General features: G+C 39.2%; 5 protein-coding genes across 7 annotated transcripts in view; 1 reads left to right on the top strand and 4 right to left on the bottom strand.

Annotated features, from left to right (window-relative positions):
• The window catches only part of tha1 (threonine aldolase 1), a 13,717-nt gene extending 8,155 nt beyond the window's left edge, over window positions 1-5,562 (top strand). Inside the window, exons 6-7 of the mRNA XM_079801496.1 lie at window positions 2,003-2,195; window positions 3,093-5,562. Coding sequence (XP_079657622.1) covers window positions 2,003-2,195; window positions 3,093-3,397 — 498 coding nt within the window. The 3' untranslated portion in view covers window positions 3,398-5,562. The remainder of the gene's footprint in view (window positions 1-2,002; window positions 2,196-3,092) is intronic.
• Window positions 5,563-13,937: 8,375 nt separating this feature from the next.
• Window positions 13,938-25,657, bottom strand: tmem235b (transmembrane protein 235b). Its single transcript, XM_079845734.1, has 4 exons — window positions 25,173-25,657; window positions 24,859-24,915; window positions 24,561-24,698; window positions 13,938-15,030 (listed from the first exon to the last, which is right to left on the bottom strand). The coding sequence occupies exons 1-4, from the start codon at window positions 25,342-25,344 to the stop codon at window positions 14,795-14,797; spliced, it is 603 nt and encodes a 200-aa protein (XP_079701860.1). The 5' UTR covers window positions 25,345-25,657; the 3' UTR covers window positions 13,938-14,794.
• A 639-nt stretch (window positions 25,658-26,296) lies between these two features.
• Window positions 26,297-32,894, bottom strand: birc5a (baculoviral IAP repeat containing 5a). Its single transcript, XM_079846191.1, has 4 exons — window positions 32,629-32,894; window positions 32,414-32,523; window positions 32,120-32,237; window positions 26,297-26,602 (listed from the first exon to the last, which is right to left on the bottom strand). Exons 1-4 carry the CDS (start codon window positions 32,734-32,736, stop codon window positions 26,510-26,512), a joined length of 429 nt encoding a protein of 142 aa, XP_079702317.1. The 5' UTR covers window positions 32,737-32,894; the 3' UTR covers window positions 26,297-26,509.
• Window positions 32,895-33,490: 596 nt separating this feature from the next.
• On the bottom strand, window positions 33,491-51,790 carry fscn2b (fascin actin-bundling protein 2b, retinal). Its single transcript, XM_079846190.1, has 6 exons — window positions 51,708-51,790; window positions 48,941-50,461; window positions 40,507-40,663; window positions 40,160-40,281; window positions 39,894-40,061; window positions 33,491-35,013 (listed from the first exon to the last, which is right to left on the bottom strand). Exons 2-6 carry the CDS (start codon window positions 49,758-49,760, stop codon window positions 34,808-34,810), a joined length of 1,473 nt encoding a protein of 490 aa, XP_079702316.1. The 5' UTR covers window positions 49,761-50,461; window positions 51,708-51,790; the 3' UTR covers window positions 33,491-34,807.
• A 71,276-nt stretch (window positions 51,791-123,066) lies between these two features.
• bahcc1b (BAH domain and coiled-coil containing 1b) lies at window positions 123,067-223,584 on the bottom strand. 3 transcript variants are annotated; one of them, XM_079801398.1, is made up of 29 exons: window positions 223,497-223,584; window positions 221,229-221,563; window positions 173,005-173,181; window positions 162,114-162,236; window positions 160,004-162,028; window positions 159,161-159,275; window positions 158,852-159,042; window positions 158,503-158,661; window positions 155,231-155,427; window positions 154,374-154,728; window positions 151,323-152,117; window positions 145,599-145,756; window positions 144,610-144,746; window positions 144,148-144,255; window positions 138,566-138,689; window positions 136,078-136,315; window positions 135,775-135,969; window positions 133,483-133,647; window positions 133,147-133,370; window positions 132,980-133,057; window positions 132,068-132,218; window positions 131,861-131,978; window positions 131,682-131,757; window positions 129,231-129,339; window positions 128,226-128,342; window positions 127,951-128,100; window positions 125,916-127,126; window positions 125,599-125,835; window positions 123,067-125,518 (listed from the first exon to the last, which is right to left on the bottom strand). In XM_079801398.1, the coding sequence occupies exons 2-29, from the start codon at window positions 221,398-221,400 to the stop codon at window positions 125,309-125,311; spliced, it is 8,115 nt and encodes a 2,704-aa protein (XP_079657524.1). In that variant the 5' UTR covers window positions 221,401-221,563; window positions 223,497-223,584; the 3' UTR covers window positions 123,067-125,308. The 3 variants fall into 3 exon arrangements, with proteins under 3 accessions (XP_079657524.1, XP_079657525.1, XP_079657526.1); XM_079801399.1 differs by having other exon boundaries at window positions 135,775-135,966; XM_079801400.1 differs by lacking the exons at window positions 221,229-221,563; window positions 223,497-223,584 and adding an exon at window positions 174,171-174,291.
• Window positions 223,585-266,728: the final 43,144 nt, after the last annotated feature.

The following is a 266,728-nucleotide window of genomic DNA, read 5'->3' as shown; positions in this document are numbered from 1 at the left end:
TCGGGAAAAGTTTGATTTTCCAGCTCGCTCCGTTAGTGGTGCAGGAGTTGGCTGAAGCCCTATTCGGATGGTAATTGTTTCTCGTGGGGTCGTAAGGTATTGTCATCATTTACAGGGGCTAGTCAGTGATTTTATTGCCGTCCGTCTCCCACCACTCGCGTAAAAATCCCCGGCCGAATTACCTTGTGTTTTAGACAAACACCAAGGTCGTGTGGTAATTTAATTGCTGTCCGAATCCACATCTCTTCAGTTTTCAAGAATATATCACTTCAAAATTCACTTTTTATATCCTTTTTGACCACTGCAGAGCACCGTACGGTTGCGCTTCGCTGTAATTTGGATGCATTTCTAGACTTGTATTTCTTTAAATGCTGGCAAGTATTTACAAGAGCAATATATTTCATCACCGAAAATAATAAAAAGAAGAAAAGCACATAAACATTTGAATTGGGTCGTTATTTACGGCAGCATTTATTCTTATCATACCAAGCATATGACTTTTTATTTACAGCATACAATCATGTTACGGACCACGTGAGCAGCGCGTTCCCAATCACAAAACTCCACTGTGAATAAATCACAATCCGAATGCACGAGTTTTAGGTTTTATCACTGAGGTGGCATGCACAATCTGCACAGTTATTTTTACGGACTTGCATGTGAGAAACAGAGGCGAACGGCGCATGACCTACGTCACAACCAAACGTTAGCGATTGGTTATGGCAGATCCAGAGTGGCTCTTGGGAGATCCAATAGTTTTAAACTTCAACAGAGTACCCCCTTCTAGGAAGTTAACGCTTGTCAATGGAGAGTGGCCAGACTCTCTGTACAAATGAAATGTACAAGAGTCTGGTAAGACCAGGCTAGGTTTAGACACTCAACTTTGCATTGAGCAGGTTCACATGAGATCACATGACCAGTTGAATTAATTATTTCTTCTCAGTACCACTGTCATCAGAGAAAAAAAAATCAATTTTCAGTCGAAAAGGATGGAAAATGGCTGTGAAAAAAACTAAAGGGACCATTATTGGTGTGAAAACAACTTTACTTATATTATGAATGGATTTCAGGTTGTTGTCATTGTTTGCTAAAACTATTAAAAAAAGAAAAGAAAAAGGTTTTGGTAATTGAAATAAAGCTGAAATAAAATATTAGATGAAAAACTTAACTTAAAACTAAACCTGATTGAAATAGGTTTAGTACTAAAATTACTAAAATAAATTCAAGCTAAAAAGACATTTAAAAAAACGAATAAGTCATAAGCTGACCCCTGTCCAGTGGGCATGTGAGCATCAGAACTGCAACACGGAGCAATGGAAGATGGTGGCCTGGTCTGATGAATCACTTTTTCTTTTACATCACGTGGATGGCCGGGTGCGTGTGCATCGCTTACCTGGGGAACACATGGCACCAGGATGCACTATGGGAAGAAGGCAAGCCGGAGGAGGCAGTGTGATGCTTTGAGTAATGTTCTTCTGGGAAACCTTGGGTCCTGCCATCCATGTGGATGTTACTTTGACACATACCACCTACCTAAGCATTGTTCCGTGGAGGTCCTACCTCGCAACTTACAGGACTGCTAACATCAGCGCACCTTCAGGGGTCTAGTGGACTCCATGCCTCAACGGGTCAGAGCTGTTTTGGCAGCAAAAGGGGGACCAACAGAATATAAGGTCATAATATTATGCTTCATTGGCATGTAAATACTACTAAAATAACAGCTTCATGGAAGAACATAAAATGAAGTAAATGAACCTTTTAGGTGAGTTATAAATAACGTTCTGTGTGAATGACCCTGAGCATATTAAATGCATTAAGGTGGATGCTAAGTAAACTTGCATCCATTCAGTACCTTTATTCAATTATGTCTGAACTGCACTGCATATGTTTTCTTTCATAGATTCTCTTGTTTTCTCTATCCCTATCTATTTAATTTGGAGCTGGAAATCTCACACAATGCAGAAACAAAAAGGCTCATTTGATCTGATTTGCTCTTTGGCAGGGACTCGGGGCACCTGTGGGCACCATGCTGGGTGGGTCAAAAGATTTCATACAGAGAGCAATACGCGCCCGCAAAGCACTTGGCGGAGGAATGCGCCAATCGGGTGTCTTGGCAGCAGCTGGTAAGATTGCCCTGTCAGACATGATTGGCAGACTGGAGGAGGACCACAGGAACGCCAGACGCTTTGCTCAAGGTGACAAAACCCCATAGATGTCCTTGAAGGATTGAACCCTCAGCATGAAACTACACAAGCACTGTTGACATAATGCATTACTACAGTAGTTAGCTTGTGTGTGTGAAAGGCTTTCATTAAAATATACTTTGACCATAATTATTATAAAAGAATCAGGCATATAAAATGCTCTTATTCACAATAGCTGAAATGAGTTAAATAGCACCACCGTTTTGTTAGCCATCTAATTATGCTCATGCTCATTCTCATTTGGCTATAATGCATACTAAACCTGTACGACTGAAAAGTCAGAAACTAAAAGCATTACAAAAAAGAAGTCAGTCAGAGAACCGAAGAGGTTAGAATAAATAAATACAAATTCAATGGAATATTTCACTCAAAAATAAAAGTCATTAGTTAGTCATCCTCATCTTCTTATAAAGCTATTTGAAGTTCTTTCTTCCAGGGTAGACAAAAGGTGTATTTTTCTGCTCTTTTCAATACTCATTTCAGACGGGGGCTGTTAAAGTGCTCCAAAGTGCAAAAAAGATTGTTTTAATGATTCTGTTGACAAATCGGACAGATTCGGTCCTTGAATTCAACTCACTGACTTAATGAATGCTGCTCACTAGATCAGTGAATTATGACAGTTTGTTCTTCACTCAAAGTAACTGTATGATTCCAGAAGAATATAGTGCACGAGTCATATGAACGTCACACGTGATACTTTTATAGTGCTGTTGTGTCCTTTTCGAAGCTTGAACATTTTTGTCCCCATTCAGTGCCTTGAAAAGAGCTATTTCAAATTGTATTATCATTTTAAATGTCTCATTGTGTTCCATTGAACAGGTCCAATTTAAATGTCCACAGTTCTATTTCAAGAGTCTAATGTAAGGTCTCTCGCCTTCTCTCTTGTAGCGCTGTTACAGTGTGACCCTCCTCTGTACCAGGTCGATCTGACCACTGTGGAAACCAACATTTTGAGGTTCTGTCTGCGGGACCGCCAGATGAGCCCAGTGGAGTTCTGCGAGCGGATGGCAGGCGTAGATGAAGAAGAGGTGAAGGCTCTCGGACAGGGGGTCCAGGTTCTGATGTTCCCCCATGTCGGGGGCACAGTCAGGGCTGTGTGGCATCTGGGCATCAGCGAGGAAGACACTCAGCTGGCTATACAGAAGGCTCAGTTTGTGGCCCAACAGCACAAGCTCAAGTCTATCAGCCCTTGACCAATCAGGGGTTTCTTTACACCAGCCTTTTGGTCTCAGGGACATTTCTAAAACTGCAAAAACAAGCATAATTATACTTTTTGGCACTCCAGTTTGACAGCCAAGATTCACCCACTCTATTCAGCGGTGAGAGGTATAGTACACCCACTTAGTGTGTACATACACGCACACACAATAAACTTTCTCACAATAAACTATTGTGATTGACTTGACATTTGCATTTTGTTTAACTGCACACTATGAGCACCAGAAGCAGTGTAAGGACTCTTTAAAAGATTCTTGCTAGTTTTATTGTTTTTATCATTGAGTGTTATAATAAGAGTTCCCCGTAAGGATGAGACACATTCAGTGTAGAGATGGATCGTCATGACAACAAAGCAGAGATTCACTGCAGTGGAGGTCACAAGGGGTTCAGGACCACAGTTAACTTTATTACTATAGCATGCAGAAGGAATGCAATGACTGGATTTACTTTTTAAATGCCGTATCCCTAAAATGGTTTTGGGCGTATAATTTATTCTGTTGCTTATTTGCTGCATCTTTACAGTCCAATAGCCCTATACAGTGGGGCAAAAAAAGTATTTAGTCAGCCAACAATTCATTCATCATAGGTACAATTCAACTATGAGAGACAGAATGAGAAAGAAAATCCAGAAAATCACATTGTCTGATTTTTAAAGAATTTATTTGCAAATTATGGTGGAAAATAAGTATTTGGTCACCTACAAAAAAGCAAGATTTCTGGCTCTCACAGACCTGTAACTTCTTCTTTAAGAGGCTCCTCTGTCCTCCACTCGTTACCTGTATTAATGGCACCTGTTTGATCTCGTTATCAGTATTAAAGACACCTGTCCACAACCTCAAACAGTCAGACTCCAAACTCCACTATGGCCAAGACCAAAGAGCAGTCAAAGGACACCAGAAACAAAATTGTAGACCTGCACCAGGCTGGGAAGAATGAATCTGCAATAGGAAAGCAGCTTGGTGTGAAGAAATCAACTGTGGGAGCAATTATTAGAAAATGGAAGACATACAAGACCACTGATAATCTCCCTAGATCCACGCAAGATCTCACCCCATGGGGTCAAAATGATCACAAGAACGTGAGCAAAAATCCCAGAACCACACGGGGGGACCTAGTGAATGACCTGTAGAGACCTGGGACTAAAGTAACAAAGGCTACCATCAGTAACACACTACGCTACCAGGGACTCAAATCCTGCAGTGCCAGACGTGTCCCCCTGCTTAAGCCAGTACATGTCCGGGCCCGTCTGAAGTTTGCTCGAGAGCATTTGGATGATCCAGAAGAGGATTGGGAGAATGTCATATGGTCAGATGAAACCAAAATAGAACTTTTTGGTAAAAACTCAACGTGTTTGGAGGAGAAAGAATGCTTTGGGGCTGTTTTTCTGCAAAGGGACCAGGACGACTGATCCGTGTAAAGGAAAGAATGAATGGGGTCATGTATCGTGAGATTGAGTAAAAACCTCCTTCCATCAGCAAGGGCATTGAAGATGAAACATGGCTGGGTCTTTCAGCATGACAATGATCCCAAACACACCGCCCGGGCAACGAAGGAGTGGCTTCGTAAGAAGCATTTCAAGGTCCTGGAGTGGCCTAGCCAGTCTCCAGATTGCAAACCCATAGAAAATCTTTGGAGGGAGTTGAAAATCCGTGTTGCCCAGCGACAGCCCCAAAACATCACTGCTCTAGAGGAGATCTGCATGGAGGAATGGGCCAAATTACCAGCAACAGTGTGTAAAAACCTTGTGAAGACTTACAGAAAACGTTTGACCTCTGTCATTGCCAACAAAGGGTCTATATAACAAAGTATTGAGATTAACTTTTGTTATTGACCAAATACTTATTTTCCACCATATTTTGCAAATAAATTCTTTAAAAAAAAGACAATGTGATTTTTCTCATTCTGTCTCTCATAGTTGAAGTGTACCTATGATGAAAATGACTCTTTTTAAAATCATCTTTTTAAGTGGGAGAACTTGCACAATTGGTGGCTGTCTAAATACTTTTTTGCCCCACTGTATATTTTCAGTTAATACATTGTAGCAGTGACATCCTGTCAAGAAAATGTCTATGTTGTATGTCATTCCAAAATTAAAAGTAATACAAAATGACAGATAATAAAGATTAAGAACCTTTTTTTTTAATTTGTGACATTTTCATGACAGTTGAAACTTTTCTCCTAAATATTTGTGCCACAATTATTGGCACCCATACAAATTCTAATGAGTACTAATCTAACTGAAGTATATTCCAATTCATATGGTATGTTTTTGGTATGGTAAAGCTCACTTTAGGAACACTTTTTTTTCACTGGGCTTTAAAATATGAAGTGACACACAGGACAAATTCCTATAGTCATCCATCACTATGGGAAAGACCTAAGAATACAGTAATAATGTGTGACAAAAAGGTTGTTGAGCTGCACAAATCATAAAATGGCTAAGACAATAGCTTGATTGTTGGAATACTCATTTCCACTATGGGCAATAGTTTATAGTAGAAGTTTAAATCAACTGGTGATTTAACCTGGAAGAGGACGTGTGTCTTTATTGGCCCCCCACACACACTGAGGAGGATGGCTTGTGTTGCCAAACTAACTGAAACTCAAAGGATCAGAGTTGGAGAATTGTAGATGACAGTTGGGTCTTGGGGTCAAAAAGTCTCCAAACATATGATCAGACCTCACCTTTATAATAACAACAACTTGTTTGGGAAGGTTGCAATAAAATAAGGCTTTGGTGACATCAAACAGCAATCTCATGCAGTTTGCCAAGCATTACTGGAACTTTCATTGGGACTGGGTTTTATGGTCAGATGAGACCAAAATAGAGCTTTTTGGAAAAACATCAGTGGTGGGTTTGGCGTGAACAGAAACATAGCCATGTGGAAAATTACCTGATTTTCAGTTCCGATTCACCCAACTGTGAAGAATGGTGTAGGGTTAGGGTGTATATCTTCAATACTGTGGGGCTGATTTTCTTCCCTAGACAACTTTTTAGGATATACGGAATCATCAAGTACCAACAGATATTAAATCAACACCTGAATGACCCTGTCAGCATGACGATGATCTAAAACACATCTCAAAATTAACAACAGAATAGTTCACTGACCACAGAATGAAAGTTTTGCCATGGATATAGCACTCCCCTGACCCAAACTCCCCTTAAAACCCAGTGGGAAGTGCTGAAGAAGAGAGTCCTGAAGTATCTGGAGAGTTTCTGTAATGCGGAATGGTCTCAGATCTCTTACCATATCAACCTTATTACACATTATAGAAGAAGATCCTGAGCTGTTTTCTTGGCAAAGGGAGGTTGCACATTGTAATACAACCCCAAATCAGAAAAAGTTGGGACAGTATGGAAAACGCAAATAAAAAAAAAGAAGTGATTTCTAAATTTACTTTGACTTGTATTTCATTGCAGATAATATGAACACAAAATATGTTTTGTCTGGTCAACTTCATGTCATTTGTAAATATGCATCCTTTCCTGTCATTCAGACCTGCAACACATTTCAAAAAAAGTTGGGACAGTAAAGCATTTACCACTTTGTAATGTTGCCATTCCTTTTCACAACACTTAAAAGACATTTAGGGACTGAAGACACCAAATGATGAAGTGTTTCAGGTGTCATTTTGTCCCATTCTTCCTCCAAAAAAGTCTTAAGGTGGGCAACAGTACGGGGTCTTCGTTGTCGCATTTTGCGCTTCAAAATGGGCCACATATTCTCTATTGGAGACAGGTCGGGACTGCAGGCAGGCCAGTCAAGTACCCGTACCCTCTTCCTCCGCAGCCAGGACTTTGTAATGTGTGCAGAATGTGGTTTTGCATTGTCTTGTTGAAATATGCATGGACGTCCCTGGAAAAGAAGTCATCTTGAAGGCAGCATATTATGCTCCAAAATCTCTATGTACTTTTCAGCATTAATGGTGCCTTCACAGAAGTGCAAGTTACCTTTGCCAAGGGCACTGACACAACCCCATACCATGACAGACCCTGGCTTTTGGACTTGTTGCTGGTAACAGTCTGGATGATCCTTTTCTTCTTTGGTCCGGAGCACACGGCGTCCATTCCTCCCAAAAAATACCTGAAATACTGATTCATCTGACCACAGTACACGTTTCCACTGTGTGATGGTCCATCCCAGATGCCTCCGAGCCCAGAGAAGTCAACTGCGCTTCTGGACACTGTTAACATAGGGCTTCCTTTTGGCACAGTACAGTTTTAACTGGCATTTGTGGATGTAACTACGTATTGTGGTACTTGACAAGGGTTTGCCAAAAGTAGTCCTGAGCCCATGTGGTGATATCGCTTATAGATGAATGACGATTCTTGATGCAGTGCCGCCTGAGGGATCGGAGATCACGGTTGTTCAGCTTAGGCTTGCGCCCTTGTCCTTTACGCACTGAAATTCCTCCAGATTCCTTGAATCTTTTAATTATGTTATGCACTGTTGAATGTGAAATATCCAAATCTCTTCCTATCTTTCTTTGAGGAACATTGTTTTTAAACATTTCAATAATTTTCTCACGTATTTGTTGGCAAACTGGCGATCCTCCGCCCATCTTTGCTCCTAAAGGATTAGACCTTTCTTGGATGCTGCTTTGGTACCAAATCATAATTACAATCACCTGTTGACATCACCTGTTTCAAATCACATCATTATTTAACCATTTTACCTCATTACTAGCCCTAAATTGCTCCTGTCTAAACTTTTTTTGAAATGTGTTGCAGATCTGAATAAAAGGAAAGGATGCATATTTACAAATGACATGAAGTTGACCAGACAAAACATGAAATATTTTGTGTTCATTTTCTGATTTGGGGTTGTAAATGAAGGGGGGCCATTAATTGTGCAATGCAAATATTTCAGTTTTTCCCCCCCTTTTAACTATTTGACTTTAATTAAAGGTTCGATTTTTGTGAATATTTTGAATGAAAGACTAAAAAGAGAAATTACAAAAACAAATTTTCACAGTCGGTTTTGCTCATATTTACCAAGGGTGCAAATGGACTGGGTGGACTGGGGCCCACACTGTATATGTTGTACTGCCTTAAATTTATGCTCATTTTGTTTATTTTGAATTATTGTTTTGAAAAATAAAACAATTGAAATAGTAGAACGCATTATGCATTATGATAAAGAATGTTCATTTTTAACATTACATTAAAATGTCTAATTGTCCTGAAAATAATATCACAATGCAAAATATTTTATGTTCATAAATGTAATAATTTTTTGTTGTTGTCTTGTGGTAAAATGTGGACATTATTTGAGTGGTACCTGTTTGCATCAATTTGGGGTTTTTTTATGCCAACAAAGCCATTTTAGGATTTTTGGAGTGCATAAGTCCTGTTTAATAATGTGTATATTATGACACTACATTATGAAAAATGGGCAAAATAGTTAAACCTAAATAGCAAAGCTGATCATCTCAATGGGATTAATTAATAGTCATATTATTATTATTATTTAAATAAGATATGTTTTATTATACACTGTAAAATCCAACAGTTGTTCTTACTAAGACTTTTTTAGTAAACTTTACTTAATGTCCAATAATTTGTTGAACTTACTTAAAACAATTAAGTAATCTGAACTATTTGCATGATATTCATTCATTACTTAGAAAACTCAAGTAAAAATTACTTGACTGGTTTGAGTACCATTTTGCCAAAGCAAAAAAACAAGCAGGCGGGCGGGCGGGCAAAGTGTTTTTGAGGTGGGGCAATTTTTTATAGACTTATCACTCATTTCCTCCACTTCCTCTCACCATAATTGTGATTAGTGTTCCCTTTGGTTGGACACTTGGAACTTCATTCATATTCTAGTAATTAACTTCCTATTAATGCAGCAATGCAACAAGAAACCATAGTTGTATGATTTCAAAAGAAGGGAAGTATATATATATATATGATAAAATGTAATAAAATGTCCATTAATGATATATAACATAACTATATTTCATGTCAAATAATGATCTTTTAACATTATTTTTGCAAATATTTATGGCATAACCATTGAATTGAGTTGATATAATCCCCTCTATATTTGTCACAATATCATTTGACCAAGCTTGAGTGTGTCACACACAGACTTCAACATCCAGCATGCAAAACACAACAATGGTAACAAGGATTTTAATTTTTTTAATTTTTTTTTTATTATTAATACGACCTTAACTATTTGACTTGCTGTCATTATTGGGGTTATACTGACAAAAGACAAATAGTAAAATAAAGATAAAAATAGTAAAACGAAACAACTAATTTATTCATGCCACAATGCACTCTAGGAGTACACTTCCTCAGATCCCAGATAGAATAAGTTGACAAATGCTTACTTAATTGAATTAAGGCAACAAGTTTGCACAATTGAATTAAGTAAACTGAACTAATTAGTTTTTACAGTGTATTTAACTATTGGATGACCAGTAATTTTCTTCTATTCAATTCAGATAATACTGAGGTATTACTTATTGGACCAAAAACCTTTACACATAATCTCTTAGAGTATAATTTGCATCTAGAAGGATGTACTGTCACTTCATCCTCTAAAAACCTAGGTGTTGCAACTTCGAAAATCATATTTCATGTGTTTTTCCACCTTAGAAACATCTGTTTCAGATGCAGAAAAGCTAGTTTATGCATTCATGACCTCTAGAGTGGATATAATGCACTACACTATGGTCCTACGTCCTCAATAAACAAGCTACGGTTAGTCCAAAGCAGCTGCTAGAATTCTAAGAAAATATGATCATATAGCCTAACACCAATTTTATCATCTCTATAGGTTACCTGTTAAGTTCTATATTGATTACAAAGTATTGCTACTGACCTATAAGACTCTAAATGTTGAACTCCTGTGTATTTAACTGATCTTCTGTCACACTACAATCCATGACTCTTTTTAAGGTAGTACCTAGAAGTCCACTAAATGAGAGAGAGTATTTTCACATTTGGCTCCTAAACTCTGCGCCTTCCAGATAATGTTCAAGGCTCAGACACTCTCCCAGTTTAAATCTAGATTAAAGACACATCTCTTTCCAAGCCAAGCATTCACATAATACATCTCATAACCTTCTACTTCAGTTATATCAGATGAAAGGCACATGATTGTCTTTTGTTTGGAATGTTATGAACAGCAGCTATGCTAATTATTTTCCATTTGCTTTTCCGTCTCTACCTCGGGATACTAGAGAGTAACCCAGCTCTAGTTTGGATCCAGCCTCTTACGAATATTTCAGATGACCCAACACTGTGAGGAGAAGATGCCAGCCATCCCCTGCAGGGACTTTGCGGCAACTCTGAATCAACATGCATCACAGCCAACATTTATTTAGTAATCATTATGATCACAACTTGTAATAATTGCTTTAATGAGATCCTTTTTTCTGCCTAAATGAACACATTATATTAGCTAACTGCATGACTTTAAAACGATATGTATTGTGAAACACTCTATATAAATAAATATGAATTGAATAAAATGTAATTATTTGGAGGGGGGGGGGGGGTGCATGTGGTTGCATAAATACCCAACAATCGATAGGCTCAATGATAGACTGCATATATGAGAGATACATCATATGGAAAAATACTGGCATCATGATGGAAAAATACTGCCTTTATGGACTGAGCCACGAGGACACACCAAAGGAACATTCATTTCAGCATTGTTCTGCTAGGGCTCTGATGGGGCCGTGTACGGTTGATGGGGTGGACTAATCAGCTACTTATGGAGGATGACACAAAAAGATATTGGCTCCAACAGAAATTCAAAATTATTCAGTGAGGGCTTGAGTGCTATTACTGGACTCAATGTATTCATCTAAAGGAGATGTCAAAAATAGGCATGGCAACAAAACACAATTTATAGGTTGTGAATAATTCAACAAAAACATTTACATCTGTTTGGATGCAGTAGTTGGAAATCTGTGTTTTCAGACCACCGTGGACTTTAAGTGAAATCTCTGTATTTTACACAAATACTAATAAGGCAAATTAACAATAATACGTTTCCGTTTGGAAAGAAGCACCAAGATCACTATTTTGCTTGAATCAAAAAGGTAGTCTCATTACTCACTCGTTCAATTTTCTTTCCACACCTGAAAATGAACTTGAATGATTCTGATTTCTTGCCTCTGCTAGAGATTGTCACCCTCTGAGAGTGTTAAAGCAGACCCCTGATGTCTATTATCCTGCATAGAAAAAAATTAAATCCACTGCTTCACTCTTAAGACATTATAATCTTTATGATTCATAAATTCAGCCAAGTGTGCCAAAAGCAACTTCATTTATTTGACTGTGAGTCACATTTGTTCTTCTGTTGTTGATTTGTTTAAAGCGGTTTGTGTATAATCAAAATTAGAGTGAGTACTATTTATGAATATTACAGTTGTCCCTGATATATTATTACTAATATTTATCTGCAATTCAAATATTCTCCCTGTCTTCTAATGCACTAATATGTTATACTTTATACATTTTTGTAAAACCAAAAACATCATATCAGTTAACAATATGCAAACAACCATTATTATCTACAGACAATTCAGTTAAGCTTTAATCTTGACAAATATCGAAAAGCATAATGTTCCTCACTGTTGCCATAAACCAAAATCAGAATAATAGTCAACAGAGATTTTCATAAAGCACACTATCGCTTTGAGACTGAAAGCTGTCACAACTATATGACAAACAACAGTTACTAATCAAGTTAAAGTGTAAAACACCCGAGAAACACAAATATAAATGAGACGATTGTATTAAAGGGTTAGTTCACCCAAAAATGAAAATAATGTAAATTATTACTCACCCTCATGCCGTTCCACACCCGTAAGACCTCCGTTCATCATCGGTAAACAAATTAAGATATTTTTGTTGAAATCCGAAGGCTCAGTGAGGCCTGCATAGCCAGCAATGACATTTCCTCTCTCAAGATCCATTAATGTATTAAAAACATATTTAAATCAGTCCATGTGAGTACAGTGGTTCAATAATAATATTATAAAGAGACGATAATATTTTTGGTGCGCCAAAAAATTAAATAACGACTTATATAGTGATGGCCAATTTGAAAACACGGATCGCGTGTCAAACCGTCAAACTGCTGAAATCACGTGACTTTGGCACTCCAAACCGCTGATTCGATACCGAAGCTTCATGAAGCAGTGTTTTGAAATCGGTTCTTACTATACAAGTCGTTATTTACTTTTTTTTGGCGCACCAAAAATATTCTCGTCGCTTTATAATATTAATATTGACCCACTGTACTCACATGGACTGATTTAAATGTTTTTAGTTAGTGCTGGGCAAATTAACGCGTTAACGCGGGCGATTACTTTTTTCAGTTTAACGCATTAAAAATATTTAACGCAATTAACGCAGCGTCCATTTTTTTATCCATTTTTTATATCCTAGCGTTACATTATATGATCACACTCTTATAAATGCTTTTAAACAATCTGTGTGACAAGACAAAAGAGAACACGCTGTATGTCAATGTCTGTCAGCTCATTGAGGGACACCCTGACACACACACACTCCACGCACAGACAGACTAAAAACAACACAGAGAATTTTGCCATAATAGGAGTCTTAAATGAGTTAAATAACGTCTTTAATGAACTTGTGAGAAAATGCGATTTGCGTGACAGCGCATCAGATCTGCGTCATGTTCGGCAGCGGCCGATCTTAAAGTGACAGCAGCACTGATGATGTCTGTCATTAATGTTCTTCAAAGAACAAAGGGAACAGAGAAAATTGTAGCTTTATTGATGATTAATCTATACTTCATTTATTATTTATGCAGTTAAGAAAGGTGTTTGATAACTATTCAATTTATGTATAGGCTATGCCTAACAGGGAAGGCCATGGGTAAATATAACTTTTATTATAATGGGTTTATATAAAGAGTGTTTTAAGTTCACTTTAATTAAGTTATTTTTTTAAGCCTAATAAATGTTGAAATTGGTAGCTTTCAGTTATACTGTAATGTAATGTCATTGATGTTTCATAGAGACATTAGTATCAGTGATACTGGCCTTCATTCATAAAAAGATACCATTACAACAAATATTTAAAATATGCTGTCTTTAAATTGTTTCTTCATTCATTTGGAGAGTAACTGAAATTATTACAATATGAAAATATTAAAAACTCCAATGTTTTTAATCGTGATTAATCATGATTAATTACAGAAAAAAAAATTGATTAATTTGTTAGCTCTTCCTAGCTCTATTTTTAGTACATTAATGGATCTTGAGAGAGGAAATGTCATTGCTGGCTATGCAGGCCTCACTGAGCCATCGGATTTCAAACAAAAATATCTTCATTTGTGTTCCGAAGATGAACGGAGATCTTACGGGTGTGGAACGGCATGAGGGTGAGTAATAAATGACATTATTTTCATTTTTGAGTGAACTAACCCTTTAAAAGCAAAACATAATTTGAGAACAATATTTACAAGAAATATAATCCAAGAATAACACCATTCACAAGACAATCAAAGTCTCAGGGATTCTCTATATTGGCACTGCAAATTAAATTAGCTTCTTTGGGTAAATTGATAGAAATGTGAGGAGGGAAATAACAAATCAGATGCAAAACTCACAATCATGAAACGTGAAGCCATTTAAAACATCAAAAGTGAATCAAATTGCAGAAGTTAAATTAATTTCTTTCAGAAAGGACTTTTCATATACTACACACATATTTAATGAACAATGGACTGCTGTAAATCCTATTTACATGCTCCTTTTACATGCTCCATTCACAATGTGAAATCAAGGACAATAACAGGAAGAGAAAAGCAGCAAATACGAATACTTGAAAACAGAAGCCCAGCATTAAATATAATCACAGAGACACAAACACATGAACTTTCCTAGCAATTACAGTAGCTATTATCTAAAAAAGATATGAAAATGCAGGCCTTTGAATAGGTTTATATACTTACAAAATGTCATATAGCTTAGAGAAAGTAATAGAATGACCACTAACAGAAAGAATAACTGAACGAAATAACAGACTTATGCAATTTGTACCTTTTTTCAAGGGCAATTTGGTTGTCCAGCTCTAACACTACTGCTTAAATGTTCCTCACGATTTTAAGTGTTGGAAATTACATTTGAAGACAAAAAACGTGCTTATGTATGAATATCTTCACAACCCTTACATTTCAGTTTACTTCCATTTGTGTTCTTTTATGATTTCAATGGCTTTACTATTCTTCTAAAATGTGTAAAACAGTCATAATAGAAATAAATCAGTGTGTCCAAACTTTGGATAGGTAATGTACATGTGTAGGTTCTAACAATGTAAGACTTGACAAATACTGTCTGGACATGTATGGTTCAACGAACCTGCTCTATATGGGAGCGACAGACTCTTCATACTGAGTTAAAGGCACCAGCCTGGCAGCCAGCAGTAGAAGAAGGCCAGTGATCACCTCCAGGAGAAAGGAGATCCAGGCCATGCCCATAGACCACCCGTATGATGTGTGCACTTGAGCCATCTGCTCGCGGCCCATCCGCCTTTCGGTCTCTTCCAGAGCCTTCTGAGAGTACCTGATGTACAAGCTCACCCCAGAGAGAGTGAGAAGACCTGAGGAAACACATGCACAAGCACGCATTAATGCACCCACACAAACTAAACCAATTAAGCATCATTAAGACAACACCTTGTTGTTCTATCAGAGGCTACAAGACATTCTCTGTTTTGTAGATGGATTTTAAAAAGACAGTTAACGTTTAGCTGTGGGCTAAAAATGAATTTGATTCAACAACAATCAGTCTTGATTCAGCAGATCTAACAAGATGTTAAAATCCAGTCAATGTTATAATTATGCTTCTTGGCAATTTCTTTTAATCAATGGCAAGTGGTTGACAGAGCATTTGTTGTGTGTGGGCTGTGGTGGTTTTATTATTGCCACATTCATATCTTCGTATATTTAGTCATGAATAAGTGCCTAATTCAGGCAGCATTTAAAGACTGGTATTTTATAACTATAACAACAGCCTTTTTTGTGATATCTTTTGTTTGAAAATTGAGTTTCTGCTATCTTAAAAAAAGGGACCCACTTTATATTAGGTGGCCTTAACTACTATATACTTACCTTTAAATTAATCATTTGATACAATGCACTTATTGTGTACATACATGTTTTTACATTGTACTTACATTAAAAAAAATTACCTGTAATTACATCTGTAATTCATTTCTGTAATTACATTTATAATTACACTGTTGACACTAGGGCTGCAACGACGCGTCGACTACGAAAATACGTCGACGTGCGTGAAATGCGTCGACGCATCGGCGGCACATTATTTACGTTCTAGAATGGAACAGAAGATCTAGAATAATGGCAGCTTCTGCCCCCGGGCATAGTGAAAATTATCATTTATCATATAAAGCCAGACCGCGACATTCAAAAGTGTGGGAGTAGCCGAATAAAACTGTGCTTTGTTCGCTCTGTAATGCCGGTTTCACACTGCGCGCGGTGGCAGAGCAGGAGATGTGTGTGTGGAGAGCGGGAGCTTTCACACTGCCAGTCAGTGTTGCCAAGTCCGCTTTTTTCCGCGGAATTGGGCTACTTCTACACTGTTGCCGCGGGCTGTGTCTCATGTCCGCGGGTTGAAGCAAAGACACACACATATTTAACCCCCCGAACGCGATGTTTACCAGAGAACCTCCCCGAAACGCGATTGGGCTTGTTTTGGGCTAGTTTTGAGTAACGAATGGGTGGGTTTTGTTGTGTAAACCTGGCAACCCTTCCAGTGTTCTCTCGCGCAGCTGAACCGTGGCGCGTGTATTGCAACAGACGGTCACATTTTCCGGGGTTCTTCTCCGACCCCAGTACGTCTCGTGCTTTTATTTATTATGGGCTGCATATATCTCCTGTATATGCGACCTGGTTCCCCTCTGTCCCAAACACATATGCATAAAACATGCTGTATACAGGTAGTTTGCATGATTAAAGTAACATTAAAGTTAAGATATGCCTCTAGCTTTAATCATTTAAATGTGTATTTGAAGTTTGGGCTAAAACTTCTGGCAGCTTTAGTCGTTGTTTATGCACATGTATCTTCAAAATAGACGACTAGTTATACTATATTAAAACTATGCTGAAAGCTCCTGTATGTGAACCTTTTGCAGATAAATACAAGTGCATTTTCATTTACTATTGACACAAATCAATAAGTAAATCATACTCAACTACTATAGTAAACAACTTTTCCTTATTAGGCTTACTCTGTATACATTTTATGATGAATAGTATCATTATATATTATGTTTAAAAAGCTTCTTGTGTTCATATATTTCATTATAAAATGGCATACTATGTACACTACCCTTCCTGAAATACAATTAATATTGTCATCATTCATTGATTTCATGTTAAAATAATATACAAATTCACTACCCTCTTTGAAATACAATAATCAGTAAAAAAGAATAATAAGATTAATCTGGAAAAATAATCGTTAGATTAGTCGACTAATCGAAAAAATAATCGTTAGATTAGTCGACAGAAAAAATAATCGTTAGTTGCAGCTCTAGTTGACACGTCCCTTACACCTACCCTTAAACTTACCCAGACCACCACACCTGTCCCTAACTTTACCCGTATCCCACCTCAATATCAGCAAAAGTGTTTTGCAATACAATATTTAAAACTTTATTAAGTAAAGATCCTGCCGATCGCCTTCCGTGGAAAAGCTTATGCTACGTCTGATGAGCGTAACTGGTAGCGTAAGCATTTTGAACTGCAGAGGCACTTTTAACACTTTTTCCATTAATTTAATACGGAAGGCGATCGGCCGAAACTTTACTTTATAAAGTTTAAATATGGATATTTTTCTTACACAAACGCATCGATTCGCTTCAGAAGGCCTTTATTAACACCCCAGAGCCGTGTGGCGCACGTTATTTGACGTACAGATGCATTTTTGAAAACAGAACAAAAATCGTTGCCATTATAATGCTTGAATTAGCCAGGACCTTTTTAATATAACTCCGATTTTATTTGTCTGAAAGAAGAATGTCATATACATCTAGGATGACTTGAGGGTGAGTAAATAATGGGCAAATTAAAATTTTTGTGTGAACTAACCCTTTAAGTTGACAAAACTTAAATGGTGTAAGTAAGAACAACTTGATGCTATTAAGCTTACTTAATTGAGTGTTAAGTTGCATTTAATGTCAGTTTAACTACTAGAAATACATTCTTTACTTGAAGAAAATGTGGAAAGCGATTACAGATTAAAACTATGTTGAGAATAATAGTATTTAAGAAGTTTGCAGAACATAATATAACACTGTTATTTAAATGGAACTCAAGTAATCTTACTATTAAATCTTAAGCAAGATAAGTAAATATTGTAGAGTGTGTTAACTAGAATTTGCATTAAACTAACTTGATATGTATTACTTAATTTATTTGGAAGGTGTTAGCTTTTTTTTACTTTTAGCTGATTATTAAATTAACTTCAGTTTTCCTTTTAAGTTTGCTTTGCAAAAATAAGGCAATCAGTTTCTAAACTTTTTTAAGTAAACAGTGCAGTGGTTCAACCTTAATTTTATGAAGCGACGAGAATACTTTTTGTGCGCAAAAAACAACAAAAATAATGACTTTATTCAACAATTTATTAAAATTCCTTCTCTTCTGTGTCAGTCTCTGACGCTGTTCAAGTGAGCACCACGACGCATGCATGTGATGCTAAAGCAGGAGCTGGCCAATACAGAGCCGACATTCTGATGTAGAAGCACTGCACTGTTTATAACGTCAGCAGCGTAGGAGACTGGCACAGAAGAGAAGAAATTTGAATAAATTGTTGAATAAAGTCATTATTTTTGTTGTTTTTTGCGCACAAAAAGTACAAGAAATTGTTGAATAAAGTTGTAACAGTAAAGGGGTACTTCAGCGCAGGGAAGATGAATGGGTCATTTATGTAGTAGAAATGTGAAAATATTTTTGAATTTGGTACCTTCTAGACTGAGAAAAGACTCATGTGGATGAAAGACAACAACTCCCAGAACGCACTTGCTTCGCTGCCCTACGAGGCCACTCCCAAAGCCACGGCTACTGGTTATCACTTCCCCACCGCGGCACCACCCCCACCGTCGTTTTGATATTCATAGTAATACAATAATTTTGTTCAGTTAGAGAATAAACACTACAGTTAAAAACTGAACGCGTCTTTTCAATAACGTGTGAGTGAGCCGAACGAAAGTCACAGCACAAACGCAGCAGGAGTCAGACTTCATTCATCACGAGAGCGAAGAGCTGAGCTGAGGTAAGCGCGGCAGTCATTAACGGCTCGTTTCCAGTCTGGCGTGTTTTCAGATCGCATATGGAAGCTTAACTTTCATAGGAATTCATTGAAAAGTTGAAACACTCACTTTGCTCCGCACCGCTCCATTATTAATACCCAATCCGAGCGGCCATGCGCATTTACATTCTGTGAGTGAAATCCCACCCCTATGGGCGGGTTGATAAAATGCAGAACTAGCTCCTTCTACTGGCTGTAGTGTCTTCTGGCCAAAAAATCCTCAGATGACGCAAAATGACGATATTTGCGTCATCTGAGGATTTTTTCCAGAAATAAAATGCATAATTCTTTCGTCTCAGGGGGACATGAGGGGGGAAAGTACGATAATTTGAATATACTATCGGTTTTCTACTGATACAAAGCTTAATTCTAAATCACTGAAGTAGCCCTTTAAGGTTGAACCACTGTAGTCACATGGACTATTTTAACTATGTCTTTACTTTCTGGGGTCTATGAGGGATCAGAAAGCTCTCGGATTTCATCAAAAATATCTTAATTTGTGTTCCGAAGATGAACAAAGGTCTTACGGGTTGACATGAGGGTGAGTAATTAATGGCAGAATTTTCATTTTTGGGTGAACCATCCCTTTAACAAGCCTTTGCTTCAATTTTTTTTTTTCTGGATCCAGTGATCTTATTCCCGCTCGCATTATCTAAGTGATTTAGTTTAATAGATCCATATTTTAAGCCGCCAAAAACTATTCGTCTTTTTCTGTGATCAGCTGAACCAGAACTGAATACAAAAACATACTCCCCCCAGACATGCAGAGCTCGTCTCCCTGAACACTGCTCTTACTGTAAGCACAGAACCATGAACACAAATCTCTAATGTACGGGATCCGTTCTCTCAGAATTAAGAGAAGCATCATCATCAGCGATGTAAACAGGGAGGAAGTCAAACTAGCTTCCTGTGGCACCCTGGTGAGCCTGATGATTCCAAGACGTGAGCCATTATTACCAAATCTTCATTAAAACAGAATGTGCTGATGTGGATACACAGCAGCAAAAATCACATCTAATTAACCACTGACAAAATGAGAATGGATTTCCTCATCAGCCGAATTATGCACATAAAATTAAGAGCCAATAAACAGAGAGTTTCTAATTAGCATGGCCGAGAGTCTAGACAGGAACAGACTGACTTGTTTTTGATCTTACATTTACCGGTTCATTTAGAACAAACAGTCCGTACTCTCCAGAAACTACTGATTATTTTTTATATAGCACTGTGTGTGCCACAAGTCAAAGCCTGGTGAATAGATGATTCACTGATTTTTCATCTTACATGAGCAGAAGACCATTACCAAAATACAGTCCATGTGAAATTCTCTGATGGAAAAATATTCCTTCCTCACAACGTTCCTGTCCGTGATAACCAACCAAAAAAATAGAGGACATTCCATAAAATAAAGATAAGTAAGTAACAAGAACGATGGCAAAATTTTACCCTCACTTACACTCAAAGCTTCACCGTGTTAAACACTCGCCATGCGCTCTTTATTACCACGGTGGTAAATGCTGGGAATCATTGGCTGGCTCCTTTAAGGAAACCTTTATTCAAGTCATATGCTTTCAGGCTACATAGTGAGAGGACACTCTCAAATAAAGGCTGTGAGGTGCGTTTTAGTGTTGGGGTAAACAGCAAGCCAGCTATGTCTATGTGTGCATGTGCGAAGATCAAAGGAAAATGATTTTGCCTGTGACACTTAAGTTGCTTTGGGATTTCTGGCAGGGGTCTCAGGAAATGAGCTCTGGTTGCACTCGGCATGGATTATTATTGTATTTTCTTCTTCTTGTACATGCGTGTACTGTCAGAAGAACAAAAGCAATCATATCACATTTAAATGAGAGATTGATGCATGGTCAGAATACCTGAAGGCTGTATTATCCTTCACATAAATCTACCCAGATCTTTTTTGGTTTCACCTTTCCCTTTCACCTTAAGATTGCTGATTTCAATCACAGCTGGGGGGACATTCTCTATTATCCTATCAATTACATGAGAGGAAACGCAATAACTTCATTCCCATAAGACTCTGACATAACAATTACTCTAGGTGAATAATGCCTTCAGCCTTCCAGTTTTTGAATGTCATTCAGAAAACTGCACAGCCAAATGATTGAACTTTGTTTATCTGTGTTGCAGCCCATCAGTCTGTAGACACAAGTCCAGCGACCTTGAGCTTGGGAAAGGCGCTATATAAATAAAAAGTATTATTATTATTAAGTTTGTCTGCGGTTGAGAACACGCTAAAAGTTACTTAAATGTTTTATCTATTCAAAGGGGTCCTTGATTATGATTTCTTCCCGGGTTGGTGACATCACAAACCCTAAAATGTACATAAATCCTGCCCCTGGGAACTTGTAACAAAGGGACATAGGGGGTGAGGCCATGTTTGGCTGCTTTAGAGAAGAGGAAGAGTTGTTGCAGCACATTTGAGAGTCTGCTCAAGCTGTCTCTTCACATTTAATGCAATACAGTACATAACACAAATGCAATAGCATGTCACAACTTCACATACACACTCTGTGGACATCAGAGACTTATTTTACATCTTGTAAAAAGGGGCATAGTAGGACCCCTTGAACAAAATGAACTTACAACAGTCCAAGACTTCTCTTTTTGTTCTTGCATGTATGGCATTTTGTCGCACTAATGACTAGCAGGCTGTTTATTGGGCTCATGAATGTTGTGTTATGTTGTCTCTGTTTGCTGAAATTGGTTTCCAAACTTGAGCACTAGAGTCAATGGGATTACCACCCCTGCATTGGGCCCGCCCACATAATTACACCACCAGGTGGCAACAAGTGAATGTATATTGTGTGATGCCCATGTTTAAATGTCTCTCTTAATTATGATTTCATTTGTGTGGAATACCCATATCTTATAGTCTGATGTCATCTGACCTCAAATGTTGTGGGTGGGGCTGAGTTATGGAACCATATACAGTTTTGTATGTTTCATATTTAAATTTTACGATATTTCTTTTCTCTTTTGTCTCTAAGCCACCTCTCTATATACAGTCTTTCTTCAAATCTCCCTCTTGGTCACTCTCTCTCCTCCCCCATCGTGAGTGTATACACCCCTGTATACGCACACTACAAGTGTGTTGTGGTGCTCGGTTCGATCCACATTTAACCTTTTGAGCGGGACAGCCCCATGGGATTTAGAATGTTCAGTGACGTGAAAACTGCCAGATTCAAACTGTTTTCGTGCTTTGGCTGGCACTGTGCCAGAGACGGACGTGCTCAGTGCTTGTCATATATAACAACTATGCAGTGTTTCAACCACATAATAGGTTTCAAACATTTAAATAAACATAAGTACTAGTAAAACAATACATTTAGAGTTTGTAAAATATACACTGGTGTCTATTGAGGCAGCAGTAACAATCCATTCAAATATAATTTAACAACACGTTTTATTCATACCAGATACACATAAGTAACTTAGAGGTTTACCCTATTCTTCTCCCAGTTCACCGGACACTTACTTACATGTATTTCAGGAGAAACTAATGAATTCACGTGCTGTAAATTCAACGACAGGACTCTCTGAACTGCGGCGCAAAAACAAACATGGCAGCGCCCATCTCACGATATAGATCAAGATCATTTATAAAGGTTTTTAAACGACAAAACACACTCACTTACGCGTATTTGAGAATCAGAATATCAGATAGTTGATGACATGGTAAGCAAGTTTGTGAATATTTGAATAAAAAAGGAATAACGAAATAAAAGCTATACATCTATCATACAGCGTTATTTTGGCTGCGGTGAGCCACGTAACAAGCATGTGTCACAATGGAAACAATAAGGGGAAATGTTCTAAACTTCACTTTTTAAAAAAATTGGGGGGTGAAAGGGTTAACTGTTTCTCATGAATCGCCTACTGCCCCTTTAAAACATCCTTCGTGAGGCACGAAATCTGTTAGAGTAGTAGCACAAGTGTCAAATGTGTTAAAAATGTAGGTAGCACATCTTGCGGTGCGATATGGTGAGGTTTTACTAAGATCCAAATATACCCCAAACCCAACCCTAACTTTAAAACCATGCAGTGGCAGAACTTATTTCATACCAGGGGTTTGTTAAAGGAGCTGTATGTAGGACTGTGGCCAAAACTGGTACTGCAATCACTTTCAAATTACTGTAGAGCGGTGTATCCCCTCTCCCCCTCCCCCTGACTCGAGGCTGCAGGATCCTGCAGGAACGTAGGCTGCTACACGGAGCTTTCAATGGCAAGTGACGAGTCCTACACAGTAAGTTTTTTTTTTTCTTTCTGTTAATTATTTTTATGCTTCAAGAGCGATGTTTTGTGAAGTAATTATGAATCGCAAAAATTTACTAATGGCGATTAGCCAAATATAATCGTAAATATGAACGCTCGTATGTGACAGTACATTCCCACATTAAAAAATACTATAGTATATTATAGTAAAATTACAGCAAAGCTAAATAACATTAGCAATGGTCATACAGGTCCACTTGCAGCATGTTTTGTCCACTATATATGCGAAGAACGAATGAGGAATAATTTTTACTGAGGTAACGTTAGGCTACTGTCTCAAATACGTTTTCACATTGCCATAATAGGAGTGCTAATGTTGTTTTCCTCAGCGTCCCAGCATAATGACAGAGAAACGGGCTCTGATAATGCATTACTAATGTTAGCAATGACGACTCGCCGTTTTTATTTACCAAACAATTCCTTAACGTTACCTTTTCAATTCAATGCCCCACCTCCTCCATCTGCGCTAACCTAACGTTACTTTGCACGAACATGCATAACTTTGTTCGACTGTCATGAATATTTGAAATGTCCATTTACATTAAGTACAAGTTAGCCAAACATAGATGAACCTTACCTGTCCAGGAGAAAATTAGCAACGTTGGCATCAGTCTTCAAATTATTCTCCATTTTCAGCCGTCTCCATCTTTCAAAGGCATCTCTTATACAAATCCTTGTTTTATTTCGGACACTGTCACGACGTTTTTCTGATTCATAACGAGGTCGTTTAGGTTTCGTAAAGTTAGACATTGTTTATCCAAAAAGTTTGTAGCTGCAGCTGTGGTAACTAGAGCAGAGCTGGCAACCCGAATGCAGAAACACTACTGACTTCGTGATTGGTAGACAGGTGGAGGGTGGCGCTTCAGGCCAAAACACAACATGTCAACATCAACATCAGTTGAGGGCTGCAACTTCACTTTTAAAATGACAATATCCTGGCCGGACAACCGTTGTCAGTGATATAAGTATTTGAAATTAACATGATTTCTTAATGTCTAGTGACATATCAGGGCCATTTTATGATTAATTGAAATACATTTCTTACATACAGTTCCTTTAAGGTCACTTCAAGGGGTCCATAACCCTAACCTGGCATTCAAAAAAAGCATGAATGAATCCTATGATTACTGATTAGAGGTAGAAGTGATAACCACAAATTCTTCAATGTGGCAGATAGTGTGGTCCAAAAGGTTTATTTCACATTACAAACATTAGCTAAACATTCCTATACTATAACTTATGATACTGTGACTGCACTGCATGTATTACTAGCACAGTGCCACCCCAGACACCTCTCTGGCGCCGCCACTGAAACCATTCACATAGTGTTGGAAGCACATCCTGATAGATAGCATTTTTTCCCAATTCGTTCCCATGCACACCCTGTGAAACATGTCTATGTTAATCAGTCCTCTGCTGACAAACTTTTTTGCAGGCAACATATAAATAGTGTATCTTTGATTTTCTAACAGTTTCTTTACTGTGCTAACCATGGCGGGTCAGACTTACTGCACAGGAGGAAATATGAAGCGGATCCGATCAGGAGTGTCCGGCTTCTGGCTAGGGAGCTGACGAGACCGCAGATACCTCCAAACACCAGCATCACCAGACTCAGAGGCAGTAAGATGGCAATCACGTTATGCATGACTAAAGAAAGTAAATTATAACTGTTACACCATGCAGAAATGGCTTATAAAAATACCATCTTATGTATGGCTCAGTTATACAGATATAGGAACGTTCAATGCAGTACAATAAGCAGAGTTTAGAAGGAGTCATTGTGTTTATGAAAAAGGATAACACTCACTTTCCATCTGCCTTTCTGATTCTGAATATCCAGTGTCTTCTGTTTGACTTTGGACATCTAGTCAAAAACACAACTCAAATCAACTGGGTGCAGAAATTATTTTTTGGGTGTAATCTCTAAGAAATATTTGTTATGGCTACTTATTCAGTTCTCTGACAGAAAAAGTCCTGGATATCTATTGGTCAAATGAACTGTAGCCTACGCACCAGGGAATATTACCAGTGCATACATTCAAAAAAATAATCTGACTAGGATAAGAGTTAATTCAAAGCTTCTCATGGGTAAAGATATGATAGTGAAAATAAGCGCCATACCATCTGTAGCTCCCCAAAGTCCAGAGTGACTGCGCGCCGGGTCAGTGTGGTTCGCGCGCTTGTCTTCGATGATGTACCAGTATTCAGTTCCAATGGAGAGCGCTAAACAGCTGAAACTAAGAACACCAGTTAAACCGCCGCTGACGACCACGAAACCGAATGTCATTTTCATATCGGAGAGGATTTGCGATTCCGATTTAGGACAACCCAAAAACTAACTGAAAACCATACCATTTGCGAAATGCATTGGCTGTGCGACGCGGGCAGATGCTGCTGAAGTGAAGGGTCCCGGGAGTTGATGAAATAAACCACACGCGCTTGCCCGGCAGCTGGAATAAGTGATGTTGACTGTCCATCCAAGATGTCGACAAATGTTGACATGCAAGGTGTTAATAATACAAAAGTTGTGTGGATTTAAGAGAAAACGTTGGTTGCTTGAACATTTATTCCTCGACGGTGTGTGCAGTCTGTGTCCAACTAACACTGAAGGCAAGATTACGCATGACTGGTACAGAGGCAACATGACGTACAGTGCATAACCAACACCCTTCATGGCATTATCCATCCATTTTTTTTTTAAATCATAAAAAAAAAAAAAAAAAAATGATGCATACAAAATCTTTCTACACTGGATTTCCATGATTGTTCCAGTAATTCATGATTACTGGGTCAAGATTTATTTTTAAAAGAAAAAGACTAGTGTCACTAAAAGCAATTAGTACACAAAAACAAAAGCACAGAAATCACTGGAAAATTTCTCAAAGTGGGGGCCTTAACTAAAAATAATAACTATAAAGCAAGAAGGCACACCACAGCTCAAAAAATTGAAAATTATTAGAAGACTGAGTACTTGTTAATAAATGCAAATTTTTTGGAGCTGTTTTTTTTTTTTTTACATTTTTACTAAAAGCAATTTAGTTCATGTAATATTTCAGAGCTGACTGAGCATAAGGAGACAAAAAAGTAGTTACCATAATCTTAATATGGACTTTTCCATACCTGAAAATGTAGTAATTGTTACAGCTACAATCAGTAACTTGCCATTTTTACTTCAGTTTTTTATACTGACAGAACAGACACCAACAAAAAAAGACACCTGAAAACATGTTCCAGAAAACAGAGGCCATGGGAGAGTCTTTTTATTAAGCTTATTTTAAAATAAATACTATAAAAGAAGGAAGAATGTGTGTAATAAGATCAACTTCAACAGGGGAAAGGACAAAGATTTCATAACATTTAAAAAGAACATGCAGCGTTCCATGACAAACAAAAGAAAGAAAAGAGAAAAGAAATGGACCACAGCCAAACGCTGTCAGTGTAGCCATCAATGAACCTCTTCATTCCTCTCCCATTGCCGTCTGGATGATCTTGGTTCTCTTGAGTTTCACGGCCTCTTCAAATTTATCAATCGCCTGGCCACATGATTTTTTCTGAAAGTTTACAAAGCATGTTATTTCATTCATACTCTTAGCATGTAAATTAAAAGAAAAATCTAATAAAAAAATATATATTCAGCTGTGGAAACTTGGAGGTTGCATTTCAGTTTTTAAAAAAACTGATTTGTTGACATGTTTTTCCTTGTCACAAGAAAAATCAAAATCAAAATACAACCAGGGCCATAACCACCATAGACATTGAGGGGGGACAAGTTCCCCCGAATAATTAGAAATGGCCAAATTTTCCCTCCCAATATTTGATATTCTTGATGCTGCTCTGCTGTAGTCCATTACACACCACTCTGTTTGTTGCTAGGATGACAAAAGTAAAATGTAAAATGTTTTGGTTGGTCAGAATGAGTGAGATGGCCAATCAAATCAAAGAAGGCGGGGCTTACTGTTAGTGCGAATTCCAACTCGACACTTTAGTTATAGCAGTGAAAGAGTGCGTCGTAAGATGCAAGTAGCAAAACATTTAATATTTGACAACTGTTTTTCAATAAAAAAAAACTTTCAACGACCAACAGTAATATCAAGTGATGCAAACTACTTGACATTTATGAATTATTTATTTCACCATTTTTAATTGAAAATATGATATTTATGTAAATCATAACTGAATTTGATGTGACGAGAAACGTTTTGCAGTTTTACATATTAGGCAGATGAAAATAAGAGTGAATGTGTGCATATTTAAAAAATAAAATAAATAACATATATCTATTATTGGAACTTTTACCATTCTAATTTCTTTTTCCTTTATTTCCTTAAATCCCTTTTAATCCTTTAAAGTTGCACTATGTAATAGAGCCCTGCGCGGGACTGTTTTCTTCATCCCGCTCCCGCCCGCACCCGCCGAATTTCTGACCATTACCGCCCGCTCCCGCAACGTATGTGTTACACTCCCGCCCGCTCCCGCAATATGTATGTCCACTCCCGCCCGCACCCGCAATATGTATGTCCACTCCCGCCCGCACCCGCAAAACTCTGAGAATTTATTCCCGCACAATAATAGAGATGCATTGATTTTGTGTCTTCTCCCGTCCCAAAGGGAAAAAAAAAAGTATTTGTATTGATATTATTAAAGAGATTCATGGGGTTGTTTGTTTCGTTTCCCTGGCCTGCATGTAAAAAAAAAAAAAAAAAGACAAATACATTCAAATATCATTTCGTTTTTATCAAAAACTTTGCACATAAAAATAGACTGCTTTGCAAAACAGAAAACAGAAAAACAGATTGAGAAACAAAAAACAGATCCCGTCGGTCAGTTCCGATGTACGTCGAACGTGACCGACTGAAAGGAAACCTGAGAAAACATGCTTCAACAGAACGTAATGTGAACACAAAATAGCAAACGGACATTTAGAAACAATCCATTTCCACTGCACTCACTAAACTTCTATGTATTGTTTGTCAAAAACACCAAACAGTCAACTTGACCTGCAGGGAGTGCAGAGCGTTTTTGGTGAGGTATGATCAAGTAGCTATGTATTTGCCAGCTGCGCAATATGTGGATACATATAACGTTATACCGCATGATTTTGCATACCAAAACAATTGAGAAACTTCTCCAAATGTCAGACTTTCCTTGCTTAGCTTTTGTGCTGTAAATACCTCGTTTGAGGTTCTTTTCTACATCATCTATTGACATCTTCTCCATCATGTCGTTAGGCAACCTCCCTATCCCGCCGATTCCCGCTGTGTTTTTTTTAGCCGCCCATTCCCGCCCGTAGCAAAATTCAAACCGCCCGTTCCCGCGAGATTTACGTTGGGTCCCGTGGGACCCGGCGGGACTCAATCCCAATGCAGCCCTCTACTATGTAACTTTTCCATCCACTAGAGGACGCCTGTTCAAAACAAAGGCGTAGTTTGATGACGGGACGTTTGAACGCAGAATCTTGGGACATGTGGTCTTCACCTCACAGACGGTGGAAAAGAGTCAGGATAGGACTCGGGCAGAAATCCATGGATGCGATTATTAACATTACTGTAGTATGAAGCAGAGCAGGGCTGAGTGTTGTGGAGCTGAGCAAGCGCGGGACTGTTATTATGGCATAGTCGCCGGCAGGACTTTTATTATGACACGGTCGCCGACGCCACTTCCTCTTTTCCAGTCATGAGTATGAGGTAACGCAGCTCTGTTTATCGTATTAGATATATCTGAGTGTGTTGAAAAGGAAGTTATGACGTTCGCTCGGCGGCTGCTATGACACTTGTTCACACTGCAGTGAGAGTACAGCGTTTCTGCTAAATAAAACCGGAAACCGAGGGTAACGCAGATGTGACGCAATCGACAGGCGACTCCCTCAAACGCATAGCTCACACACGTCCCGGTTCCTTGGTTAAAATAGCAATTTCTCACGATTTACAAATAGTTGGAAACATTTGGGATATTATAAGTACTCAATTGAACAAAATATATAACACTGGCCTAGTGGTTTTTGGATATTTTACTGCAAAAATCTTACATAGTTCACCTTTAATACTTTAATTCCTTTAAAATAAACCTTGCCAAGACAGAATATGTTCCTGGATCAAAATATTTTGTTGATCCTGTAACAACATTTCTGTCCGAAAACATAGTCCTAACCCTATCCCTATCCCTAAACCTACTCATAACTTAAAATCCGAGGGAAATGATGGGTTTGGTGCTTTTACATCAACGTTATTCACCTTTGTTTGCCTAAACTTGACATAAACTGTAAACTTGTCCCTCAAATCTGATAGGTTAAATGGAATGTTGTTCCAGGAATAACAAAGATGTTGATCCAGGAACATGTACTTGGTGAAATCACGTTCACCGTGCATTACGATATTACACAGACTCAAGGGAAATGTGTGAATTTTTTTCACACCTGATGGAGTTCCTTGGCACCGTCACCTTTGGTTTGCTTAGTTTGGGTTTAAAAGACCATTCCGTGCACTGACACAATCAGATGAGAACAAAATTTGAACTGAATTGAGCTTAATAATGACACTAAGGGCTGGTTCACACAGAGCGTGTTTTTGCTTTTAAAAACACCAGTGGAATGGGGGAAAAGCAGCAATGTCTCCATACGTGTTTTTTAAACTTATTTTAACTTCAGCAATGCATTTTTAGAATGCTGTGTCACTCGCGAGACGCTGAAAAAGACGCAATTTAAACATAGCATATACAATTCTTGACTCTTTTTCTTGCATTTGCGTGTTTATATCTCCCAGTTCTGACTTTATAACACGCAATTGTGAGTTTATATCACAATTCAGAGGGGGAAAAAGTCAGAAATGCAGGATATAAACTTGCAATTCTGAGGAAAAAAGACAGAACAACAAGTATATCTACCAATTATGTTTGTCCTTCTAAGAATCGAGAGATATAAACTCGAAATTTACTTTTTTTTTTATTCCGTGGCTATCACAGATTGCTACGGCAGAACTTGTCATTTTCTGCCACCAGTGTTGCCAGGCAGACATACGATAATTATCATAATTGTAAGATAATTTTGACCTCTGTACAATCAATAATCCCATAATGTACGATCATTTCAGAATTTTGTGACACTTCAAATTATGGTCGTTGTAATCATAGGACTTCTATACTCATCGATCTAGCTTTTAGGGCTGTAATCAACCAAAGAAAATCTTGGTCGACTGAAGTCCTGACATTTTCGACTAAAAATCGACTAAAATGACGTTAGGAAAAAAAAACGTTAAATTAATTAGCTGCGCACTGTGTGCAGTAGGCTACTTGGTAGCCTTGTTGTCTGCCTAAATGAGTTATAAATAAACATAAAAAACTAGAAGGCTATTTGCAGTATATTAAATAGCTTTTGACCTGATTATTTTGCACTGAAATGAGTCAGACAGGAGTCTGACGGCTCTGACAGCGTTGCATCGCATGCACCTGCTCAATATCATAGCCTATGACTTCCGAAAATATAGTACTATATGTTGTCAACTAGATATATCATCTCAAGAACTTTTGAGGAATATGCAACATAATTTAGATAATTGTTTGTCATATGTATTATAATAACTGACAGACAGTATCAGCCGCGTGACGTTCAAACCATAGACCGTAAAAAAACATATGGAGCTGAGCTCAGCTTCGCGGCTGAGACACGAATAGACTATTAACTTAAAGCTTTTACTCTTAAACACAAAAGGCACGTCCCCTTTAATAAAAAAGGAACATTTATTACACAAGCCAGATCAAGAGCAGAAAAAACGCTCACAATTAAATAAATAATATACAAGAAAAATAGCCTTCTTCAATCTGTCTCTCTTCTCCAGTGGGTTGGGCTAATCCAAAAGAAGTGGAAACAATGGGGGTGTTCTGAAGACAGTCTGTTACCTGTGAAACAGGGGTGCTCTGAAAACACCCCCATTAGCAATTAGTGCTTTCCACCTGATGAAATGAATGCGGCGCGGCAAAACTGATGAAATGAACGCGGCAAAACTGACAGTACAGATCCACTTAGCGCGGTGTTGTGACGCTTCCCCTCATGTGTATGTTGATGGGCGTTCCTCAAGTTTACCGCTATGGGCGTGCGTTTGAGCCAGCGGGGAATGAAACACAAAGGACCAGCGAGAGACTTCTCTTCGCCAGTTGGTTGGGCTAATCCAAAAGAAGTGAAAACAATGGGGGTGTTCTGAAGACAGTCTGTTACCTGTGAAACAGGGGTGCTCTGAAAACACCCCCATTAGCAATTAGTGCTTTCCACCTGATGAAATGAACGCGGCAAAACTGATGAAATGAACGCGGCAAAAAATCGACCAATCAGAATTTTGGTCGAGCCAGAACGTATCAACTAATAATCGACTAATCGACTGGGAGATTACAGCCCTACTAGCTTTGAATCCTACATCTACCAGTACAGTCATGATTGTGAGGAGAAGGTGGTGTTTACACATGTCTTACATCTCATCTCACGTTTGTCTTCTCGGCCAATCATCGAGGAGAGAAATACTCTCTCTCACGAGCACAAGTTAACGTTCCTGCGCTAGGTCAGTTGTTTTCAAGCAGAGTTTGAACGTATAGAAAATGAGTGCTGAAAAGAAAGGTGAAGACAGAGGAGAGGCGAAGAGGAAGGCAGAGAAAGAGGAAAAAAAGTTGTTGGTCAAGATAAATAGTTGTATTCTTAACGTTTGACTCATGTACGATAATTTGGAGCTTCTGGTACGATACTTGGACATTTCTAATCTGGCAACACTGGCTCCGCCCATAAAAACATCATTGCTGTTTGTTAACACAAAATAGTTCTATAAACATTAAAATAACTTGATGAATAATGATGACACTATCTTGTTTCATAATTGATGAACTTTACAACATTGACAATTATTGAACTGAACCAACAAACTAAATTGAGCTGAACAATGACACTTATGTTCTGTAGAGCTGCTTCACAGCTGAAATTGAATGTTTCATAAGAAATTACATTTACTGTTTTTTAATGTGAAGGTGCTTTGTAACAATCCGTACTGCATAAAGCATGCGTGACGACGTTATGTCATTCAGCTCATACTTACAATGATAAACTTCTGCCTCTCTTTCTGAAGTTTCAGAAACTCCTCCACAGTCAGACTGTCCACTGTCTTCTTCAGCAAGATAAAATCACAGGAGGAAGAATGGGTTTTATGCTCTTTCCTGATAATACAAGAACACCACAGCACATCAGTAACAACATGCGCAATAAGGAGGCTGATGACATTTATTAAATCAAATAACCCTGACTTGAAATCCGCGTCTTATTGCATTACAGAGACAAAGCCTCTCTCAGATCTATAATGCAGTAGAGGAAAGTTTAAAAGACACGGACTCACTCAGGGTCATCCTCGGGTTCCCATCCTTCCAGCTCTTTCAGACAGAAGAAACACTGAGCTATATCTGGGCTATTGTCCGACGGGGTGTGAATAAACCCAGCTTTCGCCATCTATAGAACAACAACAAAAATGTATAAAGTGGAAAACGTTGCATTTCCTTTTGTAGCAACTACAAAACACATTTCTGGGTTTGCGGAATCAAAGGGTTCACTCACATTTTCTGGAGTGCAAATGCAGCCCTCTTCAAACGGCCACCCGACGAATGTTTGAAGTCTGTTCTCATAAAAGTACATTTTGGTCTGGTCGTCACTACCGCGATCCATTTTCTTGAATGTGGAGAGTAATATTAAAAATTAAAAATAAAAAGGACCGAGATACTCCAGTGGCTAACTTGTTATGATCGCTTCTTCCGGTTTAAGTTTAAAATTTAGAGCGCGAGTTTCGATTGGCTACAGGGCGTCACTCACTTCCACGCATGCGCAGATCGAAGACCCTACAGTAGTCTTTCTTCCTCGCCGTGGTAAATTATTAGAGCTCTAGCTCAGAAGTGTTACACTTTTGTTAATCACATGAGGCGGGTTTCATGTTTTTAGTGAATGTTCCCTGTCCACATTATTGAATGGAATTTAGGATTAAGTTGGTTGCATCTATGTATGCCTACAGTTGTAATCTACCTACAGTAGAGAAACAGTTGCAAACTTTATAACTGGACATGCTAAACAAGCTATGGGGAACATGTAAGGTCTTTTTAATGCTTTGGGATCTTATTAGAATTGAACACACTTTCTATCAAACCACAAGAAACATTGGCCTATATTTAGTTTATATGACTTCATTGCCACTGTGAAGATGGATTTATATTGTTCAATCAGTGGCAATGTGTGTCTGCATATATAATATAAGTCATTTTAAATATCATAATAAATAAACATGGGGTCTCCTTTAACCAACAGCATAGTGAATGTTCTTGTTTTCAGAACTTTCTGAATGTTCTCTAACCTTCTGGGATCGTCCTGGAATGGTTCTCTCAAAGTTATGAGCAAACATTGTTTGAGTTATGTTAAGAGAACGTACATTCATAGTTATCTGGTCTTTAATAATGTTCTCAAAATGCTACAACAAGAATATTATTCATACATTGTTCATAGAAGGTTTTTATGTAACAATTTAGTTATTGTTTTTTTTTAAGTATTACTTTTTTCAGAACGTTCACATAACATTCAAGGTAACGTTCCCATGATGTTTTTTAAAATGATAAAATGGAATATTCATGATAAAATGTAATATTCCCCTAACATCCACATTTTTGTTAGCTTGGAGAATGCCTTTTCATGGTGACAATTCTCTGTAAAGCTCCTGTTCTGAAACAGTGTACTAGTATATAGAGCATTATTGGGTTTCAAATTTTATCTTATTGGCTGCAGCTTCCAGCAGTTTATCTTTTAAAACAGGACGCTTAACTCTTAACAAACAATACTGTGTTCTCTCTATTGGTAGCAATCCTGCAGCAGCAAATCACGGCTTGTCTGGGACTAAATTCTGATGCCTCGGCAGCCAATTAAATTCAGAGCAGAATGCATTTGCATTACCTAAACTCAGGATACTGTAAATGAGATTCATTCCTTCAGAACTAAGAGACGGGATTTTAATGGTAAAACCTTTCCAGATGGTCTTCAGCAAGAAAAAGCAAATAAACCACAGTAGGGAATAAAATGAATTTAATCCTGGTATATTTCATTTTGGTGAGATGAAGTAATTACCGTGTATCCTGTTCTATCCATGGTTGCTTGGCTTCCCTGTCAGCTGCTATAGTAAGCTTAAAGAAACAACAAGAAGGGTTCATTTGCCAAGCCTAAAAATATATCTATGCGTCGTATGTCCATATAATACAAACACAGCAGTCTGTAAGCCCAGAGAATAAAATAAGCCTCACTGGAACTGACAGACATTGACATGGTAACAAATAATAGCATGAAAGACAAGAAGATAAAGGGTTTAAAAAATAGTAATAAAGAAAAAAGCAATTATGAATTTCCATGTTTCAATTCGCAAACGAACATAGGCTACGTTAGAAGTGATTTGCCACAATAATAGCATGCTATGCAAGACTTATGCATGATTATTACCTCACACAGTATAGCATGCAAGAGTGAGTTGATATGATACAGGTTCTTGTCATGTTGTATTTTCTACAGGCTCATTTTGTATAGCACTATAAACCAGAAATGGTAAAGAATACATGCATAATACTGAATACTGACTCTACATCAAGTGATGATTGATGGGAAACAGATGTCCGACCATTAAACCTCAACTGTACCAATTTATTTTCTCACATGTATATCCAAGAGTTTAACACAGGTGAATGTCAGTTCCTTAAATGTCCACATGGTGTCAGTATTCCCAGAGGGAAGTGCTGTCTGCATTCTCTCCGTCTCCTTTCAGATTGCCTCCTTGGTCTCCACGCAGGTATTTGCCGTTTTTGCCCCTCATAGCTATCCGTCCATGCTCTAAGAACTCAAAGCAGAAATCTTCAGGTGTGTCTCCGTCAGAGAACACCAAACCACTGTTGGACACATACCAGAATTTTCCACCAGCACCTGTAGGAAAACAATACTGGTCAGCTTCATAAAATAAATGACTTGAGCCCTGTTAATTCTGTGTTCATAAGAACATGGCAAAACAAAAACAAAAAAATATTTAAATATTATTTACATATTTAAAACCTGTTAACTGTCCCCCCTTTCTGAGCACAGACGTGAAAATGCACAAATGCATCTGTATGCTTTGGAATACAGAGCTAAGGTTAAAAAAGACAGCAGAAATAAAAGTGTGAAAAAGATATAGAAGTTAGCAAATTCTAATTGCTAGAAAATCAATCCAAGCTGTGTTCCAAATTTGAAGTTGATATTACAAAAATTGAGGTTCCTATGGGAATTTTATGTGTTTTCCTGTCAAATTAAAAAGGCACAATATGTAAGATTCTTTTAGTACAATATCCAAAAACCACTAGCACAGTGTTATATATGTTGCTGTGTACCATAGACCGTAAAAAAATATGGACGACGCGACTTCATTGACTTCCGCTGACCAGAGTTTAAGCTTTCGGAAGCAGCACACAGCGCTGACATCTTGGGACCGAGTCTGCGCAGTAGCGATCTCGGGACCGGAGTTGCGCAGTAGAGAGCAGGAAGTAGAGACGCGATTATCAAAAGCCCGCCCACACTTTCACAGATGATGGTGTGCAGGGCCGGCCCAAGCCCTTATGGGGCCCTAAGCAGAATTTTATTTGGGGGCCCCTCTGTGCCACCAATACGATTGACTATTGTCAATTCTTGATCATTCGTTCTCCCAGTATAAATTGTATTAGTTGTAGCTGTGTTGCTTACATCATGTCTGCCTGTCATGTTTTTACCCTTATATGGTTTTTAAATGTAACAGTAGCAAACCCACAAGAGTGATCAGGCGTTAATATTCAAACAGTACGTCTTGCGGTACTACAGTTCACACTGGGATATGTACTTTTTTAAAGTAGTCTCTTATGCTGAATATGCTCACTTTTCCCCAGGATTCTTTGATGAATAGAAGGTTCAAAAGAACAGGATTTCTTTGAAATAGAAAGCTTTCAAAAAAAATCCTAAAAACATTGTTCAACACTGATAATCATAGATGTTTGTTGAGCATTAAATCATCATATTAGAATGTTTTGTGAAGGATCATATGACACTGAAGACTGGAGTAATGATGATAAATTCAGCTTTGATCACAGGAATAAATTACACTTTACTATATATTCACATAGAAAACAGCTGTTTTACATTATAATATTCTTTTACAATATTTCAGTTTTTACTGTATTTTTAATAAAATAAATGCAGCCTTGGTGAGAAGAAGAGACTTATTTTAAAAACAAGAAATGTTGATTTCTTTCAAACATTAAACAGAGTTTTTATTTTGGCGGAAATAAATTAGTATTTTTTGTATTCCATTCGACTGTGTAGAAAGAACCTTTTTATTTTCTAAATAAAAACCAAAATGTATGCTACACAACTTATAATTTCAAGGGAGAAACTGGAAGCTATGCTGTCTACTCTGTCAGAATCAATCCGTGCATATATTAGAAAACTTTTTGCAATTTATTGCGATAATTGTTTAAGGCCATTTCGCGATTTCAATAATCATAAAATAACTTTGCCGGAGAGTCATTTCTTGTGCTCTTGGGGGCCCTCTGGTGGCCAAGGGGGCCCTAAGCAGCCGCTTAGTTCGCTTATGCCTTGGGCCGGCTCTGATGGTGTGAAATAAACAGTTATGGAAATGTAGAAATGAAAGCTAAAGCTCCAATCTCCTCCCAAAAATCCTGAAAAAAGTCCGTTAGTGCTTCAGTGACAACTTCACTCAGAGAAGCCGTCAATCTCAGCTGTCAATCCCCCGTTTTTATAGTATCAAATAACAAACTAAAACTAAACTTATTTAAAAAACGAACACTTGAAATGAAATCGTGATAAAAACTGCCTAAAATGACAGAAACCATCTTTAGGAAACAATTATTTGAAGTGTAATTGAATTGTTTAGTGTGTCTCACGTCCATTCTAATACATGGAGAGGTGGGGTTTAGGAGCTATACTGGGACCAGCCACCGGGGGGCGATCGAGGCGCGGAGGCTTCGGTTTCTGAGAGGAGCACTACAGGCTTGTTGTGTACTCACATTATCCCAAATGTTTCCAACAATGTTTAAATCCACATAAATTTACAATTTTAACCAGTGTAACGTCCCTCCTCATTGCGTCACCTGTATATATCAGCATCATGTTCGTGTTATCCTCAGTTTACACTTTTACTTTTTAAGTAGTAGTTTTAGCGTCTAGCACTCTGTAATCTGTTACCATGAACCACAATGTTTCGTTATAATGTGTAGCAGGTTCTGTCTCCAAAGATAACTCCAAAAAAGCGTAAATGTTTGAGTGAATCAAATGACCTAAGAAGAGTTTTGGACAAGAGGAGCAATAAAACGAGGATTAGCATCGGTGTGGCATTTCCTAGATGGAGAGAGCTTAGGTAATTAACACTGTTTAACAAGTCTATGGCAGTGTAATTAATATAGTATGTGTTATACATAAATAGTAATTCATTCTTTTTGCAAATGCCGTGGGTACGTTTAAATGTACTTTTAATACGATTGTTTTGAACATGTAAAACTGTGTTGTGTTACCCCACCATTTAATTTGTCAAATAAAGAGACATGTATGAGTAGTAATTTAGCATTAAACTTTACGTTACTTTCGATTAATCCATTGGTATGAAATAAAATCATGTGATCAAACGTAACGGTTATAAAACTTTATTTCATTACCTCATCCATGATCATGATTTGTGATTCCCGTCGGACTGATTTCCAACGGCAGTGGAGGTGAAGACGACAACTCCCATCCTTCCACTCTCCTTCACAGCGTCATAAAGCTACGCCTTTGTTATTGTTTTGAATATGCAAAACTCTAGCGGCGAAAATTACATACTGTGCCTTTAATACGTTTCTGTCACAATATCACGTTCTATCACAAAACAGTGGCCAAGTATGGAACCTTAAGTCTCAGACCTTACCAAAGATATGCGTTTTGTCAAGATTTGAAAAAGAGTTTGTACAATTTGAAACATGAGTCTGCTAAAAGGTTTTAAAGTACCTTTTAATAAAGTGCTGCAGGGATGACGTAATGTTGTAGACCAAAACCCAGAAATTAGTTAGCATTTTAGCACTTCTGGTTCATCGTCCTGAAGTCAATGGGTTCTTTGAATAGGTTTTTAGTTAAATGTTTGAAATAGGGTCCGTGGTGAACACAAGTATAAGATATTTTCACGTTTCATTTTACAATCTAAAATACATCAGTAATACCCTCTTGTAATTTCTTTAAGCTTTTACTTGTCTGGAAAGTGAACAAGCTAACTAGTGGCTAAATGGGACTACAGAGGTTGCCGGGACATTAAACGTCAAAGCCGCACAGGTAAACTCATCTACTCACTAGTCCACTTTCACATCCTTGTTGTGTTTATAGTCGTGAATCATACTCTTGCAAACTATTATAACTCAAACTTTCAGGGAAAACATTGAAGTCCAAGACGACCATGGTGTAGTTTGTTTTTAGCCAACGTTTAGCTTTTGAATTCTGCCGATTGTATTTATGCTTCAAAATTCATAAAAGTTGTGTTTATTTGTGAAGATTATCACAATGAACAAAACATGTAAGAATCATGAGCTTTTGTTAGTCACAATCCAAAAGCCAATGGAAACATCCAATTGGGGTTTTGTCAAGGGAACAAGTGTGATGCTAACTTCTGGCTTGTCCTACAAAAATATGTCACCCCTGCACCAATTATGGTGCATTCCTCTTTTTTTGTCTTACACTTGGTGTATTTCATAATATTGTTGTTGATAAGGAAATACTGTATGTCTTTTTAGAAGTAAAGAAGTTGAAAATAAATTCAAGCTGGTTAGTTAAAAGGTTTGGACATTTCTGACACTGATTACAATTAACAGAAGTCATTGCCAGAAGCTCTTTTTGCCCTTAAAGGGATAGTTCACCCAAAAACTATTTTTTTATGTTTATCTGCTTACCCCCAGGGCATCCAAGATGTAGGTGTCTTTGTTTCTTCAGTAGAACACAAATTAAGATTTTTAACTCCAACCATTGCAGTGTGATAGTCGTATAATGCATGTCAATTGGGATATTTTAGAGTATGAGAGCTATGAGAGTAAAAACACAGACATACGAATCCTTATTAAACCATGCGGCTTGTGGCGACACATTGATGTCTTAAGACACAAAACGATCGGTTTCTAAGAGAAACCGAACAGTATTTATGTTATTTTTTACCTCTTATCAGACGAATGTTATCAAGTATTCCCAGCGCCATAACTTCCGGCGAATAAGGTCAAAATACTATCACGATCAAAGATATATATACATAGATGCCTCATTCGACCGATCCGCGCATGCACTAATGAGGAATCTATGTATAATCTATGATCGTGCTGGTATTTTGCATGTATTTTGACTTTATTCGCCGGAAATGATGGCGCGGGGACGGCTGATGCAGAGCCATAGAAAAAAATTAAATACATTTTTAAATATGGATATTTTTCTTACACAAACGCATCGCTTTGCGTCAGAACGCCTTTATTAACATCCCGGGGCCGCGTGGAGCACGTTATTTGACGGACAGATGCATTTTTTATGGACTTCCTAAACAGAGCAACTATTACTGCTATTATAATGCTTGGATTAGCCAGAACATTTTTAATATAACTCCTTGGATGACTTGAGGGTGAGTAAATCATGGGCTAATTTTCATTTTTGGGTGAACTATCGCTTTTAATCAATTTCCAGGAAATAAAGGCTGTTATTTGCTTTCCAGAAAGCTGCTTTAGGATCTTTTACAGGAAATACAGGATAAAAGCGACTGAAAATGTGTCTGGAGTAAAACTTACCTTTAATCTGGTATGCGCCGTCATTGAACTGCAGTGTAAATATGTCATACACTGAACGATTGGCGTCCAGTGTATTAGAGTTCTTGTGGTGGCATACATAACCATTCTCTCCCCTCAGGATCAGAATAGGCCTATTGATCAGCTTCAGAATCAACTGCTCATCCTCACCTGGAGAAAAAAAACAGGGTGGGATACATTTTTCTAATAACATTTGATTTGAATTAGATTTGTTATATTTTTGTGGGTAGCATCATGTACGAACTCACCCACAGAGTCACTGACTGCAGAAAGCTGGCCATTTTTCTTAGTGCACACGTATTTTCCATTGCTGGCTCGTAGTGCCACCCGTCGACCGAGCCACACTATGTCAAACATGGTGTTGGCACCGCTGCACACAGTGGGAGATCGGACATATAGTGTTCATTAAACATACGCCCACAGAGAACAGGAGTAAATGAAATGGCTTCACAGTTTCTCTTATTTCACTACTGTGTTATGGATGCATTTACTAATTGTTACATAATAGGATTGTTGCTACTTTCTCTCATATCATAGCTCGTATAAGCGAAAGAGAATTAATAGCAGAAAGTCTGAAAGTAAAGCTAATTCTTACGCTTCAGTAGCTGTTGACTGGATGCCTCCATGAGCGACAAGCGTCCAGTAATTCCCTTCATTAGTTCTGAATTTGCACTTTCTTGTGTCTTTATCAATTTCCATTTGAAACGTCTCCATGTCTGTCTCATCGTCCTGATTGGCTGAGACACTCACACCTGTTGAAGCACATAAGACAAACACAAATATATAATTAAAAAAAAAATCTTATTTAGAAAATGTTTAGAATAAAATGTGAAATTGTGCCTCAAACATATTAGCCATCTAGTTATTTGACAAATTAGATGTCATTACATGTCTCAAAAAGTAAAAAGAGGTTAATCGAGTCAGATTCACTTTAACAAGAAGTTCATGAAGGCTGTAAAACTGTAACAATATCTGAAAAAGCTCCATGATGTTAATTTATTTTTATTACATGCACTACTGTTCAAACGTTTGGGGTGGGTAGGATTTTTAAAAATGTTTTTGAAAGAAGTCTCGTGTTCACCAAGGCTGCATTTTGATAAAAATACAGTAAAAACAGTAATATTGTGAAATATTATTACAATAACTTTTCTATTTTAATATCACAAATCATTCTAATATGCTGTTGCTCAAGAAACATTTCTTGTTATGCTGAAATGATGTTAATATTAAAAACAGTTGTGCTGTTAAATATGTTGTGGAAACCAAGATGCATTATGTAAGCTACACTATGTAACTTTTCCGTCCACTAGAGGTCGCCTGTTCAAAACAAAGGCGTAGTTTGATGCCGCCACGTTTGAGCGCAGAATCTTGGGACATGTGGTCTTCACCTCACAGCCGGTGGAAAAGAGTCAGGATAGGACTCTGGCAGAAATCATGTTCATGGATGCGATTATTAACATTACTGTAGTATGAAGCAGAGCATGGCTGAGTGTTGTGGAGCTGAGCAAGCGCGGGACTGTTATTATGGCATAGTCGCCGGCGGGACTTTTATTATGATACGGTCGCCAGCGCCACTTCCTCTTTTCCAGTCATGAGTATGAGGTAACGCAGCTCTGTTTATCGTATTAGATATATCTGAGTGTGTTGAAAAGGAAGTTATGACGTTCGCTCGGCGGCTGCTATGATACTTGTTCACACTGCAGTGAGAGTACAGCGTTTCTGATAAATAAAACCGGAAACCGAGGGTAACGCAGATGTGACGCAATCGACAGGCGACCCCGTCAAACGCATAGCTCACACGTCCCGGTTCTTTGGTTAAAATAGCAATTTCTCACGATTTACAAATAGTTGGAAACATTTGGGATATTCTAAGTACTCAACTGAACAAAATATATAACACTGGCCTAATGGTTTTTGGATATTTGACTGCAAAAATTTTACTTAGTTCACTATGTTTTAAGCTTACTTACTTAAAACTGCTGAATCGTCCCAAAATAAAAGTATTCACACAAAAACAAATCCCTCATTACTATGGCCCATTTCAATCACACCAACTGACAAGACTATTAGAATAATATATATCATGCTTTTCTAAGTGCATTTCAAATGTATCAGCTTAAACCAGATAGCGTGTGTTTGTCCTGAACTTTCCCCCAGTTTGGAATCCTGAAGGGAGACAAAGCACCATGATTAACTTCACTGCCACGCTCGGCAGGCATCAACCTGATTCTGAGTCCTGTTCTGGCGCAACGTCTACAACGGACCATGTTTATTTAAGACTCACATCTATAGTTAATGGAGCCTAAACATGTCACTCCGCTGTCTATAAACATCCTTTATATCAATGCAAGATTACTGTTGTTTTGAAATGAGGAGGTTTACTCAATCAGTCACGACGACAGATCCATTGCAAATCACTGTATTATTTGTAACATTAACATTTACACAACAAGACCACTGGCTGATGTCTGAAACATTTTTCATCCGAGCCATTAATCATGATTAAGCCATTAGGTTGTGTAACACATGTAGACTCTGTGTGTTTCTATAAAAAACCTTGTGTGTTTTGGTCTATGTACCTAAAGTATATTCATGCATTCTTTTTTGGCAAAAACACGTATTATGTATTACCATTCAGTGCAGTTGGGCAGAACCATTTGTGATGATATCTTTCTCGTTGAACCGATAAAACCTTGGCATAGAAACCACGACCTTGACAGGGTCAGAGGCCTCGCTTCACCCAGTTGGGTTTCTACGCCAATTAGTCCTGGGATTGTTTCAAGGCATTCATTAGACTAAAATTTTACGCATACTGTAGCTTTGTTCAACAATCATCTTGGAAACAGAACACAGAAGGACCAAGAGACAGACACAAGAGCATCTATCTATCTATCTATCTATCTATCTATCTATCTATCTATCTATCTATCTATCTATCTATCTATCTATCTATCTATCTTACACTCTACTGGTCAAAAATGTGGAATTATTCATATTTTTAGATGTTTTTAAAAAGTGTTTTATAACAAAAAATAGCCATGCATTACTTTAGTCTTCAGTGTCACATGATCCCTCAGAAATCATACTAATATGCTTATGACAAAATACATATAAATTAATTAAATGTGTACAGAACTAATAAAAAAAAAAAAAAATTAGGGCTGGGCAATCGATTAATCGCGTTTAAGTTAAGAAATATTTGCATGTATATACTGTATATATATTTATATAATTTATGATGTTATAAAAACATAACATATTTTTCTTAAATATATACATGCATGTGTGTGTATTTATATATACATAATAATAAATATACACAGTACACACACAAACGTTTGGATGCGATTAATCGATTACCCAGCACTAAAATTACATATAAATAAATAAATAAAAACTGTATATTTGGACATTTTCAAAGATGGCATTTTTCTTAACCTACTGCATAGGTCTTCAAAGGCTTTTGAAGATAAGAGCAAACATAATTTCAGTCAAGTGTGTCCAAACTTTTTTCTGGTAGTGCAACAAAATGATTGAATGACATGATCTCGACCAAAAACAGACGGCATCGTGCAAAATGCGTCTGGCGGATTGTAGTGGCTAAGGCTCAAAGTGGATGTATCCGAAAATATCCCTTGATCATTTTCTTAATCCCTTAACAGGCCAGATCCTGCACCTTACCCCCTTCTCCCTCCAGCCCGTCATCTTTCCTGCCCCTCCCCTTCTCATGCTGCAACCTCTCCTAATTCTCAGCATGCAAAGAGACACAAAGCTGCACCGTAGGGCCCCGTAAGCAGCTTTTTTTGAGTAGCGTATGTACAATCCTCCAGCTCCGAGGAAAACCAGTCGGGAGGCTGAAGTAATACCATTGTTTCGAAGGGACTCTGCAGGGTGCCTGAGGCATGCTGGGAAAGAAACCAGGCCTATCAGCAGAATCTGCGGCCATCGATCACTCCGCCGTGGAATGCTTTTATTTTTTTGCAATATGATTTAGGCTATCCATGTGTGCTTGTGTTTTGCCTGTCACACAACATGGACTATTTTGTACAAATCATCATGGCTTATCAATAGACACTAACTACTTATAGAATTGGATTTTATAATCCGATTCCTAATGGCTTTAAGTGATAGAAGCATGTGGTATGCAGGATTAAGACAATAACAAGAACACAAAGAGTTAACGCATTGTTTTTGTTGGAACCAAAGCACAACTACAAAGTCGCCAAAACAAAGTCTAGTTTCTAATCAAGACAAAATCAGGGAAAACAGAAAAGAAACAGCTTCAGATGTTTCTCTTTTTCAGATCAGACATCACTCTGCTGCAGCGGTTTTCATTTCTGCGGCCCGTTACACTTTATTTTCCAATTTCACGTCTGACTCTGCTTTAGTTTTGCACCAAAGATAGAAGAGAGGCCAGCTGGGGCAGGACACTCTATCTCCTCTGTTGATCATTCCTCATCCACGGCATTGTGATTACTGAGCTCAATCCTGAACTCCTGCGAATGACCTCACTCCCATCACAGAATGCTCCCTCTCAATTTACCAACCCATTTCTGTGGAATGTAACAGTACCCAGAGACAACGAGAGGACCTTCTCAAAACTGGGGCAAGTAGATCGCTGCATGCGCACCAGGTCAAATACCTATCGGAGAACACAAAAAATGCATGGGAGAGCACTACAAAAGGTGACCACAGTTTTGGTTTAACGTGCATCTATGTGATGGTGTTCAAAAGTCTGTGGCTACATTGTCGATCTGGAAAAATGTCAAAAATAAAATTATAAATATAATAACACAGGATATATGTGAATATGATATATAAGTGCATAAAGCTCTGCTGCGGTCACTAAAGCAGAAAGTGGACAAACTAAAAATGAACATTCTGAAACTCATTTAAATTTTTTTATTCAACTTTTAGTCATGTTGATAACATGATATTATAATTTGTCATGACATTTTTGTTTTATTAAATTATAAAAATAGGAGTATTTTCACTAATGGCCCAAAGTAGATGTCTACTTAAAATATTTGGCCCAAAACTAAAGCTGTGATCTCCAAATGTACCAAGACAATCACTCTGAGATTAATTTTTAATGGTAAGGTGATGCCACAATCTTTCGTTTTGTTAGCTTCTTTCTTTCTCTTTTTCTTTTCTTTCTACTTTCTCAATATCTCTTTGTGCTCATCTCCTTTTCACCTTCCGGGCCGGATTAGAATGCTCCAGGGAACATTGTGGAGGTGATGAAGAACATGGTAACAGATCCACCCGCCTGAGTGCATGCCATCTTTCCGACTCAAGTATGAATGCCACACACACAACATGTTCCATAGCTGCTGTAGAAAAGTACGCCACAACAAAACTAAACTGATAAATATCATTTCTTGGCCAATAATAGTGATATTTCTGAAAAACTACTGTGAAGTGTCACTACTCATTATTGATTAAAAGATCATCTGTGAGTTTGTGTTGCATCCCAGGGCGAGAGGCCTGGGGCTTAATGAACGTCAGACCTGCAGAGCTGATTGGCAGTCCTGTCTGAAGTCATCTCTGGTTCCCTTCATCATGTAGAGACTCTCTAAAAGAAATGAACTGCTTCATCCATTAGCAGAATCACTTTACCTAATTGGTTTTTGCACAGAATGAATGTGCAATAGACGGGGAGAGATGCTTCTTGTTCATTAAGAACAAATGTTCCATCTGGTCTGTGTCATTTTCCCTGTCTTTTTTCACCCATAATGAAATGCCTAGATTTTTTTGCCAATATGTTGATACTTAATGTTTCTTAATGTTGAATCGACACTGAACCATTTGAAGCAAGGGAAACACACTGCACGACTCAATAAGAGTTATAATGTGTGACTCAAACATCTCACCCCTTAATTTTGATTACAAGCCAGAGATTTCAGCTATGGCTTCAGATGCTAACATTTCAGACCTCAGAATTTAGGATTTGTATAATAGCTGCCTTGCAACCTATTTAGAGATTACATTTTTTTTTCTTTATGCTCTTGTAACTGGTCCTACTCGACCCACTCCGAGCAGGATTCGAACCGGGGGTCTTGAGGCGAGGGGGGTGAGGATTTTACACAAACAGCTCTTACTAGCTTGCTTCCGTTACACTCACCCCAGTAAATCTCACTCCCATCCGGGTCATGGCACCAAATGTAACTGGTCCTATTCGACCTGCTCCAAGCAGGATTCGAACCGAGGTCTCTGCAGTGGGAGGCAGGCACGCTAACAAGGACGCTAAAAATGCAGTCTCTAGCGCGCCTCTTGAGGCCAGGGGAGTGAGGATTTTACACGCACAGCTCTTACTAGCTTGCTTCCATTGCACTCACCCCACTAAATCTCACTCCCATCCAGTTCATGGCACCAAATGTAACCAGTCCTACTTGACCTGCTCCAGGCGGGATTCGAACCGAGGTCTCTGGAGTGGGAAGCAGGCGTGCTAACAAGGACGCTAAAAACCACAGTCTCTAGCGTCAGTTGCTGACATGCCTCTTGAGATAGGGAAGTGAGGTTATTATACACACAGCTCTTACTAGCTTGCTGCTGTTACACTCACCCCCCCTAAACCTCACTCCCATCCGGGACACGGCCCCAAATGTAACCAGTCCTACTCGACCCGCTCCAAGCGGGATTCGAACCGGGGTCTCCAGCGTGGGAGGCAGGCACACTAACAAGGACACTAAAAACCGCAGTCTCTAGTGTCAGTCACTAGTGCGCCTCTTGATGCCAGCGAGTGAGTTTATTACACGCACAGCTCTTACTAGCTTGCTTCCATTGCACTCACCCCAGTAAATCTCACTCTCATCCGGGTCATGGCACCAAATGTAACCTGTCCTACTCGACCTGCTACGAGCGGGATTCGAACCGAGGTCTCTGGAGTGGGAGGCAGGCGTGCTAACAAGGACTCTAAAAACCACAGTCTGTAGCGTCAGTTGCTGACACGCCTCTTGAGGCCAGGGAAGTGAGGTTATTATACACACAGCTCTTACTAGCTTGCTTCTGTTACACTCACCCCCCTAAACCTCACTCCCATCCGGGACACGGCCCCAAATGTAACCTGTCCTACTCAACCTGCTCCGAGCGGGATTCGAACCGGGGTCTCCAGCATGGGAGGCAGGCACAATAACAAGGACGCTAAAAACCGCAGTCTCTAGCGTCAGTCGCTAGTGCGCCTCTTGAGGCCAGGGAGAGAGGTTATTACACGCACAGCTCTTACTAGCTTGCTTCTGTTACACTCTCAATTGGTTCCTGGTACACATGCTTTACTACGACAAACTTTTCGGATGGCATTAAATAGCTCTATCCCATGAGTAAACTAAACTGACAATACAACATCATGTCCTCCTCAGGGAACTGCTGCTAAAGTCTTTGATTTATGATCTTTTTACAATGACAAAAAAGCAATACCATTCACCTGTCCACACCCATAATGCATTATGTGTCCATTCATTGTGATTTTGTGCCTGATCTTTCTTCCTCCTGCCTGTCTTGTTCTCCTTTCTGCTTTATACTTTCACACTCCATTGTCTCTTTTCCCCCTATTGGTTTTTTTCCCCCCTGTCGGGCCAGAACCCAACTGCTCCCGAAGGACTCTCTGATTTGCGTCCCCATTGTAGCCAAGCACATTGCATGGTCCCCAGATAAAGAAATGCAGCGGAAGGCTTGTGTTTCTGAAAGCAGACTCCACCATCATTGAAATGCCCCTGTCCACTCAATTATTTATCACACCTCGCCACTAGTGTGTGCATGTGCTTATATCAGAGCATCTTCATCCTATTTTGCTATATAAAAGCACTTGCTAAAAGTATATCACTTTGTGAAAAATATTCATATGTATGTGTGAATCTGTGAGAATGAGAAAGAATGCAAGACCAAGAGAGAGAGAGAGAGAGAGAGAGAGAGAGAGAGATGGATGAGTGTACTAAGGAGGACAGGATCTGTTACTGACCCAGCTTCCTATGGTTGATATTGAAAGCCATTCAGTTTCTTCAGTAATTTATCTATTGCAGGTGGCTCAAAATGCTTACCAAGAGCTCTGCACTGGAGATAATGGATAATGTTACAGTGTGCAAGATTTACATTACAGAACTTAGTTGCTCAGTCAAGACAGGAAACCACAATTATGCAGCGTGTTTGTTAGCAGAGCACATGGCCAGCAAATAAAAATCGGCTATGTCTAGCAGATTAATATTGGCCTACTCAGCTGAAAAGACAGCTGCCATATATTATTTCTGTGAGGTCACGCTCATGGGTGTGACTCAGTGTTCACCTGCTCTCCAGGCTACCATAGATTTGACTATGTGTGCATAGTTTGCCATGCAGCTGCAATTTTGCATGCAATTTATTTTCATGCATTGGTATGCTTGCAGATAAAAACACTAATGGGGAGCAAGACTGATAGCACAACAGTGCAAGTTATGCTCAGATTACTAAAATAAAGTTGTTTAGCATATTATTCAATCAGAAAATAAACATTTTCACTGAATCTACAATTGACATTTACATGCCTGCACTCCATTACTCTAGCCTTTTATATCTGGTTACCCAACAGGTATTAGAAGTACTTAATAGTTGTAATGAGGACTCACATCTGTTACACAAGTTGCCACAGGAGTGCTAAGGGAGAGAGACAAACTTTAAATTGAGAGTTCCCTTAAATCTCCTTAAAGGAATAATTCACCACCCAAAAATGAAAATTCTGTCATCATTTAATCACATGCCATTCCAAACCATGAAAGTCAGTATGGTCCAAAACAACAATAGACCCCATTCATTTTACAAACAAAAACACTGAAATAAAAAATATCTTAGTGTTCCGTATAAAAAAAAAATCACACAGATTTGGACAAAGGGGTGAGTAAATGATCACAGAATATTAATTTTATGGTGGACTTTAACAGTATTTTAAAGATAGTATTCACTTGATTCTACAGCAGAAAAATGAAGCTGGCCACTGATATTAGAAGTATATTGTCCTCCTGTATGGAAACGTCAAAAGAAATTCAACCAGCACCACTTACCTTGTCGGATGGAGACAAATCTGTTGTTGGCGGCCTGAAACACCACTTGCGGATGGCTTTCCTCAAGATCAAACAACTCGTCTTTGCCGGGTTTGGAGCAGCGTCCAGAGCGCAGAGTTCCAGTGGGCCCCATGGGGGTCAAGTACTTCCCCTCACAGTCCTTGAAGGCCAATTTGCCTGATTTCAGTTCCAAGGTGTAGCCTGTCCCACGACCATTTTCAGTGGATAGTTTCCCGTCGTTGCCCAGGAAGCGGCTGTCACTGGTCTTTAGACAATATTTGCCATCCATGTACACAAGAGTTAGAAGTGCATCCACACCCCAGGGGATGTTGCTGTCCACAGCAATCTCTCCCTCTGGAGATGCTAGGTGGGCATAGCGTTTGCGGGCCACACTGAGCAGATTTGCCTGAGGGTGCAGGGCCAGGTGCATGGCCCATAGTTCTGCCTCGCCAATGGTCTGAGCGAAGCAGGACAGGTAGTCCGCCGAACCTCCAAAGAAGCGCAAATACGGCTCGGACTGCAGGGCCCAGCGGCCGTCCGACTGTGCCACAATCAGAAAGCGGCAGTCGTTCTCTTTGGTCTCAGCCTCACAGCTCACCTTGCCATCTTTGTCAGAAGCCAGGTATCGACCCAGGTGACTGCGCAGGTAAACCACCTGACCATCCTGCTCATCCTGCTCTAGAGTCCAGATCTGCTTCTTCTTGAGACTTGGAGCTGAAGCATTCACCTTGAAGCCGAAGGCCTCCGCTGTTAGATAGCGACTCTCATGATTAATAAGCCCGAATTGTAGCTTGAGGGCTTTACTGCCATTGGAAGGCATCCTGGCTTACAACCCAGATGGAAGCCAGAGAGTGCTGAATGTCCAGAGAAACTGATCAGCCTGCAGACTTACAAAGTTAGCTCTCCTATGTGTCCTGATTAAATTGCTTCTTATTGGCGAAGAGTAAAGTCCACTTCACCAGACTCCTTAGTGTAGCCTACTCTCTTCAGATACGGCCTTAACTTTCTTTATTAGGCCTAAGGAACTCTTCTAGTTTTGTCCCTGGTCCTGGCCTCTCCACTCTGTAAAAACGACGTCTTGCTCCCCGGAGAGTTTGCAGAGGCTCTGGAGATTTTTTTCCCTGTGTTTCCTAATCAGATCAGATTATAATCAGGAGGACTCAACACCTCAATCCAGAGAGCTGCTGACGTCACCCTGATCCCAACGGTTCCTTTTCCTCAATGCCTCTTTCACCCGCTTTCTCTCTCATTCCATTTCCTTCTCAATACGCCTGCATCTCTTGTCCTCTTCATTGGCTGCCTTTGAGATTGTGGGACTACTGATCTCTTAAAGAGATGCTGCTCAAGACCAAGTCACACGGTTTTACTTCTTCTCGATGACTTAGTCTTAGTCGTCTCAGTCCTTCAGTCTGACATCTGATTAGTTTGTCGCGTCCTTGTCCTCTTCTAAGTATTTTTGCTTCAGTCACATCCTTAGAACTTGTGCATCCCTTAAAAAGATACATCATTCTCCTCGGAGACCTTGAGAAATAGCAGCATGTTAGTGTGAAAGGTGCCTACGAAGATGCCAGGCCACCTTGTCAACAAACGCTTTTCGGGTGTACTTTGACAGCTTTTCTACCTCTCTTTCACCTGTTTCTTTTTATACGTCTTTTCTCCTCTCTCGCTATATTGGACTTATTCTTACACTAGAGACCCTTTATAGAGGCCCAGTAATCTACCCGTTCTATAGTGCTCCTGCCTTTGTCCTCCTCCCCAGTCTCGAACTCTTTGCTGATGGCGCTTTGACACAAAGCTGGGTAACCAGAGCCCTCCCCCAGCACCAGTGGTAGTGGCCTGAGAGGGGGATCGGCTTTCCAGTGTACACTCAGGATACAGTTACATGACTTCTCTGATTCCGAGCTCGGTTGATCATCTTTATTACAGCAATGTGTGCATGGGTGTGTGAGTAGTTGGAGGTAACAAACAGATGCGTATTCAAAGATGCCTGACATGTAGCCATTGAGGACCAATTTACTGTGACTGAAAACTTTAGCTATTATCCAGTCAGATAAGTTGTTTGCTTAGCATTTCACTAGCTGTGTTGCCTCCTGTTTGCGTAATGCTACACATATTGTCGATCCATTTTCAAATCCCAATCATGTTTGTTCGAAAAACAGTCTCCACCACAGGCCCCTAATCTGCCTTTCAATGATCCAACTCTTTTATTAGACCAATCTAATCCATAGCAGCCCCAAACCCCTCCTCCTCTCCTTGGGTGCGTCTTGGACACAGAACCTTCCATCTGTCGGGGACTGACCGCATGTGGGACAAGTAAGCCTGAACCACACACACACATATACACACACTCTAAGCATAGGAACAATAAGATATCCATTAACCGTTATTGGCTTTGGCAAATCTATACTTTGTTTACATTTGTTCAAGATCCTCTAAGCAGAGATGTTAACCTTAGACATGCACTATCCTTACATTTAAATTTTACACTTTTACATTGTTGCCAGAAGCGTTGATAATAAAGCAATGTACAAAAAATTGCATAAATTATGTTTGAGATGTTACATTGAGCAGCCATGGATTTAACTACAAGATCCAGTGCTGTCAGTTGAGTACTAGTAAACCATTGTATGGTGCCTTTGAGAAATCTCAAAACCAAGACAGAGTCAAACTAACGTCCAATTAGGTTCAGAATAAAAGCTGAAGTAACACACACAATTAAGCGTTTCTATATTATCAAAAATCAGTAATGGTGGGAAGTATATTTGACCTTGTCGCCATAATCAAATCTCTCTTCACTTCGGCTTTCTTCAATGGACTGAGAGCTTGTCAATAGCAAGTAATCCCTTCAACAGCCTGACTGACAGTTTGGAGCTTTGCTCTTTCAAAGAGAAAAGCTATCATGACCTGTGAGCCAGGTTAATTCTACTGACAACAAATACAGTGGCACAGAAGCTCCCATTACATCACAGACATATCTTTCTCCACACACCTGAATTAATGTTTGAATTATAGCTGAAGATCTAAGAGGTCTCCAGATATATGAACTTGGTCATTTCTGCGGAAGAAAACTAAAAATGAATGGTTAACATTATGGCTAATATGGAAAGCACATGTAACTACCCATGGAAAACTTTCTGAATGGAAAGAACTTAATGGGATGTGCCACCAGAGGGAGGCAGAGTAGCAGACATTTACCAGAGATGGAGCAAAATATCATGAGGGAAAGTTTACCTCAGTACAACTATATGAAATATTTTAATTTACTTCATTTTTTTTAATTTCTTCAAATCTTTCAAGAGTTAACCACAATAAGGGACATAAAATGCAACCCAGTTTGCATTTTGGGAAGCCATACTGCAATAGAGAACCAACAATATGAACAGGAAGTAAATATTAAAGATAAATTATACATACACAACCATCAACTATCTGGTTTCTACTACCGTGAAGTCATTGTTTGGGTCCCCTCAGAATAATTTTTATAGTTAATTACAAGGTGTGTCTGATATTAGTATTATTTCAGCCCCCAGTCCCTACCCTAGCCACAACAACACTATTACCACCTCTTTTATTTTTGTTGGTATTCAGCTCACAAGTATTCCCGTGGTCCATTACCTAAGTCGGGCATGACTCTACGCAACACAGTATTGTGCGTGTCCATGCATGAGTGTGTGCATGAGTGTGCTTACGTGTGTGTAGTGTGTCTGGTGCGTGCGGTGGTACCTCTTGATAGGCAAGCAGATGTTTTTGGGAGGCCAGCGCTGCCAGGTTGAGTCTGAAATGGTTCTTTAGAGACCATTACCCAGCTCCTCTGATGGCAGTCAAATAGCTATCATTACTACACAGCCTGGGGAGGGAGCACGATTGTCAGGGAGAGAGAGAGAGAGAGAGAGGGAGGAGAGGGGGTGAAAGGAGAAAAAAAGCTTGAGTTTAAAAATGAACATTTCAGAGTTAACAGCCCCCCAGCTTTTTCTACCCTATTAACTGCAATGCTGCTATTCCCCTGCTCTGTCGGGAGCAACCCTGCCATCCCCAATACCACCAATATATGTAACATCCTTCTTTCTTGCTCTCCCTCTTTCTCAGTCTCTCAGTCTACTCTGCCTCTTCATCATCCCTTTCATTTTTTCCTGTCTCCCACACTCTTCTCAACCTGTGATCTTTTGTTCCTCTTTTTCTCTCCTCCATCTCACCTTTTCCACACCCTGTGCTCAATTATTTTCCCACTCTGATCTCCTAAACTTTGAATTCTACGTTCTTTGGTTTTGCAACCTTGTTATATCCTGTCATCAGAACATCATGTTTCAGGTAAGACGTGGCTGGGATAGTTTGCCCCAGTGTCCATCCCTTTTTTCTAGGACTTGAAATTAGATAGCCTGTTTTAGAACGACTTGTAGGCCTATTTGTGTTTTCCCTCTTGAATGAATAGTTTTATCGTAATTTATTTCATACAATTTGATGTAATCTCTCTTTATTTTTTATCTATAGAAGTATAGGCCTACTATTTCAATTTTTATTGTATTACTCCTTGTATTTGTTTTGCTTTTATTATTCTCTTTTATCATTCAAGTTGGATAAAATGTGTGCTAAATAAATAAAAGTAAATTGAATGTATTCTTTCTTTCAAACAAAGATGGAGAAATCCAGACCTGATCAGAAGAGTGCTGATAGCTGAAGATGTCACCAGGGCTTTAACGTACAGCTGTGGTAGCCATGCTTCTGGGGGTGACCTCCTCGTCCACCATGGGAGCAGCTAAATTGTGTGTCTGCTGCATAATTCATAAGGGGTAAACGGGAAAAAGCACCTTCCATCAAAAGAAGTCCTCGACATGCCCTCTAGGTGTCACTATTGCTTTGCATGTCTCACCAGAGTCCCTTTAAAAGAAAATAAGAGATTAATGCTGGGTTTGTCAGACGTGGTGCCTCTGTGACTGTGAGCATGATGGGATTATACTCACTTGACTATTTTTAATCTTTGTTTTATAGCCCCCCTCTGCAAACGGGACCTTCCAGTCAAAGAAAGGTGCAAAACAGGAGCCAAGTGGTTTAAAGCTGTCTTAACAGCAATTAAAGTTTTACATATAAAATAATAAAAAGCACTTTTTAGCATTAACAGCATTAAATCATGTACACACACACACACACATAAAAAGACTTTAGTCATGTCAGTCATCTTGAAAAAAGCTGTTTTATTCTGCATGTAGTGGGCTGCGTCCTAATGGGCGCCGCCATATTGTGTCAACTAATTGATCAGGTTACTACTACTAATACCAAAGAGTATAGAAGCTTCTATACTCTTTGCTAATACTTATAGTAATGTGTTTACTTTATATGCTGTTTTCATCCAGTGCTCAAGGCACTTCACTACTCATAAGCATAAACAAAACAAGCCAACATATTACAGATACAACAAAATAACGGAGCATGTAACGTTTAGTGACAAACCTCATCCAGGCCAATAGGTGTCAGTATAAATACCTAAAGCACTGCAACTACTGAGGCGATACATTTTTGGTTGCAATTATAAACGTAAACAAAAACTTACGGAGTCCACCTTTTAACATAACCAGTTTAGGCTACTATACGTTTTCGGACGCTTTTAAAAATTTTCCCACGACTCCGTCTGAATTTATCGTCAAAATGCTAGGGAGGACTGGTGCTAAATATTACCCTCAACAATTTGGTCTGTTGCCTTATTACAACCTTGAATAGACATGCTTCCTCTTTAATAGTGAGGTATTTTTAGACCTCACATCCGTCTATTCAATCAGACAGTTTATTTAAGAACATTTCATTTTGTGTGTGGGTTAATTGACACATCCGTATCAACAGGACCAATGTAAATTTCATCCTAATGTAATCAAGCTAATGGTTTATGGCCTAATGGATGCAGATTATAAAAAGAGGATGGATGTTTTATATACAATTTGCACCTAAACTTCGGGCCATTTATTTTGCTGACAAGAAAATGCTTCCCAAAAAGGGACTTGGATGAGGAATGCTTCATGAGGCAGTCACAGCAAAGAACGTGTGGCAGGAATGAGTTAACAACTGAGATGAATAAAGAACTGTATGAAACTGCCAGCCAATCCGTATTGAGATTAACACTTCGGACCTAGATGATTGGCTAGAGCGGATTCAATGCATGTTCGTTGATAAGTACAAGATTCCTGGTCCACGTGGGCCGCTTTAGCGTTGCGGAGCTGCCATTGGCTGAAAAGACATCGCGAAGCCCCTCCCCCGCTACGTGATTGGCTTCAAACTTCTCTCCCTCTCTTGTCCACAGTCTGCGGAAATACCCCTGCGCGAGTTGGGAGTCAGCGCGAGCGTATTCGGCTCGTCGCTTCGCATCTATCAGAGAGCGCGTGAAACTAACACGGTTCTGACATTTGGTGCCGCACCTCTTAATAACCCTAATATGATTTCCTTTAAAAACATGATTATTAGATATGATATTTAACTCTATCTTTTCCGCTTTTGCCTGTCTGGAAGCACCATACGTGTAGCCCGTTTTTCCCCCCATCCAGCTTTTGCTGCAAGGAATTACTGGATTCAGATTCTCTCTGTCAGTGTTTATCTCATGCCTCCCGCTCATTCTCGGCCAGTTACAGGTTATATTTTGCTGGCAACATACAAATTAGATAGGACATTATAGAGAGCATCAAATCGACGTACGCCTTCAAATATATGTTGGCCATATAAAGCAGCTTGATCAGATTAGAAGCAGAGTGCATATGTGTTTAGGGGGTATTTACGCATGGTTACTTCATGCATTTTTACTGATTGGACAGCCAGTGTAAATACCCTCTAAGATGCATTTGAGACAGAAATATGATCACTGATCAATCCAAGACACAAATCAGCCAGGTGTAAATGCATCTAGGCATCAGAGTGTCTATACCTGAGAAACCTATCTGTTAATTCCCCCATGCATCTCAGTGGCACTTACTCAGCTGGTGCATGACACTCTGTAAGCATGCAATTCTCATGGTAAAATGTCATGAAAATTGTGATGACTTTTGTTTTGTTTTTGTTGCCATTTACCTGAGCTTGCCATGTAGAGCAACAGGATTCGTTGATGGCACTGTCCTAAAGCAACAGAAAAGGAAAATGTCTCACTTTTAGGAGTGAAATCTCTTGACTATATCAAATATCTACTATTACAATCTACCATTTAAATTAAGTTTTAAGGTGATCTTTCACTGACGTATCAGCACAACTTTACATAAAAATGCAATGGACGACATGTTCACGCCTGTATTTACTATTGTTCCATCTCGAACAGATGTAAACGGGGCTTTAGTCAATACAGTATATACTTATGGTGCTGGTGGGATGCATGGCCTAAGGTCCACAGCTCATGGCGATGTTTGCTGTGATGGTTGCCGTGGTGATTGTGTTCTTTTCTTACCAATGTCCACTATAGGTACCAGGCTTCACTGCATGTCTGCCGAGTGGAAACGGACCTTGCTGCAGATGCAGAAGACTTGATTATATCACATTCAAATGCATTCATTTGAATCTACACCCCTTCTCTTTCTCAGTTTGACCACTGTCCTAAGCAAGCATGCATGCAATTTGGGATGGTTTTATGATGCATGATACATCATAGTCAAATCTGTCATTCTTTTTAACATGCACAACACTGTGACTTACACAGCATAACACTGATGAGAATGCATGCACATTGGTGTAATTTACATTTAAACACATCCATTAAGAGATACACATGACTTAAGATGCTTGGGCTGCCTCATTCTAAATCAGACCAGTGCACACACACACACACACACACACAGTCTTTGCCCATGCATTATCCATATCCTGGCTCAGACACTCATCACACACACACACACACACACGCACTCACACACACACACTCCCAGATGCTGCCCTGCTGTGATGCCTGAAGCTAAGCAAGCCAGCAAGATTAATAACGACCCCTGCCTCCCGAAAGGCAGGGCAAAAAATACACTGTTTGCAGAGGGTCGAGAAGGAGAGGGAGAGAGAACGAGAGAGAGACTCTTTTTGTTGGCAGGTTAGTGCCATTCACTACCTCTAACACTCACAGACCCTCCCCCTGGGGCCACCGACATGGATTAATGTGTTTAGTACAATTATTTCATTTATTACTGTCTGGGGCTTTTTTTCAGATAAGAACATTTTTCAGGTTGCTAACCATTATTACCTCCAGGACTTGCCAAGCGCGGGGGCTCGCGGTCAGAAGCTCCGCTCTTTTGTTAATGCTTCTGCTAGCATCTGTTTCACAGCTTCGCTACGAGATTGAGAGGAAGAGAGCTCCATCTTTCTCCTCACGTACATTTTCCCCCCCTCTAGCATTTACACTACGCCAAATCTGTACAATTTCTGTGTTTGTTAAATGTAGTACGTAATTCTTAGGACATTCCATTTGGTCTGACAAATCTTTTTGCTATTCTCTCTGTGTTTTATTCTTTTCTTTGCCTGTGTTAACGGTGTAGTGTAGATTATGATTATGTGGAGCAGCTGTATTACTGCAGGATCCTCAGCAGGTAGTCCTATAGTGCTCACCGAACGCCTGCCACTCTGAATGATGATACCTGCTTCAAAGGGTGGCACAGTGCTTAATCTATCACCCTATCTAGTCTGCGCTAGTTCTCCTCCTCCCATGCCTGTTTGTGTGTGTTTTCCACCTCAAACCATTGCCACTATTTGGCCCTTGCTCCACTCATTGTACATCGTACTCCACTCATTGTATAAGCCAAGTTATATTTATCGAAGAGAAAAGTTCACTATCAAAATCGGACTGTGAAATCAAATCAACCATCCTATCCACTGAGGCTGGTGATGACATCTGAGAAGGTCTCCGGCCCTCTACCCTTCCCCCTTCATCAACATTTTCTCTCTTCGATGGTCCCTTCCCCTCATCTCGGATTCTTAAAACAGAGGTGCCAAGGACCCTCAAATATTTCAATCACTTTAAAGGGTTAGTTCACCCAAAAATGAAAATTCTGTCATTAATTACTTACCCTCATGTCGTTTGACACCCGTAAGACCTCCGTTCATCTTCAGAACACAAATTAAGATATTTTAGTTGAAATCTTATGGCTCTGAAAGGCCTCCATTGGCACAATGCACGGTGCACTCTCAAGACCCTTAAAATGTACTAAAGACGTCGTTACAAAGTCCATCTCACTACAGTGGTTCTACAATAACTTTATGGAGTGACGAGAATAGTTTTTGTGCGCAAAAAAACCCTAAATAACGACTTATATAGTGATGACGATTCAAAACACGGCCTCATGAAGCTTCGAAGCGTTATGAATCAGTGAGCCGAATCAGCAGTTTGGATCGCCAAATTTCAGCAGTTTGGCGATTTGACACACGATCCGAATCATGAATCGGCTCACTGATTCATAACGCTTCGAAGCTTCATGATGCCGTGTTTTGAAATCGTCATCACTATATAAGTTGTTATTTAGGGTTTTTTTTGTGCACAAAAACTATTCTCGTCACTCCATAAAGTTATTGTAGAACCACTGTAGTGAGATGGACTTTGTAACGACGTCTTTAGTCCCTTTTAAGGGTCTTGAGAGTGAACCGTGCATTGTGCCAATGGAGGCCTTTCAGAGCCATCAGATTTCAACTAAAATATCATCATTTGTGTTCTGAAGATGAACGGAGGTCTTACGGGTGTCAAACGACATGAGGGTAAGTAATTAATGACAGAATTTTCATTTTTGGGTGAACTAACCCTTTAAGCACTGCAAAAAATGCTTTTCTTACTTAGTATTTTTGTCTTGTTTTCAGTCCAAATATCTAAAAAATATTACATTAAGAAGCATTTACTAGACAAGCAAAAGTTTTTGTATAGAAAATAACTCAAAATTAAGGGAGTTTTTGCTTAAAAGAAGCAAAATAATCTGCCAATGGGGTAAGCAAAGTAATCTTAATTCAAACAGAAAACAAGATTTTTTTGCTTACCCGTTTGGCAGAGTATTTTGCTTATTTTAAGCAAAAACTCCCTTAATTTTGAGTTATTTTCCCCCAAAACAAGACAAAAACTTTTGCTTGTCTAGTAAATGCTTCTTAATGTAAGATTTTTTAGATATTTGGACTGAAAACAAGACAAAAATACTAAGTAAGAAAAGCATTTTTTCCAGTGAGACGGTATAAGAAAATGCATACAGGCATTATAGACCTTTTTATATTGTCTCTGAGAAAAATGTTAAGCGACAGTTATGAAATAGTTGGCTTCTTATGTTGTCACTGTTCTGAAGCCAAAGCAAACACTGTATTAATATGAACATTATCTAGAAAATATTTAACTTGTATTAAGCTGACACAATCATTTTTCAACGCACTATGAGTAATGTATTCACCTTTAAAAAAAATGGGGGTTCTTTGTGTTAAAAACTAGGGCTGTCAAAGGAATAATAATAACAGAAAAATAATTGTGATAAAATAATATTGCGTTAAACATTTTATATAATATGTATCTATCTATCTATATTTTGTCCCCCTCAAATTGTTCATAACCCATATTGTAGACCCCTGGTGGGCCCCAATTAGAAAACAACTGTTTTAAACCATAATTGCGATATTAAAATAATAATATAAAAGAATACAATTTGGCATGTGTTAAAAAATATTGTGTTAAACATTTTATATTATATGTTTAACACAATAATTTGAATTATATATATATATATTTTTTTTTTTCTCAAACTTTCCATAACCCGTCTGGCAGACGCCTGGTGCACCCCAGTTAGAAAACCAGTGTTAAACCACAAAGAACACTCTTGCACGGAACAGTGGGGCGTTTCTACAGACACACCTGATGAGTTTTCTCACGATGCACTTTCTTAATGCACTAAGTAGAGAGAAGAATGAGAGCTGTGTGAAAATAGGACCTACTTTGAATGGTGATGGAAGATGCCAGCTGGTGATTACTGGTGCGATGCTCCTCCCACTGGGTCGATGACATCACCAACACCATCGTTCATGATACTCGACCTGCCATGGCGGTGTTACCATGGCACCTGCGTGGATGGCGCCCTTTCTTTGGGTCCTGAGGGGTAAGAGGGCATATCCAGTCTGGGGTCATCTCATCAATGTGTGTGGGGTCGTTTGAGGGGTAGAGGCGAGTGTTTGAGAAGAGATGTGTGTGCGTATGTGTTAAGAGAGGGGGCTTGAGTGATGATGGGATGATACTTTGTCCTGTAGCCCTGTTCTCTGGACTGTGGCCGTCTTTCTCTGGCGTTGATTGAACAGGGGGTCACTGATAATGAAAGACACACACTGCCGCCATCTATCTCCCTGTGTTGTTTTGAAGAACCCCCAAACGATTTGTCATGATCACCCCTCCCCCATTCCCTCTCTTTCTATCTCTCCATCTCTTGTCCTCCCCATCCTTTTCATTAATCACCCTGAAAAAGCCCCATCATATAACATTAGCCGCTAAGGGGTCATTCAGGGCCTGTAGACATGGTTCCACTACTGTGCCAGGGGTATCATGATCACTGGCATACTGTAGCATAATCCGAACGCTATAAATAGAGTTCTTGTTTTCATGCTCAAACAATAAAAACTGTTTACCCAGATGGCAGGAAGTCATGGCTTTTGCTCCGAATGAGGAAAACGGATTGCAGAACACGAAAAACAGGTATTTCCCAACAATGGAAACAATGACATGACACTCTTTCACCATCCTCCCTGCATGATTAATATTCTTTTGCAACACACATTGCAAGAGCTGACTTGCTAAGAATGTAGCAGGACTTCAAATGCTGTACTGTTGATAAAGCGATTCGAGGAATACTCCGGGTTCAGTACAAGTTAAGCGCAATCAACTGCGCTTGTGGCATAACGTTGATTACCACCAAAATTAATTTCCTTTTCCATAAAAACAAAAAGAAGAAGCTAAAATCAGTGTTAGAGTGAGGCACTTACAATTCACCCTTTGTCGGGAGTTTGATTGACAGGCGATGCGACCAATCATAACGGCAAATTCGCTATTTTGTCCAAACCAGACAAGAGTTATTAGGGTAACGTTGGTTGACTTGAACTTGAAAAATGGTATGTTTTGGCATCTTTCAGCCCTTGAAACAACATACCTTCTGAATTTCATTCATGTTTATTCTATACTATAACTACTAGGAAGAGGAACTGTCATCTCACAATAAAGAGCCACATAACTATTTTTTTTTTTTAAGACAAATTTGAAAGCTAAGACTTTTCATACCAAAATTAACCTGCCCTGTCTTGTTTGTCGGTGCACTCACTGCACTGTCAGTGTATTTTTGTATTTTTCAGTGTGTGAGAACGTGTGGCGTGAGAGCACCATGGCTTGTCGGACGTAGCAACAGCAACTAAAGGAAGGGTCTCTCTCTGCAAAGGGTCAATTAGGAACATACATAAAATTGTTTAAAATTTTATGATAAAATTTTATTGTATTTAGTATGAAAGTTTTTCATACTAAACTCATTCACACATATTGTTTAAATCTCGTGGATATTCTTTTGTAACAACATAAAATTGTTTAATTTTATGTTGTTACAAAAGTATATCCACGAGATTTAAACAATATGTGTGAATGAGTTTAGTATGAAAAACATTGCTTATTAACCTATGTAAAGTTACATCGAATTGTTCAACTTCATTGTCACAGCCACGCTGTACAGTTTACAGCTCAAATAATACCTCAAATATTTTATAAAATTACAATATTTCACAGTCCTGCTTTTAAATGCTCCCATTTACTGGCCCAATTTAAGTAAGTGCCTCACTGTAGCCTCAAGTTTGGCTGTTTTTTTTATTTTTATGAATGAGTCGCAACTATTTTTTTTGTGGTAATGAACATTATGCCACATATGCTTTCGATTGAACCTGAAATATTCTTAAATACAACTTGAAATAACCTAGATTTTGTACTGTTTATAATTTTCTGTGGTAATAAACATGGCACATAAGCTGTCGATTGAACTTGAACTGAAATATTCTTAAATATAACCTAAAATTTTTGCCTTTTTTTTAAAGAAAATTATGTTTTTTTTGTGGTAATCAACAATATAGCACAAATGCTGTCGTTTGAGCTTAACTTGTACTTAACCCAAAATATTTCTTTAAGGATATGTTTTGCAAAATAACATCTGTGCACTCGGAATGTTTAAGTGTTCACTAAGCCATATAACAGGATTTGGAATCCAATTGGTACAGCTTAAGTACAGTTTCACAACAAGGAATAGGCGTAGATTACATGGCAATGCAAAAAAAGAGAAAAAAAGAAGCACATTCCTATTGTCACTAGCCCGTTTGCGTACTCCCACATGTACATCTGGCTCGCTGTGTAACAGCAGCTTGAGATAATGACAAAGAAAACAAGCATGCCTTCAGCAGGACAACACATTTGCCTGGACCTACTAGGGTTTTTCTGCTTTCCCCCTCCTCCGTTTTCGTTCCTTCCGACCTGCTTCCTTTTTTCTTTTCCTTTCTCTCCAGGCCCATCGTCTGTCACTGTGAGGTAGATAGACTGCACTCGTGTCTTCTTGGGGGTCTAAATGCCACCTGGCACCATCCAAGGATGGGCCAATCTATTTTCATTTTCCCAGCATATGCAGGGGGGCAGGTGGGTACAGCAGGAGGGACGCTGCCTAAGAATTCAACAGATAATGATGAGAAAAAAAGGGGGATAAAAGAAAAAATCATGCAGAAATGAACAGTCAGTTTTTCACATCACTGAAGCGGTTTTATTTGGTTACGTCAAGGAAGCTTGCGTCGGGGAAAAATGAAATACTGATAAGGTAAAAATTTCTCATAATTGTGACTCGTAATTAATTACTCAATTATCTCACAGTTGCAACTGTACATGTTTTACAAAAACATCTGCTTATTATTTGATGCGTATCTCAGGTGCTCTGTGTGGAAATCATCAAACTTTTTTTTTTTTAAAAGAACCATGCTATCGATTAAGAATTTAAAACCGCCATTTAGCAAAATGACAGGAATGAGAGAGAATTGCATGCGTGTCAATTCCGTGTTTATACTTTTTCCATCTGTCGTCCTGAGCAAGATACACTAATGCAGAGAAGCTTGACTGAATTCCAGCACTTGCCACAGCTGACATACTCGTGCCATTCAAGACCACAAGCATATGGGTGATGATAGCCTATGAACACGCTTAAAATGTTCTCCATGCTTTTGGCCCTGGCACAAAAAAACAGTGGAGGCGAGATGCACTCCACTTCCATTGAAAAGCAAAACTACAGTGCTGAAAAGCAGCATCTACAGCGAGTCTACTGGCAGTGAATGGCCGGCAGCTACAGTCCCTCAATAGGCAACACCACCATGCAAAAACAAACGCTCTTACACAAACTCAGCATTCATGCACCTTTCAAGAGGCACCCTGCTCCTTGCCCAAATATTTGTCTTTCTTTCTTCCTATACATGTATTTATTTTGCTGATCAATGCCTATTCATCACTGCAGAACACAACCTTACCCAACACACACACACACACACACATACATTTCTAGCTATAAAAGATTTATCACATGGTGTAATGGGGTACCTGGCGAACAGCGTGAGCTGGTAATTAAATACAGGTCTGTAAATGTCACCGTTTTTAATACCATGGCAGCAGTGATGCTATTTTTATTTTTGTTTGGTCTTAATTGTCACCCTCGGTCCGCTCGTTACGGCCGTCTCTGCATTACACTGCCTCGTCCTCACTGGCTTTGTATGACAGAGTGTTTTACATTTAAGAATCTCGTTCAAAGGCCTTTGTCACTCTGACACACGAGAGGGTTGGGAAGTGAGACGGAAGAAAAGAGTCAGAAGACTGATTGAATTAGAGTGTTGGATGGCCATTAAAAGCAGGGCATTTTGACAGGGCTGGAGGACACTAGACTACCTGGTGGGGAAGGCGAACAGGTTGCGGTGGCGGCCGCCTGTAGTTGTGTATGGCACACTGAGGTTTGTTTGTTTTTTGCTGTGGACCTGGGAGAGAGCTGGCCATGTGCCCGGGATCAAATAGAGACGGAAACCTGCAGCACGTGCGGTGTGCTTGAGGGTCAGAGTGTGTAACACACACACGCGAAATAAATAATGCTGAAAAAATAAACAGAGATTTACATATATTTAAGGGTGTTTTGGTTTACTTACCATTCATACTTTAACGAAGTACTGCATCTCCATGCATTAAATTACAATTACAATTTTTTTTAAGTCAAATAAATAAGCATAGAAGGTGAGTTGAATAAAAAATACATGAAGCACATAAAATGCAACAATTTAAAACCATAAAGCCAACCATAAAACCAACAAATACATATAACTTTTAAAAATTGTTAAAACGAACAAGGCGGATTATACAGTATGTATCTAAAAGTATTTGATTTCTAAAAAAGAAAATCTCTTTCACGAATGTGAGAGATAATAAAAACTACTTTGAAAACAATATTTAAATAAATTATGTAAAATCTTAATCATAAACTTGAACAGATACATTCACATCAAAAGCTAAAAAAAAACTTGAAGCTGAAAACATAGATATATTAGAAAAATAATTATAATATTTGCTAAAATTATATAAAAATAAATAAATATATAAAATTTGGAAAATAATTAAAAATCATATAAATAAAACCAACATTTAACACTAAAAATGCAATTCAAAATCGTCAGTGATTTATATTTGAACTGCTGTAAGTACAAAAACAGCACAATGAACTACTGAAACATATTTGTGTCTAACATTATCCCACCAGCCGTTTATATTGTTGTCCTGTGTGTCTTTGTCTATTGTCCAATGACAATACAAAGCATCGCAAGTGCATCGCCATGTTCCACCATCTCAAACCGGTGAAAAGACAAGATTGCTTTTGTCCGCTGCAATGCTTCCCTCCTGACTCAAGCCTGAGCCCCCACCCTCTGCCAATTAACTGTGTGACCATAATGGATGTTGTTTGGCATGTTTTGCTGTGGGCAGATTGAATTAGCAGCCGGGTGGGGTCCGACTCTGAGCGATTTGAATGATTATCTTAACGTCTCTTACAGCGGTAATGAAACACAGTTATGCGTTCCCTCAGTTCTGTTAAAACACACACACACACACACAAACACCTGAGAGTGAGGTGAGGGAGGAAAAGAGAAAGAGGAAGGTGCTAGAAGGGGGAAATCAGACGATACATCGAACAGATGGATCTTGCGTTCAAGCACTTGAGTTCCTGATGAAGTGATTCTATTATGAGACGCCCCCTTTTTCCAAGCTTTGTGAAATTTTGAATTGAATAAATGTATCATTTGGGTGGCTTTACCTCTCTCTCCCTTTGTGTCCATCCAGCCTCCATCCACTCTGACCCTCGTCCAGACCTTGAATGTTTCCTTTCCTCTCTCTCTGGAAAAGTGAGAAAGTGAAGGCTCAGAATTGACGGTAACAGAGCACCAGACACAGCCCAACAGCTTTTAACTTAATTCTGTTTGCATATGAGATCAATTAGCTTTTCAACAGAGTTGTTTCACTGATTATTCACCCCTGTTTTCAATTACGCCACGCTGCCGCGGGATTTGCGGAAAACGGGGCAAATCAGGCCATGCGAAGTATGACTTTTCCTCTCACTTTAATTGGAGGCAGTGTCAGGATTTCTTTGCATTGACAAGTGTCTGCCCCTGATACTACTACCCTCTATTTGTCATCTATGCCGCTGCTGAAGGAGAACAGTTGCCTTGAGCAAGAGCCCAGCGTTGTGTGCTAATTTCAATTCACTTTACTCGGGATAGTACACTTTACCCCCGGGACAACCTTGACACTTGTTATTTGATTCCATCAGGTAGCCAATATTAAATAAACATTATTTGTTGTTGTTTTATTAGTTTGAATATCAATTTATCAGTTGTCCGTGGCTAAAGTTTTTTTTAATTTGTGAGATCTTCTGAGATGCTCATAAATCATCACCTCTAATGGATCTATAAAGAAATCAATCAGCCAAGTTGGCACATTTCCATATGAAATTCAGAGTTTCATCAATTTTTCGTAATACAGTAAGTGCCTCGGTTCAGAGTAGTCTCACAGCTCATTCCCTGGGTTATAAAACACACCATGTTGCAGATTTAGAAACCCCAAACATACTGCAAATCAATCGTTACGAGCACAGCGCGCCCCACATAAACGGAGCACATAGAGACCTTTCACGGCCTCCTGTGCATATCATCTCTCACATTACGCTGCAGGCCAAAACGGCATTGTGAAAGAATTCACATAGTCGTTTGCAATAGCCATTTTCTTCTGATATCCAACTAGCGCATAGATAAGCTAAGTTACTGCATTTTACATGCCTATTTGCATAGGTTCAGAGTTCAGGCTGCTTATTTTATGAAAACGTATGACTTCCATGGAAATTTGTGCGAGGTGGGTGTATATGTACATATTCAACAAACCATGGCAAAAAGTCAATAACTGAAAGTTTTGCTTCTCGTCGGTATGATTTTGGCTGAAACTCAATAGGGAGGTGTGTGTGTGTGTGTGTGGGGGGGGGGGGGGGGCTATCGAATGAGTTGCTCGGGGTTTTACCGCCAGCCTCCTTCGGCATGCCCGCTGTTCCCAACTGATTGTGGGGTGGAGGTGTGTGCGCGGTTCTTCAGAACTTCAGAACAGTTTACAACCCTCTGGCTCCACTGTCATCAGACATGTTTCAAAAACAGCTGTAAATCAAAGCAGTGTTTACACAAGAATCCAGATCATCAATTTAAAAGAACCAAAATTATGCAAGTAGACTGCGTCATTCCAATGGTTTCCTCCCCAAAGGTGTCCTTCATTTGGCCAGAGACGCATGTTCCCATTGGAGATTCACACTAAAGACCCCCAACACCACTATGTCTGTGCGTTTATCCCTAGGGGTTTGTCCTCAGTTGATAACGTTCCATCGAATATGTGTGTGTAGTCAGTGCATGTGTGTACACTGATGTCTGCAACTGCAAGACCGACCACCTAGAGGTGCTATCAAGATCTAATTCTCCATTGAAGTCACCTGCCCAATGCTGGATCTTTGTGTAAAGCGAAGAAAAGAAAATACCCACCATCCCTCATTGCGATAACGTTACTTTTGAAAGAAAGACCTGGAGAAATAGACTATCAGGTCACCCAGCCCACATCACACGTTTGTTCTAAACAGGTGTAATGATCCAGTACTTTCCACACTGCTGGAGAGCAGAACAGGATCAGAATTGCACAATTGCACAGCAGTAACCGGCTGGGACATGGAGGCTCAGAATGACAGTAACAAGTGGTGGCGCGGACAGTTGGTGTTATAATTACATCACGAACGGGTCGTTAGCGGAAGGTCAGCACGTTCTGACACCACACCTGGCGACGGACCCACCGAAAATGACTCGGGTTGATTAGCGCATGCCGAACACACCTTGTTCAAATCCATTATGACTCTCAGCATGCTTAAATTGAAAAGCGGGATCTAGAAAATCATTACGAACAAAATTAAAATAGTGAAGAAAATAATGGATAAGGTAATACGACAAAGGCTGCTAAAGGTACGCTTGTTATGTGCGAAAAGCTACCCATGCAGTCCCTTCCGTCGTTTCTAAATTAACAGATGCCTATTTTAGAGGATGCCACATGCCATTAAAGCCACAGCAGTCCTGACTGCACCCATAAAGGTTTATTGCCATCAGTAAATGAAGAAATAGAGGCAAAGCTCACATGCAAAGACATTCACCGGGAAGCCCACATCTGGATCTTAAATTGTTCCTCATTTGAATCGAATTTACCATTCGATTCATTCCAAGAGATAACGGTCATTGATTTAGACTTACAGCGTAACAGGGTTTTCACTCTGACTCTTGGCTTGATGCAAGCAGAACTTATATTGACAGCCTGAAACAAGGAAAAGCTTAAAGGAATGAACTACTTCACATTCCTTCTTTACTTGTGTGAAAAGCATTCACACACACACAAAAAAACTGACATTAAAAATGACAAAAATAAAACAAAACATAAAAATGTATCCATGTCATGAAAAATGACTCAAAACCATTATAAAAATAATAGGCCTACCACAACAAAAATTCTAAATAATTAATAAATGCTTGGTTTTCAAACTGTGAAGAGGAAGCTCATAAATCTGGATTCTGGAACATATTAAATAGATCAAATCTCAACTATTTTTCATCTGTATCACATTAGGGAAACAGATCATTTTTTACATACGGGGTGGATTTGTCCTTTTATTTATGGAGAATGGGGGTTAAAATGTATTTACATCAACAAAGCCCTTTAACCTGAACAGTACCTTCAGCTTGGGAGGGAAGTGTTTCCATGGAGACACAGTAAATCCGCAGGAGATTCCTCAACTGTGATAGTGCTATTAAAACAGTAACGTTCCCAAATGGTTACATTTCCATTTCGCAAAGGTTATGATTGTTTAATTTGAATATCCTTTGATAGAGTGGAGTATGATCTGCTGTATTCTGTCTTCCAAAAAATGTGGTGATCGCTCTGTTATAAAACTGTTTGCACACGATACACTGTTCCTTATGTATTGTGATAAGATTTAGTGGATATATATGCTACTACTCAGACTTATGATTTTTGACTGGTGGATGATAAAATAAGTGGGGGGTGGGGGTGGGGGGGAATCCCATGAACTTACATTTAGCCTCTTAACTGTCACCGTCCCACTGGTGGGAAACCTGGCATTCTTTTTTTGATCGCCTTTTTTTCGTATCATATATTTTAGTAATTATCATAAATTAGGTATCATTCGAAAGCTTACAAACTCAAAATCCATCCTGTGAAAACCGTTTTGAAATTGGACGTTGGTTACCATAGAAAGGGTACTCTAAATTATTCTGGCGGGCTCCTCCCCTAGTGGGCGGTGTCATGTTTCATATTACAACATTTATTTTAACTTTATAATCAAAATCTTTTCTAATCTTGACAAAACGCATATCGTCGGAAAGGTCTGAGTCTCAAGGTTCAATACTTGGTGACCGTTTTGTGATGGAAGTGACATTTGGAAAGAAATTTACAGGAAAATGCATCAAAAAAACAATCAAGGGAATTTCAATTACACCCAGTGGCTATTTTTGGTACTGCGCCTAAACAAAATCTCATTGGGACTTAAATTTTTATGAAATCAACTTCAAATTGGGAACACAACTTGGTTAGACATATGGCTTTGATTTTATAGTAATTTTAGATTAAAACATTTTTGTAAAATATATATTTTATATAAAATAAAAAATATTTAGTACAGTATTTTTTATTTACAGTAAATTTAAACTTCCATAACTTTTTCATAATTTCATATTTTGAATTGCTTTCACTTCAGCAATAATCTGCAGAGTGTCTGCTTTAAATTTAGGTCTATATTCCAACGCATTCTTGAATTACAGCCCTTTAAGTTTGGATAGTGCATTTTCAAGTGTATTCTCAAAAAGGGGGGTGACAGTTAGGGGGTTAAAGGGTTAGTTCACCCAAAAATGAACATTCTGTCATTCATTACTCACCCTCATGTCATTCTAAACCCGGAGGACTTTCATTAATCTTCGGAACACAAATTAAGATTTTTTTTATGAAATCTGAGATTTCAGTCTCTCCATTGACACCCTATGTAACTACCACTGTCAAGCCCCAGAAAGCTAGTAAAGACATCATTAAAGTAATCCATGGGTACTACAGTGGTTTAACCTCAGTTTTATGAAGTGACGTGAGTGCTTTGCATGTGCAAAAAAAACAACTTTATTTACAAAATATTAATCTCCGACATGCATTCTCGCAACACCATCTGCTCTCGCGTCATCACAACACGCGTGCGTCATGGTGCTCTCGTGAACACGCGTTTGAGATTAATATTTTACAAATAATTTTGGTAAATTATGTTTTTTGCGCAAAAAATGCAGTAAGCATCGGCCATAAGAAACCACCCAGAATACACTAGCAACTGCATACTTACACACTAATACCACTCCGAATAACTTGGCATTTACAAAGAAATGCCCTAACAGCTCATAACACGCAGCGACTTTTGCGTGAGCAAGCATTACTTTTCAATCAAAAAACATATAAATCTAGTTATCTTTATATAGCAGCACCACGCGAAAGACACATAAGCTATGCTCAATTTCTACAAGACAGCCCTTCTTTGCATTTTTGCCACTGATCACCTAAGGCATGACATACAGAAGGCCTCTATAAACTCCAACAGAAGTCAGATAGTTGGCCGTACCGTGTTGGTTATACAGGGGATAATGACAGCACAGCGGCAAACTGGTTTAGTGTGTCTGTCAGTCAGACAGTGCTGCCTCAGGCCCCCTGACACACCTGTTTTATGGTTAAACGTAAAGCCTGTTTTCGTAGTGTGTGTGTGTGTGTGTGTGTGTGTGTGTGCACGGGGATTTGCTTAAGGGGGTTGGTGGGTCGGTTGAGCGGGAACTGCTGAAGTGGCAGGTGGAAGCTTTCAGTGACAAAACAAACTCACTCAACATTTCTCTTCTCAGCAGTCCACTCAATCTTTTGCACTCTTTCTCCACCTTTCACTATCTTTCTTTATTTCTTTAAGCCACCACTCCTTTCTTTACTTTTCTTTATCTATGTCTAAATGAGTAAATAACCAAAAGTAACAGTATCAACTTATCTGAGATCCTTTCTTCAACTTTATGCACTTTTTATGTCCCAGGAGTTTAACTAATTTCAGCTTTATGTTATATGAAGGTCCTATACATTCATTATATTTTTGTTATTATAATGATTAAATTTTAAAACTGTAATTTTGTAAAAAAAAAAAAAAAAAAAAAAAAAAAAAAGTACTAATACATTTTGAAAATATTAATTGTGTAAAATGAAAGTTAATTTTCACTACCACTCAAAAGTTTGGGGTCAGTGTGATATATTTGTAATAAGAAAATAATATATTTATTACTCAAGAGTGACAGTAAAGAGTTTTTCATTGAAATTTCTATTTCAAATAAATGCTGTTCATCAAAGAATCACTGTATAATCGCAAAATTGATCACAGTTTTAAAAATATTAAAGTTACGATGAAACATAAATAGCGACATCTTTTCCTCTGTATTGTGAAATATATCCGAGTGTAACAGATATTTCTTCAAAAAATAAAAAAATTTAGGGTGGAGGCTTGGTGCTATGCTTTGGTTTGTTGATTGGATGTTGAGATGTGGCCCTTGAATTTAACTCTTTCCCCGTCAGTGTTTTCTTTTTTTTAAGTTGCCAGCCAGCACCATTATTTGTAATAATTTTCACAAAATTGTTATGGCCCCCAAAATATTATATGAATATTTGAACATGAGTCCATCAATACCCCCAAAGCTTGCACAGTCCTATAGCTCATCCTGGGTCGCCATTTCATTCAGTAACAGCAATTTTGATTTATATGCTGTTTAATCTTTGACGATTGCGTTTTTTTAGTACATAAAGAAGGCTTCTATCGATTGTTTCTGCTGCTTCTTCGCCCGTGTTTTGACCCGGACATTCTGTACTCTTTCAAAAGATGCGTAATAGCGCGCCCCTACGGTAAAAAGTGTTGTCTCATAAATGACTCAAAATTCAGTCAATGGCGAGTTAAAAGAAAATTTCATTATGAAATAAATGTTTTTCTCTCTAGTTCACATTGGCCATAATTAAAATAATTTCTAGGGGTGCCAATAATTGTGGCCAACATGCATTGGAGAAAAACATTTATTTCATAATGTCAATTTCCCCCCACTTTCAATTGTTTTACTTCAACAAAAGGTTAGAATTGTGTGAATTTTTTGGAATGAAAGATCAAAAGGATAAACAGTGCAGATTTATTTTCAGTCATCTTTGATCATTTTTACCAAGGGTGCCAATATTAGTGGAGGGCACTATATATATATAATTTATTTTGCTACTTGTAATGTTTAATGAATACAGCTTACTACTTTTTCTAAAGGATAGCTTGACTTTAGTGACTTTAAATTCTGAGTAGGCCTATCTAGGCAAACTGCAGTTTCAAGTCTTTGACTCCCTCAGTCTCTGTTTTCTCCCCAGTGACTGTCTGTATGTTTCGTCCTTCTTCGTTTTGTCACTTAATCTTTGGCTCCATCGGTTTTAACTGTTTTGTCTCCATTTATCTCTCTCTCTCTCCCTCTTTATCTCTTTCATTCCATCCTTTCTCTCTCTCTCCCTCTCTCTGAGAGTGCTTATTGTAGTGCCTGAGGAGGACATAGACAAAGAACGTTTACGCTTCCCTACCACCTCCTCTCTGTCTGTGCTTCCCTGAGGCGGTCTCCTCCACTATCACCCCCCTCCCTTTCTCTCTCTATTTTCCACCACTCCCCCTGCCACTCTCACCAGGGTCCTGTCTCGCTCCTTCCCCTTTTTCTCTTGTTCATCGAACTCTGCTCTCTCCATGCTCCTTCCTCCCGCAGGTCTGTTGTTCTCACCATCCTGCTCCCTCCGTATCTATCGTCTCTCTCTTCGTTCCTCTCCCTGTGTCACAGACACCTCTGATCCCTTGGCTCCCACACTGTCATGTCGACACGCAGACACAACACACTGTAAGGAGGGTGAAACATATATGCTGCATTAATGACAGCTCTTTATACATAAAATCAACATGAAAGCAAAAAGTTGTCTAATTAATTTATTAATGCATGCTCCTCATCTTATTGTGCATAATTCATCAGTGCATGTTAAAGAAAAAAATCTTCATAATATTTTATCAAAATGTAATAAATTGTTCAGACACAACTTACCTGTTTGGATGACATCACGCTTTTAGAAGAAAAGGTTATTTATAGAACCATAAAGGGATCTGACAGGCACTTCATATATAGAACCTTCTAGGGATTCCCATCATGGGATCAGTGCCGCCGTTCCCACCACGCGCTGCGCGCAGGGCACCAAGTACTCAGGGGGGCACCACAAGAAAATGCTCTCTTGATTAATAACAAAATACATGTAAACATGAAACCTTTTAATCAATTGCTTTAAATGCTACAAGTGAATTTAGACATCACATCATTACAGTATTAAAAATGTATATTCATGTGCCAAATATTACATCTTTAGTGTTATTAAAAACTGTAGTGTTAAAAAAAGTTGCTATCAAATTGTCAGAGCGGGCTTTATACGATGATGGACAGATGATCAACAGTAACGTAATCCTCCACATCACCTAAGAGCGCTTGGGTTGAATTCGTTCTTATCCTAAATGGAGAACTTGTACGTATATGCATTCACCTTTACTATTTCTCTCAAAAATGATGATCGTGTTGGTAAGTCCTCCGTGTACCCTTAAATTCTTTTTACAACACCGGCAAAGATTGTTTACACTAATTTTCTTCTACTTCTTCCAGCGTGCGTGCAGTTGAGTGCGTGCTGTTGACAACTATGTGTCGCTCTGTTGCTCTGATTGGTTGTAGGTCTATCCAATTGAGTGCAGAAGCATTTTCTTTCCTGGTTCGGTTGAAACACGCCCCCATAATCACAGCCCAATGGAGCGGTATCAGACTCATATTCTGACTTGAATTGAGTATGATGACGTCAGGCTTCATATATAAAATGTATTAATAATAAAATATAGCTGTGAGCAGCAATCATCAGGGTTCAAGTGTTTAAGGCCTTGAAGAATATGCGTACAAAAAAGTTTTATTTAGCAATCAGATCATAGATGGAAAAGACAATTTACAGCCAATATAGGCAATTTAGGCAAAAAGGTTTTTTGACAGTTATAGCACCACCTCTTACCCGATCCCCACCGCTTTTTAAGGTGTCCTCAGAGTGTTTCCTGTAGTGGTTTCATCTCGATCGGACTAACGGTTTCGAAGACATTCACAAAAGTTTTTTTAATGCTTAATCACACTGTTGCACAAACCACAAGGTGAAACCAGGCATGTTTGGTATCGTTGAACTCGGCAAGGATTCAGGAGTCTAAGGAGGGGACTCCCGTGAAAAGAATCAAAAGGTTCTCAGGCTCCTTCAGGGTGCCGATGACGCATACAGAGTTTCGTTCCGATTGGCCTCCGTTAACCTGGTCTAATAAATGCTCAAATTTCATTGGTCAATGACAGTCATGTTTTTTGAGATGCATAGACATACATAGACCATGGACAAAGATGCTGCATGCCAATTTTCAAGTCAATCAGACTAACGGTTGGGTGGTTATAGCCATTTTCATTGGTTTTTCAAAAAATCAAAAATTTCTTGAAAATGTCACCTGAGGGACGTGCAAATCCCAGCCAATGACTCCAACAATATAGAACACTTGAGCCTACACCTAACTGTTTAGGAGTTATGAGCCATTTCGTACTTTTGACCGCTGTAACGCCCCCGTCAGGCCGATCGGAGTGAGCCTTAGTGACGTTGTAGGTGGTATAAGTACTACTAGCCCTCAAATTTTCAAGTCTCTACAACTTACGGTTTGGTCTGCCCGATCACTTTTAGGGGAAAATGCTGATCGTTGGAAAATGTAACAATTACAATAGGATTTCTGCGCTATGCCTTTGGACGCCTAATTATAATAATTTAATAATAATTTAACACACACACAGACACATATATTGTGAGGAGCTGTCCATGCCAGTATCAGTGTCGCCCCTGGCAACCTCAATCATGCACGTCTGGAGAATGAGGAACCGCAAACGAGGAACCACCTGATCCCAATCACAACAGGCAGATAAAAGCCCCCATTCCCCTATTAAAAGCAACATCTAAAAACATAGCTAAGGAGCTGTTCCTCCTTATGAGCCGGGTTGGTATTCCAAAGGAAATCCTGACAGACCAAGGTACCCCGTTTATGTCCCGGCTGATGGGTAACCTCTGTAAACTGTTGCATGTAACCCAGCTACATATTTCAGTGTATCATCCTCAAACTGACCACCTTGTTGAACGCTTTAATCAGACCCTGAAAAGGATGCTATGGAGATTGGTCACGAAGATGACCGTTATTGGGACCTTATGTTGCCACATGTCCTGTTTGGTCTTCGTGAAGTTCCCTAGGCCTCCACGGGTTTTACTACATTTGAACTTCTGTTTGGACGACAACCCCGGGGTGGCCCCGATGTGGCCCGTGAGGTCTGGGAGCAACAACCATCCCCCCACCGAACAGTCATTGAACATGTTCAAGAGATGAGGCAGCGTACTGAGAAGGTAATGCCCCTATTCAGGGAGCATATGCAAGAAGCCAAACGTGCCTAGCAGAAGACTTACAACCGTAAGGCCCAGCCCTGTGAGTTCCACCACGGAGGACAAGGCTCTTATTCCCTGTGCTAATTCCAAATTCTTGGCATCCTGGCTGGTTCCATACACTGTGGTGAAACAAGTGAGACCAGTTACCTACAAGGTCCGTCAGCCAGGGCGCAGACGAACGGAGAAGATTTATTATATCAACCTGTTGAAGAAATGGCTGGAACCAGGACCGCACAGTCTTGCAGCCTTGGTGGAAGGAACACTCCCAGTCGTGGCCTTAGGTGAAAATCTGTCTCTGTATATATATATATTTTAATAACATTAAAGATGTCATATTTGGCACATATTGTAATGATGTGATGCAAATTCACTTATAGCACTTGAAACAATTGATTACAATCTTTAATGTTTTATTTGACATTTATTTTGTTATTAAATATATATATATATATTGTGCATCTCTCTGACATAAATACATTTCATAAAATATCATTCATAGTCCAATGTGTCACACTGATACTTCTCAATCTGTCATTCCACAACAGCTGTGCCATTAAGCATATAGGACTGATTTACTGATTGCTGAGAAGAGTGACATAAACTGTACGTGCATCCGTCTTATGGCCGTGTCTCTGAGCAGAAGTGATATTTTAAAATCTGCCATATAAATGTAGGGTCTATATAGCAGGAGTTTAATTTAGACATGTCTCAGGCAGAGGGACATGCTGAGATGGACTACACTAGGCCCGGACAGCGGCGAGACGGGACGGGAGATCAGCAGGTGGTGGTGGGTGGTGGGTCTTGGTTACACCCCCTCGGGAGCGAGTGACTGACAGCTTAACGTACTCCCATTAAAAAAGCTGTATGACATGTTCCACATGCTTGCTATGGAGGGGATGGGGGTCTGTGTTTGTAAGCGACGGGAGAGCTGAACCCTAGGGAAGGCCGTATGGTTTCAAAAAAGACGAGACAGAGTGACTGAAATAGTCCAAACCAGCAGCAGTAGTCACAATGAACGCTACTGGCTGTTGTGTTCAGATTCAGAAATAAAAAAAGACACACAAAAATACCATTAAAAGCCCACACAGACACAGTTTCTATTGTGTACAATGTGCAACCACTGGCATATTCTTAACTTTAGATTGTACAATCATTTATAAAGTTCTGTAAATATGAAATATGACCATTACACCCACATGTTTTTTCAGACCTTTGCTAAAATGTACCCTTTATTGGAAACATAACTTAATATGAGTAATGTTTTTTGATACACATTGCTGCATGCTCATGTTTTGCAGCTCTCTGGTGAGAAAGGTTGAACTTTTTAAGTGTAACAATTTTTCCAGTGCCCCTGTTTTGGTATTTTAATCTTGTCTCTTAATTAGCTGTGAAAAACATTATGTTCTTTTAATAGTTTTTAATAAGTTAAAAATTTATTCTGAGGATAGGAAAGGACTTTTCTCAGGAAATGGTGCCCTTTGAGTCTCCATGGAATATTAATTATATAATTTATGGTTAACAGGTAAATACTATTTTCTATAATATATTTAGCTGTAAAAAATATTTAAAATGACAAATTTACTGAGGAACTTCTGTTCAGCTTACACTGTGACACTTCTCCATTTAAAATGATTCAAACATCACATTTAAAGAAGTGACATCACATGGTTAAAAAAAGTTTCTTACAATATTTATCAATATTGAATAATATATTTTTTTTTTACAGAAATTACATTTTTCTTGGCGCAAAGTATAGAAATAAAATGATTCATTATTTTCAATAATAAAAATTGAATACAAGATAAACTGAAACAGATCGATACTACCAGAACACACTCATCTGTTATCTCTATTCACATGAAAACATATTGTGATTGAGTTTAATTAATTCTTTAGGGTTAGTAGCAATAGCAATAAATAATATTGGTACATTGTAAGGCTACAACCTCAAATGTTTGGGTTTTAGGCTATAACTACATATCGGATAATAATAGATTAAGCATCAGCTATTTAAAAAAAATTATCAGTTAACCACTAATCTGAATATTGAGTCTGGTTACAACCTTGATACTTTGAGCCTGAATTAAGAAAAAAATAAGTACATAAAATTCTAAATGTATTTTTTCCTGAAGCTTTTTGGGCACTATTTCATAAGAATGGGCTGGGATTATTGTCAGACATCTTAATAAAAAAAAAACGAGCAACTTTCCATAAGCTAAGATGTAACTACAGACCTTTAAAGCACTATTGCAGAAGTTCTTCATGATTTTTGGCTAATGTAGGTCTGAAATCCGCAGTCCAGAACATCTCTGGAATCCACCAAATGAGCCCAACCTGCAGAAATGAAATGACTCATGAGTTCATGGTAAACTATTTGCGTGAGAGATATGACACTCCAGCCTTCCATCAAGAACAGCCTCACACTCTCTCATCATGAAAGAACTAGTGATATACAAGAAGGTTACTCAGATTATGATGATGACAGAGATGCTGTTTGTTTAAAGGGCGACAATGGCTCAAATCAACCTTACATAGTTTAGTTTTACTGAAGAGTCGAGCTCTTAAAGTAGTCTAACTGTGGATGCTTGTAATTCAAGCTTAGAACAGATGTTGTCGAGGTGTAGTCTCTCAACACTAAAAGCAAGTTTGCAGATAGTATGTCCTCTCACTTGCTTCATGAGAGTCCGTAAATGTATTCTAGTGGTATAAATTAATAAAATGTCCTAATATACAAATCAAGCGTGTAGTGACAGCACTGGGCATTTAAAGGGATTGTTCACCAAAATTTTAATTTTGTCATTATTTACTCACCCTCAAATTGTTCCAAACCTGTACGTATTTCTCTCTTCTGTGGAACACAACAAAAACATATTTTGAAAAATGCTGTTAAAAATGTTTTTGCTAATGCAATTAATGAGGTTCAAAACATCACTGGACCCCACTGCGCAAAAACAAAGAGAGACATTTTTCAAAATATACTTTGTGTTCAAGAAAGAAATAGCCATTCGGGTTTGAAACCACATGAAGGCGAGTAAATGATAATTATAAAATAGATACACACTACTGTTAATATTTTTTTTAATAAATGTTTTTGAAAGAAGTCTTATGCTCACCAAAGCTGCATTTATTTGATAAAAAATAAAGTAAAAACAGTAATATTGTGAAATATTTTTACAATTTTAAATAATTGTTTTCTGTTTTAAAGGTGCACTGTGTATTATTTATGAAGATCTAATGACAGAAATGCAATATAATATACATAACTATGTTTTCAGTGGTGTATAAAGACCTTTCATAATGAACCATTATGTTTTTATTACCTTAGAATGAACCATTTCTATGTACATACACCGCAGGTCCCCTTACAGTGAAGTCGCCACCATTTTCTACAGTAGCCCTAAACAGACAAACTGCTCTAGAGAGCGCTAGCTACTCTCTGCTGTCTCAGACGACGACAACCTTGTCCTGTGTCGGCCACCGTAGCTTCTCTATGTGCTTCGAAAGGGAGGGGTGAGCGTTGGACAGTTGCAATTCGCAACCTCACCGCTAGATGTCTAACTAACATTTACACAGTGCACCTTTAATACTGTATATTTTATTTCTTTGATGGCGAAGCTGAATTTTCAGCATTATTACCCCAGTCTTCAGTGTCACATGATCCTTCAGAAATCATTCAAATATTCTGTTTCAGTGCTCAAGAAACATCCTATTACAATCAATGTTGAAAACAGTTGTTCAGCTACATATTTTGTACAAACCACGATACCTGAAATCTTACTGACCTCAAACTTTTAAACAGTCAATCTTATTTTATATGATAAAACAATGATTGTCAACCGTTAGTGAATTGTGTTCATAGGTGACATGATGAGCGACACCTGTTTAAACTGACTTCATACATCCACTAAAATCACCATGATACTAGCTGGCTAAAAGAAAAATCGGCATTTAATTTCTGAGAAAAGGCCTAGCATCATTTGTTCGCAGATGACACTTCCTAATGCAATGACATTCAAACAGTTTAAGAGATGGTCTAGCATCCAAAAACTCTTTGGGGCCTCTGTATAATACATTACATTGATTTTATTTGGCCTTAAAAAGCAATGGTTGTAAAACTATATTGTATGGTTCTTGTAAGGAGAGGTTCAAAAGTTTAGGGGCCAGTTCCGCTCACACCTCCACTACAGTAAAAGGAGAAAGTCTTCCTCCGTTCCTTTTAGAAAGTAATGGCCAAAGCCCTGTGAGGGATCTTTTTTTTTTTCTGCCATCAGCGTTTGCTGGTATGTTACCATGGAAACTGCTCATGGTGATGGCCACTGCTGAGTGGGAGTTTAATGAAGGGGGTGGGGGGGTAGATGGTTTCTCCCATACATTAGAATGCATGCAACTGCAGAATATAGAGTCTCACACCATCAAGAGCTTGTAGGTGATGAGGTGTGTTCGTGCATGTATATGTGTATATGGTGGCAGCTTGTTTGTTCTTTGTGTGTGTCATTTGATAGAGGTTTATGTGTGCGTGTGTGTGTGTGTGTGTGTGTGTGTGTGTGTGTGTGTGTGGACAGATCTTATCATTCAAAGCTGGACCCTTTGTTGATGAGAAGACGTCAGAGGGAGTGATTGATGGAGCTGTGAGTGATTCAGTGAGATGAAAGGATGGAGAGTCCTCGCTAACCACACACACACATACAAACACGCACATACACACACGCGTTATGATTGATACTTTCAGACCTGTGATCCACTACGCAAATTTAATGCAATATTTATCGACGAGATCACATTTTTTCAAAAACAATGTTTTGAATTAAAAGATCCATTTTAAGCAAGAAAAATCAGCTTGGGTATCATGCTTAATATCTATGGCATTAGGGAGAGCAAATGACAAGATATAACATTTTTGGGTGAACTATACCTTTAATGGTCTCTAATTGTGTCAGAGTGCACATACACACATATATGCACACCACATGACAACCATGCACACTCGTACACACCTGTCATACTGATATTGATTGATTGTATGGCCCCGAGAGTGAGTCTGCCGACACCAAAGAATGAAAATGGAGTAGAATGGCTGAGGGCTTTACGCTCTCTGTACTGACTCAGCATGCAGACAGAGTCGCACACACATACACACTCGCACAGACACACACACACACATGCGCGCAGCCCACCCCCCGTCAGCTGAGAGCAGAGCAGACCGTGGAGGGCTGGAGGGTTTCTTGCCACGGCTGATGCTGCTGCCACATTCTTCATTGGCTCAGTGTCGGCTGCACATGAGCACGCACACATACAAACAATGCAGACAATGCACTGACTTTCTCTCTGCATTCTCTATCATTGCCATTGTCACACCCATATGCACTGTGTATGTGTGTGTGTCTGTGAAAGCATGTGCTACACAAGCTATATTATGTGTGTGCGTGTATGTGCCATGCAGGACTATAATACCTGCGGAGAGCAGTCCGTTAGCATTCACATTCTTCTCAACGGCAGTTGCTCGACTGGCACATGCAGCCACGGAAGAATACGACTGGATGTTGCGTTCTGTGTTTCATGGGCACTCAGTTCTGAAAATAAATAAATAAATAAATTTGAGCAAATCATCTGAGTCTTAAAGGCACAATATGTAATTTTCGCCACTAGAGATCGCTTATTCAAAACAAGGGCTTAGTTTGATGACGCCATGATTTTGCGGAATCATGGGAGTTGTCGTCTTCACTTCTACAGCCGGTGGAAAAGAATCAGACAGGACTCATATTTATGGATGAGCTAATGGATTAAAAATGTATTAACGTTACTGTAGTATGAAGCAGGGTGGGAACGAGGCCGCTGGAGCTATTGCTAATGAGAGACAAGCGTGACACACGTCACGAGAGCTTTTATCATGTTGCAGACGACCACTTCCTCTTCTTCCGCTCATGTGTATGTGGGGTAATGCAACGCTGTTTTATCATATTAGATACATCTGAGTGTGTTGAAAGGTATGTTATAATGCTACTTTCTGTGTTACTTTGTGACACTTGTTGCACACTGCAGTAAGCTAGATCGATATTAGGCACATGGTAAAACATGGTACTTGCGGTAAATCAAGAAAACAACATTTTAATAAGTTTTTAGCTATAACAATGATTAGTTTTCTGTCGATGAATGTCTCCAAACAGTTGCTCACCTGTCTAATAAAACACATAAGCCCGGGTTTCACAGACTGGGTTTAGACTAAGCCAGGATTAGGCATTAGTTCAGTTAGAGCATTTAAGTCACTTTTATAAAAGTACCCTAGAAAAAAACATTACTGGTGTACTGGTACTGGAGACAAAACAATGATGTTGGCATATTTTAAGATCTGTCAGTGCAAGTTGCGTCGAGTTAAAACAGCTCAAACATGCATTTTAGTCTGGGACTAGGCTTAAAGGAAATGTATGTAAGATTGTAGCCAAAACTGGTACTGCAGTCACTTTAAAATTACTGTAGAGCGGTGTATCCCCCCTGACTCGAGGTTGCCAGATAGGCTGCAGGATCCAGCAGGAACGTACTTTTTTTTTTTCATTGTCACAACGTTTTTCTGATTCATAACGAGGTCTTTTAGGTTTCGTAAAGTTAGAATTTTTTTATCCAAAAAGTTTGTAGCTGCAGCTGTGGTAACTAGAGCAGAGCTGGCAGCCTGGATGCCGAAACACTACTGACTTCGTGATTGGTAGATAGGTGGAGGGTGGCGCTTCAGGCCAAAACACATGTCAACATTAACATCAGTTGAGGGCTACAACTTCAGTCAGTGATATAAGTATTTGAAATCAACATGATTTCTTAATGTCTAGTGACATATCAGGGCCATTTTATGATTAATTGAAATACATTTCTTACATACAGTTCCTTTAAGCCTTGTCTGTGAAACCGGGGGATAATATTTTAAAGCGTCTCCATGGTTTCCAAGGTTCGAGGGTAACGCGGGTATGATGTCATTGATAGGCGATGCACGGACACGGTCCATATCCTGGTTAAAATTGCTTTCTCTGGATTTAAACAGTCTTGTAAACATTTGGGATAATGTAAGTACACATGAAGTCAACTACATATATAACATTGTTCTCGTGGTTTTTGGATATTTGAATCCAAAAATCCTACATATTGTGCCTTTAAAGTAACTAAAAAGTAGTGGTGGGCCGTTATCGGCATTAACGTGAGACTCTTATCGGGCAATAAAAAAAATATCGCTGTTAATCTATTCTCAAAGTTGGGTTGGGAGCTGGGTCTATACTACTCAAGCTATGATGACTTTCACCTTGATATTTTAGCGCGGATGTATACCTAGCCGAATTGCACTGTAGGGGGCGAGAGAATGAGTCTTCGAACCTGTGTGTATGCCTACCAGTACCAGTGTTGTCAAAAATATAGATATTTTGCTATGTATCGATACTGAAATATCTGAAACGATACAAGACTCATTTTCTACAGTATCGATATCAGCTGCGCTCTCCTCTCCTCTCCGACCGACAACGAGTTGACACGCAACCGCCTCCTCTCATTCAGTCCGTTTAATCCTCTGAACATTGCGAACAGGTGTTCTGCTGGATTTTGCCTCATGACAGCGTGTTAGTATTGGTGTGACCGGTCTGAATTTCGCGCGGGGTTGCACATAATGTTAATTCTACTAATTCCCGCAACTCCCCTAACTCCTGTGTACTCTGTTAATTATTATTTATATATAAATACACACACATTCATGTATATATTTAAGAAATATTTGCATGTATATACTGTATATACATTTATATAATCTATAATGTATATTAAAGGGGTCATAGAATGACATTTTTGTACAAGTTAATATGATTCTTTAGTGTCTAAATGAAAAGTTTGTAATATACTTTAATTAAAAATTCTCATTAGTATTGTAAGAAAACACTCATTTTACCTGGTCAAAACCAACTCAGTTTTCAGCAAGTCATTTCAGTGTATGTGACTTTAAATGATAATGAGCTTTGCTCACCCCGCCCCCTCTGCTCTGTGGGGCGTTCGGTTCGACCCGACACAACACCACAACACACCACAACACACGTGGAGTGTTGCCTTGACAACATTTGAGGGTATATTTTCGAGAAATAATGGCAACGGGAGTCTCTGAGGACACATCTAAGCAACCTTATCATTTTGAACCGGAGTCGGACCAGGAACAGATGACGAACCCATCGAAGTTTGAACAGGACGTTTCTGAATGGTTGGTTAACGTCATGTCACTTTGATCTATCTTTGTACTGGCAGAGTAGCGTAGTTGCTATGTGTTTACTGATGTATGTGTTAGTTCATTGACAGATTGATGTTATGTTATAAGATTTTTTTTTTTACATTACTTCTTAATCAGTAACAGACACCGTTATAAACCATGTACAAAAGTAAGCTTAGTGTAGTGTTACCACGTTAACTTTATCACCCGAGTACACAGTTTGTAATAACAAACATAACGCGTTGTTCATTATAAACGTGGGATTATGAATTATATTGAGAACGTCATACACAGAAAGCATGCCGTAATGTAACTTACCCTGTAAACTTTAGCCTCATTCATCGTGAAGCGTGCAAGCGATTTGCAAAGATTAATATAAAGGTTAATAAAACACAACACCACAATCGCTTAGACGCCATTCTGCTCCAGAGTATCAACAATGGCGGACAGATGACAGCTCGCTCAGGGCGGGTCTGTGTTGAAACGCTACTGTCAATCAACAATCGTAGGGGGGGCGTACACCGTGTAACGTCACACGATCAGACGGCTCGATTTGAGACAGGGGAAAATATATAAGGATATTAAAAAAAAACACTGGATGTATTTTTATCATTATAGGATGGTTGTGTACAGGCACTGCCAACACACATTTCCGTATAATCAACTTGTAAAAGTGCATGTACCATTCTATGACCCCTTTAATATAAATGTTTTATATATAAAAATAATATTTTTTTCTTAAATATATACATGCTTGTGTGTGTATTTATATATAAATAATAATTAACAGAGTACACACACATATATTATGTAAACACAAACTTTTATTTTCGATGCGATTAATCGCGATTAATCTTTTGACAGCCCTAATATATATATAATTATATAAGGATAAAGGAGGATATATTGTCATTCAATTTATGAGACTATTTTCAAATAATTATCTATATATAATATATATAAAAATTAATAAAAATACATTATTGTATATAACTGAATTATGTTAATGAATAATCTTCTTTAACAATGCATTTTTTATGTTTATATTTTACTTGCAAAAAAAATTATTCTGACAGAAAACACACGCCTTTTGCCTTCATAGTGGTGTAGTTATGGCATCTACCTGCACTGCCCAACTCCTTATACTAACCAGCCAAACCTTGACCCTCCTGGTGTGTGCCTGCCATAATTTGGTGGAGCACTCATGATAACACTCATGCTGATAAAAGCGTTTTTGAAGTGCCAGAAAGCGTGCTCTCTTTCCTTTTCGATCTACACTTTTAAAAGAAGTGAATATGACCCAACACACAGCACTTCCCAAATGTCCAATATTGCCATGGTTTCTCATTGATCCTAGTTACACCCCTTCTGCTGAATAATGACCGACTTCTGAGACAATACGATCGTTGCACAAAGCTGTCATCTTGAAAAGGTTGGTAGGCTCAATTATTTTAAAACCATCAGTGTCTTTTGTAAAAAAAAAAAAAAAAAAAAAAGAGAGAGAGAGATGTATGTACGTCACTGTTGAATCGCTTTGAAGAGATGCTTATTACTTTCAATCAACACTCTCTTAACACCTACTCATTAGTCCGGTCCAGATGTTCTACGTATTTGTTCTCTGTTTGCATATATTTCTCTCTTTCTTTTCTACACGTGCATCACCACCAGCCATCTGTCTCTCATAAGGGGGCTTGCAGGACCATCTCTCCTCTCCATCACACACACAACACGCGTCACACACCCCGTCCTGAAGAATGCGGTGACTGGAACGGGATAGCAACAGCTGGATACACAGGAGAGAGACAGCGAGACAGATAAACATGTGGAACAGTAAACAGAATATACAAATCCTTTTATGGCTTACAAATAGGGATGCACGATATATCGGCAACATATCGTTATCGGCCGATAAATGATTATTTTTGATGTTATCGTTATCGGTCCAATAAGAAAATTTGACCGATATAGTCAAGCCGATAGATAATGTATTATTTCCTTCAGCTGAGACGGACGCGCTGTCCACCATGATGGGTTTGAATTGCTCTAAATATGTTTGGAATCACTTCGAAAAGGAAAATACAGTTATGTGCAACATGTGCAGCGCAAGTCTTCTATAATCTACATAAAATGATAATGAGAATAGAATAGGCTGTAAAAGAGCGTTGTGTTTCAGCGTGTTTGTTGAGGGAAGAGCGCGCCCACGGAGTTACACCTTCATGACGAGCACAGTCAAGTTCGCTTGTGCATTCACAGCCTTTTGTGCCATTGTAAGTTGTAATATTATATTTATTATTATTCTGTGTATGTAATATCATATAGGATGCGTTTGGTTGAGTTAATAAACGATGCAGTAAAGCACTTCATTGTACCGGTCTTTAGCTTCAGCGCGCGCCCACGGAGTTGCACCTTCATGACGAGCACAGTCAAGTTTGCTTGTGCATTCACAGCCTTTTGTGCCATTGTAAATTGTAATATTATATTTATTATTTTGTGTATATAATCCCATATAGGATGCGTTTGGTTGAGTTCATTAACGATGCAGTAAAGCACTTCATTGTACCGGCGCGCGCATTTCCAACAGAAATGCACAGCATTAATAACTACTGGGACTGTCCTATACATAACGCAATGAGAATATTTCTGTTATAAAACGTAGTGAATTCTCTGGGTTTAGTTGTTTTTCAGCGCGCTGTTGTGGGAAGCGTCAACAACGCATTCTGACCAGCACAGTCAAGTTCGCTTGTGCATTCGCGTCATTTTAAGCATATGTAAGTCGTAATATTACGTTTTTGTAGTATAAACATCTGATTAAAGTCATATAGGATGTGTTTCGTTAAGTCAATAACCCGCAGTGCTTCACTGTACCGGTGATCATCTTCAGTTTCAGCACGCTCTCAAACAGGGGAAGAGCATCCACAGGAGTTATAACCCTTCACCTATGCGTGATTTTGTGCTAATATAAGTTGTAATATTATATTTATTTTGTATAAATATCTGATTGTTCTCATATATGAAGCGTTTAGTTGTTAATTAAACTTCTAAGCGCTTCAGTTTATGGTTGTTCGTTCATTCTCTCCAGCTTCAGCGCGCTCTCAAACAGCAACATTATTCCTAATAGACTAGACTAATATTACAGATGTTTACTATTACTGTTATATTAAACATATTTTTTTTTTCAAAAACACAGAAGCATTATTTTTTATAATTAGCACTTTTATTGTTCTCGTATCATTTCCATCAACAATATGGTTTGATTAAAACCATTTCTTTATCGTCTGTGCGGAGGTTTTCATGCACTTGCATTCTGATTCTTTATTATGCAGCCTAAGTAATGCTGTTCAATTACTTGTTTGCATTATTTAGGTATATTATTTTTATTTTTTAGACAATATAATTTTTGGTAACATTTTAGAAATAAGGTCTCATTTTATTAATGCATTAACTATCATGAACAAACAGAGAGCAATAACCTTTGTTTCTTTTAGTAATAAAATGTTTGTGTTTTGTAACAGTCCATTCACAGTTCATACCTAATGTTAAAAGACACAACTTTGGGTCTGAATATGTTGAGATTAACATGAACTAATATTAATAAATCCTGTTGAAGTATTGTTCATTCATTGTTGGTTAACTAATACTAACAAAAATTAAACCTTATTGTAAAGTGTTAAAAAAAATTTGGCCATAGGAGTGTAAAATTAATTTGAAAAGGTAAGGAATCTCACACTGGTTCAAATAGGCTACTGTAGTGTATAGGTTTGGTTTATGTTGAAGTGTTTGGGACATGGCTTTTAATGGTGAGCCTTTTGTTTTTGTAATCAGGCTCTCAGAGTTTATTAAAATTTGTATTTAGATTTATCGGCCAATATATCGGTTATCGGCTTTCAAATATTAAGAATTATCGGTTATCGGTATCGGCCAAAATGTTCATATCGGTGCATCCCTACTTACAAACATAGGGACAGTAAACAAAGCCGAGATGACTGAGGTTTATTAGCCTCAGCTGTAATGTGGAAATCTTTAGTAGAACCAGACTATGATCATCTCTACAATTATTTACACAAAAAAAACTGATTGCTAGTGTGGTTTTGGTCTGTGTTGTTTTGACAGGTCTAAAAAAACAAGTGTCCTGTCCACACTCTATTTTCCCAATTTAATTATGTAGGCTTGACAGAGCCAATCTATATAGAGAACATGTCTGACTGTATTTAGAGACACTTCTTTAAGCACACTCCTACAAGTAAGCTGAAACTGAAACCAAACTCGGCACAGTCCAGCCTGTTCAATGCAACATTTAAAACGCATTCTTTATCCATTTGCGTTTCCTTATTGGTTTTCCAAATGCTCTCTTTATTCATTTGCCAATAGCGTGGGGAAAATGCAATTGGACAGGCAAATGGCAGCAAAGCAATTGGACAATGGAAAAAAAAAAAAAATTTGCATTTAAAAAATTGTTATAACAAATTTTAGAGCTTGAAATACTTGAAATACGTCAATTTGAAGTGATGTATTAATTTTTATTTTACTATTATAAATGTAGTATTAGGTATTTTCCATTTTAAATGTAGTTAAACAGGTTTAAATATTTCTCTATTAATTTGAAAAATACAATTATTGAAAAGGTTTATTGACATATTTTCAATTAATAAATTGATAATTAATCTTTAATTTATTTTTAAGTGGTACTCCTAGTTCTCCATACCCAAAGACCAACCATTTAAATAAATAAATTAGAGATGAAACGGTAAAAAAAGTTCATATTGTTATTATATTATCACAGTATTGTCATGTCATAATGAAATCAAAATCGAAAAATTCTTATTTTGGTAACACCTTTATATTAAAGGTGACATAGTTACACATACTTACTATAGTAATAACAGTAAATTATGCATAATTACAAGTAACTAACCCTAAAACAAACCGTAAACGTAACACTATAGTAAGTACATATAGTGGATTAATATTACTCAGTACGGTAACACTTTATTTTATAGTGTCCTTGCAACATGTTAAATTTACTTACCATAGTAATAACAGTAAATTATGCATAATGACATAAAACGAACCCTCAACCAAACCCTAATCCTACACTAACCCTATAGTAAGTACATCAATATTACTCAGTACTTTAATATATAATTACACTGTAACAATGACACCTTAAAATAAAATGGGTAACACTTTATTTTACAGTGTCATTGTTACATACACTCACCTAAAGGATTATTAGGATCACCTGTTCAATTTCTCATTAATGCAATTATCTAATCAACCAATCACATGGCAGTTGCTTCAATGCATTTAGGGGTATGGTCCTGGTCAAGACAATCTCCTGAACTCCAAACTGAATGTCAGAATGGGGGGGGGGGGGGGGGGGTGATTTAAGCTATTTTGAGCGTGGCATGGTTGTTGGTGCCAGACGGGCCGGTCTGAGTATTTCACAATCTGCTCAGTTACTGGGATTTTCACGCACAACCATTTCTAGGGTTTACAAAGAATGGTGTGAAAAGGCAAAAACATCCAGTATGCGGCAGTCCTGTGGGCGAAAATGTCTTGTTGATGCTAAAGGTCAGAGGAGAATGGGCCGACAGATTCAAGCTGATAGAAGAGCAACTTTGACTGAAATAACCACTCGTTACAACCGAGGTATGCAGCAAAGCATTTGTGAAGCCACAACACGCACAACCTTGGAGGCGGATGGGCTACAACAGCAGAAGACCCCACCGGGTACCACTCATCTCCACTACAAATAGGAAAAAGAGGCTACAATTTGCACGAGCTCACCAAAATTGGACAGTTGAAGACTGGAAAAATGTTGCCTGGTCTGATGAGTCTCGATTTCTGTTGAGACATTCAGATGTTAGAGTTAGAATTTGGCCTAAACAGAATGAGAACATGGATCCATCATGCCTTGTTACCACTGTGCAGGCTGGTGGTGGTGGTGTAATGGTGTTGGGGATGTTTTCTTGGCACACTTTAGGCCCCTTAGTGCCAATTGGGCATCGTTTAAATGCCACGGCCTAACTGAGCATTGTTTCTGACCATGCCCATCCCTTTATGACCACCATGTACCCATCCTCTGATGGCTACTTCCAGCAGGATAATGCACCATGTCACAAAGCTCCAATCATTTCAAATTTGTTTCTTGAACATGACAATGAGTTCACTGTACTAAAATGGCCCCCACAGTCACCAGATCTCAACCCAATAGAGCATCTTTGGGATGTGGTGGAACGGGAGCTTCGTGCCCTGGATGTCCATCCATCCATCCATCTTCTTCCGCTTATCCGGGGCCGGGTCGCGGGGGCAGCAGTCTAAGCCGAGATGCCCAGACTTCCCTCTCCCTAGACACTTCCTCTAGCTCTTCCGGGTGGACACCGAGGCGTTCCAAGGCCAGCCGGGAGACATAGTCCCTCCAGCGTGTCCTCGGTCTTCCCCGGGGCCTCCTCCCGGTTGGACATGCCCGAAACACCTTCCCGGGAAGGCGTTCAGGAGGCATCCGGAACAGATGCCCGAGCCACCTCAGCTGTCCCCTCTCGATGTGGAGGAGCTGCGGCTCTACTCCGAGTTCCTCCGAGTGACTGAGCTCCCCACCCTATCTCTAAGGGAGCGCCCAGCCACCCTGCGGAGAAAGCTCATTTCGGCCGCCTGTATCCGGGATCTTGTCCTTTCGGTCATGACCCAAAGCTCATGACCATAGGTGAGAGTAGGAACGTAGATTGACCGGTAAATCGAGAGCTTCCCCTTACGGCTTAGCTCTTTCTTCACCACGACAGACCGGTACATCGACCGCATTACTGCAGAAGCTGCACCGATCCGTCTGTCAATCTCCCGTTCCATCCTCCCCTCACTCGTGAACAAGACCCCTAGATACTTAAACTCCTCCACTTGGGGCAGGAACTCTCCACCAACCTGGAGTGGGCAAGCCACCCTTTTCCGACTGAGGACCATGCCCTGGATGTGCATCCCACAAATCTCCATCAACTGCAAGATGCTATCCTATCAATATGGGCAAACATTTCTAAAGAATGCTTTCAGCACCTTGTTGAATCAATGCCACGTAGAATTAAGGCTGTTCTGAAGGCGAAAGGGGGTCAAACACAGTATTAGTATGGTGTTCCTAATAATCCTTTAGGTGAGTGCATGTTAAATGTATTTACCATAGTAATAACAGTAAATTATGCATAATGACATGCAACTAACCCTGAACCACCAAACCTGAACCCCAAACCCTATAGTAAGTACATGTAGTTAATTATTATTACTCAGTACCTAAATATATAAATACACTGTAACAATGACACCTTAAAATAAAGTGTAACCATAAAGTGTAACCTTCAGTACTTATTTGAGAAAGTACAATGTAACTACATAACCTTAAAATAAAGTGTAACCCTTATTTTTAATTGAATACTGAAATGTTTATTATAAATGATTTATCTGTGTGCATCATTTATTTAAATTGTGCGCTCGTAATCTTCAGACAAAATAACTTCCCCTCCCACTATTATAATTTTTTTATTGCAGTGACATCTCTTCTCTTCTTTGATGACGTGTTTACTGGTGCGAGTCTGAGACAACCTGTCACTCGCATGAGATCACAGCAATAGCAAACTAAAACCAACCAATCAATTCCTGATGGACAAAATCCCTACATTGTTTCTTGTTTGAGAAGCCATTTCACTCATATAAGTCACAATAGGGAAGAAAAGACTATTGCAACTTCCAATTCATGCCAACTTTAATACTGGACAGTGAGTTTTTCAGATCGCAGTATAATTTATCGTCAAACCGGTTTCATCGCTAAAATAAAAAAATTGAGAGAACTCTGAGCAGTCTTCAAGTCTACCTCGGACAGATTCACAAACTGTATTACTGTGGACTGTAGGTCAGTATGTTCAATAATATGGAAATAAAACAAAATAGTCACGTCCAGTGTCACTTTTTGTGTCTATTCAAAGCGTAACTGCCATAATAAATGCAATTTTCTTCATTTGGAGGCTCAGCCAATATTGATGTATGCAATTAATTGTAATGAATTCAATTAATTAACTGGCATATCATGTAACTAATTAAATTAAAAAAAAATTATAGATTGACAGCCCTAGTTTTTTAACTTTCAGCCAAGGTTTTATCAAGCCAACATCAAAGTTTGTCTTGACGAACTTTCCTTTTCTAGTTTTTTGAAGCTCTCCTCTGATGTGAAGTGGGGCATCAGCAGCAGCGTGCGCGGCAGGCAGGAGAGGCCTTGCTTGCTTTGGAGAGGCAGATGTCTGGGAAAGCTTATCTGGGCCAGTTTGCGAGATACTGCATTGCAAGATGCTTCTACCCCCATAGAGCATCAGCATGACACTGCAGGGGGAGCATCAGGCGTGTACGACTAGACTGTACCAACATGTGTAAGTGGTTATAAAGATCAGCTACCACCAGATGAGCTTAGCATGGGCGATATCGATGCCAGAGGCAAAAGCTTATGTACACACACGCACACACACAGATCTCTCATCACAAGTGCTAACAGATTTGTACTCATTTTGTCATCTTTTTTTTCCCTCCAACCCTCAAACAAACAAATTCACTTTCATTCGTCTAAGAAAACAATTTTGTGTGCACATGGATATTTATGTATCAACACAGACACTGCTACACGAAATGAATTTGCACACATTTAAAATGAATTAAAAAAAAAATACAGCTCTATACTTTACACTGTTGCAGGAAGTATTAAAGGATTGGATCAACAAAAACAAAAAATATGATATCATTTACTTACTCTCATGCCATTCCAAATCCATTTGATTTTCTTTCCTCTGTGGAGAAAGAAAATGAAAAGTGCATTATGCTTTTATCAGGGCTCTTAAAAGCGTGAAATGGACTTATGTTGTACAGTACCTGTCAAAAGTTTCAATTCTTTTTAAAGAAGTCTCTTATGCTCATCAAGGATGCTTTTATTTAATCAAAACATACAGTAAAAACAGTAATATTAAAATAATTGTTTTGACAAATCTGAATTACTCCAGTCTTCAGTGTCACATGATCCTTCAGAAATCATTCTAATATTCTGATTTGCTGCTCAAGAAATATTTATAATTATTATTTTCAAAGTTTCTGCTAATTATTGTGGGAATGATGATACCATTTAAACATTTGTGGTGAGATTAATACTTTTATTCATGAAGGATGCATTAAATTGATTTAAGTGTCAGTGAAGACATTTATGTTACAAAAGAATTCTATTTAATAAATGCTTTAATAAAAAAGTAATAAATAAATAAATGTAATAAATGCTGTTCATTGAACTTTCTTTTCATTAAAACATCCTGACAAAAATGTTAAACAGCACAACTGTTTTCAACATTGATGGTTCAGCTTTTCCGTCACATAAATAAACTATATTTTCAAATTTATTCAAATAGAAAACAGTTATTTTTATTTGTAATAATATTTCATAATATTACTGTTTTACTTTATTTTTGATTAAATAAATGCAGCCTTGGTTAGCATAAGAGACTTCTTTCAAAAACATTTAATGTTTCCAAACTTTTAACAGGTACTATATGTAAAAGAGCGGTGTGAACATTCTTCGAAATATCTCCTTTTAAGTTCTGGAGAAAGAAAGTTTGGAACAAATTAGGGTGACTGAAATGGTCCTATTATGCCCTTTTATAAAGTCTTGATTTAGATTTTTTTTTTTTTTTTGCTTGATTGTTTAAAAACACAATATTTTTCATTATTGCAGCACCTATCTTTCAGTCTGTCTCAAACGCTCTGTTTAGTTCCTGTCTCGATAAAGCCCCTCCTTCCAAAATACATAATGTGCTCTGATTGGTTAGCTAGCCCAGAAACGTTGGGGTTATAATGTTCAGGAACAGTGTTAAAAATAAATATAAACCACTGTTTTCTAAATTCGTCCGCTTTAGGAAGGCCAAACAAAGGGGTTTTGGAACTGTGGTGGAAAAAAAAACAGCATTCGACATGGCAGCAACAAGCTTCTAAAGCTCAACACAGCTCAACCAGGCCTTGCACCCATTTTTTGAGTTTTCCGTGTGCTGGGATTACTTAAATGAGTGACATAGAGACTTCACAAGATCCGGAAGAAGCTTGTTATAGTCTCAACGAGCCATTTGTTGTAGTTCTTGAAAAATGTTTTCTGTTAAAATGAATCTCCCTTTGTAGTGGACTAAGAGCTTTGTATCCTTGCAGATCTTTTTTAAGCTAAAACAGCTACATTACACACAAACCAAAATTGTGAAAAAGTGTAAAAGAATAATTAAATGGTGATAGATATTTTATTTTTGGGTGAACTATCCATTTATTGTAATCATAAAAATAGGTAGCAAGAAATATAAAAAATTATCACTTTCATGATGTCATATGCATTGTTTGCGGCTTCCTGTGGGGAGTGGATTTCCAGTCTAAGTTTACGATAAATGTATTTTTAGTTTTGCAGATCGGGGAAGAGAGAGAGAGGAACGGAGCACAGAGCCAAGGTGTGTTGATGGAGCTGCAATCCTGACCATCCCCTGGGCAGCACGCGGAGTTACAGTTACATGGACGAGGAGTGTGTGCAAGATCAAATATTCACTTGTGAAAAGTCCACAGAGGCTGCAGCCTCCTCCCATTAATATCAGCTTCCGTCTGGATTTTGTCAGCCAAACCCAGTGGGAGGAAATCGTCTGTCATCAGGAGCGTACACGTGTGCGCTCGCATATACAATCACACACACACACACACACACACACACACACACACACACACACACACACACACACACACACACACACACACACACACACTGTTGCAAAGCAATGCAAGGAGAGGCATGCAGTGCACAATGTCGGTGAGAAAATTGGTGTGAGAATGAAGCCTACCTTCTCCAATACCTTCTATATCAGAGGATCAAGGTTTGGCTTGTTAGCCTTAAAGTGACCATGATATCGAAATTGATCATTCTTATTTTTTCATGGATTATTGCAGTATTTTTTTTTATTGTCAGTGCGCATCATCATTATTATTATTTTTTAAATTCATGTGCCCTCATAATCTTTAAATCAAAAACATTAACTTACCCTCCCAATGGCAATGACATCTCTTCTCTGATGATGTTTGGTCTGGCGCAAGGGCTGGGCAATAACCCTTCCTCTCCAGCAACCTGCCACTCACATAAGAATGCAGCAATAATCAAACAACAAAATCAAATTCCAGCCAACATTTTCTTCTACATTCGCTTCACTTGGATATACAGGAACGCCACAATAGAGAAAAGACAAATCACAACATTTCTTTACAGTTAGTCCTTGTTGCTATAACTATACACCACTGACATTATATAATAAAACAAATTGGTCATGTCAATTTTGTACACCAAGAAAACAATGGTTGAACACAGTAAAACAAACTATCTATCTATCTATCTATCTATCTATCTATCTATCTATCTATCTATCTATCTATCTATCTATCTATCTATCTATCTATCTATCTATCTATCTATCTATCTATCTATCTATCTATCTATCTATCTATCTATCTATCTATCTATCTATCTATCTATTAGGGGTGTAACGGTTCACACAATTCACGGTTCGGTTCGATACGATACACTGGTGTCACGGTTCGGTTCGGTACGGTTCGGTACGTTTTAGATACAGCAAAAAGAAAAAATTGGCAGATAAATTTCCTTGATTTTTTTTAAATGTTTTATTTATTAAAACTAACAAAGTATGCTTTTTTTTTACATTGAACAATGATGGAGCTATACTTTACCCATCTTCTATGGTCTTTTCTTAGCAGCATACTGTATAAAACAAAAACAGCTCCTTATAAAAAAATGAAAATGTTATATTGTAGTAGTTATGAACAAATACAAAGAAAATAATTTTGTTTTTATATGTAACTCTATAACTCTTTACATGGAGTGTGTTTTTACTTAATTGTTAAGTTTTTTTCAGAAAGATGAGAGTGTCCACATTTTCTGTGGACAGCACAGATCTGCTTGATGTGAAAATGTCCCCAGCAGTGGAAAACACCCTCTCACTAGGGACAGAGGTTCCAGGCACAGCCAAGTAACGTCGTGCCAACATGGTAAAATGAGGGTATAAGTGCTCATGGGTTTTCCACCATTTCAGTGGATATGCATCGAGGGGAAAAGAGTCCACTGCCTTGAACAATTTCATCTCCTCTTCTGCCATTTTGGCCACAGATTTGGGGCTTGGCTCATGATGATGGGTCATGAACAGTCCTCCAAAAAGTTCAGTCATGGCTGATTTCTTTTCTCGTGGAGGTGATGTTGAGGGCTCCAAGTCCTCTGTCTTTGTCTCCATGGAGGTTGCTGGCTCTGTGGTGCCTGTAGCTTGCTCCTTGAGAAATATAAACAACAATAATCTTAGAGACATGCATCATATAATCCATAGCATGGGATTAACTAAAAAAGGTTATTATAAATCACACACACAATTACCACTGTTATACACAGGGACATGGGATAGAACAATACAGAACAGATTATAATGAACACAACATCTGTATATATTCAGTGTCAAAGTAAGGATATGCAAAATATAAATAGTACCAGTAGTTCAATAATACTCACAATCTCTGTGGTTAGAACTTCATAGATTCTCAGGCGAGTGGTAGCATCCAAGTGTTGCAGTGACTTAAAACGTGGATCCAAAGCTGTGGTCTTGTGTAGGTAATCTTGAAGATCAGGTGCTGTGTATCGCTGCTGCAGGTCATTTTTGATGGCTGTTTTGACATCCTTCACTGCTGGGCTGTCATCATCAGACAGTACCATGGATTTCAGGATCATCATTTTCATAGGAAGGACCATGGACGCAGATGGAGAGGACTCGGTGCACATAAGGGTTGTCACAGTTTTCAAGGGTTTCAAAACTGTGATGACATTCTCAGCCAGTCTCATGTCGTTTTCAGACAAAGTAATAATGTCTTTAACATTTTTCTTCACAGTTTTGTCTGTCATTGCAGAATACACTGCAGCCTGCTGTTCAATATATCTTTCTATCATATCATAGCTTGAATTCCATCTAGTTGGCATATCTTGAATGAGTTTGTGAACAGGAAGCTGCAGCAACTCCTGTTTTGTCTTCAACACATGGGCCGCTGTTGTGCTTCTGTGAAAAAATGTCACAATCTTTCTGATCTTTGCTAGGAGGCGAGAAATCTGCTGCACTGCCATTGCTTTCTGCGATGCTAGATTAATGACATGGGCAAAGCACCCTATTTGTGGACCAAGTCCAGCAGCTCCAACAACAGCATTAACTATATTCCTGGCATTGTCAGTAGTTACAGGAATAGTTACATTAGCTCTCTCCAACTTCCACACTTCTACTGCTTCTGTCATCCCTTTGGCCAAATCCTCACTTGTGTGACTCTCAAGGGGGCGTGTCTGAAGAACGTGGCTGTTCAGCTCCCATTCATCGGTAATGTAATGTGCCGTTACAGTCAGTAGCTTTGTGTAGCCCTTGACGTCCAGCCGTCTGTTGTCAGTGCAACCGCTGTTGCTTTGGCCAATTGGTTCTCTACTTGGGCTTTTGTTTTTTGGTACAAAGCAGGAATTACGGTCTGGCTGAAATGGGCTCGTGAAGGAATATTGTAACGGGGCTCAATTACTTTAAGCATGTTCTTAAAACCTGCGTTTTCCACATGAGTTGACATGTTTGAAGTATTCCCGCTGCTGTACCCCATTGTCATGTAGCAAATGCGACATACCGTTGTTTTTTTATCCACCACTCTCTTGCCATCACCATCATAGCTTACAGGGAATCCAAAGTGCACCCAAACACCAGACCTGTTGGTTTTGGTTATTGGAGGATCTTCTATTTCTGGTCTGTTAAACGCATTAGCCATTTTGCAACGAGCATTCAGCGCGTACTGAGTGAGCGAGCGCCTGACTGAGTAGCCTAACATAAACATATTTAGTGTTTTTTTTTCTTCTTCGGGGGTGTCAGGGGCGTTGCCTGTTACGTCGTTTGGGTTATTGGGCTACCTTGTTGAACGCATAACATTATATTTCACACACTTTTTTATTTTCCAAATGTAATTAATTAGTCCAAGAACCGTTCAATACGAATACGCGTATCGTTACACCCCTACTATCTATCTGTCTGTCTGTCTGTCTGTCTGTCTATCTATCTATCATAGTGTGAAACAGTAAAAAGGCATGATGCAATAGCCAAAGATCTGTATGTGTACATACACCACCTAAAGGATTATTAGGAACAACATCCTAATACTGTGTTTGACCCCCTTTTGCCTTCAGAACTGCCTTAATTCTACGTGGCATTGATTCAACAAGGTGCTGAAAGCATTCTTTAGAAATGTTGGCCCATAGTGAAAGGATAGCATCTTGCAGTTGATGGAGATTTGTGGGATGCACATCCAGGGCACGAAGCTCCCGTTCCACCACATCCCAAAGATGCTCTATTGGGTTGAGATCTGGTGACTGTGGGGGCCATTTTAGTACAGTGAACTCATTGCCAAATTCTGACTCTACCATCTGAATGTCTCAACAGAAATCAAGACTCATCAGACCTGGCAACATTTTTCCAGTCTTCAACTGTCCAATTTTGGTGAGCTCGTGCAAATTGAAGCCTCTTTTTCCTATTTGTAGTGGAGATGAGTGGTACCCGGTGGGGTCTTCTGCTGTTGTAGCCCATCCGCCTCAAGGTTGTGCGTGTTGTGGCTTCACAAATGCTTTGCTGCATACCTCGGTTGTAACAAGTGGTTATTTTAGTCAAAGTTGCTCTTCTATCAGCTTGAATCAGTCGGCCCATTCTCCTGACCTCTAGCATCAACAAGGCATTTTCGGTAATGAGGTAAACCCTAGAAATGGTTGTGCGTGAAAATCCCAGTAACTGAGCAGATTGTGAAATACTCAGACCGGCCCGTCTGGCACCAACAACCATGCCACGCTCAAAATTGCTTAAAATTCCTTTCTTTCCCATTCTGACATTCAGTTTAGAGTTCAGGAGATTGTCTTGACCAGGACCACACCCCTAAATGCATTGAAGCAACTGCCATGTGATTGGTTGATTAGATACAGGGAGTGCAGAATTATTAGGCACGTTGATTTTCTGATCATATTTTTTTTCCCAGGCACATTTGACCAATTCCAAACCACAGTAATCCTAATAACTACTATTGATTTAGTATTTAATAATGTATAAGTGATATATAATTGTTCATGAAGGCTGGAAATGAAAATCACCTTATATTCAGGTGTGCAGAATTATTAGGCATGTTTTCTTTTACAGATAAATTGAGCCAAAAAAGAGATTTAACTCAGACTGAAAAGTCAAAAAGTATTAAATGCCCATGAGAAGGATGCAATACTAATGCAATACTAGACATTGCAGTTAAGGCGTGACCATTGGACAGTGAAATGCTCGTTGGGTCAGCAGGATCTGACAAAAACAGGTGGTGAAGAAAAGACACCTGTCAACTGCAAAAGAATTAAGAATTAAGGTGAACAATTAAGGGTGAAACCATCAGGAACCCTTTAGTCTCCAGCGCCACCATTTTCCAAAGCTGCAACCTACCTGGAGTCTCCAGAAGTGCAAGGTGTCAGGATCTCAGAGACTTCAGTTAGGTAAAGAATCCTAAAAAATGACCCCCACTAAATAAGAATCATAAGCTGAAGTGTTGTAAAATACATGAAGCCTGCTTTTCTATAGGCTTTATAGGTTTTATAGGTTGAGAATGACTCTTGAAGGACCAGCACCACATCCTCTAGTACCACTGTTTGAAGAATTCATCTTCCAGAATCTGGCAGTACGTTTTGGGAGTTCATTTTAGTCCATCCTGAAGTCCGTTTTGCAGAGATGGATTAAAAATGAACTCCCAAAACGTACTGCCAGATTCTGGAAGATGAATTCTTCAAACAGTGGTACTAGAGGATGTGGTGCTGGTCCTTCAAGAGTCATTCTCAACCTATAAAACCTATAAAGCCTATAGAAAAGCAGGCTTCATGTATTTTACAACACTTCAGCTTATGATTCTTATTTAGTGGGGGTCATTTTTTAGGATTCTTTACCTAACTGAAGTCTCTGAGATCCTGACACCTTGCACTTCTGGAGACTCCAGGTAGGTTGCAGCTCTGGAAAATGGTGGCGCTGGAGACTAAAGGGTTCCTGATGGTTTCACCCTTAATTCTTCACCTTAATTCTTAATTCTTTTGCAGTTAACAGGTGTCTTTTCTCCGCCACATGTTTTTGTCTGACCCTGCTGACCCAACGAGCATTTCACTGTCCAATGGTCATGCCTTAACTGCAATGTCTAGTATTGCATTAGTATTGCATCCTTCTCATGGGCATTTAATACTTTTTGACTTTTCAGTCTGAGTTAAATCTCTTTTTTGGCTCAATTTATCTGTAAAAGAAAACATGCCTAATAATTCTGCACACCTGAATATAAGGTGTTTTTCATTTCCAGCCTTCATGAACAATTATATATCACTTATACATTATTAAATACTAAATCAATAGTAGTTATTAGGATTACTGTGGTTTGGAATTGATCAAATGTGCCTGGAAAAAAAATATGATCAGAAAATCAACGTGCCTAATAATTCTGCACTCCCTGTAATTGCATTAATGAGAAATTGAACAGGTGTTCCTAATAATCCTTTAAGTGAATGTATATATATTAAAAAAAAGGGCAAACTACATATTTTTGCTAAATAGATAAACAGGATCACTATTTACTTTTGTTGCATTAAAATATCATAATAAGTTTGTTAAAGCTACAAAAACAAAGATATTATTTTTTTTAGATAAATTAGGAAACCTCACTATCATTCTGTGATATTGTATCATATAGTCCTGTTCGTCCACTTCAGGACAGAGAGGTGAGAGAGCAAGAAACAGAAGAGAGCAGGGAAAACTAGTAACAACGCATATGTGTTCGTCTTTCATCCATGACTCTCTTGCTTTTACCAGCCAAGTCTAATTTACATGCAAACACACACACACGGTCACACACATGCAAGGATTCACTATACAGCGGAGGGCAAGGGGTGTATTAGGTTTCGCCTGTCTGATAAATAGCCTGTTTACTTATAGAATACATCAGACAAAGACTATGATGGATGAGAAAGACAGTAGCCTCCCCTAACACATACAGTACTCTCCCTAAGACACACACCTGCCAGACTCACAGAACACACATTATTTCATAGAGCTTATTAACACTCAGGGGCCGTTTACAAGACACCGTTTTCAACTAAAAACTGAAAACTTTTTATGCGTTTTGGCCGTTCATTTACATGACAATGTCGTTTTGGGGGCATGAAAACGCAAACTTTTGAAAAAAGGTTTCAATACCATTATCGTCTCCAAAACTAAAAAAAAAACGTGCGAGTCTATAGGCGCGTAGTTTTTCTTTACAAAGTGACATCACCAACTACTGGCCTGGCATACAAAATACAGCGTTTACGAGGAACTGCAAAAAACGCAAAGGAAAAACGTTCCCGTTTTTAGTACATTATTGTTGTGTAAAAGTACTCTCAGTTTCTAGACCTTTAACTAAAAAGCATAGTTTCTGAACCACACTGCAGCTTATTCTGGCCAAGAACCTCCCACTAAGACAGGAAGAGACTGTCTGACCAAAATGTAAAGCAACCAACCACAGTTCATTGTGTTTTTGTCTTTTTGTGCCATTTGGGGATGGGTTTATCTGAAACAGTGTTATTTTAGCAGAGGTGGACAAAGTACACAACTCTATTACTTGAGTAAAAGTAAAAGTACTACTGGTCAAATATTACTCTGTTACAAGTGAAAGTTCTAAAAACAGATTTTTACTTAAGTAAAAGTACAGAAGTATTTGTTTTTAAAAGTACTTAAGTATCAAAAGTACATTTTCTTTTGTAAGTCAATGCATTATTTTATTATTGTTGCATTGTTGTATAAATGCACGCTATGCCATCATGGTGGTTTAAGCCAGTCAGTGATGCTCCATCCGACATGCTAGCATACGACCACCTTAAACTCATTTCACAGACATCCCAACCTGCGAAATGTCATTTGCTGAAATCAGGATGCTCTCTGTCTTACATGCACTTCTCGAGGCACACACGCAAGGTCTCTTGCTCCTAATGCTCGCTCTCGCTCTAGATTCTGGGAGATTTTAACTAATTTGCGGGCATCAGGGAGCCGCTATCAATTTGCGGGAGACTCCCAGAACTTCCAGGAGACTTGGGATGTCTGATTTCAATACTTGTGTAAAAGTTACAACTCTCTTTATAAAGCTGCTGTCACTTTAAGGCTGAATGCATGGATCCTATACTCTGATATGCATCCGATATTCTCCCAACTGTTTACTCTTCTCTTTCTCCCAGACATTTAAATTTTTTTTACATTGTATGAGACATGCGTCAAGTATATGCCAACTAAACTAATCTTTAATCTTTTGAGAAAACGGAAACACACTTTTGGCCATGTATGGCGATGGATGCACACACTGTGCCAAGGAACCGTCTTCTTCCATTTTGCTATAAACTGATCAGTGTTCACATTTTTTTTAGGAAACTTTACATGACCCTACATGAGTGATTACTGATAGGCTGTCTGCAAAAAAATAAATAAAAAATAAAAAAACATTTTAAAGAAGAAAAAAATCATCCACTGACTTTCAAAGCTGCTACAGAAACGACTTTTGACTTCGAGGACCTTGATATAAATGTAGTGGAGTAAAAAGTATGATATTTGTCTTTCAAATGTAGTGAAGTAAAAGTAAAAGTATCTCTAAAAAATAATACTCCAGTAAAGTACAGATACTCAAAAAGTGTACTTAAGTACACTACTCAAGTAAATGTATTTAGTTACTGTCCACCTCTGTATTTTAGTATAATTGTGATCCTATTATGGTTTTTATTCATATTTTGAATTCGTTTTTAATTTTAATTTTCCTATGTTTTAATTTGAGTTAAAGTTTTAGTAATTTTGTTGTGTGTTTTTGTCAGTTCTAGTCTACGTCATTAAAGCTACACTGTGTAACTTTTTTAGTCTATTCTTAGCTAAAAACACTTAGTTCTTTCAAAAATATATGTTCTCATTAATGTATATTTACTTCTTTCAAGTAATAAAGTATTCTCGTAAGTTTATAATATGCCATTGAAAATACATAAGGTAATGGGATCTAACGGTGGTCGCCATGTTGCCCCTCCATCTTAAAAGTACATTAGCCAAAGAGGGACATACCCGTAAATTCAAGCTTCGCCTTTCGCATTTTAACCGGTTTTAACACTTGATGGCTCTGTACAAAATTCCCTGCCTCGCGCATGTGCGCGTCAACTTGTTCAGACTTGTCTGGTGCATGTGCAGAGAGTTTTCATCTCAGCAGCGTCCAGTAACAGAGTTATACAGAGTTTTCCTGGCTTGTTTATTCCTCAAAAGTCTGTTTTTCCTTGTGTGGTATTTCTGTGCGTTAATAACTCCATAAGTAATAATAGCAGGGTTCCCGCGGGGTCTTAAAATGTCTAAAATTATTTTTTTAAAATGTAAGGCCTTAAAACGTCTTAAAAACGTCCAGATTTTCGCCAGAGGTCTTAAATTTAATTTAGTTAGGTCTTAAAAAAAGTGTTATCCTCGTTCATTTCCAGAAATGCTGGCTGCAGAAAGTTATTAACGTTACACTGAAGCAAAAAAGTATCGAATCGCGAAAGCGGATCTCAAAGCGGAGCTCTAGAGTCTTTGCTGCGCCGCCCTCAGAGCGTTCGTTCGGGGTGTTGTAGTTCTTTCTGGGGGTGTTGGTACACGTACTCGGTGATAAAACTACAAATCCCGTGATATTTGTAATTACCTGCCCGCAAAATACGTCTACATTTAATAACGTTGTATTTTTCTGGACAGAATGAGGCAGACATGCATTTTTTTATATTATTCTAAACAGTGATAAAGTCTGCACTCAATCAGCACTGCATACCTTATTATTATGACAATAGTGAAGGCTTGAAGAACTCAAATACACCATAGCTTGATGCAGTCGTGTTTATTGTCTTCGTTTCATCAGTCAAAGCGTTTCTATCTTCAGTTTATCCTACATCGCTAGCTTCACATTAGGGCTAAGGATTACTTCTCTGAGGGAAATGTGGAGTTTCTGCTCGAGGGCGCCCTCTGGCTTCCAGTATGAATGAAACGTTTGGGTAACCAAATATGAAAAATAATACTTCTCTCTAAATAAATTTATATGACAACCCATATGTTTTTCTCCAATGTACAGTTTTTGCCCCACAGTGGATGCATAAGAGGCTCATATTTCATATTAAATACATAGACTTTAAGAAATTGATATCACAGATTTTTTTTTTTTTACAATAAATCTTTAGACCTTTCTAATGATTTTTAGTCATAGGCTGTCTGCATATTAACAGGTAACCCAGCAGGTTTTTTTTTGTAAAATAAGTTTTCTGTAAAATATAAATGTTATTTTATTAGTATTATTATTATATTGTTATATTTATTCTTAAATACTCTATTTTTTTATTTTTTTAATAATTAAAATGTTATTGTAATAGTAATATTTCTAATTTTGTTAAATATTTGTATTTATTGAATATAATATATAATATAATCATTATTATTAGTCTCGTTAATATATAAACATTAATATATAAAATGTTATATGCATACACTTTTAATTTGTAAAAAAAAAAAAAAAAAAAAAAAAAATTGCATTTTAACCAGAATAATCGCAATTACATATCTTCCCCAAATCGTGCATCCCTAGTTTATCCTATCTCCCTAGTGCATCCCCTGTTCAATCTCTATTAGGCTATTAATATGCTGTTTTGTAATCTATTCTATTTGAGGGCAAGTTTGTTTTAGCCTATTTTCATTTTGGGCCTAAGGTTTTGGGTATTTGGCACGTTGTTGGCTGTGGAGGGTTACTAATGTCATTGCTTTATTGCTTTTTTTATTATTTCTTTGATTTAAATAATTTTGGTAATGCATCGTATAGGTCTTAAATTTCAATCTTTATGGTCTTAAAATGTCTTAAAAAGGTCTTAAATTTGACTTTCTGAACCCTGCAAGAACCTTGTAATAGTTATTGTCATTGTAGATGTGTTTCAGAGTGTGTCATCGTAATTCAGTTGTTGTCACCTCAGAAGTATTTTTGTGTCAACATACAATAGCTAATGCTCACCTATTTGAATAATCATTCAGTTATTTTGTTATCAACAATGTTTATTCGTTTTTAGAAAATATTTGCTTGTAATGTATGCTGATGGAAATATGTATCAGGTCTGATCGGCATATTAACAATTGTTATACAGAGCGCACTGCAGTGCTAAAGCTGCACACACACTTTTGTAATCCGACACCGCTTGTTAGCAGCAGCAGCGGCAGCTCTGCTCCTTTTAATGCAGCTGCATTTAGTGCCTATATATGGTACAATAAGCTCTGGTTTACGGTTACATTATACAAATGTAACTTATAAGTATAGTTATACAGTTCTTAAAGTCCTCGTGAAATCAAAATTGTTCATATTTACTTTGTTAGGGCAAATTGCTAGTTTTGTGGTGAACAATCCATCCGTGCAAGTCAATCCGCATCAAAAAATTATTTGGCTTTCTTTCTTTTATTTATATAATTCCTAAACTAAATAAATATTACAAAATATGATATCAAACAGTGTGTACATTTTCTTATGTAATACTGTCCAATAGCAACACCAGCAGATAAAGTTTCAGGAGGCAGTATCTCTGTTGATTTAAGCTTGGTGTGTCCTCATTTTAAAATTATACAAATTAATTGAAAAAGAATTGTTGTTTTATCACACACACACACACACACACACACACACACACACACACACACACACACACACACACACACACACACACACACACACACACACACACACACACACACACACACACACACACACACACACACACACACACACACACACACACACACACACACACACACACACACACACACACACACACACACACACACACACACACACACACACACACACACACACACACACACACACACACACACACACACACACACACACACACACACACACACACACACACACACACACACACACACACACCTTTGAGTAAAATGAAATGATCTGTGATAGCAAGGTAAATAGTGTATCATCAGTAGCTAGGTAAATCTTTGATGAGGAAACTGTAAAATCAAATGGAAATTGAATATTCAGAAGTGCACCACACGCCACTGCTGCGGATCATATCCACTGCTCACATGCCCGAAAGCACACCTGCACATATGCATAGGAAATCCCCCTGCCAAATAGGAAACTCAGACTTCTCTTTTCCCCTTTCTGTCCCTCTCACATTCAACCACAATCTGAGAACACACACAAAGACAAAAGAGAAATTGAGAGAGATTTATCGCTTTGTTTGTGCATGTCACCCAAATGGAGGCTTTTAAAACGCAGAGCGGTAAGCAAGCAGAGTGAGGTTTCATGGTCACACTCACATTATCACAGAGACAAAATACAGCCAGAGCATGCTGGTCCGTCTGACGCCCCCAGTCACTGCTTGAGCGAGCGAACACATCAGCGGAGAGACTAAAGGATGAGATAAGACAAGATGAAGAGATTGCACTGGACTGTTGCTGGCTGCATATTCATAATTTGGAACAGTGTAACAATATATAAGGTCTCCGTTAACTCTTTTAAATTCTATTTAGCCAATTTGGTTTGCAGTCATTTTATAACTAAATGACTTTATTTCATCCATGGAACACAAAAGGAGAAGTTAGTCAGAATGTCCATGCTGCTTCTTTCCATACAAAAAAAAAAAAAAAGATAAATGGGGGCGCAGTGTCTAGCACAAAAAAAAAAAATCATCAAAACTGGCCCAATATCATCAAAGTGGCCCATATGACCCATGCACTATATTTCAATAGCCTATATTTTCCTTTTGGAGTTTGACAGCCCCAGTTCACTGTCGGCTTTCATTGTTTGACAAGCATTAAAAATAATGCCCAACAGCAGAAGTTTCATGAACCAACAGCTCTTTTGCCTCACCTAAAGGTGCTGTATGTAAGTTTTTCACTTTACTAAAACATTAAAATACCTTTGAAATGTGTCGAGTCTGAGGAGGAGGGGGCAGGGGAAACGACGATCTCCAATATTTTGAATTTGGACTGTAGTACCTATTTCGACCACTAGCTGTCAATCCTACATACCGCACCTTTAATCTCGATTTGTCCTCATTTTAAAATAAAATAAATACTTTATTTTATTAAAAAATAAATGAATAAATAAAATAACCCTTTATGAAGCTTGACAGCTTCCATGGTCACTGTCTGCTTACTTTGTTTGAAAAACAGCAGCATGAAATAATTTATAATTTTGTAATCATTTACTCATGTTGTTCTAAACTTGTATGACTTTCTTCTGTAGAACACAAAATATATAAATAAATAAAAAAAATGTCAAGTCAATGGGTCCAGGGTTTTGTTTTGGATTCCACTGACAGTCTAAAAATATATTTTATTGTGTTCCGCAAAAAAAACCATGACAGAATTATCACAGAATGTTCATATTTAGGTGAACTGTCCCTTTAAGAGTAATAAGCCTATGCTTCTGCAGTTGCTTCTCCAAGAGAGGCTAGCAGTGTTCCTAGTGTCTCTCCAGGCATCTGCCCCAGTTCCCATAGAGAGAGCCCCCTTCCCCCTCGTCTCCCCTGCGCTGTCTCTGCGTGCCTTAGACCTCCTGCCTGAGGGACACGGGTATAGCTGGCTTGTCTAACAGACGGAGATGTGTGTTATTTGGCCGAAAGCGGTATGTGTGAGAGTGGGCGCTCTGTGCCATGGCTGTGCTATTGCTGCCCAACTCTGCCAGTCCTTCCATTTCTGCATGACGTCCGCCTGATTTACAGCACCCTGAGGGGGTCCCCAGCTGCCTATCGCCCACCCTAATACCAACACGCCTGCCCAGGCACCATATGTAGGGTGAAGCACCTGCTTATATAAAGTGGACGTAAAGATGAAGTACACATGATGTTTACAGCAGGTGGATCAATATATTTATATACTTTTTATTATCAGAGTCGTTGGCAGCAGTAAGGAGTAATGATGGAAAACATACTGGGGATGTATGCAGGGTGTTTAGAGGGGCACAGTCTCGGGTTCCTGATGGATACTGTGCCATTGAAAAAACAGTGTGGTTTTAGCACAAGCACATGCACACATACTGATAAATAAGAGTTTGTGGGGTGTCTCAGAAGTGGTCTTGCCAAGAGTCTTACTCTGCCTTGGAGACAGCAGTTGAATATATATTAATAAACACAGATCGCAAAAACTGTCTGTCTCACACTGACACATTCACCAGCTACATTTTAAACAGGATTTACAGTGTGTGGATTCAGATATACCCCCATAAAATGTTCACGGTAAAAGTGGTTCACCTGGAGTCAGGCGGCACTGAAGTGTCTATCAGATCATTTCAGGGAGTTGAACTTCTGAGTCCTGTTACAATGTTTTATGACACCCTTCACTTTATATTTCAGCTTTAAAGAGAAGAAAAAAAAACTCTATACCAGGGGTTCTCAACTGGTAGGTCACGGACAACAGCAGGACAAAAAACAATGCTGAATGCAATTAATTGGTCAAGTCAAGAGTTAATATGGTAATATACATATTCTAATTTGGGCTGCCACAAACGACTATTTTTATATCGATTAATCGATTAATCTATCGACTCATTTATCAGAATAATTTTCAACAATTTTACTTAAAAACATTTAATTTAACTTGCAACGTTGGCATTCAGTAGTGTACTATAAAAAAAGTATAAATGTAAACAAGCCCTTGACAAAATGTAAAACTAAAAGAGTAAAAATCTAAATAGGTACAAATTTGTAAACCAACATAACAAAAAAAGAGAATATCAGCAAATACTTTTTATATAGAATAGAATAGTGTTGTCACGATACCAAAGTTATGACTTTGATACGATACCAGACTAAAATACCTCATTACCGATACCGAATCGATACCACGGCAAAACTTTAAAAGTAATTGAATAATATGACAGAACTTACTATTCATTGTTTTATCATTGTTTTAGGGTTTAAAAAAACCCTAACACACTGCGACTGCGTTTACCCGAATACTCGCCCGGACGTGCATTTTTACATATTTTTTAACATTCAAACACAATAATCCGCGAAACTGCCGTCGCAATCTGTCTGAGTGAAAGGTGGCAGCGCGCGAATTTGATTTTAAGTTTGACTTTTGTACACTAAACAATTTTACTAAACCACTACTGTTATTTTAATATTATTTATATACTATTATAGTATTTAGTCAAATTTTTAATTAGCTTTTATTTTATTTATTTATTTTTGCTTCAGTTTAGTTTTAGTAGTTTGGTTGTGCTTTTTTTTTTATTTCCCTTTTATTAATATTAGTAGGCTACTTCGACTCATTTTTATTTCAGTTAGTAGTCGACTCGTTTTATTTCAGTTAGTAGTCAAGGCTACATTTCTAACTTTATTTTGGCTTTATTACAATTAATGAAAACAATTAACAACTACAGCATGGATCACCAACGTAAAAACTTGAATCCTACAGCAAAACCTGTTGAGAGCCTGCTCTATACCAACTTCAAGGTAAATCTCAAGTGAAAAAAGAGAGGATCTTACAATGGCATAAGCATTAACCAAAGGGGAAAGAGGGAGAGAGAAATCAACAAATGCAGTGTTGCGCAAGGGAAGAGTGCAATATAATCGCTGGCACATCGTTCCGCACACTGACCTGAAAGCACACACTCAATGTGCTGTGGATGGATATGTTATGTGCACAGGGGCCCCAGCTGTAAGAGGGATGGATGGGGTGAGCTGGACGGGTTCCATGCCCTTAATCCCCCTCCACAACCTCCGCGGCATTGGTCTGGATCACCATATCCAGCACTTTCATGCAACTGACAGCTATTCATTTACACACGTGGCTCATAGAAAGAGAGGCACCAAATTTAGGTTGGAGAAAGGGATAGAAAAAAAAAAAGAGATGCACTGCTGGAAAACGTTAATTCAAAAGTACTCCAAATAGGTTCTTGCAGGGAAAAAACAGCTTAAAACATTCTGAACAGGTCTTAGCTGCTCTTCCAGCCTGGTCATGATGCTATGTTGGCAGTTTTAGAGAGTTTTGGGGTACTTTTCAGCTGGTCAGCCTGGAAAACAAGCTTGTCAACCAAGCTTGGCAAGTGGCAACCAATTAGACTAGCTTGGCCAAGCCGTGAGTTTTGGGGCCGGTTTTATAAACCGAATAGACTGGTCCTAACTTGTTTTAGTCAGTTTCATAAAATGGTAGATCTGTTTAATTTGAATTAGAACGTAAGACTGATTACATTTTGACAAACTGCTAGTTGGTCAAATTAGTTCTTAAAGGTCCCATGGCATGAAAATTTCATTTTATGAGGTTTTTTAACATTAATATGAGTTCCCCTAGCCTGTATATGGTCCCCAAGTGGCTAGAAATTTTGATGGGTGTAAACAGAGTTCTGGCTGTCTTTCTCTGCCTTTGAGAAAATTACAGCCCAGACGAGCTGATCTGGAATTTTCCTGTTATGACATCATACCAGGAAAGGTTACCTCCCCCTTCCTCTTTTTTGCCCGCCCAGAGCATTCGGAGAAAATTGATTCAGTTTATGTCAGCACAGGCTTTACAAACAGACTTTACGATATGGATTCGACAGCACCGCGACAAACAGTGAGTAACAGTGTTCAATAATGCCTGATCTGTGATCAGTGATTTCTGATGTGTAGCTAATCATTCAAGTTCATTCAGACTTTCTTTCTAGATCGTTTAATGAACGCCGTCTTGATGCCCTAAGCGTAGTGCATCAGTGAATCTAGCCAGTGACTAAAACGATTGTTTCTGTTAGTAGCATGAAACAAATCAGTTTTTTAAGTGATTAAACTACAGAAAGCGATCAAAGAACACTCTTTATAATGTCTGGATCTGTCAATCACATGTCGCGAGTGTATCTGCACCAAGGTTATTATAGTTTTGCATTTTTAAATTAGTTTTTATTTTATTATCGTTTTCGATTTTTCAACAAATTTCAGTTTAGTTTTAGTTTGTTTTATAAATTATTTTGCTAGATTTAGTTTAGTTTTTATTTTGTAAACACATTTCTATTTAGTTTTTATATATTTCGTTTCAATTTTAGTTTTAGTAATTATAGTTTGGCAGAGTTACCAGAACGCAGTGTAGAGACCAAATCAAGATTTTTAACTTCAGCAAAGTTTAATGTTTGCTCCGATTAGAATTTACTCTTATGCAGACATCTTAATAATATAAATAAAATAATGTAATAAAGATTGTTTTATTTAATGCCATGTCAGCAGCTAAGGCTATATTCATGGCAAAAATTTAATTACAAAAATACAAATATCATATAAATAAAATAAAACCAAGCAAACAAACACGTCATATACAAGATTTTTTTTAAATAACCTTATGATAAAAAAAATTCCAAAACCTTTTCATGCATAATCTTACTAAATAAGTTGAAAATAGTGAAATAACTTGATAAAAGAGCATTCTTGTTTTAACCCAGGACAGTCCAACAAAATATGTTTAACAGAGAGGGGAATCTTACAAAACATGCATAAAGTTGGGTCTTTAACTTTAAGCAAAAAAGCTTAAGTCAGACTATGACCTATACGACAAATAATGATCTGAGATTGAACAAAGAACCAAATAAATGCAACGTAAAAATATGAAAGTAAAAATGATAAATTCCAGACAAACTAATTCATATTAAAGATGAAATATTGTTAAATAATTAAAAGCTTATTTATTTAAAGATTATTTCTTCAGTCGTACAATGTAGGCTAGCAGTGTGACCACAGCTAAAGTAATCTGACTATAGCCAACACAAACTGTTGTGAAGACAGTGGGATTAAATAATGAAGTGTATATGCTGTCTGCATATGTGTGTGTGTGTGTGTGTGTGTTAGGGCTGCAACGACGCGTCGACGTCTCGAAAATACGTCGACGCGTCGGCGGCACATTATTTACGTTCTAGAATAGAACAGAAGATCTAGAATAATGGCAGCTTCTACTCCCGGGCATAGTGAAAATGATCATTTATCATATAAAGCCAGACCGCGACATTCAAAAGTGTGGGAGTACTTTAAACAGAAGCCGAGTAAAACTGTGCTTTGTTTGCTCTGTAACGCCGGTTTCACACTGCGCGCAGTGGCAGAGCAGAAGCTGTGCGCGTGGAGAGCGGGAGCTTTCACACTGCCAGTCAGTGTTGCCAAGACCGCGTTTTTTCCGCGGAATTGGGCTACTTCTACACTGTTGCTACACTGTTGTCTCATGTCCGCGGGTTGAAGCGATCCCAATTATGTGATATTTATCCCCGGGAATGAGAATTTTAGCAGGCAGCCCTGCAAAAAAAACCCACATATTTAACCCCCCGAACGCGATGTTTACCGGAGAACCTCCCCGAAACGCGATTGGGCTTGTTTTGGGCTAGTTTTGAGTAACGAATGGGTGGGTTTTGTTGTCAAAACCTGGCAACCCTGCTGCCAGTGTTCGTCTTGCGCAGCTGAACCGTGGCGCGTGTATTGCAACAGACGGTCACATTTTCCGGTGTTCTTCTCCGACCCCAGTACGTCTCGTGCCTTTATTTATTATGGGCTGCATATATCTGCTGTAAATGCGACCTGGTTCCCCTCTGTCCCAAACAAATATGCACAGAAATGTAAAAAATTTACACAAAAACAAATTAAAAGATATATTACAATGAAGTCTGTTACAATAAAACTTCCTCCAGCTCTCCATGGTTCACGCTCTCTAATGCATGCAGTGCCTCTCTAAACCATGCCCCCTCCGCAACATAATCTAACACTCATTTCAAATGCAAAGATGTCAGCCAATCACAACAGTGGGCGTTTTCACTGAAGTCTCACAGCAGACACGCCCCTTGAAACAGAGCATTCAAGCCATAGGGGTAATAACAGTATAGAAAAAAATGCCTTTATTTCTAAATTATGACATTTTTTGATGTAAATATCATACTAATAATATAAGTACACCTCAGGAAACATTATAAAATAATAGAAAAATGCCATGCCATGCCATGCCATGGGACCTTTAATAGTGGCTAAGTTAATGCAACTGGCCACTGATCTTTAACCAATTAAAGGGATCAAAGTTCACCATCGAGAAAATTTGGACTAAACTGCTTGATTCATATTGTCTGGCTATCACCAGACCAAGTTCTATCTTTTAAAGGGCATATTGCAGGTAAAAATTTTCTCCAAATGAATATATAACCTTGTATGAAAATACCATATGAAAAGGTAATGCAGGATTTCAAATGTTTTAAAAGGACATAAGAGCACAAATTTAGTAGATAAAGTGGCCGTTTCGTTGGCTGATTGCTTTTTTTTCAACATTGCGTCATATTACGTCACGTGAGGGAGCTCTGCGTTGGCTCAGTGCAGAATAGGTTGGTATTCAGTAGGAGTCTGTTTATTTTCGGTAGTTTTTCTATTTCAATTTATCATGGTCATGGTAAATTATTGTGTCCAGCCTGTCAGCTCATCGGGTCCATAGGTATCCTAAAAAAAAAGTTAAAAAACCTGCATGGTGGCGTTTTGTGCAGGCGAAGAGACGGGACTTCACTTCGGCAGTAGGCTATTGATAGCAAAATAGGCTACAGAATATTTTGTTCTGTATTTTTTTATTTTATTACAATTATATGTGCATTTATGTCAAAACCTAGAGACTTTCAAACATGTATTTGTGTCAAAATTACATATAAACAGCTTTTCCTATTTTATTTGGCCTGGAAACGCTTCCAACACGCTTGCGTGTCATGTGAAAAATTGGCATCGGTTCTATAGCATGCACATGTTTTCGGCGTGGCTCGGGCCACGCGTGCGTGTCACGCAGGAAGTGCGCAAGCAATAACCTTTTAACATGGGAGCCGAAATGAAAACCGGCCTAAAGGATAATATTAAATTAATAAACATCCACACGCGATGCTTCTTTGCCGTTGTTTTTACGTGAATCAATTTTAACATTGATGAATACAAAGTATGTACATTAATACAAATGCATATATCTCACATTTATCAAAAAAAAGTTTGGAATTATGTCCTGCTAATGTAAATATTTTATTCATGCCATCATTGCCATGTAGGTACATTCAAGTTCACTCAAATACATACTCATAACGTCATATAGTCTGGGGAGTCTGTATTGTCTACTGCACAGGAGGCGCGATCAACGGGCATAGGTTAATGACTCTTGTCAAATACTACGCAATTGGATAGTCCTTCAACTAATCAGACCAACGATGCGGGTGACGTACTTTGCAGAGCGGTCGGTAGTAACGCAAACACATCCTTTTTTGCCGAATTGTTCCAGGGCAAGTTATGCCCTGTTGAATGTAAACAAAAAGCTGCTTGCCGTCGCTTCTCTATCGTCATCGGGTTAAATCCGCCAATAGACCCCCGCCAGTTTGTGATTGGTCCCTGCAGATTTGTAACGGAAGCAGGATAGAAAAATGTACAGGTTCCCAGCCTGAGCTGCAGGGCGAAATCAAATCGCCGGCAGATCGGGCTGGGTTTACACAGTCAACGATTCATATGGATTTGTTTATGATCTCTTTATGAAAATTTTGAAGCGCCAAAGTTTCAGTTGCGTAGCTGTCAATGGAGGAACAGAAAGCTCTCAGATTTCATCAAAAAGATCTTCATTTGTGTGCCGAAGATGAACTAAAGTGTTACATGTTTGGAACAACATGCGGGTGAGTAATTAATGACAGAATTTTCATTTTGACCCTTTAAAACCAGAAAATAAGCTTAGGCTAGTTTTTAGCAGAATATGGCTTAAATTAATAATTTAATATGTACTTCTTACTTCTAAACACTGGTAATACATATGGCTGAAGACAGCTTGTCCTTCACAAGGCGTTTTTGTTGGGTCAACAAAGAATCCATAGATAACAGCAAATATTCACATACCGTCTGTCATAAAGACAGTAAAACTTTTTTAGAGCAGTAGCACCTCTGTAACCATATTAATATTTAATAATAGGAAATAGAACTGAATCTTGACACACACAAAAAGTAATGTCAAATATGAGCAAATAACTCCAGATCAAGTATTACACCACAGAAATGATGTCTATTCCAGCGTTAGAAGATCTAGCCAGTATATCTGTTCAGGAAACAGCTTAATCCTGTGTAATTCCAGGTTAAAGGCATCCTCAAATCCAGTGCATCAGAAATTCAGTAAATGTCAGAAGTGATAAGTGGCAGGTGGATAGTGGATTTAGGGAGTTAGCAGTTTAGGGATATGCAGTGTCTGGATAAGCATTCTGGGAACGCACATTGACATTGAAAGTCACTGTTGCAAATGTTATGAAGCTATAGAGAGTGTTGACAGACAATATAAGAACAGGGGATTTTTTTCCCTAGTTTAGCCATCTAACATATGTTCATGTTTTTCAGCCTGTGCGATTACTATGTTCAATTCCTAAATCTCTAAATATTCTTGATGCTCTGATTACAGAAGCCTTGTGGCATAATTTGCACATAAATCTCATTTACTGTCTCAGTGTCTGCATTGTGTGCGTGTACGCGTGTTAGCTTGAACACTTATTTATCTGCCTAGTATCTGCACTTATCTGAATTGCAACAAAATTAAACAGTATATCCTAAGCACACCAAACAATCATTCAGCTCACATGACCAGCAGTGGCTCTGCTCAAATCATATTCATACAGTTCAAAGGTTTGTGGCCGTTAAAGAGAGGGGGGGGGGGGGGTCTAATGCTATTTCATGCATTCTGACTTATTTACACTGTTATAAGTCAACAATGTCACTAAATAAGTGTTTCAGGTTGTGAGGGAAAGTTAACCTTGTTAAGCTTCCCAAATAACCCAGCATTAAGGAAACAGTGGATGCAGTTTGTTTTCCAGGAGCAGCAACGGAGCTCTGCAAGTGTGTTTGTTTGTTCCCGGTCATGAGGCGAAAGCGCAGGCGTTGAGTGAAACTGCATCAAATGTCCGTGTTTTGTTGGCAATCGGCGCTTAAGTGCATATAATGTAAACAACACAAACATATAGTGAATCGAAAGTTATCCAGGGATAATGCCATGATGTATTGCATGTGTGTGTGTGTGTGTGTGTGTGTGTGTGTGTGTGTGTGTGTGTGTGTGTGTGTGTGTGTGTGTGTGTGTGTGTGTGTGTGTGTGTGTGTGTGTGTGTGTGTGTGACTCTTTAGCTCCGCCCACTACAAGCTCCACAAGTTCTCGGAAAGAATCGGTAGCGCTGGTCCACGGAGGTCCACATATGGAAAATACAGCTCAGCCTCACACAAAATAACCACATTCTTTCTGGAAATATAATTGTAATACTGAAATAGACGGTAATTGAATTTAGACACGTTCAGATACACATTAAATTAATTTAAATTATGAAAAAAAATGTTTGACAAGGCCGACAGAGAAGGCCCTGATGGCCCCCTGGCCATTTCTCCAGTCACATGATCCTTTGGGAATTACTCTAATAGGCTGATTTAATTCTTCTCAAGAAACATTTATTATCATTCTCAATGTTGAAAACGTATTTGATGAATAGAAAGTTCAAAATAACAACCTTTATTTGAGATAGAAATCTTTGGAAAATAATGAATAGGCTACGTAACAGTTAAGCTATTTACTGTCACTTTTGGTCAGTTTAACGCATCCTTGCCTTCTGACTGACCCCATAGGCCTAACGTTACTTGTGCCATTGCAACTGGGCAACTGCTTTTATACAACAATTCTGCAAACAAGAAAGCAATTGATATGGAGCAACTTACCAATCTGAAGATGCTCAGTTCGTATATTTCTTCTCCAACGTAAATAGCTCCAAATAGTCGCCTCGCCAAGCAACGCACAGACTAAACTCTGGCCTGGAACTCTGTGTATCAGTGGAGCGGAGCAACGGAAATTCATCCCCGCTCAAAAGCGCTCTCATGTTACTCATGAAGATCCACTTCGGCTTGCCGACGCCGAAACTGGCTTTGAAGAAGCCTTTCTTTTACTGTCAATGGAAGAAGCAGGGGCACGTTCAAAGCTCAAACCGGTGCGCAACGTTTTGATACGGTTTCCGGTTGAACGTCATGTTTCCTGGAAACGGTGTGTAAAGGCCTGTACACACCGGGCCGAATATCGCACGCGCTTATCGCCAGCGTTTTTCGTGACGTTTTTCGGCGCGTCTTGAGTGTTCACACCCAAGCGATTTTCACTGGCGATGCGCCGAGTGAACGTGCACATTTAGTAGATGCGCTCCCGGTACACAAGGTGGTGCTGCGGCACTTATGCTTCTGACACTCGCTTGTCACACAGAAGAAGAGGATAGACAGTATTTACGTACTTGCCAAAACCACAGATATATTATGTCTATGGCAAAACCATTCACACACTTTTTGCTAACTGGCAAGCAGCATTAGCAGATCCTCTTCTACTTTGTCTACTTACTACTTCTTCTTCGTATCAGTGTGTGCTCGGCAAGACCGATTTTGTGCTTGAGCGCCACCCAGTCGTGTTTTACTGTCACTTCAGCAGCTCCAGGCACCTGAACAAAAGCGCTGATCTCATTGGTCGGCCAGTTTTTAACGCGCAACGGGTTTGAGATGCGTTTTTTCTCGTTTGGTGGGTGTGTCAAATATGTCAGTCCAATCAGCAGCAACATGTATATAAACCACGCAATATTAAAGAGACAGTTCACACGGTCCAAGTAAAGATGTTTACAAATGTGTCCGCTGCAGCTCAGTATACACAATAATTGAAGGTATTAGAAGACATGCTTGTCGTAAGAGTTTTATTTATATATATCAACATGATGATGTATTTATTTATATATTTAGCTTCATTGCAAGGCAAGTTTATTTATATACCAAATTTCATATATGGTAATTGCTTGACATAAAGTGAGAAAGAAAATACAAGCTATTAAAAAAGTAAGAACTAGAAATAAAAGGATTTAAATTAGAATTGATTACCAGGAGATAAAAAGTTAAATAAATGGGATTGGGATGTTGTCATTTATTCTGGACGACAAGTGCAGTGATTGCATGTATTTTGCAGTATTAAACACGTATTTATATAGATTTTATCAGGCTCCGAAAATTCCTCAAAAAGAACACAAAGAATGGCCTTCTCAGCTGCCATAGTTGCAACTCTTGCGTCATCAGAACAGGGTGTTCAACGCAGCACCGTTTCCGTTTAAAAAACGTTTTGCAGCGTTTTGTCGGGGCTCAACGCAGAACGCAGTTCAAGAAGCATCGCGAGAGCGATTCAAAAGTAGTCGTTTGCTCTCCAATCTCTCTCGCGGTACTTTGTTGTCATACGCCGATCGGTCTGCACAGCACCGATGCATCTGAACAACCATAAAATCACACAACTAATAACAAAATAGAAATAATCAAACTCCGAAAAAAATTGGGTTGCATCAATAATCTAAAATAACATGTCTTTCAACCTAAAACACAAATAAGCGGAGTAATACAGTGAAAAGTCACTGTGCTATTGAACACTTGGCCTTTCAGCCAATCAAACTTTAGGATAGGGATATTTATGTTGAATATTGTAATTTACATAATAGTATTTTAATTCTATATTATTATTGTTGGCATTATTATTATTATTTGTATTACATTTATTTGTAACATTTTATTTTCCGTCACTGCTTTTATTGTAAAACCATGTTTTAAAAAAAAGTACTTTGAACTATGATGTGTTTTAATGTGTGTTCCGTCGCGGTTGTAATGTGCTTTATTGGCTAATCAAATGTTTGTGTATTTGTATTGTATTGCTAAAATTCTTCTTAGAAAACGCTTGGCAAAATGTAGAGCAATACATAAATTAATATAATAAACAGAATGACAAAGCAGATACAAATGACAGCCTTAAATAATAATGCTAGCTAAACTTGAAAATAAAAATAATTATATTTGTACACTTTGTGAAGAAAAAAAATGTTAGTGGTTCTAGACTTTAGAAATCTTGTTTGTGTGGTTGCGTGTTCCTAAGGTGTTCTGAGTATGTAGCTATTTGGTTGTTAGAGTGTTCTGAGAGGGTTATTAAAGAGACCCACCCGATGTCTCTTAGATATTTCGGGTCACTTTTTCATTGTTTAGCACTCTTTCTTTCTATAAATACTTTACCTACATGGCAAATGATGGTGTATTTGTACTGCTGAAGCAATAGCAAGTTAGACTGTCTCTCTCACATACATTCTCCCTCTATCTCCATGCATGTACTTGTCCGCTCTCTGCTCGTGCTGGGGCCTTTCACACACCGACAGGTTTGGGACCCCTGAGCAGCATGACACTGCATGATGGATGAGCTCTCGGACCTTCAAACCAACCCCACCATAGGAGGGGTCTGTGTGCGCTCTCCATCTCACCAGCAGCACCTCATTCAGATGCCAACCCCCCGCCCCACCCCACCCGCTCCACACACTCTCCTCTCGTCCTCCTGAGAGCCACTCAGCAGGCGGGCCAGAAGAGGTCATGCCGAGGGCAGGACATTTATGAGGTGTAGATATTTGCCTTCTCTCAGAAAAACACACCGTGGCATTGACATGGTCTGGCTTCTGCTCTTTCAGGTTTTCAAGTTTCAGGTTCAGTGAGTTGCTGGAATAGCTGGCCAAGTCTGATACAGCTAGCAAAAACATAGCATTTGTTTATTTGTGTCAGGATTCGTGTCAGGCAGCCGAACATGATCGAATCCTGCAGTTTTGCCCAAAAGATACTGTAAAAGTAAACTGCCGGAAAAAAATTCCTCCCCCAGTGATGCATGGACGGGCCTCTGGCTCTGGTATGACTGATGTGAGCTCATTAACTCCGGTTCTTCTGGTCAGCCTCACCCTCCAGTACCAAAATATAGTCACAAACATCCCAAACCTTTCTCTCTCACCTATAGCAAACATGGCAAACAGGGAAACCTTCACTGGGAGACGGTAAAAGAAAATACCCCTATGATTCTACAAAAAAAAATTTTATATACACTATCTGCCTCTTTTTTTTTAAATCATACTTATTTCATACTTTTGAATAGTAGAGTATCAGTTTACAAAAAAAATATTAAGTAGCAAAAATTATTTTCAACACTGATAAACGTTTCTTGCGCAAAAAATCAGCATATTAGAATGATTTCTGAAGGATCATGTGACACTGTTGCTGATAATTCAGCTTTGCCATCACAAGACAAAAATATACATTTTTAATTTTATTACAACAGAAAACTATTCTTTTAAATTGTAATAATAATTCACAATGTTACTGTTTTTACTGTCTCTTTGATCAAATAAACGCAGCCTGGCTGAGAACATTTTAACAACATTTAAAAATCTTTATTATTCCAAACTTTAGTGTGTATAAAATGTTAAAATTAGGCATATAGGTAAAAAAAAAAAAAAATTATATATATATATATATATATATATATATATATATATATATATATATATATATATATATATATATATAATTATATATATATATCTGACTTCATAAGGCGTACGGTAACACTTTGTGGAAGCACAATTAGACATGAAACAGCAGAAGAAGAAAAAAAGGAATTGTGTTCCTGCTGTGTTTTAAATATAAATGAAAAACGGCTTCACCAGAAGAACAAAATTCAAAATAAGGAATTATCATGAATTTAAATCACACACAGGATACAGAACAATCATTGAATCCTATCACTTTGCTGGTTGTATGTTTAACTGTGTGCAGACACCATCTTCTTCCTGCAGTGTGAAGGTGTGCTTAATACAATGACATTGGTTTTACTGATGCCATTCTTTTGAAAACCATATAGATGCTTCAAAGAATCCAGAAAGGCTTACATTTTCTGGAACTAATACACTGATCTGAAGAACCTACTGCCTAATGTAACATCAATACTTTTTTAAATCTCGAGAACATTATATAGCCAACTAAAAATGGTTTAGAAAAGAAGGGAGCAGAGGCGGACAGTACTTAAGTATTTTTACTTTCTACTCCAGTACATTTTTCATCAGTGTTTTTCTTTGGAAAACTTTTATTTCATTACATTCCCAAGCATAATTTATAATGGCATACTTTTTACTGCACTACATTTCATAAATAACAGTTGTTGTTTTTTTTACCTTGGATACTTAATTACATTAAAAATATAGTACTTACTTGAGTAAAAGTATACAATACATTTTTAATGTAATTAAGTATTAAATGATATTCAATATAAAACATAGTGCAGTAAAAAGTACAATATTATGTTCTTAAGTACTGTCCGCCTCTGGAAGGGAGCACTTTGCTCAACCTAAGGTGCTTCAAAAAGCCTTTGTGTTTAGTGTAGGTCAGTGAATCAACAAAAATATGTCCAGGTCATTTTTTCACCACAAAAGCAAAAGATAAAAATTAATTATTTTTTGCATTTATAATTAATTAATTTATGGATTATAATGAATCCATAAATGAATGATTTCATTCCATGAAAATACTGCCACAATGTTAAACAGGGATTTAATTAAACAGGATTCGTTTTCTTTATGCAAAATATAATATTGCATTTCTTTCTGGTGATTTTTGAGTGAAATATGACATATTCCTGATATTCACTCAAGTCTAATCGGTTTAAAATTCAAGCTTTTTATTGCCTGCAGAATATCCTGTCAAACTTGTAATGTATCAATGTTTACAGAATTTATGTCTCTACATTTCTCCATGTCCTCTGCTTCTCTCTACATCCAGCTCTCTTTATCTTTCCCTTCTCAAAGCGGTATTGGGGGAAAATGACCTGCATGTGTTCATGACCTTATGCTGCCTTGAGGTGCTATCAGAAATGTCCTACTTCTGAAGTAGTGATTACAAACTCATCGCATTCAAGTGCTTTGTTGTCAGAAAGAACAGTATTCATGAAGGACACCGGGTTTATTCTTGCCTATTAATTGTGAAAATTGTATAAAAGCCAAAACGATATTTAGCGAGTTAACATAAACATTCATCGTGCTATCTAGTCAGCTTGCTGACGATTCTGTAAATTCGGTCCAATACAGGCTATTTTTGCAGTGTATAAAACATATAATACGCTTCAAATGGTTATTAAAGGTGCACTGTGTAAAATTTTTTCAGTAAAATATCCAAAAACCACTAGGCCAGTGTTATATTTATATTACATATCTACAATATCCCAAATGTTTACAACTATTTGTAAATCGTGAGAAAATTGCTATTTTAACCAAGGAACTGGGACATGTGAGGAAGTCGCCTGTTGATTGCGCCATATCTGCGTTACCCTCAGTTTCCGGTTTTATTTTTCAGAAACGCTGTACTCACTGCAGTGTGAACAAGTGTCATAGCAGCCGCCAAGCGAACGCACAGAGTAACGTCATATCATAATTTTCAACGAAGCGGCAACCTCCTCCAGTTTCTCTGTAAGCCAATATGGAAACTGTCTGCAATTCATCAACAGGCCCCAGAAGGGAGCAGAATCTCATTGAGCCCCATGTTAAAATGCCCAACTTTACAGCAGAAAAAAACATGTTTACAGCCTGGTACAAATTGTGGCTTTGGTCTATACGGCTAATTTTGCCCTTCATGACAACTGTGAGGGGGGTGAATTTTTATATAACTAATTCGTTTACATTATATAAAGCCTTAAAGTTCTGCATAATTAAGGGCGTGGCCACTTTGAGTGACAGGTGGATAGCCATTTATCTGCTGTCTGTTAGTCTATCGCGTCACCTCAGCTCCACCCACGTCCCGCCTCTTTGCCCATTTTCTATTATCCGGGAGTGACGCGCTGCCAAGATGGCAACGGCCAGCTCGACCCTACTTTATGCTTCAAAACTGCTCTTCAGAATCCTATGGGTGACGTCACGGACACGTATTTTTTTACGGTTTATGTTTTCAACACACTCAGATGTATCTAATATGATAAACAGAGCTGCGTTACCTCATACTCATGACTGGAAAAGCGGAAGTGGTGCCGGCGACTGTGGCGTAATAAAAGTCCCGTCGGCGACTATGCCATAACAACAGTCCCGCTGCTCGTGAGACGTGTGTTCAGTTCATCTTATTAACAGTCAGTACAGCGGCCATGCTCAGCTACCACAACACTCGGCCCTGCTCTGCTTCATACTACAGTAACGTTATGATTTCTGCCCGAGTCCTATCCCGATTCTTTTCCACCGGCTGTGAGGTGAAGACCACATGTCCCAAGATTTTGCACTCAAACGTGGCGTCATCAAACTACGCCTTTGTTTTGAATAGGCGACCTCAAGTGGACGGAAAAGTTACATAGTGCAGCTTTAATATATGTAAATATTCACAACTTTAACGATAAGACAAGGCAATGAAGCTGTTATGGAAAAAAAAACACTAATAAAGAAGACCAGTCACAGCAGCAATCGTTCTCCCCCCGAGCTTCCTAGTGGTAAATACGCCTTGAGCGGGCGTTCATGTCCAATTTCACTAGGAAACCCGTATTTACGATAATTCCGAGACTGCGGAGTTTAAACTGAACAACAATAGATTAGCGAATACTCGGGACTTTTCAAAACATAATTTTTTATAATTTTTTTGGCATTTGCAGAGAGTGAATCGAGTTACTGATGTACATTTAACAAGTCATCAATAAGACAATTTAATATAATATGCATATACATTCAAGTAAATCAATGGTTTCAATATCAAACAGGCTTGAATAAAATACACTGAGACATGGTAATTTAGATTTTTTTAATTAAATGCAACACGAATGCAATAAAATTAAGATAAATAACGTTTTAACAGTGGAAATATCTTAGAGTTATATTCCCCACAAGGTCAAAAAGAACATCCACTGTAAAAATCAGTTCCAAGTGGGTCTCAAATTCAGGTTACACAATGATTCTATTTCCTTTGAGGCTTGGCCAACTTCCTGGCACGCTGGTGGCGCCAGTGCCACCATATCAAGCGTTGAATCCAGTGTTTGTTTACAAAAATACCATTTTTTCTTTTTCTCTCTTTTTCTAATGTTTTTTATAGACCCAGAAAGTGACATTACATTTATTTTCACATCAGATTTCTTAAAGCTTTAGCTTCTGCAGTGTAACAGCAACAACGTCATTAAAAAAGTAAGTCATCCTTTAGGATTGAAAGGCATATCTGTCACCTTTTTCACAATTCCAACACGGAACAATCTGTACAGGCTTGCATATTAAACAAATAAGAGTACAACATTGACAATGGAGAAAACAAACAGAACGATTTTTGGCAAAGCAGGAAGAAAAAGTGACAAGAGAAAATATTTTAGATTAGATCTGTTTTAAACTGCCATCACTTACAGGTTATGATTGTCCTTCATGATCACGTGACATAGGACAGCAGGAGGCTTCAAGTGCTGGAAGCGTCTGTTCACGCTTTGCATGTCTATATCCACTCTTTGCAGACAACAAAAAAATCCTTGGCCGACACTTTGCTACAACTTTGCTGAATTTCAGCTGTTTTCAAACACAAAAGCATTTGGAACGCTCTCTGCAAAATGAGTTGTCAGTCATCTAAAGTACATCAGGCAAAATCATTGCAAGTGCCCCTTGTTCACGATTCAGTCTACATATTTTATTGCAGTTGGAAGTATAGTAATTCCAAGGACATACTTTGGTTTGTCATTTTGGAGGCCAGATTCCTTCAGTCAGCATTTCAAATGAATTTCCGTAAAAACACCTCCAAATATGCTATATGGACCTGGCACTTTTCACTTTTTGCTCAAATTGGTACCAAATTGTCACACAAAGACAATGAAATGCAATAGAAACAAACAAAGCCAAAATCAAACTCCAAAAGAAAGATGAAGTGGACTGCATTGTGTCAGTTCGACTGTTTGCTCCATGAGCAGAATGTCTCCCAACCCTCCGTTCCCTCCTATACAACAGTGAAGAAAGTATTCAGTAACTAAGGTCACCTAAATCATGCCTGTCCCAAACGAACAGAAAATGTATTTAGTTTTTAAAAAAATAACACAATCAAGAGCAATAAAGAGGAATAGAGTTCTCTCTTCATTTATATTATATTTACAGTTTGTTGTTTTTAATATATATTTATGTATTTATATATTTACACACATCAAATAAATCAATTGTACAACTATACACCTGAATGAGAAGATAAGCAAGAGGTACAGAAGTGTATGGCTTGACTGGAAAAATCATTCCTTTTGTTTTTGTCTGTGTTTTTTTGTTTGCTCATAAACGGACTTATTAATATATTGACATAATCATTAGCGCCAAAACGAATGAGAAAAGAACAATACAAAATCCCTGGTATTGTCAAAAGAGGTTATTAGACTGTACACATGTGAGAGCATCATTCAATTTAGAACATCAGTTAGGCCTCTAATCTCCAGGTTAACACCCATTCCTGTTTTTTTTCTTTTTGTTTTTTTGTGTGGTTGATCTCTACATACACACATGGTTGTTCACATATTTGCATACAGCAAAATATCACCCTCTCATTCACGTCTCCTCTCACGCAAACACAAACAAACAGATCATACCACAGCTCAAAGTAACAGTGTATTTGGTCCTGCTGGGATATTTAAAAGTCCTGGTGATCAGTTTGACGTGATTAACCAGTGAAGAGCTTTCCGAAAGAACGTTCGGCAAATCCAAAATTTCAGTCAGTGTTTTTCACCTCCGATCCATGTCTGTCAGTCTAAATGTCCTACTCTGAAGAAATCCAGTGCCTTTTTCATTAATAGATACAAAAATACTCCATGTCTGTGGAGCCTTCATAGAGTCATCACCACGAGTTGTCCACCCCACAATCCATTTGATAATACACTGTTAAGAGTGGAGATGAAACCCATGGCTGTGGGTTAAACTCACTTTTCACATCATGCTAGTTTTGTATCTTGAATAAGACTGGCCTGATTGTCAGCCATTTCTTGTATCTCACAATTTCAGTAGTGCATTCAGCCATTTTCAAACGTTAGCAGATGATCGACTCTCCCTCGGCCGTCACCAGCTGGCCACTGGTGGGGTCGTAAGTTCCAGCCAGGTAGTATAGATCTTGACTGTTGCCGTTTGGTTTCCTGATACGGCTCAGGCGCTCATATTCAGCTCTGCTTACCACCTGGCACTTATGGGAGATGGTTTGGACGTCATTTTCGTCCTCGTGGGAACTTTGGTAAAGGGCATGCTGTGAAGAGAGAGGAAAAGAAGTTTTAGGTCTAGCTTAAGTCAATCAAAATCAAACAAGACTTCTGGTCACTACTGTACCTTCCCATCCCGGTGCCTTTTTCCAAGCTTGGTCTCCTCAGGGTGGTAGAACCACTTTACTTTGACAACCATGTTGCTGGACCAGGATTCCCATAGACTCTCAATGCGACCAACGAAGGGGAGGTGGGGTCGACCAGCAGAGAGGAAAACCGCACAGTCTCCAACTCGGACGGTGTCTTTGCCCCGAACGATGGCCTTGTAGAAGAGCTTTCGGGCTTTTCCTTTCAAACCCCGTCTCTGATGACAAGAAAGTAAAGTTTAAGGGACTATTTCCCCAACTAAAACTCTTTTGGATTGGCATTAGAACAGGAAATTACCTGAGTGGGGTTCCCAGACCACCTCCACAGCTGCCGTCCTGGCATGAACGAGGATGAGTTGGGTGGACCCTCTGAAGATGGCATCTTCTGTTTTTTAGGGAAGTCTTTGGAAGATTTGGACTGTACTACAGAGGAAGAGTTGTTGGCAATCTCCTTTCTCCTTGGAGGTTTTCCTGCACTACTATTGACTGCGGTCTTTGAATTAGAAATAGTTATAGTTTTGGCTCCAAAAGTGTGTCGTGGTGGGGCGGTGGGAGGTTCAGGATGCTGTTGTTGTTGAAGCAGTGTGTGATGAGAAGAAAGGCAACCCTGAAGCAGAAGCCGTGATGCCTCTTCTTCATCTGAACTGTAGGACGAGTCATTGTCGGATGAGCAGATGCTAGAGCTGGACAACGAGCCTGAACTAGATGCACTGGAGGACCCTGAGGACGACGACGAAACAGAAAGACGAGACAGAAAGCGTCCAGTGGTGCGCATTGCCGCCCTTCTGGCATCTTCTTCCTCCTCTTCATCTTCATCCATATCAGAATAGGAGCTTAGGCAATCGCTGTGGCAGTTTGGCCCATAATCTGCATATTCATTAAGCCCAAGACCCTGAGGGTGCTTACGCACGTCTGAGGAACCTTTCAGAATATGGCAACTGTTCCTTTTGGCATCTTTGACTAGAAGAACGGACTGGGAATAGCCCATTGTTGAGGTCAGTCCTCCTGCTCCTTTGGCTCCAAAGCCCTTTTCCATTCGTCCACCTCTTTGTACCTCTGGGTTTCCAAGAAGCAACAATGCTTTTCCATTCTTAGTCTTGGGGGACGTTACCCCTTCATGGTCCAGTTTGACGAGAAATTCCTTCCTGTCTCCTATTTTTCTACCCCGTGAACCAGGGACGCCCTTGTGACTAAGCGGCAGACCTGTTGCCAACTGCTGATTTCCGAAGGAAGTGCAACCATTTGCAATGCTGCTGAAGGAGTCCACCTCAAAGGAAGTGCTGAAGATGCCTTTGGCTGGAGTGGTCATGGTGGAGCTAAGCAAGGGGAACATGTCTGACTCCTTTCCTCTCAAAGCTTTCTTCGTTAACCCGTTAAACTGGAACAAATCCATGGAGGGTTTCCTCCTGGAGATAGTGGCAACTGGCCAGCCAAGAAGAGGGGAAGTGGTTCCAGTCACATTTTCAGACACACAGCTCTTTGATGATGCATTGACAGATTTTGGCCTTCCTGTTGAGGAAGATAAACAAAGATATTGCTATGGGGATGTAGGAAAACAACCCTGCTAACTTATTTGCATTTTCCGAACTCCGCTTACAACGATACTACCTACAGCCCCTTAGAGAAAACAGACACAAACAAATATACCTGACAGCGGAACATCTTATGACTCCATGTTGTTGTACTATTGCAGATAAGATCTGCTGAATTGGAGCTGTTGGACTGGTAGTTCAGGGCTTTAAGTCAGACTCTATAGTTAAGTGGCGTTCAACCTTGACGCCAGTTTCCCTCATCCATTTGTTCAGTCAAATCTCATTCCATTAGTCAACCGAACCCTGATTCTATCAGTGCTGATGTGTTAATTGCACAGGGTCGTTTAAAATAATGAAGGAAAATGCTTTTTTCTTCTGTATTTATACAGATTTGTCTACTTTACATCTGATAAGACTTTTAGGGCTCTTGACAAACTTTAAACAGACCATTTAGTGGGTGAGTCAGTTCCAGGAACAAGAACCAGGAAAGGTAGTGAAGCATGTCCTTAGGGACAAACAGATTAAGAAAGATCTACCCAACAAGTTTCCCTGACAGACCTTGTGATAAATGTGTAAATTACTAAATCATGAAGATATTTCTCAATGTGTCTCTTTGAAACAACAAGTTTTACCTCTTTCTTTGCAGGTTAAATGTAACACCTGGGGGACGTATGCAAATGATATCTTAGATGATGCAAAAAGTATTCTTTTTAAAATGTGTCACCCCAAATTATTTGAATCCAATCAATGTGGAATTTGGAAAGCCATGAGAATGTGGATGATGCAGCTGTCCTCACGCACCTGGCTTGGCTTTAACAACATTCTTCCTGGGCTCTGTGTTAGCGGAATGCTCTGAGGACACATCAGCCTGCTGAGTTATCTTCTCTTGAGCGGAGGTCTTCCTCCTGCGGCACCTAGGTGAGACCAGGTGGGCTGGTGATGGCTCTGCACCTGCAGTACATCAACAATGCCACAGGCTTAATTATAAGCATGGAAACTTGGCACACTGTCTAGCATTGTTAACATGAGACTCTGTTTGTATTGGAGATGAAATGTGTTTATCTGCAGAAACGCACAGTGGATTTGGTAGCCTGGCGGAAGCAGACGAATGCTTGAAAGAGAAATCCATCCTCGGTCTCCATCGTCAAACTCTACCATGACACTGCCCTCCTTCTGTTCCTCACCTGGACCTCCTGTGGAGGACACAAATGTACAGGTCTAAACAGAATTCATATGATTGTATTTGTGTTTACTAAAATTATTAGCAATGCTAATGATGAAAACGAACTGTTTTCTAAGTTTGAGCTCTTAAAAATAATAAGTTGATTATCTGAGCCTTAAAGCTGCAGTGTATAATTTCTGCAGCATTTCCAGCAGAGTTGCATTTCTTATAATTGTGATATAAAATCTTACAATTGCAACTTTATCTTAATTGACTAATTCTAATTGTGCCATTTTTCTCTTTGCTACATTATATCTGAAAATTGTGAATTTGGATTTATGTTTTCACATTAAGTCGGAAATGGGCTTCCATACAAAACAGCTTTCATTTATTAAAAAACAATTAAAAAAATGAAAAACCTTACAGTTCATAATTATCTTGGTTGCTTTTGAGTGTGTGTGTTTGTGTGTATAGGTATATGTGGTTTATGAGGACACAAATGTGTGTAATGACATGGGTATTACAATGTCAACATTGTTTATAAGGACACTTCCTGTATCCTCGTAACCCAAATGGCTTAAAAACATACTGAAACATTGAAAAATTTGAAATGAATTAAAAAAATGCCACAAGTTTTGTGATGGGTATGTTTAGAGGTAGGGTTAGTGTAGGGGGATAGAACATACGGTTTGTACAGTATAAAACCCATTACGCCTATAGAGAGTCCCCGTAACCACATATTCAAGAATGTATGTGTGTGTGTGTGTGTGTGTGTATGTGAGAGTGAGAGTGAGAGTGAGAGTGAGAGTGAGAGTGAGAGTGAGAGAGAGAGAGAGAGAGAGAGAGAGAGAGAGAGAGAGAGAGAGAGAGAGAGAGAGAGAGAGAGAGAGAGAGAGAGAGAGAGAGAGAGAGATCTCACCTCTACGAACATATCCAGGATACAAACAGCGCGAACGTTCACTCCAGTAAGCGCACACTCTTGTTCCAGCCCTCAGAGTTTCCACCGTCTCCGGCTGCACATCTAAAACCTGAAACATATGGATGACTTTAAAAATTAACCTACATATCTTGCAGAGAGGCAGGTTATCAAGCATAACAAGTTGATTTAGTTAAAAGACAACACATGAAGAATACAAGACTTGGATAAAATCATGGATATCTTTGAGACCTTCCCTTAAGGCAATTGCAACCATGGGTATACCTTTCTCAATAAAAGCTGTTTGTTAATTTTGGTCTCGTTGGTCTCAACGAGAATAAAAAGAGATAAAATCAGCAGCGCTGAATGGAGAGTCTGCTTTGAAATAATGGAATAAAAGAGCAGAGAGGTGAAAAAGGCCTAAATCGATGACTTTATAGTGAGGCTGCCAGCTCCCCTCCCACTACACAGAGCACATGCACTGAGGGCTCTTTTAGGCCCAGTTCAAACGGGTCTGCTGTAGATACAGCCCTTTTGACAGACAGAGCAAACAGGGAGCCAAGGAGTTTTTGGCCAGGATACGGAGGCAATGGTGTTGGAAGCAAAATGACTGATAAGAAGTCTTAAAAAGCAGCACAGGAAAGAAGAGGCATCACTGAATCAGGGGGCTAATGCTAGTGGCAGAAAAAAAGAAGGCATTTGTAGGTTGATTCCCCCGAAAAGTATTCAAGTATAAATAGTAGTTTCCATCAATATACCGCTATTTTTTTATTGATTTAACCAATGGCATGTGTTTGGGGCACGACTATCTGTTTATCCGAACAACGACAGAACGGTGAATGCTTAGGAAACCTGTTTGAATATAGTCATTATTATTGCAATGTTTGGTGCAGAAATTACCCACTACTACATCTTTAGAACTTGGGTGCGATCTGAGAGAAATTACACTTGATATATAAATATATTTCTTATATTCAACTTTTTCACAATAACTTTTTTTTTTTAAGTCTCTAGCCATTTTAGAATTGACTGGATTGTGAAAAGTGGGATGTATACACCAAAATGGAGCCAGAAAACAATGTGAGTTTGCATTAAGGATTGCGTTATTCCATGATGACTTTAAGTTTGTGTAAACCTGAGCTGTGTTCCCTTTGTAATTCCACACTAGTTCCAGTAAAGCTGATACACACCCATAAGCCTGAAGCATTGTTCCTGTGTGTATGTTTGAGTCCAATTTGCTGGAGTAGAGTGTAGCGTTCAATGTCAAAGCCTTTACTGTGCTGGCCTTCAGTGAGAATATAGCGCTCGTACTGTCTTTCTGTTCTCCCAGCTTTATCTCTCCCACAACTATGCACAATCACATCCAACACTGACACAGATGACAACCTCCTCTCTTTGTTTTGCATTTTGTGAACAATCAAGAGCTTTTTGTGTTGCAGCTTGTGGGTTGTATCAAGAAGGGATATCGTCAGATGTTTTGTGTACTGTACAGAATTTGAGAGTTGCATAGAGCATGCTCATTAATACATCTTTGAGGGAGACTGGGGACGGGTGGGTAGAGCTTGCGATAGGCAGTCCCTAGGCAGCGAGACACTTTTTTTCAGCCCATGATACTGAGAGAGATGAATGAGAGAAGTAACGCATATAATGTATTCAAATGAATGCATGCTGACAAAGAGCTGTTGGTTTACGGTGTGTAATCAGCTCCCTTTTTCCCCGTCGGCTTAGATAAACTATGCGTGTAAGTGCAACCCGCAGTTCAGCCCCAAAGATGTTCCTAAATAAGATAAATAAATAAAAAAAGGGATAAAACATGCTATTCTGTACGTCCTCCTGAGGGCCCACGCAGAACTAACAAGGAACAATTATATACAGTCACAATGTGAAACTGTATATGCAGGAATGTAGTGGACTGCTGGACCGCATTAGGAGCAGCTAAGCTAAGAGTACTGCTTAAAAAAACAACCAGGCTATATTAGCGATATAGGAGTTCCTAGGTCTACCTTCCTTTATCACAACCAGATGCTGAAATGTTCCTTTACTGATGAATTTGTGCTCAATGAGATAAGAAATGAGCAATAAAAGACGCAAATGTAAAAGAATGCCTGAAGTTGGATTGGAGTCCTTCACACACAGATCACAGCAGTTTACACGCTTTATGGCTAAGTAACTGCCTATTGGAGCACACTCACACACACACACACACACACACACACACACACACACACACACACACACAACCCCAGATGCTATGTTCCTAACTGCTTTAGCAGAGAAAGTCAGAGCTGGGATGAATCCAGCCTTGAGCTGATGGGGCTCTGGGGGAGAACAAGGGGTCTGCGAGAGCCTGTGAGGGTGGCCTGAAGGGCTGGTTCAGCCCAAGGCCTGTATGGGAAGATGGACAGAGTCTTTGGGGGAATGAGTCCCCTGAAGAAGCTTTTTAAAGGGTCTCACCGCTTCCTGAAGCAGCTGCTCCAGAGAGTAGATTCTCGGCCTGTTTCCACGCTCTCCCTCAACGACAACACTATAGCTGAAGAGACAAAAAAATCTGAACTGTAATTATCTATCCATCCATCCATCCATCCACCCATCAATGTTTTTTTATGTTGAAAATCCAGGGTTGTTGGTCTTACATATCAGGCAGGTCCAGTGTATGTACATAGGCAGCATACAGTAACTCGTCCTCTTTTGAGATTAACACTTTCAACCCATCCTTCAGGATTTCTTTGGTGAGAATGCAGTTGGGCAGGGCTGGTTGTGACAAAGACAGATTAAAGTGAGAGGTCATCCTCCTTTTACCACATGCAGGAGTAACAGCATTCTCTCTTTGTTTGTCTTACCTGGTAATGCACTGCCCATCGGCTCTGATTCCTCCTCCTCTTCCTCTTCATCTTCCTCTCCCTCTGAGAAGCTGCTGTCGTCATCCATCCGGAATCCCTCATCGGCAGCAAAGCTCTCCAGCAAACGACTGACTGCTCGCCCCTTCGCCTGCTAACAGTCACGAAACGGCATGTGAGTCTCACACACACACTCACACACCCTTAATGGCCCCGGAGAGAGTGATTCAGGGCTCCAACATTCATTCAAACTCCCATACAAATATATCATAACCTCTCGCACCTTAACAGGTCCATTCTTGTGCACAGCCCTTGGTACTTAACATTGCTCAAAAAAGCTGTCATATATTAATGTGATGGAGGTTTCGTCACTTGGGGTGATGCTGTTCGGTTTTCATTTTACAAGTGTGTCTCTAGGGTGAGGCCCAGGTGAAGAATGATGTGTGTCTTTGTTCTCTATCAGGCTCTTTGAACGAAGCGGGAATTCTTCCCACCCTCTGATTAGGCAGGCAAAGTCCCCTCGCATGCCTCACTGATGACCTCACAAAGTGCCGACAGTGACAGCCTTGACACCTACGGTGTAAATCCTTTCAAAACTATTGACTGTTTTATTTAGACAATGCATTATTCAGCCCGTGAATTAGCAGGCGGATCCCATCTTATCTTTATTGTGAGTAGATTTACGAGAACCCCTGACAGGACAAACCACACGAGAATTGCACAATCCTTCTCGGAGGGATGACTTTTTATGGGTGCCAAGAGGGCAAGGCAGACAGATCTAGGCCACTAGGGGCTAAATCGCTATGTGGCGCTGCAGCCTCGCTTTATATAACTCTTATAAATGAACTGGTCGCCAGCATACATTTTATTTCGGAAGTGATCATGTTAGCCATCAGCGGAGGAACCATTCCATACCTGCTTGTTTCTAATTCGTCTGCTCCAAGTGATGTCATCATACTGAGACGATAGTGCTTCTAACCAACAGCTTCTCCTCTGAAACAACCATAGGGGATGTGTTAGCAATGTTAGAGCTTTGTTTGTTGCTCACTTGCCAAAGGATTCCAACAAAACATAGCTAATACCTTGCCAAGAAGCACTGCACTCTTCCTGGTGGTGATTTCTCGTGCAGTAGGTGAGGTCTTGAGGACATTAGTGTGGTCAAAGGTGTTCTCCCTTGACCCCTCTCTCCACTTGGGGCCAGTCAATCTCCTTTCCCCCTCCAGTTCTGAGTGGTTAGGGTCAGCGCTGACCAGGGCTGGCCTACAGGGGGCCTTCCTTCTCTTCACCTCTTCTTTAGTGATGGACCCTGCAGGGAAGGGAAAAAAAAATTAAGAGTCACAGTGAAAGGTGAGTGTTTGTGAACTAAGGTGATATCTGTCAATCCCTGCTGTCTAATTAAATAAGGATGTAACATTTACCGAATCCTTGTCTTTCCGTTTTGTTCTTGGCTTTCTGATTGGCCTCAAGCTTCACGATGGAGCATTGTGAAGGACGGCCGACTCCAGACAGTTGCTCTTTAGATGATAGATTCTTGATGCCCTCTGCCCCTTCCTCGCTGTCGTAGATGCCGTCATCTTCCTCCTCTGTGAAAATGATGGATCGATTGAATGCATTGACATCTTGACTGGACTACAGTTCGCAGCGGGCATCTGAATCGGTCATGGCGAACGCAGCCTGACGATTCCTCTCACTGTATGATTTGTTCGATATTTAGCAAAGTTCATGAAATGGGTGCCAACTGTGGCTGTAACTGTCAATGTTCACAGGAACTGTGGCAGTCAGAGAAGTCTAGTCACTGACAGGTTGGACCACCAGGCCTTTGCTTTCCACAAGTGTCTTCCCTAGTATCTGACTCTTGCTTACAGCCACACATACATTACCATTCCAAGTTTTGAATCACTATAAAATAATGTTTTGTATTGTTTTTTTTTTAAATATGTTCTTCAACCCTTTGAATGAATTTTGGGATATTGCACACAATTTGCTGGATGGAAAATAAAATGTATAACATTTTATACAAAAAAAAATGTATGCACTTACTTGAGGTGGTTTTAAGTTTTAAGTGATTTATTTAATTTGATAAAAGAGAGACAGTAGTTTTTCACAGTGCTGTTACTGTTAACTAAAACTAAAACTATTTTTAAAAATGAAGTTGAAATAAAATATAAATAATAGATAAAAAATTGAATTAAACAAATATTAGAAATGTCACCGTCACAACTAATTATAATAAGTTAAAGTCGAAGAGCTCAAATTACTAAAACTTAAATAAAAATATAAATAAAAGCTAATGAAATGACTAAGATATTATTCCATTAAATTCTATTGCAACTTCCATTTCTATTGTGTACCAATTTCCCCAGAAGTGATGATGTTGCTCTCATGCACTGGGGCATGAAAAATTAATAAGGTGTTTTTTTTTTTGCTGTTTTCCAGCTGCATTTACATTTTATCATTGCTTTTGTTGTTAGGCTTAGTAACTTGCGATTTTGTGACATCTGAAGTTAATTTTCGACACAAAACGACACATTCATACTTAAATCCATCTATCGAATGTTACTGTCATTGTGTATTGTGTACCAAGTATTGAAGTCTGTTCGGGTGAGTGCCACATTACTTCTATTATGTAGATATGGAGTCTACACGATATCTATTGTATTAATAGAAATACACATATACACTAATACACTTTAAAAGCATGGTTTAATTCAATGTTATACGTTCTATTATTTGAGTAAAAAGTTAATTCTGTTAAATTTACTTAACTTAGTTAAGTAGATTTTACTTAATTCTATATGTGAAATTAAATAAATTTAATATAATTAAGTCATATTTACCTAGTTACTTCATGAATATTAAGCTCAATAGTAAGTAGATTTTACTTGATAATAACAGGTAAGTAGTACAGAGCAGTAGCAGAACATTTACTTAGAATGTGGTAGTACAAAAAAGTTGTTTTTTCCAGTGTATATGGAAACAGCTACCATATGCATTCTAGCTGTCAGTTTTTTAAGATATTCAGATAAAATTACATTTCTACGGCACAGTTTTTGTATCTTTTTGTATTTTGCACTGTATTTTTTTATTTGAATTTCTTACAAAAACATAGAAATGTCTTTATGATTCCCTTTTTTTTTTAAAGGTAGTGTACGCACACAAAGTCATACTCGCATGCTTGGGTGTCACAGATATGTATTGGCAGATGCCGTCTGTGGGCTATGTGTCTCGCATAGAGCGGAGATGGCACGGTGGCAAGCAGTGTCGGGTGTCAACACAGTGCTGACACACTTGTCACTTACAAGGCACTCGTCAACACTCTCGCAAGCTCGTGAAATGTGAAAAGGATAACTTTCAGGGCAATTAACAGAGCGGCAACAACACCGCCTAGCTCGACCGCAGGCGTAGCTCACATTAGCGTTCATTACTGCCATGATTTCATCTCCGCTTTGTTCACTTACAGAGGTGAGTTTGCAGGGAGCATAGACTAAAACATGTAGTGGAACTAGGGCGGTGGAGGGAGTGTACTTTTTTCCCTATAGGTGTGGCATTCTGAACACAGCATGATGCAGGCTAGCATTACAGCTCAGGTTTTGCCCAATGCATGCCTGAGGAGGCATCGTTAATTTTTTTTAATGACATGACAGTCGAGCAGGGAAATGAGAGGGTCCGCTGATCGGCATGCCGGGATGCATATATGGCCCATAACTCACCTGTGTCACTGTCGGAGGGAGAGATGCCCTTCTCGGTTGCGTCTAGCTTGCTATCAGTCACAGCCATATTGCACATCAGCTGCTGAGTTCGGGTTGGCAGGGATGAGGAGCTCAGGATGGCCTTTGAACTCCCACCTCTTCTCATCATAGGCCGCTTCCCATCTGATCCCTGGTGAACTGCTGACTTACTGCCTGCTGGGATAGAGCAAATGTTCTTCAAATTTCTAAATAATCTACAGTGATTGAAATTTGAAAGCTATTCAAATTCCTTTGTCACATATATCTTTTATATATAATGTTTACCTGTGTCACTGTTCTCTCCAGTTTTGTTACAATGCGTGTGTCCTTCTTTTCCACTGTGCTCTCGGGACAGACGTTCTTTACTAGTACTCTGTGTATTGGCCTCTCTGTGACACAACAGGTTCACCAGTCTCGATCCACGCTTGGCTTTGGCTTTCTGCTTCAGCTGTGAGCAAGCTTTCTGCTTAAACTTAGTGCTCAGCAGTCTTGGCCTGCCTCTTGGCCTACAGTGAGCCTTCATCTGAAACAAAGAGGGGAGGAGAATTAAACCAATGTCAATATTTGTTTTGCATTTTTACAATGCTTGCAAGGCAGCACTGTATTGATGTTCCTCAACCGATTCCCCTCTAAATATTTCATTTTTTGTCACTGCATAACATATTTTTGATATTTGTCTCTTTCAAATTCATTATTAATGATTAAATGTTTTTATGATTTTTTTTTCTAATATATGAACGGATGCAATATCTATAAACAATTTATTCAAAATAAAAAAATATTAAATTAATAAATTAAAAATCCAATTGAAAAAGAAGACTTAATTGTGATATTGGTATACCTAATTGTGATTGGTCTATTATGCTAAATTGTGATGGTTCTTCTTTTTTATGCATGTATTTAAAGGCAGGGAAGGCGATTTGTTCCAGAAACATTTTTTGTTATGCTGGTTGAAAGTCTTTTCACATCCTGATAACAATAACTAATTTAAATGGTCTAAATGTATCTATATGTATATATTAGTGCTGTCAAAATTAGCGCGTTAACGCAAACGATTAAATTTTTCAGTTTAACATATTAAAAATATTTAACGCAGCATCCGTTTTTCCTATCATCCTTTGGCTTTTGTTACATTATGACCATGCTCTTATTCATGCAAATGCTTTAAAAACCATTCCATCGCGACAATACAAAAGAGAATGCGCTGTCTGTGAATGTCCTGGGCAGGGGCGATTCTAGGATTTTCATTTTAGGGGGGGCTCAGCCCCCAGTGAGGGTATGAAAAAAAAATGGTAACACTTTAGTTTAGGGTCCAATTCTCACTATTAACTAGTAGCTTATTAGTATGCATTTTATGATATTGGCTGTTTATTATTACTTATAAAGCAAATATTAATGCCTTATTCTACCCTTAATCATACAATGTAGGCAAGTTTATAATCGCTGAGATCCATCCCAAATGTGAGGTAGTTAGGGGGGTTCGGGGGCTTGTTCCCCCGAGAAAATGTAGATTTCCATGATATCAACATATGTGCATTTTAAGATGTTCTGAACGCCATAAAATTAGATAACAATAGCTTGAAAACCATGTCAGTGGTTTGGAACATGTCAGCAAATGGAATTATATTAATTTACAATATGCACACATTCATTACTATGCCTAATCTGAAGAAAATGGTTTTGTTAATATTTCTTGTCTGTTAATTATATTATAAATGACATTACATAGGCCTATTTCAATTCAAAATTATCAAATCGAAATTAGACACAAGCTTATTAATTTGCCTGAATATTTTTGTCATTTGTTTAACATTTTTGACTTAAAGAAGCAGCTGTCAAATATGAAATATTTAGTTTAGCTACATGCATATCTCGCACTTGACGTCGAGTCGTGCTGCTAAAATTCGCGCTCAGCCTCAGCAGCATCTGTGCGTACATAAAGCCCGCCTACTCTGATTTGATTGGTTTTCTCAAATAGTTTGACATTGATGAGCGGTGACAGACCAATGAGGCTCAGATCAACGCACACACCTCTGCTTCTGACGTGCGCTCTGTTCGACGCCGCTGCGGATTGAAGAACACGCTGATAAAAAGACGGGATGAAGCCGAAGCCTCCCGCCAGTTTCATATGTTATAAAGGTTAATCACACATTTTTTAGGGGGATGGGCAGAAGTTTAGGGGGATGAAGCCCCCCTAAAATGGGCCTATTGACACTCATGGTCCTGGGCGCGTCTCAATCAGCTCCCAAGTTTCCTAGGTGGTGAATCAGTATATCGTGTACATGAATGTGGCCGACTCCCTGATTAGTGTCCTGACTACTGAACCAGGGAGCTGATTGATTCAGCATTATTTGAATGCTGGATTGTGATGGGTTTTTCTTTCTTACATGTATTTAACCAATTGAAAAAAAAAATGTTTTACTAATTAGCCAAACAACAAAAAAATTGTGTTGAGTGTCATGACGACAGATAAATAAACAAAGAAAGAATTTACTTAGTTTGAAAATAAATTGTCTTACAATGCAAGAATGTTTGGCCTTTAAAATCAAACCAGTAATGATGACATAATTATGATGATAATTGTGAATAGGTCATGCATTTAGTTGAATGCTAAATAGCGATGGCTCTTTCCTTTCTTACAAGTATTTAACCATGTGACCAACTAAAACAAAAACTGTTGAGCGCTATGAAAACAGCAAACTTTAAGGTGACGTTTTCAAAAACGTAAAAGTACATTTTCTTTTCAGCAGTTCAGAAGCGATTAGCTACGAACCTGTGTGCTAGTGAGATGATGGTAAGGGCTACTGGTCATCCTCCTCTTCTTCCTCTTCCTGTCTCCGCCTCCAGTCAAGTCCTCCACTGTAAGCAGGCCTGGCCCCGCCCCCGCTCCTGCCGACCTGTCCATCACAACAGAGAGGTATTCATGAGGGGAGAGAAGAACGAAGGATGAAAAGGAGAGATCAGAGGCGAGCGGAGGGCTTGCCTTCCCTCTCTGTGGCTCTCTAATGACCTTCTTTTCAGGCTTTGATGAATGGAGAGGCAGGGGCTTGGTTCCCCGCTGCACGCTTGAAAAATTGGGATCTGACGCCAAACCGAGAAATATCTGAGAGAAGTGCTGGTAAAGCAACCTCCCACTCATAATTTTGTTTGTTCTTTTTTCCCTCGCTCTCCCTCGTCTCAGTCTCTCCGTCTCTGCTTACTCCTTTTCCATTCTGTGCCAATGGTTTCAGGGCTGTGAATTCCAGCATTACATTAATAAAAAAAACCCTTCTCTGTCTTATTACCATATCAATGCATCTGTTCCTGCACAAAGCAGTACAATGCATAGGCCTTCAGGAGGGCAACGAGAGTGAGTGAGTGTGTGTGTGTAGCCAACCATCTAGCAGACCTATTACACTGAAATAAGGCTCATACACTCGCTCTGCGGCGATCGGCCTCTTGTTTTGCAGTGTGTAAGCATCAGTGTTTTTATTCCTGAGAAGCAGACAGCTACTTCAAGCCCGCCACAGGCTTCCTTAGTCTATGCTCGGGGCGGGGGGTGGCGGCACAGACATCAGCTGGCCCGTCAGTCACCGGGATGATTGGCAGGTGAGTGTCAGAAGCCCTGTCGGCGTGTGGTTGGTGAATTCCAGCCTCCCTTCGGTGTCCTAGCGACAGCTATAGTCAGTCACTCCCAAAGCGACTCCCGAATCATGACATGAAGACATTTTTAATTTTTCTTGTTAATCGAGGTGCCACATCACCAACTTGACCCCGTGATTTCTGCAGTGCAGTTTCCCAGCATGCACAGCGGCATGCATAATCAATTACCGCCTCATTGTTTACTGTGCTTAATGTTTACTCCGTTTTGTGCAACGTCGTTGTTGTGTTTCCTTAACTTATGGTAATTTTACCTTAATTACGTGTACAATGTTACGTTTTTCATTGTACAGTGTCACAAGGTGTCATTTTCTTATTCTGCAGAAAACCTCATTTTAAAATAATACTCATGGCAACATCTCCTAATTTAGACGTGGAACAAAAAAACAGCATAAAAATGGACCAAATTTGCACCGAGCGTCCCTACTGGGTGTTTCTTGTGCGACCCACTAGTGCAGCGCTGGCCAAATTGATCTGCGCAGAACTGCCCACTGGGTCGCACATGGATAATTTGTCATTAATAATTGATATAATAATAATTGATTAATGAATAATGAAATACTGAATGATTTGTTCAGTTGAATAGTGCAATTTCGTCCTACTTTTGGAGCTTTTGGCTTTCCATACACCTCTAACTAAATAAAAAGGCTGTGGGAAGATAAAGAAGATTACTTTGGCATGCAAATGCGAGGGACTAAACAAAATAAATACATATGATTTTTTTTAGGATTACCCATTTAGAAGTTCCTGGCAGAAAGGAATGATACAAAATACATATGCACATGCATGAAGACTTACATAGACACACATTCATATACACTTTCACCGCACAGGCCCAGCACTGGCTGCGTTGTTTTCCACTCTTCCTTTCAGCTGTCTGAACACTGGCTGTCTGCCCTTTACTCAGGCCGGTGCTGTCAGAAAGAATCAGTGTCCCCACCACATAAACCCCGGCCCTCATCCTCAATACAAAGAGCCCCTGCTTTAGCTGGAGATGGAGGGAGGATACCCGCAGAGACAGAGAGGCATGGATACATGACCAGGACAGATGGGTGGAAAAACATGGACCTTGGTCCAAAAAACCTCAGTAGAACATACAATTCTGGTCAACATGTTTGTGTGTCAAGACCCAAGAGTCATTCAGATTTGTAGACTTTCTGAATTCTCTGGACTAATATAAACATTTATATTTATACATTTTTTTATTTGGTGCCATATTTCTACTTATTATCAATGTTGAATACAGTTGTGCTCCTTATTTTTATGTAAACCGTGATGCATTTTTTCAGAATTCTTTGATGAATAAAAAGAGCAACATTTATTTGTTTGTAACAATGTAAAAGTCTTAACTGTCGTTTTTGATCAATTTATTGCATCACTGCTAAAAACGTACTGACCTCAAGCTTCTGAAAGTAGTGGACATTACTATTACTATAGGCAAATGGAACTTTGTAGGATTACACAAAAACAGAAGAACACCAAAACATCACTACAGAGAAAGAGAAGCAGCCCAAGATCAAAGTGGACACAAATGAGAACAACTGATGAAGTGAAATGAAAGAAAGAAGAGAGGGAGGGTGAGAAAGAGAGAATGCAATCCAGAGGGAGTCAGTCGACCGACCGGAGCTGGATCAATGGACACTAACCTCTATCGACCTGCCATCACATGCAACGTGAACATGCCCATCTTACACCCCATTCTGCACATCTGCATCCGATAAATTCATCCATAAAACATCATATTATCTTTTTACCCACAACCCCCTTCAAAACGCACCTGGAGATTCATTATTGTTTTTTTGGGAGAAGATGCAACAAGCACAACTGACCTGAGGGGAACTGGAGGAAAGAACAAAAGCATTACCAAGAGTAAACTGCTCAGCTCTGAACAGAGTAGAGAGAGTGTTGGGTGCACATCCCTTTCTCCTCCTCGTGGCACAAGTACATCTATCTACAGACCCTCAACTACGAAGTCAATAAGAGCTTTAATAAAGGCCCCGTTTTTGTCAAAGCTTCGGTCTGTAGAAGGGCGGTATTTTCTCTGCCCGTGTGCATCTCTGATTCGCTTCTGCTGCATTTAAATGCCACAGAGTCTCTAAAACCCCCAAGGCCCGGGAGACCAGGTAACCGTGGAAACCTGATTAGTAACCCGACACCAGGTCCGAGGCAGGGTTTGGTGTGCGGTTGCTTCAGCTTGATGAGGACTGTGGCATGGGCGTCTATTAAAGAGCAGAACTGACAGCCCCCCGCCCTACTCTCCGCTCTGCCTGTCGCCACCCAAAGGCGACCTTCTGACCTCCTGACCCCGAAAGGCCCCTCTAGTCCTTGTGTCAACTCCATGTCACATTCCTGCTGTTGAGAGAGTGTGTGTGCTTGAGCGAGTATGCTGGTAGGAGAATTCACAGTCCTCTAATTACAAACCCCTTCCCCTCAGAGAGGTCAGGATTACACAGTAATGCTATTCAGGGAAGGGCATTGATTAGCAAGACACAATCATCAAGCTGAGAGAGAGAGCGAGAGAACGAGAAAGAGAGGAGGAAGACAGCAGAAGAGAGCAGGAGAAAACGGTCATGTGTGTGCGTGCGTGTACGTGTTCCTGCCATGGTCCCCTTCACAGTCCAATAATCAAATTCTAGCATTCTCTCTCTGAAAAAGATGCTGGATGTTGCAATTATTTAGCATTGAAACCCTCAATCATTCGGGCAAGTGAATATACATCGGCATAAATCCCAGCATAAGAGCCCTTTGCTGTTTTCTAATATGCAGGAAACCGTTTGACAACCACAAAGTGGTCAAATAGGTTTTGTTTTCATTTTGAACTGTTTATGTTTTGTCAATTTAAACCCAGCAAACTCGCTTTAAAAGTGTACATATGCTATTTTTCTAATAAATATCACCTTCTTTTGGCACTGTGCTAGCTAAAGCAATAACGTTTACACATTTTTAAGTGTCCAAATATATTTTGTGGCTAACGTACACTACTGTTCAAGCATTTAGGGTCGGTAAGATTTGTTTAAAACGTTTTTGAAAAAAGTCTCTAACGCTGGAAGGCTGCATTTATTTAATCAATACTGTAAACATACTGTACTGACCTCAAACATTTGAACAGTCGTGTATACTGAAATTACCACACTTAGCGTACTGTCCAATTACTGCATTTGACGAAGAACATCCATACTGACAATTAAAGTATGTTCTATAATTTAGCAAAAATTATATATATATATCTGGTCCAAAATCTGTCTGCGCTGATCTCCAATCCATGCTCCCATGATGCACTCTCAACACCCTGAACCTTGTCTAATGACCTCTGACCTCAAACAGATTCGGCCAGACGCTGAAGGATGTTACACTTTTTAGTACACAAATGCATGAGGGGAGTGAAAGACTGAAAAAAGCCCACATCAACACATAACCTCAAATCCAATAATGCTGACAAACACAACAATAAATGTTACCATTCAATTGCTCAACAATTCATGTCGTCTGCCATCGAACTGACATAAACCATGATGAGAAAGTCAAACCTTGACTTCTCTCTGCCATTCCCTAAAGGAACGCTAAAAAAAGCTTTTTACGACTCGGATACATTTTAGTGGCGGGAAGTTGTCATTTGTTTTATTTGGCAGGGGAGCTTTATTAACGACAGGGATAAATGTGCACTGGGTATAGCATGTGTAATTAAGCTCTAGCTCCAGCTTTTCATTAGCACGCTGCTAATCAACCGGGCTCATAATAAAATGGGAGTTTTGTTAATCAGGTAGGGTAAACTTGATTTGACCGAGTTTATCAAAACGTCTAAGGCCTGGCGTAAACAGAGGTGTATCTCAGGGGAGAACGCTCATCCATCAGAGTGATAACTTAAAGCCCTGACTTTGTGCAGGCAATTGGTCTCCGCGCTTTATCAAATTAATATCGCCGACGCGTCATGGGTTAGAGAAGGGAGTCGCAACACTTGTAGATAATCAATGGAAGTTGTAAATATGATTAATGACGGCTCTTTGCACTGATTAAGCACTTAGTCTGCCTTGTATGAACTGATAGGAGCCTTCTAGACGTATTTACATACACACACTCGAAAGAGTCGGGTTGAACACGCACGTACAAAATGAGTTCACAAACATAATCTTTCAAAACATCTCCTATCTAGACTGTTATTAATGCATGTGAAGCGTTTGGCTGCAGGTAAGGAATTGTTTCCTGAGCTAGGCTTAATACTGGTCGCAGTAAAGCTCTAATTTAATTTCAACTCTCTCGCTCTAGAAACTGTGAAAGAGCATTTTCATTATTATTATAAAAGAGCTGTAGAAGAATAACACTTTATTTGCTACATACACACATACCACTTATACTGTAGATATATACTTGTGAGAACATCCCATATACTTATATAGCACTTAAACATAGCTAATTATAACTACATTGTGAACTGGATTGTTAGCCTCATAACAGCCAGTGCTTAAAGTCGGGAGTAGCGACAGATGTTTTCTTCCATATTGAGAGTGTAGTGAATTATCGAAAAAATTTTACCCATTTTATTGTCAGCAGGTGGAAAATCACAAGTATTAGGTACCAGAAAATGTAATTCAAACACAATCTGGCCCATTTGTGGTCCTTTCTTCTAGCAAGGAAAGTCTTTGCCGGGCAAAAATGTGTCCCTCACAAATACATGGAAACTCTAAGCATGAGGAAACATGTAGAAAAGGAAACACTCACTTGACTTTTTTAGGGGCATCTGTGGGGATAGGGGGTGCCGATGTGGACTTGCGCTTGCGTGGCCGGCCGGGTCCTCGACGAGCTGGACTGCGTGAGGTCTCTTCTTTCCTGTAAACACACAAACACGCGCACACACACACAGCCTGTCAATCACTCTAATTCACACTAATGATGCTGAATGAAACGAAACACTAAGCCATCCTAATTGTGAGAGTGGACTAGAGGAAAGACTTAAGCACAGCTCAGGCTTATGCAAAGAGGGCTCAGCACACGCTGGGTGGTCTCGGCAGAGCGTTGCGAGGGGACAGAGAAAGAGCTGGAGAGGGACTGAGTGCGTGTGCTGGGGGATCGAAGAGAGTTCGATCTCTCCGTGCATGTGTGTAAATGGGTTTCGAAAGGTGTGCGGAGTGCATTTAAATGTGGAGGGTGTGCATTTGTGAAAGTGGTCTGTGGTTCACTCACTGGTGGTCATGTTTTCTCTGTAGCTTGGCCAGCTCCCTCTGTTTTTCCTTGTAGCGCCGCTGCAGTTCTGCCAGCCGCACACGCATCGCTAGCTCCTCATGATCGAGCGTTTCCATGGTACCCTTAACAGGACACACCTACACAATGCAATAATCTCCAGTGAGTTTACAGTAAAAATGCGTTTTTCTTCCACAGAACGCATATTTTGAATAACATTCACAATGCTCTTTTCCATACAGTGAAACAATACATTGATCACGCTCTGAGTAAAAAGGACTAAAAACCACCATAAAAATGCAGAAATAAACTGAAATTTCAGTCATTAATAACTAAAAATATTTAGCTTTTTCCTTAAATCTTATTTGAATTGCAAGTAGGGCTGAACAATTTGGGGAAATAATCTAATTGTGATTTTTTTTTTTATAGCTCCATGTTTGCTGTGCAAGTTTTGCCACAAAAAAAGTGCTATTATACAAATCAATATGACTATAAAATAATAATTATTATTATTCAAGCTTTTAATCTGGCATAAAATAGCAGGTAGCCCCTAAAGCTTCTCTTTTGATGGTTTTATAAATGCTTTTCATTGCAAGTTTGGGAAGATGGTGCCTGTTGCTGTCATAGTGATCAGAGCCATTCCGCAACACAGTGCCACACTTTGCTCTGAAACATGCAGCGCATAATATTTAATTCAATCTTTGTGATTTGATAATTGCACACAGCCCTTTTACGATTTCAGTTTATTTAAGTTAATCGTGCAGCCCTAACCTCAAGCATTACGAGATCAGGTATCATGTGTTTTTATGCAACAAATTTGAATATGCAAAAGCGCTAAAAAGGTCTACAGTCTACAAGATTTTCATTCAATAACAAATGTTTGTTTTGAGTGAAGTTTTTGTTTAATTTATCACAGGAGTGCAACTGCTGACTATAGTCTAAACAATGTACAAACAAGCAAATGTAAATGAATGAACGTGAGTCGCATGTACCGGTTCAGGCCGTGGTGTCCATTTGCACTTCCTGCGCAGGTTGAGAATTCTGCGGAGGGGTGGGGTTGAGTCTGCTGGTATGGGCGGGGCCAGCTCCAAGGCCCGGGCGGCAGCTAGGGTTGCCAAACTTTGGAGGTCAAAGGTCAGCATGTCGTCTTCTGCACAAAATGTGAAGAAATAAAAAGATTAAAGGAGATATCACATTATCTGATCTTATATTACAATGACAGAGAAGAGGAAGAAAGACATCTGCCTAGGGGCAAGGGTGTCCAATCCGGTTCTTAGAGGGCCAACTTCCTGCAGAGTCTAGCTCTAACAAGCCTGCCTGGAAGTTTCTAATAATCCTGAAGACCTTTGTTAGCTGGTTCAGATGTATTAAATGAGATTTGGAGCAAACGCAAAGCACAATTATTAAAGGAACAGTTCACACAAAAATGAAAATTCTATCATCCTTTACTCACCTTCAAGTCATTCCAAACTTCTATGACTTTCTTTCTTTTGAGGAACACAAAATATATTTTGAAGAGTGTTGGTAACAAAAACATTTTGGATACCACTGACTTTCACTGGACAAAATATCTTCTTTTGTGTTCCACTGAAGAGCAAACGTCATGAGGGTGAGTAAATGAAAACAATGTTGTCTGAGATGCGCCAAGATGTGGTCACATGTTTTCTGACCCTTTTCAAATGTTGTGAACCCTGTTTACATGTGTATTTGTGGGAATCACTTGAGACAGATGTTAATGTCATGTGTAAACCGAGGCCTCTGTCTCTCCATATATATTCAAAAGTGACCTAGCAAAACCGACTGTCCCAGTAGATGCAAGCAGAAAAAAACCTGTGAAGGAGCAAAAATAAAAAGAGAGTGGAAGAGAGAGAGAGAGAGAGAGCGAGAAAGAGGAAAGCCTCAAACGGTACAAAGCCGCCTCTAAGCACGCCGCTGTTTCCTGACAGCACTTTGTGCTTTCAGAGGCTGAATGAGCAATGATGATAGCTATTAACCAGAGAGCTTATCTCTGTACATGAGGCTTAGATGCCAGGAGCCATGTTACAGAGAGAAAGAGAGGGAGAGGGAGAGAGAGAGAGATGAAGAAGGGCGAATTCTCAACATTTATCACTGTCATTAGGGCAGGCCACATGCTCAGTCTCCACTCAGCCAATGAGGCTTGAATATTCATGACAGCCAAAGCTGGCCTGGGGATACTGAGAAGACTGCATGAGTGTGTATGCGTGAGCGTCTGTGTCTGTGTTAGCGGGCATCCACAGCTCGCTATTCTGTTGCGTCACTGCAAGGCAGGGGCACAGTATGAGATCGGCGAGGAGAGAGACTGAATAAGGGGGGAAAGAGGGAGGGAGCGGAGAGAGGCAATAAGAAGCAAAGTGTTTATTGAGCTATCTATTTATTCGCAAACATCCCCTCATTACTAACATGGAAAGAATCCAATTTTCTCCTCCGAGGGGAAATGCACGGTGCACGAGCAGACCTGCGCGCAGAGGGCAGAGAGCAGGAGGAGATCATAACCAAACGAGAGGACAGGAGAAGAGGGTGGTGAAAAACGTCATATCACATTTACCACATTTGGGGGGGGGCTTTTTGTATTTAAAATAAAGCTTATTTTAAAGATCATTAGGTCGTTTTAAAAAAAAAAAAAAAAAAAAAAGGTGCTCATAACACAAAAAGCTGAAAACAGCGAGATGTTGCAACAGTCAAATAGATCCTTCTAGTACGTTTTCAAAGAAAGATTTGGTTGAACAGCCCCTTTTTCATGACAATAAAGCACATTTTCCCCACAAAATTCTGCCACAATGTTTCAAGTTTTATGTTTTCCCCCATAATTCACAATGGTGATTCTCATTATAAATGGTGATCTCATAGTGATGAGAAATTACTGTAATCATCGTGGTAGTATTTCTTTAATTTATACAGATTTAATACTTTACATACTGAATAAATACTGTACAATTTATAATAATGATAAAACAATGCAATTCTCAGCTTTAGAATAATGAGAACTGGGGCAGAACATTTTCTTAACAGTCATGTCAAAATATAAAAAAAATCCTAATGGTTCTAAAAATAGTCTTAATTTTTATATTTTATTAAGTATAAATAAAATGGTATACCTAGTTAACATTAGTTAACATGAACTAATAATGAACTGCACTTCAACAGCATGAATTAATCATTGTTAATGTTAATTTCAACATTTACAAATAGATTATTAAAATCTATTTTAATCTATCTAAAATCTATACATAAAAGCTGTATTTGTTAACATTAGTTAATGCACTGTGGAGTAACATGAACAAACAATGAACAGCTGTATTTTTATTAAAGAATAACAAATACAGTAACAAATGTATCGCTCATGGGTAGTTCATGTTAGCTGACACATTAACTTATATTAACGAATTAAACCTTATTGTAAAGTGTTAGCAATAAAATGCAAATCTTTTAATTTCCCATCATTTTTTTAATTTCCTTTTCTGTACTGAATTACTGCTTTATATACAGACTAAATCCGTCACAATTTACAGTAATGAGAATTGGGTTGGGAAATGTTAATGTAAAAAAGATATAACATATAGAAAATAAAACATTTCTTTTTGTGTTTGGGGTAAAATGTGACCTGGACATGTTCTTGACACATTCTGTTAGATTTGCCTAAAAAGGGAGGGAGATGAGAGAGAAATGTGAACGACAAGTTGTACAGGCTTTAAAAGAATTATAGCCGCATGAAGGAAATCTCTCAGCTGAAACGCAAAGTGAGAGAGACAAGTGAACAGAAAGAAAAAAAGAATGAAATACAAGATGAGGAAGACTGGATTATGGGGGTCTGGGAGGGTCTTTGGTTTCCCACCTGGCTGAAATCATTGTGCCACTTTTAGCCCTGTGGTGGTCTTTTTGAAATCGATGCCCATCGGCCTGCCGTAATGAAACCGGTGGGGACCAGAGCCATGGAGCGGCACATGGATAGAGTGATAGAATGAAAGCAAGACGTACAAGAGGGATGGAAAGGCTGAGGCCCAAAAAAGAAATGAAAATGAGAGAGGGAAGGAGAAAAGACAGGGAACACTCTCTGAAAGCATTTAGCCAAGAGATCTGTGGAAAAAAAGAGCGGTGATATCACTGACCAATCAATAACAACTACCAACAATACTTCAAAGAACCTCTCAAAATCTATATAATTTTATCACACGTTATTTGTCCGTACTTCACAATGCCCATAACACCGCGAGGAATGTTAGCAGAGCGCCCGAGACGTCTGCCATAGATAAGGATGCTTGAAATCAAATCGGTAAATCACTGAAGAGTAAACCCAATCGCATATGAAATCTTTAGCCGGCAAGAGACTGGGTCCTGACAGCCCGCACGGCCGCCTCACCTCCAGTTCTTTAATAATTCAGAGGCGGGCGTGTTTATTGATGACTTCTTCCCCACTGCAAAGAGCTTCATCATATCCTCTTATTAGTCCCTTTAGTGCAGCTTGCTTAGACAAGAATTACACAGCAGATTACATTCCTGTTTTAATATGGGCAGAAAACGCACACACACACACACACACACACACACACACAAACAGCTAAAACGATGCACAGCGCCAAATGTGGTTAGACTTTTTTTCCTGAGCGGTGTGAGAGTTGGGGATTTCTCAGCTGCTAGAGGATGCTGGCGTAAATAAAAACATCCTTTGGCAGGGAGACCCTAAACGGTCCCTGGAAAAGCAACAAGCCTTTTAAACAGCGCTCACAACAATGGAGCCTAATTAGCCGACAAAAACGCTGTCGTCCTGAGAGGAAAAAGATCAGCTGTTTTTACTATTTCATCAACTTCGCACTGTGGGACTCAGAGAGCTGTGGGAAAGCGCCAGAGCTTTTTTCCATCTAAAATGAGGCTTATAAAAGTGATCAAACAGGTTTGAGGAGCAGGGGCAGGGGAGCCGTCCCTCAGGATGAGTGAGTGGACACAGTCCAATCCGGCAGACCCGGGGGGAACTAGCTATCATTAGAGCTGCCTTTTAAGACAGGCTAAAGCCCTTTAAAAACACGGCCCCCTCCTCACCGCTCCGTCTTAGTCTCTCCCACAGGAAGTGCTGAACCCCAAAAGACGGGGGAGCATTTGATCTGTAGGCAGGAAAAGAAGGCAGGAGTGCGAGCTGGTGCACAGTTGAGTGAGCGAGTTTGTGTGGGTTCCTATGAAAGTGGAAAGCTGGACGGTCAGCTGAGAGTTAGTGTTTGTGTGTATTTCAGCGTGTCTCTGCACGTATTGTCGGGATGGCGGTATGGGGTGGGGGGCTTTGTTATCTTTCCTTCACACAAAGCCTGGAGATCTGGCTGGGCTGAAAACCCTATTTTCTGTACCTCTTTTTGTGAGGATAGAAAAAAAATGAAAGCCTCCGACGTGGTCTTCCCCTTCCGCCTGTATCACAGCGCTACAAGGCCACTCATGCAAATCACTGATGAGAAATTAAATTGTGTGTGATTGGGCATGCTTTCTATTGTGATAAGAAAGAACAGAACGGCCGTTTCTCTGGCTTTTTAACTACCTTTTGTAAACCTGTTGGTGCTGGAAATGTTCCAGGATGGACAGTCTTCTGAAACTGTGGGAGTTGATGTGGTGATGGTGTACATTGGGAAGGATGTAACTAAATGAGATTGGGGTGTAAATAAATAAGGACTCTCCAAAGGGAGCCACAACAATAGGTCGGTAAGGTCTTAAAAGAATAGTTCACTTTAAAATGAAAATGACCCCATGATTTACTCACCCTCAAGCCATCCTAGGTGTATATGACTTTCTTCTTTCTGATGGACACAATCAGAGTTATATTAATAAATATATATCAAAAGTAAAATATCTAGCTTCCGCCAGACCGCCTTCCGTATTCAACTTACGAAAAAAGCGTACCTGGCGCAACGCAATGACTTCGGATGTAGCGTAAGCGTTTTGAGCATACGAGAGGTGTTACACTTTCTGCGCAAGTTGAATATGGAAGGCGGTCTGGTGTAAGCTAGATATTTAACTTTATAAACTTTTAAATATGGATATTTTTTTTACAAAACCCCATCGATTCGCTTCAGAAGGCCTTTATTAACCCCCCGGAGCCGTGTGCAGTATGCTTATGAAGGATGGATGCACTTTTTTGAGCTTCAAACTCAATGGACCCGTCACTGCAATTATAAAGATTGGAAGCGTCAGGATGTTTATTAATATAACTCCGATTGTGTTAATCAGAAAGAATAATGTCATATACACCTAGGATGGCTTGAGGGTAAGTAAATCATGGGGTAATTTTGATTTTAAAGTGAACTACTCCTTTGAACACGTTTCAATAGTCTAAGTTCAACAAGGAGAGGAGCTCGCACACATAGTAGAAGATTTCTTACAGCAAAAAGTTAAATGCAAAGACATTATGTTTTCGGTTTACATCATCAGTGTCATCTATGGCATTTGGTTTTGTTTATGAACACGTTTCAATAGCCACAAAAGTTAGCAAAGTTTATTGTGAAGAATTTTATCTCATTCATGAAACCTCAATGTTGCTAGCCAAAATCCTATACAAATTCCTTGTATAGGAATTCCAGCAAAAGCCGACTCCCCTGAAAATTGTGAATTTTGCACACAGAATGAAAACAGTAAGAATTTATGAATGAGCGATTGAAAAACCCAAACTGATCAACTGGTAATCTGAATATTGGGGAGCATATGTGTGTGTTCGTCCTTACCTCCATTCTCTCCCATGTTGTTGCTCTGCTGTTGGGATCGCTCCAGCTCTGCCAGTTCACTTAGTAACTCTATGCCATAATTAGGGGCCACTGCATTCCCAGACACAGGTACAGGGACCGTCATACGGGCATCTCGTGTGGCACAAAGCGCTGCTGCGAGGAGCAGCTCCAGGCTCCAAATGCAGCTCCCGGGGTACTGATTCCCCAGGGCAGCGGGCACGGGGCAGGGGGAGAAAGGTGGCGAGGGTGAGTCAGTTGGTGATGTGCACTCATCCTCAGCGGCCCTCTCTGGATCGTGCTTGGTAGGTTCCACAGACTGTGAATCCTGGATGGTGGTCACAGAAATCTGGACAGAGTCTTGTAGCTCCTCATCCTGCTTCTTGTTGTCTTCAGCTGGCTCTGGACTCTCTATTCCACTAGTCTGGCTATTGGGGATCATGGTTGCCCGGTCGGGATGGGCGTCCGTTACTGTAGATTCAGTAACGGCGCAAAGGGAAGTTTGTGAGAAAGTGACATCCACCTGTCCTTCATCCACTTGTCTGTCTGCTTCTATCACTCTACCCTTCTCCGCTACATCCTCTACTTCCTGGGACATTCTAGTAGGAGAGACAACACCAGTTGGGCAAACAGGCTCCTCCCCTTTGGGAGAAAGTGGGTGGGGCTGAGGCGCAGGTTCTGCAGGTTCTGCTTGCTCCGCCTCCAGGTCGGCGTGCTCAGCCAATTGGACTTCTTGAGGGGAGGGACCACCCTTGTAACCCATGGTGATGGCGGGGTAAGTGTAGCCAGGAGGGAGATCTACAGGAAAAAATGAGAATAAAACTGATTGAGTGTTTCTATAAACACTGATGTTAGTTTGGGCTCCTCAACCTTGTTTGAAGTCACTCTATTACAAGCATAAAGATTTAACTGCTTCTGAAACACACTTCAGCGCACAGCGAACCAGCAACCCATTACCATTCATTTGTAATACACATCACAATATGACCTTGTCAGTTAAGGGGCACGGCCCCCTGCCGCTGAAGTGCAGAGAGGGGTGATATATATGCTGTATACAGAAGCATTAGCGACAGTGTGTACCATTCGTTGCGTTTATCTAGTATAACTCACACACATAATGGAGCCGGCGCCATAAAGGCTATGGCGCAGGCATGAGCGAATTTTCCATGAATATTGAATTATGTTCAAGTTGTTATGGATGCAGTGTGTGCGAGAGAGAGAAAGAGTGCACGGAGTAATGTTTGTGTATAAATTAGTCTTTAAGTGAGAGTGTGTATTCGTCTCGTCCGCCATGTGAGTGAAAACGATTGCGCAGGGAACGCTGCGTGCCTGTGTGTGTGTGTGTGTCTCTATATGAGATCTGCAGCATAGCCGGGTATATTGATGACAGCATGGTGTCTGGGTGTGATTGCACAGCCAGCCCTGTCACCTCAGCGCTGTGTTATTGATGGTATCCATCCGCCAGATGAATGCGTATCCCTCCGCCAGCCAGCACTCAAGGACCTCTGAAGGATAAGAGAGGCCCTGTCTGCTGTCTCACTGACCTCCCTACTGTTTTCTGTCTGTCTCACTCGTTCCTACCCCGTACAGCAAGCCGCTCTCCACGGAGTCTATGCTTTCTTGCACATACAAATGTGTCAAAAATGGATACAATGGTGCAAAGTCAGCACTTATACTTCCATTCATATTAACAGGCTGATTGTCTTCAGTAATCAAAAGGCAACAAGTCCTTCAAAAGCTCTGTGTATCTTATCTTTGGCAAAATATCTCTCTTTTCTGTTGACCGTCCCTGTGGTCGCAGTCTTTTTTTCGACTCTGCCATCTCTTCTCTTCTTTTTTTCCTTCTCTCCTTCACTCCCTCTCCCCCAGGGGTTTGTGGAGCCAGACGCAATGGCAAGACCCTAACCTTGAGAATGAAATGAAATGTTCCAGTCTCTTTCCTCTAGTCGCTGTTTTTTTCGGACTCAAATATGAGGGCAGTGGGATAGGAAGCGAATTAGTAAAAAGCACTATTTTGGCTTTTATTCTATGCTTTATTCTGTTTACCCCTTTTTTTTTTTAGAATGGATTATACTCCAAACAAACCAGTCCACTGCCTTTTTATTGTCTGACTCGTGTTAGCATGTGTTCTGTTTCAAATACTAAGCATGTACAGGGGTTCAGAGAGCATTATTTTAGCAATTTCAAAGTTCATTCCACCCAAAGTAGGAATGCATCAATCTGGAAATTTTGGCCAAAACTGATGATATCAATAACCAACATTTTAGCTTATATTTCAAATCAATTTATGTTTTTGTCAGTCTGATTACAAATTCTATGTTATTATTTCTGTAACTTACAAAATACTAGTGTACCATGGAAAAGCTATTTCTAATTGCTATGCCAAATGGAGGGTCTCTTGATCATTTGTCTATAATTGGCTTATATCAGCCAATGGTATATATATGATTCCAATGATATCAGCAAACATAAACATCAACCATACTTGCTTGGCACGTGAGAAAAAAACTCAACCTCATTGGTTCTCGCACGTCAAGCAAGCATGCTTGAGCTTTCGTTTACCATATCTGATGTGTGCGTTGATGAATGTTTATATGTGAATAAAAGCCTAAATTAAATGTGTTCCTCATATAAAGCACTCGAGTCTCTTCAGAAAATTTGGACTATACTGCTCAATTCATGTTTTCGTATGTATATATCATGAGGGCGAGTAAATTATGATTTTTGGGTGAACTAACCCTTTAAGACCAAGTAGAATGAACCCTGAAAGTGGCACTCTCAGCTATTATGGTATAGTATAACTTACTAGCATCTGCCTTTAAGTAAACAAGTTGTGCAAACATTATGAGACCTAATTAATATTAATGAGCCAAGCTTAAAAGGTATATAATGAGTCCTATTCCCACTTTTCATATTAGTACTACACCCCGGCCACATATGCTCACAACAGCACCCATCTACAGGTAAAACACCACAAAGCATTTTTGTTTCTGTAAGTATACTAAATACATTCACTGAAATAACAGACATGAATGCTGCCGTTTTCCCACTCACCAGGCTCCAACGACTGAGGGTAGTCCTGTGGTGGCTGGCCCTCTCCCCTTTTGTCCTGGGACTCGGCAGGTTTTGGCAGGTGGTGGGGGGTGGCATGGGGGCTGAGCGCTGGGGAACAAGGGGCGGCCACGGCCGGGCTGGGCTCAGGGCAAGGCGTGCAGGGTGTACTCTTGAGGTGGGACCGCGGGGCGGGTGAGCGACAGCAGGGCGAAAGACGAGAGGCACAGCCCCCTGGGGACGAGGAGGAGGGGGGCGGTTTAGAGGAGGGGCCAACAGAAAAAGGCTTAGTGTGCTTGGGCGTACGGTGCTCAGACGATCCCTCAACCAGATCGATGGGGGGATCCTCAGGTTTCCTCTGCAGAAACAGGAAATACAAACAGGCTTCAGAGACTGTATAACCCAGAGCACTACAGCAACATTATTTCCAGTTTTCTCACAACTGAAATTCATTTATAGAGCAAAAAAGGATACTAACATGGAGCTAGTTATGATTCAGTCACAGGTTTCTTGCATACCGACATGCACCAGGGACACAGTACAATGGGTGCTAATGATCCACTGTTCACTTGCATTCTGCTCTGCTTCTTTGTACAAAAGCAGCCAGATAAAAGCCTGAATCATGCCCCATTCCTGAGAAGAATCCCACTCTTTCAAAACTTCCAACATTTAAATGTGCTTTGAAAATGAAAGCTGGCCGCTCTTTGGCTATAACTGCTATGGATTTCTGAGAGCAGGAATAGCAGGCTTTTCATAACCTCAGGTGCCCTGGGTAGGCCTGCTGAAAAATAGCTGTTGGGAAATCACCTTGAGTGGTATGAGGAAACGTGGCTAACCATATGTACTCCTTCATCTGTTACCTGTGAGTGACTGTGTCTGTGCGCCAGCTCCATTGCCTGTGCCGCGCGGTGCTGCTGGTGCTGATGTTGCTGCAGCGCGTAGAGTTCCTGTTGCCGTAGAAACTGGGTGCGGGAATAGACAGCGGGATGCTGCATGTGTGAGGCGGGCCCTCGGGCTCCGTAAACAGGGGGCCACAGTCCCTGCTGCTCCATTACATCTACAGAGAGCGAGAGAGAAAAAGAGAAAGGAATGAGAAAATAATGAACAAAGGTTTTTCTTTTGCCTCAAGGCAAGTCTCAGTTATCGCTCTGAAGGCCTATTGATTTACGGCTATAAGATTCCACTCCTTTTCCGTCCCTCTTTTCTTCTACTCTCTTTTTTTTTTTCTTTCCAAAAGTCATCCTCCGTCCCCAGGGAAAAAAATCCCCTCACATTTCCACATCTCTTTCCTAATCATGTAACGCACTCAATCCGTGGGCAGAGAGAGAATGCAAACTGCTTCTTTCTTACATCGTCTGTCCCTTGCACTCACCGTTAGCCTGCCATACCACAGCGGATTAACGCAAAACGACGGTCACCAGTGAGCTCACCAGCCACACTTGCCTCATCTCTGGCTATCGCATGCCGCAGTGCTAGTCAAGACGATTCAGCGCTGCTGTCTCAAACTGTCACATGAATGTGGCTCCTCTGACAAGACCTTCCTGACAGCCTGCTGAGAGCGGGCAAGAAGGGTCTACTCCCAAATGGCTCACTCATTCACAAGAGCTTGGGTTGGGTTATTATGCCAGTAATAAGGGTTAGGTGATGGGTGTTGGCCTTAAAAAGGAGCACAGATGTTATACCCAGAGACAAACTCTTGAGGAAAGGAGACAGACAGGGAAGCGTTAAGGTCACCCGTTGTCTCAGCCTCACAAGGCAGCACCCACTGGCCACCTGATGCATATTGCATGCAAAAACAGCAAGTGCTATCTAAAATAACCAGTTCCAATATGACTGACTGACGCTAAAAAACTGAAACAAAGTTGTTTACACAAGATACTGGGTTCATACAACGAGCGAGGATTAAATAAATCACTGGATTTGGGGAAGTTTGCCAGGTTAGTGAATCAAATCTTGGAACTTAATATCAAGTTAAAGGGATAGTTCAGTCAGAAATGAAAATTCTGTCATTTACTCTTCCTCACGTTGTTCCAAACAACACAAAGTTGAACGATATTTTGAAACAATACAATGAAAAAACCCATTGACTGGATACAATGGTGCATTTATAGTTCTTCAAAATATAAATGACACAAGAATTGTCAATTTTGTGTGAATGATTATCACTTTAACTAGTGAAGCTGAACCGTGAACCAGAGTTAATGGTACAAAGTCAAAGTCTGCCTACATGTGACTAGCCATTTTACCGATGCACTTTTGTGCCGTTTAATCGCTAAGTGAACAGGATATTTGAAAGGAGTCGGTCATTTCTGAAACAAGCTGATCAGATAGGAAGGACGGAGGAAGGGGGAGAGCGAGGGAGAGAGTGTAGAGGGATGAAGTGCAGCTGTGCAAAGCACTTAGTCTCAGCCTTGAGCCTCAGCCCACAGAAATTTCAACACAATATGTTTTTCTTTCAGCCATTCGGTTTTGCATGCTGCATATTCTCCGCCCCTCCTTCCTTGATGTATGGCAAGGACCTTTGTTTGGGAAAGATTACTGGGACAGGGTTATGTTTCCCTAGGGAGGGATCCAATGGATGCACTTCCCTTCTTTGTTGCGGAAAGGGGAGTGTGACGCTAAGGAGCAGAGAGCTAATTAAATTTCACAGCCAGTGTGGGGAGGAGGAATGCCGAACAGAGGCGCACAGCACAGGACAGCAGAGCACAGCACAATACAGCAAAAAGCCACGGAATGATGCGCCGCACAGCAAGGCACAGTATAATAGGGCGAAAAGACATACAGAGATGCACAACAAATCAAAGCACAATGCCAGAACTGTGCAGACACGATAGCACAGCCAAACACCACATGGCATGACAAGGCACGGTGCAATACTGTTTAAAACCATTAAAGACATGCTAAGAATGCCATGTCCTAACTTTGCTCAGGCATCATGGTGTACCAGAGAATGACACTAACTGCTGGTATGAGCTGATCCTAAATATTGCTTTGGTTTACAGTACAGCATCTCAGTGTTCAGGTAGAGTAGGAATGTGTTGTTTTTAACATTTTAAATGCTACAAGTGAATTTAGGTTATTAGGTATGCTAGTATACAATATGAATAATTACAGTACATCCTGAGATTTGCTAAATATTACATTTAAAAGTGTTATTAAATCACTAGTTGCTTTTAAAGATAAACTTTGCAATGCAAAAGCATGCAAAATTACCAATACATTTAAAAAAAAATACTGATTATATATATATATATATATATCAATTAAAAAGTAGTAAAAATATGTTCCGCTGTGCAAAACGAACAAAACATTTTGATCCCTAAATTGATATTTTTCCCTGTACCTCTCGCCTTCTCAGGTTCCACACATTGACGCAAAGGAGACAAACTCCTAAAAGCCCACCTGGGCCATTTCTGCTGCCATGCGAACAACGTATTCATACAAATTTAATCTAAACCAACAGACCCTGAAACGTACACCCACACAGTGACTTTAGATCTCCATTTCTCTCACTCGCACACGCTTATCTATGCATACACCCCCCCCCCGCCCCCCACCCCACACTCAAAGTCAAATACGCAAGCTATCTACTTGAAATGATAATTTGTTTAAACAGTTTGAATAATTCCACTTTGTGCATTCAGAGTGTGCATTAGGACCGCTTGTGAAACTGTTCCCATTAAGTCCATACTACAATGTGCTGTAAATGCCTGCTTGGCTTAGTGAAGCGTTTCACAATAATGATTACAGAATGATACAGGGGCAGAAGGGGATGAGATGGAACTGTGCAGAGGGGGAAGGGACATTAGACCCGAGGGGAAGGAATTCAGTGTAGAATTCTGGAACAAAACAAGTAGACAGACTGATCACGGATTAAATTGCTGTAACTGTCTTGCTGTTAAAGGAAAAGTTCAGCCAAACATGAAATTTCTATTTATTATTTGATCGTTGTATGAAGGGAAAAAAGATGTGTGATGATTCTTCAAAAATCAGCTTTTGTGTTTGTATGGTCTTTGAATATATGTGGAGCTGAATAACCTCCATACACTAGCCTAGTTGACAATAGCATTGTTGCTAAACAAATACGCAATTCCTGGGATCATTATAGTATCTGTAATTTTGGGAAATGTACCAAGGTGATGGGTGGCAGGGTGGGCCGCTGGCTCGGTAGGCAATACCACTAGGGCGGCGGAGGGGTCCTGAGGCAGGGGCAAGACTGGCTGCAAGGGGCTGGGCATGGTTGCAGAGAAGCCTGGGGTCAAGTTCTGGTGCAATGCTGCATGACTGAGACCTGAACAGAGACATGGAAAACTGCTTAATGATGAAAGATTTCGGCTTGAGTTTCAATACTAATGGACAATTCATTGATTATTTAGTAGGGTAAAACTAATTAAATAACACATGCAGAAATTCAACAAGACCATGAAGTATATTGTAATCTAATATCATCAAAACAGTAAAAACAGATGGCATTTGCTCACCATAAGAGTGACCCATCCAAAGGGAGGGACTTCCTGTCCTAGGCATCCAGTGATGATGGGCGGGGTGGGCGTGAGCAGATGGCTCAGTGCCTAATTGGCTACCGCCTGGCACAATAAGGTGTGAGGTCAAATCTCCATGGCAACTACTGGAGGGGTGGATCCTGGCAAACTCAACTCTGTCTTTGTTTTCCCTGAGGGGAGGCCATCAAAATAGCACAATGTTATCATCTTAGGCATTAAAACTACACTGTAGCATGCTAAGTCAACATCATATCATATGACTAAACATCACATGACTAAAAGTCATACCTGAGGAGGATTTCTCTCTCTCTGTCAAAAGGAGGCAGTCCAAGCTGTTCCTCACAGACTCTTTTCCTGTCTTCATCCATCTCCCGCTCCAGCGGGTACATTGGGCGTCCAACACCTAACACAGAACAGTTCAGCACCACAATCAGAACACCCACAACTGACCAAAAACCTAAGACCATCCCGTGGCAAAAGTCTCAGTGGCTGTGTCTGAAACCAAAGGCAAATAAATCTATAAAAAGATCCCCTTAAACCAACTAATTTGCCTTTACTAATTTAGTAATTTCACTTGTTCAGACAACATTTATATTCTCTCAATTGAATGCCAAACCGAGGTACAGAATAGTGGGATATCACAGGCACCAAAACATAAATTTATTGCATTCATGTCTTTTTATCTCTTTATACTGCCTATAAAAGCAGCATTTCCAGGTATCAGACACAACCAAGGTGTTGCAACTGGGTAATAGCTATTCAGAATTTTATATTAAACAGGTGGCTGCTAATTGTCATCCTTCATTTGTACGATCTTGGCATATGTTTATCTGAGAAGATATTGTACACTGTGTGAAGATTTAAGAGCAATTTGGCAGTCACCGTAACACCTAAAAAACACAATATGGCAAGGTTACACCTACAAAATATCAAGGGATGACAAGTAGTTTGGATTAACAACCCCAAAAAAATCTTATCTGTGACCATTCCTTTAATCACAAGTTTGTTTTTTTTACATGTGAAGTTTACAAAAGTTCATCAAGCATATCCAGTACGCCTGAAATGTATATATAGCTTGTTAGAACACACACTTGTTCACAAACACCAGACCTCCTGTTGCGAGTCGCTTACCCTTCATGCTGGGCATCACTCTGCTATGGTGGCTGTGGGTGGGATGCCCGTCTGGCAGGCGGCACGGGGGCTCTCTCTGCCTGGCAACGGCCACCGCTATCCCTACAGGGGGCTGTCGCACCTCTCCCTCCCCCTGAGCTTCCCCTGAGTCTTTGCCTGCCCGCTCCGAGCGCTCGTTCTCCCCAGATGACGAGGCTCTCCTGGGGGGCAGGGTCTGCTTCGCCTCCTGTAGAGCACAGCTCGAGCCGCTTCCACTTTTCTCGCTTCTCTCGTTCCTCTCGCTCCTCTCCCCAGTTACTGCCCCCTGCTTGATGCAGCCCAGGCCACCAAACGGGCTCTTCTGAGAGAACAGCAGTGGTTGCTGGCTGCTGTACTTCATCAGACTACTCATGGCATTGCTTTCGGGTCCCTGGGGGCCCAGTGTGGCCTCCTGTGGGGCGGTTAGAGGGGGAAGAGGGCCTTGGTCCCCACGTGAAGTCTGGGAAGCAACACCCAGAGAGTTGTAAGCCTTGTGCGGTTCTCCATCCAGCCGAGCAGGGTGTCCTCGCACCTCCCAGGAGGGATGAGTGCCAGTCTGATGGCCGCTGAATCCCTGTGACGCCGACTCCAAGTCCATCTTCCTCTTGTCTTGTGCGCTGTTGCTAGGCTCCAACTCTGGACCCTGTCCACCAGTGCTAGCCCTGTTACTGTGCTGCTGATGACGTATCCGTGCAACTCTTTGACTGTTCCTCTGAAGAGTACACTCAATCTCTGTTGCACTTTTACCTTCGGACGATGCCCTGTTCGACGGACCTGAGTGGGAATAGTCCCGGAAAGGTGGAGTGCTGGCATAAATGCTACTTTTAGCTTGCTGACCACCCTTCGTCCCCTGTGGCAGAGAGGGACGGAAGGCATCAGATTCCTCGGTGCTGTCCAAACTACATGAACGAGCTGAGTGGGGATGCTGATTCTGACTGTGCTGAACCTCGTTTGTGCGTGAATGGGGGCCCGGGGGCCAGTCTGGGCTCTTGTCTGCTTTGCCATATGCATGTTGCTGCTGGGAAGATTTTCTTTGGCAGCTACTCGGGGGAGGCAGTAGGGTAGCTGCTCGACTTCCACTGCTACTCCTCTCAGGAGTTTTCGTTTCTTTCCCTGCACCACCCCCAACCATCCCACCTCCCACACCTCGACAGTGAGGGTTTCCTAACTGGAATGGTCCACTGGTTCTGTCTCCCAGTGGCCCCACAGAGGGCACAAATGTAGGCCCTGTCACCTCAGAGTCCCTGCCAAGGCTCTTTTCCTGAGCAGTGGGCATGGTTAGTGGAGCAGGGGGTGGTGGGCAGAAGAGATCTGGGTGGTGATGATGAGGATGATGATGATGATGGTGTGGATGACTCGGGTGCAGCCAGGATGCTCCCACAGCAGAGCCTAGGCCCAGGGGAGGGGGCATGGAGTAGGGCACTGGGTGGGCATGGCCCAGCATGGCACTGTGGCGAAGACAGTCTGAGGCCGGCTCACTAATTCGCATCTCGCCACTGACCCCCTCCTTGCAACAATGAACATCTCCGCTGGTCTGCCGGCCAGTCCCCAGACCTGAGGCCCCCGGCCCCACACAACTGGGCAGAGAGCCCCTGGTTGTGGCCCCTGGATCAGAGCCATTCTGGGTCTTGGTGCTAAGTAGGCAGGAACTAAGGTGCTTGGGGTCATCTTTGTGCCGGAAGTCCTCTTCTAGGCCTTGGGGGTGGTGTTGTGGATGGTGCGGGTGGTGGTGGTGGTGGTGGTGGTGGTGAAGGGTGGGAGCGCCGTGATGATGACGATCCTGCTTGGACTCTTGTTTACTCTTTTCTTTTTCTTTTCCTCCGGGTGCTACTCTTCGCTCAGCTACACCCGTCTCTTTGGAGCTCTTCTGGGAAGCTGTGCTCCCAGGTTCCCGTTCACGACTGCAGGAGTCCAACGGGTGGGCGGGAGCAGTCCTAGATAATGGTGGGAGGCTGTGATTTGTGGAGAGAAGGTGGGGCTGCGACGGGAGGCTTCGTAGATAGAAATCTTAGGAAAGAAAGACACATTTAGACAAATACTTTTACATAAACTGTTTACTGTTGCTTGACAGGAGAAATTGAACCTCACTCACCTTTCTGAGTGTCATAGAAACGGTGCTGTCCATAGAGTACGCTGCTGTTGCCATGGTGATCGAGGGGGCTCATGGACAGGAAGGTGGGGGCTAGACTCCCTGAAAAGCGGGGATACCCTGGGGCTGAGAGAGAAAGGAGAAAGGAGAGAGAACATTGTCAGGATAAACAAATGTAACAAAAGAGAGTGACAGTTTTGGCCTTTTGCTGTGGTTGGACACAGGTTCATGAAGCCCTACAGCATGGTACAACCTTTCCCAGAAACCCCTGCACAAACAAGTTCAGTTCTTTACTCGACATTTATGAGTAGCTCATCTAAACAAGAGCTTTTAGAACTTCTGTGTACAATTATTTATAATTACAGGCTTTTACAAAAATCTTAAACATTATTTTCAAAAAAGTTTTTAAATATATTTTTTTAATGTAAAAAGTACTTTTTACAAATATCGTGAATTATTAATATATAAATATCAAGTTTTTGGGGAGTCGCACCACATGACATTTTACAATCTGAATCAGTTCTGTTCGTATATATATATAAATAAATAAAGAGACACACATTCACAGAATACAAAAATACAAGACGCTCTTATAAAAGCAATACACACACATTCTACTGGTACAGAGATAGGTAAATAACCGCTCAGCTTGACTCTGTCTCTGACTCCAATCTTCAAGGACACTGAACTGTGTCCTGAGATAGTGAAGGCTACAGTGGGGTGTATTTATGTGTAAACTAAGCACATGGCTGAAACCCAACCACAGACCAGCAGAGGTCAATGGCCAGGCACACAAGGGTCACATGCTTAAGCCGCCCACAACACAGAGCTATTATAGCCATCTGTGGTGTGTGTGAGAGTGTGTTTCTGTCTGTCAGTGAAATGGTACTCCATGTGAGGGGAGAGTATCCCGGTGTCTTTTTGAGAGTGTGTTTTCTTCTGTGCATGTATTTGCTTGAGACACCCTGTCCTTGCACACTGTTTAATTGGATGCAGTTAAAAGTTTAACAGTCCAGGGCCAAAGTAAACAGCAGTCCATAATGCTCATCCTCAGCATTCCACAGGGCCATTGTCCCATAGCCTACAAAACACACACACTGCCGTGACCCCATCAGTCCTGACACAATAGGGAACTCTGGAAATAGACAGATGGACGTGCACGATTTATTGATGCCATATCAATCATCAGCCGATATCTGACTTTTTATCAGTAACAGTCAATATTTGACATTTACTTTTTCATGCTCTTTTGCATTGCCGTCATATAACTATTAAATGCAAGATTCAGCAAATCTCAAAATGAATCTACATTTTTCATTGCTTGATTTTCAACTGTTAAGGTTTTTTTTATTAATACAAAATTTAAGCAGCTATTTATAGGTTATATAAGCCATAACATGAAAAATAATTGTCAGTATGGACTAGAATGTTAATTTCCGTGCATTACTAAAATTGGTTTGGTAACCAGCTTGACTATAAAAAAAAAAAGAAGAAAATTCTGTCATTAATTTCTCACCCTCATGTCGTTCCAAAGCCGTAAGACTTTCGTTCATCTTCGGAACACAAATTAAGATCTTTTTGATGAAATCTGGGAGCTTATAGATAGCTATGCAACTGACACTTTGACCCTTGAAAAAGTGAATGTTAAAACTAATCCATATGAATTGAGCGGTTGATAGATTAAATTCAGGCTTTTTTAGTCAGCATAAACAGAAGCTCAACCGAACCTGCTTGACGTGCGAAAACAAACCTCTTGCTGAAACGTGATGCGTGACACACGAGAATGAACCTCTTTGGTTCTCGCATGTCAAGCGCACATGCTTGAGCTTCTGTTTACCACTACTGATGTGTGCGTTGATGAATGTTTATATGTGAATAAAAGCCTAAATTCAATCTGTTCATCATATAAAGCGACCGTGTCTCTTCAGAAAATTTGACCAAACCACTCAATTTATATGGATTCGTTTCCATCTCTTTATGAAATTTTTGAAGCGTCAAAGTGTCAGTTGCGTAGCTGTCTATGGAGGGACAGAAAGCTTTCAGATTTCATTCAAAAGATCTGAATTTGTGTGCCGCAGATGAACAAAAGTCTTACGGGTTTGGAACAACATGAGGGTGAGTAATTTTTTGGGGGTGAACTATCCCTTTAAACAGCATAAACCAGCCTTGAACGACTGTTTTGTGATTGGTGGAAGTGATGAACACACACCTCATGAACCTTTGCTACGAATTTCATTATAGTAACAGACATTTGGGGCATGAATTAAACCTTTGTGTAACACATATATCAATAACGAGCAAGAGGGTGAAAGTGGGAAAGAGATGTGAACGAGGGAGTGTGAGTGTGATAGAGACAGAGCATATCATTTCAAGAGGCAGATTATGAGAGAGTGTCTGTGTAGGTACATGTGTGAGTGCGTCTGGAAGAGAGAAAGAGCGATTGAGAGACAAAGGAGCAGGGAAGGAGATCTCCCCCTCTCCTGCCTCTCCTACTAATTGACACCAGAGGAGCGTCCTGCTGACAGTGACATCACAGGGGAGTCCAGATGTGTAATATCAGGCCTTCTGGCTGCACCTGTTTCCTACAGCCACAGAATTTCAATGTTATCGACACACACTTTCGCGGAGCGCGCACATACACACGCTCCTGCAGCATGCGCAGATACAGAGAAACGCACACATTACCGTGAACTAAGAAGAGGGACAGAGAAATAGAAATTGAAGCAGCACCGTCATTTGTAAACGTGTGTATGTCCTTGAGCATGTATACTGTATACACGTAATGTGTATGTGTACACTACAGTTTATTAATGCTATTGAAAGTCTCTTATGCTCACCAAGGCTGCATTTAATTCAACACAAATACAGTAAAAACTGAAGTGGTGAAATTGCATTACAATTTAAAATAAATGTTTTTATTTTAATTTATTTCAAAATGTAATTTATTGCTCAAGAAACATCTCTTGTTCAATGTTGTTTTTTTAGGATTCTTTGATGAATAGAAAGTTCTAAAGAACAGCATCAATTTGAAATAGATTTTCTTTTTTGTAACAATGAAAAAGTCTTTAATGTCCCCTTTGGTCAATTTAATTCATGTTTGCGGAATAAAAGTATTCATTTCTCTAAAAAAATCTCACTGACCCCACACTTTTGAACAGTTGTGTGCAGTCTCAAAAAAGGAGATGCGAAGGAGACAAAAAGGAAATGGGAACTGAACAGACCACCACAGTTGATGCCAGACCAGAGGAGAGAAGAGAAGAGAAGAGAAGAGAAGAGGAGGCAACAATCACCCCAATCCCTCCGTTCCACAATTAATTTAAATGCCAACAATTAGAGCAGAGAAGCACGGCAGTCTGAAAGCAATCACACTCTAATGATGAGCAATAAACGCAGTCCAGCAAAGACCATTACGGGCTAGAGTGACGAGACACACACACATAACTAATCAAACACACTTATTGTAAACTACAGCTCCCCGGCCTGAATGAAAACTGTATTCATCTAAATGAAGAATGATGGAGCCACAGGAGCTCAGTGTGCCAGATCAAACTGAGATTGGGCTCAGAAGCCAAGACACTGTTTTTGTTCCGTAAGACTGAGAAGCAGTGAAAAGTACAGGTGGGGAGTGTTGGACAGTCTCCCAAACAAAGTCAAAGAGGATCTGTGGTTGGTTGTGTGTGTGTGTGTATGAGAAAGAGAGCAATAGAGAAGGAATGGTGCTACACAGAACTACCAATTCAATCATATACACAAAGAGTGTCAATGTTTCTTTTATGGAGGTCATTTTCTCTTCAGTCTATGAGAAATTATAAACCAATCATTTGCTGCCACTCCATACCTCCCTCTTTCTCTCTTCTAATTTCAACTTCTAATTACTCATTTCAATATCAAAATATTGTATTATATTGTTCAATATAAATAACAAAATCGGTGACAAAAAAAGCACCATTAATAAATCGAATTCTAACTAGTCAATCTGTTCCAATCATTAAAAAGCGCTGCAAGTGTAACTCAACACCAGCTCCACCGGCACACACGACACAATCATATACCTTTACACACAGGGCACAAAGAAGTGCATCAGATTACAGCCTGTCATGTGCATGACAAACTCAACTTCCATGTACAGCGCACAACCTACTGCATGTAATGCAACCTACGTGATGAGAACAATAGAGTCACACAGAAACACACTCATCTAGCCCTCTAATCATATATATGTGAACAAAGATTCCTGAGGAAGAGACCGTGAGAGAGAGAGAGATGCGTCCCTCCGTTACTGTTCATTATTACAATTCAATTATTACAATTACTTACATATTTCCTTTAACTAGATAAGTAATATATTGTCTCCCTCATAATCTATTCCTTTAAGTTACATTAATTAATTGTTCATTTAAAGTAAAAGCCTTTATGTATAATGCATTATAAAAGTATTTTAATGCATTAATTATGCCTTGTAATGCATCTTATAATGCACGGTTATTACACATCATAATTCAAAGAGTATAATGCATTAAAACACGATGTAATTTCAGATGTAACAAGGAATCAGTGTGAAACAATTATTTATTGGATATAATGCTTTATAACGAACATTATGAATACCTTTATTTTGCATTATGCATATGGACTTTAAGTAAAGTGTTACAGTACAATTTGTGCTTTTCTAAACACTACAAAATTGTGCTATATTTTATTTTTGCAACACACATTTGTTATGCCATTAAAAGTTGTCATTTAAACTGATTTATAAAGAAAGCAGTACAATGTGAAAAATAAACAAAGCTGACGCAAATGCGGCCATCTATCGCACTAATTGAAGCGAAGCTGCCGAACGAAGCAGGCAGACGGAGGGAGGAGAGAGCAGAACAGAGAGGGGAAGAAGGGGAGGAGATCTTGTCAGCTCTGTTAATTGTGAGATGTGCTGAATCAACGGCTGCAGAATGTGGCCACTGTGGCAGGCTGCAAGAAAAAAGATGCAATAAGCCACACAAGGCCGATTCACTTCAAAATGGTGGTAAAACCACTGTACCGAATACCCTCAGGTGGCTTGTTGCTTTAATGAAATGGCAGAACAGCAATACAATTAAAAAAATGATGATGTTCAATAAAGTTACATTCATTTTTTATTTATTAGTAATTGAAATAAACAATTCTCATTAACCCTAAGGGATCATACAGAGTAAAAAACATAGATGGAAAACATGCAGCTATCCTGAAGTGATTTTTAACTTGATCAGACAAATGTGGTGCTCATTGTTAATATTATATTTTAAAATGTCATTTATTCCTGCAATGGCAAAGCTGAATTTCCAGCAGCCATTAACATAAATCCTTCAGAAATCATACTAATATGCCGATTTGCTGCTCAAGAATAATCTATTACTATTATTAATGTTGAAAACAGTTACTGCTTAATATTTTAGTGGAAGGTGTGATACTTTTTTCAAATCTAAATTTTGAGTCAGGAAGGTTTTATACAAAATAAAAAGAAATTGAATAATACAAAAGAGAAGCAGATGAAAAAAAGATAATGAAAGCTGATGGTCTATCGATAATCAATAGTAAGAGAATGTGTTAGAACCTCAAAGCAACAAATGATGGGGGGAAAAAAAAGTTTTAAAAGGGAAGAGGTATGGATGAAGGTGAAAAATAGAGAGGAACGAACCCAAAAAAACCTGTTAATGTAGAGGAAGAGTGGTTAGGTACATCAAGGAGAAAGAACTCACAGGTATTGAATGAGTGAGAGATAAAAGAAAGATGGACAATGAGACGTGGAGAAAGAGAATATGCGTATGAAAAAGAGAGCGAGAGAGTCTCGGGTGGCAGATCTGTGTGTTGGCTGGGCGCCAGACACTGGAGTTTGGCCAGCTGGCAACATGCCGATTGGGGCTTCCTGGATTCAGTCCTTAAAAACAATCATTTGGACAGTGTGTGTGTGTGTGTGTGTGTGTGGGAGAACATATATTTGAGTGGGTGTACATGAGCTACTGTAACCAATTATTTTCCTCTTACTCTCTCATTTATTATGAAATATACAAACTGTCTCCATGTCTTTTCCCAGGCTAAACACACTCCACACACGCACACACACACACACACACACATTCACAGTCACTGCATGCAACGTGCCAAGCCAAGCCTGGCTTCCTCCACCAGCTGTGACTTCAAAGGTGATCCCCTCTCTGTTGCTTTGAGCCAACTCCCTTGCTCTCCTTTTCTCTGTCTCTCTCTCTCACACAAATGCAGCGTGCAGACCTACCTAACACCCTCACGCACACTCAAAGTCTAAACTATTAGAATCTTTTGCCGTTCCGACTTCATTTCTACCTGCTCCAGGCGTTTTACATTAACACCCAGCGAAGCACTCAGCTGCACGTTTAATGCCTCACACAACACTTGTTTAGAGGATTTAGAGGGCACAAATGTGTGTGAGTGTGTGCGTGAAAGAAAGAGGGACAGAATGAATGCAAGCATCCTCTGGTCAGGCACAATCACAACCTGATGTTCCTCAGAGGGTTCACACAGATGGGAAAACAGGTGTCCAGGTTGCTTTGATACACACAGTCACTTTATTTTTACGGGAAAACATTTATGGATAACTGGATAAAAAACGGCGCTATTAAGTCTTAATTCACTCTGATAAACATGCTTAGAATTAAAGGGACCATGTCATTTTAAACTTTAGGATTTTCTTTCTTCCATGGAGCTCAAACAGACCACTATATTCAATTTTATTAAAGTAAATAGGGATTGTGGCAGTCAAGCACCAAAATAGAATATCCCCCAAAAACAAAAAACACCATAGAATTATCATAAAAGTGATTCAACCAATGCGCTATATTTCACATCTTTTGAAATCATCCGATAGATTTGTGTACATAAAACTGAAATTTAAGTCGTTATTCACTGAAAATCTTGACTTGACTTTTCATTGATTTATCTAGTTTCACAAAGTCTGATTTGTCAACATTTTCATATTGGTATTGAAAAACTGGATAAAACGATTCAATGAAAAGGTCCAATTCAAAAGAACCATTTTGTGAATCTGGATTCGGTTCTCAAATTCAACTCGCTGACTGCCATTTCAAATTAGCATGAAATTTAAATGTATCCTACCCAACAATCAATTTTGCTTTTAAAAGACGTCTAATAGCCGTCCAAACACAGCCCTGACTTCTAGGCTAAAACCAGGCAAAGACAAATTTGGCCTGTCAGTGAAACTTTAATAGACGTCTACCCAAAGAAATGAAACCAAAAACCTTGTAATCACAGTTGACTTTGCTTACATGATGGAATACCATACATCTCGCAAGTTATTTTGGCAAAAACTACATGTAACCAAATTCAAGGTTGTTTTGGCTAGAAGTGGGTTACTCATAGCCGGACTATATCGGGTCTATAGTTAACTGAGACAGTGAAATTACGGCTATTGCTTGCTGGGTATTTTCTAAATGCATATTATTGATCTAATTGTGATTCATCCATCCATGTATTTTGTTTTTTTTTTCCTTCAAAATGTTTTATTCAAAATATCATAACCGCCATCCAATCAACTGATGGACAGAACCAAGTCCCCGCTCTATATTTTTTCCTTTTTTGCTACTTTTGTTACATCGTAACTTTAACAGCTCACCAAAGGGGAAGATTATCAGTGTATAGACCTTACGTAGCCCCGCCCTTTTTCAGGGCTGCATTCGTTGTGTTTCGGTCTTCCGGTTTGTATTTTCACAGCATGAAGGTAAGATCTTATGGATTTATGAATGAACCACTCGTTTTAAAAACTTCCCAGTCTATTTACATTTATTATGACATCTGCTTCAAAAATTACACTGCTCATGATAACTTTCTTTAACTCAACAATAAGTAAATCCACCAGCTGATTACTCTTCGACAGCAATGCCATACAAATATACAGAGCTAGCGCAAAAACTAAATTCTAAAGATGCATGTGTGTTTGTTTCTCTGGTGCATAAGGTCTATAACAACTAAAATTTCAGTTTGCCACAAGATATGATAGCACAGGCATCATACGGGCCACATTTATGGTGCTTGTATGTCCTTTTTAGAGCTTGACAGTCACCATATATACAGTGGGGCAAAAAAATATTTAGTCAGCCTCCAATTGACCTATCGGTAAGCCCCTCCCCTCGAACGCAGATGAGCCAATGGCAATTGAGTATCAGTTGCGCTGGGACCGGAACTCGGACATCTTTAGGTGTCAGCGCCATAGAGCGCCATTTGATGCTGTTTATGCTACAAAAATGCTAAAATGTCGTGCCTGAGGTACTGTAACATTGATTCCAGGGATCCTGAGTGGATTTTCTGTTTGTCATACTCTCGTTAAGTTACGATTAAAGTCCCTGCTAACATACAAACCGAATGGGTTTCATTAAACTTTTTTGCCCCACTGTACATGCATAGAACAGAGCATCGTAAACTTGTATAGGCTAAATAACTATTTGTGTTCCGTGGGAGGAAAAAAAACATGTTTTGAATATTTGGAGAGTAACTGTTTGAGTCCATATCTTGTGTTTTCTGTTTGGAAAACACACACACCTCTGGCTGATCTGTCTGCCATTGGGCAGTTGGGCGTTTAGGTATCTGGTTATCAGTTAGGTTGAGCCAGCATGTCTCATCGTTGGCTTATTTCTATGATATGACTATAAACACACGTTCTCTCAGACACTCATTTACACAAACACACACCTGACCGGGGGAGATAAAGGAGGCACTGAAAAGTTTTGCCTGACCACAAACTGTTCATAGCCAAAAGAGGAGCCGAGGGGCCAAAAGCCAGAGAAGACACACACACACACACACACACACACACACACACACACACACACACACACACACACACACACACACACACACACACACACACACACACACACACACACACACACACACACACACACACACACACACACACACACACACACACTCTTACACATGCTCAGCAGGGTCCGGAAGCCAGCACCTCCCTGTGGTGATGCTTCTAACCATCGGCATCTCTCAGTTAAAACCGCATTCACGTACCCACACAAATCCACACACAGATGCACACCCCTTGTGTTAGAGTCGGTTGTCTGAGCAGGAAGTAGACCGTTGCAGTTGGGTTTAACCGTAAGGGTCACGAGACCCCTGGGCCTGGATGAGGAAACCCCACATCAACCCCCAAAACAGCGAGCTTCTAACGTTGAGCCTCAAATTGCAACGTCTCTTGGCAGTCCACACGAGCGTTGTGACCAGCTCAACTTCCCCATGAAAATCCATTACAATGATGCTCAAAATGCATTTCCTCTGCTTATTTTTTTTTTTTTTTTTTTGCTTTTAAGGTAATTTACTAAATTGCCGACAGACATTACAGCACCAGCCTCATAAAGTTAATGAATATTAATTAACAATTTCCCGGACCGCACAGGAGATCCCGCTGCATCCAATCAACTAACGCTTTTCTCTCCTGTCCTCCCCCTTTCACCCCCCTGGCCTAATGGGTCAGGTGGGGCGTCACATCATCGGTAGCTGGACCGTCTCCAGGGGAACAGGGCTGGGGTAATTGCATGGCTCGTTTTGATGACATGCTTTTTATGCAAATGAAGAAGGGAGTGCAGGGACACGGCTGGGGGGGAAATGGAGCCATCCAATCAGTTGCTTCGAGGGGCTAAGCACAATTAAAGACTGATTCAGATAATGAGCTCTTATCATCACGATGGGGCCGTTTGCATCATTATAGACACATTCTGTTATTAATATTATTGCTATTAGTTTTATTATTATTATTTGAATGGTGATAATCAGAAGTATCATCATTATATTTATGATTATTGTTATTGTTGTAGGGTTATAGATGGTTTATATCAAGCTCTTTGAATATGCACTAGGTCGGCTATTCCACCTCGTTTTTTTTCCTATCCCTCTAACTTTCTCATTCTGTCTCGCACGCGCAGATTTGTTCAGTCATTCAGTTACAGTAGCGCTGGGTGCCAGCAGTAACACCACTGTGTTCGCTGCCAACCACAATTACTGTTCCATTCTGCCAGCTGCCAAGAGCTCCGCAGATACAGAGCAGTTAACCCGCACTGATACACACACACATACACTTGTACGCGGTTGTACACGAATCTGTGAAAGTACCAATAGCAAGTGCTCAGCTGTGCATACTATTTAAAAAGAACAGGCATGTGCACATGTTAACACAAATACACACTATACTCAGACACGCACTAAAAGGCTTAAACATTTATATGAAGCTCTAAAAATGTTTAAAAGAACATATTGCACATTACGGATAGTCTGAATTAATGCATAAGCACACAGAGCGCACAAGGGGAAAGCACAATTACGCTTGGATATAAAAATCAGAAATTAAGAAAGGGGTACACTAATATAGCACAGCACACTGAATCTTATACATACTCTAAAGTGTGCGTTTGTACGTGTTAGGTTATGCCCGCTATAGAAAGCATGCTGGGTATTTATACAAGACTAGTATAGACAGAAGAATAGATAGATATAAGATCTAAGAACAATATATGGAATTTTGGAGTGACTGAATGACAGATAGAATGATAGAACGACAGACAGACAGACAGACAGACAGACAGACAGACAGACAGACAGACAGACAGACAGACAGACAGACAGACAGACAGACAGACAGACAGACAGACAGACAGACAGACAGACAGACAGACAGACAGACAGACAGACAGACAGACAGACAGACAGACAGACAGACAGACAGACAGACAGACAGACAGATAGATAGATAGATAGATAGATAGATAGATAGATAGATAGATAGATAGATAGATAGATAGATAGATAGATAGATAGATAGATAGATAGATAGATAGATAGATAGATAGATAGATAGATAGATCACCTTCATGTGAGTGGGAGAACCAGATCTGTGACGGGGCTGTGGAGTGAGGTCCAGAGCGATAGGGCGGAGAAGAGGGGGATGATGGGGGTCCGGTAGGATGGGAGGGAGGAGATCCCAGACTGCTGGCCAGAAACGTTCCCATGAAGGAGGCAGAGGAGTTCCCTATCAGTCCACTGCCTGCAGGACAAAATTTAAAAAATGGTTACAAATCTGACATATCCTCGAAACGACCGAATTATTGAATTACTGAAAATTATAAAGTGGACCTCCCCAATTACAGTGCAGTTGTTACAAAGAAAAAATACATTCTGCCTAAAATAATCATCCTAACCGAATTAGACAGAATTAAAGCGCAATTGTGGGGAAACAAGACTGAAGGAAATATCAAGATAGCAAAAAACTTAATGAGAGACAGAAAGTGAGGTATGAGACATTAAAAAGAAAGAGAGAGAGAGAGTTTTGGAACATAAGCGTCTGTTCCCATAGTGAAGTCCCTGTGATCACTCTGCTGTAGCCACACACACACACACACACACACTTTGCGACAAGACCTACAAAGGAGAATAAGAAACAAGCCGTAATACGCTCTCATCTAAATAATCATTACCACAGCACACCCAAAAGGTGGGTGTCTGTCTGTCCAGACAGCAGGGACAAAATAATGCTAAACGCAAATAAACCGCAACAAACCGAAGTACAAAACAAACAAACAACTGACTTTTAAAATGGAATCGATGTCCATAAATAAAATCTGGGTCCTGAAGCAAAACCATGTTGAGAACCACTGACCTAAATCACCCAAAACACAGATGCACAAAAAAGAGAGAGTGAAACACAGTGATGGAATGATAATCGGGAAACCCTGGATCGAAGAGCATCAAAGAGATACAACTTTATTCATCCCTAAAGGAAAATAAGCAAGACTTTATACATTCAAGCCAGCAAGGGTTAAATAAATCAAATCCATTACACATGCACAGTACATACAAACCACATGGAGAAGTCATTACATTTCCAACACATCATCTATCTTGAGTTTTTTTCCAACACAGGAAGAAACAAAGCGAATTTGCAACACTCCAATAAGTTTGATTAACCCATATGCTACAGAGGCACGGCTTTAATAAACTTCAGACATAATATAATTTAAAGATAAGGCAGCTCACCGGAGACGATTCGCTCATGGTGCGATACAGCATATAGAATCATCAAACCAGCTTATTAAACGTGGAACTTAATAGAACGAATTGCGCTTAAGACGATGCCTGCACAACATTTACAAGTCTTCGCAGATGAAAAAACACCATGCATGAACACACTGTTGTTAGTTTCAGCGCATACCGCTGTGGTTTCCTGTGCGTCTTCCCCTGACAAAGACCCTGCCCTTGTGTCCTCTAAAACAACCAACACCACCAATTAAACAACGAGGTGAAGGCGAGTGTGGTTTCATTTCCTAAACTGATAAAAGTTAATTAACGTGGGTGAGAGGGATGAGGTTAAGGAAGACGTTTATGGGTGTGAAATTACTAAATGAGTGCTCTCACAAGATAAACAGAGCACCAGGCCGCAGCTCAAGCCCTAGGCAAAAAATGACAGCAAGCAGGAAAAAAAAGTCAAGAAAGCAGGAAAAGAACAGCGGAATTACAGGTCTGGAAAGACATTAGGCCACTGGTGCCGGGGTGGATGCTGGGATCACAGCCGTCAAGACACTTTGTCTCCGCTCACCCACTCACTCGCCTCGGGATGAAAGTTACGCTGGTCTAGCAACAGTTTCCCGCTACATGAAATGGTATAATCGAGGCTGCAGAATTTCCAGCACACATTACAGACGTCTTCTCCTCCTTCTTCTCCTCCCAAATGTCCCTACCACCTTCCCACGAGTTCCACTCCCGAAATGAAAGGCCTGTGCACTATTCACCAATGCATTATGGATGCGGTCTCTGGATGGATTCTGGCAAAATCCACCCCTTTCAAATGCACAAGGTCTTTTCCAGTTAGTTAGGTCAACAGTTAGGGCACAACATAAGACTTTGAGAAAGTGTATATATACACACATTAAATCAATATTTCATCATGTCACATTTTTTACTCTGACTAAAACAGCATCTACTTTTACAGAAATTTTGACAAATTATGCAGTTGATATAAATTATGTATATATAAACTAAAATATTGGTAAATCCTGAAATTAACATTAACTAAGATTAATAAATGCTGTAGAAGTTTTGTTCATTCTTAGTTCATGTTAATGTTAAGTAATGAAACCTGTAATGTGTTACCAATATCTTGCGTTTTCAACTGTTTATTTTAATTAAAATCGATGCACATTTTTCATCTCGACGAAATAAAAACACCTTATACCAATATACATTTTCAACATCAATTTTGTTGATGAGATTATGCAAGAAAATTAAATTAAATATTTAAACGTGTATATATACACATTATATATATATATATATATATATATATATATATATATATATATATATATATATATATATATATATATATATATATATATATATATATATATATATATATATAAACATTTGTTAGTTCATTGAAATGAAAAATGTGTTAATATTTATAGCTTTTTCACCCAATATTTTAGTGAATTTTATATTTTAATTAAAATCGACACTTTTTCAATGTCTAACAAACATTTCATATTAAACTCGATTTTTTTCAAAATATTTTCATATTTTCATAAACTACGTTAAACCCGATGAAAATTGTTTATCTCAGCAAAATAAAAAAAATAAATCGTTGTCGAGATTAAGACTGATTTTTTAGGGAAAACAATGGGAAAACACAGCAGTTGCTCATTCATGATCTCCTAGAGACACTAAATATTCGATCTATGATAAATTCAAACTGAACGAATAAAAGCAGGGAGAAAGGGAAACCTGATCCACCCTTACGTGAACCTAAATACTCCTGCATGATTCAACTCTGCCGGTTGCCATGGGTAGCCTGGCAGCCTCAGACAGCACAACCACAGACCGCTGACACTGACCGTCTGATGGATAGTCTACTGAACACAAAACTGGAAAGCACATCTAAAAAAAACTCAGTTTGCTAGTTCCATGCGCACAGGTTCAGCCTGGAGGGTAACAAAACAGTGTTTACAAGGCACCAGGTTAATATTATGAGAGCATGAGAGGAATAACTCATCAATGGATTCTAATCTAAATTAGGCACAGACAAAAGTGAAGTGTATGCAGCTTTCGATGGGCGTTTTTTGGCCAAATGATATGCAGTAGGCTAGTGGACCAGACTTTATGCCACAAGTCTGGTTTGCTCTACACCCACCGTACCAACCATCTGAACAAGCCCTCGCTCCTCCTCTCCTCTACGCCCTCCGCCAACTTCCCTTTAATAAAATGTTTCCTCTTGTTTGCTTTGCTTTATTGACTTTTTTCTCTCTTTTTTTCCTCCGTTTTCGAGCACGCCGTGGGCCGAGCGTCAGCTGCAAAGCCTGGAATTATTGCTTGCGCCCACGATACTAACATCCCCCCTCCTTCCACCACTTCTAATAAACCAAACTGCAGAAATGAAATGCTGTTGATACATGAACTGAGGGATTGGAGGAAAGGAAAGGATGGCGGGAGGTCTGAAACGAAATGTAGCTGCCAAAAAAAGCCCAAACAGCGTGTGTGAACCTGGGGAAGCCCAGTCACTGTGAAAAAAACAACAGCGACAGAGTCATTACGGCGGGAATACAGTGAGCTATAAAGGATGATGCTGTCTTGTCAGGCGGATCCCCAAAGGGAATGTGTGTTTATTTATGTCCGTGGCGCGAAACGCGGCTGAACGAGAGAGTGACTCTTGTGCGAGCGCTTAAGGAAATCGGGTCATGTGCATACTAATCGCCTGATTCCAGGCTCAGAGCAACATTAATCCAATTAAGGAATTAAAAGGAAGAATCCTGAAGAGTGGGATTCCCGAGTGTGTCTGCCACACACAAATACACACACTCGCGTAACTGCCAGTTGCACAAGTGCATGTTCAGCCTTGTCATCAAATGAGAGTCCCCCAGCGCTGCCCTTTAGTGGAACAAGACGTGTGTGTGTGAGAGAGAGAGAGAGAGAGAGAGGAGAGAGAGAGAGAGAGGAGGAGAGAGAGAGAGAGAGAGAGAGAGAGAGAGAGAGAGAGAGAGAGAGAGAGAGAGAGAGAGAGAGAGAGAGAGAGAGAGAGAGAGAGAGAGAGAGAGAGAGAGAGAGAGAGAGAGAGAGAGAGAGAGAGAGAGAGAGAGAGAGAGAGAGAGAGAGAGAGAGAGAGAGAATGATGTGGGGGAAAAAAAAGTCAAATCAGAGGTTTGGATTATGTGTTACTTGTTCAAATCAGAGATCCAAATTAAGTGCAATCCATCAGCACACACAACAGCTCGAGGTTCTAATGGGCCTATGTGTTACATTACAACAGCTGTCTCTCTCTCTCTGTGTCTCTTCACAGGAGGATGTTTATGTCTACTGGTGCTGAGTACTCAGTTCAACAGACAGAGATAACACAAGTGTTGTGGAGAAAAGACTAGAGAGGTAAGAGTAACAGGAACTAACTCAACGTTTTTTTTTACACCTAAACCATATATAGATATGCCAACTGATATTGTTAAATGCATACATAATGTAGTTTAGGTAAGATATACATAAAATATACTAAAAATAAATAATCTTTTTAGTTTTGTAATTATTTTAATTAATGTTTATATTTTTCTGAAATAAATAAATACTATAGTTTAGGCAAAGTATAAAAACATATTTTTTGCTATAATAAATAAATAAACAAACAAATAAATTAGGCTATAGCTCAGGCAAAATATAAAATATTTACTTATTATATATATATATATATATATATATATATATATATATATATATATATATATATATATATATTATATATATATATATATATATATATATATATATAATATATATATATATATATATATATAAATTCAAAATTTTACATCATAAATATAAATTTTATTTTAGAAAATATTTTTGAAATTAATGTTTCTACATTTGATATTGTACTGTATGCATGTACGTTTGAGTGTGTACACATACATACTATACAATAATACATATATACAGTTTTAGGTAGTTGAGGCAAAATAATATGTATGTACGAATTTATTTTAGGTATTGCCAATACATTTTTGACTATATCCCTTCCCCACCCCCAATAAATAGAAAGAAAAAATGCATAATACCTGATTCTAATTGGTCAATCTGCTATCAAATCTTTTATATAAAGCCTGCTAAACTCTGGACGTGACAACACTTGATTTCCAACATAACTGTTTCATGTCTCTTGTATCATTCTGTGTCCTTGGTCTCCTCTCATAATAAAACAATTTAGCTCATTCTCATCCATATTGTATGTCCATAATTTACTTGGTAAGTAGTTGTGCAATAACACAATTATAGGGATAATATATGGTCAGACAGTCAATATTGCAAAATAAACCCTGATAGGGAGAACAGGACCCTGGTGCATGGTACATGAATACTGTACTAAATGTAAGAACAACAGATATCCCTGTAGAGATAACTAGGTAAACATGTAAACATGAGTGGCCGAGCTGTAAGCAAGCTTCACAAAATCACAAAAAGTAATATCACACACACACACACACACACACACACGTTGTTGCTCCATTAATGTGAGAGGTGGAACATGTCTTAGATGGCAGAGCTAGTGGAGGAGGGGCATGAGAGACTTCATATTAAGGGTTTTGTCAGGGGAGTGGTTACTGCATATGTGTGTGTGAAGTGAGGGAGTGTTTACACAGCTGGGTTCCACGCTCTCACACAACCCCACATCGCACTGTCCCCCGAAAACATGTGCCACTCCAGAAAAACCCCAATATTTTCTCTCTTCACAGTCATAATAAATAGCCTTTGGGAGGGAGGAAGGGCAGGGTCTGCAGAAACAGCACACTTCTCTCATTGCCTGTTTGTTTTGTGTCTCTAAGCCGTGACTCAGTCAGTTTGGGACTGTGCCGTACGAGAGGATATTTTTGAAGTCGTTTGGTTTTGGCCCGATCGCTTGTGCGAATGAGTCTAAACTGACATGGGAGTATTTAGGGTAATCCACATGTAAAATTAGCATTAGTCATTAATCATTTCTGTTCCTAAACACAGAAATGGCAGAGACAGGAAGGATTTAAATGAACATGGCACTGAATGTATAACCCCGCTCCCGCTGGAGGCCTATCCCCAGGTTGCGCTCTAAAATTACATTTGTAGGTATGCTGCTAGAAGACAGTCACATGATAGTTTTGCCTATTGAACAGAATGAAATTTAAGGCATTCGCTGATAATCTTACCCTCCAGTGAGTTGTTAACTGCTGCGACCGGATCACTGAGTCATTAAGTTTAACAGATCAGTCCAACTGATTCAACTGGAACAAATGATTAATTCAAAACGTTGGTAATACTTCTCTCATAAACTTGTCAAGGAAAGCTGAGGCAGATATCAAGGTTTAAGTGATTCAAAACTTACATTTCAGTCAGTTTCTCACAGGATTTTTGTCTACAGTAAAACAAACTATATATATATTTTTATTTTATTCTTAATATAGATTCTTTAACTTTGGTCAATAAAAGAGTTATGGGGAAAAATAGACAATAGAAAATAGGACAAAATTAAGATCATAAAACACAAATTTACCTAATCTCCCCAGGGATAACTATTTTCATTCAAACAGGGCTTTAGAGAGATCAGCTTAATCATATCACAACTCCAAATTGTACTCTACGACAGGAAGCAAGAATCAAGATCAGATTACACCTACAATGGTTGCCGCACATTTCTCCTTTTTTTTTTTTTTTTTTTTCAAATCTTGGAATGAACACCAAAACAGGCAGGAAATAAAAAAGTGGACAGATTAACAACTCCAGCTCAAACTGTGAAGAACATGCACCATTTTTCCAAGAACCACTAGAGATGTGCTGCGGTTGTGGAATTTCCTCCCGGATGATGTCATTTGTGAATGTTGTGCCAAAAAAGACAGATTTGCGTTTTAGAATTTAAATTTCATTCATCATTGACGTGTGCGTAAATGTTTTTTTACCTTTCACCGTTATGTTTGTGGATATGCCATCCGTGGTATTCCCTGGTCATGAATTAAATTATAACTCAGAGGAAGCGTCTTCCCCAGGGAATCGGGAAGAGGCTGTATGAGTGGGTGTGTGGTCTTGTAAGTGTGTGAGTGTGTAACTCTGCATCTGTGTATTTTAAAACAGGAGGTCAGACTGGAAGTGAGTTAATTCCCAGAGGATTGGGACACGCCACACCCCAGAACCGCCACAAACTTTTGGCAGCGAGCAGAAATCACAATGGTGTGTGTGTCTGTGTGTCATGTGGGGGTCGTCCTATAGCAGGATCATTAAACACAGCTATGCAGCTTCTCAGAATGAGGTACGTCAAACCACACTAAATAACTCACACAGAGGCATGAAATAATATGTCGTAGAGGAGGAAAGGCGATTTGAGAAAAAGACAAATAGGAGAAGGGGGAATTTTAAACCGGCAACAATGAAAGAAAAGAGTAGACAGAAAGCGCGCGGCACTCGGCAGAAAACCAAAGGCCCAAAGATCTATAGCTGAAGTCCGACAGCCAGGTCTGCGGGTCGGAGTGTTTGTGTAGGCACGGACAGCACAGCTGGCAGGAACAACTGAGCATCGTTTGCTGGACAGTAAAAGTGCATCGTGCATGTAAAGAAACAGAGAACTGCACACCACCCAAAGAGAAAAAGAAAACAATGACGGATAGTCTAGAAGCAACACCATGAAGTGAATGAGTAATGCAAAAAATACATTAGTTTTTTTCCTAAGATAACGGTTTAGGCCTGAAACAAATGTGTCAAAATACAATTCATAATATTAAATTTTTTGGGTTGTTACCTTTATTACGATAGGATAGTATAGAGTAGAACGAAAGTGGGAGAGAGAGTGGAACGGGACCGGGAAAGGTCCATGACTCGAACTCAGGTCACCCAAAGTGCAATCGCGCTACATGTAGGAGCACTGCCCATGAGGATATCACCTCCGACTATAATTCATAGGGCCCTATTTTAACGATCTGAGTGCATGGCCTGAAGCGCATGGCGCAGGTGCACTACAGGGCGTGTCCGAATCCACTTTTGCTAGTTTAACAGTTGAAAAAATGGGGTTGTACCTAGTCTCTTAGCGAGTCATCATGGGTGTGTTTTAGGCGTAACGTGCAATAAACCAATCAGAGTCTCATCTCCCATTCCCTTTAAAAGCCAGTTGTGCTTGCACCATAGTGGATTCGCTATTTATATGGCGCAATTTGCGAGCGGAAAGACTGAACGCTTCTCCAAAGAGGAATCCTTTTATTTTTCATATTTAAAAATGTTTGTGTGCTGCTGTGCGTCGCTGTGTGTGTAATAAGCAGAGTGTACATGCGTTGTGCACACGCCTATAGGCGCATATTATTAACGCGCCCTTTAAATAACACAAAAAATACTGCGCTATTGACTTTAGACCAGGTTTTTGTTGGTCAATGGAGCAATAATTTTCAGTTGCCTCAAAATAGCAACAACAATGCACCTGAACACACCTCATTTTCAGACCAGCACGCCAATGGGTGAGTGCGTTTGCCATTTAAACAATGTGGCGCTAGACGTGAAAATGATAACTGCGCTGGGCTGAAACCAAGCGGAAACCTCCCGCAGTTTCTCTTTAAGCCAATACGGAAGTGACTTGAACTGCAATTCATCGACTGGCTGCTAGGGACAGGCTCCAGAAGGGAGCAGAATCTCATTGAGCTCCATGTTAAAATGCCCAACTTTACAGCAGAAAAAAGCAACTTTGACTGAAATAACCACTCGTTACAACCGAGGTATGCAGCAAAGCATTTGTGAAGCCACAACACGCACAACCTTGAGGCGGATGGGCTACAACAGCAGAAGACCCCACCGGGTACCACTCATCTCCACTACAAATGCCACTGCACGAGATCACCAAAATTGGACAGTTGAAGACTGGAAAAATGTTGCCAGGTCTGATGAGTCTCGATTTCTGTTGAGACATTCAGCTGGTAGAGTCCGAATTTGGCGTAAACAGAATGAGAACATGGATCCATCATGCCTTGTTACCACTGTGCAGGCTGGTGGTGGTGGTGTAATGGTGTGGGGGATGTTTTCTTGGCACACTTTAGGCCCCTTAGTGCCAATTGGGCATCGTTTAAAGGCCACAGCCTACGTGAGCATTGTTTCTGACCATGTCCATCCCTTTATGACCACCATGTACCCATCCTCTGATGGCTACTTCCAGCAGGATAATGCACCATGTCAAAAACCTCGAATCATTTCAAATTGGTTTCTTGAACATGACAATGAGTTCACTGTACTAAAATGGCCCCCACAGTCACCAGATCTCAACCCAATAGAGCATCTTTGGGATGTGGTGGAACGGGAGCTTCGTGCCCTGGATGTGCATCCCACAAATCTCCATCAACTGCAAGATGCTATCCTATCAATATGGGCCAACATTTTTAAAAAATGCTTTAAGCACCTTGTTGAATCAATGCCACGTAGAATTAAGGCAGTTCTGAAGGCGAAAGGGGGTCAAACACAATATTAGTATGGTGTTCCTAATAATCCTTTAGGTGAGTGTATGTTATAGTGATGCGTCAAAATTCCAGCAACTGAAATTATTTGGCATAAGTTTCGGAAATCATTGACTGACACAGTGACACATATGGTTTGTGTGCAGAACATGGATAAGCTCCAGCAGGTAAACATGTCGGCAGTGCACTTTGCAATGACCGAAAAGAGAAGCAATATGTAAAATTTGTTTGGCTGAAATATCGAGAGGTGGCTTGTGTCCAAGAATTGTATTACGACTGGTTTAATTTATCACCAGAAAACACAACACCCTGAGTAGAATAAAGAGATCAATTCCCAAATTTAATTACCGAAACTTTGATTTAGGCTTAATTTTTGGACACATTAAAACGTTACTTTCTGTGTTTCTTTAAAATTTAATAATAATCGCTGCATCACTATTATGTAAAGACACTATTATGACATGCTTATAGATAATCTCCCTAATAATAGCATATTCAGTCTATGCTATGTGAACATAAATGCTTCCAAAGTGTGTCAAAATGCAATTCATAGCATAACGCAATTATTTGTTGCCACAGGGGGGCATTAGATAGCGAGCATTAACATAAACTTTCTTTTTCTCTGATCAGTTTTCTGTCAGGCAGAGCAACTACTGTCATGGCAGAGCTTGCTACGCAAATAGTCACAATTTGTCACAATCTTTAGTACTGATGTTTGTCCCTGTAATGCAAAAAATGTGAGTAAAGGCCTGAAACATATGTAAGTATGTGAACACAAATGCCATTCCAATGTCTCAAAAATGCAATGCATTCTCAGAGTTGCCACAAGAGGCACTATAACAATAATTAGCAAGTTTTTTTTCTCTCAGGTCAACTACTAGCATGGCAGAGCAAAAATTTGAAGACAATCGTGCTGAGCAAGTTACTTAAAGTTAGTTCAACTGTAAACATGTTTATAGCATACTACCTGAAAAATAACCCATCCAGTTTTACGGCACATGCATTTGAAGGTAACTCTATCGCCCTTGAGTACTTGCCTAAGATTATTTTCAGAGACGGTTACAGTGTTTGGCAAGAACAGTGTAGTCCTGGCAAAAAACTCATGATCTTATTTTCTGATGAAAACCACAAGGACAAAACATTAATAAGCCGGCATAGCCACAAAACACTGGTAAAATTGAACGGCTGTCTTTCTGTTTTTGAAAAATTAGTAGGTGCTATTCATCAGCTCCAGATGTTGGATTCGGACTACATATAATTTTGGTTTAGAAAACCGGGAGGACGTGTCCAACCACATTTTCAAATATGACAAATAGCTGTTACGTCTCCATTGCGGATCAATTAAAAGCATTCCCACACGGCAGCACTCACATGGTATCACTTTAAATCAGCAGCAGGTTTTACGCTCCCTTATTAAGAACTAAGTTAATTCATACACTAGCTGTCAATCAAAAATCACACCCAGACTACTTAAAGTACACATTCTGAGTGTGTGTTTGTGGAAGTGTACATGTGAGACTCTGAGATGAGAGTCAAACAGAGCAGACGAAACAATAGCGGTGATGAGCAGACGTACACACACTCCAGGACACAACACACACACAGCTCCCTGCTGGCACTGCCGCCCTTCCATTTCCATGTATGAATGTTTGAATCAACCCCCCTGGGTGCGAAAACACCCCTCTATGATCGGCAGGTCTCTAAAATCACTCTACCTTCAGAACAAAACAGAGAGCGAGCGAGAGGGGATAAACACAGCAGTACAAGGTCAAACATTAAAGCCATACACACAAATAAAAATCACATACACACGGTGCTTTACAACGCAAATAAGGTAGACTGGGTCAACTCAGGGTTCACAGATAGGACACCAGCTTCACACACACAGACATAGCGTTGTCCAAAAATGAGTTTGCACAGACAGCAATAAACTCCTCCACGCCATGGCATGGCAGGAACACCGGGTCGGGAGGGGCAAAGTCATCGTTTCTTCTCTCATGCTATTCATGCGAATCTACCCATGCTAAAAAGACCAGCATATATGGCGTTTTGGATGCTTCCGTGCTGGTGTCTACACCGGGCTTCTGAATTGGTATGAGATTCCTCAGCCATCGGAGAAGTGGTCTGGTTCGATTCTGACTTGAGCTGTTTCCCTGCTTCTCTCTATTGCACCTTGACTGTCCCATCTACTAAAGCATGTTTCTACCTCAGAGTAAAAAATACAAATGTATTCCTAAGATAAAGTTTAAAACATGAAATAAAGTCCCTTTAGGAAGATATGAAGTCACATTATGGTAAAATCAGGAGATATAAAGTCACAACTGCACAAAATAATGCTGCAAATGTGAGATATAAGATCACAAAGAGAGATTTAAAGCTGCAGTTATGCAATATAAAGTCACATAGGGCGATATAAAGTTGCAAATATGAACAACTAAGTTTCAATTACGCAATGTAAAGTCACTCTGTACATTCACAGGCTTAGGACAAGAAAAATCATGTCCAATAGAGAATATTTACTAGCATAAACCAGAAAATTAGCAATGTTTTCTGCTTCTTTCTCTCCAAATACTTTAGTCCTCTATTCTGCTATTTTGTTGCTCTTTTTTTCTGACACGTCAATCCCATCCTCAGTAGCCGTGTTATCTACACGGACTTGGCCAGATCACAGGTCCGTTTGCCCATCACCGTCCCGCCACACCACCCTGGCCTTTAATGAGGAAAACCTGCCCTCATTCCCCCCGGAATCAACATCTTGCTGTCGCCATCACTTCGTTGTTATCTTAGCAAACAGCAGCTATGTTAAATTGTCATTTTTCGAGCTCTCTACCTCATTAAATCTCTCTTCCTCCCTTTGCCGCTTCCTGCAGCTCCTCTCCTGCTAAAAATGCTGTGCTAGTGGCTAGCGCTCTACGCTCCAGCGCTTACGGTAAACTCACACACGCTCTCGCACCCTCTCAGACATATGGATGCTGTCAGCCCGCCTCGGCTAGGCTAATTACATGCAACAAGCAAAGCCACCATTTGTTCCAAACAGGGAACGATTCAATTGTCTGCTACGAGCATTTGTTTTCATGCTAATCGGCCTGTTGTCACAAGAGCACTTTGGCTCAGGGGCCGAATATCATTCCACATCCCCCCAATCCACCCTCTGTTCTATCCTGAGTGTCGGCATGGGAAGAGAGGCAAGGACTTATCCAGGGAATATCAGATGGAGCTCTCAGTATTAACTAATGACAGGATGCAGTCCAAAACCTGGGGCTCAGCAGGAGCCCCTTCCCAACCCAAGTGGCAATAGCAGAGCAACCAAGAGAGTGTGCGGAATTAACATGGAGTCAAGCCTTTCTGCTCTCTGGCTCGACCAGGCATGCAGAGCTGGAGACAGAGGCCGAAGCTTAATACATCTCGGCGGGATACTGGACGGGCCAAACGGGTTCCGGACAGATGACTGAATGATGGTTTGTGTGTTTTCTTACCAGAAAAGACCTGCTAACAGCCCTGGCGCTTCCAGTACGGGATTCCTGATGTAAAGACCAGCAAGTGCCTCTCTTGTTCTCTTCCTAGCATTCTTCTATCTTGTTTTGATTCGAGTTATTCTTTTCCACTGGCACTGTATGGAGAAAATCATATTCCCTTTCCCACTGGGCTCATGCAGTTGCACTGATATGGAAAATTATTTCAGAGGCAGCCTGAACCGTAAACGCTATTTTGTTTTCCTTTTTTTTCTCTGCTTCACTCTCTCTCTCTCTCTCTCTCTCACACACACACACCTCATTTTTTCCCTCCCTCTCTTTCGAACTCTTTCTCTGTTTCTTTCTTTCTTGGTAGGGAGGATATATTCCAAGGCCTTGAGAGCGCACTCAGTGAGGGCGATTTGGCTGGTCTGTCCATTCCACAAAGAGCGAGAGGTGAGAAATCCATTTAGCATGTACAATACCCTTCACACACACCTGAATCACACCAGGTGCATGCTTTCAAATCGACCGGCTCGGCTAACACTCCTCCATTCAGTCCATTCATGGGGTGAAGTCAGACTCGCTGCGCCTCTCTTTTCTGGATTATGTTTTGTATCATCCACACTGCTGGTGGAGAATTTGACCCACTGTAAGCAGAGATTTGCCAGGTCAGAGCCGTCTCCCGTGGGCAGCGAGTTTCTGTGAGCTGAGTCTGGGGGAAGAAAGCCGCTCTATTTCATGGGTGGAAATTCACAAGGCATCCAGCAAGACTGGAAAACAGGCCCAGTGTGAGACTGATTCCTGTAATAGATGACTAATACATTGCTTATCCTCACGCCACTGTGTGTTTGTGCGTGTTGGCGGCGTCTCTTTGGTTTTAGCTCGAGCATGTGCATGCATTAGAGTCTTCCCTCTCATTTTCGGAGCATCCTACCATTCTGCTTTCTCCGGCACGCTCCTGACAACAAGATGAAATGTGCCATGGGAAAGAAAAAGGACAAATGAGATCTAAAATGGGCAAGTGTAAGACTGCAATGAAATTGCTTTAAACTCCTGCTTCTCAGGTTTTCCTTACGAAAGAGACCCGATTCGAATCCTGCTCAGAGTGGGTCAAGTAGGGCCGGTTACATTTGGTGCCGTGACCCGGATGGGAGTGGGGTTTAGGGAGTGAGTGTAACAGAGGCCAGCTTGTAAAAGCTGTGTGAGTAAACCTCACTCGCCTGGCCTCAAGTGGCATGCTAGAGACTGCAGTCTTTAGTGCGTCCACCTCCCATGCCGGAGACGCCGGTTCGATTCCCGCTCGGAGCGGGTCAAGCAGGGCTGGTTAAATTTGGTGCCGTGACCTGGATGGGAGTGAGGTTTAGGAAGTGAGTGTAACAGACGCCAACTAGTAAAAGCTGTGTAAGTAAACCTAACTCCCCTGGCCTCAAGCGACACGATAGAGACTGCAGTCTTAGGGTCTTTGTTAGTGTGCCCACCTCCCATGCCGGAGATGCCAGTTCTAATCCCGCTCGAAGCAGGTCAAGAAGGGCCCGGTTACATCAACTTGAATAGCCATATTATAGTTTTGTTTCTAAACCTGTCCTGGGGACACCCCACCATTGCACATTTTGGATGTCTCCCTCATCTAACACACCTGATTCAACTCATCAGATTTGACCCTGAATTGGGTCTGTTTGATGAGTGAGACATACAAAAATATGCAGTGGTGGGAACAGGTTTGAGAAGTACTGGTTTAGGAGAAAGATTTGACACACAAAGTTGATATTAAATGAAACATAAATGAGAACTTAAGTCTCCTGAGCAACCTCTAAACCTATAAAAACATAAATTCTGGGGTTGTGCTCCATTTCAGAATATGATTTTGAATTTAGGTGCCAAATAGGAAAAAGAATTGCAGTTCAAATTTCAATTTAAGGAAGTGTATTAAAATGAAGAGATTCATATAAACAAGTGTGAATTTTGAATGTTGCTTGAGAGCCTTGATTGAAAATTAAAACATTTGAAAAAGTCTTAAAGTCTGAAGAAATCATAGGCATACCGTCAGATAGATTTATGAACTGGGGTGGAAAAAAACTTTAATTTCCCCAAATTTCATACCTGGTGAATTTATTTGAATTGTAATTTAGTAAATTCCACTTCCTGTCATTCAAATTCAGATTCCAATTTAGTTTCCTGTGAGTTGTGGCCTATTTAACTTAAATTTCAACTCAGGATTGAAAGGATTTTTCAATTCTGAATTTTGTACAACCTTTATACACACATAAATATGCCAGACAAAAAATAAAATACACATTACATATGCATAGCCACATGAGCCCACTGATGTATCTGAAGAGTCCTGGGATCAGGTGGTTGGGTGGTCTGGCTGGGGAGGATGGGACTTTGGGCTGAGCTAGACTGTCAGCTGGGTGGGCTCCCAGCATGAAGCCTTAGGGGCCACTCAGCCAGTACACACACACACGCGCGCGCGCACACACACACACACACACACAGTATGTCCGGTGCACAGGACTTAATTCTCCCCAAGGAACAACACATTTCAAAAGCAAGGACACACCGTCTGAACAGCAAGGGAGAAAGGGAAAACAAGTGTGATAGGGAAGGAAGAACAGAGAGGAGAGCTGGGGCAAATTATGCGAAGTAAAAGTGTTTTGGTGTTGGCAGGTTACAGTTGGAGAACGCTACTTATCCATCTCTTTCACTACTTTTCTTCCTAATTCCCAGCTCCTGTCTTTTTCATTATCATTTCAATCTTTCATTTCATCCCTTCTTTCCCAGAAGCCCTTGCCCTTCCCATCAGGCTGATTCTTACGCACACAGCACATCATCATTGTTTTTAATCAATGTCCATCTTGATTATTTTCAATGTCTTCAAGAGTTCTACCAAGAGCATTTGGTGCACGTGATCTTAGTGCTTATTAGGCCCACATGAATTCTGCAGACATTCTGTCGCATTTTTAGCCCTGTAGAATTCTGTGGGATGCATTTAAATATGGCAAGAATGCGTTAAAACGGAGCTGTTCTTCTGTCTTATTGTTTAGCTAAAAACATAATTAAATTAACAATAATATTAATCAAATATGTGCTGAAATATTTACTTATTTTTTGCATTTCAATGCTGTGGAATCTTGCTGACATATCTATGGAGTTTTGTGGCCACAGATTTCATGTAGGGCATTGTTACAGAAACAAATGATACTAACACTTAACATTAAGCTCCTATTTGTTAGCATTAGATAATGAACAGCATTTATTAATCTTGCTTGTTAATGATTTACACAATAAATTAATACATTTTTAACTTTAAAAGTTAATTAACATTAATGCATTATGAACAAAAATAACAATGGACAATATTGTGAATATACTGCATATTTATAAATGAACGTTAACATAGATTATTGAATCAAACTGAACGCTATTGTAGGCTAATGTGTCACCAAAATGATGTCTGGTTAAAGATTTTTTTCAAAATTAAAAAAACTGGAATTTTTGGCTGATAACTGGTACATTTCAGATACAATCATTTTAAATCATTTAATTGAAATTAGACATCACCGCATTATCATGTAGAGTATGAAAAATCAATATTAATTTAGAAAGAGTGTTAGATGACAGCAAAGGGAATTTATAAAAAGTAAAATGAGCATGAACAATCAAATATCCAGCATTAGCGATAAATAAAAAGCGGATAGGTTACAGATATATTGTGCATCCCTTATTTTAGATATGCCAGAAATGATTTGTAAAACAAATAAATAATAATTTGAATCAAAGCAAGGGTCCATGAGACATATTCCATAATTTTCCAGTTTCCCAGGCTTCTTTTCTCTGACCCTGGGCCACGTCATCACTCCAGAGGCCTTTTTGCAAGACTGCAGCCTCATAGAGGAACCAGAGATCCCACACAGCACTGACAGCTCACTGAGAAGTCATTTCTGCCCTTGAATCACAAGACCTTCCAAAACTTTCCATAAAGCTGTAAAGAGTAAACCAGGTCAAAAGGAATCTAAAGGGAGTCGGTACGCCCAAGGTTTAACTCTTGACAAATCATCAGCGGTCAGTATTTACACAAGCAGCTCAAAATGCATGTCATAGATTTCAGGCAGATGCAAAATTGCACACTCACTTCTAAAAAGCTAGACGGAGAAAGTTCTGCCGCCATTGTATCAAGAAATAAACAGGACATGAGACAAGTTCACTTATTGAGCCACACTAAGCACCCATTCCCACCATTAGCACAGTCCTAACATTTACACAACTTTGAAGCATGAGCCAAATCAGTTTTTGGAACGACAGCAAACATTTATATGCCTTGCGCTGGCATCAAGGCCTGAGCTTTCTCAGGGCCGCACTCCCACTCCTGTGAGTGAGAAGATCCAGAGCAGGCCAGCAGACGCAAGACAGAGCTGACCATGACTCGACACCCGCCTGCATCTGCTCAAAGCCCAGCCCTGGGTGGAATCTCCCCGGGGGTGAGAGAGCGCTCGGATTGAAAACAGAGCTGAGAAGATAAGACTGCCGGCTGCACCGGCCAAGGACTCTCTGCCCCCCGGTGCAAGGTCTGGTGCTGGCGTGTACTCTGGGGGAGGTGAGGGAAGATTCTTCTGGGGGTTGGAGGAAGAACGACAGGAAGAGAAGAAAAGGAAGAGCGAGTCAGGGAGGTCAGAAAGAGAGAGGAAGGGAGTAAGGGTGGTCTACATGCAGGAGAATGGGGTACAGATGATCAGGTGCAGGAGTGACCACTGGTTTCTGTACTTAAATATGCTTTTGTTTGAATCCTCTCAGAGGGGGTTGCATGTGTTTCCATAGGAGGAACAAAAAAGAGAAATCTGAAATATCTGAATTGTTTCTCCAAGACGGCAAAGAGATCAAATGCATTTTTTCTGCCAGTAATTTCCACCACAACAGAATGTATTAAATAATATTTGTTATAAATAATGTATTTGTATAAATAATGTTTTTCATGACATAATTTTTGTTTCTTCACTCTCTATATATTATTTATACACTTTTTGACACAAGCTGGAAATAATACAGCTAATATCACCATCAATTCATAAACTCAGTTTTGCTGGAAAACATAAACTATCAACAATTATACAAAATATTACTTACTGGTAATTATCAGGACATTCCTAAGGCCCCTTGACACCAAAAATGATAACTATAACGTTTTAATAATCATTTTAAATAGAGAAGTCCCCACCAGAATGATAACCACACACAGAGGAACGATAATGTTGGAATCACTTTCAGAACGATTTTCCCAGCTGATGAATGGGTCTTTACTGCTGATTTCAAAACGATCACTAGTAATTTTTGCAATTTTGGCAGAATCTCATCCGGCAGCCAGTTATAAAATCATTATTCCTGTGAAACAAAACAGCAGAATTTGCAACAAGGCATAAACACAGAATACAAATTAATTATTCAGTGGCAAAAAAAATTAATGAAAAAAAAAAAAAAAGCTTTTTGCTTTGGGAAAAGTAATAAGAGATTCAAAAGATTTTTATCAGAGGTGCTAGTGTCACAGACTGTTAATGTATGTCAAGTCAAGTCACATTTATTTGTATAGCGCTTTCAATACAGAATGTTTCAAAGCAGCTTTACTGTGATAACGGAAAAATAATGCATTTTGCTGATGTTCAGCTCAAGTCAGTTCAGTGTTGATTCAGTTCCGTTGTAAAGATCATTTATATTAAATTAGTTCATTTCATCTATAAAGCAGGTTAGGGCTGCGCAATATATAGAAATTATCGAAATATCGCAAATGTACATATCGCAATATGCGTATCGCAAGGGCACACAATATCTGAATGATTTTAATAGGCTACTTCAACATTGTGAAAAGTGTACGTTTTAGGTTGATGCATATATCAGAGAATAGACTGAGCACACGACTGTTACTTATGTGACTTTCTTGACGTTAAAAAGAGTTATTAAACACAATAACTTGCGAAAAACAACTCCTTGCAGTCTCGCGCTGTCTGACACACACACCGAAACGTGCGCACAAGCCGTTCTTTTTTCCGTGTCTGGTTACACACTCGAACTGTCAAATACACACACAGTTATGTCAAAATGGCTGTCTTTATGAGTATTCATGCAAACACAGTCAGTTATGCTTTAAGTGAAAGATATCAGTTGGGGAAAGAAATAGATTTTACACACTTAACGCAATATCGAATATCCCATTATTTAACAAGGATATCGCATATCGCATTTTTCTTCAATATCGCACAGCCCTAAAGCAGGTCATTGTCCAGCGCAGTTCAGCTCTCATACAACAGCGTCAGAACGGTCAGATCAATACTATTGTTGAATATTAAGTGTCAACATGAAGTGTTAAAGGAACACTCCACTTTTTTTGAAAATAGGCTTATTTTCCAACTCCTCTAGAGTTAAATAGTTTAGTTTTACCCTTTTCGAATCCATTCAGCCGGGTCTGGGTCTGGTGGTAGCACTTTTAGCATAGCTTATTTTCAGGTGCTGCGTAATATGGTACGGTAGCAAAGTTCCTTGATTATTACGCAGGAATGAGAGAATAGTTCCTAGCCATATTGGCCTAGAAAATGGCAACTTTTCATTTTCCGTCTGTCTTAGTATACGATGTAAGAAGAGTCAAGTTTTAAATAGGAAAAATATCGAAACTCTTTGGTCATTTTTGAGCGAGATGCTAACGGTCTAATCAGATTCAATTATCTATGCTAAGCTATGCTAAAAGTGCTACAGCCAGACCCGGAGATCGGCTGGATGGATTCGAAAACGGTAAAACTCAACTGTTTAACTCTAGGGGAGTTGGAAAATGAGCCTTTAAATATTTCAATTTCTGTCTCATTAGTGGAAACTTAAGACAGAAATCTCATAAATTCTAATTGTGCATTCAAATATGCCTACTTCCATACTATATAGTAGGAGAAAAAACAGAATGTGAGCCGAGTAGTGTCCGAATTCATAGTATTCATTAAACTGTAGGCAAAGACTTACTACTTCCGGCGAGACCTGTAGTAAATTTCATTTTTGGGTGTACTATCTCTTTAAAAACCACTGAGAGCTCCATTATGTCGTTAGCTGAGCTATGAAAGAGCAACCTCTGAGCAATAATTTCCTCTGCTTGTGTTTGCATGTGAGAGCTTGGAAACCACATAGGTTAAACACATGCAGATGAAAAGGTTCATATACAGAGATCAGACAGTCGTCTTATCTTCCTCTCCTCATCATTGCTCTACCGAGGCCTAAAGATTACCCCCTTATTCCTTACAGTGAACCTGCCCAGGGGCCTCTTTCATGTTTTTCCAGCCTCTGGACTCCACCAGTCAGGGGCAAAATGGAGAGTCGGAGGCGGGTAAAGCATTACCAGAGACACATCTGAATCTGACTTGCACTAAAGTTGAATTACGCCTGCCATCACACAGCCGCATTCATCCGTGGCGTTCAGATGTCTGCTGGACATCTGGTGAAATAAAGCAGCAAGCCTTCCCAGCTGGGGAGTAAAATTAGGGAGCACTTCCTGCAATCTGTACACTCATAGCAAAGGTCATCTTCACAGGGGAGCACGCACAGAGAGAGGCGTCATTTGACCCCGTGACGTTACTGCCAGAGAGACATCAGCCAATACCTATACACAGCTCAGAGTTTGCTCTTTCGTAGCTCCGTTGGAGACATAATGGAGCTCCAAGTTATATTTAAAGGGATAAGGACCAAGAAAGGAAACTTCTGTCATCATTTACTCACCGTCAAGTCATTCCAAACCTGTGTGCGTTTCTTTCTTCTGCAGAACACAAAAGAAGCATGTTGGTAACCAAACTATTTCAGTTTCCATTGATTGCTCCATTGTATTTATTTATTTTTTTTCAATGGAAGATGAAAGTCAATGGGAATTTGGTTTTCAACTTTCTTCAAAATATCTGCTTTTGTGTTCCACAGAAGAAAGAAAATCACACTGGTTTGAAACAACATGAGGGTGAGTAAATGATGACAGAGTTTTCATTTTTGAGCAGACTTTCCCTTTTAAGTTTCAACTCATGCTTGTGTTTCTCCAAACAGTCTAAAAAAGGGATGTGTGATGTTGAGTTGTGTGAAAAGCAAGAGTTCTCCATTCTCCAAATGCTCTCCATTTAATCTCATCGCAGTCCCAGAGAGAAACAATTAGATAAATAAATCCAAAAATATTTAAAACAAAACAAATTTACAATTATATTTTTTTATCAATAAATGTATTATTTTATTAGCAATACTGTAAAACATATGAAGACTTGTTTTCATAGTGTTTTCTATAAATGTGTTATTTTAACCTTACTACATCAAACTGCCACACTTGTTTATAGTTTAAACAACACAAAAGTGAGAAAATACACTTGTATTAAAAAATTATACATTCTCTGAAAGCAAGTTTTAATATGTTATGCAGTGTTGGTACTCAAGTAAATTTATTTTGTTTCAAGGATTTTCAGATATTTTAACTGGAAAACAACACAACAATACTGTTTTTTTTTATTTATTTATGTAATGCTTTTGTCAGGAAAAAGAAAACAAAAAGCAAGAATCCCAATATTTTCTCCATTTAAATTTAATTAGGAACAATGTGGCAGCAATTCAAATATTAAAGAGCTTCCTTTAGCCAAAACTATTTTCACTGATTAAAACCAATTAAGGTACTTTCGCAGGCCACACACACAAACACACATGCGCGAGCACACACACACACATGCGAGCACTCTCACGGTTCAGTCATGATGGGGAGTAATACTCTGCATATTCGATCCCTGGCCAATCTGGAATCAATAACTGCCAGTGTTATATTGTCACAAATGCCAATTAACAGGGTCTCTACAAATGCTGACTTGTTGATCTGGCACTCCTTCTCATTCTCCCTTTCTCTCTCTCTCCCTGTCTCTTCCGTTCTGTCTCATTCGCTCTTTTTAACACTTGCGCGCACACTACCTGTGTTGAATTACTGCGTGCTTCCAGGCTTGTGAGGTAAATAAATCTGTTGGAATAAAGTGGGAGGACCTGAGCCAGTTGCCATAATGGAGAGAAACTGCTGCCATATTTCAGCTGAAGAAAATCTCAGAATATCCTTTACAACATAAAAAGTCGCTTTAGAACACAATAAAAAGTTAAAAGGCTTTCCTTGTGTACCTGACGAAAGCTGTGCGTATTTGCATCATAAGATGGGGATGAGATAGTGGGTGATTTAGAAAGCTTAGGTAGCAGACTTGTTGCCTCACAGCCTATGACTTCGCAGACAGTGTTTGCACATGAAGGTAGCTTCAAAAAGCTGATTTCAGACTGGCTTCTGAGGCAGCGTAACGCTTTAATGATCTACAACAAAACAGTGAGAGCTTTAGTGATGACTGTAATAGTAATTTCTTTCCAAAGTTGGTCAAAAATGTAAATTTTACACACAAAGTGGATTAACTGTCATGAAATGGAATGCACAGGATTGTGGGATATCAAATGCAGTGAAGGATACATCTATGCTGCCTTCAAAAATCGATTAGATGAAGGTATCTCTAGACAGAATGTGACCTTCTTGCCTTCCTACCTCCAAATGTGGAGGCAGCTTTCGGGCGCAGGCATAGTGAGAGTTTGTCACAATGCATTCTGGGACTGCCTTCTCTTCAAAGGCTACATGGAATCTGGCCAAAACAAGGTATCTTAAGAGGCAGCATAATTAAATTTTGACCTTTTTGAAAAGCTTTTGCTCTGGGAACACACCTATGATTGCTTAAAATGCGGCCTACGTAGGCAGCTCTCTAGGTTTTAATGTGTGTGTGTGCGTGTGTCAGCAGGCTGACAGGAGTGCACAGGGCCTCTGTGCGGTGTGCTCAGATCAGCACCTTCCCAAGAGTTCAACCTTTTAACAGGTTGAGCACTGTAACCACCCAGAGACTTGGCAGCATGCTGCGTACCGACAGTGTGTGTGTGTGTATGTGTGTGTGTGTGTGTGTGTGTGTGTGTGTGTGTGTGTAAGAGTCAGTGCGCAGCCCCTGCTTTGAGATGTTTTGACATAAAGCAACAACACAAGTGACAGGGGTACTTACTCAGACAGGAAGCCTGATCTCATATGCTTACACACATACGCAAACATGCACGTAAGCACACACACATACGCAATAGGCTCATTAACGTAAGACTGAATTCTTATTAACACTAGCGAATTCTTCTGTTAAGCGTAATTAGGAAAGAAGTCGTTCATTTTCACCTTTTGTTTGGTGGAAGCGGAAACAAAAAGCGTTAGAAGAATTATGTGATATAAAAACCCACAATGGGTTTTATTCATGAATAATTACGTACACATTGAGATATGTCAGATTCACTACAGGTGCATCGCGTACGCGCACATCAATTTTGTTCGAATGTTGGTGAATCTGGATTATTCTAAATGAAGGAGAACATAATTAGCACAAAACATGCTAAAATCATCTGCATAGGAGATTTCTTCATGACAGCCATTCATCACCGTACAGTATATAATACAATTCTCTAAAATAAAATACATTTTAAAAAGACTTCTGAAAATACAATATTTTAGATTTTTTTTATAGCAAGAATACATTAAACTGATCAAAAGTCACAGTAAAAATATTTATAATGTTACAAAAAAATCATGTGACTGAAGACAGGAGTAATGGCTGCTGAAAATTCAGCTTTGCCATCACAGGAATAAATGACATTTTAAAACATATTCAAATAGAAAACAGTTATTTTAAATTGTAATAACAATTCTCAATATTACTATTTTTACTGTATTTTTCATCAAATAAATGCAGCCTTTGTGAGCATAAGAGACTTCTTTCAAAAGCATTCAAAAAAATCCAAACTTTTAAAAGTATATAAAAACAGAAATGTGTTATTTTCAGAATGCATAAATCTACATATATGAACTGAGAGATAAATCTCTGAAGTAGATAAAGTATAAACAACTTATCGATGAATCATGATATCTGCTTTCTCACACAGGTTTACACCCATTGTCAAGTCAACATCAAAAAGCCACATGCGGGGCTTTAGAGCCACCACAGCGAGATAAAAGAGCTGGTTCTGGTCCAGCGTGGTTCTGATCTGTGTAATGTTTGTTATGTGAAGCTATTTGAAGGGATGAGCTGTGGTATCAGTGTGATGCAGGTTCAGAGAATGTCTATCTGGCTGGGTTGGCTTTGGCCTGCAGCCCTGAGCGTTCTGCTAGATCATTAACTTGTTTTTTAATATCTGCATGCGACTGCACAGGCTGTAGCAGCATGCTATAAGCACTATATGGACAAGTTAAACTCAGTATTTCCTCATTAGAGTTGAGCGCATTGACCCACACACACAGACATACACACGCACTCATGCACACAAAGGACTCCTGTGTTAGGAATGTTTATTCAGGGCTGACCGTGTGCTGCTCTCTCTGATAAGGGAGCAGTTAAGTCAACAGTGGACAGCGGGTCTGCCGGTGAGCATGTTAGCCGCTGTTTGTTCAACAATCTGTTTACTGTAAACACTTTGACCGCAAGTCTGACCCCCTTCACACCTTACTACCTACAGCGCCCTCTAGCAGAGTGTCGCCCCCTGTTGATAGCAGTCTGGTTTTGCAAGGCAAGATGAGGGAAAATATAGTTCCCTAGAAATCTATTGCACACCATCAGTGAAGAGTTTGGACAATTTGCGTCTTATGATTATAAAAAACTTTTGTTGTAAAAACTTATGCTTACAATAAAAAATAAACAAATATTAAATATATATATTAAATATGAATACAATTTATGGCACACTTTATGCAATATAATAACTTTAATACTAACAGAAACAACCTGCTTTACAACGAAAAATAATAGGCCTACGCTTAAAGCTGCACTCCTTAACTTTTGACGCGCTAGCGTTTAATAAACAGAACTGCATGCGTCTTGTGGAAGAACATTGTAGCCGGAACTACTTCTCTGTTTATGTCTATGGCGGGTCACGCAGGTACTGGACTACTTCACAGCAGTGCAACCTGAACCGGTCTAAAATAGTCCGAATATAAACACTTATATAAACACTATGGTGCATAATATAAATATAAACACTATGGTGTACCATAGTGATTCAGGATAAGACCAAAAAGCGTTTGGAAAATGGATTCATGATGTAGTCGCTTATTATATGCATTTTGTACATTTTGAACCAAAAATGTTACGGACTGCAGCTTAAATGACATGACATGTTGATAGTACTAACATTCATGTGTCAAGCATGTAGACTACTTATTACCAAGTCAAAATGTCTAGGTAGTAAAAAAAATTATAAAGAGCTAGATCTGTCTACGTTTAGGCTACAATATAATACATTAATGGTTTCTATGTGTAGTGAGTTGGCTCACATGATTTAAGTTTCACGCTTTAGAACTTCCATTAAGGGAGCATAGTGAGCATCGATCCACCCGGGGTTTTGCGGTGCATTGTGGGACTTTTTTGGGAGCGAATATTTTCAGTGCACTGGAAGGATTCTGCGATTGAGACAGCCCTTAAAATGGCCGACTCCCTGATCAGTGCCCTGACTACTCAGCTAGGGAGCTGATTGAGACGCACCCACGTATCAACCGATTCTTTTTAGTGAATTTAGTGTGACATTTATTTTAGAGCGCAAGCGCAACCAACGTAGTTGACTCAATTGACTCGGCTCTTTTTCGTGAATCAACACACAACAAACACACAGCGCAACCATTGTACGCCGTTTGCCAAACGAATGAAGGAAGAATCAATAACAGGTCAGTCTCTCTCAACCATCATCTTCATTCTGGCACTAGTGTTTACTGAAACAGGCACAAAAAAAACCCAGGCACCTTTTTTTCCTCATTTCCATTAGGACGACTTCTACCTGCTCTCTCGCTTTTGTCTTCTTCTACTAATGTTTCTCACCCTGCTTTCTCATTCTTCTTCAGTCTCGCAGTCACTGAGGGAATAACAGAGAACGAGGAAAGAAGGAACGAGGCAGAGAGCAGATCACCCAAGAGAACCAAACCAAGTGATCTGGATCATCTTGAAGCAGCAACAAAAAGAGAAAAGAATGGAAATGGAGAATAAATGAAAGGAGGAAAAGGATAACCCATTGCAAATGACAGATTTCCATGGCATAATTCAAGAGTAGACACCCCGTTGTGAAGGATAGAGGCTCCTTAGAATTTGACTTTCGACCACCACTTTGAAAACACACACATGGAGCAACCCAACGTGAATGCTGTTGGTCCTGAACTGGGACGAGCGCTCATAAGAATCAATCACTGCCCAAATTAGCTTGAAGTTTCAAATCAGTCATCTGCTCTACAATTGGCCACCATAAACAAAGTAGCATGCTCAAATGAAAACATTAACACAGCGAGGTGAATGAACAGAAAGGCTTAGTGCGATTATCCAATCGCAAAGTGTCTTAACTCACAGCAGACACCAACCTTTTACCGGTTCTCTGTAAAAAAACAAACTCTACCGTTCTCTTCCCGTGGTTCGGCACACACTTGCATCGCGGTTAATCTAAATCTGACAGCGCATTCAACATCTTTTCCCCAAATATTTCTTCATTTCCATTTTGACTTTTTGGATCTATTTAAAAATAACCAACCAATAGCAATTCCATATTTGAAGCAGTCTTTATTTTTGCAATTCTTTTTAGTGTCAGTGCACTAGTGACGCAAGAAATATACCCTTCACCTTTAACACTACATCTTTTACAGTTCTTTCTGTCCACATTTACAACTCTCCTAGTTCCCACTCGCTTTCTCTCTCTCTATGGAGGTTTGTATAGGTTCAGCAGCTGTCAGTTAAACCTTTCTGGCTCAAGACTGGAGGTTTCTGAGAGTTCATTCCAGGTAGCCGCCCCTATACTCTCACACACTGTCACAGAAATCACGCCGCAGTCCTTCAAGCACTCATCCGTCTGCCTGTCAAGAGACTGAAAGACACCCCAAACTATAGAGCTCAGAATCCCCCAGAGATGAGAATGACAGAAGAGACAAAGAGAGAGAGATGAGTGTAGAGGAAGGGAGGAGCAGAGGGTGGATGAGTGCGTCTGGGGAACTGGGGGACGCTCTCACATCATCAAGGGCAGAAGTGCATGCTGCATCTCTCACACACTGAAAGGTGGCTGTGTGTCTAGACGTGCACACACATATACAAGCATTTCCATTCACACAACATAGAAATGCAAAGTTATGCACTTACAAAGACATCAGCATGCAGGAAAATGGGCACGCAATGCACACAAACCAACACACTATCTATACAGATAGAATAAACATGGTTCATGCAAAAATCAACCCAAAGAGAGCTCGGTTGATGATTGGCTGACAAGCCAGCTGGGGTTTGTGTTCTTCCTGTGATGGCAGAAGAGAGGAACCAATCAGAGGCAGCCACAGGGGGCCAGGCACCAGGCTGATTAGATTCGCCAAAATAGCAGTTAGCATGGAGGCAATCATAACTTGTAAGTCAACACAACAAAATTCACTTCACATGAACACACCCATATAGGAGAAAGAAAGTGATTGCACTATATATATATATATATACAGTATATATGTATTTACACACACATACAGATATGGTGTTCTTTCGGATTTCTATTCATCAAATAATCCTGAAAAATAGTCTCACAGATTCCACAAAATTAACCACAGCTGTTTAAAACATTGATAATAAAGTAAAAAAAAAGAAGGAAAAAAGAAAAAGAAAAGAGGACTGGAGTAATGGCTACTATATATAACAGCTTTGCCATTACATGACTTAAATTGAATTTAAATAATTGAGTTAGCGTTATATAAAAGTGGTATATTACCAATTAGATAGCAAGTAAATGTGATTTACTCTGCTGTTCAAAAATGTGGGATCAGTAAAACATTTTTTTTATTAAATGTGTCTGTTATGCTCACCAGGGCTGGTGGTCACACACACACACACACACACACACACACACACACACACAAGACATGTATATGACTAATGGCTATGTCATATTGCTCCCCAAACAAGCTGAGAACGTATAAGCACAATCACCAGAGACATCATTTAAAAGTAACATTGATATTAAAGGGTGTTGTTGTAGCAGTAGCGCAGTGCTACCAGGCTGAAAGAATCAGCAGTTACACATTCTCGCTTTAATCACAGACGCTGAATATGTAGGTAAGCCGCACGCCTCCTTCCTGGAGAAGGAGTGAGCCTGGTATAATCCAGCAGCCTAATTACACTGACTCGTCTGAACATGCCACGAGAATCAACTATCTGTATTTATACCAGCACAAACAGGCATTGGCATCTGTCACAGTGCTGGCAAAGATGTCCAACGAAAGCACGACTCACATTTGAAGGGAGTCACACAAGCAGAATGTGGACCCAGAGGAGACGTACCTACAAATCATTAGAGTTTCTTGTACGGAGACTGCGGGAACAACAGGAACTGTGGGAGAAGTCATGTTCAGCATGCGTATGTTTCTCTCTGTGTGTGTGTGTGTGTGTGTGTGTTATGATAAGGCTCTGATGGTGCTGGAGGCGACTAGGGGTCAGACACCTCATTAAGCCAAGAGGAGGAGGAGGAGGAGGAGGAGGAGAGGGCAATTAACCGTGATGGGGGAGAGAAAAGCAAACACACTTCATTCACTATACTCACACACAAATATGCACTCACACACACATGCACAGAAACCAAACAAAACAGGAGTGGCTGGATGGACCCTGATCATTAATGAGTAATCACAGAGACAAATGACTTTTTCCGCTGCCCTAGGTGCGTGTCCACTTACACACACATGCATCCAGAGCTTGTGCAAACAGGCATGCGGAGACCTGCAGATGAATTACTCAAGCTATTCTCTTCTGAACTACTTCAGTCACACTCACTAATTCCTCCAGGTTGCTCTTTTTCAGTATTCTTACTCATCTTTTTACACCCATAATGATATTTCTGAGGCCTGCCATTGTGTGTGAATGTACAAACCATGTGTATACGTATGTGGTTATGCTTCTGTTGTCTTTTTTGGTTGACTAAGACTGTTTTTGTTAATCTGCTAAAGTTTTTCTTGGGTTGTTTGGTTTATGGTCTTCTGTGTGTTAACGTGTGTGTGTGTGTGTGTGTGTGTGTGTGTGTGTGTGTGTGTGTGTGTGTGTGTGTGTGTGTGTGTGTGTGTGTGTGTGTGTGTGTGTGTGTGTGTGTGTGTGTGTGTGTGTGTGTGTGTGTGTGTGTGTGTGTGTGTGTGTGTGTGTGTGTGTGTGTGTGTGTGTGGTCCTGGTAAACCCTACGTTATGGAAACAAAATGCCCACACAAAGATGGCAATATCCAAAATCCTTGTCCATGTTTGGACATTTTTGGTCCCCTTGAGGGAAACAGCTTATAAATAATACAATTGTTTTTTGAAAATGTAAAAATGCAGAAAGTTTTGTGTGATGGGTAGGTTTAGGGTTAAGGGATAGAATATACAGTTTGTACAGTATAAAAATCATTATGTCTAGAAAAGCGTGTCTGTGTGCGCGTGTGCGTCTCTGTGTGTTTGTCTGTGCGGATTTGCTTAGCAATACTTTTGTCCCCACAAGTGAACAAACTATAACAAAATATAATTTTGGTAACATCTGGGGATGTCCTTAAAAGTAAAATAAATTGAGGAGAAAAGACATTTTGTACCTTGAAAAAAAAGAGAATGAATAAATTGGATTTTGAATTGGAAAATGGAAAATGTGAATTCTTATTCAGTATTTATCTAAATGAATAAATACTGTTTCGTAAAAATGCAACAAGTTTTTTTTATTTGTTATTTACAACATATGTATGTGGTCACTTAGATAAATAAAAATGCAAAAAGTTTAAATTTAATTTCAATAATTTAATTAGCTTTATATAAAAAGTAATAGGTATTATATTCCCAATTTAGATGATTAAAAATGTAATTAGTGTTTCACACTATTATTCAAAAGTTTCCTATGCTCACCAAGTCTGCATTAATTTAATATAAATATACAGTAAAACAGTAATACTGTAAAATTTTGTTACAATTTAAAATATTTTTTTTCTATTTTTATATATTTTCGAATGTAATTCATTCCTTTGCAGCAGCCATTCCTCCAGTCCTCAGTTTCACATGATACTTCAGAAATCATTCTAATGCTGATTTGGTGCTCAAGAAACATTTATTATTATTATCAGAGTTGAAAACAGTCTTCATATTTTTGAGGAATCGGAGATAGACCTCCATTTTTTTTTAAGATACTTTGATGAATAGAAAAATTCAAAAGAACAGTATTCGTACAGCAAAAGTACAAATCTTTTGTAACGTTATAAATATCTTTTCTGAAACCTTTGATCAATTTAATGCGTCCTTGCTCAAAAAAAGTATTAATTTATTTTCCTTTTTTTTAAAAAATTGAACTTTTGAATGTTAGTGTATATTGTGAGGACCAAAAGATTAAACAAGGATAGTAAAACCTGAAAAACACCTATAATGTGTGCACAACGAGAATTTTTTTTTTAGCAGAAGTGTAAAAGTGCAGAAAGGATTCTGTGAAGGTTTAGGAGTAGAGTTGAAGCATAGATAGCATAATTAAAAAAATTAGGTCAAAGGAAAGTCCCCACCATGATTTGTAAGTGTGTGGTTGTGTGTCTGGTGTGAACCTTATCAGCACAATATCAATGCACTTTAAATGCTGAACATCGATATTAAATTGCCCATTTTCCAACCACAAGCGCAACTAAACAATGGTCGTTTTTTCCAGCTTTGCAAACAATGACACTCTTTGATGAGAGCAAATGAGGAGGAGTGAGGGATGAGGGAGAAAGCAGACACAGGGGGTGAAATAGCTTCCTGCTCCTCGATGCCCGTTGTAACTGCTCACAAGATCAGATCAAATGTTCTTTCTATTCAACATGAGATTACACCGCACATGCGCGCATGACATTAAAACCCTCCGTACTTTCTCTGCCACACGCACACAAACTCCAAAAGCCCTTGCTAAGCTAAAGCCACACAGCCGGTTTCCTGTTGGAAAGTGGAAATAGCAGCACTTGTTGCAGAGGGGTCTAGTCTGGTCAGGGCTGGCGGTGTCTTGCACCCACACTGGAACGAGCCTCTATATTTGGCCTCTGCAAGAGAGCGTGAAGCACGCCTGAAACCCCAAAGCTGAGGTACGGCAAAACCGTAGCCCTCCCATGTTGAAAATAAGTGATGGGAGAGAGAAAAGGCAGCAGTTTCCTTTGGGGGGGTTTTAACAGAAGTGTAACCAAAAACCACATCTGCTTGGCTTGAACACACAGGCACACTCGTATCAAATGGAAAGGGCTGCTTCTAGAGGGAATTGTTCAGTATGGCTTGGGCTAAAAAAAGATAGAGATAGAGACAATGAAAGAGGGGGAGACGTTCACGTCACAAACCAAAGAGAACTTCTGCTGAAATGCAGTTTTTCATGTGGTTGTTCACATGACTTTTTAAATGTGACCCATATCAGACGTCAGTTTGAACAGGTGACGCTCCTAGACCTGCATCTGTTAAACAAGCTAACCTGCTATGTTCAACAGAAATAAAAACACAAAATGCTGATGAAATGTAACTGTTCATGAAAAGATCAACCATGGGCAATGGGCAATTTAAAAAAAAAATAATAATATTTTATAATATAAAATCAAATTATGAGCTGTAGAGACATTTGACCAATAGAGGACATCACAGTTTGACCTCTTGATTACATAATTTTGTGAGGAATGTATTATTGTTTGTGACTTATTACATAAAATGTAGAAAAATCTTAAAGATTCATTGGCGGGAAAAATCATAAATTAATTTTTATAGATTTGTTTTAAATTAAATATTTAAAAATATATATATTTTAAATGTATTTCCCCCAACCCCTAGTTTTTCTCTGCTCTAAAACTGGCTAAATATTGCTGTTTAAGATTGTTTATATATATTAGAATTTGAAAACAATGAAACATCATTCAGTGCGTTTATTGGAGACATTTGTACACTAAATGTTTAATCCTTAAAAATGATTTCTACCTCATACAAATGGAAATGGCTAATAATAATAATAATAATAATACATTATTATTTAAATATCTGGTTTGAAAAATATATTCATAAAAAATAAGGATGTTTAAAAAAAAATGATTAATAAAAAGTTCTAAACTAGTAATCATGAATAACGGAAAAGGTCATAGAAAGTGTAGGAACCATGAATGTGGTTTTTGCTGTTCAGATCTGTGTCACGTGAGGCGAAAAAAAAGAAAACGATTTAGGGCACATCCAACTGCAGTGTGAGGAGTGAGAGAGAAAGAGAGAGAGCGAGAGAGCAGTCAGCAGTCTGTAGAGTGAACCACCCCTGATAATTCTGTGTTCATGCTTCTCTTTGCGTGCCTGTGTCGTGTGTGTGTGCGCGCAGTGGTTAGTAAGGGTCAGGCTAAAGTTGTGTGCAGTCAGTGAAAAAGTGAGAGTTCCCACGTAAGGCTCTGACAACCCAACACTGTCTTCCTAATCAGACTCTTTCAGGACACACACACACACATGCAGGTCAACATGCAGTTCACACAGTTCTCGCTGTCTGAAGCGACCTCTCACTCTAGCATCCTCTCTTCCACATCTTCTTATTTTCCTTCAATCGTTCAACAAATTGTTTGAAAATAGTATGAAAAGCCATTTAATGTAGCATGATTCCTGTAAAAAAAACTTCACAACTAATGCTGATGAAAATTTACTTTTTATGAACGTCCATGAAAGGATCCATCATGGGCAGCGGACAATTAAAAAAAATATATAATAATATTTTATAATGTAAATTGCGAATATAACATAAATAAAATCAAATTATGACCTGTAGAGACATATGACCAAATAGAGGACATCACAGTTTGTCCATACAAAATCTATTTATTAATTTTGTGAGGAATTTATTATTATTTGTGACTTGTTATTATTTCTAGTTTGACAGATATAGAGAAAAGCAATGCAAACAGCTCAATTTTCTGGCGTGTGTCACAATGTTCTCTGCCTCTCCCTTTCCTCCTTCATTCCTCCTTTATTCCCTTCTGTTCATTCCCCTCCCTGTCGTCCACCTCCATCTATCTGCCTTCTAAATCAATGTGTCTAATAAAGCCATCAGCTGCGCTGAAATATTGGGCAAACATGCACTCAATCAATGCATGCAAATGCCAGCCATCCATTCAGGGCCCTTCTGAATATCGACGGCGCTGCATGGGCGCACCGTTCCGGGGGTTTGTGTACGTGTGTGTTCGACAAATAAAAGCAGAAGGAAGGACACATGAAGGGTTGAGAGAAGAGGAAAACCCAAGATAAATGTGTTTCATTTTCTTCTCTCATGGCTCCAAAATGGAGAGAGAGTGAACGGCAGGAAAACAGACTTCCTCTCGATCCGACCTGGAGGCCACAGACATGCCCCTGTTTGAACTACTGCAGAAGCGATGTGAGGAAAAGCAAGGCTGATCCCAGATCTGAGGTTAAACGCCTCTGAAAATGAGAAGATTGGAGTGGTATTGTAGCGTTCTAACCTTGAGCAAACACAATGCAGGAAAGATGAGGCGGTGTGCATTCAACTGAGCGCTATAGAGAAGGTTTCTCCTTTAAAACGTAAACCAACTGTAAGGAGCAAATGTAAGATTCATTAGAAGCAAGGGTGAGCTCAGTTCAAACCCTGCAGAGATCTGCAGGAGAACCTGAATAAGCCACCTGCAGACAGTCCTTCCACTCCTGGACAATCACACATGCAGAAAATAACACAAAAGAGTAAACATGGCTCATTTACCGACCTCATCCTAACCCTTGCGTTTTCCTGTTGTATGATAGAGGCAGTAAAACTCTGGGTTCAGTAACCTCATGGTGGGAAACCATCAGAGAAGCAGCCAGTGTGAGAACTCTCTTTTATGACCCTAATCTAGAGTCAACAGCTGAGCATTTAGCTCTTTCTCGCTCTAACCCCACATCTGCACTCAAATTGATCATGAAAGCTCAATAAATAAATATAAAAGAAATGAACTATACACAAACATGTTAACAGGACACTTTTTTTAGACACTTTGCCATTTATTATTTTGAACAAAAGACAAAGACATCCATTTGAGGTATGTGCACATGAACCAAGAATTGCAACAAATAGCACAAATGTAATTTGCTGCACAACAAAACATGATTGCTCCTATTATAATCATTTCTGGTCATTTCTTTTCCTAAGAAATAATAGTATGCCAAACTCATAACATCATCTTTTCTACAATTACATTTTCAAATTCTTTTTTTATGATAACACCCTGATATTTTTAACTTTATGTCCAAAAAATGACCAATATTGTGGAATATTACAATTTATTATTACACAGTTTCTACATTTTTCAAATTTTCAGCATGCAAATAAACCTTCTAATATCATTCCAATATGCTGATTTGATGCTTAAAAACATTTCTTATCATTCCCAATGTTGAAAACAGTTGCAAATGCTGTTAAAAATGGACTAACCCAGCAATTGGGTTGTTTTAACTCAGCGATTGGGTTGTTTTAACCCAGCAATTGGGTTGTTTTAAGCAAACATTTAACCCAACTGCTGGGATAAAACAACCCAATTGCTGGGTTAGTCCATTTTCAACCCATAGAGTGTGTGCTGCCTAATATTTTTGAGGACATTTTTGTTATACATTTCATTTCAGGAAATAGAAACCACAAAAGAACAGCATTTATTTGAAATAGAAATAATTATAAAAGACTTTCCAGTAACTTTTACAAAAGCGTTACATTCTTTTGAATGATAGTGTATTTTAATTCATTTACACACCAAAAATGAGAGTCACCTCACTGGCCCAGTAATCAATTTCAATTTGATCTAAAAAGAATATTAAAGGCGAGTCAGTCGACTAAAGTGGACTGTAGCATTGACTACCTTGCAATGTAGAAAACGATGTTTTGCTCACTTGCTCCAACGAACAGTTGCCATGTTGGAAATTCTCTGTGCATGTGAGGTTGGGCACTGACTTATGCCATTTTCAGACTACTGATTTTGGCATGATCCGTTTGACGTAGGGTGTCGTGGTGATTCATAAAAGACAATGGGTGTCGGAACGCAAGAATCTATCGTTTTAACAATCGTTTTATCTAGTGTGTCACAGCGGACGACAACCGACGGCACATCTGCGATGCTTCACGACATCACGACAAAAAGCATGCTTAATTTTTTTTTCATGACTCCACGATGGGTTCCAAAATTGTGTCTCCTTTAGACCCCCAATCGATCCCTTTGCTTAAAATTGCTTTTAATATGTCTATTTAGCAACTGATTACAATTCCTGCAAAATCATGTTATGATGAATGCTGTTTCTACGTTACAACTACGTTATAATGACCATTTCTATTAGTTAGCTTATATACTAGCATAGCATACAGATAGCTTTGTTTATACACTCATTTGCACCTATACCCTACATATTTTCTTAATCATCTTTTATGTAATTATGTGTTAAATTAAGTGTTAATTGCCCAAATATTTCAGTTATAAATTACATTCATTATGTTCAATTATTCACTTAAAATGCTATTATTATTATTTATGAAATAACAGTTAAGAGATTACATTCAATTGGATTTATTACACACTAATGTGTTTTCGTACACATTATAAGCTATGCGTATTTTAAATTAAAGGGATAGTTCACCCAAAAATGAAAATCATTCACTCACACACACATTGTTCCAAACCTGTAGGAGTTTCTTTGTTCTGCTGAACACAAAGGAAGATAGAGTGAAGAATGTTTGTAACAAAGCAGATAGAGCAACTATTGGCTACCATAGTATTTTTTTCCCTACTATGGTAGTCAATGGTTGCTCTATCTGCTTGGTTACAAACATGCTTCTAAATATCTTCTTTTGTGTTCAGCAGAACAAAGAAACTCATACAGGTTTGGAACAATGTGAGGGTGAGTAAATGATGACAGAATTTTCATTTTTGGGTGAACTATCCCTTTAATATCATTCATACTTAGGATCATTTTTGGGGAGACTCAATTTCGAGGGAGGACACGATTTTTGTCGTGATGTTGACCAATAGGAGCACAGAAGCTCTTCCATACACTGCTTTCAAACATGGCGAAACGAAAGAAAGACGATGGTATCGGTGCTGCTATGTGGAATTATGCAATGGAGGAAAGATTTGTGGAGATATGGCACTATACTAGTGCCTCGATAAATTCTGGGGAACGATAGCGGAGGCGCTTCAGCAACCCGGTGAGTACTGGAATTAGCATTAAGCTAGTAGAACCAATCTCGATGACATCACGCATGTCATTAAAGTCGGTAAGCATTGATTGATCGGGAAGCAATGTGTAGTCCGACGTTTTTGTTGTCCATGACAAAATCACAAAATCTGACACAGTGACTATTGTGACAAACAAAAACATTGTGTAGTCTGAAACCGGCGATACATCTCTTACCAATAAAGAGGAGAAAGAGTTATCGGAAGTGTATTAAAAAGCAACAACTCAAGGAGAGACCACTTGTAAAATAGAAGCACAGAGAGGATGGAGGAGAAAAGAAGTGAAAGGCAGAAATAATGCTAGTAATATTCAGAGGGGAGTGAATGTGTGACTATAAAGGAAACTGAATCACTTTTGCAGATTGTATGTTAAGGATCAAGGCTGATGTACAAAGGTGTGTTTGTCTGCACATGTATTAGTGCGAGACAGAACGTCTATTGAAGGTGCAGTAAGCGATATTTGGAGTATGATGCATAAAATGTGATTATCAGTCAGATTTGACTGAAATAGGTGTCCAAAGAAGCCATACATGTCCCTAGCCTGAAAAGAAGCCCCTTTTAGCCAACGAGAATACTAACCTGGGTTTGGGCTTTCGAAGAAGAATGTGAAAATGAAGTTAAAAACAAGGCGGATACTAGCAAAACAGCACTTTTAAACTGTGTATCAGACTAACAGTTGGAAGTGACAGAAAGAGCAAAAGAAAACAAGCATGAAGTGTGTGAAAGAGAAATACAACTTGCAGTCACACGGAAAGCTGAATCGGAGCCAAAGGGAAGTGTATATCAGCCAAAGTGTAATCATAGGCCGGTCTCTCGGCTATTAGGAGAATTAAAGGCTGATTGAATGGTCTTTACAGTGGCAACATAACATTGGGCCGCCTCGTCGTGTTTGTCTACTCGCTGTAACAGCTGGCCGAAAAAACTCTTCTGCCCCACCGAGGGGAGCCAAGCTATGAAGAGCGTTTAAACCATTAAAAAGATCTGAATCACTAACTTTCACACTAACGGCACTCGTTCTATCCTTAGACATCCGTCAAGGAGCGAGAGGAGCAGCGTTTCTGGCACCCAAGATGTGGAATCACTATAGCCTCGATTCACGCCTCACATCTTTCCCTCTTTCATCAGGCTGGACCGGCTCCATGTCCTGAACGTATTTGTGTGTGTGTGTGAGGGGGAGATGATAGGGGAGGACTGTGGGACTTTGACTGCCTCTGTGTTGTGTCCACAGCTGTGTGTAAGGCTCCTGACCTCCAAACAAAGCTCAGCACAGAGGAGCCACTATCTGGCAGGCATGATAGAGGACAGGCCTGCCCAGCCAGACGTGCTGAGGGAACGACCGTAAAGCCAGAGAGACAACACAGCACCCGCAAGGCCTTTGATAACCGCTGACGACTGGAGCCAGCATGACACGCATACACTCATAGCGTTAATACAGACAGACACACACACACACACACACACACACTAACAGAAATGGATTTTTCACCTACATGTATAAGAAGTGGAAAAGCACAGGCAGGTTTAATATGCTATCCGTATATGACCTGTAGGAAAGAAAAATCACAAATGAGATCTGTTTAAAATTCTCCTACACAGCAATGAGATTAAATGAAGAGCAAATGGAGTCTTCTGCTTACGTTTTTTTTTGTAAAGTAGCCTACACTACTGTCCAAAAGTTGGGGGTCAGTAAGATTTTTAAATAAATTAATACTTTTATTCAGCAAGGATTTTGTATTGTTGGATATTTTTACATTGTTACAAAATAAATGTTGTTTTGAACTTTCTATTCATCAAAGAATCCTAAAAAAATATTAAGAAACATTTATTAATAATAAATATTTCTTGATTACAAAATCAACATATTCAAATGATTTCTGAAGGAGTAATGGCTGCAGAAAATTCTGCTTTACCATCACAATAATAAATTATGTTTTAAAATATATTATAGAAAACAGTTGTTTTAAATTGCCATAATTTATTTAATTTTTTTGCAGTATTACTGTTTTCACTGTATTTTTAATTTTTTATCAAATAAATGAAACCGCGGTGAACATAAGATACTCTTTTTAAAACTATGTTTTTAAAAAAAGTATCTTATGCTCACCATGGTTTCATTTATTTGCTCAAAACTTTTTGCATTGTTGGATATTTTTACACACATATATACAGTATATATACAGTATATATACAGTATATATATATATATATATATATATATATATATATATATATATATATATATATATATATGTATATATATATATATATATATATATATATAAAAAAATTTTTTTACATATGATCACCACGTTCATTATAGCATTAAACTATTAATATATTTTGACAACTGATTCATTTATGTCATTTTTTTAAATATCTGAGATAAAGTTGACACTTAAATAAAACAAAACCTGAGAACTAAAATGAACTAAAAATGTTCTCTGGGAGGACTCGACGTTAGCGCAAAGACAAAACTATAAATAAAGAAACAAGGTAAACGGATGAGTATTTTCCTTATCACTGCAAACACTATGTAGGCAAATTATTTATGTGGCCATTTCTCCTGATTTCCGCCAGCTCCCTGTGGACTGCTTATTTCCTCTATAATCAGGTGCAGGATGTTGATTTGAAGGACAAAAACAGGAATACAAGATTTATCAAATCAAAATATGCGCGATGGATCCCATAATCTATCGCGTAGGCTCTTGTTGCAGCAAAAGCGGAGTTTGATGCGTCTCGTGTAAACGCATCTTCTAATTACAGCGCTGTAGTAAAAGCTGAAGGCTCCGAGCTCCCAACATTAATGAGCATGCACTGCTGCTGATGTCATTGCCGTGAGCCTTTTAGAGAGTCATTACACAACTTTCCCTTTCATTAATCAGACACTTTGGTTTTTCCTGTATCTTAAGCTTTCCCTTTCTTGGTTTCCCCACACTCTCACGTCTCTCTTTGGTTTGCATGGTTCCCTGTCCCCTGTCCCACCGTCTCGGTTTCCGTGTCTCTGCGGTGTTTAATGTGCCGGCGGTGTTTACACCCCAGACAGCGGGTGCAGCACTTTAATCTTGGTAGTGTCTACATGACATCAGCACTCTCGCTGAAGCATAAACCATAGTGGAGAGAACACACACACACACACACACACACACACACACACACACACACACACACACACACACACACACACACACACACACACACACATACATTGTATTCACACATATCACACGCTTTCTTTCTTTCTTGTCTGTCTTTCTATTCCTTCCTTTCTTCCCTCTCATCCTTTCTTTCATTTATTCTTTCTTTCCACCTCATTCCCGTAATTCCTGTTTCTGTTGTCTTTATTTTCCTACCTTCCTTCCTAGATTTCTTTTCTTCCTCCCTTCCTTTCTTCCCTTTTTCACTTTTCTTTCTTTGTCTATTCTTCCTTCCTCTCCCTCACCTTTCCTAATCACTTTCCTTCTTCCCCTCCTTTCCTTCCTGTTTGACCATCTTTTTTTCCACCCTTCCTTCCTTGTCCTCCATTCTTTCTTTCATTAATTTATTCTTTCCACATCATTTACTTAATTCCTAGGTTTCTGTTGTTTTGATTTTATAATACCTTCCTTCCTACTTTTCTTTTCTTCCTCCATTCCTCCCTTCCCTTTCCTTCTTTGTTTTCACTTTTCTTACCATACTTCCTTTTTCTTTCTTTCTGTCTATTCTTCCTTCCGCACCCTCACCTAGTCATTTTTTCATTTTTACTCTTTCCTTCTTCCTCTTTCATTGCCTTTTCCTATCTTCCTTTCCTTCCCCCTCCTTGTATTCCTACTTTTCTTTCCTTCTTCCCTTTCCTTCCTTTGTTTTCAATTTGCTTACCTTACTAACCTATTCCTTTTTCTGTCTATTCTTCCTTCCCCAACTTTAATCAGTTTTTTTCATTCTTACTTTCTTCCCTTCTTATGCTTTTTACCTTTCTTTCTTCCTTCAATTTTCCAACCTTTTCCCCCGCTTTTCCTTCTTCCATTAATTTCTTCCCTTCCTGTTTCTTTGTTTTATCCTTTTCATTCATTACTTCCTTTTTTCTTTCTTTGTCAATTCTTCCTTCCTTTCCCCCCCTTCCGATTCATTACTGAATTGCGTTTTCCTTTCATTCATTCCTCCTTTTTCCTTTTTATTTTTCTCCTTCTATCCTTCCATCATTCCTTTTTCTATGGGCTACATTTTCTGTCCTTCCTTTGTAACTTTTAGCCTTTGCCTCACCTTTCCTTATTATTTTCCTTCCTTCCTTGCTTTCTCACTTTCTTCCCATTCTTTCTTCCATTTCCTTCCTTCCTCCCTTCCTTAACTTCTACCTTCCTTCTTTCTATTCTGGGGTCCAGTGAATGATGAAGTCCTCTAATCCTCCTCTAACGGGCCAGAATCAGTGTGAGAGCGAAGCTCAGAAACTCAGAGCCCAGAGAGGGATTACCAGCAGCCCCAAGCCTCATTCTGCTGCCCTGCAACCTCCGGAGACTTATAACAGTGCACACTCTGATGTGTGGCAACCCCATAAGCTGCCTCATCTTTAAAAGAAATTAACGTATTACACAAAGAAACTTGCTGCATAACTGGTTACTTGTCAGTAAGCAGACACTTTTCGTTCAAAGCAGTTTACAGTATATTAATTACAGGGACAATTCCCTGGAGCAACCACAGGTTAACCGCCCTGCCCAAGGGCACCATGATTCTCAGTAACGCTGCAGTTCGTGGGTCGCCCCTATCTGGGATCACACCTGTTTGGGTCGCCAGCCCAGAGCTATTATCACCAGGCTTCCAATACCCTTGTATATATGTGTGGGTAATTAAGTAATTAAATAAACAAGTGTACTGACGTTAGCCGATTCGTTTTCAAAGCTAGAGATCTGTTTATGGGAAAAGAGCGATAATAAGGGTAGACTCATACCCAGGCTCTATAGACTTTCACACACACAAATCCGCACACTGACATGCCACTTTCCCTTGTCAACAGCCCCTCTGTATGTAGTCATGCATTCCTCTTCAATCCAAATCACAGTCATTATGTTGCCATGCTGATAGCCGCTGAGCGGGTTTGTGTCCTAATTGAGCTGGCTGTGACCACACAGTACACCTGACCAGAGATCAGCTGCACAGGCTAGAAAGAACAAAGCAGGCCAGCCAAGTCACATTCGTTTAAGCAGTTTAGTGTTAAATCAGTGCATTTTGGGGCCAAGGTGGTGTGGAGAAGGAGGACTCTTTTAGATTATTGGAATGAAACCCACATGTTTTGACATGTTGTTCGCTTCACAGAATTTTACTTGTGGGAGGAGTGAAGCTAAGAATTCATGTGGTCAAATAAGGCTTCGTTTTTCTGTGCATTTCGGGTAAAAATGGCAAGGCCGGAGTCCAGAAATAGAACAGGGGCTATTATGGGATGCATGGAAGGCTGGCTCCGTGTTCAGGCATGACTGTGTGGTCACGGCGGTCACGGCACTGTCTTCCCCCACAGCTAGCCAACCTCCTGCTGAGTCTGAGAAACGCTAATCAGAACCAGAGAGAGAGAGCGAGACAGAGAAGGAAAAAAAAAACAAACAACAACAAGCAAGTTCTTGCCTAGAAAAAAATTATAATAAAAATGCAAACAAAAAGATTCAGGAAGACGATTAGGGAGGGATGAAAGTGAGCAAGGGAAACTCAACAAGCAATCAAAGCACGGGCCAAAGACAAAGGCGGCGCGTCAACTGGAGTTTTGTTTTAATCAGAGAACATGAAAATATTCAGACATGCGGCTCAAAAGCAACAAGTCCCTCTCGAATTAAAGCCTTCGCTATAACGAGAGAGAGGAGAAAGAGAGGAAAACAAAGAGAGAGAGAGAGAGAGAGCGTGTGTGTGTCCCTCGAGACTGATTAATATTGAATTCCTGATGCTAATCTTTGTTTTGTGCTTTTTTCCCTTTACTGGTGTGGAAGCGACGTGTCCTTAAAAAGCATGCTTTATGTATATTTAATGAAGGCTCTGCATACATTTGGAGCGCTTGTCTTGCTGTGTGGTATCCCACCCTCGCATGATCACATACTGCCACATACTGCTCAAGATACCCACGTATCGAAATCTGCATGTGCCATTTATAATAGTCATATGAACCGTAAGATAAAGGTTGTTTAATAATGCAAAATGGTGACAAGCTTAAAAAAGTAAAAGATAACTGCATGAATTCTGCTTGAATCTTGACTGGGGAGAGCTTGTGTTTGTGTGTGTGCGGTGCGCACCTGGTACGTACAGGTGTCAGATGCCATTGCAGCATAAAATCCTTGATGATATTGCCTGATATCATCTAAGTATCTGACGGTGATGAGCTCAGCACAACTGTGAAATTATGTGTGCAATTGTGTGTGCCAAGGCGGGACAATCTGACCTTGCTGAGGACACACAGACTGATCGATTATTGATCACGGTCTGCACACACATGCACAAACACAGACGTTTTACAGCATCCGTGATTCAGAACGCACAGACATTTAAAATAAAAGGGAAATGGATTTCCCAGTTCCTCCAAGCACACGCAGTCAGGTCTGTCACTAGTTTCCTTGTCCAATCACACATCCTCACCGCAGAAATGGAAGCACTTTCAAGGTTTTGTTTTTGCAGCCTATTTAAAATGTCATTTCTCTCTACTATCAGACATCAAAGCCAATGTGGAGGGCTTTTATTTTCTAAGCCAAATCCCAAAATTGTTTCTCATTTACAAAAGCTGGCTGCAGGCCTAGTCAAAGTTTGGACTTAATAATGACAGCGGTGCGAGAGACAGTGCGAGGGAAAGAGTGCGGGAGGAGAGAGAGATTCCCCACATGGTTATAATATGCTGTGGTGGTTGAGTCCATCAGTCGAGGTGTCACAATGAAAAGTGGCTCACAGGATGTAGCGAGCAGCATGCAAGCGCACACACGTACACATGAAAGAAAGAACGTATTCTGCTCAAACCCAGTACAAAACCGGTCAATTTACTGGGTTCAACAAAAGAGATGGTCTCCTGGCCCAGGCCAGTGTGTTATGTGAATATTTTTTTCTGGACAAAAGTAATAAAATTAAATAAAATAAGCCTGTGGAAATGTTAGCATGGCATGTCAAATCTAATCTATTGGCCCAAATAGCCTAGCAGAAAAAAAGCCTCGATTTAGATTCAGTTCAAAGATTTTTTTTTTTTACAATTCACACAAACATTAAAGACTTAAACATTGCCGTTTCATGCAAAATTAACAAGAGCATACGCTGCTCTTTAATCTGCAGTATAAACTCATTTTCAAAGCGCTGAAGAAACCCCTTGAAAAGAAACGTGTAACCCCCTTAAGGAAATGTGTCAAAATGAGGGAGATAGCTGAAAGAATCGCATAGACATGATAAACAAAACAATAATACAATGGAAAAGAAAAAAAAAATGCTGGGTGTTAAACTGATGAAATCCAAACAGCAATGTTGACGAGTCACTAGGGCTGTTTTCTTGTGAAAATGTGAGCCAGTAGGAAACGGAGAAGGAAGAGGAGGAGGAGATTGAGAAAGGGAGGGAGAGAGAGAGAGAGAGAGAGAGAGAGAGAGAGAGAGAGAGAGAGAGAGAGAGAGAGAAAGAAAGAGGGAGTCTGACAGCTGTATAAATGAGCTCTGTAGCTCATGGCGCCCCAGAGTACTGCCTCATTGTTGTGCTGATCCAATGCACAGCAGATGAACCCAGGGTTTAAAAGTTGAACTGTGAGTGTGTGTGTGTGTGTGTGTGTGTGTGTGTGTGTGTGTGTGTGTGTGTGTGTGTGTGTGTGTGTGTGTGTGTGTGTGTGTGTGTGTGTGTGTGTGTGTGTGTGTGTGTGTGTGTGTGTGTGTGTGTGTGTGTGTGTGTGTCTATTGACCCTTATTTGCTTGCATCCGTTATTAAGGTTAGCTTATGTGTGTTTGTGTGCGATTGTGTCTGTGTGCATATTACAAGCCCTCCCATTGAGCATTTTTAACCCAGTCAGTTCTCAAGTATCAGTTGCACAAATCCAAGTCAGAAGGACGACAATTTTCAGATTTGGTGTGAAAACACCATATCATATGTCAGGTGTGTATTAGTGCATATGCATGTTTGCCATGCATGCCAGGCAAGAGAGTCATTTACTCACACTTCCTCATTTAAAACCTCCTGCTTTGCATTAAACCCATAGCAAACTATTTGTAAATGTCTTGTCAGCATAAAACAAATCACATTAGTTTGAGTAAGTACACCAAAGCTAGATTTTAAATTACAATATACAAACACAATCTTTTCACCCTCACTATAAAAGTGAGGGGCAAAACCAAATTAGACCTCCCAAAAAAAACAACAAAAAAAACAGACATTTTTCAAAATATCCTTTTGTGTGTTCAACAGAAAAAAAGAAAGTCATACAGATTTGGAATACCATAAAGGTGAGTAGGCCTGAATAATGAACTATCCTTTTGAGATGGATGCAGGTGATCCGCCTTCAACATTTTGGAAAGCACCAAATTGGCCCTCATGACGTTCACAGCACAGCTGTGCCTTTGGGAAACGGAGTCCTGATCAATAATCACAGACATCGAAAGTGATGATATTCCGGGCGCTGCAGCGGGTAATACATATTTTATAGGTGTACATAAGAAGGTGTACGTATCAAATATTAATAAATGATTTTCTGCTGGCATTGATGACGTGCAGATGCATTGTTTGAGGGGCAGCGGTGATAGGTGCAGTCGGGCCAGGGCGTTGGGACTCTCTCAGCCTACTGAGGCACATCAAACAGTGAAAGAAGAGACCGTGGGGTGGAGGGGAGGGGGGAAACGATGTCGCTTCTGCCAACGAGGCTCTGCTGAATCTCTCACACACACACACACACACACAGAGTGTTGTACACTCGCTCACAGCACTCAGCTGGCAGGCATAGTGAGTGGCGATGGAACACGCCAGGCTCTGTGCTACCAAGCAGAGGTAATTGGGCCAGATTACCAACCAGGTGGAAACATTCAGACGCTCTTTTTCCTCTTCTCCCTCTCTCTCTTTTAGTCACTTTCACTCGTCCCCCGTATTTTGGAGCAGCGGAAGAAATGCATGCGATTTCGGAAGTTCAGGACGAAGATGGAATCAAACTAAAACGTTCAAAAATCAAGTTAGGGGTAAACGACCTGTTCATTTAGCATTTAGGCCCATGTATCACAAGTGATCCGTTAGCTATAAGTCAGGGAGGATGCAGAGGCAGACACAGGTGAAAGTGAGAGAGAAAGAAAAAGAGATACTAACTAGATTCAAGCGAACGCAACTAATTTAAACTACAAGCCCTATCAAAGGCGAATGGCCCGGGGGCAGCAGTACCTCGGTGTGGAACAGGGCTGCACCGCAGAGGAACGAGTGGACGGGGAGGGTGAGACAGGTTAGAATCAACAGCAGCGCAGACAGCATTGTTAAATCAAGACTCAAGGCACATGGAAGCGAGAGAGGAAGAAGTGATATGAAAGAAGGCAGAAACATGACTTTTGCAGAAACATGACTGCTAGGGCACAAAGCTACAAAATAACTCTGTAAACGCCGAGGGTGAGGGCAAATGACCATGTGGCACATGGGGTGTCACCTAATTGAACTTGGGGTTGGTGTTTGTTCCATCTGAGTGATTAAATTATTCTCTCTCTTAATCCATCTACAAATCTATCAGTATTTGTCTGACTCAAACAGTTAGAAAAGATTCATTCCATGGCAACAAAGAGGGAAATATCTAAAACTTAATAAATTATACCAGCATGATGTAAAATAATACACATATATCATCTTATAGTATCTATTCTGTATGAGCAGAAAAGACACCTGTGTTGATTAAAAAAGCCACAGCGGAAGAACAAGAATTTGATACGAGCGCACACACATACTCATACTCATACACACACACAGACACACATACACAAGTAAATGATGCACCTGTATGGCATGAGCTGGCGTCCGCCTTGAGGCAGACGTTACAGACATCTGCTGAGGATATGGAGGAAAGAAAAGAAGAGAGAGAGAGAGAGAGAGAGAGAGAGAGAGAGAGAGAGAGAGAGAGAGAGAGAGAGAGAGAGAGAGAGAGAGAGAGAGAGAGAAGAAAAGGAGATCCTACTGTACACATTATCCGCGCGCACTGCCAGAGCAGCATTTGATGTGCACGCGAGACCTGAGCAGCACAACAAAATCCATCAATCTACCGGCGGTTCGGCTTTTAAAACGCATTCAACTCGACGACAGTCGTCGAAGAAAGAGACAATGAACCGATTCAATACATTAGAGATGAAAAATAACGACAGGAAGATCTAGGCTACATTTTCTCGAAAGCAGCTGTCGTAAAAGAGGCTGTTTTATAGAGTTTATCTTGTGGACTTTCGTTGTTTGTCTCTGTGTGAGGTATGAGGGCGAAGTTATTTGTGTAAGGAACAAATAAAAATTACTTTTAAGAAGGCAGTGGTTGAGGGTAGGTCTGCAGCAGCGGGAGGCCGGAAAGAAAGACAGCCGCTAACGACCCCATCAGTACCCGTGCGCATTCACCGTGGGCCGGGGACCATCAGGGTCAGCGAGCGCTGTGATAGATCTCGCTTCTGAAATTTCAGTCTACAGCTCGGCGAACGTTATGCGTCGATTTCGAATACGACTGAAAATACGCTTTAAATACAGGGAACGTAATGTCACGGAATAGCCTATAGGCTACACTTTAACTAGGCTACATACATGTGGAAAAAATATATATAGCCTAATGTAAAATGTAAATTTTAAGCGATATAAAACGAAACAATATATAGGCCTATATTTAAGCACGCTAACTAAAACAACAAAGGGAATTTAATTATTTTATTAATTGTTTAGAAATATTCAACTGCTGAGCACATTCTTAAAAACAACACGTCGGTCGAAATGGAGTCTCTCAACAATATGAAAAGTTATATAGCCTATAAAATGGCAAATTATGGAATTATGTTTAGGATTTTCTCAGTGATTAATAACAAAAGAGGCATTCACAGAGTGACGCATTCATATACGAACTTATTTCTCATTAATAAGCAAAATGCAAAGTGTACCTCTATCCCAAAGGTAGTTTGAATGCCGGAGACACTTGTTAAATCTAATGCATGCACTGTCAACTCATTCGCACCCCGTCACATCACCGCTCAATATAGAAACCGGATTTTCTGGTATTACAGACGCCTCTTTTAGCACACACACACACACACACACACACACACACACACACACACACACACACACACACACACACACACACACACACACACACACACACACATACACAGAGCTACTGACCCTAATCTTGGAGACTTCTCGAACCACAGCGCAGACACACACACACCAAAGCTTGCGTTATTAACTTAAAGCAGCTGTGGCAGCAAACCACTCAAAGATGCACCCTAATAATTAACATAAAATCATGGGGATTTACAAGAAGAGATATTACCAAACAACTTGTTTTGTAAAAAGAGAACTAGATGTCTGAATGAGCGCGAAACAAAAGGATAATTCAGCTATAAAGTAACATCTCGTTATTAACAAAACACTATATGGATTGAATCATCAAAAAATATAATTAACAAATATAAATGTCAATTTCCCATACGGTAAACATCCAGATAAAGGTAGGATAATTTTCATGTCCGCTTTCTGATACGCACTGCTATCAACTACGACCAGCCTGGTCAGATATTATGCAGGCAAACTGTTCAATAAAACGCTATAATTCTGTCAGATGTGTCTATACATCGAGCTCGTAGCAACTGCTTATTTGCAGAAAGACCTTCGTTTCCCAATAAAAAATAAGTAGGCTACGCGTCAATAGCCTACGCTTTTCTGAAGTTAGGCAACGTAATGCTAAAAAAGTATGTTTTAAAAGCATTCACTTATCCACGGGGGAACACAAACACTTACCTGAATGTGGAGGCATCGCTATATGTGAGGCGTAATATTTCCCAGGCTGAAAGTGACCGGGATGCTGCACTGTCGTGTGCCCGGCAGAAGTGATCCTCGAGGCGGCTCTGTGAACCAGCGCGCCTCGCTCTGCCAAAAGGTGCGGCGGAGGAGCGAAATCCCGTCCTTCCATCCCGATAAAAAAACGTTAAATCCGAAATCCAGAGCGGGGAAACCACGAGCACCGAACCAAACGCCGCCCAGATGTTATAATTCCGTTAAGAGTTTCGGTTAGGTCTTGCATTCAGCACAGTTTTGGCTCTGACGGCCAAAAAAGTATGTCCCAGTCATGTTTTCTGCAACACAAAAATCATCAAATGTACTTTCAATTACAAACCAGTTACACGAATAAGTGATGCAAATCCACAAGATCGTATCATGTTAGTATCCTTCAAATGTGTAATGGTAATCCTTCATTGGAAACACCAAGAGTGTACATCCTGCGCCTGCTGCCTAAACTACAAATTCTCCGCTCGTCTCTCTCTCATCTCACCACAATTGAGCGAGCTTGCAGCACACCTCCACTTTTACACAGAAGACTCACTGCAGGCTATGTGCAATTCACATAGAGATGCCAAGATCAATACGTTTTTACAGTATCCTTACGCCTATATGGAAAACCAAGGACGTTTTGAGCAAAAAAAAAAGATGGGAAATGGACAAAGCCAAACCAGTTGTTCTCTTTCACTATGAAAAACATTAAGGAAATCTATAATCGCTGACGTTTGTATGACTGCTTCCATTGCAAACGCTTCATTGTTTAATTCATCAAACTATAAATTGAATTTCTTCGGTCAATGTTTTCTCATTCTAATTAAACTGCTTTGTTCGTCTGAACTAGGTTTTCTAGAACCTTATATGGGGTAACAGCACATGGATGACGGCGTCTATATTTCACCTCTGGCCTGTTAAGTTTCCTAAATCACGGGTAAAAGCAACATCTTACGCTGTTGCAGATGGAGTCTTGTCATGGCGAAATGGTGCATTGAGAGAATTGTCATGCGGTGTTACTAATGCACGAGATGTGTTTCAAAGCATCCTTGAATAAAGTACTTTTGCCAGACTATTGAAAGACAATTTTAGAAAGTCTGCTCAAAAGCTCGCGCAGTCGTGCTCTTCTTATCACACCGAATCACAGATAAGAAAACGAAGACATTTTGACTGTAAAAGAAAGACATAGGTCGTATCTTCAGATGTTTGACGCGTCTGTTGGATTTCAGCGTTTTGCTGAACGAGGCCTTAAAACGTTGGACGTGTTTTGAGTGTGAGGATGGCTGCAGTGCCAAATTGTTGTAGCCCTACTATCATAAAAACACAAAGGCTGAGAATAGTGAGTGAATTGACGTGCACAACATTAGGTTTCGATTTAAAAATATGTATGTTTCCTCAAATAATGAGCATTCGCTGTAGCCTACCTAAATGTAGTGCAGCCCTTTTGCGCTGACAAAGGACATTTACAGCAAACATGTATCATTTCTGTATTACAATGAAAAGAAAATGGGCAGAAAATTTAAAGCATGAAGCATTTGAAGGCAGCAACCTCCCACTATTAACCAAAGCCCAACTTTTAACATTTATTGGGATCTGAGATCTATTAGGTTTGGCTCGGAGGACGGATGGGAGGTGAGGAGGAGCACATGAAAGAACAGGTTTCCTAAAGGTTTTGAGTGTTAGGAAATGCCATTTCAAACTCTGATAAAATCCAGACAATTTTATGAATCGTGGTATTTCTCAATAAAACATGTCGATATAATAAAAGCACGTGAAAACTCTAATTTGGTTAACAGGCCTTAATTTCATAAGCGCTGCCCAATATTAATTCTACAATAGGGTAAAAGCGCTTATGTTCTTCTGCCATCACGTCCATTGCATCACAGTTTGCTCGAATTTAGTCTTTTGTTAAGATTGTGTATAATTATTCACACTTGTATTGTTTTCCATTATTAGCCAGTGAGAATTCCTTCTTTATTCAAACAGAAATTCAGTCTTGCACTAATCTTCTATTTTTATAATGATAATGATTATTATTATTATCATCATCAGCATCATTGCTCAAACAAAGCAATAGATTCGGATGAAAATAAAGGGATATTTTTCTTTCACCCCCCTGCAACACAAACTCCGTAATTTTGTATAACACCAGATGTTCTTAAAAAAAATAAGAGCAGCTCTTGAAAGCAAATGTTTATTATTGCACGCATATAAATACAATATAAACGAATTACTTACTGGTAAGTTATTCCTTGCAAAACAATAAATGGATTTTAAAAAAACACAATACAAAAAATACGTAAAAGAGTGCAGAAGCAGAATAAAAACATATGGAAATGGTTACATCCTAGAGTCTGCTGATTGCAGTGCGTGTGCAGTGCAGAAGTTCGGAGATGCACCGTAGTAGTAGGCTTGAGCTTCTGCTGAATCGAGCCCCGTACAAGCAGTCAGAGGCTCTTTCCTAAATCTGCTAGTGCCACTCAAGAAGAAGAGGGGGAGGTGACTGTGGGAGCAGTCGCGCCCATTGGTCTAATACCTACATGTCAATAAGCTCGTGCAGCGCGCCCCAGGATAAACAGTGGCTCCGATTGGATGGCGCTCTGAGCCAATGGCGTGTCAGCTGGATCAACTAAACAAAACGGCGGGCGCTTTATTTGAGCTTTCCTGTCTCGCGACTAGTTCAGTGTGAGGCACGACCGCGTGGTTACTTTTTCAGCCCAGAGTGCCATTATTTAAATGCCTTTAAACTACTGAAGAAACGCAATTCACAACATTTGAGATTTTGGAAAAGTAAGCCTCGCAAACGTGACAAATTATTAGTTGCCATCATATAGCCTATTGATTATTTTAAATGACAGCCGGTATTGTCTCACTGAGTAGAATAAAAACTAACTGAGCAAAAATAAAATGAGTAATTGAACATCTCACCAGCCAAATGTAAAAAAAAAAAAGATTTTTTTTTAATCAATTTGTGAACAATACAATAGGCTATCAGTCATTTTAAAGCATGTCACTGCACGTTGGGTTTAAGGAGTTAAGAAACAGAGCACCAGTCAAATTAACAAATTTAACCCAGATCACATCAGGATGCTCAATCACTTAAAGCCCAAACTATGGTGCAATGGCAAACAATGAGTTAAAATCCTGGGCCTCGTTCTTAAAATTGTTTGATTGGTTGGCGTGTTGCCAGAGCGCTGTCAATCATAGAATGTAAACAAGGCTCTGATTGGCTGCTGTCCAGTCCGCACTGGGCTGCCTGAAAAAAGCAATTACTGGCCTTGCGGTTTCAAGGCGGCCCAGAGCTGGATGATGAAAGGAGATAAGGAGGGGCGGTTTCAAGGCCTCCCCTAGGCGAACCTCGTTGGCCCCAAAGCTAAAGGAGAGTCAAGAGTGACTTAATCAAAGGGAATGCGTTAAAAAGGGGGAAATTACATGTTGTATTAAATTTAAAGTATAGATTCTCGGATTAATATCGCTTAATTCAACAGCAACATGACAATTCTAATACATGGAATCTAAAAGACTAAAACGCGAGAAGGCTGAAATGAAGGCAAAAGCGACCAAAACCAGCGTGCGCCTACTGAGGATTTTTTACGATGAGATTTAAACAAAAAACCTCACACTGGCTCCGACTTATAACTTTGAGTGGATACTTAATAACATTAAGATGGCTGTAAAATATAAACTAACAATTAGGATGCACGCTAACTGTTATGCCGTTCTTTTTTTCGGCATTTGTAGCAAATGCAATTCGGTAAAACCTGGGTGAGTTAACTGGAAAATCATTATTAACAGAAATTATTAAATATTATTGTTGTTTATATTATAATGTTTGTATTAGCCCACAATGTATTATTATTAAAATAGGCTATAAAATATTTAAAAAAATAAAAAAAATGTTTTAATCAATAAACTGAAAAATTGATCAAAAAGTATGAAACATATACTGTTTTGGCTTTTTTTCCCTCTATGGTTTTCTATACTCTACAATTTGTCCTTTCTTTTTTTTTCTCTTTAACTTCAACTCATGAAACTTCATCCAGCAAAACCTTCTGCGTACCACCATCACACAAACCTTAAGGGCAACTCCAGATATAAACCATTAGAAGAACTGTAATTTCATGAATGTGTAGGTACCATCGTATTGTAACAGCACGAATTTCCTTGTATTCATTTGTAATAAATAAATAAATAAATAAAATAATAATAAACGCTAAATACATTAAAAAGTGGGCAGGCGTCGACCTCCATTAGCTTTATAGTGGATATAGAGAATATAACGTTTTTAATATTTGCTCAGTATATTTAGAAGATGGGAATATAAAGTGATTACCAATATATATAGGCCTACCAATAATATACCAATTACAGAGAGCGTAGCCTACCTATTGCTATATTACAAACCACATACTGAAGGCTTCATATTTTACATAGGTCTAAATATAGTTACATTTTGATAAAAAAAAAAACTGAGCTGATCCTTGAGGCCATCTAAACAAAGAGAGAGAGAAAGAGACCATACTTACTAAAAAAATAGAATTATTGAAACTTTTTAAATGAAACGATAAAACATTCCACGAGGTGCTGGAATCAATTAATAATCAACAGTTTAATAAATCATTCCATTAATGTATAAATTGTTTATGATCCTGTAGGCGTGGGGCTTGTTATAAAGGAAAGAAAAAAGACAGAGATAAAGATAAAGAAATAAGGTCAGTCCTTGAAAGTAAAATGCCACTGCGAATCAGATTCAACAGAAATTTTCGCCTCAGAAATATGAAATCAAGTAGGCTATACAACCCATAAGCAAAAGCTTTTAATATGACAACGTGCACAGTCATTGTGTTAACCAACTCTACAGTAAGTGTTACAGAGTGTGTGCTATGGCCTACCACCGACCCTTCTGTCCAAAAAAAAAAAAAAAAAAAACCCTGGAAAAAAAAAAAGCAATAACATTGGGGCAATAAAGAAATCTGTTCTGCAATACACAAAGAGGTGCAGCGCTTTAAGCAGATATCGGCACTTAATTTATTTAGTGACAAGAAAGACCCTTTTATTGTTGGGTTTTTATTGGCTCCTTTTCGCAACTTGAAAGGTGGGGGTGGGGTGCATTTTTAGTGGTGTACGGATAACACACACACACACACAAGCAGCCCATGCAAACACATTTACACACAAGCAAAGGCACTCTCTTTCTCGCATACAGGCTCGTCTAAATACTCGTAGCCTACATATATAGCCTACCTGAACACAACTTCAGTGTCTATTTCATTCTGCTTCTCTATTCCTTTCTGCCTCAAACACACACACACACACACACACACACACACACACACACACACACACACACACACACACACACACACACACACACACACACACACACACACACACACACACACACACACACACACACCTTCTCTCCCCACGCGCGCACTTACACACATTCTTTCTTTTTTTTCTTTCACTCACGCACACACAAACAGACACACACTGTCCATGTGCCAGCGCGAGCTGCCCTACTGTGGGACGCGGGGATAATTAATGCGGAGTGACTGATTGCTCTCGAAACAGACCAGTCCCGCGAACGGCATTGTCCGTGATCAATGAAGCGTCTCTGATTGACACTTTCCCTCCATCTTCCAGCCACATTCAAACTACCGGAACGGGGCGTTTGTCACCAGCGTATAGGCCAAGAGTGCGCAGAGACGCAGTTATTGTCAGGCCTAAGTTGCACACCAGTTTTAGATAGTGCGAGATCCTCCTGGTCTGCCTTTGGCAAAAGAATAGGCTAATACAGGATGCCTGAATACTAGAGCCCACTCTGATTCGAATGTATAAACGATGCTTACATGCGCCTACACGTCCATGTAGGTTAGGGGATTTTATGTACGCGTCCGTTAGATGAATCATTGTGACAATGCACTCCATAACTGGTGACGAGGATGGAGCATGTTCAGTCAAGACATTCATTTCGCTCACTGGCCAGAGATGTCTGCTCGTAAAATTGTACGAGAAACACGATTTTAAAACACCCACTGTATTGAGAAAAAATATATTGTGTTACTAGTTATTAATATTGTATCATTTAACAAAATTGCACAGGAACATCAAATTATTTTATTGATTGAAAACAAAAAAAAACTTGATTTGAGAGTCCACAGGCGTCTTAAACCTATGATCTAAATTAGGCTGATTGGTATTTGGTGACCTTTCCTCTCATTTTGATGATTTAAGTTAGGTTGACAACCAAGTGAAATATATTTGGAGCTACTTTTGAACATTTGCAACCATCAGAATTACAAAATTCTTGTGAAATGACTTGGCCTCTGGTAAGTGTCAGGCATCAGGGACGTGTGTAGTAGGCTACACACACACACACACGGCTTGGACAAACGGTTTAGAAGACCCAATGTATGCAGTGCTGGTGTGTATCCATCTGAAGCAGGGACTTGTATTTAAAACGTTGACATTATAAATAAACATTTATAAGCGTAAGAGTATTTAGTTGAGATGTGTGTGTTTTTTGGGTCCGTCGTCACTGATCGAAGCGTTAGGTGTCGATGAGCAGAACTTAACACACAAGAACATTAAGGTCTTAAGAAATCATAGTGATTCAGAAACACGTAGCACGGTTGATTTTAGCGATCGCATATGTTAGACAGACCTGACACCGAAGTCAAAACTCTACCTGAAACGATGAAGATACAAGTTAAATCAATGTAAATGTGGCTAGAGGTTGGAAACCCAACCCTAACCCTAACAAGCTAAGAATACTTTGGGTTTAAGGTGGTACAGGCCCAGGGATCATTTTAAATGATTAAAAAACAACTCCCAATAAGGGTGAATACCGACTAGCTGCCCTTTATAAATTCCAGGGAATGGCGTTATCGATAGAAAAAGCCCATCTGTGTCCAATTAAGGGAAGTACTGCTTCACCCCCATAAATGGCACAAACCTACCTCATTACGACCTGTTTTATTGTAGAAGTCAAACTATAGAGGTAAATTCATCTAACGAAATAAAAACACACTTAAAAAACGCTTTTTGGCATAAAAAACAAGAACAACTCAAAAAACTTTCTGCTATTACCTTGCTAATCTTCCTAAGACTTTAGAACAACAGAAGCGCGAAACAACGCTGATGGCCGGGAAGTAAATATGGCGTTGATATGCACCAATTCTTGACTGACCCATTTATAATGAACAAGAAACTCCCCCCTCCCCCTCATTAATGAGACTGTCTTTTAAATACCTCAGTTTAAATTCTGTGATAATTCGTAAAATGTCTCCTTAAAGCTCATCTCCGAATTTAACATGACTAACTAAATTGAATGTTAATCGGATGAGTGGTCTAATTACTAGGGAATTCGTGAATTAGCCTATATTATCAATACCTATTTCGAGTAATCTGCGTAATGTACATTTGTTAAAACTTCGAGTTACAAAAGTATCCACATAGAAGGGAATGACTGCGAGCTGTTATATTGCTCATTGCTGCCATAGCCCACATCTAAAACGAAGTAGTCCAACAATAATTAAATAATCTACATTATATAAAAATATTGCGAGAGATGTAGTCACAAAGCAGTATGAGTCTACACGCCTTGCATTAGCGATAATGAGTCTGTATGTAAAGATTCAAATAAATCCTTAAGGGGGTGGCTCAGCACATGCTTTTAAAGGATTGTCGGTGGTCCACTCGGTTTTGATATGGGACACGGTACTGTCTTGATCCGAGTAGCCATGTAGTATATATACTTGTATCACAGCTAGATCCTTATAGTTCCTCTCACAGGTATGTATTCAGTGTTCGACGTCTAAGTGTCCATCCTGCAGGCCCTTGATACATGTCGAGTTTTATGGGAACAAAAATAAGTCATTCCGAGTTTAATTTGGTTGTATAAACAAATGTATAGCTAGTATTCAATTTCACGAATGGCTCAATCCAAACAGACTGAAATAATATAAAATCATCTACCATCAATACATGTTTCGTTCAACAGCAATAATGTTTTGACCCTATGACCTAGTAACCTTGGTGAGTAAAGCATTAGCCTAATACAAATGACTAAATTCGAATGAATGAATGAATGAATAAATGACTAAAAGAGACGTTTTCAAAAGTATTAATATTTAGCAAATAAATTATATTTAATTTAATATAATTGATATATATAGTCTATATATTATTAACATTTTATTTTTGTGAAGTAAACTATTTGAGAGTCCAGCACAAACAATGAAAAAGTCAGAACAATCAAATATCCGGTCAAAGGCCCTCTCCCATATTACAGAGAAACGGCGTGTCTTACCCGAATAAATACTGATAAAATCTCTCGAGATTTAACACATTGGTATCTTTGTAAAATTCCCATATCAAATGTGCATGTAAGTATACTTAAGTAAATTGCTCAAGCTTTAAAATATTGAATTAAAAGCCACCGTAAAACCATTTTTAGAAACAGGCTTGACTTCTCAAAAAATGCTACAAAAGTCATCTTTTACTGGCCGTTAAATAGTTCTTGGTCGAATGGTGTATATCTGAGATGAAAAGTGTATTTTAATGTCACGAACAGCCTCGTAGGAAGCCATTATTTATTCTGACAACCCATAGCCTATATCTTCTGCATAAAGGACACAAACAAACGAGTAAACAAGCTTCTCAATACTTCTGCAAAAGTCCTGATGGCTGCAATAAATCACAATCAGAAGAGTAGAAAACACCTACCTATAAAAATGGAAGTCCATCCAGACAGAAAATATTTTTTTGAAAAATAAATAACTATTGATTTATGTAAAATTTTGAAATGCGCCCGTGATCTGGATTCAAATCTTTGATAAAGAAAAAGCCGTCTGAAGTGTCCCTTCCCGGTGCAGAGCTTTCTAACAAATCTTAACAGCCGTTGGAAAAAAACAGAGGCTTTTTAATGTATCCTAACTATTTAATCATAGTCTAGTCCGGTAACAACTCTTTAAAGCCTAAATGGTATAAAAGACACTTGAATGGTTTCTGGTTGTTGAAGATCTATCTGAAGGTACGGAGCAAATCCGTCCGAATAGAGCCAACTGCCTCCTCGAGCCTCTATAATCACAAATTTATGGCTGGATGACGCGTCCTCTTCTCCCACAATGGAGCTCAGTGACATTAAACAGAAAATTGATGGAGAGGCGAACGAAATTTAATCTGCTGTCATATCCAGACCATTGCATTTTTGCCTCATTTAATTAGGGGAGAGGGCACGTGTCTCTTGAGCATACTCCAACTCCTTAACACACCTTGAACTATTCTACTTTTTTGCATGTTTGCACCGAACGGGACCTTGGAAAAGATTAGGAGGAAAGCGACCCCTTTCCTCTGCGTCGTACAGACCTTGGATACACTTAATCAGATCTTCTCCACCATATTGGACTTTCCACATGATCTGCAAAAAAAGAACCTACCGTAATCGAACTAAAGTAGCCGGTTTCATGTGGTAACTTCAGGAAATTAAAAGACGTCGCAGACAAACCACGAGTCGATCGTGACCGTGCGCAATTATAAGACGTCGAAGCAACTGCACCGAATATCGATATTTCAAACCGTTTTGAACTATTTTTTCTTACTGTACAAACGCGTTTTGTAAGGTGATGCAGATGCAAGGCATTCGATAAATCCAATGTGTCTGAGAAAAGATATGTAGAGGTGGTAAGATCAGAACCAGAAACACCACAAACACACGTTCGCTTCAATATGTTGTTTACTTAAATAACTACAGATTTACCTTGAAGAAACACAGGCAATCCATTACAAAATACATTTGTTGTCCTGAAAGAAAAGCAATGCCCGACTCTTACAAACAAGTTATGTTTTTACATCCAAAACAGACTATTTGCCTTGAAAGCGAGGCGTATTTCTCACTCATCCCCGGAGCAAAAATCTGCCCCCACCCCTACCTTTAAGGTCACCGCCCCGGGAATGATGACGACAGAAAATTAACGCTTTCAGTCCCGTGAGCACTGATCGAGCGAGACCTTTTTAGCGATGCAGGCAAGACTTTTGCTTTATAATATTATAATACTAATATATTGATATAGTGCAACTTTTCCTGCACTACCAATTTGAAAGACCAACTTGAAAAGGGTGACTGCGCTGCTAAACAGGCGAGCAGTTTATACACTCAAAGCAAAAAAAGTTTTACACAAAAGAAAAAACACTTTTGAGAATATCATTAAGTGATAAATAACACTATAGTGATGTATAGGCAGGATGAGCCTATTCAAAATGTATTCAAAATGTACTTAACTGCAAAAGTGATAAGGTTAACTTTATCTTCCAATGCGCATAACAAGCATTGTCTGTAATAGCCTATACAAAATAGTTTTAAATTGCATTATGCAATAACCAAATCATAGCAATGTTAAAAAACGTCTGACAGCAGAGTGGATATATCAATAACATTGTTTGCTTATGTCCGAAATGAAGCGAAAAAGGCAAAAGAGATATTAAAATAAATTTGTAATTTGGGGGATTATTCTGTCAGACTATTACCAAGACTATATGGTAATCTACACTGAAACGATTGTTGTAGTATTTACTTCACTCTAAAAAATGCTGGGTTAAAAACAACCCAAGTTTGGTTGAAAATGGACAAACCCAGCAATTGGGTTGTTTTAACCCAGCGCTTGGGTTAAATGTTTGCTTAAAACAACTCAATTGCTGGGTTTGTCCATTTTCAACCCAACTTGGGTTGTTTTTAACCCAGCATTTTTTAGAGTTAACAATTTTCACAAAGAAACTACTAGTAAATTTCACAAATAATTACAAAGAAACAGTAAGAAGCAGTGAATTATTAAATGTAAAAAAGTAGAAAGTAAGTAGAAAGACTAAAACAATACTTTCTAGTAAAACATACTGCAATAATCTTTGTCTAAAAAAAACTGCAATAAACTTTGAAAAATCATTTTTACAGTGTAGGTATATGAGCATAACTGTCAGCAAATGTTTAAAAAAATCAAACCTGATGCAATCTTTTAATGATTTAATCAATATTGATTTACCTATTAGCCTTCCTTAAAAATTCCCTCACAATGTTTATGCTTTACAACTTGCTCATGAAATTATTAAGTTTGTGGAAGTGCCAAAAGGGGCTGAATGCAATAGATTTCCTCATTACAGTTGTCATATTATATTTATCAGATGTGGACATTCCATGAGCAGGCCTACCCCAAATGACAAACAAATCAGAGATTTGCTAGCATGCTTACATCTGCACACTCATAATTAGCAGTCAAAGGTGTCTAAGTGTATTTAAACAGTTATGCGATCGGGACAACAGCAACTTGACAGAACAGACACAACAGCACATCTACATATATTGCATATACAGTGGCTTATATAGATGCTGTGTTTATGAATACATTTTCAAAAAGGATCAATCAAGGGAGGACAAGCAAAGTCAGTTGCCTAGTGGTTTTTCATGGACACAAACCCTGCATGACCCTGCTGTGTCGTTAAAAACAATGTCATTGGCATGACTGCAATGGCAGAAATTATAAACATAATTTGCTTGTGTGGTGAATATTCTTAATTATTGTGTGTTTTGGGCACTTCCTTGTTTGTAGCATAAACATATGTGAATGTTAAGTGTTTGAAGGAGAGAAGCATGGAATAATTAACACTATTGTCTGCACTAAGCAAGCTTCGGGGCAGCTAACGGAAGATTAAAGTGATGGAGCTAAACCTCTCCATATTCATGAAAGCATGAATGATGATATCCTGCTACAAACTCCTAACCTTTCTCTTGTATGGATGCGTTCATTAAAATTACAGTGTAGCAAAACTTAAGATCCATGCTCTTTGTTTGTTCCAGTGCAAGAAGAGTCCTACCAGAATATAAGTGTCAGAAGGTGCAAATATGTGACTGATTCTGGAATGCTTTAATGCATGTTCCATTTATTTCAATTGGAGTGTAATCTAATCAGTCCCTCTGTACAAAGATTTTTCTTGCCCTGCCCTCGTATATTACATATTTGAAACAAAATGTATAAATCTATTTAAAAATGTCATTTAATATAGTAATTTTCATAGGAGAACAAATCCTCATTGGCCTTTCAATCATCATTCAGCCCTTCCAGACCAGCATTGAGATGATGAGATTAACAGATTAATCAGAATGGTGGATTAAAAAAAAAAAAAACACAGGCAAATATCATGAGATGACAAAATATTTCGGAAAAACAGGGTATGGACTTATGGCAAATTAAATTTAAAGTAGATATGTTCTCTGGCCTTAAAAAAAAGTCGCTACAAGCTAAAGAACTGTGGGAAAACCAGTAAAATATGTGGCATTAAGACGTAAAAAAGAAAGAGAATTGTTTATAAGTACTACAGATATACTTTTCTTTCTCTTCCTTTGGAGACCTATCACATGTTAAGGGCGTATCTCTATCCCCACTGGAGAAATCCCAGTAAACCTGTCTGTGCTTAGTCCACTGTGATCACAGCTGTAATATGTTAGAAAAATAAGACTCTAAATTCCTCCCTGTTTTCGATCTGAAGCTGTCGACAATCCAATAAATGAAAAACTTTCGAAAAGATCCATAATTTTTCAAAACAATTTAGATTTTTTGATAGTATAGGCTAAAGGCATATATGCTTCAATGGACAAAAAGGCAGGAACTGCCATCAAATTAACCAATGAAAGCAACTCATAGGCCACATACAGAAGTGTCAGTGACATTTAAATAGGCTACATAAATGAACCACTTAAAGGGATAGTTCACCCAAAAATGAAAATTACCCCATGATTTACTCACCCTCAATCCATCCTAGGTGTATATGACATTCTTCTTTCAGACGAATACGTCATACGTCGCGCCAGTTATGCTTTTTTCTTAAGTTGAATACGGAAGGTGGTCTGGTGAGCTAGATATTTGACTATATAACGTGTTAATATTGGATATTTTTATTACACAAACCCATCGCTTCGCTTCAGAAGGTCTTTAATAACCCCCCGGAGTACTTTCATAATAGATGGATGCACTTTTTTGGGCTTCGAATTTTGGGCTGCCATTCACTGCCATTATAATGCGTGGATTAGCCAGGATATGTTTTAATATAAAACTGATTGTATTAGTCTGAAAGAAGAATGTAATATACAGGATGGCTTGAGGGTGAGTAAATCATGGGGTAATTTTTATTTTTGGGTGAACTATTCCTTTAAATTATTGTCCTGTGTGTGTACTACAGAATACAGGAGTCACTTCCTAAACAGGCAGTCGATGAATTGACACAGGCCTAGTGATTTAGTTAACGAAAGTGACATTTCGACTTCTCACATACGTAAACTAAACAAAAACGTGTAATATTAGTAATATTAACGATAGAAATATTGCCACGTTTTTTCTTTATTTTAGAAAACCATCGATGAAGGCCGCGTGTTTTGTTTATGTTCGTTAATCTGTTGCTCGCGCAGTTTAAACGACCTGCGGACCTCCCTCAGACAGGATTAGTGTGGGGAACTAGTGGAGAGATACAGCATCAAAATTTGTCAACGAGTAAAGACACGTACCATGTGTTTCGTGCTTTCCTTGCAGCGTAACACAGACAGGCTGTCAGTGTCCAAAATAGAGTGACGTCACTGCTATGGTTGCCCGCTTCAATTTGGGAAAATACGTGACCCGGAGGTTTCTTTGGATGCACGGAACGATTCTGTAGCTTACACTATGCGGGTTTTCTATAGCTAAATGCGGTTGCCAATACCTTAAGTTTTCTAGAGAAAAAGAAATTGTGCAGAGAAGAAATAGTTGATTAGGCTATTTATATATTTATATTTTACTCTAGAAAACTTAAGGTACTGGCAACCGCATTTATAGAAAATCAGCATAGTGTAGCCTACAGAATCGTTCCGTGCATCCCAAGAAACCTCTGGGTCACGTAATTGCCAAAAACGTGGCAATTGGCAAATTCTAATGTAGGCTACACGCTTAAAAATAAAGGTTCTTTGGCAGGGTGTATGGTTCCATGAAGAACCTTTAATATCCAAAGAACCTTTCCATTGCCAAAAGGTTATTTTTGTAGCACAGAAAGGCTCTTTAGACTATAAAATGGTTAGAAAAAAAAGTTTTCACAAAATGGTTATTCTGGGAATCAAAAATGGTTCTTCTGTGGCATTGCAATGAAAACCTTACTTAAAAAAAAAATATATATATATAGGGAATAAACAAAATAGCCTATACGTTTTTAAAAAGGACTTGTATCAGGTGTGTTATTTCCTTGATCCTCATGTTTATGAATAAGAAAATAAAGATAATTATTCAGTGCTAAATTCATACCACCAAACCAAAGTTCCAAATCCACAGCAGTATGACTTGGTCAAAGGTTGATGGATGTGAACAGGATTGAGCTGTGCTCATTCTTTTATCTTCAGATCAGAGCAAGAGGTCTGATTTAAACACATACATATGCATGAGGCATTAGATGTACAGAGAGAACGACAAACAGAGACATCCCTTAAAAAGTCTGAGGCATTGAAATTCTTCTTTTTTGGGGTTTTTCAAATAAGCTCTTTATTGCAGCTGTTAAATACAGCAGCTGGGAGAAAGACACAAGGACAGTATTGTGACCCTCCCTTTGTATCTGACGCATTTGCTTTTTGCCCTGGCTGTTAAAGAAGTTCCCTCACCACACCACACCACACATGTGTAGCGCCATCACGTGGCAGGGCAGGCATCTTCTGTGACCCCCGAAGCCATGGTTGTTGTTGGGAAGAAGAAAGACAGTTTGTGAGGGCATCAGAACCCAGCTGCAGGGTTGAGGAGTGCCACAGTGATCAAGTGATGGGACTGCCCACCCAACAATGAACCATCTCTTTTCCTCGCTCTCCCCACTGTCCCTCGTTCTTTTCTTTCTCGCATTTTGCTGCCTTTTATCAGTCTCTATCTCCAGGCCTTGGGCATCGCTTTCTTTTTAAAGATGTGCAGAGAGAACGAGACGACCCTGTGTTCACCCTCAGATACACACCAAGGTCCCAAGACCATTGCTGATTTGATTTTATGAGAAGAATGAACAACCGACTCCATCAGCCACAAAATGGATGGGAAGAGATTTAAGAAAGAGAATGAGAGCAGAAGCAGAAAGAGAGAAAAAATAAGCGAGGGAGTGAAGGGAAGGATGAGTTTGTGGGCCTAGACCTCCTGATCTGTTCGTTGTCTTTTACATTCATGCAAGGTCATACAGGTTTGGAACAACGTGAGTGTGGACAAATAATTATACAGAATTTATTTATTTTTTGGGTGAACTGCCCCCTTAAGTGTGTATCATTTTAAAGGAATCGTTCACCCAAAATGTAAAGTCATAATTTACTCACTCTCATGTTGTTCAAAACCTGCATAAGTTTCTTTCCTCTGTTTACCACAAAAGAAGATATTTTGAAGAATGTTGGTAGCCATTGACTTCCATAGTACTTTTTTTTCCTACTATGCAAGTCAATGTCTACCGTCAACTGTCTGGTTACCGACATTCTTCAAAATATCAAAATTAGCTTCACATGCATTAAAGAGTATGGCTTATTGACCAAACGAAGTCTTACATGACGCATAATATTATGTACTGATAATGGTTCATGTTGTATCTCTCTTGTCCTCTGCAACAGGTGGCCTCTTCTGTATAGATCAGTTCCAAATCCTGTTGGCTCTTTTATCACCGGACAGCCAGAACACGAGTGATATTTCATAGGGAAGGCTTAAAGGGTGCCCAGACATTGAGTTTTACAAGCTACATGAGCAAACGCCCCCCTTGGCAAAAGGCAATAGTGCTGTTATACACATATTCTCCTGCGCACACACACACTCTCTATCCTGACAATGTTAGCTGGAAATAAAATTTTAGTACCCCTGGTAATAATGTGCAAGTCGTTCTGAAGACCAGGACACAACTGAACACACACACACACACACACACACACTCATGTATTGCACAAACATTTCAGACCTTTCCATTGGTTACATTTTTATAAATGCTCAACCCTGGTGCCACAAGTTTCAGCATGTATGCAACACTGCAATCAAAAACATTACACAAACAGAGGAAATGGGATTAGCAAATTAGCAACGTGAATTGATCTACTTGGTAAATTGTGCCAATAAAAGTCAAACAATAATGTACAAATACGGTTTCTGCATTTTTAAAGCAAGTCTCCAAAAACCCACTGCATTCAAAAACAGATCTACTGTCTGATCCTAAAACTTCAAATCAAATCCAAAATGCCTCCCCATTCCCCTCTCTGCACGCGCTGCTGTGTTCTTTATAGCTTTTAAATGGGGCTCCTTACAGACCACCACAGGGGGTCTGCAGCTAGCTCAGGGGTAAATGACAGCCATGTTATGTTTATCAGAGTTAACGTTGGAGATTGCATCCAAAATTCCAAACATTATTGGCTACTTATTGCACTGTAATGCTGACATGCGGAACTCTCTTAAAAACAGCAGCAGGATAAATCTAAATGAATGTAGCATATGTAGCATGATGTTTGAGAAAGAAAGAACTGTATCACAGTATCTTTATATATTTCATAACAGCCTATAGTGTAACTATGTATTTATCCATCCATCCATTCACCCACAGACTAGATAGATAGATAGATAGATAGATAGATAGATAGATAGATAGATAGATAGATAGATAGATAGATAGATAGATAGATAGATGGATTCAAACGAGTCCAGCTGACTAATAAAGCAGTGTAGAAGGAACACTGCAGTTGAACTCGATTGTCTAGACTAGAGTGGTAGTAATTCGCACATTCAGGGGGTGCACCAAATGTGCGTCAAATGATCAATTGTCATGTAGCTGGTGACAGACGGACTACGAGAAAGGCAGATCAACCCGAAAGTCGAGTAATCACCCCTCTACGGAGTTATCCATTAATTCAGGGTTAAAGTCTATTTGCATTTAGACAAAGAGAGATCGTCCATCCATCACCGAGTCGAGGGTAAAAAGGAGGGGTAAAATAGTTCTCTTGCAAATAAATCTGTTGCCCTCCGGGGTGCGTTTACATAGGTGTGAACTGCGACTGTTGGAAAGCCGAGAGTAATTCAATTGAAATGCGAAACCCAACTCACAATACTTTCCAAACTGCCATGCCTCGACTTTTTTTTTTGGTGACACTGTAATTCTCCAGGCCTTTATAGTATACAATGTATACTTTACATTATACAATGTTTACTATGCAATGTAAAAATTCCACACACGAACGCACACCATCCAGTGATCAGTTGATGACTTCACCATCACTGACTTTATTAAGACATTTGTTTCTGATATTATTAAACTCCCCCTTATGTTTTTGCAAATCAATAGTCTTAGCTTTCCAAAAAAGTAGCCAAGCAGAACATCTGACCAGGGCATCATGAGCTCTCTTCATTTGAAAGAGCTCATGTTTTAAGGTGGACACGTTCAGCTCCAACAGAGTCAGTTTTCTTTAAAACAAAAATAGGCTCGTGCTGAATTTAAAAAAATCTTCTCCTTCTCATTTTGAACAGGCTATCCCAACGTATGATTCTATTTGTGTACGGAACTGGATCACACTCCAAATTATGTTATCTATAAACGAACCGTGTCCCTGTATTCCAGAACAACTTCTCCAACATTTAGTTTATGAGGTCTAAATAAAATTGTGGCTCGATCGGAATGCACATATAACGTGGCAGTTGATTGCGTCTATCGAGTCTACGGATCCCCCTTAAATATGGGCTACGTTTGGTGGGAATTCCTTTTTACGCGGCTGGCCAAGGGCTCCCTCCCGTAGATCCAGCGGGTTTCCCCTCCCCCTATCCACCTCAGCGGCTGGGTTGGGGAGGGGAGATCCCTTGCACGACTCCTCTCCAACCCTGCTACATAAAGACGCCTGTGATTCTGCGTTAAGAAGAATGGCGCGCCTCCGGTGCTTCAAACCCCGTCGTGGAAATGGACCACGGCGCACCTACAACGGAAGATTTGCAACACGTCAAATGTCTTGCGTTTTTTGACACGTCTAGATCGTTGTTGTGGAATACAACGATGAGGAAGATTGCAGAGCGGACTGTATCGTCTGGAGCAGAGGGGGGGCTAGATAGCTTATTTCACAGTCTTGTCCGAGAGCTGTTTTTACATGTAGTCTTTAAAAAGGCAATGACTGGCACCGCGAGCATGAACGTTCTTCTCCGCGTAACGCTCTCGTGTTGTCATGCAACATGGTTACGGATGTCGACTATTTGTAAATGTTTCCAAATAGCACGACTCGTGTTGCAGCGTTGCAGCCTTGCCGCGTCATAATGACCAACAAGAGACTGGAGAATTTGGCGCGAGTTTCGAATGTCGCGCTTGCTTGTTTTCTTCTACTTGCATTTCGGATTCGCACGATAATGTAATTGTAGAATCGCGACAATCAACGTGATTTGGAAAGAAAGAAAGAGATTTTGTGTGGTTAAACAAATTCGTCGTTTTCACATCAAGGATGTTTTATATGCAGGGGATGTCTCGGAGGTCACATTGCCATTAAGGTGGGATACAGCGATTTATTCATTTCGCTTATTTATAAATAATAACACAGGCTGTTTTCAAAGAGACATATATGCATAATTAATTGCGTATCCACAGATTTCTGCTTGGATCGTGATATGGTAGCCTCATACACAGTTCAAATTACAGCATGACAAACTTTTTTTTTCATAGTCATTCTTAGCATACAGTCTTTAGGCATATTAGCCTATGTACGAATTTAAACATGTTAAATTGTATTTGAATGTTCAAGCCGAATTATTCTGAAATAACGAATAGGCTACACACCTTGTGCTATAGCTATATTTTAAATCCACGCATTCAATTGCGATTCTGATTCAGGAATTGAAAGAGACTTAAATTGTTATTTATTAAGTTCGGCGTTCTTTTTATATAGCGCATGATTTGCATTTTTATTGTATTACTATTTATTTATTTATTTCACATTTGTACGGCATGTGTTCACGTACAAAATAGGCTAATGTAATCAGATGTATTGTTTCTTTGTGAAAAATAAAAGCAATTTTTCTGGTCCTTTAACGTAGGTATTTTTGTTACATTATTTCGATTTATCTATTAATTGTATTAATTATGAGTCATATTATGTTGCGTGTCTATTAAAAATGATCCATATACACAGACACGATTTGTATGTTTATTTATTTATTTTTAAATAGTTTTCTTTAAGTAAATTTAGACACATTTTTTACGTTATGGGTAAGAAATAAAGGGTTGACTAAGATTTTGTTGTTTTAATTTTTAACGCCTATAAAGAGTTCAAAGAATGATATTTGTATGGTTGTGAAATCTACATTTGGCGTGTGAAACAATTGCCCAAAACTGAAACGCTTGTGTGTGTTTTGTATCGCCATAATTGAACACATTTTACGTGTGTGTTTTTATAAACATACACACAAGCAAATTCAATTCAACATTGCCGTATAGGCCCCAGATAATTCCGGAAACAAACTACAATTATAAATACTATTTTTCTATACATTTACATGTAGGCCCTATTTATTTTACCACGTTTGATCCATATATATATATATATATATATATATATATATATATATATATATATATATATATATATATATATATATATATATATATATATATATATATATATATATATAGGCCTATATATATATATATATATATATATATATATATATATATATATATATATATATATATATATATATATATATATATATATATATATATATATATATATATATATATATGTAGGCCTACACACACACACACACACACACACACACACACACACACTTTTTATACCTATATTATGTTTTTTTATTTGTGTAGGCATACTACAGTGAGGAATTTTGCGTGAGTGCGAAATTATATTTTTACATTAAGCCGATTGTAGCCTGTTTTGTAATTTTGATATTAACCGTTCGATTATATATATAAGCTGGGTATTCTTATGAAGGAGCTATCATAACCGGTTTACCTCGTGCACTGACAAAAACAAGAATTCAAGAACACAGAAAGAATATTTAATTTCCCTCGTTTTTTTCTTTCTTTCTGTATAGCTACAACAATAGACGGAGCCCTGCAGCGTATAGCGACGAGTTTCTGAAGTTAATTCAAACTGACTTCAGCAGAAGGGTTTTTTATGAATACGATGACGGAGTTAGGCTAGTAGCAGTACTATATTCCTAGAGGAAAAGACTAAATTTATAATAAATCAAGACAGTCAATTTACGCATTTTTGTGGTAGGCCCTATTATGGTTAATGGAACATTGTGATTTACAATTACTCAATCTTTCTAAAAATGTTTGACGCCAGACCAACAGCCTGCCTATGACCCAAAGCCTTACTCCGACGACGGCCAGTAGAGGATGAAGGCCAAATAACCAGTTTTTCCTCGATTCTTTTTACAAGACCAAAGACACATCTGTGTTTTGTAGATTTTCCAGATTGACGTGGGTACTTGATGTATAAAACATTCATTAATTTATGCAGGCTGCTGGCCAGTTGGGCCTCTCATATAGTTCGTGTTATCAGTCTTTTCACTTCACTGACAATACATCTCGCTGCCAACTGTATTTGGGATATTTATTTACAGTGTAGACCCTTTAGAAAACTCCTCAAAAGCCCTTGTTTATTTAATATTCGAATCGAGTAATGTTTAAAATAAATTCAAATGAGGTGCTTTTATACGAAAACATGAAAGCTATACATATAGACTCAGGCCATTTTGCAATTAGGCCTATACCAATAAGTCATTTTTTATTTATTTGTTTGCTTGTTTGGATGCTTGTAGACTGCTAACACGCGTTGAAGTTAGCAGAGGAGTTAATGTGTGACATTTTATATGGTCATATAATAGCTTTATGTGTTATTATGTAAGCGTGTAGTTTTCCAACGTCCCAATGCTTAAGGCAAAGCGTCAAGAAAGTAGCCTATAGGCTTTATTTATGCATTTATTAATTTACATCTAATTTGATTTATTTTAATTAAAAAGAAAAATCTAGTGTACTGAAAAAATTCGTCCGGAAATTAGTTCACGAACTTCTTAAAACGATTCTCAGAATTATAAAGCCTATGAACATTATGATCAGCTGAAGCATTTGGTATCGTTTAAAATAGCATTGGTAACTATTTAATAACCTAATGGCATTAACACATATTATTGTATTAGGTAAAACTCATATTATTTGTTAACCTAGGCCTACTCCAATAGTGATAGACAAATGTCATAAACCCTTGATTTACATATATATATATTTATAAATATTGTACATTTAATGTACACGAATTACTGTGCTAGTTGATTTACTATTAGTAAAAGTTATTTGACCGTGTTGCCAATATATTCAGTGGGCCGAGCGACCTGTATCAAGACAGAAGGTGCACCATCGTAAGTGCTCAAAGGAAAACTCTGAACTCTCTCAGGCAGGCAGGCAGGAGACTCTCTCGCCCCCCGGAGGCTGCCTCATACCTTTCCCTTTGTGTCTAGGTGCCCAGCTGAGAACTAAACTATCACTTCAGAATGCCTTCTAACATTCTTTATGGACTTATAAGAAAAATTGGAGGCCAACTGAAGACAAAGCTCGCAGCTAAGTCAAAAATGAAAACCGTCAAACTCAAAATTGAGTTAAGCAAATGCTCAGGCCCTTGAAAAGTTCAAGAATATAGTGATGTGTTGATGGAACATTCAAATAAATCCTTAAATCATTTTTAGTTATATTCAGCAAGTTTTCAAGATAAACTAGAACAATTGATGTAGCCTATTCATAATATCACATATTTATATATAATTAAATATTTATTTATATTTTAATAATAATTAATAACACACAGATCATACCAGTTTTTTTTGTGTAAAAAGTCTTAATTTTAAAACATAAAAGCATCTTTTTTTACACGATAAACTTAAACTCGATGCTTTATGAATGCTATCTGGACGTTATTAAACGTTTAGAACGCTAGAACACAACGGCTATGAGTCGACTGAATCCTGCGCTGTAAAACACAGGAGAGCCCGTTAAGTCCAAGTCGCCGTGCTCATTTAACCGGCTATTTAAAGTAAATCCAAATACCTTTCTGATCCTTTCTGGAAACGTGCTTCTTTCCTTTGATTATTTTGGCTATGGATTTTAAACATTTTTGCTGCAACGTGACTTAATATTTATTTTTATTTTTTTAAATATACGTCATTTCAAGGCGTTTTTTGACAAATAGGTCCGTGATTTCAGATTAAATTTCTAATACAGACAATGACAAACAGATGTTAAAAACATTATAGAATTAACCCAAGCATATTCTTCAGGTAATGAAATAAGTCGAACCAGAAGCATGTCTGTTTTTACCCCTTTTTTCTCTCACAACTATATAATATGTGGTTTGGAATGACCCTGGCTCTTTCCTGCAAGTTTTATTTATTTTTGAAGTTACACTGTATCAGTACCGAAGCAGTTTTATAACATTGTCATTGTTGTTCTCTTGTGTGTGTGTTCTCTCTCTTTAGTATTCAGTTTCCTGTGGTTGTCTGTGCTCTGCATGCAATGACCAATGAGGATGTGAAACTGCAGATTCTGATGCAGTGGCCATGATGAATGTCTATTCACTAGCATTTAAGACTTATTCTTTCGCTGTATTAATATACAAACTGTTGACTGATGATCAGGGATTAATCCGGGGAGTATTTCATGCAATATATTCTTCTATATATTCTTTTCATTCCCTTGCGTGTCTTTTTAAGACCCCCACTTTTAATCCCTTTACATATGTTTTGACAGCAATAATAATATTCGCGAAAGATTGGCAAGAAGTGACATTCTCCAATAAAATATAAAGGAGAATACTGTATTTAGAAGTAGGCTACTAGAAATCTTGTTTTATTTAAGATCAGACATTTTTCTGCCTATTCATGAAAATTTTGATTTGGGACGCATGCAGAGCAGAAATACTATCATTTGTTCGTACCGAAACTATCGTCTGCTCCCGTCATGCTTATCATATCATAAAAAAGTGCTATGGTCAATTATTTTCTCCATACAGGTGTCCTGGCCGATGACTGGGTTTCTGTTTTTTTTTTTTGCTGAATTCTGCCCTGTGCTGAATCCCCACCGAAAACACCCCACAGGCTTGTAAGGTACCAAACATATCCGAAGACTCAATGGCCTTTCTCTGCTCTTTGGTCTATCTGCTTTACCTCCAAGGCCCATGGCTATGACTGACAGACAGTGATGACAATAGAGATCTCTCTTTCTTTCTGTCTCTCACTCCCTTATTCTCTTGCTCTCGCTTTTTCTCTGTCTGCCTCTCTGAGTGAGGAATGAGTGTTGAATAGGAGGTGCAGGGGGTCTTGGAGCGAAGGGTGGGTGGGGGTAGGGTGGAGCTGGATTGGTGCTTATTTAATTGGCTGTCAGACCTCCTGGAGTTTCAGCATTTCCACAAAATGGGATGAGCCTCCCTCTCCACCCCCCACCCCCCAACACACACATGCACACCCCTGACATCTATTCAAACTAATGTAATTATGATTCCTGGGGATGTATTACGATACATTGACTCAACATGCATGCACAGCACAGCAGAGAATAAAAGCAAACCAGAGTTTGAACCTCTCCACTTAAACTGATATGACTTTTATGGTAAATGACAATAAAAAAAAATGTATCCAAAGAATCCCCATGAAGCTCCCATGGGAAGACAGCCATCATCTGTGTGTCACGGAATCTTAACATGAAATCGGTTTCTTTCGGACTCCCTAAAATTCCTAATAAATGGATTGATTGTGTGTGTTACTGAAAGTGGGAGATACGATGTCCTTCTGTCTCATAATAAAATAATAAATCAAAGTTTTTTTCGGCCTTTCATTTATTAATGCCTGCATATATCTATTTTCCTATCTAAAGTCTGAGATCAAATTCATGAAATGTTTACTTGAACTTTTCAAATAGTTAATTATAGCCTAATATGAAACCATAGCCTGCTGAAACTATACAAACCAAAAACACCCTAACCAGACCGAAAAAGAGCAGTAATTGAAACAGCAAAAATGACTTGTTCGTTACTCTTTGATGTCAAAAACACAAATTCATTAACAGAAACACCGACCACTTTCGAAAGATCTCAGAAACACAGACCACTTTCAATATCCCTTGTTTTGTCTTCAGAAACTTGGCCTGACAAGTCTGTATGGCCACGTTCACGATAGGCAGAATACGGTTGTCAGTCCTATATTAGAGAGATTCATTAATCTTAATGTGACTACCTTCACACACACTGTTTGGTTATTTACAATAGTGACAGAAGCATTCTATAACAGAATTCACAGGCCTCACAACCGCATTTTCGAAATCGTACTGGGCTGTTTCTCAAAAGCATCATGAGCTAAATTGATCGTAGAGACCATTGGTGCCAATGACTTATCTGTCACGTCATACAGTAGTGAGTGGTTTTAGTAACTTGCAAATACGGAGATGTGAGATACGCCTATGTCATATGTGTCTGTGGGTTTTTTTGTACCATCAGTTTCTTCCCTGTCAGTTTTGTGGTCTGCATGCAATTCTACACTCAGATAAAAAATAAAATAAAAAAATATTTTATTTTATTTACTATTGACGGTTACTTAAAATTTGACATCATCGTGCTTCTTTTGGACTGGTGTGAGGTCAGCTGTGATAAAACATTGTTTTGTATAAGCCTACCGTCATCTTTGATATTTACTGTAGTTACTGTCAAAGACAACAACAGACAAAAAACAATAAAACAAAATGCCTGTTTACTATAATTCTGTAAAAAAATGACTTTTTGGAGTGACTTTTTTTAGTGTGTGTTGATATATATATATTTATACTTATACTCACACACACGTTTACCATCCATCACTGGTGCATCCACTTAATTTATGGAAAGTGACAATCTTTTAAAAATGTATATGTTATATATATATATATATATATATATATATATATATATATATATATGTGTGTGTGTGTATATATATATACACACACACACACACACACACACACATATGCGTATATATCTTATTTCTAACACACACATATATATATATATATATATATATATATATATATATATATATATACACAAATAAATGCTTATATACACGCATACACACACACAAATATTTGCGTGCGTACATGTATATATATATATATATATATATATATATATATACACACATACATACATACATATATATACATACACACACACACACACACACACACACACATTTAACGCATAACTGTGGTCCTATTTTTATGGAAAGTGACAAAATTCTTAGTGTATGTTTATGTACATATACAGTCAAACCAAAATTTATTCAAACACCTTCAACATTTTCTCACATTATCACCGTTTATTCGCTATAGTTTAGAAAATGGTAATAAAATATGACGAACGCAGAGTAAAAGTGTCAGAAAAAATCTCAGATCTTGATAATGTCAGATAATTTTGAGAGAAAGGTATGTTGGATTACAATCAACCAATCAGCTGTTAAATTTAAGTACACAATTAGATAAAACCAATTTAGGACAACCAGTGACCCAGCAATGCTTAATTTTGTTCAGTCTGTGGTGTAAAAGGTCACATTAGCAATTAAAGAAAAAACACTTAAGCAAAACATGGTCAGGTCAAAGTGTCAGAATCATTTTGGTCCCAAATTTGTATCAATATTACTGGTAATCCACCATATGAAGAAGTTTTGGGTATAACATGTCTATAGTAACTATAGTGTCCTGCACCCACTAGTAAAAAATTATATCGGGTGTCTGAATAATTTTTGGTTTGACTGTATATACATACACACACGCACGCGCGCACACACTTAACATGCATTACTTTGGTGCATCCGCTTCATTTATGGAAAGAAAAAAATGCTTTTATCCAGTTATTGTGTACTGCTCTTAATTATCACAGCCTCGTGAGGTTCAAGGGACAGAATTTCAGTTCAGTTAGATGATCATTGTTCTACAGGGAAAGCTGCGGCAGCGTGTGGTGTGTTTAGGCTGAGAAATAGCAGTGTGATTGCTGACGACAAGATGGCTGAAAATGAACCCCACATTGTCTTTCTTTTTTATTATTCACAATGACAGCACAATGCTCTCATTCCGCAGAATCATTACAATCCACTGCACTACAGAAAAAAATTCTAATGACAAAATGCATCATCTCAAGACTTTTATCTACTGTGCAACAAAAGCGGTGCGGCGTTTATCAAAATGGGCCTAAAATATTAACTGCATTTACAGTAAGATGCTGTTTTGGAAGCACATAAGGCAGCAACGGCCTTCTCCGGGTCCTCTTTCTAACAAGGCCTCGGCTCAGATGCTTCCAATAAAGGGCTGAAAAACTCCTGCCTGTAAACCGTTGTGACATATAAGGAGGACAGGTGTGTCTTGCCTATTGGGAGAAAAGGATTTCTGGGAGAAGAGTGGGGTCCGTCGAAAGGGGGAGAGAGCGGCACAGCGGGGTCCGGCTGAGGTTGAGGTTCTGCTCGATTGTCGTTTCCGTAGCAGAGCAGCTCATACATCATTTTCACGTCTTGGGTTTACTTTACCAATCACGGCGAAAGCAGAGGGCATGATGTGGCTGATACGATTAATGGACGAAGGGCAAGAGGTGGCGCGCATGTGTGTGCATGTGTGTTAGGTTGAGTTACTGTGTGTGTGTGTGTGTGTGTGTGTGTGTGTGTGTGTGTGTGTGTGTGTGTGTGTGTGTGTGTGTGTGTGTGTGAGAGAGTGGATCACCGGCAGGGATAGGGATAACCAAACCAGATGTTGATGCAGAGGAAAAGAGGGGTTGAGGAAGGTCATGTGCGCTGTCTTCCTCGTGTCCTTTGAGCCTTAAGTCCCATCTTCAGCTTCTCAGAACTGCACAGACCTGGCGTGTGGAGGACCCCAAAGGACACCGCCGTATGTGTGTGGTGTGTCCAGGCTTCCTCGACTGTGAATGCCTTACAGGGGAGAGAGAAAACAAGGAATAAGGCAGTGTATGTGTGTTTAAAGATGTGTGCGTCAATCTCAAGGCAGACCTGTCAGCGGGGGTAACCTATGACTGATGAGATCTGAAAGGGTAAGTTTCAGTAAGAGAGATGTTCTAGGGGAGGCCACGAGGGAATTGTATAATGAGTCGAGCGGTGAGGCCTGCAACATTCAGTCACTCTTCTTAACATTCACAGTCACATTACTATAAAGCCCACTTCTAAGAAGCAAGAGAGAAATAATAACTGGACTTCCTGCTAAATTACGCTAATAACATAAAAACAATATTATGTGTTTGTGTTATGCAAGGAAACGTGCAAACGTGATACATGATGTTGAAATATTCAAACAGGATACTCAAAGAAAAAAATGTGAAGAGGGACTTGATTTTATTCATCAGGAATTGATTGGATATGGTATTTATTATATTTTGATGATACGAATGGGCAGTATTTTGTTTGCTTTAGCATAATTTCCACAGAAGAACCATCACAACAAGATCAGAAACATCAGATAATATACACATATTTAAATGTTATGTATTATATTCTGACATTATGATTCCATGTTGATTTTATATATATATATATATATATATATATATATATATATATATATATATATATATATATACCAGTTATTTCAACTTAAATTACATTAAACTGACTTGAATGAGTTGAATCGTGTATAACATATTAAAAAAAGTTGAAAATTGCAAATATATTATATAATTTTTTTTTTGTTTTTTGTCAAAATAGAGAATGAAGCAACAGTGAAAACTTCATTGGCTTCTGCTAAGTATTTTTAATACATGACAGACACTTTGACGACTCCACCTACTGGTGTAAAAGCACAGTGCAGGCTAAAAAAAACCTGAACCACAGTAAGATGGATTGGTTTGATTCTATTTACCCTTTTAAATATGCAAGTGAATGAATAAGGAACTAAAAAATAAGAAAAAATAGCAATAATGTAACATGTAGCCTGTAAAATCCTAAAATAAAATGCTGATTTATTAGTTGGAATTCTCATTAAACCATAATTTCCTGTTACTTTGTTAAGTAAACTTTAGCAGTTCTTGTTGTTGTTCCTTTAGGGGGGTTGGGGTGGGTCAGATTGTAAATGTATTTTCATCCGTGCCTGAACTGAGATGATATTGCCACGCCTGTGATGTATAACCCAGGCTCAAGGCTTAGTGGTAAACAGTAACACCTGCTGTATGTATAATTCATACAAGACTCTCTCTCTCTCTCTAACACACACACACACGTACGCATATACAAGCCTATGTATGTGGAAGAGGCTTGCAGTGACAAAAACATCTGCAAAGGATTTGTAGAGTGAATTGATACCTAATCATAAATAACATGAACATTTGAAACTCATTTGGTAGGCTGGCTGGGACCTCAGAAGAGTTGAAGGGAGCAGGAGGGTTTGCGTATGGCACAGAGAAGTTTTAGGCATGGAGTTAAGTGACTCTAAATGAGATGGGAGATGAGTGCTGTAACATGCCTGCTGATTGGTACGGGACGCCCTACCTCACACTGATGAGAGAATCACAGGGATACGCAACCGGACCCGGATACAACGCAAGCTCCCCTTGTGCCCCCTAATTAAGTGGAGTTCAAGATTGTATCCGGGAAAAAATTAAACTACTCCAATTTTAATGTAGCCCTATTTAAATGAGACATTTTGTGATTGCTCAAAATGATTGCATAGATTCGATTTTTAACTTCTTGGTTTTGCCTGTTTCTACACAGTAAAAAATAAGTATAAAGTGAAATTTTGCAATTGAGGAATATAGTCACATTTTTAGATTCAAGACTTTATAGTCACATTTACGAGAAATTAATTAAGTTGTAATTTTAAAGGGTTAGTTCACCCAAAAATGAAAATTCTGTTATGATGTTCCCAACCGTAAGACCTTCGTTCATCTTCAGAACACAAATTAAGATATTTAACAGCTATTTAATTAACACTTTTAAGGTCCAGAAAGGTAGTAAAAACATCGTTATAATAGTGGTTCAATCCTAATTTTACGAAACGACGAGAATAATTTTTGTGTGCAAAAAACAAACAAAAATAATGGTTTTATTCGACAATTTCTGCACATCTGTGTCAGTCTCCTACGCAGTTTACGTTGGTCAGCTCCTGCGTCAGCATCACACGCATGCGTTGTGGTGCTCACATGAACAGCATCGGCCAATGGTTAGCCGGTGTAGCTCTGATGTAACTTGAGCGCTGTACTGTATTTACTACATCAACAGCGTAGGAGACTGACACAAACGTGAAGAAATTGTTGAATAAAGTCGTTATTTTTGATAGTTTTTTTTGCCCACAAAAAGTATTCTCGTCGTTTCATAAAATTACGGTTGAACCACTGGAGTCACATGGACTGGGCCTTAAAAGTGTAAATTAAATAGCTGTCAATGGAGGGGTCAGAGAGCTCTCGGATTTCATCAAAAATATCTTAATTTGTGTTCCGAAGATGAACGAAGGTCTTGCGGTTTGGAATTGGGAACAACATGAGGGTTAGGAATTAATGACAGAATTTTCATTTTTGGCTGAACTAACCCTTCAAAATCACATTGTTAGTTATAGTCACAATTATGAGAAAGGAAGTTGCAACTGTGAGATGTAAAGTCACATTTTAAATTAGAATAACAATTACAACGAAGTTGCGGTTATGAGAAATATAGTTGCAATTGTGAGACGGAGTCACATTTTAAAATATAGCCACAATATAATAAAGTTGCAGTTATGAGAAACAACCGATAGATCCAAAGTCATAACTGTGAGATATAAAGTCAACCTTAATAAAAGTGCGATTGTGAGAAATAAAGTCTCAATTACTGTACTGTCACAGAAATAATAAATTACTGATGCGGAAATGGGCTTCCCTATAGCAAACACTGTTTAGAAATCTGTCTCGGAGATAAATTAAGAATTGAAGTATTCGTAGCCCTTAAGCATGTTGTATGTCAGTGTGCAGAATACACTTTATGTGACAGACTTGGAAAAAGTATGTGCGTTCCAATTTCCAACAAGCGTCCAAGAACTTTTCAAATCTGCGGCTTGTAAAAGGTTGCTTGTTCATACAGTTAGTCAAAACCAGCATGAATGAAACTTGTCAGCAAACACACATTTTTTCCCACAGACCCTATTTTTAGCAGTAAAAACACTTTAGCCTCACACATGTGATAGCCGTCTGCCTCTGTAAGCAGTAACACAACACAGGATGTTCCTCATAGGAAAACAACTGCATACTTTATGTGTGGACTCTAGAAATACTAAAGTGACCTTTAAACAGCCGAGGTTCAAAGTATTAAATGCAGGAATCAGTCCGTATAGCCGTCTATACATAACGCAGTACGCGTACTACTTGGCGTGCGCAAGGTCATTCAAACGCATTTCTGATAACAACACGAAGCTGATGGAAATATTTTTTGTACTCTTTGTAATCACTTATTTCTGCATAAAACAGTTTTCATCACTTGCTTCTGTTGCCGGATCAAAGAGTCTTTTTTAGTCAAGCAACTAGGCCGGTATCTCAGGGGGCAGCAGTCTTGTTTCTGTTGAAATCGGTTCAGCCCAGGTTGGGTGGGTTTAAATATTTTGACACTGGCTTCTTTAATTTGAATCGGCTTGTTTATGTTCTCGCCTCAGCAGAGGGAATCTTACAAGAGGAGTCTCTTTGTCCGAATTGCATGTGTTTCTTATCAAGGCAGCCAGGCACAGGCATATTTCCAAACTGCACACAAGGATCCTGTGTGGCCAATGAAAACCCCAGGCCCTACAGCGCCCCCTACCTGCACCAACTTGTCTGCTTGCACTTCATTAGTCTTGAAGTCTTAATTGTTCTCCGTTACCTTTTAAAGATTATTTTCCTTTCGGATCCATCATTAATTATTCACTGCACGCCCTCTATCAACTCGCTATTGTTTTTTTTCTCTCTCTCTCTCTCTCTCTCTCTTTCAGTGCCTCCCTTCCTCTTGTCAGTGTGATTTGCTGTGTTTCTGTCAGTAGCTGACTCAAGGCAGGTGGAGGGGTTTCCATGTGCTTTCCATTTGCCCTGGACTGAAACGGCCGCAATTAAAACCAAATGTGCAACCTGTGGCTCGCGCATGCAGCGGCACTCTGACACACAGACGTGCACTCGCTTGCAAATAGTAGGGCGAACAATAACAATTCAAATTTATTGGCTTGAAACAAAATGATTGGCTGAACTCTAGAAGGCGTTGTATTGGAGTCTCCGAGCAGGAGAGAACGCAAAGTTGTTTTGGTCGGGTACTAGACGTGCGGAGGCCGGGGTGAGCGAGAGGCCAGGCCGGGGTCACCGGCGAGATTCAGTTAAAAAAGGAGAAAATTATGCGGGCAGCTGAAGTTTCTATGCTGCAGCCAGAATGTCTGCTGACCACACCATGTAGCTTGAGGACATGGAGACTATGATTAGAGCCCTGGTAGGCAGGGCCGGGGTGACTCTGGTAAGGTCGTATATAAGTACACCCACATGTTGTAGAAGTGCAGGTCCTTATACCTTGTGGGCATATGCGCCCCACCTCTGACACCCGAGGCCTCTCTTCTCTCTGTAGCATGACCTAAGCGAGCTGATAATCATAGTTATTGACAGAACAGGCTGCAACTGCGCTAAACACTCCCTGTGGACAAATCGAGGTCTGATTTTCCTTTTGTCCAGATACAGTCCAACCAAAATGTATTCAGACACCTTCAACATTTTCTTACATTATTCACTATAGTAGAAAATGGTAATAAAATATGACAAAAACTCAGAGTTGTCGATAATGACAGATAACTTTGATAGAAAGGTATGTAATGGATTACAATCAACCTATCAGCTGTTAAAGTTAAGTACAAATTGGTATTATAGGTCAACCAAAGACCAAGCAATGCTTAATTTTGTTCAGTCTGTGGTGTAAAAGGTCGCATTAGCAATGAAAGAAAAAACACTTAAAGGGTTAGCGCTGGGAAGATGAATGTGTATTTAAACTGGGTCATTTATGTAGTATAAATGTGAAATTACGTTTGAATTTGGTGCCTTCTAGACTGAGAAAAGACTTGATGTAAGACAACAACTCCCAGAATGCACTTGCTTCGCTGCTCAACGAGGCCACTCCCAAAGCCACGGCTACTGGTTATCACATTTTCATAGTAATAAAATCATTTCGTTCAGTTAGAAAATAGACACTACAATTAAAAACTGAACGTGTCTTTTCAATAACGTGTGAGTGAGCAGAACGAAAGTCACAGCACAAACGCAGCAGGAGTCAGACTTCATTCATCACGAGAGCGAAGAGCTGAGGTAAGCGCGGCAGTCATTCACGGCTCGTGTCCAGTCTGGCGTGTTTTCAGATCATGCCTATGGAAGCTTAACTTTGCTCCGAACCGCTCCATTATTACTCACATTCTGTGAGTGAGATCCCACCCCTATGGGCGGGTTGATAACATGCTGAACTAGTTCCTACTACTGGCTGTAGTGTCTTCTGGCCAAAAAATCCTCCTATGACGCAAAATGACGATATTTGCGTCACTGGAGGATTTTTTCCAGAAATGGAAGGCATAATTCTCTTGTCTCAGGGGGACATGAGGGGGGAAAGTATGATAATTTGAATATACTACCGGGCGGGTAGGGCTGCGCAATATATCGAAATATTGCAAATGTTCATATCGTGATATGCATATCGCAACGGCACACAATATCTGAATGATTTTAATAGGCTACTTCAACATTCAAAAGTGTACGTTTTAGGTCGACGCATATTATAGCAGAGAATAGACTGGGCACACGACTGTTACTTATGTGACTTGCTTGACATTAAAAAGAGTTACTAAACGCAATAACTTGTGAAAAACAACTCCTTGCAGTCTCGCGCTGTCTGACACACACACACACCAAAACGTGTGCACAAGCCGCCTCTCTGAAAGCGTGTGATTCCTTCAGTTCTGTTTTATGTCTTGTTTCACACTCAAACTGTCAAATACACACACGTTTATGTCAAAATGGCTGTCTTGACGAGTATTCATGTAAACACAGTCGGTTATGCTTTAAGTGAATGATATCAGTTGGGGAAAGAAATCGAATGTGTGTCAATAGGATCCGTGCATTAGGTCTTAAGGTGACAGCTTAAAGTAAACCTGCCGCTGTCTGTCAAATAACAAAAGAAAAAGAGTAACCTCTGTAGCTTTATTATGTATCAGTGTATATTTAATTCATGTGAAGAAAGATAAATTAAAATAACAAAAATAACCGTCCACCCCTAGTTCATGTGTGTTTGTTTACCTGGATGTTTTTGATGTTAAGTTTTAGGTTGATACAACTTTATAATACCAAGTCAAGCAAAGAGGTTTTGGTATTTAAATATTGGCTTTAAATTTTTATATTAAATATTGATATTAAAATTATATTGTCAGATTTGTGACATAAATTTTTGCTAAAACACTGCCGGTCACTTTCAGAAGTTGTAGCGATGCTTTCTTTTCCCAGAAAGAATGTGAAACACATAAATGGTATCATTCTCATTTCTTAAATAATTTTTTTAATATAATTTAAATAGATTTTAAACACTTAAAGCAATATCGTGTCGCATATTGAATATCGCATTATTTATAAAGGGATTGCATATTGAATTTTTCTTCAATATCGCACAGCCCTACTACCGGGTTTCTACTGATACAAAGCTTAATGCTAATCGCTGAAGTAACCCTTTAAGCAAAACATGGACAGGTCAAAGTGTCAGAATCATTTTGGTCCCAAATTTGTAACAATTTGATATATCACAGTTTACTTTATTTTGCTATCCTCACTTACATAAATGAACTATAGTGTCCAGCACCCACTAGTAAAAAATGATATCTGGTGTCTGAATAATTTTTGGTTTCACTGTAGATTTAAATAAAAACTTAAAATTACTCCGCAATTTGTGACGCAGACAAAATGGATACCTCAAATTGTGAGGCTTGTTGAGGAGAGTGTGCTATTACTTAACTGGACTTACGGTTTCCATCTGACGGATGATAAAATAGATGGAAAATTCCCATAGACTCTAGAAATACCCAGAACACTCTAGCATTATGGCAAGATACACAGAGGCAAGTGTGACTTTTTCTTCAGAAAATGTAAAAATCTAGTTTCATTCCTGCCTGACCAGACCACCTGTTTCCTCAAATACAGACAATAGACCTGATCAGAATATTGAGTCACTGCAATGAGACCCAGAACGCTAGTAATTCCCCTTGCAGTCTATCTGTGGGCTTCATCTAATTTCATAAGAGCTAATTAAGCAGTGAAGGAGAGGTGGGTGACGGGTTAGTTCCTGCGCTTGTGCGCAGAGGGGAGCAGTTTTATCTTTCTGTGTCCAAGGGCAATGCCACTCCTCTCTCGTGAACACAAAGTGCCACCCACTATGTGTTCTGTGCCCAAATATTTACACTCACTGCAGGAATGACCCCCACCCCACCCCTTCTTTTGATGCGGTTTACAGCTCAAAACTCACTGGAAAATGTGGCTTTGGCACAAAGTCAATGGCTCACAGCAAATAAGCAGCACCATTACAGAAAATAAAGAACAGCGCTGTTGTCTCAGAACAACAAATGGGGAGGAGGATGTAATGACAAAGGGAAGACATGGCTTTATTCCTCAACCACTTTCCTCTGTCCACACCACTCTGTCCTACAGCCGCCAAGCACATCAATCGCGTGGCCCTCTTTTTTCATTTACCTGGAAAAAGGCAAGAATTACAGAGCTAAATTTCAGAGAGAGAAGAAAGCAAAGGAGTAGGCATGGAAGAGAAATATCCCCTTCAAAGTGCACGCAGGCAGGGCACAAGGAGCTCACAAAGACTGCCCTTGATCAGATCTGTGTAAGAACAAAGGCGAGATTGTGGGGACAGTGAAGGCTTTCATGTGGATAGCCACTGTCTGTGTGCAGGCCTCACTCATGTGCAGGCGGATACAAAACCAGGGCCATTCACAACACACAAGCGGCAACCAAAAAATACAAAAGCCCCAAAAAGTATTTGGACACTTAAGCTACACTTGCATGAAAATGCAAGAAAAATGTCATTGCATTACATCACATAATATCAAACCAAGTGGCATTTATTCAAAATCGGCCTGGAATGAAAATTCACCCAATCTATTTTCTAAATTAATGTTATGGATCTATATTATCGTGAACGATCCATCTCGTAAAGTTTAATCCAATAACACATTTTTTAGAGCGCAACACCCACATCTCATTTCTTTTTTTGATAAATCCACTCCCCTTGGATGTACGTCAATACATCAAATTAATTTAATGATTTTCCTATTATAATTATTCAAAAGTAACAATATGTAATTATATTTATACAATTATTTAAATAATTGAAAAGTATATATTTTAATAAAAGAATTCTACTGTAATAGTATATTTCAAAAATATCTATAGACATTAATGTATTATTATTATATACCTTATTTTTACTTATATATATATATATATATATATATATATATATATATATATATATATATATATATATATGCAACCTGAATACACACTGACTCATGGGGACAACAAGCTTATAAATCATATAGATTAAGTTTTTTTGAAAATGTAAAACTGCATAAAGTGTTGTGTGATGGGTGTGTTTAGGGGTAGGGTTAGTGTAGGGGGATAGAATATACAGTCTGTACAGTATAAAAGCCATTACGCCTATGGAGAGTCCCCACAAAGATAGTGAACCAGACGTGTGTGTGTGTGTGTGTGTGTGTGTGTGTCACAAATGTTCTCTGTGCTATGAGGATATATAAAAGGCAGACTGTGAACTAATAACTGTTTAGATTTATGTGTGATTATGTTTACATATGCTGGCTTTCGACATGAAATAAAAAATAGTGTGTTTCCAGGGCCCAACTGTGCAGTGAAGCCTTTACTTATGGCTATTTAAGAAGACATTTCCTGTTTAGAACAGGATAATGTGTTTCTCTTTGGCCCGAACCTGCGGCTCTTGCCAGCAGCTGCTCTGTGGCGATCCTCACGCATTTCTGCGCCACAGAACGAGGGAGAGGGAGAAGGAGGAGGAGGAGGAAACAGGGCAATAAAAAGTGAGAGGGTCTGAGACTTTCTCTGGGTGAGTGTGTACCTGTCTGTATTTGCCAGTGTTTGAGTGCAAGTGTGTGTGTGGTAAGTGTGCGTGTTCCTGAGCATGTGTTTGTGAAGGCTGAGTTGGAAGCAGATGCCGAGATAATGGATGGATGTTGATTCTACACTGTCACCACTATATGGCCATTTAGAGCCATTAAAAATCCCCAATGTCTCTTTGATTCCTGTTCACTTCAGCTGCTGTGCTCCTTCTGAATTGTATGTGTGCGTTTGTGCATGTACGTAAATGTGCCTATTAGATCTGACAAAATGATCAAAAAGGAAAACCATGCTGGAAAGCGGAGACACTATAGAAATTTCTGGGTAAGAACTGAAGAGAGAGAGATATGATGTAAGAGGATGTGATGTAAGCAAAATTGGACTGGCCATGTAGGAACACAAGGACTTTTCCAGTGGGCTAGTGGGATTATTTTACGAAGCAATTTTAATTATATAAAAAATTCAAAGCATAAAAGGTTCATCCTCAAGCTGTCCCATATAATTGTAAAGCTTGTAATAATCCTCGAGTGTGTGTGTGTGTGTGTGTGTGTGTGTGTGTGTGTGTGTGTGTGTGTGTGTGTGTGTGTGTGTGTGTGTGTGTGTGTGTGTGTGTGTGTGTGTGTGTGTGTGTGTGTGTGGAAATAGATTTGTGAATGCTGAATATTATAGGCCTATGTAAGATATTACGACTGGTGGACACATAAAACTACATTAAATCAATATCATCAAATGTATGTGTTATGGTCGTTTATCCGCACCGCACAAACTTGTTCTTACAAATACAATACAAAAGAAAAATATAACATAAGAACAATTCCGTTAGAACAAGTCTCCGTTACTAATTCAAAAACGTCACATTAGCAATGACGGTTTGCTCCTTTTTTGAGGCGAAGCTAATGTTAGATATTAATATTAGTAGTTTGATATTGCTTTTATACAACCGTTCAATAAACAGGAAGTTAATATTGAGTAACTTACGCTTCAAACACGTCTTCAATACGTCTTTAAAAACCACAGAAGAGCAATGCAGTAACTTGTGTTTTCGTTCCTTGAAAGTGTCTTTTCGAAAGAATCGGTTCAGTGAATGATTCAATGAATCACTCGTAGACCTTTGCTGAATTCGGAACCGCATAGTGCGCATACTACTCTTACTATTTCTGCCATAGAAATAGCCTATATGATTAAAAAGAATAAAGAAAAGAAAGAGTAGGCCAGTATGCGGTTCTGAATTTAGCACATCATTCATGTCGTTTTTGAATCAGCGTTTTTGAACAAATCGGCTGAATGAATGTTTCCAAAACCGTATTCATAAAAACCAAAGACAGGCACCTGCCGCCACCTAAAGGCGTATCGATGTTACCTGCAAAAAGAGTTATAATATTACAATTTTTGTATTTATAACTATAGTAAAATTATGGCATTGTTATTGTTAAACAAGTCAAAGTAAAATTAGGCTACATAGCCTAACATTAGGCTACATAATAAACCAGTAGGCAGTAGCAGCAGTAGCCTACCTAGGCCTAACTCAGTTAATTCCAGCAGATCAGTTTTTGTAAAATGTAGCTATTAGCCTAATCAAATTTTTAAAAATGTATGTTGCTGTCTAAAACACATTTGATATCACAGTGAATAACAAGATAACATGCCTGAAAAGTAGCAACACACTGAAAATATGCAGCACACGTTCACTTCCCTAGAAGAGAGGAGCCTTATAAAGCTACACTGTTGATGGAGGAGAGAGAGAGAGAGAGAGAGAGAGAGAGAGAGAGAGAGAGAGAGAGAGAGAGAGAGAGAGAGAGAGAGAGAGAGAGAGAGAGAGAGAGAGAGAGAGAGAGAGAGAGAGAGAGATTATGGGGTCATGGTCCATAAAAAGGGGGGTGGGGGTTATATGGTTATTCGAAATAGTGAAAACGGTTGAGGAGAGGGGGGTATTCCTGTACCCCATCTGTTCCCCTCAGTCACTATGAAGAATATACGTGGCCAGGGATGGGGTCAATCAGAGGGCAGGGGCTGGGTAGCTCACTTGCTGCATGTGAAGCCATGAAAGTCATCTAAAAGAGATTCATTAGCAATGTTAGGGGAGCACTGGCTGTACCCCACTAATTCCTCAGCAGCTGTGAGCCACGCATCTGGTCTGAGCGCTGTGCCTGTGATTGGCCGTGTTTCAGTGGGAGGGGCAGAAGAGGGAAGGGCCACTAAAAATGATCTGTGATCTATGCTTTTCTCTTTTAAGGCACTGAGCTGCCACTGTCTCCTCTCTTTTTACCATGAGGGTTATAATTAGTGAGAAACAGGCCGACACAGAATTCTCGAAGAATTATTGAGAGGCCCGAAAAGCGGCATAGAAAGATTTCCAGAGGCATGCGGTGGCTGTTGCTTGTGTAAACTGAGGCCTAATCAAAGCATTTATGGCGTAATATATTATATTTAGAATTCACTTTCATCAAGTAAGTCCTAAATGATCCGTTAGTTTTACAGAAACCTAAAACCACCCCAATCACTCCCCACCGCCACACAGGAATGAGGTGCCTTCTTTCTCCGCACGGACCCACCTACCAAGACTGTATATCAAAAAATCAGTCAAGTGTCGGCATTCGCACATAACCATGTCTCAAAAAAGGATTTTAATTGGAGGAACTCCACGGGAGCCGACACAGGGGCCCTTTCTGTGCCCGTCGCATGTAACAGGCCTGGCCATTGACTGGACCCTCCATCCCCCGTGGCTGATATACGGCAGGCTTGTATGAGGATGGCTGTGAGTAACTTTGAGAGGAGAGGCTACATAGATCAGCCCATCAGCGCAACTCTTGTCACCCTCCTTTTTTATGAGTCTGAGGGTTTTTTTCTTCCCGTATAAAGATTTATGACAAGTTTTTTCTCTGCTATTTCATGGCTGTTTGAGGGGTTAGTTAAGCCCAATTCAACATGAAGACCTGATTGAGATGTACTAACAGACGCTACTGTAGCTGGCAGTCCCGGGGGGAGGGGTTCAGGTTCAGCACAAGACGGAAGGAAAGAGGCAGAGGAATGTTTTAGGCCTGTAAAATAGCCACCTCTCACGCCAAGACGCTTGCCATGTTTGGGTGGAGAGCAGCTTTTAATGGGGAAAGACAATTTGGCGCTCTTTCTGAAAGACTGACTTTCAGTGAGTGCTTCACAGGCAACCAGCGTCTGTACACATGTGGTCAGACAACTGATAAATGGACAGGACAACTAATCTGAAAGGAAAACATTCTCACTTTAATTACCCCCTATCTTTAAGCTGTGTGAAAACCGAAATTATAGCTGTCAGGCCAAGTAAATACTGAATGCACAGTTTTTCCCTTCACAATTGCCATCTTGTGTGTTTGAGTGTGTGAGAGCTTCGCCCAAAGCAGTAATAGTAGTATCTGTAACGTAGAGAGATTTAGTTGTTCTAATGGTGTAAATGTCATTCTGACACTTTTACTGTCCACATGCACATGCCAAGGAGCTACTTGTGCATGTGTTACTGCGGGAAAAATTCCCAGCAATGCTACTGACCCCCACACACTGACGCGTAGATGTGACTGAGGCCGTGTTCTGCTTATTTAACAAGAACTATCCATGAAACAATGAACACTGTTTTCAAGCACCTGCTAATATTCTGTGTCATCTCCCAAACAGCGGAGCTGTAACCACCATACCATTGAAGGGGTCACATCTTTCCTGATAGAAGACATTTGAACCACTTGCACTTGCAATCTGTGAAAATATGAATAATTTTAACGAAATAAAAGAGATCATACAAAATTCAAGTTATTTTTTATTTAGTACTGTCCTGAATAAAATATTTTTTCATTCAACTGTTTACATATACACTCTCACCTAAAGGATTATTAGGAACACTTGTTAAATTTCTCATTAAGGCAATTATCTAATCAACCAATCACATGGCAGTTGCTTCAATGCATTTAGGGGTATGGTCCTGGTCAAGACAATCTCCTGAACTCCAAACTGAACGCCAGAATGGGAAAGAAAGGTCATTTAAGCAATTTTGAGCGTGGCATGGTTGTTGGTGCCCGACGGGCCGGTCTGAGTATTTCACAATCTGCTCAGTTACTGGGATTTTCACGCACAACCATTTCTAGGGTTTACAAAGAATGGTGTGAAAAGGGAAAAACATCCAGTATGGGCAGTCCTGTGGGCGAAAATGCCTTGTTGATGCTAGAGGTCAGAGGAGAATGGGCCGACTGATTCAAGCTGATAGAAGAGCAACTTTGACTGAAATAACCACTCGTTACAACCGAGGTATGCAGCAAAGCATTTGTGAAGCCACAACACGCACAACCTTGAGGCGGATGGGCTACAACAGCAGAAGACCCCACCGGGTACCACTCATCTCCACTACAAATAGGAAAAAGAGGCTACAATTTGCACAAGCTCAGCAAAATTGGACAGTTGAAGACTGGAAAAATGTTGCCTGGTCTGATGAGTCTTGATTTCTGTTGAGACATTCAGATGGTAGAGTCATAATTTGGCATAAACAGAATGAGAACATGGATCCATCATGCCTTGTTACCACTGTGCAGGCTGGTGGTGGTGGTGTAATGGTGTGGGGGATGTTTTCTTGGCACACTTTAGGCCCCTTAGTGCCAATTGGGCATCGTTTATATGCCACGGCCTACCTGAGCATTGTTTCTGACCATGTCCATCCCTTTATGACCACCATGTACCCATCCTCTGATGGCTACTTCCAGCAGGATAATGCACCATGTCACAAAGCTCGAATCATTTCAAATTGGTTTCTTGAACATGACAATGAGTTCACTGTACTAAAATGGCCCCCACAGTCACCAGATCTCAACCCAATAGAGCATCTTTGGGATGTGGTGGAACGGGAGCTTCGTGCCCTGAATGTGCATCCCACAAATCTCCATCAACTGCAAGATGCTATCCTATCAATATGGGCCAACATTTCTAAAAAATGCTTTCAGCACCTTGTTGAATCAATGCCACGTAGAATTAAGGCAGTTCTGAAGGTGAAAGGGGGTCAAACAGAGTATTAGTATGGCGTTCCTAATAATCCTTTAGGTGAGTGTAGTCCACAAGACAAAAAAAAAAAAAATAGCCAAATTTATCTTCAGAAGCAACAGAAGATTCTTTCCCAGAAAACAAATTGAGTACAATTTACCTTGATCTTCAAATTCAATAAGTTTTCACCCCCCGGCTCTTAATGCGTTGTGTTTCCTTCTGGAGCATCTGTGAATGTTTCAGCCTTTTTTAATAGTTGTGTTTGAGTCCCTAAATTGTCCTCAGTGTGAAAAGATGGATCTCAAAATCATACAGTCCCTGCTGTAGAGGGTTCAAATATGCAAAATATGCTGGAAAACTGAAGAATGTGCAGGACCTGGAGGATTTTTCGGAAGAACATTGGGCAGTTTAACTGCTCAGGACAAACAAGGGACTCATGAACAACCATCACAAAACAAAACAAAAAACAGCCCTGGGTCATTCAGGGAATGACACACAGTATTGAGAATTAATGGTTCATAAACGTTTGAACGGGGGTTATTTTAATAATAAATTCCGCTATTTTTTGTCTTGTGGACTACAATACATTTTTTTATGTAAAATATCTTATTCAGGACAGTACCAAATACAAAATAACATGCATTTTGTATGATCTCTTTTATTTCGTTAAAATTATTCACATTTTCACAGATTCTGCAAGCGGTTCACATACTTTTTCTTGCCACTGTATGCAATATATGCTCACATAAAATAAAAACATATATAAAACATTAGAAATTGGAACAATTCCATATATTGACATATTCATTTATCCCATATATTTGATTTGTTCATGTATAATACTTATTTTGACATATGTCTCATATACAAAATATCCTATGCTCATATAGAGTAAAAACATAAATGCACATATATGCACAACTATGAAACCAGATATAACAATTCCATATATTGACATGTAACTCTATTCCATATATTATATAATTTCAAATATATGTGACAAATTACTGTCACTGACATGTCACTGATAAATGTTGTGGAGTCTTAGTATAGATTTTATACTTTATATAATATATAATATATAATATACTTATTGTCAGGTGAGGCAAGGGATGAAGAAGGACTCGTGATGCAGAGGTAATGGGCTTTTTATTAGACTTAAAAAATAAACAAACAAAAGACAAACAAACCCCTTCATGCTACACAGAATAAAATATGAAAGTATGCAGCTGATAATGAGCACGAGCCAAACACAACACACGGACAAAAGAAAAGAGTGTGTACTACCCAAGCAAAACTACATGCTCACATGAGACTAAGCAAATGCTCATACTGTACGCTCACAACAGGGGGAAAACACACATGGAGCATTAATGTCCGAAGCCTGAACCAAAACCAAACTAGAATGAAATGCCAAGATCCGAACACCACACAAAGCAATTCACACAGACAGAAGAGCGCATTATCTGAGCGAACTCAAACCCACAAGACAATAGGAGTGTCAGAGCTGTCACCAAACCAAGAATAAAATCATATCCAAGTAACAGAACCCTGACAAAATGTATATGTAAAATACACTCTAAAAAAAAAAAAGGTTCTATATTGCACCAAAAATGGTTCTTGGCTCGTAATCATAGGGGAACCTTTTTTAGTGCTATATAGCACCAATTTTGGTGCTTCAGTGGTTCTTCAGCGGTTCTTCAGAGGTTCTTCAGCGGTTCTTCAGAGGTTCTTCAGCGGTTCTTCAGAGGTTCTTCACCGGTTCTTTGACTAAGGTGCTATATAGCACCTCTGAAGAACCGCTGAAGAACCACTGAAGCACCAAAATTGGTGCTATATAGCACTAAAAAAGGTTCCCCTATGATTACGAGCCTTTTTTTTAGAGTGTACATGTTCATAATGTCTGTCACATATTCTTTTGCAGTATGTATATGAATTGCATAATTATACAAATATACTTTATTAAACATGGCTTCATATATTTGTTAGCCTACATATATTTTAATAAAAGTTATGAACATTTTCCATCAACCATATTTTGCAGTTACTCATGTGATTTCAAACAAATTGAAAACTATTTGACAGTGTAGACTGCCCAAAATAAATAAGAGAATTCTATAAGCATACAACATGTTTACATATGTTTAAATAAACTTTTTACAAATATAAATTATTACAAATGTATATTGTTTACATATATGATCTTAACATACTGCACAGTACCATATAGAAATTCATTATATAAATATCTGTAATATATGCATATATACTCATTTTCTATAGGTATTTTATATGTGGTATATATAAATCCATATAAAATCCTATACAAGCATATATATACAGTATATTGCATATATGTTGTTTAAATAAACGTGCATGTATAAATTATACATACATTGCATATATGGCATTAACATATACAAAAGCCATCATATAAATGATTTTAATATATGTATTTATAATAATTATTCTATGGGTATTTCATACATGGTATAAACCTATATCTTCATATATTGTGAGGATGTATATATGTGGTAATAATGTATTGCCTTATATGAAACATATATAATAATAATAATAATGATAACACATTTTATTTGTAACGCACTTTACATTAAACAAAATCTCAAAGTGCTAGAGATTAAAAATAATAAGAATAATAAAAAAATAAAAATAAATAAGGATAAGTAAAACTGAAAAATTAAAGTAACAAATCAATCAAAAGCTCTGCTAAAAAGGTGGGATATATATATGACATCACTACTCGGATATAGGGACATATATGTACATATATTACATTTCCGTATGGGTGCACCCTCAATCTTGAATTAGCATTCAGTAAAAAAATATATATATACAGTATCTAAAACATTTAACAACAAACACAATTAAACAAAAAGAATGTTAACACATTGAATGGTAAGTTGGTAACATAACCACTTACATAACTATATAATTTGATTAATTAGTCAATTAATTCAGTGTTGGTGCTTTTTATTTATTTTATCACTAGGGTTATGACAAATTCAATCGCCATGACCTACAGTTGGAATGACAGGAAACGGAATTTACTGAACTGCAAATTCAACAAAGGCATTCTGGGAAATTAAGTGATTGTGCACCCTAAAAGGAATGTATTAAATATAAATGAATGTATTAAAATATCTATCTATCTATCTATCTATCTATCTATCTATCTATCTATCTATCTATCTATCTATCTATCTATCTATCTATCTATCTATCTATCTATCTATCTATCTATCTATCTATCTATCTATCTATCTATCTATCTATCTATCTATCTATCTATCTATCTATCTATCTATCTATCTATCTATCTATCTATCTATCTATCTATCTATCTATCTATCTATCTATCTATCTATCTATCTGTCTGTCTATCTATCTGTCTGTCTGTCTGTCTGTCTGTCTGTCTGTCTGTCTGTCTATCTATCTATCAATTTTAAAAATGTTGCAATTTTAAAAGAATCACAATTTAAAGTCAGTTGAATGTTTTTTTATTCCAATTCATTTGAATTGTACTTACATTAAAATTCAAATGGCAAATCTGCATTCTGTTTGCTTCTTCCTTCCAAACTCAGGAATTGAATTTGAAAAAATTCTTAATTCGATTCTGAATGACACACAAATTTATGACGAACAAGACATTCTAAAGGATTTTCTTCTAAACTTCATCACTAAGTCTAGTATTTAAAACACACCACCCTACATTTGAAATAGATTTGAAACTCATGATTTAATTTAGTGAATCATATTAAAACAGGTGACACTGGAATGAACAAACACCGACAGGGCTGTTTAGAATACTTAGTAAACCATTGATTAGTGACTACAAACGTTGACAGATTATTGGCACAGTAACAGGTATTTGTTTCTTTTCCTGAATCAGCCCTTAATTTCAACCAGGCTCCCATTATAAATAGGTCCGACCTTTGGTTGAACGGTTGATTGAGGCATACCATTCTCATTGCACAAAAAACATCTTTTGTTCCTTTTATTCACAATTATCAACATAATGGCCGTTATCTGCAGCCTTTAGCAATGCTGATGGTTAAGAGAGGGCTTTAATAGATTTTAGGGGGACAAAGGTAGGCAATGTTTAGCTGCACATGTCAGTCTTTTTGTGTGGAGGGAGAGTCTGCATTAAAAACCTCATTCACAAGGCTGGTTGATGTGTAATTAAATGTGATTACAGCCGCAGTCTGTGTGTGTCCTTTCTGAGGTCACTTGCACACACACACACACACACACACACACACAAACACACACATCAAGCGCTGCAACTCTCCGTCGCCAG

The sequence above is a fragment of the Gobio gobio genome (genome assembly GCF_949357685.1).
Source record: "Gobio gobio genome assembly, chromosome: 20".
Taxonomy (NCBI): Eukaryota; Metazoa; Chordata; class Actinopteri; order Cypriniformes; family Gobionidae; genus Gobio; species Gobio gobio.
This window is presented reverse-complemented; position numbering and strand designations above follow the sequence as displayed.

Coding starts and splice junctions, on each gene's coding strand:
- tmem235b (XM_079845734.1), bottom strand. CDS start 25,344: ATGAAAATGACATTCGGTTTCGTGGTCGTCAGCGGCGGTTTAACTGGT. Junction 24,916..25,172: donor ACTTTGGGGAGCTACAGATG/GTATGGCGCTTA, acceptor GTTTTTGACTAG/ATGTCCAAAGTCAAACAGAA. Junction 24,699..24,858: donor ATCAGAAAGGCAGATGGAAA/GTGAGTGTTATC, acceptor TACTTTCTTTAG/TCATGCATAACGTGATTGCC.
- birc5a (XM_079846191.1), bottom strand. CDS start 32,736: ATGGATCGCGGTAGTGACGACCAGACCAAAATGTACTTTTATGAGAAC. Junction 32,238..32,413: donor GAACCCGAGGATGACCCTGA/GTGAGTCCGTGT, acceptor TTGTATTATCAG/GAAAGAGCATAAAACCCATT. Junction 26,603..32,119: donor AGAGGCAGAAGTTTATCATT/GTAAGTATGAGC, acceptor GTAAACTTTCAG/AAAAAATCATGTGGCCAGGC.
- fscn2b (XM_079846190.1), bottom strand. CDS start 49,760: ATGCCTTCCAATGGCAGTAAAGCCCTCAAGCTACAATTCGGGCTTATT. Junction 40,282..40,506: donor CAGTCAACAGCTACTGAAGC/GTAAGAATTAGC, acceptor CACTGTGTGCAG/CGGTGCCAACACCATGTTTG. Junction 35,014..39,893: donor CGGCGCATACCAGATTAAAG/GTAAGTTTTACT, acceptor GTTTTCCTACAG/GTGCTGGTGGAAAATTCTGG.
- bahcc1b (XM_079801398.1), bottom strand. CDS start 221,400: ATGGAAGGACGGGATTTCGCTCCTCCGCCGCACCTTTTGGCAGAGCGA. Junction 133,371..133,482: donor AACGGAAAGACAAGGATTCG/GTAAATGTTACA, acceptor CCTTCCCTGCAG/GGTCCATCACTAAAGAAGAG. Junction 125,519..125,598: donor AAAGGCACCGGGATGGGAAG/GTACAGTAGTGA, acceptor CTCTCTTCACAG/CATGCCCTTTACCAAAGTTC.